At 47.4% G+C, this 278,129-nt stretch overlaps 1 protein-coding gene and 1 long non-coding RNA gene across 6 annotated transcripts; one reads left to right on the top strand and one right to left on the bottom strand.

Moving 5' to 3' along the window:
- Positions 1-39,019: 39,019 nt before the first annotated feature.
- On the bottom strand, positions 39,020-49,986 carry LOC119053684 (uncharacterized). 2 transcript variants are annotated; one of them, XR_008392512.1, is made up of 4 exons: positions 48,513-48,865; positions 44,457-47,334; positions 42,458-42,634; positions 39,020-40,030 (listed from the first exon to the last, which is right to left on the bottom strand). It is a non-coding gene; the product is annotated as an uncharacterized LOC119053684 (long non-coding RNA). The 2 variants fall into 2 exon arrangements; XR_008392513.1 differs by lacking the exon at positions 39,020-40,030 and adding an exon at positions 49,795-49,986 and having other exon boundaries at positions 42,145-42,634; positions 48,513-49,389.
- On the top strand, positions 48,963-233,767 carry ZBTB16 (zinc finger and BTB domain containing 16). Of its 4 annotated transcripts, none has more exons than XM_037151324.2 (7): positions 48,963-49,054; positions 53,515-54,872; positions 139,913-140,010; positions 175,487-175,573; positions 226,414-226,584; positions 231,350-231,517; positions 233,405-233,767. In XM_037151324.2, the coding sequence occupies exons 2-7, from the start codon at positions 53,605-53,607 to the stop codon at positions 233,632-233,634; spliced, it is 2,022 nt and encodes a 673-aa protein (XP_037007219.1). In that variant the 5' UTR covers positions 48,963-49,054; positions 53,515-53,604; the 3' UTR covers positions 233,635-233,767. The 4 variants fall into 4 exon arrangements, with proteins under 4 accessions (XP_037007219.1, XP_037007217.1, XP_037007218.1 ...); XM_037151322.2 differs by lacking the exon at positions 48,963-49,054 and adding an exon at positions 50,164-50,461; XM_037151323.2 differs by lacking the exon at positions 48,963-49,054 and adding an exon at positions 50,486-50,830.
- Positions 233,768-278,129: the final 44,362 nt, after the last annotated feature.

The following is a 278,129-nucleotide window of genomic DNA, read 5'->3' as shown; positions in this document are numbered from 1 at the left end:
TTAACAGGGCTGCTGTGTCAGCCTGGGCCCACAAGCTGTGCACTGTCCAAACCCAGGAATTCCTCTGACACCGACCCCGGCATGAGTGGAGCCCCTGGGTGTGCCCCGCAGGAGGTTCTGGTCATGAGCCTTTACAGGTTAGCCCCTGTATCCTGGCAAGTTCCTATCCAACCTACAGGATCCAGTTTAGACGTCACCTCTTCTGAGAGTTCCTAGTGCCTCCTTCTCTGGGCATCCGTCACACCTTCACATACCTCCACCGTACAACTTACTACAGAGAATTGCAATCATCTGTTCAAGTGTCTGTGGTCTCCACTGTTCTCAAAGTCTTAATCTTCCTCCCCACCATCTTCTGGTGTCTGGAATGTGGAGTCACTGAATACTGTTGACTGAGTCTTAGAGCTGGAAGGGGCTGGAGATCACTGTACACTCTTTCATTGTATAAAGAAGATACTATGACCCAGGCAGGTGAAACGATTTCTCCACGGTCACTCAAGGTGTTGGCAGCAGTGAAGGGGAGTGTGTTCAATAAGCTCCGGCAGCGGTCGGCCCCTCAGAACTGGGGCCAGGGCAGCCTTGCAGGAATAACAATGGTCCCTATTCTGAGAACTCTTGGGAACAGGCACCCAAACCCTGTCTCCGGCAGGTCACTCCCTGTGGTCCTCTTCTTCTCTCTCCCTCTCATTTTCTAGCCATAGGTATTTAAGGCTATTTTGACTCTCTCTGCTATAATAAGAAACCAGCAACTAACTATTATAAGTCTGTTTTACAAGCATGTGGAAACCCCTTTTATCTACTTTGCTTTGAATGGTTATATCTTTTATCCCTGGGTTTCAGGAATATAAAACTTTACAGCGTTTGCTGCAAACCTTCATACTTTACAGTTTATTGTTCCCTTTGCAGATATATCTTTCACATAAATAAGACTTTCATCTGTATAGTACCAGGCCTGGGCCACTGCAGCTCTCCACAATTTCACTGGTAGACCTCGGCCTTGGACACGAGGTGACACACACAGCCACTGGACTGGTTGGCCACCTTCACTCCCTTGGCTCTGATCAGGGCTGAATCAGCAGCCCTCCACAAAGGAGATCGTGGACCCCAGGCAGAGGGAGACATAATGAGGAATCCCAATGGGGATGGTCCCCACTCGCCTTGTGCCTGATCTGAGATTTAGGCCCCCGCAGTCACCGGCCAAGAGTGTCCTGGCTTCTCCCATCCTTTGGTAGAGAAATTGTCTCCTGAAGTAGCTGGGATAAGCAGCAGCAATAAGCTTAGCCAGAGCTCCCCTCGGTGTGCCCAGAGCAGAACACAAGCCAAGTTCCTGGGCAGACACCATCCTGGCTTCCTGAGGCACTAGTCTCAGGGCCTCTCTGAGCAGAGGCCCGTCCAGAACAGCCATCACAACAGGATCTCACAGGCCATTCTGTCCCCAGGTGAATTCTCTGAGTTTGAGCTGATTTGTTCGTTTGTTTGTTTGTTTGTTATTCTGGAGTGTTTGGATCAAATGCAAAGAGTGGATAGCACCTTGTCTAGTGGCCATGAGAAGGCACCACCCCTGGACCTCCAACTGCACTGAGGGTCATCGATCCAAGGCACCAACTGCTGCCCTGAAATCCACAGCATCCCACGCCAGCATTTACACTGAGGCCACACCTTCCGTAGCCAGTGACCGAGTGTGGCAGAGAGGATAAGAGAGGCCCATTCCTGGGAGACAGGGAGTCTTCTGATGGCTGGCTGGCTGGAGGACTCCCCCGCAGCCTTGCCAAACCTTTCTTACACTGTGTGGCAATCTAGGGAGATTCCGCTTAACCTTCCTTCCCTCCCTCCTTCACTGGAACCAGACTCACAGAACAATCTGACAGCTCTCCCAGGCTGCTCCTGCTGCCTCTCCACCTCTCCCTCACAAGCATCTCCCCTAATAAAATCCTTGCACATTTAATCCCGCATTGGCGTCTGATTCTCAGAGGACTGGAGCAGCACACTCTCATTTACATAAGGAGAGAGAATTGTATCCATCAGTGCTGTGGATGGAAATTCTGGGCCTACCTGTTATTTATGTAGATAGCTGTCAGAAAGACTCTAGACAGGTGACATAGATGTATATTTGTTTACATGCAATGCTAGGAGCTAAACTATGTGTATCTCTAGGTATAGCATACGTAGGTGGGTATAAATTGATAGCTACAAATATACTTTTTAAAAAGAGACTTTATTATTTTAGAACACTTTTAGATTCATAGCACAATTAAGTGGAAGGTACAGAGATTTCCCATATGCCCCCTACCCCACCCTCCCACACACAAAGCCTCCCCCATTATCAACACCCCCCACCAGAGTATACATTTGTTACAATCAATGGGCCTACCCAGGGTTCATAGTTTGCATTAGGATTCACATTCTATTGGTTGGGACAAATGTCTAATGACATGTAGCCACCATTATAGTGTCCTGCAGAACAGTTTCCCTGCCCTAAAAATTCTCTGTGCTCCACCCATTCATCTGTTCCCCCCACCCCGAACAACCCCTGGCAACCACTGACCTTTTATCATCTCCACAGTTTTGCCTTTCCCAGAATATCATATAGTTGGAATCATACAGGATAAATATACTTTCAAAGCTCATCTGACACTTGGGAAGCAATTGCTAGTTAGCCGGTGGTGTTCTGAGCGGAGAGAGTAATGGACGTGCAGCGGTAACACCAACGATCTTACATACATACACACTTTCTTTTATAGACACAACGGCACTGAATTCTCACAAGCACTCCACGAGAAGTGCAATGCTGTCTCTGTTTCACAGATGTGAAATGGAGGCCAAGAGAGGTGTTCCAGTAGCAAGTGGCAGAGCATGGGCCTAACTATGTATATATGGCTGCAACTACACAATAAATGTGCCCAGGCAGACACAAGTTGGTGGGAACCGATCGGTAAGTAGACATACCTGGACGTATGTGGAGACAGGTGTGTGGATTGGCAAATGGATGAGAATGTGCAAACCATTCCCCCACAGTCACAGCCTGGTGTCTACAACTCGGGGCTCGGGATGTGGCTGTGTTTCAGCTTGAGTTCGGAAAACCAAGTTCTGTCTCAGTGAATTCACTTCACTGCTTAGCAGTAAATTGAAACCCAGGGCTTCCTGTTATCTCTCACCTGGTTATTTGGACTCCAGGAAAATCAGGAACTAGCGCTAGCACTTGGCATCAGTAACAGACAATGATATACGTATAACCTTGTATTTTGTATACCTGTCCCCATGTCTTGTTTTCAAAATAAAACTGCTCTTGCTAAGATCAGTGAAGACCTCCTAGTTGTCCAACCCAGTGATCACATCCAGTGCTCACCTTCCTGGCCCTCTCAGTGACCTTAACAGTGTTGACCACCTTCTTCCTGAACCTCTTCTCCATGACCCCCTTGACATCACTTCATTCGGCTTTCTTCTTGCCTGTCTGGACTCACTCCTCAGTCTCTTCCAGGCTGTTCTTGGGCCACTCTGTAGCAGACCCAACAATTTTCTTCCCTTGCTCCTTTCCCATAAGAACCAGATTTCGTTTAGGTACCCTCCCTCCTCTGTGTGGTGGTGCATTTCCCTGGCATTGAGTCCAGTCCTCTGAAATGAGCCCTGATCAGTTCGAACCACTGTTTCTCAAAGTATGGTCCCAGGACCAGCAGCATCAGCCTTACCTGGGAACTCATCAAAACTGCAAATTCTCAGACATCACTCCAGGCCAACTGAACTGAAACCTCCGGGCATGGAGCCTGGTAACCTGTGCTTTAACAAGCCCTCCAGCTGATCCTAATGCATGTGCAAATTTGAGAACCACTGGTCCAAGCCAATCACGATGAGTGGTCTTTTCTTCTTAGTGATTGGATTAGGCATACATATGTGATAAAATGTTTATTAATGACAAACGAAAGGAAGTCTGCTGGCCAAGGGGGTCTTGGAAGAGATGATCGCTCTTCATCTAACAGACACTGTTGTGCTGGATGTGGTGCCTGGGACTGCTGTAGCCAGCCTGGCGATGGGGAGAGCAGCACAGAGGCAAGCCAACAGGTTGGGGATGGCAGAGCAAAAAAAGAGTTGGAAGGGGTCCGTATGGGTTTGAATTGTGTCTCCTAAAAAGACATATGAGGTTCTTACCCCTAGTACCTCAGAATATGTCATTGCAGATGTAATTAGTTAAAATAAGGTCATAATGGAGGAGGGTGGGCCCTAAAACTAATATGACTGGTGTCCTTGTAAGAAGAGGCACACAGAAAAAGATGGCCATGTCGTGAATGAGGCAGACACTGGAGTCTCTCTTACAGGTTTTGGAGGGAGAATTGCCCTCCTGACAACTTGATTTTGAACTTCTACCCTTCAGAGCTTAAGGCAGTACATTTCTATTGTTTTAAGCTACCCAGAAAGTGTGACGTTGTTATGGGAGCCCTGGAAAAGGAAGACAGGATCATTCTGACCTATTCACCAAGGTCACAGCTGCCCTACCCTGAGATCACTTGTTAGATGGAATAAAAATTTTTCTTTATCATTTAACATAGTTGGATAGTGTGGGGTCTTTTGTCTTTGTTTTTAGATTGCAATAGCTTCTTGTCTGACAACCATTAAGTGTTACATTTCTTGGGGTCTCTCCTTGGCTCCCTTCTCTTCCGACTTCACACTCCTGCCTGGGGTGAGCTCATCTACTCTCACAATATATTGATGTTGCTGCTTCAAATATTACTCAGTGGACTCCCAACTGCTAAACTTGTGTCTCCCATCCCACACTGCACTCCAGAGATACATGTATTTAATATACATCATTCAAGTCAAATTTTAGTTCCAACCCCCTTCTCCAAGCTATCAGAACTTCCCTGTTTTGGGTTTTAATGAATGTCACAACTATTGACTCAGATGTCCAACTAACGACCAGGGTGTCATTCTGTCATCTTTCTCTCATGCTTAGAACATCTACAGTTCTTTTATTTATTTATATATTTATGTACGTATGTGTGTGTGTATGTATGTATGTATGTATGTATTTATAGACAGAGGAGAAGGGAAGGAGAAAAAGTGGGAGAGAAACATTAATGTGTGGTTGCCTCTCATGCACCCCCTACTGGGGACCTGGCCTGCACCCCAGGCAGGTGCCCTGACTGGGAATCAAACCAGTGACCCTTTTGTTCACAGGCCGGTGCTCAATCCACTGAGCCACACCAACCAGGACCACAGTTCTTTTGAATCTACCTTTTCTCCCTATTATCTCTTGTATCTGTCTTTTCTTTACCATCCCCATTTTCAGTGAAAGAATGTACATTGTCATCATTTTTTCCTGGTGTATCGTAACTCTAGCCATGAATATTTCTCCATATTACTGAGCATTAAAAATGCATCTCTTAGAGTTTGATAAATTTCAATGATGAAGGCATCTGGCTCTATAGTTTTCTTTGTGGATAATTTTTTATAAGTATGGATCTGATTTATTTAATAGATACAGGATTTTTCCAAATTTTTTAAAATTATATTTTATTGAATATGCTATTACAGTTGTCCTGATTTCTCCCCCTTTGCCCCCTCCACCCAGCATCCCCAGCTCCCTCAGGCACTCCCAGCACCATTGTTCATGTCCACGGGTCATGAATGTAAGTTCTTTGGCTCCATTTCCTATACTGTACTTTAAATCCCTATGGCTAGTCTGTAACTACCTACTTGTACTTCTCTATCCCTTCACCTCTTCACCCATTTCCCCACACTGCCTCCCATCTGGCCACCATCAAAACTTTCCCTTTATCCATGAGTCTATCCCTGTCCTTCTTGTTTGCTTAGTTTCTTTTTTAGATTATATTATTGACAGATATATATTTTTTGTCATTTTATTGTTCATAGTTTTGATCTTTTTTTTTTAATAAGCCCCTTTAACATTTCAAATAATGTTTTGGTGATGATGAACTGTTTTACTTTTTTCTTGCCTGGGAAGCTTTTTATCTGCCCTTTGATTTTAAATGATACCTTTATTGGGTAGATCAATCTTGGCTATAAGTCCCTGCCTTTCATGACTGAATATTCTTGTTAGTCCCTTCTAACCTGCAAAGTGTCTTTTGAGAAATCACCTGGTAGTCTTATGGGAACTTCCCTGTTGGTAACAAACTTCTTTTCTCTTGCTGCTTCTAAGATTCTCTTTTTATCTTTACCTTTGACATTTTAATTATGATGCGTCTTGGAGTGGGTCTCTTTGCATCATCTTGTTTGGGACTCTGTTCTTCCTGGACTTGTATGTCTATTTCCTTCACCAAATTAAGTAAGTTTTCTTTCATTATTTTTTCAAACAGATTTCTAATTTCTTGCTCTTTCTCTTCTACTTCTGATATCCCTGTGATGCAAATGTTGGACCTTTTGAAGTCGTCCCAGAGGCTGATATACTATCCTCATTTTTTTCGTATTCTTTTTTTTTCCTTGTTATGAATACTACATGGTTGTTTTTCACTTCCTTGTGTTCCAAATCATTGATTTGATTCTTGGCTTCACCCACTTTACTATTGTTTTCCTCTAAATTGTTCTTTACTTGAATAAGTGTATCCTTCATTTCTGACTGGATTTTTCCTATGCTGCTGAGGTCCTCACTAAGTTCCTTGGTTAGGACCTCAGCCACATATCCTTACAACCACTGTTTGGAACTCTGCCTCTGATAGATTGCTTATCTCCATTCAGCTCTTTTTCTGGAGTTTTGATCTGTACTTTCATTTGGGCCATGTTTCTTTGTCTAGTCATTTTGGCAGCCTCCCTGTGTTTGTTTCTATGTATTAGGTAGAGCTGCTTTGACTGCACATCTTGATAGCATGGCCTTATGTACTAGGTGTCCTATAGATTATAGTGGCACAGCCTCCCCTATCCCCCAAGCTGGGTACTCAAGCTGGGTACCCACGACCTTTGTGTGGGTTGAGTATACCATCCTCTTGTAGTTGAGCCTTGGTTGCTGGCAGGTCAATGGGAGGAATCTACCCAAGCCTGTCAGCTGCAAGAATTGGCTGTGACCACTGACCACCAACCACCACCCTCTGTGGAGGATCAGCTGTGCAGGGGCAGGGTGGTGATGTTCAGATGTGGTCTGTAGGTGTCCACTGGGTGCACTGGCCCTAGGGTTTTTGGGGTTCACAGACCAAGCCCAGCTCCTACCTGTAGTTTTCCTGGGGCCACTCTGCCTGAGCTATATAAAGCAATCTGAGATGGCTGCTACTTGTGCTGGGCTTGAAGATTCCCAGGCAAAGTCAAGCTGTGAATCTAGGTTGGATGCTGCTAATTACAGGCCTGGGGGCTCAGTGAAGCCAGCTGATGCTTGTTTGGTAGGATTTAGGAAGTTGTGAAGCATGAGCCAAGACAATCCTTTCATAAGGAAAAGCAGCTTCAGTGGGCCTGTAAGGTAGGTGGGGCAGGGTCTCTCAGTATCTCCAAGGGGGCTCAAACAGTGTTAGCCAGGTTGATGGAGTCTTAGATATGGCACCAGCTTGCTGGCTCTGTGGGGGGAGTGTTTAAAAAAAGGTCAATGGCTTCTATTTCACTTCATGTCAGACACTTCAGTCCTCCCTGTATACCACTGGTAACTTTCAAGCTGCTACCATGTTGCTGGAACTCAGAGGGAGTGAGTCTGAGTGAGTTCATGTGTGCGTTCTTTAAAAGGAACTAGTTGGGGTTCCACAAGTTTCTTCCACTGACTCAATCTCCACTGGTTTTTGCAGTCAGAAGTTGTGGGGACTTATTTCCTGGCACTGGAACTCTGGGTGAGGGGCCCTGGTGCAGGGCTGGGACTCCTCACTCTTGAGAGATCCCTCCAGAGTTTTTATCTAACACATGTGGGTGAGGGACCAGCACATTCTTTCTTTGTCTGCAGCCCTTATACCAGTCTGGATGGGTGTGGTTTCTTTAATTCTTTAGTTATTGGATTTCCATTCAATTTGATTTCTGGCAGTTCTGAGTGATGGTGGTTCTACAATTTAGTTGTAATTTTCATGTGGTTATGTACAGAGGCTAGCCACGTCTGCCTGTGCTGCCATCTTGACCAGAAGTCCCAACATTTTTGTGTTAATTTTGTAAATTGTATTGTGCTAGGAATTTATCTATTTCATTTAAAATTACAAATTTATTGGGTAAAGTTTTTTTTGCCATAACCCATTTGCATCAGTTTCCTTGGGCTAGGTAACAAAATCCCACAAAATGGGTGGCTTAAAACAACAGAAATTTATTGTCTCACAGTTCTGGGGGACAGATGTTGGAAATCAAGGTGTCAACAGGGTTGTGGACCCTCTGGCACTTGCAGGAGAGAACCCTTTCTTGCCCCTTCATTGCTTCCGGTCGTCAGTGTTGGAGTTCCTTGGCTTGCAGTTACATCACTCCCATCTCTGCCTCTCTTGTCATGTGGTCTTCTCCTTGTATCTGTGTCTTCTCCTCTTCTTATAAGAACATCAGTCATGTTGGAGTAAAACACACCCTACTCCAGTATGACCTTATCTTAACTTGATCACATCTGCAAAGACCCTGTTTCCAAATAAGGTTACACAATGAGATACTGGGAGTTAGATTTTCAATGTAACTTCTTTAAAGGAGGACACAATTCAATCAGTAACAATCTTATTATTTTTTGTCTTATTTTATTTTAATGCATTTATGTAAAAAATGGTAAAAGCCAAGAAAATCTTGTAAGAAGAATAAGAAAACTGGAAGATTTACATTACTGTTTTTTAAGACTTTGCCCATAAGTACAGTAATGAAAACAGATTGAAATGGGGCAAGCATAGACACATATAACAATGGAACAAAATAGAGAATCAAGAAATAAACTCAAACATATATAGACACTTGGTCTATGACAAAGATGGCACTGCACAGCAATGGTAAATGATGATCTTGTGAACAAACTGGGTGTGCACATGAGAAAAAATTGAATCTTGACTCCTACTTCCTATCAATCACAAACATCCAGTCTATATGGATGGTAGATCTATATGCCAAGGATAAATCAATAGAGTTTTTAAAAGAAAACATAGGATATCTTCATGCTCTTACAGCTGTCAATAATTTCTTCCCTAGTTTTTTTTTCCAATAAATGGCACCACCACTCACACAACTGCCCAAGTCAGCTCTGAGTTATGTATTTTTCTCTTCACCTACATGTGGTCATTCACCATGCCATTCCACTTCTAAAATGCATTTCAAACTAACTGGCTACATATAAGCCACCACGGTCTTCCACCTGCATCAGCCTCCTAACTGTTCTCTTTGTCTCCATTTATTATACTACTTTCCTGATTAAGATCCCTCATTGACTTCCCATGATGTGCCAAAACCTTACCTGCCTTTGAACATTCTGTCCTTCTGCCTGAAATGTGCTTTTCTCAACTCTCCATATGGGTGGTGTATTCTCTACTTTCCTCTCTTAGCTCATGTCACCTCCTCAAAGAATATTTCCCTGCAGACTTATACATGTTCTTCCCTCATCTCTGTTATTCCCTAACACAACATGCTGTCTTTTCCTTCATTGCCCTTCCACAATCCATAATTATCCTCTGTATTTTAACTTTACTTGTTAATTAATTCAATAAACATTTATTGTGTCTTCTCAGTGCCAGGCATTGTGTTAGGTGCTAGGGACAAAACCAATTAAATAGAGAATGTCTCTCATCATATAACCATACAAATGACAATATAACCACAAACTCAGAAGTTCTTGAATGAAGAGCTGCTAGAAAATTAAATACCTAACATTTACCACTACCTTTGCTCACTCCCTAAATTCTGATGCTTCTTTGGTAAAACTTTATGTTCTTAGCCTTTTCATCCCCAGATGTGCCAGGTGGGCTGGAGCTGAAATTTATGCAACACTCACGAAGATTAAGGCGCACTTTGAAGAGTAATTCAGCATTGCTTACTTAAATAACAATCCAGCAATTCTGCTCCTGAGATCCCAAAGCTGCTCTCCCTATAGCTCATGAGGCTCCTGATGAAAGGAGGCCAGTGATCTAGCTACTGATCTAGGAACAGACTACAGGGCAGATAGTTTGGAGGAACCCTCAAAACCTAGTGAGTGGCAGGCACGCAGCCTGGAAACAAAGGCTCTGAGGTGGAGGTAACTCTCACTGTACACGGCTGTATGGCCTACGACAGCCTCACAGCCAGAGCGGCGGGAGTGCTCCCCTCCAAACCTCCCCGCAGGCAGCCATATGCACATGATTTCTTTAGCCTCCTGAGCGGTCTCCCTGCCTTACTAAGCCGCCTTGACCCTCCACACTGCTTTCAGAGTGGTTCTCCCAGAACGTAATCTGAGTATGTATGCCTTTCATATATTTATTAATAGCTTTCCTCAAGGAGTTCCCATTGCCGTTGATAAAACTAAAACTCTAGCATCTATACAAAATTCTTTAGGACCTGGCCCCTCTCAAATAGTATGTTTCTTTATACACTTCTATCTCTTGGCCCACACACATAAACTAGCCTCCCTGAACTAACTACCAGATGTCCTTCTGCGGGGCTTGCTGCCCCTTCCCTCTAGGTCTTTGCACAAGATGTGCTTCCTGCCTGGAACAGCCATGCAGGGCAGGCTGCACAGCTGGTCCAAGGGCTTGATGGTCTGACTCAGAGCCTGCTAGGTAACTAGCCCTTGTTCCACCTCCACACACAGAGTCCAGGGATACGCATGACCAGGTTTGTGCTGGAGAGTCTGAGTCAGGTTTTGACTCTGCATTACTGTACTATGTACATGCTGCAGCCAATGTACTCTGAAATGGCCATGCACTTGGCTGAGGTGAGGGGGTCCCTGGCAAGAATGTGTAGGTTGTGTGCCATCTCATGTCTAAACATGGGTATGTGTTTATGTCTGCGAATGAAAGTAGGTGTATAGGAAGCTAAACTTCAGGACCCCTTATTTGCACAAGCCCCTTCCAATGCCCTGGAAAGATGGATGTTGACTCTATTTACTAGCTTTTTAAAATGTATAATTTTCTCTGATTTTTTGCATTCTAAATAAATATTTTGTACTTAATTGTATATTCATAATTTTATTACTTTTCTTAAAGAGGGCCCTTCCAAACTGTATAAACTTCATGCTCATAAAAATCTAGAAATACATCTTTGCCTAGAAATAGATAAGCTTCCAAAAAATCTAATGTGACCCTCATTTATTCACAAGTCTTTACCTGCAACTATGGGCTATCGTTCTGGGGAAGGTTATTGGTGTCTCTGCCATGTGTCCCAAGTTCCTTCCTACTCTATAAATAAGGAAACCCTGTTTGATTTACACAAGTGGGATCTGCACTTTGTTATTTCTCTCTGTCCAAACCTAATGTGTGTACACAGTTGCACCTACTTCTTCATCTGGCTCAGTCCTACTCATCTTTAAGGGTTTATCTCAGGAGTCACTGTCTGCTGGAAGCTTTCCTGGATGCTCCAGTTCAGGCTGGGTGCCCACACAGAGCAGACAGTCCGTAACTGTTGCTTGAATGAGTGAATGAACGAATGAATGAATGAAGCTGAGCCATCAAATTAGTCCCCTCTGCTCCTACAAAATACATACTTTTTGGTTGGTCCCAGTGGAATGCTGAGTTCCATCTGAAATGAACTCTTACTCCTCTGATTTTTGGGTTGAATGAAAACCCGAGAATCCCATAGGATCCTCTCACAGGATCCCAAATCACCCACTCCTGATTCCGTCAGTCAGAGGTGGTTCCATTTTCTATTCTTTTGTGTGACCGAATACATTCTAGTTCCTGACCTTTATACGCCACCCACTGGGGTAAAAGTCTTTACTTCTTCTCTGTCCTTTCTTATATATTTTCCTTAGGTAGCTGTCTTAGTCTTCCGGGGCTTCCCCAACAACATACCACAGACCAGGTGGCCTAAGCAACAGAAATGTATCTTCTCACCGTTCTGGAGCTGGAAGTCCACAGTCCAGGTGTCAGCAGTGTTGGTTTCTTCCAAAGCCTCTCTCCTTGGCTTGCAGATGGCCCCCTTCCCATTTTTGTGCTCCTCCCTCCGTGCACACCTGTGTCCTAACCTCCTGTTTTAAAAGGACACCAGACGTCTTGGATTAGGGGCTACCCATATGACCTTATGTTACTGCGATTACCTCTTTAAATGCCCTATCTACAAATACAGTCACAAGTCACATTCTGAAGCTCTAGGGGTTAGCTCTTAAACATATGAACTTGGGGGAGACACAGTTCAGCCCATAACAGAGTTATCCTCATTTTATACATCAGGAAACTGATACCCAAAGGTGTTAAATAACTTGCTGTCGTCATCCATTCGGGACTGGCATAAAAAAACTACCATCAGCTGGATGGCTTAAACAACAAACATTGATTTCTCACTGTTCTGGAGGCTGGGAAATCTGAAATCAAGGTGCCAGCAGATCCAGTGTCTGATCAGGGCCCATTTCCTGATTTGTAGAGAGCTGCCTTCTCCCTGTGTCCTGACACAGCCAAAAAGAGCTCATGTCTGTCATCTTTCTTCTTACCACGGCACTAGTCCCATCCCTGAGGAATCCACCCCCACGACCTAATCACCACCCAAACGCTCCACCTCCAAATACCATCATGTTAGGAATTTGGCTTCCACATCGAAATTTGGGAAGGACACAAACATTCATGCCACAGCACTTGCCCATGGTCACTCAGGCAGCAGGTGAATCCACAGCTTCTGAATCCAAGTCCTGGTGCTATTTGTTACACTTCATCATCTCCAGGATCACAGCCCCTAGCCCCTGGCCTCATCCAAGATCTCTCTGTCTCCACTGTTACTGCCCTGCCATTTCGTCGTCTGCAGAGTGACATTCCTCTCCATGCCATATGAACACCGGCAACCTTGACCACGCAATTGGGAGGCATGGGGTTGGGCGTCCCGAAGCCAGCCCAGGTAGCTGCAGCGGGGGCTGGGGTTGGGGTTGGGCTGCAGTGCAGAGGAGAGGTCAAGGATACATTGTTTGGAGCCCAGCCACCCAAGTTCAAATGAATGCTCACTCTTTCTCTAGCTGTGCCATCTTGGCTAAGTTATTTAGCCCCGCGATGACTCAGTTTTCTCATCTGCCAAATGGAGATACTAACAATGGTACCCAAGTTTGTTACTGAGATGATGAATCAATATGTAAACAGTGTAGACACCAGCCCTTAGATTAACCCTAATTATTATTACTGCCATTTTCTAGGGGCAGGGTCTCCTCGGCCCCACATTCACACTGCTCAGTTGGATTAAATTGCCCCGAGGCAGGAGTAGGCCCGATTCCTGCTGAGGGTTCCTAGGAGGGAAAGAACAGGTGGGGAAGGATGGGTGTTTGCAACACACCCGATCTCAGGGGCAGTGCTGTGGCCTCCTCTCTGCCTCCTCTCTGCCTCCCCTTCTGTATAGTCTCTGCTAGTATGAGACCTGAAGAGCTGGTGGCAGTGTGTGGCTGCCAGGAAGCTTTATGGTGTTTCATGCCACTCTGGTTTCTATTTTGGATCCCAAAAAGGTCAAAGTCAGTCCCTGCCTTCAGAAATGGTGAGATGCGTGCCGGGAGCAGCTGGGTTCTACAGCCTCCTGGGCCCCACTAACCAGGAGGCACGACCTTCAGACCCATCAAGCATGGGGCTGACATAAACCTGAGCCCCAGGGACTGCTATGTGCAGAATCCCAAAGAGCCCAAAATGGAGAGAAATACACCTTCTCACGGTGCATTCTGCAGCTTGTCCGCTTCCTCCTTCTCCCACTCTCTCAACCATTGAAGTAGTTTGGCTAAAAGTGAAATACAGTGGCAATTTAAAACTTCCCTGTGGTGGGGGACCCATGGGCAGAAACTCCTGGCTGCTCAAGCTGTTGTTGACTCTGGCAGGGCTGAGCTCCTCACTGCCCCTATCCGCAATGTTGCACTGACAAGTGGCCCATAAAACACCCTGTAAATGAAGCTCTAGGGGCCAGTGAGCCAAGTTGGTGACGGGCTTCCATCCTGGACTTTCTCCCTTTGTGCTGGAGCCCAGAGTACGTGGCACTTGCTTTTGCTTTAGCCCATTTCCTGGGAGCCTTGTAGATTTAAGGTCGCCTCAGCCTGTCTACAGGACTTCCAGGTGGAGAGATTTCAGAGCATTGACAAGGGTCCTAATCAGGTGCTGTCAGAGGAAAGCCAGCTAAGGTAGATGGGAAAGGATTCTAGATTTGGGATCAGAAGGCTTGGGTTTTACTCCCTGGCCTGCTACTTCCTAGCCATGGCCCCAGAAGTCACTGGTCTTCACTTAAGAACTTGTAGAAGTGCCAGTTAGCAGGCCCCACCCCAGACCCTGCAGGATCAGAAACTCAAGCAGATGCCCAGCAATCTGTGTTTCAACAAGCCCTGTAGATGACTCCGGCGTACATTAAAAGCTTCAAACCCTGTCTGAAGTCACTTCCCTTGTCTGAGACTCACTCACTGTCTTCATCTGAAAAATGGGGAGAAAACGTCTATTTTGCAGTGTTGTTGCATTAAATGAGATTATAGAACATGCAAGTGCCTGGCACCACACCTTGTCACACAGAGGGTGCCTCGGAAGTGTGCTGCTGTGCTGGCAGGCTGAGGGTCCACATAGACCTGGAACCTGAGCCCTCACTGGCAATTTCTGGTGGAGGGTGCCTCCCACTTGGCTCTGGCTGTAAAGGATTCTGAAGCCAGACTGCATCTCACCAAGCGTCAGGGAGCTGTTAGGATGCCAGCATACAGATCCTGGAATCCTTGGGCCTTCAGTCTTCACCTGTCCTCCTCCTGCCTCTGGGAAGGAACTTTTGCAAATAATCCAAGAAGATAAATGTCCGTTTTCTTCTCTGCCATGCTCCATCATCTTGTGACCTGAAATGCTCCCACCTGCCAAGAACAATCACAAAATACCTACTATGTGTCATTTACCACGTCAGGCACTGCGTTCACAGAATGCAGTTCTAATTCCAATGTTCTTTCCACAGTATGACCCAGCTGTCAAGTTTTCCCCTGTGTTGACCACTCCTTCATTGATTCAGTTAACGTATTTTTTTTCAAACACAGTTTACATTGTATACCATTCCACACTAGTTTCAGATGTACTGACAAGTGGCTGGAAAACCACACACTCTGAAGAATGGCTCTCCTGCTGCCCCACCTGGCCCCATTTTCTTGACGTTATCAGCTATGTTCTTTGTGCTGCAATCTGCATCTTTGTGGCTATTCTGAAACTACCAATTTGTACCACTTAATCTCATCATCTTTTTCCCCCAGCCACAACCTCCATCTTTTCTGACAATTGTCAGTCTATTCTCTGCATCTATTGCTCTGTTTCTGTTTTTCTTGTTTGTTTGTTTTGTTCATTAGATTCAATATATAAGTGAAATAATATAGTGTTTTTCTTTATCTGACTGACTTATTTTACTTAGCATAATGTCCTCTAGGTCCATCCATAATCACCTTCTTTTTTATGGCCAAGTAGTATTCCCTTGTTAAATGTACTCCAGCTTTTGTATCCACTCATCTACTATGGGCACTTGGGTTGCTTCCAAATCCTGGCTACTGTAAATAACACTGCAATGAAGACAGATGTAGCATATATTCTTTCAAATTAATGTTTCAGATTCCTTCAAATAGATTCTCAGAAGTGAAATTGCAGGGTCATGAGGCAATTCCATTTTCAAGTTTTTAAGGAAACTCAACACCATTTTCCCTAGTGGCTGCAGAATACAATAATCTGCATTCCATAAACATTGTATGAGAGTACTCTTTTCTCTACATCCTCACCAGCACTTGTTTGTTGATTTATTGATTATAACCATTCTGGCAGGTGTGAGGTTGTATCTTATTATGGTTTTGATTTGCATTTCTCTGATGATTAGTGATGTAGAGCAACTTTTCATAGTTCTATTGTCCGTATGTATATTTTCCTTGGAGAGGTGTCCATTTAGGTCTTCTGGCCACTTTTTAATTGGGTTGTTTGTTTCTCTGGTGTTGTCTGATTTTTTATAAATTTTGGATATTAACCCCTTATCAGATATATCATTGGTGAATATCTTCTGCCATTCTGGAGATTGTCTTTTTGTTTTGCTGAGGGTGTCCTTTCCTGTGCAGAAACTTTTTAGTTTGATGTAGTCTCACTTGTCTGTTTTTCTTTAGTTTCCCTTGACTGAGGAGATATATAAAAAAAAATATATTGCTACAAGAAATATCTAAGATTTTACTGCCTATGTTTTCTTCTGGGACTTTAATGCTTTGGAGTCTAACATTTAAGTTTTTAATCCATTTTGAGTTTATTCTTGTATATATGATAAGAAGGTGTTCTAGTTTCATTTTTTGCATGTTTTGTCCAATTTTCCCAACACCATTTATTGAATAAACTGCCTTTACCTCATTGTAGGTTCTTGTCTCCTTTGTCAAATGGAGATTGACCGTATAAGCATGGGTTTATTTCTGGGATCTTTATTGTTACATTGATCTATATGTCAGTTTTTATGGCAGTACCATGCTGGTTTTTTAAATTTTATTTATTTATTTTTAGAGAGAGGGGAAGGGAAGGAGAAAGAGTGTGAGAGAAACATCAGTGTGTAGTTGCCTCTCATGTGTCCCCTAATGGGGACCTGGCCTGCAACCCAGGCATGTGCCCTGACTGGGAATCAAACCAGCAACCCTTTGCTTCACAGGCCCGTGCTCCATCCACTGAGCTACACCAGCCAGGGCAGTACCATGCTGTTTTGATTACTGTGGTCTTGTACTTTGATAGTTTGATATCAGGTTGCATAATATCTCCAACGTTGTTCCTCTTTCTCAAGATTGTTGAGGCTATTCAGAGTCTCTCATGGTTCCACATAAATTTTTGGAATATTTCTTTTGGTTTTATAATATATGTCATTGGTATCTTGACAAGAATTTCACTGAATCTGTCGATTGCTTTGGGCAGTATGGACATTTTAATGATGTTAAATGAGGATGTGCCTCCACATATTTGTACCTTCTTCAATTTCTTTTTTCAGTGTTTGTAATTTTCCAAGTACAGATCTTTCACCTGTACTCAGAAACATTTATTCCTAGGATAAATTATTCCTAGGTACCTTATTTTTTATGTGATTATAAATGTCATCGTTTTCTTAGTTTCTGTTTTTGACAATTCATCCTTGGTGTATAAAAATGTCATGGATTCCTGAATATAAGTTGTGTATCCTGCTACTTTATTGAATTAATTTATCAGTTTTACCAGTTTTTTTTTTTTTTGGTGAAGTCTTTAGGGTTCTCTATATACAGTATCACGTCATCTGCCAATAATGATAGTTTTACTTTTTTTCCAATTTGGATGCCTTTTATTTCTTCTTCATGCCTGATTACTGTGGCTGGAACTTTCAAAACTATGTTGAATAAAAACATAGGGCTGGTGAAAGCAGCCATCCCTCTTGTGTTCCTGATCTTAAGGGAAATGCTTTTACTTCTTGTCTGTTGAGTATGATGTTGGGTGTGTGTTTGTCAAATATGGTCTTTATGGTGTTGAGGTATGATCCCTCTAATCCCACTTTGCTCCATTTTTATCATATGCAGGTACTGGGTTTAGTCAAATGTTTTGTCTGCATCTATTGCTAGGTCATGTAATTTTTGTTTAGCCTTTTATTTATGTGATATATTACATTAATTGATTTGAGGATATTGTACCAATTTAGCATCTCAGGAATAAATCCCTGTTTATTATGGTAAATTATCTTTTCAATGTATTGATAATATTTTGTTAAAGATTTTTGCATCTATATTCAACAGGAAAATTAGCCTATAATTTTATTTTTTGTGGTATCTTTATCTGGCTTTGGAATTAGGATAGTGCTGGCCTTGTAAAATGAGCTTCAGAGTCTTCCCTCCTCTTAAGTTTTTTGGAATAGTTTGAGAAGGATAAGTGTTAACTCTCTTTGAATGTTTGGTAAAATTCACCTGTAAAGCCATCTGGTTCAAGACTTTTGTTTGCTGGGAGTTTTTTGATTACTGCTCCAATTTCATTAGTTGTAATCAGTCTGTTCAGATTTTCTGTTTCTTCTTGATTCAGTTTTGGGAGATTGTATGTTTCTAGAAATTTATTCATTTTGTTCAGATTGTCTAATTTGTTGTCCAGTATAGTTGTTTGTAGTAATTTCCTATAATCCTTTTTATTTCTTTGGTGTGAGTTGTTACTTCTCCTCTTTCTTTTCTGATTTTATTTATTTGGATCCTCTCTCTTGATGAGTCTGTTTAAAGATTTGTCAATCTTGCTTATCATTTTAAAGAAACAGCTACTGATTTCATTGGTCTTTTGTATTGTTTTTTTTAAACTCTATTCACTCACTTCCAATCTAATCTTTTATTATTTCCTTTCTTCTACTCATTTTGAATTTTGTTTGTTGTTCTTTTTCTAGATCCTTTAGGTGTAAGGTTAGTATATTTATTTGAGACTTTTCTCACTTTTTGAAGTAGTCCTCTATTGCTATGCATTTCCCTCTTAGTACTGTTTTTGAGTTGAACCCTCCACAGATTTTTGGATTGTTATGTTTTCATTTTCATTTTTTCATTGATCTTATTGATAACCCATTCATTGTTTAATAACATGTTATTTAGCTTCCATGTCTTTGTCTTTCAGTTTTTTTACTTGTAATTGATTTCTCATTTCATACAATTGCGGCCAGAGAGAGTGCTTGATATAATTTCAGTCTTTTTGAACTTATTAAGACTCGTTTTGTGTTCTAATATGTGGTCTTTCCTAGAGAATGTTCCATGTACACATGATAATAATGCATACTCTGCTGCTTCGGAGTAAAATTCTCTGAAAATATCAGCTAAATCTGTCTGATCTAGTGTGTTATTTAAAGTTACTGTTTCCTGGTTGATTTTCTGTGTGTAAGATCTATCCATTGATGTCAATGGGGAGTTAAAATTCTCTACTATGACTGTGTTGCTGTCAATCTCTCCCTTAATGTCCACAGAAATTTCCTTTACATATTTAGGTTATTCTATGTTGGGTAAGTATATGTTTACAAGGGTCATGTCCTCTTATGAGATCGATGCCTTTAGTATTATGTAGTAACTTTCTTTTTCTCTTGTTATGGTCTTTATTTTGAAGTCTATTTTGTCAGATATAAATATTGCTATCCCAGGTGTTTTTTTTTGTTGTTTCCATTTGCATCAAACATCTTTTTCCATCCCTTTACTTTGTCTGTGTGTATTTTTGTTCTGAGGTGGGTCTCTTTTAGACAGTATACGTACGGGTCTTGTGGGGTTTTTTAAAATCCATTTAGCTACTCTAGAGTTAACATATTTTTTGAGCACGTATTATGTGCCAGCAATTTGTTGGGCACTATAGCTAAACTAAGCTGAATTCTATCTGCTTCTATATAAGCCAGCTCTTTCTTAATGGTGTATTAAGTGAAAAGATGCAAGCTGATCAAAGTATGATTATTTGGGGTTTTGAGTCATATACAGAAAAATAGATAGTCTGAAAAACACTGTTTCACCCCAACTGGATGAACTCAGTGGATTGAGTGCTGGGCTGCGAACCAAAGGGTCGCCAGTTCAATTCCCAGTCAGGGCATGTGCCTGGGTTGCAGGCCAGGTTCTCTTGTGTGGGGCATGTGAGAGGCAACCAAACATTGATGTTTCTCTCCCTCTCTTTCTCCCTCCATTCCCCTTTGTCTAGAAAAAGAAAAGAAAAGAAAAACATTATTTTAGGTTCTCAATTCCCTTTTGTTTGTTATTTTACACATGTCTTCACAAGGTTAGGAGATAGATCAAAATTATTTACAGATACGGGGAACCATGCAAATGTCCTCAAGTGCTAGGATGAGAGAGCGCACTCTAGTGTCAGGAGGGGTGTGATATGTAATTTTATTTACATTTATCTAGATACCTCTCAATTAGCCCTGGCCAGTGTGGCTTGGTTGGTTGGAGTGTTGTCTTATACACCAAAGGGTTGTGGGTTCAGTTCTTGGTCAGGGCACATGTCTAGGTTTCAGATTTGGTCCCCCGTCAGGACATGTACCGGAGGCTACAGATTGATGTTTCTCTCTCACGTTGATGTTTCCCTTTATCAGGTGAGGATAGAATATATATCCCTCAGACTTGCAACCAAGATGGAGGCATAGGTAGACACACTTTGCCTCCTTGCACGACCAGAAGGACAATAACAAATTAAAAACAAAAAGCAACCAGAACTGCAAGAAAATCAAACTGTATGGAAGTCCAACAACCAAGGATTTAAAGAAGAAACATTCATTCATACTGGTAGGAGGGGTGGAGACGAGCAGCCAGGGTAGAGAGGACTTGCAGCAAGACAGTGGGTGAGGCAGCGTCTGGCATACTGGGCAGTCTCTCATTCTCGTGTGGATAAACCAGGAGGAACAACTGGGGAGCAAGATAGACGGTGCAACCCGGGGTTCCAGCATGGCAAATAAAGCCTCAAAACCTCTGGCTGTAAAAACTTCTGGGGGTTGTGGTGGCAGAAGAAACTCCCAGCCCCACCAGAGAGTTCACTGGAGAGACTCACAGGCTCCTAGAACTTACACAAACCCACTCACATGGGAGTCAGTACCAGAAGAGCCAAAGTACTTGTGGAAAGTAGAGAAAGTGACAGAAAGCCAAGAGCCGAGCAAGCAGCACTGATTCCTTTTGGATCCCTCCCCCACATATAGCACCACATTTCAGTGATGTGGGTTGCCCTGCTCTAGCGAACACCTAAGGCTCCATCTCTTAGAACAGAACAGGCACTAACAAACAGAACAAAAAAAATATGGCCCAAGTGAAAGAATAGATCAAAGATCAAAAAACAAAACTAAGGATGAAGAGATAGCTGACCTATCATATGCAGAGTTCAAAACACTGGTAATCAGGACACTTGCCGTATGGTCACAGATTGAGTATGGTCAAAAAGCAGGGGAAGAAATGAAGGCTGTGAAAAGTGAAGTAAAGCAAAATATACAGGGAACCAACAGTGAAGGGAAGGAAACCAGGACTCAAATCAACATTTTGGAGCAGAAGGAAGAAGTAAACATTCAGCCAGAACAGAATGAAGAAACAAGAATTCAAAAATATGAGGAGAGGCTGAGGAACCTCTGGGATAACTTTAAACATTCTAACATCCAATCATAGAGGTGCCAGATGAAAAAGAGGAAGACTAAGATATTGAAAACTTATTTGAACAAATAATGAAGGAAAACTTCCCCAATCTGGCAAAGGAAATAGACTTCCAGGAAGTCCAGGAAACTCAGAGAGTCCCAAAGAAGTTGGCCCCAAGGAAACACACATCAAGGCACATCATAATTACATTAGCCAAAATTAAAGATAAGGAGAGAATCTTAAAAGTAGGAAGAGAAAAAGAGACAGTTGCCTACAAAGAAGTTCATATAAGACTAGCAGCTGATTTCTCAAAAGAAACCTTATAGACAAGAAGGGGCTGGAAAGAAGTATTCAAAGTCATGATCCAAGATTACTCTACCCAGCAAAGTTATCATTTAGAATGGAAGAGCTGATAAAGTGCTTCCCAGATAAGGTCAAATTAAAGCAGTTCATCATTACTAAGCCTTTATGATATGAAATGTTCAAGAGAATTACCTAAAAAAAAGATGATCAAAACTATGAATAGTAAAATGGCAACAAACTCACAATTATCAACAACTAAATCTAAAAAAAACAACTAAGCAAATAACTAGAACAGGAACAGAATCACAGAAATGGAGATCACATGGAGGTATATCAGTGAGGAGGGGGAAGGGGTAGAATGAGGGAAAAGGTACAGGGAATAAGAAGCATAAATGGTAGGTACAAAATAAACAGGCAGAGGTCAAGAATAGTATAGGAAATGGAGAAGCCAAAGAACTTATATATATGACCCATGGACATCAACTAAAGGTAGGGGAGGAATGCTGGTGGGTTGAGGGATACAGGGAAGAGAGGAATAAAGGGGAGAAAAATGGGACAGCTGTAATAGCATAATCAATAAAATATAAATATATATTATATATCTGTATATATAGATATAGATATATATCCCTCATCTAATGGGTGTTTCTAGTCCCTTTCCTCCTGTAATCCTGCATGAAATAAAGAAAGAAGAGAGAGAGAGAGAGACAGAGAGGGAGAGAGAGAGAAAGAAAGAAAAAGAAAGAAAGAAAGAAAGAAAGAGAGAGAGAGAGAGAGAGAAAGAAAGAAAGAAAGAAAGAAAGAAAGAAAGAAAGAAAGAAAGAAAGAAAGAAAGAAAGAGAGAGAGAAAGAAAGAAAGAAAGAAAAGAGGTAAGAAAGTCTTTCTGAAATGGACTAGGAGGTACAACAATGACAGTCTAAGCTGGCCTGGAATCGTTGTTCCTTTTGTGCTGGAGACATGTGACAGCTTTGCCCTGCCATCTGCTGCTGATCAAAGTTTTAGATTCCTTATCCTGTGGCACCACCTCATAAGGGGGCTGCTGTTAACTTTCAAGAGACTCTAGGGTCTTCTCAGTCACTAGGGGTAAAAATAAGGAGTCAAGAGGAGACAAAAATGGTAGACTTGTCTGTTTTAATGTAGCAAAGAACCACAGAAGTAGGTCTTGTTAAAAAGAAGACTTGAAAATGTCATCGTTATGGAAGCTGGCTGGTTTGGTCATGGGGCTGTTTTATGGGCTTCTGGAGCTGGCCTGAAAAGGGGACTTTGTGAGCCTCGGGTGAGTTGCTATTTCACACACCTGCTCTCTGCTGGGGCTGGCTTCCCTCCAAGCTTGATGGGGGGTGGGGAGGAGCAAACGAACTTTCAAGTGATTGACAGTCCACCTATCCCTAGGCAGCCCTGCTCCCAAACTAAGTGGACAAGGTTGCTCAGGACTCATGTGATGGGTAAAAAGGCTCTTTTCTACTTTCATGACAGCAATAAACTTCCTCTAAGCCCCTAAATAATAAATTCAAAAAGAGCCTGATTGAGATCCTGGCTGTCATGACTGTGTCCAAGGGAGTCATTTAAGGAGAAAGGCTCGGTGAAGGGCATTAACAGAGGAGAAACTTTCTCTGGAGGATGAAACTGAGAACCTCAGAAGAGGCCCTCTGCCCTAAGCCCCTTGAAAATATCTGCTGGTGTAAGCTATAGATCCTGGGCACTGTGGAAGCTTAGAACAGACATCGGTGTTGGTATGTGACACTCACTGGAATGACTGGTTGTGTGCCTGGAGCACTTAGATACATTCATTTATTAAATAGCCACTTATGAGGCACCTACTATATGGCCCTTAATAGACGTCCCTAAAATAGCCCATGGGCACTTTGGTGTAACCCCATTCTCCTTCTCTGGTTCTATGTGTCCATGCTTCCCCCTCTCCAGATCTCCCCAGGAAGCTGGAGAGGTTTAAATGAAGTCCGTAGTGTAGTTAGTAGTATTGTCCCAGTGTTAATGTCCTAGTTTTGATAACTTGGCTGCAGTTATGTAAAATGTTAACTAGGGGAAGCTGAGGAGTGCTTTGTGGGAATTTCCTGTAAGTCTGAAATTAGTTCAGAATAATAAGATTTAAAAAAAAGAAGGAAGTCTGACTAGGAGTTTCGTTGACTCCTGACTGCTTCTTTTCCATCTTTCGGTCTCTGCCAGTCTGTGTGTCTTTCCATAGTCCTGATGACACCTCCTTTCCCCTCCTCTCTGGCCATTTCCCTTCCTCAGTCTCTCTCTGTCACTCGTGTGGTTCCATGTAAATTTTTGGATTATTTCTTCTTGTTCTGTGATACATGTCATTTTAATAGGAATTACCCTGAGCCCACAGATTGCTCTGGGCAGCACGGACCTTTTAATGGCGTTAGTTCTTCCTGTCCGTTACCTCGGTGTGTGCTTCCACTCACATGCATCTTCTTTAATTTCTTTCTTCAGCGCCTTATAATTTTCAGAGTAAAGGTCTTTTACATCCTTGGTTAGGTTTATTCTTAGGTATTTCATTCATTTTGAAGTAATTGTGGCCGGGATTGTTTTTTTAATTTCACTTTCTTTTAGTTTGCTATTGGCATATTTAAATGCAACTGATTTCTGTATATTAATTTTGTATCCTGCTACTTTGCTGAATTCATTTATCAGTTCCAGTATTTTCTTGGTGGAATCTTTGGGGTTCTCTGTGTATGGTATCATGCCGTCTGCAAATAAGGACAGTTTTACTTCTTCCTTTCCAATTTGGGTGCCTTTTATTTCTTCTTTTCTGATTGCTGTGGCTAGGACTTCCAGTACTATGTTGAATAAGAGGGGTGAAAGCAGACATGTCTGTCATTCATCTCTTTCCCACAGAAATCTGCTCTCCTCCCCACAGTGTTTAGGTGTTTATAATTCTGTTCATTAAGCTTCCTGAATAGCCATTAGCTCCCCACCCCCAGTGCTATTTCCGAGGCTCCTGGATAACACCATCATCACCACACCCATCACCTGGGTACTCCAGAGCCCCCTTCTCTCCACTGAAGGCACAAAACTGGTTTTTGCTACATTAAAGCTGTGGTTCCAGGGCTGAGTGTTGGGGAGAGAGAAGGGGAACAGAGGGTGAAGAGAGAGGCTTCTATTAGAGACTATAGGAGAATAAAAGGGAGGGGCCATGGCTGTGTGGAGATTGCAAGAGATGCCAGAGCAACCTATGTCTTCCTGGCAGGTGGGGAAAGGGACTGAGGTCCACGCAGAGACTGTGGCCGCATCCCACTACACTGCACCTTGTCTGTTTCAGCCTCCAGCTTCCAGCAATGCCCCCTCTCCACTGCCATTGGGATGAGTTCCATCAACCTTTTTAAAGCGCAAAGACACTGTGCAAAATAGCAGTTGCATAGTCCTAGTTTTAAAACTGCTTTCCACCTCCTCAGTATTTTGTTTCAACAATACCAAACACATGACAATGTTGTACCCATTGGAGGCAAGGCCACTGGAGTGTTTATAGGTTTGTATCCATCAATCACTGGTAAAGGGTTACCTGCAGTGGAGTAGGAGTCGGGGTTACATGATTCCTGGCCCTTGCAGCAAAGCAGGTTTCAGCAGCTTGAAGACATTCCAAAACAGACACTGGCTGTTGGGAGTGAATACCCAGCAGGATGCTGTGCACGCAAAAATGGCAAAGGGATCTGAGGGGGTACTGGCAGAGCAGAAAAGCATCTGCTACAAAAGGGTTGTTTTTTTTTTTTTTTTTCAATTTTAGATGGGAAGGCCTCATTGAGAAGATGACCTTTGAATAACAACCTGCAGGAAGCACCAGAAAGCTCTGCAGTTATCCCTAATGTCCATCACACGCCTGGCATACAGCAGGTGCTCCATGTTTTTTGAGCACCAGATGAATGAATGAACAACAAATGATGCCCTGTGGTTCTTTTCACCTGCGTGGGAAGGATTTGGGGCTCCAGTCTCCACCCATGGTCCAGGCCTGAGGGTGCTGTGGGTGGCTCATGCAACCAGCAGGTCCACATGCAGGCCTCTTCCAGGTTCTTTTTTGGTGACCACTCAGAGCCAGAAAAAAATTAGCACTCTAAGGCCCACAGCATCCTTGTGAAGTAAACACTCCAAGTATTGGAGAGTTGCAAACTCACTGGATGTATGTGGGCTGCCTCGGGAGCAACAAATGAGCCTGGGCAGATGGCGCGGAAATAAACGGCACCATCTTTTTACTGTAGCAGTACAGTCGTAATTTTGCTAAGACATTTATTAGGTGGCGTCTCCCTTCTGCAGGATTGTGCTGAGGCTGGCACGCTTAGTCGCTGCCAGCAAGGTGGAATGCGAACCCCAGAGTTGGTGCTGTGATGAGCACCCTCATCTCTCTCATCCTTTCCTCCTATCTCACTTCTGACAATTTATAGGTTAGTTTGATGCTTGAATAGCTGTGTCTCTCCAGTAACATGTATTCTTTGTAAGTATTGCCTACTGTGGCACACCCTAAGAGAACTCTATCAAATAATTACCTTCCCTTCTATTTATTCTCCTTCTGTTCACTTGTTCTGCATCACTATACAATATTAGATGGTCTCCTCTGAGTAGCAAGCCTTCTCTGTGATTGTGAAGTACATTTATGTACAGTATTAAATCCACACCCAGTAACTCTTCATCTCAGCACTTGCTGGATCTGACAGAGCTCACGGCCTGCAGTGGGTTCTCACCACCTCTGCTGGGACTTGGAGAACTGGGGTCATTGACATCACTGTCCCAGCCCACAGGCCCCAACAGCATGAAGAGGCCAGGTCAGGAGCCTGCATCCAGCTGTATGTCAATATGCCCTGACCTAACCCCCTAGCCCAGGACCCCCATGAGTCCCTTTTGCCATGAGGAATCTTGCCCAACTGGGCAAACTTTCCCTGCTTCTCAAGATCTAGAGGAAGTGAGGGCTGGCCAGAGGCCACAGCACCCAAGTGTCTGGGTCCCACAGCTAGGACTCAGCTGCTTGCTTGCTTTGGAATCTTCAGGCTTTTCTTGTGCATATTTCTTCTCCAATTTGACTGGAAGCTCCCTGTGGGCCGGTACAATGCCTTTTACCTTCCTTGGTTTTCCAAGCCCTTTAGCACAGAGCTGGGGATCAACTCAGAATTCCCAGTAAGTCCTTGTGGCTTTGAGTCCCTTTCCAGGAAGCGTGCTCTGATAGGCCCTTCCACTACCCCATTCCACATTAACTTGCACGTTTAATAAATGGCTTCACTGTTTTGTAAGAATCTCTCCAGGTAGATGATAAGCACCTGCAGCATCTTACATTTTTAGACCAGAAAACTCCTCAGGGGTCTCTCTGTCCCCCTCATAGCCAATGTGTGAACAAGGATCCTGGATCATCTCTTATTCTCGTTTTGTCTTGCCAGTGACCAGACCGCACAACTTGCAGGAAGAAGCTGAGGGTTTTAGAAAGAGCACACGCTTAGAGTCAGGACACCGGGGGTCCAAGTCAGTTCCAGCACTGCCCTTCTGAGATTCACAGACCTTTCTGGACTTCATTTTCCTCACCTATAAAATATGGAAATCCTTATCACATTATATAATGTTACAAAGCCAAAGATCTAATGATCATTTGGTTCACCCTCTGCTTGCAGATGTGTACCTGTCTATTCTGGAAAGGCTGCCAGAGGTGAAATTCAACAACCTTACCTGTGCCTTTGACCCAGGGCTTAACCACCCTGGTGTTCAGAATGCCTTCTTTTGGTCTCTACGGCTTGCTTGTAATTTAAGCAGAATCTCCGTGTTCTCTCAACTGCATGCCAGGGAGAGCACCCGTGTTTCTTCTTCCACAACCTGCAGCTGAGTGGGAAGGTTAGCGAGAGAGCACGAGGGCAGGGTGGGGTCCGGAACTGCCGGGGAAGCACTTCTCCGCCCAATCCTGCATCAGGGTCACCTCGGATCTGATGGATTCGAGTCCCTGGGATTTGGGTCCCTGAAGCTGTAGTTTTTTAGACGCTCTTCAGTTAATTCTGAAGCTTGATCAGGGTTAGAGAGGGCCTGTGGCCATGGGGGTGGGGGAGGATGTCCTGTGGCTCTTCCTCCGCCCCTGCACCCCCACAGGCAGGCCTGGAAAAACCCCTGGGGTCTCAGCTCCTCCCGTCACTGGGCTGTGGAGCAGGACTTACAGCCAAGGCAGATGACAGCATCTATTTCAGGACCATGGCGATGGCCGAGCACCACAGCCTTGAGATAAGCACAGGGCATCAGGGACGGGCCTCCACCAAGAATGGGGCTAAATGTGAGGCTGGCCCCCTGCCTCTGTAGCAGACCGTGGTGATCTTATACCCTGCTGGCTCTACCTGGAGGTACTGTCACCCACACTAACCACCAGGCTGGTTGGATTAACACAGGGGCCCACGACTTCCTCTCCTGGTCACTGAGGAGTTTACTCTTCTGATATCCACCTCATTCAAGTTCCTGAGTACATGCAGGCTGGCTGCTGAGGTCAGACAGTTCCTGACACCAAGAAGCTTCACACCTACGGCAAAGTCTCATCTTCCATCCCCCCTGTAGCCTTGGATTCTGCTGTGTGCACAGAACTTCCCAGTGCCAGGGCTCACGAGCCTGTCTCCCATATGCCCTCCCACTGGGACTCCAGAGTCCTCCCAAGATCCCAGGTGAGCTGAATGGACCCTAGTCCACAGCAGGAAGTGTGCTTTGTCCTGAGCTCTTTGGGAAGCAGCCATGCGGCCACATGTGGTCACCCCTTATAGGTTCTCACATTTTGGTCCAGACTCTGATTCTATACCTCCTTCTGCTGCCTACTGGTTTCAGTGAACTTCCAGATTTTTCTATCCATTTTTGTCTTTGCCAGTTCTTAGGCCTGAGCTTCTTCCACTGTCTTCTTAACTTGTGGGAAGATTTCTTATTCCCATACCCTCTCCTGCCTCTCAACCTGCCTTACTTGTCCCCTCAAAATGCAAAAGGGTTTAGCACCGGGAGGAACTAATGAGGTTTCCCATCTCTTTCTGAAAAGGGTATGTCTGAGCTCCCGAGGACAGCCCGGGGCACGGCTGTGTGGCCCGGCTGGTGGATGGGCTGTGCTCCAGGGCGGTGCAGGGGGTGGGGCGCATCCTCGAAGCGTCCTCTCCTCCCACGCCTGGTGGAACCTGCTCGGGAAGACTCTCTTCTCCGGCTGACCCCCTCCATCACAGCCAGGGCTGGAGGTGAGTGAGGGCTGTTGCAAGCTTCAGAAAAGAGGTGAGGGAAGAAATGCCTTTCCCTCTGGCTCCCGTCCCCCTTGCTGCAGTGTACTCTCTTGCCCAAGGAACCTTCCAGACACCACCGAAATTTCAGCAGCAGCTGTTTGACATTTACATTTTACACAGTGCAAGGTTATTTGACTGCCATGATTTGATCTTCTCTAGTTAATAACCTTGACTTATGGAATAATGGCAGCAATGGCTCAGTTCCTTTTCCTGCCAGAAACTCCTCTTGCTGGGAGTGGGAGGTGAGCACCGACTCTTCTCTTCGAGACCCTCTGTCTTCTTGTCCCACAGGGAGGGGGACCCTGCAGAACCAGGGAAGTCCAACAGGCTGTGCCTCTGCCCAGGTCTTCCCATCAGCACCTCCCCTACTTCCTCTCTTTGCAGAACAACACCCCAGGCTCTGGTCCCTCTCTTCAGACACCACCCCTTACCTGCCTCTCACTGTCCTCCTCATTCCAGAGCCACAGGCACAGCAGCTGAAATTTCTTGACCCCTCTCCTCTCCCACCCTGTTCTCTTCAGGAGTCCTTCCTAGCAAGGGTTAACTGTGTGTATAAAATTGATTGCGATTTTAGTAATTCGGTATAATCACAGTCTACCAGCAGGTTGCTTCTCCAGCAGGAGGGTTTGGAATTATTTTCTGGAGTTTGCAATATAGAACTTAAATTAAGCCTCAGAAGTCAGGGGAGCTCCACAGCATCCCTAATGTGGTGCTAAATTCTCAGCAGCACAGTCTCTGTATTAAAGCCTTTGCTGGCAATTAGGTTCATTAACTATCACAATACCTTATTTATTACTCGTCGTGCCATATGGTTTCCCAGCTAAAGGATGGCGCCCGTTCTCCTACAGACCATTTGGCATCATAAAAATGTTAACAAATAATATTACGGCTCTCAGGGGCACAAGGCCTCGCTGGGTTCTGGGTCTGAGTGGCAGGGGAGAATATGAAAATATTTTTCTTCTATGAGAAAGAAAAAATTCCTCAAGACAGAAGTAGTCTGAGAATACAGCACTTGCATAACACAAATGGGAGTTTTATTTACTCTCATAATGGCTATGTCAATGTTTGCATCACCAGGACTTCCCTCATCTTCATCCACTCTCTTTTGGGGTTCTTTTCCCTTTCATCTCTCCCATCTTGCTCCTCTACTTCTATGGCATGAGGCCAACCACAGCCAGCACCACCCGAGGCCTGGGGCACACTGCTGGTGGGGTGAGGGCAGCCACGGGATCCTCCTGTGACTCACCTGTTTTGGGGTCTCTCAGCTCCCACTTGGGTGTGCTGCCTACTCTGCTGGGGTCCTGCCACAGGGCTTCGACTAGCTGAAAACACTGTCCTCAGCTAGCGTTTTCAGCAGAAATTGGGACGTCATGCATGTGCTAGCATTGCTCTGTGGTGAGGGGACCTTTTGCTGCCCAGGCTCTGCCAGTCTCCCTCTGTGGAGGGTGGGCATGGGGTGGCTGGAGCAGGAAGTGAAGACCTTAGCAGGATGGGAGAGATGTACCTCAAAGGGCCAGTCTGAGAAAGCCATCTTGAAAGGACAAAGCATCCTTCTGTTCCTTACCCCCTGGACGTGGAAGTGCAAGGCATTTGTCTGGGGGTTACAAGCAAAAGTTTAATGGAGGAGGTGTTCTCCACCAATTCTTCCACGAGCAGTGAGCAGGCCCTCCAGCTGGGAGGGTGTGCCCTCACTTCCATGTCACGGCCCGCCTCTTAATGGAGGATTGGCCTGGGCAGTTTCCAACGCAGGTTCCAGGGAGGCTTAGTGATTTACCTTCCCCCAAATGACTTCTTAGACCTGATGGAGACACTCCTTGGGAAGCAATGTGATATGACAGTTAGATGATAAACACTGGAACTAGACTTCCTAGTTTTGAGTAGGTAAGTGGCCATATCAGCTGTATAGCTTTTTAAGGCTCAGTTTTATCATCCATAAAATGGGAATCATAATAGTACTGACCCTATAGGGTTGTTCCAAGGACTAAATAAGTTGGCCTCTCAGAGGGCATAGGACAGTAGCTGGCATGAAGCAAATATTATGCAGGGGACAGCTGTGATTAGGCACAGTTCTGTTTTCTTTGCTCTGATATTTCTTTTGATGCTTCAGAGCATTTGGGAGGGTGGACCACTCCAACTCCACAACTCCACAGCCTCCGCCCCAGTCCTGACTCTAGCTGTGAGGCCAAGCCACGTGGGCGGAGGCAGCACCAGGACGACATCTGCTCCCACTCACACACCATTTCCTCTGCTGTGATGACACACTGTCATCTGGGGATCACAGATGCAATGATGCCCCTGCACACATTACCCCCACCCTCTGCCCAGCCATAGTGGGTCAGGCTAACAATGACCTGATCAGAATCATAGACGAAGAATGTCAGACTGGACAAGACCTGAGGCGTGACCAGGGAAGGAGGTGATGTAGCCTCGATCATATAGCCAGGAAAGGGTGGAAGCAAGTCCCTAGTCTAAGTTGCCATCCCCCAGCCCCACTTAGCAGATCAGTGAGGAAAGGAAGGTAGTGCAGCAGAGGAGAACTGGAAATTAAACAAATTCCATTAAGTGTCAATTACACGCAAAACACAGAAAGCATCAGGCCCATTGCTGGAATCAGCGGATGAGCCTTTAGGGTGAGCTGACTGCCGCAGGGCAGTGCTGGGGGATCTGCCCTTCCAGCTCCAACTGCTGGGCCCCAGGGTTCCTAAAAACAAACAACAACAATAACAACAACAAAAAAACAGACTAGCCGGGAGAGGAGTGTCAAAGGAAGCCTTCCCATTCCCACAAGTCAGCCTCACAGCTCCACGTGTGGGTGACTTGCTGCCCCACCCTGCGTGCTCAGCAGAATCCTTGACGTCTTTATCTGTAAAATGGGGATCATAATTGTACCCACCCTGTAGTGTTGCTCTATCTAATGGAATCTGTTCTTCTGTCCAAAGGCACCTACCTGGCCCTCCTTCCTGCTGGTTTTCTCCTGGTTGCAGTGACTGTTTTTTTCCCCTTTGCTTCTCAAGAGGCGGCCCCCTTTCGGAAACTCTTTTAGGAGGAAGAGTGTAGGGCCTGGGGTTATGCAACGAAAATACGCAAAGGTGCGTGCACAGCTCCTCCTGCATGCGCAGATACCAGCAAATCCTATGCCTAAGTATGTGCACAGCCGAGTGACAGATTCTCCCAGGATATCATCAGATTTCCAGAGCTTACTTTTCACTTTTCAGGTCCCCACACATTTCTCAATACTTCCCTACCTAATTTTCCCCATTTGCAAATGGAGAAAAATAAAAGGATTTACTTCAGGGCAATGCTGTGATGATCAAACAACGCCTGTAAAAAGTTTAAGCCATTGTCCTGTAATGGGTAGTAAGTACTAGCTATCACTATAATCATTAATATTATGTGTGGTCATCTACTAGGGATCAAGTTCTATCTATCTAACTACATGTTATATATTTTTTCTGTCTTACCTCATTTAGTCATCACAACAATCTGTAAGGAGAAGTCTCTTCTCCATTTTATGGAAGGTAAGGCTACGGCTCACGAAGGAGACAGCTAAGTAACGAAAGCACAGGTTTGAGCCTGTATCCTTGACCCTGAATCTGGTGTTTCTTCTAAAATAGGGCACTGCCTTTGCTCTGCTCCCAGAAAGGATAGGCATGGGCTGTGCAAGGCTCCACTTCCCCGCGGGAATTCCGTAAGTGCTGAGGCACCAACAACCCCAGACTGCCATACTCCTGAGGGTAATGCTGCCCCTAGTGGTCACTACTGCCCAATTCCCTGGGAGAGTCTGGGAAGGGGAGGGTCGCTCCAAGACTGTGCCCTCCAGCCAAGCCTAGGAGGAGGAAGGGCAGAGTAATCAGGAGTGAAGTTACCAGAAGCTGTGTTCAGGAAGAAGCGAAAGGAAGAGAGGATCAGGAGATTGTTTTCAGGAACACCAGACAGAAAGCAGGGAGAAGTGGGTGATTTCAATCCCGTGCAGCTGCTGGAAATTAATTTAATTGTGCTGGTGCTGGTTCTTCTCTGCAGCCCATTTCATCGAGGGCCTGATGAAGTGAGGAGCCCGAAGAGACCACCCGACCCCTGCAGGCAGCCTGGGGTACTGTAGCCGCAGGTGGACTTTCCCCCAGCTAACAGGTAAACTGGTGTTTTTTCAATCTAGACTTTTTTTTCTTGAGAGGGGACTGAGGTCAGACAACAGGAGGAACTTCCCAGGAGCTGAGTGTGAACTATGCGAATGAGGGGCGGGGAAGGCTGTGACCATTTCCTCCCACTCTTCAGCCCAGACAGGCACTGACAGGACCCTTTGCTGTCAGTGCAAGGACATGAGTTCCACTGCGGCTCTCTGCCCCAAGGCAGCCACACGTTCAGGCACAGGACCCCCACCACCGTCCCGTATGCGTATCATGGACAGGCCGTGGGTGGAGTGGGGGAACAAAAGCTCAAACCGGTGCTCAGACACTGGGCTTGCGCATGCTTAAGGACAGACACTCAACCATATTCAGACATCACCGCCACCTACACGCACCTTAGAAGACAGCAAAAGCCCGATTTTGACCAAGGGCTCTCCATCCTGGCTGCACTTTTGAATTACCCAGAGAGCCTAAAAAAAAATACCTACACCGAGGTCCCACCTTCGAAGGTTTTGACTTGACTGTGATGGAGCCTGGACAGGGGTATGTTCAAAACTCCCTGGTGATTCTAATATGCAAAGCAAGGGTGGAAACCGCGGAGGTTTGAGACGGACCCTCCCCTCAAACCCGCAGCTTCCCACCTTAGCCCGGCGTCCTATTCAGTTCTGCATTGTTACCGCTAGAGGACAGCAGGGCATGGAGGAAGTGGCTGTGGGTGGCCCTGGCAGAGCTCCGCCCCCTGAAGAGTGAGCCCCCGGCTGCCGGGCCTCATCTGCTTGGTCTCCAGCGGGTGGAGGTCAGGTGACTACTGGGCTCAGGACTGAGAGTGGACACCGCGAGGGGGCGAAGGCGGCCTGCTGGCAGGGTCGAGGCCTGGGAGCTGCAGAAAGCCCACTTCACTTAAATGATTTTTTAAAAAGTCTCCCCATGAAAATCTCACAATCCAGGCCTGTGGCGATGAGCGCCCGTCTGCTCCAGGATGTCCCACGTGGTCACTGCCGGGCTCCGTGCACAGGTGGGTCCACACCTGACGTGTGCACACACCAGGCCCAGCAATTAGGGGGCCAACATCAACAGAAAAGAGAAATATCTTGCCTTTTCTAAAGGAGGAGCCAGCATTTGGATTCCAAGTGCTGTTTATTTTGACTCACCGCTCTTTTGGCTGAAGAAGAGTAAAGCAGAGTTCCTTTACTTTGGCTAAGATGAGCCCAAATTTCATATGTACAAATAGAAGTGAACCAGTGGTTCAATCTTCTTTCATCATCTCTAAGAAGAATAACATCAGGGGTAGAAAAAAGGAGGGCTTCTCTGTAGTTCAGCTTAAGAAAAATGGAAGCAAGGCTGATCTACTCTCTATTAACGGTAGTTGACCTCAAAAATGAGAACCGCAAAGGCCTCCTTGCTCTACCCCGGGCTCCCCGTTCTGGCCGCGGAAAGCTCCTGGGACACGGTGCTGTGTGCTCCCAGCGCCGCCCCTAACACCGCGCTGGGATCTGCAAGTCCACCTTTGCCTCCGAACTGCCAGGCTGCTTGAGGGAAGAGTAAGTTCTTGGCACATAGAAGGTATGCAATAAACATTTGTCAAACCAAAATGTTTGTTGCCAATATTATCTTGAATCAAACTTGCATAGGATTTAAAATCAACCCACAGAGGAAATTTTTCTAGATCTTTCTTTGTTCTGCCCCAAAGACCCCTCCTCATTCTTTTTTTTTTTTTTTCCTTTTTAACTGGTAGGCACTGAAGGAAATGAGAGGACATATGAGTCATTTTTTAAAATCCTCACCCAAGGATGTATTTATTGATTTTAGAGAGAGATAAACATCATTGATTACCTCCTGTACACAGTGCCACCAGGGATCAAACCCGTAACCTAGGTCTGTGCCCTGACGGAGCCTGCAGCCTTTTGGTGTAAGGGACCTCACTCCAGCCGATTGAGCCGCTTAGCCAGCCCCCTCCCCATTCCTAACCCTAAAATATGTTGGGGAAATTTGTTTAAAATGCAGGTTACTGAACTTCATGTCCCTAGAGGCAATGATGGGGTAGGTTTTAGGGTGGAGGTCAGGAACAGGCATTTTGACAAGTGCCTCAGGAGACTGTTAATTGTCCGGGGGGACCAGGCTTCCCCTCCCCAGGCCCACCCCCACCCCTGGGTGGGGCTCTTCACCCAGCTGTGACTTCACCATGTGTATGAGGTCTAGGGAGATAGGCCAGGGTGGCTCTTGATGCACCCACAGGTTTTCCGTACTTTTGTTCCCCTACCAAGACATGCTGGAAAGTTCTCTCATCACCTCCAGTAGAGAGGAATTAGGGGAGGATTAGAGTTTTCTTCTCTTGCTTCACCTGGTCTGGTTCTCTCAATAGCACAGCTTTCTTTCCTCTCCTAACTGTGATGCTCCCTTCCTTGGTTTTCTTACCAATCACAGCAGCTGGAGCAGGTCAGGCAGGCCAGGCCCCCATCCCAGTATGAGGCCATTATGGTGTATCCTCAGACTTGACTTGTGGGCCGAGTTTGTTCCAGGTCTTCTTAGTGGAATGATGGAATTTAGGGCAGCCAGAAGAGAGAGGGGTCTGAGGGCCTAAACTTTAACCCGCAGCCTGATACCCACCTGGCCACTGTCCTCTTTGTATGATAATGATGAGTTCCGCAGCCCACTCTCCCTTCTCAGAGAGACACTGTCGAAAAGGCCACCCTTCAGGGAGCCGTCTCCACGAGTCCCACTAGGCACTTGCTACACTGCAGACATTGGACTATGCACCTTGATATCCACTGTATAAAAACTAATACCAACTTTGAAAAGTAGCCACATGTGTATAGTACTCTCTCCACTTTACAGATGAGACAAAATTTAAAGTTTTCCCAGAACACAGAGCTATAGTAAGTGACAGAAATATGATTTGAACTCAGATCTGTCTGGCTAAAGCTCCAAACCTCAACCTCAAAACTAAACAGAAGGTAAAGCCTCTTATTACTCTGCCCAGGGATATTTTGTGGCATTCTAGGCAAAGTGCATAGGGACAACAGAGTTGTAAAAAACTACTTGACACTTGAAAAGCCGCACTGACTCCAAAATGTAAAGAGAAAATGACAAAATTAAAATGTTTAAAACCATTCGTTTAAATGACAACAAAATAGTATAACAAGTAGTTAACCGCCTTACATCTCAGAGTTTGATACAAGTGACGTCTATGAGGGGCACACCCACGTGCTGACAAACTAGGGGTGGCTGCTTACCCTCCACCCCACCTGGCCCTGCCCGTCTCTGAACATGGTCACCTGTCCAGGCCCCCACAGCAGAAACATGAAGCAATGCAAGAGGACGGGGGGATGCCAGGAGGTCCTGCTCTGAGCAGGCTCCAGATTGTCCGTGATTGTTTCGGTTTTCCTGCCTACAGACCGGGGATAATAGGCCTGTCCTGCCCAGCTTTCGAAGAGTCATAAGCTCCAATGAAACCATCTTTTGAGGAGCATGAGGTCCTATAGACAAACCCAAAATCCTATAATGTAAAAAATGGTAATCTCTCAAGATGGGAAATACAGACTCAAATAAAAATGAGAAAACACGTAAATAATTTTCTTTTTTAAAAAGATTTTATTTACTTATTTTTAGAGCGAGGGAAAGGGAAGGAGAAAGAGAGGGAGAGAAACATCAGTGGTGGTTGCCTCTCAAGCATCCCCCACTGGGGACCCGGCCTGCAACCCAGGCAGGTGCCCTGACTCAGAATCCAAGCTGAGACCCTTCAGCTCCCAGGCTGGCACTCCATCCACTGAGCCACACCAGCCAGGGCCACATAAATAATTTTCATACATGACAAAAATTTCCAATGCCTTGTGTACCTTTTTTCGGACCATAAGATGTGCCTAGGTTTTAGCGGGGGAAAATTGGAAAAAAATTTTTGATGCAAAAAATGTTGTGAAATATTTAATAACATACATACCATAATATTTCACCAGTGTACATGTAAACAGAACTCAACAGCGACATTAACAACCATTATTCCTCCCAAATTTTGGGTGGGAGGGAGTGTGCCTTATAGTCCGAAAATACGGCAATTCTCTCCTATCCTGGGTCTCGTGGGGTTTCAGGTTCAATAAGAAGAACTACTGATGCCCCAGCGCTTCACATTCCTCATCCCAGGCAGCCATCCCAGCTCGTGGAGTAAGCGGCACTATCTCGTCCTACTTCTGCCACAGGCGCAGAAAGGAGGAGTGACTGGGTTAGGGATTCCCAAACAGAGCAAAGGTCCATAGGACTGCCCCGGACACCAGCTTTCCTTAGGCTACTTCCATACCTCTCTGGGCCTACGCCTCTTCATTTGGACGTGGATATAACAGGAACCGTCTTTAAAATGAGTATACAGCAGTCACTACCTATCTTTTAGGGTTGTTGTGAAGCTTGATAAGAAAAAGCATGAAAAATCACTCAGTACATAATGTAGGTGTCATTATTATTTATTACTATAGTTTATCACAGCATATGTGTATATTCTTTCTTCACTAATGCCTCTCCTAAACCAACAAACTTTCTTTCCAGAAATAAAGATCTCAAATCTGAGCTCTTTGAGGAGACCGGGCCAAAATGTCAGCCAGACTTTGGCTTGATTCTCAAGATCATGCAAAGGAGACAGATAGGTTAAGACACAGAAGAGGAAGGAAAACAAATAGATGGGAACTTAGACTGCAAGTGAGTAGCAGGAGAACCAGGAAGAAGGCCAGCCTGGCAGAGACTACTTACTGAAGTTACAAACCAGTTACACATCCCCGACCCTGGCGACTCTGGGAAACCTGAATGCTGAAGGGCGAAGCCTGCAAACAGACTGGGTGGATGGGGAGGTCCCAGGACTTGGAAAGCTGGTTTCATTTCATTACCAACAACACGGACCCGAATTGTCACAGGAAAATATAAACAAGTCAGTTCAAAGGCTGGAGCCATACTTAGCCTGGCTATAAAGTTAGCACTGCCCAGGCTGAGTTCTGAAGGTGACTCCCCCACCCCTTTAGCTCAGAGGGTGTGGGCAAGGAGCCCTGCGAGGCCTGGGCTGGCTCGTTAGGTCTCAGCCCGCAGACAAGCACGGCACTCCTAGATCAGACTGCCCGCCTGGCCACCGTGGTGAACTGCATTCACATTGGCTTTGCTCCAATTCTTGAGCCATCTTGAGCACTGGTGACTTTGGAACTAGACTTTGACGGGTTGCATGGCTTTGACCCAGACAGACAGCAAAGGGCAGAACACACCGCCTGCCCAAAGCTGTGGCAGCACAGCGTCAATCAGGATGCAGAATGGTGCCGACTCGTAAAGGCCTACAGTCCATGACAAGTAGTTCAGGGGTGTGTGTGTGTGTGTGTGTGTGTGTGTGTGTGTGTGCAGGCCATGTGAAAAGCCATTCAAGGTGTTTTATATTGTTTTATGTGTTATATTGTGTCACAGATCAGTGACACAGATCTGTCCTTTAGAAAAATAATTCCAGAGGCCTTTGGAGGAGAGGTTGCCAAGGGGTGACCAGAAGCAAGTGGCAAAGTGAGCCAGGTCCTCTCCTAAATCAATCTGCCCTCTAGTCATTTTGCTGATATCTCTAGACAAAGAAGTATCATATGACACAAGAGAAAATTTGCACAAAGTTCCAGTGAGCAGGACCAGGACTAGGCTAGATGATGACAGCATGGTGCCTGGAGTGCAAAATTTGACAAGGTGCTATTCGTAGAGTCAGGCAAATGCCAAAAGGGTGATGGCTCTTTAACCTTTGCACCCTAGGTGCCTCACCTGCCTCACCTAGTCCTGGCCTGCTAACCTGCCCCCAGCGGGGCAGCCCCAAAGGGAGCCAGCAAGCCTGTGTTCATCTGTGGAATGCAAAGGCGAGAACACTAGCTGTGGGCAGACCTGGGTCTGAGCCCTAACTCTTGATGAGCTTGGGTGCTCTCATCTATAAAACGGTGAAAATGATGTGAGAGTCCTGGGTACAGTGCTGTACAAACTCCAGGCCTTGTCCCTCATCTGGTTCGCCTGGGCCGGCACACCCTCAGACAGCAGGATGTTGTGTTGCTTCAGGGTGTTTCTTTTGGAAGCAATAGCAGTAAAAATAGCTGTTGCGAAATCAGCACACTACCTGGGAGCTGGCGAAAGGACGTACATACTCCTCTCGTTTCCCAGCCTGGTCACTGCTTGGGCCCGAGTCCCTCCTTCTCAAGAACATGCTGTCTGTTTAAACGTCTTCCTGGAGAGAGCGAAAGAGAGAAAAAGAAAAAAGAAAAGGCAGCACTTTTCTTGTTTTGTTCTTTCATTCTCTGAACAAATATTTATTAAGAGCCTACCATATGCAAGCGTTGTCCTTCCTGGGGCTTTGGATACAGGGGAAAGAAAGAGCCCTCTGCCCTCACGAAGCTTACATTAACTCCGAGGGAGCTCTAGGGAGGCTCCAGGGAGGAAGCCGTGAAATAAACAAATAGTTACTTAAACAAAGGAAACAATTTCCCCCCAAAGGGTCTGAGGGGGCAGGAGGCAACTCTCTATAAGCAGTTGCAGGATTTCTCTAGGGAAATGCCCCTTGAGTTAAGATCTTCATATGAAAGCAAGTGCCTTGTGTGATGGAAGGAGAGATGGTGGGGAGGGTGGTATCAAATGCAAAGGCCCTGAGGTGAGAATTAGTAAAGTTTAGTTATGTTAATATGCTTTGAGTCAGGTGTACAATGTTTGGACATGATTTCTGAGCAAGAGAGGAACAAATGTGTTTCTAGACCTGATTCAAAGTAGCATATCTATATCTGTATCTGTATCTAATTCTCCATTCCCCTGTCTGTACTGAGGGTACCTTATTTGGGTCACAGCTGAACATTCCCCTAACTACAGTTGCCATGCCCCATCCCCCACTCCTTCCTCTATGACCTGGCCATGGCTTCATCACTATTTCATTTCCTTTCTAGAACCACAGTGAGCCATCACCAACAGAGGCACCTCACCATTTCCTGCCCAACCTGGAGCCTGCATCACTCCCCTCCTCCATCTTCCCTGCTCCTGGGTAGAGGTGGGAGGTTCCCCAGCACTTGGGTTCCCTCATGACAGAAATCAAAGCTATAGTAAAGAGAGACCACTTACTTGAAACACACCCACATCGCACCCGCTCTCAACCCGAGGGTGCTAACACCGAATTTCACCCGATTTTGGTGTATCCGACAGAGTTCACAGAGCATTGTACAAGTTCATAAGCTACACTGGGTTTGGCCATAAATTTGGTCCAGCATTTTCACGTTTCCCACAAAGTACCCGAGACCCCAAGGAGGCAAAGCAACTTGCTCAAGGCCAGACAGCACATTGGAGACAGGACTCAGGACTCTTCTCCAAGAACCTGGAAAACATTTTAAAATGGTCAGAAACTTTCCCACATAGTGCTTCCGTTTATTCAGAGAAGAACACAGGAGCGCAGAGATTAAGTGACTTGCCCAGGGTCACTCAGGAAGTTTCGGCAGAGCCGGCTTTGAATCCACACCTTCTGACTAAAAATCTAGTGCCTTTATAATTTCACCAGGAGGCCAATAGGTAAACAGAGGATTAATAGGTTAACATCCCAGAACATTCCACAGAGATGTTGGGGGAGAAAAAAATTACCGTCTTCCATGATTACTCCCCCCCCCCCCTCGTAACTGAAGATATTCAATAGGCAGTAAACTCAATAGAAGGAGAATTCTCTTCCTGGGAAGATAGGATATTAGTCAAATATCTGTACAGTTTACTTTATTCTGGTGCTTTCCCTTGGAAGATAATACCTTGCAAATGATGGGAGCTCCCCGGGGGGGCGGGGCTTTCATAAACCCGGTCCTGCAGCAGCCTCTGCAGGTTTATCATGCTTCCTACTTTCTGCCAAATTTCTTCTCCTGGTAATATTTTTGGCATTTTAATTTTAGACATGGGTGAAGGAGTGGGAGAAGACTTTTTTTGAACTGAAATCATCTAATATATATGTCACTAGAATCATATGTGATCTTGGCTTATTTGCTTCTTTCACACAGGGTACTAGAGGCAGCTTTAAAAAGCAAAGATGGGGAGGTACGGACGTCCTCTCCAAGCAAATGGCCACCTTCCTCATCGGGAATTGCCTGCTGCTCCTGTAAACATGGGGTGCAGGTAGAGGGCTACCCGGGAAAGAGAATCTCATAGATTTACATTTATATCCCGACTTCGTCCCTTAGGAACGGCGGCACCGTGGCCAAGTTTCTTAACTTCTCTGTGATTACAGAGACCTTGGGTGTCCTCATTATATAGGTGAGGAAGTCAAGGCTTACGTTAAGAAATGTGCCAAATTTTACATTGCTGTTAAGTGACAGATTTGGATTTGAGACCCACATTAGTCTGATTCCAAGGGCTTAACACTTTCTAACAGCCCTGCAGCCCTCTGTGGCTCTGGGTTCCCCTGTACCATTATGCTAAATATACGTGGTCCAGGCAAATTAACTCGGAGGTGGCCACTGTCCCTGAAAGCTTCTGCTGGATAATTAGGGTCTGGCTAATAAATATATTGAAAGTAGTAAAAATTGTGGCTGGCAAATGATTTCTGAGTACCGATGTACCCAGCTTCTTACAACTTTCACAGCTTTCCTATAACTCTCCTTCGTATCTCCAGCCAAATGGAGCAGAGGACAGCCAACATTCCACCATTCCCCCAGCACAGGGGGTCACTCACCACAGGCTGGTGGGCTTGAGCCTCTCTGCAAGGCCAAAGTGAACATCTATGTGTAACCTGGATAAGGGTGGGTGGTAGGACGTCCACAGTCCATGCCTGCCTTATTCCAGGCTTTTTCATAGACCCTTGGTCTTGAAAGCATAACCCAAAAGGTTAATAATAATCACAACCAGCAGCCCGTCATTGCCTCCCTGTCTGGCTGAGAGGTTTACAACTTAAAGTCATGGCAGAGGAAGAAATTGACTCAATCACTCAGAGTAATGGCACATGGAGAGCCAGTTGGGCATGACTGCTATTTAACACAAGGAAACCAGGCTGCTGTGCTTAACGTACGTCCACACTAATGAACACGTCACGCTACGAGGTGAAAATTACCGCCAGTCCCGCACTCCCTGCCTCGCTCTGCGTTTGCCCATTGGCCTCATCCTGCCCCAGTGAAGGGAACAAGAGGAGGACAATAAGGCCACAAACAGATGCTCACAGCTACAGTTACGTCAATAATCACAGGTCATCTTACGCCCTTTTAAAAAGATTTCAAAGTTATCACAAGACCTTATGCCCAATATTCATAAGGTATTTTGTAGGAGGAGAGTGGAGAGAAAGAAAGATTACATGACATCATTGTAAGGAATAGTTAACACTTTCAGATCTTTTATTGTGGGCCGAGCATCCTTGTGCATCTTTCTAGAAGGTCTAGTGAGGTGAGGACCATTGTTGCCCCTAGAACACAGATGAAGACATCGCAGCTCAGGGAATTCAAATAACTGACCCAGGACGTAAAAGGTGGTGCTGTTTGAACACAGACCCTTGCGAGTAAACCAGAGTCCTCACTCTCAGCCTTTGTGCTACATTGGCTATTCAGGCACAAAGAAGAAGGGGAGAATAAGAAAATCATTGACTCGACAGTGTTCTCAACAGTTCTAATTTTATTCCCTCAGGTCTTAGAGACAGGTCCACGTGATGATGCTTTCCTACCTCCTTTCCCAGCGCAAACAAGAACTCAACACCCACCATGTGCCAACTCCAGCAGACACAGGAGTAAGTCCCACAGTCACCCTTCCCCCCACAGACCTCATAGTCTAGTGGAAAAGGCACCTGGGGAAAAGAGGTTCACAGAAACTGTCCAGAGATGCCCCAGTTTTCCCCCGGCCATGTCCACACAGGATGCTTCTTTCTCCAGCTGGACCTGCCCTGTGTATCACCAAGAGGACTTGAAGGAAGCCCTTTGTCCTAGACCAGAATCCCAGCTCAGACACTGTGGTTCTGCTGCTTCTGTCAAATGGAACGGACAATGTGTATTAATAATTACGGTAATGCTAACTTCTATAATAAACAAACCCCCAAATATATAATAGCTAAAGGCTAGGGTAGCCAGATTTCTTTAAATGCCAATTTAAATTTTAATTTCAGATAGTATTTTTTTTAGTATGACTTCTCTTTGTAATATTTGGGACATACTTATACTAAAAAAAGTATTCTTTGCTTATCTGAAATTCAAATTTAACTGGATGTCCTGCGTTTTACTTGGCAACTCTATGGCAAATCAAAGGTTTATTCCTTGTTTATATAAAGTCTACGATGAGTGTTCTTAGGAGGCAGGCAGGCAGGTAGGTCCCCTCCAAGTTGTGATTCAGGGATCTGGGCTTTTTCCATCTTGGCTCTACCATCTTGTTCACTTGGTTTCCAAGGTAACTAGCTTATATGCTCGTGGGGTTTAGTCACAGAAGGAAAAGGTCTTGCAGGATTCCACACAGGGGCTTTGGGGGGCCAGTCCTGGGAGTGGCATTAGGGACTTCTGCTCGTGATCCATGCATTGGCCGGACTCAGTCCCACGGCCTGTACCTATCGGCAAGGTGAACTGAAAACTGTCATCCCCTGTGCGCTCAAGAAGGCGTCTGCAGAACGCCTAGCCAACCTCTGCCACGCCTGGCAACAGCAGAGCTGATCCCTCAGTACAGGTGCCTCACGCACATCTCCCAGGCCGGTGCTGGGGTTAGTCAGCAGTGGGTGGGGACCCACTGGTGTCTTAGCAGGAGAGTGGATGCTCTCTTCTCAGCCCCGGCCGGGGTCGCTAATAGCTAGTTGGGGTTGGGAGTAGGAGGCTATTATGGGAATAATGAGCAGTGAGCTCCAAGTCAGTTCATTTTAATTCAATGAAATTTAGTAAATATTTATTAATGTTCCTAGAAAATTGAGAAAAGCTTGGTTTTAGGCCCCTGAAGGAGAGAGAAATGGAAACAGAAGCCTAGTTATAACCTCAAGTAGCCATATACAATTAAATTCAATAGGTGTCCCCAACCCTTATTTATATCTTATTGATTTTCCAAGGATCAGTGACAAACCCATCAGTACCCCCAAAATTCTGCTCTAAATGTTGGGATACAGAGTGGTACCTCCTCTCCAGAGTTTCTGAAACACTGGGTGTATATGTTCGTTTGTTTACTCATTCATTCATGTAGGCATTCATTCGATTAGTTCACTCACTAGTATTTGAGAAGCAGAGGTAGATTCTATTCTGAGGGTTGGGGATGGGAATACTATATTCAAAACGATTGAGACATTGTCTCCCAGACACCCGCAGTGGAGCGGGGGTCAGAATGCACAAGACACAGTCAGATACAAGACAGACGGTGGTAAACGCTGTAACAGATATTCAAACGTGATAAAGGACCTCTGGAGGAGGGAGGTATTAATCCTGACTGGAGGGTGGGGTGAAGATTGCCTCAAAGATCCAGCAATGACTTCCTAAAGAGACAGTGAACTTGCCCTGACTGGGAAGGCACAAGCCTGGCTCGGAGCCCACGGCGGCCTTCACCCCGACTGGTACCCACTCTGCCCGCACAGGATGGAGGCAGTGAGTTCACCTCCGGGGTTCGCGCCCAGGCAGTGTTTTACTTTATCTTGGAAAATCATTCAGATTTTGAATTCCACTTCGCCATTTCTTTTGCTGTAATAATTTTAATATAACTGGCTTAAATTACCCATCACTGAGTAAAATCCGTTGTTCATCTTGTGTACCCTTTCTATTTGAAAGTAACTTCTCCAGAAATACAGCTTCCGAGAGTATACAATTGGAAGTTCAGTTTTCACTTACCTCATCTTTTTTTCCTTGTCAGGATAAATGGAATATTCTGCTTTAAAGACTCGGAGACTGATCATAAGCTCTGTGAACAGAGAGCACAGGAGCCACGGATGAGTCCTGTGTGGGACGAACACAGTAGTCTTCATATACTTCTCTCACATCAGGGGAGAAATACAGAGAATAGTGCAACTTAGACGCGAGTTGTATTTCTGGACCACGGTGCTTCTGGTGGCACTTCTACTGAGTGTGACTCCAGTTGCAAAACAGCTGCTGGGACTGACATCCATAGGGACTGAAATCTGTAACTTGAAACACCTCAGGAGTTAAATAGCCAGAGGAAATGTTACATTCTTCCCTCTTCCCGGTTTCTCCTGAAACTCCGCAGTGTCAGAAAAGCCCGGGTTTCTGGTCAGGACTTGGAGGTTAGTTTTCAGCACAGTGCCTGGGGGGTTCAGCTGTGGGACTCTGGGAGTCACGCTGCTTCAATTCAGGCACACTGTATGGACACTGCATCTCTCCACAGCTACAGAATTGTAGTTTTGAAATTGAGGCTGACTTACTCAGAACAAAGCAGATTTCCAGAATCACCAAGAACTACTCAGTGTTAGCCGGGGGCTGGTATGTTTGTGCGTATGTGTATCCAAAGGGAGATCATGGCTTTCTCTTACGTGCAGATGCCCTTTCAAAGACAGCATTAAGAAATTATGCCCAACAGCTGACAGCAGTGGTCGCTGTGCCTCACCCCAAAGCTTTGTTGAAAACTGTGTAGAGCCTGGCGCACAGCTGTGCTTCTTCCATAATAACCTGAGCCCCACTGCCTGTCATTAGGGGCCTCTCTTATTAAGCATCTCTGTTTTAAATGGCTGCCATCATCTGGTCCCAGTATACATTAAATCCCATTATAATTATAAACACTCTTTCCCATAACATCCGTTGCAGATTTCATCCACACTGCCTACCCCTTCAGGGCATCTTTGCATTAATAACAACTCAGATTTGCTATTTGAGTTGACAACATTAGGTCCCAACACCATTTGCAATATGCTGGGGAGAAAGAGTAGGAAAAGCTTTCTGTTCCTCAATCACAAGGATCTTGGGGTCACAGCAACTCAAGGCCTCAAGGGCTAAAAGAAATAACCCTCTCTGTCTCCCTTTGAAACGTCATTCTCTGCCCTGAAGAGGAACAGCACTAACCAGGACTGGGGGGGGGGGGTGAGGAGTGGGAGAAGATGGAAATTACTAATCAAAGAGATAATCTTCTTTTTTGGTTTTCTGGGCTTTGACTAACCAGAATCCACCCACACAACACTTGATTGTCTCCCCACTCTGTTTTCTGGAGGGGGCATCTAAGGAAGTGACATGAAAGAATTAAACATTAAAAAAAAAAGACAAAACAGAAAACTATTAACATACAGGGTGGGGCAAAAGTAGGTTTACAGTTGTGAGTATGTGAAACAGTTTATTCTTTTTTAAAGATTTTATTTATTTATTTTTAGAGAGAGGGAAAGGGAGAAAGAAAGAGAGAGAAACATCAGTGTGGGGTTGCCTCTTGCACACCCCCAACTGGAGACTCAGTCTGCAACTCAGGCATGTACCCTGACTAGGAATTGAACCGGTGACCTTTTGGTTCACAGACCGTCACTCAGTCCACTGAGCCATACCAGCCAGGGCTATTCTTGTATTATTTATTAATTATTGTATTATTTTCCATATGAACAAATGTAAACCTACCTGCCCCACCCTGTACGCACTGAGGGAAAATTTGACTCTGCTTATTTTTTTTTAAGTCCTCACGTTAACCTCACCCGAGGATATTTTTTAAATTAATTTTAGAGAAAGATTGAAGGGGGATAGAGAGGAGAAGAAGAAGAAGAAGAAGAAGAAGAAGAAGAAGAGAGAGAGAGAAACACTGATGGGTTGACCAGGGATCAAACCCTCAACCAAGGTATGTGCCCTGACTGAAGACTGAACCCATAACCTTTTGCTATACAAGATGATGCTCAGCCAAGTGAGCCCCCTGGCCAGGGTGACTTAGCTTAATTTTTGACATCACGGGAATCTAGCTGATACATATTTACAATGATGACCCTGAAGCATTGTAAGATCCTTTGCCGTAAGAAAAGGACACAACAGGTCTGCCGTGTTTTCCCCCAAGGGTCCCCAGAGAGGCGAGGGTCTGAGAGTGCAGGTGACAGCCTGGTGCGTCTTCCAGCGGCTCCTTGGGGTTCTCGGCATTGTGGGGACTGCTTGTTTCCATTCAGGGGATTTACCGCCTGCCTCTTTCTCTGAAAATGCGTCATTCCCCACTCATCACAAGGTTTGGGGGGAGATGCAAAGTAGCTTCTTCTCCTCAAAGGTAGGAGCCCTTGATTTATTTATCATGATAGGAAAGTTTACCTTTAAAATTTAAAACTATTTTCTAAATGAGAAGTTGGAATAAAATAAATTGCAACATTCCATTAACACTCAATCAGAATACTTAAAACACCGCTGCTACAACCTTCCTCCTGGGCATCTGTTAAGTTCAAGTTTTATTGTAATTCAAAATACACTCCTCAACTTCTGCCCGCGATTTTGAGGAAGGAGAAAAAGTGCAGAGATCCTTGGGGCGTGGATCTAAATCCGTTTACCGGGCAGCCTGATTCAGTGAACTGTGTGGTCCTGGGTTTGGCCGGCTGCTGCAGAGGACTTGGCCCCACTGGAGTATGAGGGAGGAGAAATGAAAAGTCCTTGTTTCCCTTTCTATCCTGCTAGAGGCTGTAGAATCTGAGGTTTAAGATCATCAGGAGCTTTGCAGTCAGAATCCTCTGATTTTAAGTCTCAGCTCTGATGTTTCATAGTTCTATTGTCTTGAGTAACACACTTTACCACTCTGAGCCTGTTTTCTCATCTGCAGAAATGGGGGAAATAATAGCACTTGCATTAATAGGGTTGTTATAAGGATGAAATAAAACAACATAGGAAACATGTTACGATTCAGAGTCCGTGCTCAGAATGAGTTATTATTCCCACCGTCTCCTTCCAGTAAGCTCTCTTAGACCTGATACACCCTCCTCTTCCACAGACTGAGCTCTGACTAGCTGCTACCAGTGGGAGGTATATGAATAAGAGAGGAGGTGAAGGAATAGGATGATTTAGCAATGGAATTCCATCCAAAGGTCAACCCATCTATTCCCCTGTCTCCAACATGACCTCTCCCCAGAGTAAGGGCTCTTCTATTTTTAGGACCTGTCAAGAACTGATGTCCCAGCTTTCCTTATCATAACCTTCAAGGAAAAAAAAAGGAAAAAGAAATCACTACAAATATATGAACATTAAAGCGGGGCAGGGAGAGAGTGTTTTCTCGTGTAATTTTCCATTCTGCTTGTTTTTAGGTGGTGCCATATGAAATCTCTGAACTGGGGGGTTCTCATCAGACTTTCAGGGCCCCAAGGACATAGTTCTGGCTATACACGGTGCCAGTTTGGGTGGTAGAGCTGCTGCCGCTTTATCTGGGCCCAATAAACCTTATCAAACTGCTGTGCAGCCAGCCTTTAGAGCTAAGTGGCAATGCTGGGAGCCCAGGGCTGGCACTCGGCCCACAGCCTCGCCTGCCTTCCTCCTTTTTGTTACCTTCTCCACCTCTTAAATTCAGACATTAATCTCTCTTTAACACTTACTAACAAGGCTGGACTTTTTAATGGGCAGAGTTTATGAAGCACGGGAGATTTTCACATAGAGTGAATATGGTATGGAGGTGCGGGGAGTCCAGTACTGTGGGAGAATTGTTCTTTCTCTCCCACTGCCTCCAGAGATTCTCTCTTTCTCTGATTTGAGGATTAATAGGAGATTAGGACCAAGGGCTAACTGTGTGCTTCTCCTGCTACTGCACTTGGGAGGGGCTGGTAGTGGATCTGGACAGTGAGGCAGCAACCTCCAGCAGGCACCATCTAGGCTGAAACGCAGTCATTTTAATGATTTTCTATTTCCCTGGTGAAACATTAGGAAGGTCTTTTCTCCTCTCCTTGCAGACCAGTTTTCTTAACTTTCTTTAAATCCCCTTGTTCTTATAGACTACATACACCTTACCTAGAAAATCGTTGTTATTGTTGATCAAAAGGAATACCCACGGCCTGGGCTTTTCTGTGCATCAGGTAGTTGTTGCAGTTCCATGTGCGCTTCTCTGCCCTCTGCCCTCCTCTCCTTTTCCTGGACTCCCGAAAGTCCCACACTTTCCCTGGGAGCAGGAGACAGGAGCCATGCTTGCTGGGACGGAGTTGCTTGTCCCTGGGACTACCTGATTAGCAGCTCTTGGGAGTCCAGATCAGCTCTGATTTGTAAACTTTGCCCTCCGGTTTTTCGCAGCTGGAAGTGGATTTCTTTCCCCCTTTAGTTGGCTTCTGCCACCTTCCATGACCCTACAGTTTCTGGGGCATGACTCTCCGTCTGGGACGGTGCCAGAGGCACACATCCTGATGTGATTATATGTGAGTCTCGAGGAAAACCTTTGACCCACCCGCGTGTCAGGGACAGAATGTGAAGACTCAGGACTCCGCGTTTGAATCCTGGTGTTCCTAAGACTGTGTGACCTCAGGGGCCTGTGTAGATACCCCACCACTACGCTTTTGAAGGTTAGTTGGCCACCACGGCCTGCACCCAGAAGGGCGCTTCCCACCTCCTGACCCCTACTGTCGCCAAGTTCCAGAGAAAAGGGAGCAAGAGGACTCTCCAAGGGAGGTACCCCACCGCGGAGAAAGGGCAGATTTCTTCTGGTGCTCTACTCCGATGTTAGTGATCTCCACTCTGAAGTGGAGCAGCCAGCGGAGACGGGGAGACACTTTGGAGGGGTCTGGGGTTTCTGCAAGTTTTCACCGCCCCCTGTAGACTGCGCTGAACAGGGCAGAGTTCTCGGGAAACTGCTTCCAGCCAGGTTCCATTGGGGTTAAAAACGAGGACGCGTGTAAGACTGAGAGAGAGAAAAGTTTTCCTTAGGCTTCGACCTCAGCCCCCAGGGATAGAGACAGCTAAAATCGGGCGTCCATGCCAGTGATAGATCCCCGTGGACCCTCTCTACTTGGTTTACCAGGGCCCGTGAATCTTGCGCCTGGGGACTCTTCGCAATTCGTTTACTCACTGCCCAGGGGCACATCGCACCCGGGAGGCACGGAAGGCCTGAGCTAGGGCTGGAAAAGTGACTATCTAAAACCGACCTTTGAGGCACAGAGGATGCAGCCCTGAGCCCAGAGCAAAAATGAAAGGCGAGATGACACGCACTGAATTGGAGCGGTGTTTTGTCTCTGGAGCCGGAGACAAAACACCGCTCCCGGAGAAGCTAAGGGCAACAAATCTCCGTCCAGTGTAAATTAAAAACCTGGGAGCTGAAGGTGGGGGCTGCTCCCAACTCCACTGCCGCCACTAAGGATTCCGAGTCCCTGGAACTCTTCTCCATGAGCTCCTTCTTTCCTCCCCGCTTAGCCAGTCAGCGGCTGCCTGCCGCAGGCGCCCCGGCAGCAGCTAGATGTCAGGCGAAGCCTGGAGCGCTGCGCACCGGGAAGGGAGGGGATGGGAGGGAAGGGGAGGGAAGGGAAGGGGTGGGGCGGGGAGCTCGCCTCGGCTTGGTCAGTGCCCCCTGCGGGGGGAGTAGGGGGAGCGGTGAGGGGGGTGGGGGGGGTTGTGGGCGGGCTGAGCCCGAGGACAGGGTGGGAGGGGGGAGGGAAGGGGGGGTAGGTGTGGGCAGGGAGCCCGGCTCAGCCGCCAGCACTAAAGATGGAGAGGCGCCGGGGCCTCGCAGGGGAGGGGGCTCGGTGTTGACGTGGGACGCGGTGGAGGAGCCGAAGCTGGTGGTGATTTGCTAACCTCGCAGCAGAGAGGAGTTGAGGGCAATGAGAGCGGGTACTGCGAACTGCCGGGCGATGCCGCCGCTGCAGCCGTGATACCGAGAGCAACAGTTCTCCAGCAACACCCCTCCCCGACACTGGCACACCCCCTCTCCCCCCAGAGGCACGCACACCCACCCCACAGCGCCTGGCTAGGCAGCGGTGAGTGGGGGGCCGGGGAGGTGCGCACCGCCCAACCAAAGCCGCGCGCCGAGGCGCCCCTGGGTGGGAGAGGTCTGGGGGGCGCGTTCTCTTCGGCCACTCGGCCGCTGGGCTTGTGCCTTATTTTATTCGGCTTGTTCCCTTTCTGCTGCTGCAGCCGTTGCCACTATCGGTGGTTGGTGTTCGGCTAGAACGAGAAGCCCCGGCTGTCAGCTTGGGCTCAGCTGCCACTCCAACCCTTTCAGTCCAGGGCACTGGTCGGGGTGAGAGTTGGGGGCAACGTAGTCTGCAGGGACTGAAGGCTGGAGCGGCAGGTTGGGGACCCGGAGGCTTTGTACCACTGGCGGTCTGCCGAGGAGCTGGGAGCCGGTGGGTGCTCATATGTATGCGGACCGGTGCACGGGCACGAGATAGGGTGGTGGTTTGTGTGTTTATTCGCTGGCGGGCTGGGAAGCTAGAATCAGATCAGAAGAGTGGATCTGGGGACCAAGGGGAGCAAGACTGGGACTTGCTTGGGTTTGTTTTTCTTTGAAAAACGCTGTGAGGCCCCCCCCCTTTTTCCTTCTTGATTGGACTTGACCCCTTCTTTTTAAAAGAGAGGGGAGGCTGTGGCGGAGCTCCGGAGGGTCTTCAGGGTTCCGGGCCCTCTTCGGCTCTCGGCGGGACTGGCCGTGAAGCCGGAGCTCGCTGTGCGCTACCGGTCGCACTCGGTGGGTGCCCGGCTCTGCACCTGATGCGTTCGGGATGCCTCTCCCACCCGGGTGCGCCGAGAACTCTTTCGCACAGCCCCTGGAACATTCCCGTGGGCGCTGGAAAGGCGCACGGTCTCGTTGGCCCGCAGACCCGCCGGAACGCACAGACGCGCTCTGTACCGACTCACTGGCGGGTTCCCCGGAACTTGCGCCCTGTGCCTAGGCCAGGCACTCGGGCTGCTTGGCGGCACCGGCACCGGAGTGAGGCCGGAGATCCTGCCAGTCGGCCGGGGATCACAGCGCTGGGTCAGAGAGGGAGGGCCGGCAGATTTCTTCTAGCCTTTTCTCCCACAACTCTCGATGGGGCTTTTGTGCTTCCCTTTCGCGGCGGGGCGGGTCTACCTCCTCGCCGCTCTCGCCTAGGCGCCCAGACTGCTGCGACTCAAGCTTTTTGCCTGGGTCTCTTTCTCTTTTCCTCTTCCCCGAGTCCGGCTCCCTTTCCCTCTAGGGTCTGGCTCCCCAGAGAAGTTGCCTCTCTAAGTTTGCCGAAGTCACATTCAAGTCTCCATGGGGGTGGCTGACAAGTGGGGGTATGTGAGTGCGGGATCGATCCTCGGAGCTGGAGCGAGTTATCGCGGCTTTCTTCGGCGCCGCAGGGCTGGGCGCAGCGCTGTCCGGATCGCCAGCGCTGAGCTGCGTCGGTCGGGGTGATGGCTGACCGAGGGCATCCTGATTTCCCTTAGGACCCAAGGAATTTGCTTTTGGGAAGGAATCCAGGTAGCCCAGCTTCCGTTCTTTCCATTGCTCTCTCCTAGTTCTCCGAAACCCAGAAGTCTGTGGCAAAGCATATAGTGGCAAGCCGGGGAAGAATGGTCGTCCCACTGGTTGGTGCCCTCAGTCCTCATACCAGGGTGGGCAGCAAAAGTGTCTTGGTTAGCCATCCTCTTACCCTTTTCTGTAAGAGATTTTGGCTCTGAAATCCATGCGACTTCTTCTGAGGGCAGAAGCAGGGAGCATTGGGAGAGTGAGGAAGAACTCTTGCTCAGCTTTGCTCCTACTTCATTTCACTGCGATATTGACCACAGCAAGACAGAGGCTGGTTGGGAACTGGGCCTGTGAGGTCTAACACTCTTCAGAGGGTTCAGGAGTCCCAGCACCTTGTTATTGATCCTGAACTGCGCTCTGGGAGAGGCCTTTGTCTCCCAGCCCCATCTTTCCTTCATACTGGTTATAACTCTCTCCATAGACGGTGGTGCCAATATGACTTCCAGCACCGGGGAGCAACATCCAGCCATCAGTTGCTGCTCCTGGTCACAGGACGTGACCACTCCTGGGAGCCTGTGGGGCACACTTGGAGGTCATATTCTTAGCATGTGCACTCCTGGCTGCAGGGATGCCTAGTTCTTATGATTTCTCTTCTTAGGCCCTCCGTGACCTGTCCTTTTACATTTTATAGATCCCTCTGTCCACTGGGCACTGGTGGGCAGGAGGTAAGTGCAGCGTGTTATGTAAGTGTGCGCCCATATGTTAACTGTGTTTCTCCCTCTCTGGCTGGTGTGTAAGCACATGAAGGCACACTCACAGTTCAGACTTTGCATCACATATACACTAATTTTGAGGCACCTGTGGATGGAAGTGACCCAAGCTAATGTGTGGGTGATGCGTATGTGTTCCTGTTAGTGTCTAAAAGGGGGGTCAGTGTCTGTCAGCCCTTTGCAGTGCTGAGAAGAGTGGGGAGACAGGGGCCGGGATGACACTGGCTGGTGGTGAGAGGCTGGGCCTGGAGGAGGAGGGCCCTTGCCCATAGATCTCTGTGGGCTGGAGAGCAGGCTGCTAGCCGAGCTAGGCTTGATCGTACTTCTGGGGCTACCCCAGTGAAGTAGGGTTTAGACAACTTTGTTTTGAAGATGAAGGTGGCTGCACAAGGGGCTGTGAGGGAAATTGAGTGCTTAAATTGACTAAAGGCAGGGGTTCAATTTTTACTAATTCTCAGTCAGTGCTGGGTACTTCCTCATAACATGTCCTTCTACAGGATTCCTTCCCCCCCCCCCCCCTTTTAGACTTACAGAAAGGCCAGGACTCAGAAGACTCCCAGCTAATTCTCATTTTACTTCACCTAGCAGTAGATTAGGAATAGGTAGTGGCAGAAAATTCTCTTTGCTCTCATTTGTGCATGTGTAAAGGCAGACTCCCAGACTTCTAGGGAGCCCCCTTCCCTCCATTAAAATCTCCAGGATCCCCTTGCTGGCCGACTGAGGGCAGGGTGCTGTCTTACATTGCTTCAATTCTTGCTTTTAGGGACACTGAATAATCTACCTTTCGTTCTGTCATCTTTTTCTCTTTCCCCTTTCTCCTCTCTAGTCTTCTCCGTTGGCCCGGGAAACCCAGCCTGCCCCACCACGCAGAGCCCGGAAGGAAAGAGAGCCTCATGCCGAAGCTGCAGGGAGCACCATGGATCTGACGAACATGGGCATGATCCAGCTGCAGAACCCCAGCCACCCCACGGGGCTCCTGTGCAAGGCCAACCAGATGCGGCTGGCCGGGACGCTGTGCGATGTGGTCATCATGGTGGACAGCCAGGAGTTCCATGCCCACCGGACTGTGCTGGCCTGCACCAGCAAGATGTTTGAGATCCTCTTCCACCGCAACAGCCAGCACTATACTCTGGACTTCCTCTCCCCAAAGACTTTCCAGCAGATTCTGGAGTACGCATACACGGCCACACTGCAGGCCAAGGCGGAGGACCTGGATGACCTGCTGTATGCAGCCGAGATCTTGGAGATCGAGTACCTGGAGGAGCAGTGCCTGAAGATCCTGGAGACTATCCAGGCCACAGATGACAATGATACAGAGGCCACCATGGCGGAGGGTGGGGCAGAGGAAGAAGAGGACCGCAAACCTCGGTACCTGAAGAACATCTTCATCTCGAAGCATTCCAGTGAGGAGAGTGGCTATGCCAGCGTGGCTGCACACAGCCTCCCTGGGCCCATGGCGGACCAGAGCCCGTCAGTCTCCACCTCATTTGGTCTTTCAGCCATGAGTCCCACCAAGGCTGCAGTGGACAGTTTGATGACCATAGGACAGTCTCTCCTGCAGGGAACTCTTCAGCCACCTGCAGGGCCCGAGGAGCCAACTCTGACTGGGGGTGGGCGGCACCCTGGGGTGGCTGAGGTGAAGACAGAGATGATGCAGGTGGATGAGGTGCCCAGCCAGGATAGCCCTGGGACAGCTGAGTCTAGCATCTCAGGTGGGATGGGGGACAAGGTAGAGGAACGGGGCAAAGAGGGGCCCGGAACCCCAACTCGGAGCAGCGTCATCACTAGTGCTAGGGAGCTGCACTATGGGCGTGAGGAGAGTGCTGAGCAGCTGCCGCCCCCAGCCGAGGCTGGCCAGGGTCCCCCCGGCCGACTGGAACACCCGGCGCCTACAGCTGAGAAACATCTGGGCATCTACTCGGTGCTGCCCAACCATAAGGCTGACTCTGTGTTGAACATGCCATCTTCAGTGTCCTCTGGCCTCCACGTGCAGCCCACCCTGGCTGTCTCCATGGACTTCAGCACCTATGGGGGTCTGCTGCCACAGGGCTTCATCCAGAGGGAGCTGTTCAACAAGTTGGGTGAGCTGGCTGTGGGCATGAAGTCGGAGAGCCGGACCATCGGGGAGCAGTGCAGTGTGTGTGGGGTGGAGCTTCCTGACAACGAGGCTGTGGAGCAACACAGGTAGGTCCCTCGCCGGTCTCACCTGACATCCAGGCCCAACTGCTGGCCCTGGTACCCTGCCTTTGTACCAGGCTTCTCCCGAGGCTTGGGGCCTGGCTTCCCTGTCTTCCTTGCTATTTGTAAAATACCACTCCTAATTTGTAAAATACCACTTCTAAAATACCACCTAGAGGTCCTGGAGTTGGGGGTATGGTTTTTAAGTGTGGTAAGGGTGCTGGGATCTTTCCTAAGCATCGGGGAACCCATGGGCCCAGCTTCTTACTAGGCTCTTTCCTCTTTCTGCTTTTGGGCTCCCATTTGCTTGTTGTGCTGTTGGGTTTGTTCTCCTTTGTCTGAAGTGACTAATAAAGTGGATGGAGGGAGGGGAGAAAGTGGGAATGAGGACGAAGGTCTCCCACAGCCTAGATTTGGCCATGTTGCCAGGTTTCAGGTACCCAGGTTCCCATCAGTGGGGTCCTGCCAAGGCAGGCCTGCTGCACCTTAGGCTGGTGGGAGGGGCTGGTGCTGCTTGGGCCGCAAGAGCAGCTGCAGGTTCTGAACAAACATCACTCCTGGTGAACATTCATCACCAGGAACGTGGCTTCCCCTGTCCCTTTTTACTCTTTTCCTGCAAACACATTCAGAAGGAGTTGATTTAAATTCAGGGGGAAGGATGGGCCTGAGAGTCGGTTTTGCAGCCTGCAGAGCCATATTCTTCTCCCACCTCTGCTCACATTGAATTAATGCCACTTTAGGCCAGCATTGGCTTCCCTCTGGCCTCTGTCTCCTTCTGTGTGAAATAACCATCCACTGAGCTCTTATGGCACAGGTAGCAAACACAAGTCCCGTGGGCTGAATCAGCCCCTCCACCTTGTTTTATCCAGCCCAGCACCTTGTATCTACCCGTGGCAGTGGTGAGCTCCTTGCCCCTAGTTAAAGAGTAGTTACATTTATACAGTCCTAAAATTACATTTGGCCCTTTGAAGGCAACCTTAAGGCTGATGTGGCCCCCGGTGAAAATGAGTTTGACACGCTGTCTTTTGGCATGTCTAGTTCAATACTTGCTTTACATGGAGTCACATTTTTGTTACAACAACCCCCTGAGATAGGCAATGTCCTTTTTTTTTTTTTTTTTTTTTTAAATGTGGGAGATACTCAGACCATTGCCAGGATCCCAGAGAAAGTAGGAGTCAGAGCTGGATTCAAAGTCAGGCTGTAACCCCTTGTACTTTGCTGAAGAGGATCACGCCTGTACAACAGAGGGCTTTAGAAATTGCTCGTTAGAGTGGAGTAAATATGAAGGGAATCAGTAGTGGGTTTGGTGTTCACCTGCATCCGTCATAACAACATGCCCATCATTTTACCCTCCAGTCCTTAGGTCTGATGAATAGTGTTGAGAAATCCAGTTTCTGTTATCATCGTGATGACATTTCCTGGTATGTCATCTTGGCTGATCTTGGGGGATTCTCCACTTTTGCACCTGTCTCTGTCTACCCCTTTCCTCCATTTCTCATTCGTATAGGAGGGGACGTACCTGAGGGTGTGGGGCAGAGGTGAGGCATCTGGAGATTTGTCTGATTACTCCAAGCTGAGCCGGAACCTGCTCCGACAGTGCTTGCTTAATCGGTGGCTCTGAGAATTACTTACCTTGTGGAAAGTGCTGCTGAGCTAAATGTAGCCGATTTTTTTCTGGTGGGTGCGAAAAACAACCACCACTAAGGTGTGTCTTGATGCTTGTACAGCTCAGAAATAGAATGAGGTTGTGTTTGTTTTTGCTCAGACTTTCCTAAAGAGGAAAAACCCCCTCCCCAAAGTCGGGCAGGTAGGTTTATCATCTCCTCCGGATGTGAATTATTACAGTTATGAACGATGGGAAATGGGCTGTAGTGGAGAGTACATTTTTTCTGGCTCTCCTCAGGTTCTGATTGCTTCTCTTTACCTGAAAGGGTTGCAAAAGCGATCACCCTCCTGTCCTCTGGGGAGAGGTGGAGGGAGGCCTGGCCGTGTGGTGCTCCACAGAGCAGGGTGGTGAAACTGGAGCTCGAGGTAGTTATGTAACCTTTCTGGGCCTTGTTTTACACTTTTTAAAACGGAGGTCGTCAGCATGGTGGCGTGTCGAAGTAATGAAATAATACCTATTGATAGAAGTCCCTGGAACTGTGACTGGCACAGAGCGAAGAACTAACCCTTCTGTCCCTTATCTTGTTTGGGTTTCATCTCAGCAGAACTCCCGTTGGCTCTGAGTCTTAGTGTGTAGTGGCCATAGAGCTGCCTTTCACCGCAGTTGCGTTGGCCATTGGGCTTTGCAGAGAATGTTTCTGTCTTTGTGGTCCTGGAATCCTTGGTATCATGCTGTGGGCTGCTGATTTGGAGAATGTGCTTTGGACTGAGGGTGGAAAGTAAGCTGCCGCGGCCCAAGAAACTAGAGCCTGGGGCAGTGCCTTGGGTGGAGAGTTCTGAGGGTCTACAGACAAAATCATCAGAGTTGGAGGTTTCTTTTTTTTAGAGATTAACTTTTTTTTAAAAATTTTATTTATCTGTAGAGGGGAAGGGAAGGAGAGAGGGAGAGAAATATCAGTGTACGGTTGCCTCTTGTGTGTCCTCTGCTAGGAACTGGCTGACAACCCAGGCATGTGCCCTGACTGGGAATCCAACCGCAACTCTCTGGCTCGCAGGCCCACGCTCAATCCACTGAGCTACACCAGCCAGGGCTAGAGTTGGAGGTTTTGATGTCAGGAGACTATGGAATTGGTTATACTATAACAGTGGTGAACATGGTGAAATAACAGGCTATAGGGTTCATTTCTAAGCCCGTAGGCTGGAGCGTTGGTAAAGGCTAAGTGCCTTGCAGTACTGCTGCTCTCTTGGGGAGCAGAAGGGCACGGAGAGGAAGGAAGGGGAGAGCACTGGGAAGCAATGCAGGAAGGAGGGTTAGTTACGGAATCCCATCAAAGGTTTCTCGTGACTCGTTTCCGAGCTGGCGAGAGAGAGAATCCTGTAGGGATGACAGGTAGTTGGGATGAAACTTAGTCAAACCATGGTCCCTACAGTGCATGTTGAGATGTGAAAGCAATGTCAGAGGTGTTATGGATTGATGGAAAAACCAGTCAAAGACACTATTTGAGTAAATCAAATGGGAATTACTTACTTAAAGGATCCAGAAGAAATCATAACAGTCAGAATACCTGATCAGGTAGGTGGAGGAGCAAGCTCTGGACCCCAGTACCTACCTGCGTAGGCCCACATTATAGAAGATGACTGAGGGAGGGAGGGTGATGTTGGGATAGTCATGTTAAGTTTCTAGAAGACTGGACTCTTCAGGCTCAGTCTCTCTTCTTTCCCTTTCTCTCTCTGAAAGGCTGGAGCAGTTCTCCACAAAAGCCTGTCTGGATCTACTGCTCTAGGGACCTGCTCAAGTGGGCCAGGTGCACCTTCTCGTTCTCAGTTACATACACATGTGACAAGATTACAGAGAGCCAACCCTGTGGTCGACTTCGGTGTGAACACAGTCCTCAGTTATAGCCCTCTGTCTCCCTGGGCTCATACAGCCTGGTCATAATATGTTCTGAATTGAGTGCTGCAGGGTCAGAGTGGGGTCTGGTTTCCCAGGAGCTTTGGGTCTTCTACAGGCAGACCCTTAGAACAGCTGCAGTGTGTGTCCTGCACACACAGAGTAGGACCTGTGGTTCTTGCCTGGACGCTCAGGAACCACAAGGAATGGTCCTGGCCAGCTCCCTGGACCCAGTCTGAGCCATGTAGTTGAGATGTCTGAGTTCTGCCTGGCCCTTTGCCTTTATCTCTCTCAGGTGGCCAGCAGTCCCGTTTTCAGTGGTTGACCATGTAGAAGGCCAGTAGCCACTGACCTTGATTTTTGGACATTTTTGAGAGTTTAGAAGTTGCCCTGAACTCTTGGTCCCTGCCAGCATTAGGCATCTCTGAGGTCAAACCAAGTGCTGTCAGGAAATGAGTATGCTGTGGAACCATGTTAGCAACGACAATAATATTACTTATGCCTTTTATCAGTTGAAGCACTTTCTCCTTTGCAGAGCATCTGTAATGACTTTATCTTTCTTAATCTCACATCCTCCCCAAAAGGGATACAGATTTGTCATTCCGTGTTTGTGATTCTGAAGTCTGAAAAGCTCTGAAAGCTGATAGGTTCTGTGTAAGTTTGCAACAAGCTCATTTAGTGACAAAACCTGATCTGAACTGATGGGAGGCTATATTTATCCTGTGTATGTTGAATATTCATATGTTTTGCTGCAAAAAATATTAATGTGTTTGATTACAGAGCACTTCCTTAGACTCCTGTGGAACTGGGCAAACACTATCAGCCCCATAATTCCTATCTAAAACATGAACAATTTGGATTTCTGAAGCACCCCAGGGTTTTAGATAAGAGATTGTGGGTCATTATCAGCCCCAATTTACAGATGAGGGAAATGAGCTTTGAAGCCATTAAGTGATGTTGTGCAAGGTCACGTAGTTATAAATGGATAGGGCCAGGGACTCACTCGCCTTCTAGTTCACAGCTCCGGGTGCTCTACGCCAGGCCATATAAGAACATGTGCATTGCCATTCTGGGTTGGGTCCATCTGACCTAGTGTCTGGTTGCCAGCCCTGTCCCTGAGATGCCACCATAGGAGGCTACAGCTATCTTCTTTGACGTCAATTGTAAAGGTCAGGTGGCGCCCAGCTTCTCTGAGTAGCTATTTGTGGCTGCTCTGTCATTCACAGATTTGCCCAAATCCTTTCTGAATCCATTTCTATTTCTAGGAAGTATCGTTTTGGGGGTGATGAATGACTTAGGTCTATAACCTCTTGGGCTCCCAGAGACCTAGTCTTTTGGAGAGGACGCTGGCTGCAGAGATGAGAAGATGGCTGAAGGCTTTGTGGTGTCATGCCAGCTGTGGTGAAGGGCAGGCCTCGAGACCCAGCTCTTATTTTTGTTCTTTCTTTCTTTCTTTTTTTTTTTTTTTAAGCTCTGGTCAGTACTGTTGCTCTCTTTCACCCTGAGCTTTAATTTCTTCATTTGTAAACTTAGGGACTTGGACAAACTCTTCCTGGATTTTTGAGCTCTTCAGAAAGTTCTTCATTTCCTGCTTGTGCAGGCACCTCCATCTTCATGAAGTCCTTTCGGTTCATTGGATTTTACTCTGTTTTGGAATCTGGACTCCAGCTAAAATAGGGGTCCGTTAGACTTGAGTCTGCCTATGTCCTGCGTAGGGTTACTGAGTCATCTGGGATCTAGGCTGAACTCTTGGAAATTTTGAAGATGATTGATTTTATTTCTGGTGAAGGAAAGTTGCGAGCTCTTTCATCTCAGTGAGAAGCTCCAGCGCGACCTGCTGTCACTGCTGGGCAGCGTGGTTGCTGGTGAGAGGGCCTGGGAAGCAAGCTCTCGTTCAGCAATGTTTCGACCTCCTGCTCGTTCTAGGAACACTGTGAATCTTTAAGACAGTGATTATCCTCAGCTGTTAAAATCAAATTCCATTCACAGCTCTTGATTTGTTGCTAATTCAGAAGAAAAACATTTCCAGTCACTTTCATTTTTTAAATTAATGACTTCAAACCAAGTCCAGCGGAAAGCCCAAGTGGGAAGAGCCTTGTGCATGAATACAGGCATGGCTTCGTTTGTTTAGCAGGGGATTCCTGGGTTTTCCAGGATAACTAAAGGTTTTCTTAGTCAAGTTCATTGTTGGTGGTGTTAGGTGAGAGCTGACTCAATGGTAGTAATTCTAGTGGAAAGAAAAAATGACCACGGCATCCCCACTGCCCCACCTCCGACCCTGTGTTTTACACATAATGAATGTATATCTTGAACACGTGAGACTGTTTGGTTTGTATTCCCAGTGTCATCACTTGCAGCTGTGTGACCGTGGTTACGTTACTTGACCTCTCTGTGCCTCTTGCTTGTTTGTAAAATGGAAATAATAACTGTTTACTCACTCTGTGTGTTACAAGGATCACTTAAATAAATATTTGTCAAGTGCAAGGAATGGTGGCATAAGGTAGGTGCTCCATACGTGTTTGCTCTTGCATTTTTATTGCCATTGTTGTTGTGAAGTGTGGTGCACTGTGTTTGTGCTGGTCCAGGTCCTGCTTTTCCCCAGAGGCACTGGTTCATATAGCACCGTGACAACTGCTGCCTTGGACGCTGTGTGTCTGGGGCTGATACACAGTGAGCCACCAGCATTTGCCTGGAGAAGCTGATCCCTTGCAACTTGGTGGCCAGGGTACTCTATGTGCTATTGACCTGAGGCCTGATGAGTCATTCCAGTTCTCATTTAAATTTAGCTGGGCTGCTTTCCACCACGACCAGTTGCAAATGCCCAGGCGGCTTACTGATGCAGTGTCCTGTTGCGAGCCAGGCTGGCGGGTCCCTGTGGTTGAGGCAGAGATGAGGAGCACCGACACTTCCTACTGAGGGAAGTCTGGACTTGTGGATGCTGGGCTTTCCAGGGCTCTTTTCCTTTCCCGGCCCCAGTGCAGTAGGCCTCTAAGGGTGGCTTCAGCAAACTTTCTTTTGAGTGCTTGACACATAACAGGTCCTGGGCTCAGTGTACCTGTAGTCAGAATCTTTCCAGACCCTCTAGCTACTCCGTCAGGTGGTTATTAATTTTACATTCCCAGATGGGCAAAGGGAAGCACGAGAAATTAACCAACTTCTCCGTGGTAAGAGATTAAAGGGTGGCTCCAGGGTTTGTGCTGAGATCGCTTGGTTTGCTGTTCACTCTTCTTTCCATAATGCCCCGCTTGGACTTTCAGCCCCTGGTGGAATCAGAAGGGAAGAGGGGGATGCAGGAAGGACCAGGTTGTGTTGCCTGCACCCAGTGACCAGGAGGGTCATTGCTTGGCCTGCTCTGGCCCAGTTTCCTCTGGTGGCTGCAAAGGAGGAAAGTGGGGAGAGGCTGCTTACTGTGAAGGTTGGGCGGTTGGGGCCAGATGGGTTCAAGGAGAACTACATCTGCTATACCAGCTCTTATGGACACAGCGAGACCATCTTCAAGTGATAGAGGCCTTTGTGCTGACTGAAAAACAAAAAGGGAGAAAGAAAGAAGCTTTCACTTACAAAAATAAAAATTCCATGCTGCTAATTTCATGCCAGTCTAATCAGAAATTCCCTTTTCTACCATTTCCCCTTAAAAACCCCCGGTGTGCTTATTATGCTGGCTGATTCTGGGAAAGCTACGGTTGGGTTTTGCCTACGTGGGGCTTATGCCTGCAGCTGCAAGGAGGGGTCTGGTGTACTTTATTGTCAGCATGGAAACTTCGGCTGAAAACTTGCAAAAACCTGCTTAACTCTAAATTCCTAGCTCACTTTTGACTCTGTCCTCAAGGTGTGATTTTCTTCAGCTGGAACAGATTGTGTTCAGCTTTGCAGTAGGAAGGCTCCAAGTTAGATGAGAGAAAGAACTTCCAGAAACAGCGGGCTATTACTGGTGAAGTAACTAATGAGGCTTGGTCAAGAAATTTTGATGAAGAGGAGCATTATGGCAAGTTGCAAGTGGTTTTTAGAGTTTTCCCTGCTTCAGGGCCATTTAGATCCCCCTGAAATGATAAGTAGGGCCTCATCCACACAAACAGACCGGCAGCACCAGGCATGCCAAGAACAAGACAGATGTACCACCAGACCACTGTCTCCGTGGGGGACAAGGTCAGTAGTGCCAGGAAGACTGGCATCAGACCCACTCCGAATGGGAGAGCTATGTTGTGAACTTGGGCAGTGTTTTTACTTGTCTGAACATCAGGCCCCTCTCCTGTGAGGGGAGGTTGGCTCCCTTACCTCTCGACGGGGTTTTAAACGTATGAAATGTGGTACGTGTAATGTAAAGCACACAGCAGGGACTCACACGTGAGGCCGCCGCCCTGCTTCCCTCCTGCTTCTCTTGTGACCCCAGCCTGACAAGGGAGTTGCTCTCTGAGCCCTGTCACCCTTGCCTGCCGTTGGTCTCTAAGAGGATTAGCAGAGCGTTGTGATCTTAATGTCATTAGGCCTGTTGGCACAACCCTCCTTGCCATAGTGAGAAGCAGATGTGGCCGACCATAATGGCCCTCGTGATCCATCAGGCCTGGAGTGCTGGGGGAAACATTATTAGTGTTAATTTGGGGGAGTCTCTTATGGTAGCTGGGGGATGTGCAGAGGGAGTGTTTGAAACGTATTGATTTAAGCCCTTCAGCAGGTTAGATGCTGCTGGGTCTCCTATGGCTAACCTGCCCGCTCTTCCCACCCCTCTCTTTAGGTGAGGCCCCTCCCCAGCCCCGAAGCCCAGGCCTGATTACTTCCAGAGTTGCACAGACAACTTAGCAGGCTCTTGTTTCTTGCCGATGTACCTTATTAGTAGCACCTGGCATCATAATCCACTAATGGGAACCAGCACTCTCCTCCTGCGTGGCCAGTGACAAGTAGCCCTGTCAGCCGGAGCTCGCCGTGCGAGGAAGTTCCTATTAGCTTTATGGTCAGGAGAACTTGTCCTGTTCAGGAAATGAAGGTTGCCGCTAAAGGTCCGCGGCCCTGACCCTGACGGCGTAACCTGTGCAGGCCAGGGAGACCCTGCTCAGGATGCCCGGGATTTCGGCCCCTCTCTGGTTCTCGTCATGTGTAAAGAGGGAATCACTCTGGTATGTTGCAGCCTTGAACTTTTGATTTATTCACTGAGGGCGACTTAACCATTCCCATGCCTGGATGGCTGTGTGGTGACTGTGTCAGTGCCTAGGTATGTGCGTGGAGTCTGGGGGCACAGAGAGGCCTCCACATGCTAACAGGGCTCGTCTCTAGGAGGAGGGGGCGCTTGGGCGGGTGATTATTTGCTTGCTTTTGCATTCTTGCAGCTTCAGCATTTTCTGGGGTTGTTGGTTGCAGAGTGGTAGGAAGCTGGAAAGCACTGTGTTCACAGTTGAGCCTGGGTTTGAGTTCATCCTCTTCGTCTTGAAAGATCTGTGTCTGTGGTGAGAATCCCAAGCACCTGCGTCCTCATCTGGGAGAGGAGGTTAATAACCTCAGCTCCATAGTGTTGCTGTGATGTTGTCCATAGGATGAGGCATGCAGAATATGTAGCCCAGGGTCAAGCATGCAGCATGCCGTCAGGTGACAGTGTTTGGAGGGACATGCACTTTCTTTCAGTCTCACTGTAAACTGGTTTCAAAAGCTGGAAAGTGTGGCATAGCACTTTTTCCATTTAACTTATTGAGACCATTTTTTCCTTATCATAGCCTAGAATCATTCAAGAAAACCTACTTAAGTTGTTTCTTTTTATTATTCTTTTTTGGCCTGGGAGTAGTGTTTCTAAGTGTGAATTTTGTGGAGAACAGCAGTCTTTGACCTTATTCTTGAGGGAAATTTTTGCCTCACTCTTCTTGAGGAGACATGTTTGTGAGTTGTTTGGCCAGTGGACACATTACTTTTGCTGCTGTTGCTGCTGCTGCTGCTACTGCTTTAAAGGGCCCTGGTGACAAAGGAGTGAACTGCACTGCAGACAAAGCTGCAGAGTGTGTCCTGGAAAAATGGGCCTGTGGGGGAATGGGTGGGAGATGACGCTTCCTTCAGGAACTTGGAAACAAAGTCTCCGGTATTTATGGCATTCTTGACAGTAGTTCGAGGGGGAAAAAAATGTCCTTATCTGATTGTAGGGTTGGGTGAAAAGAGAAAGGACAGAGAGAGTGGAGGCAGCTGGACCTGGAGTTTCGGAGGCTGGGACACTGGCCTATTTTAGGTGTACAACTCGAAGGAGACAAGTCCTCACCTCCTCTCAGCCCTTTCTTCATATTCCACGTGAAAAACTGCACATCTCAGTAAACTAGCAGGTGAAAGCTGCTTCGAAGGCATTGGTAGAGCAGGGCTTGGAAATGTTAGTGCGAAAGCTAAATCATGACAGTTGTCCCCTAAATGCTCTGCTAAATTAAGGATCTGCTAGCATTTGTGAGTCTGCCTCTCTACATACCTCCACCCCCCCTCATCCTTTTGGCAGAAAGGATAGAGATGGTACCTAAAAAACAATGTGAAGCGGCTGCTAAATCAAATGACTCTAGAAGCATTTTTCTTTCCTGGAAGTTGCATGTGGAAAACCAGGGCTGGACTTCGGGGTGCTGCAGACTTATGTAGGGCCCACAGGCCTGGCCCCTTGCCTCAATTTTTAGCACAGTGGTTTTCATGGCCGCACCTACCCCTCCTGCCCCGCTTCATAATTACCCACTATTTTACTTTTTGTGTCCTGACAGCTACAAGAGTGGTTTTTGTTTTGTGAGCTGAGTAGCTGCTAAATATTCCCCAGCAGTTGATTCAGTGGGGCAGGGAGGGTGGTTGGAGGGGAGAGGCCAAACCTTGGCATCCCCCTGTTGCAAAAGTGAAAAATATTTCTGTTTGTAGTTAATTTTAGTGGTGAGCAGATCATGTTAACTGGATGTAATTGCTTCCAGATATGGCCGAGGGTTTTGTGTGTTGAGATGAAGGGTCTGGTAAGTGCTTACTTCCTGTGTAAATTAGCCTATTCCATTCAGTCTTTCATTCTCATCAGCCCTGGATTCTGTCATTCTCCCATTTCCCCCTCCCCAGCCTGCAGCCTGGTGTGAGAAGCAGCTTGCTCCGTCCCTCTGGGTGCAAATCTTTTGTCACTTGGAGCCACTCACCTCTTGCTTCTTGATGTACGTTCGCCTTCACCGTAGTCAGCGGAGTTTGAGAAGATGGCCCCGGGACCTAACTCTGTCTGAGTGGGGCAGAGCTGCGGAGCGGGCGTCCTCCTCTGGTCACATGGGCCGTGTCCCCGAACCCAGGACTCCTGGTTCCCATGGTGTTTTCGCTACTGCCCTCTGACCTCTCCTCCCAGTTTGGAGAATACCTTTTCCTCCCTTTTCTGAGCAAAACACATTCCAGTGGGCCTGAAGTCCCAGGAAAATGAAATGGCAGTTGCAAGGAGGAGTTTGTAGTCAGAGACAAGAATGCTGTCAGTCAGACATGTGGCTACCGCTCTTCCCTGCAAAGCAGGTCGGACCTACCCCCACGCCCCTGCCCCTCTGTGCGAGACAGAAGAGGGAAGTTCACCCAGAGAATATTCTCCAGGTTCCTCCTGCAGATTTCCAGGGTTGAAGCTGAGCAGAAGTGTTAACATTAATATTCTTTCCTAAATTCCAATTTTGTCCTGTGGCCAGCCCCACATTCTTAGTGCTATTTGTGTAAGAGGTTGCTGTTTATCTTTCTGTATCTACTCTACTGATAACCCCTGTGGTCTGTTTAACAATCTATGAGGAGTAGATTACTTGATAAAAGCCAGTTTTTCAATATGTAAAGATAAACTGTTGGGGTCGGGGTGAGAGGTGGTGTGTTAAGAAGGAGGCACCAGGTGGGGAGATAGGACCCTCTTTCAGACGGGGGTGGAGATGTGTGAAAGCACCTGATGGAAGAAAACAGGTATCTTATAAAACCCAACAGCTGCATTTATCGCGCAGTTTATCAGCTTCCTGCCCTCACCTACTTTTCTCCTCCTTCGTGCGGACACGCAAAGTCTCTGAGAACTTTTCACTGAGTGGGCTGTGGATGCCTGTGTTAATACAAGAGGGGAAATGCTGTAGGTAGTCTTAGCTCCTTTTGTTCTGATCTTTTTCTTCCTTAACCCTCTCTCACTCCCACAAGTTGTTGGCTGGTAAGTTAACTGGTGCTTACTAAAAATATGTAAATCAAAACCCTTAAATGGGTGGACTTCTCCCATCTGTCCTCAGTTTGCTTCTTCAAGCAGTGTGCCTGATTCTGGAAGAGGCTAGGTGAAAAGAAAACTTCTGACCCCATCACCTAGTCAATAAGCTTTCTGAGAATTAAACAAAGGAATTTGGACTGGCTGCTTAAGCTAGGAGCGCAACTGATAGCTTTGTTTTGATGTCCTTGTCATGTTTGCAGATCGTAGAGGGTACTATTTAGAGCAGGAGTATCTTCTGAAGCAGAATTGCTAGGAAGTTGAAGCAGCTAGCCCAAAGTGCATGAGATGCTGCAGATAGTGCAATGCAGCCCAGGAATTGTTTGGGAGGGGGTGCCCTTTGTCAACGAGGAGGCCATCCTGGAGGTGGTGTTTTCTAGGGACAGTGTATCGAAGTGGTAAGAGCTCAGGCTTTAGAGCGAGGCATCCTGGGTAAAAACTCAGGCTCCGGAATGTGCTGTGTGCCTTGAACAAGGTACTTAGCCTTTCTGAGCCTCCGTTTCCTTGTTCTGTAAAAAATGAGGCCAACGCCTTTAAGGTGAATGAAGTATGTAGAAGGTGCATAGCACAGTGAAGGTTCTTTGTAAACAGGCGCTATGAGCTATAGAACCAGTCCTGGGAAGCCTGTTATTTTGGCCCAGGGGAGAAACTATGAAAGAAACCAGTGAAATCTTCTGTTTTGGGCACTATTAAATTGGTAATAGTACTTAACTAACTCTGTGTGAGCAGTGAGCAGATGAAATAATAGATGCATAATGTAAGTGCACCATGAATAAAAAGGTCTTAATTTGTGAAGTGGTTACTGCTGCTCTGAAGAAGCCTCCACATTGCCCTGACTGGTGTGGCTTGGTTGGGTGTCTTTTTGAGAAGCAAAAGGTTGCTGGTTCGATTCCCGGTCAGAGCATGTGCCTGGGTTGCGGGTTCAGTCCCAGGTTGGGGCACCCCTGGCAGGCAACCAGTAGATCTTTCTCTTTTTCTTCCTCTCTTCTCCTCTTTTTAAAAATAAATAAATAAGAGATTTTTATAATGAGATTATTATTATTTCATTAATTATCTTTAAAATAATTTTTTGAATAAGAGTAAGAATTGTTATTCTTGTTCAAAATAAGAATTTCGACTTCTGAAAATATATAAAATAAAGCAACCTGTGCATCTAATAAGCGGTCACTTACTCCTGTGGTGGGGCCACCGCCCCACACCTTTGGAAGTCTTTTGAAATCCTTTCTGCCGTCTGTGCCGTACTCTTTCACTTTGCCTGCTGGGGGTGTAGATTTGGCTGTTCAAAATGGTCAAATAATTCGGTGACAAATCTGGCGAATATAGTAAGTGACGACATCAGGTGACTGTGTCTGATTGTGAAGGTAGATTCTGGAAAGAACGTGTAGAGGCCTTGCCAGCTCAGCGCTGGGGTGAATGTTGACTTCTCTTCTTAGGTGGAGGTGAACAAGGACGAGGGACTGGTAATGTCCCGCTGCTCTGTGTGGAAGGAGCCGCTGCTGCTGGTCGCCTGGTCCTGGGGCAGACTCCTCTTATTGCCGAAATGTTTTTTACATCTGTGGTTTGGCCTCCTGTGAGATTGGGGTCCTGCGGCACATTTCTGTTGTTAAAGGAAAGTACAGATCACCACCAATAGATGTAGCCCGGGATCCGAAAGAATTGTTTGAATTTTGACACATAGACTCTAAGGGAGTAGGCTTGGGAGGCCCAGTGGCCTGTGTTTGAATCCTTCCTTCATCTCCTGGGAAGTTACTGGAAGGTTAAAAGAGCTCCTGTGTTAAAAATCTTAGCCGGGCACCTTTCATATCCTCACTACGTACTAGTCCCTGTTTTTCTAACTTGCCCTGAACACCTGGAGAGTGGAGGGAGCACTCTCCCCTCTGTCCAGTCGGAGAGAGCGTTTGCCTTTCCTCTCTATGGTACCTGCCACTGGGCTGCCAGTCCAGCTCATACTCACCTTGGGATTGTCTGTCAGACTTGACTGTTTTGTGACCGGACTGTGCAGAGGCTCCGTCACTCAGAGTTTCTCTCTCTCTCTCTTACCCCTTCTCTATTTTCCTCTCTCCCTCCCCCCTCTGTCTCTGCATTATTTATAGTAAACCATATTAGAACAGAGTTTTAACGAGGAAGGATGAGTCATTCCCATTGAAACCATTGATGACATAAATAAAAGCAAAATGCTTACTATGTGTTTTGCACAGTATTTAAGACCAGGTTGTGCTAATTTGAATGCTCCCAAACTGGATCTGTGAAAGTAGATATATGTGGGAAAAATTCAGGTTTAACTAAAGGGAGTTTATTTATTGAAAATCCATTTTAGTGTCTGCTTTCTCCCTTTTATTTCCTTCAGATCCATATTCAAATCATGGTTGTCATCCTTCCTAATGAGGGGGACTGACTGGCTTATTTACTAGCAGAGGTTTGGAGGGTTGAGGAAGAGTGTAAGGGGGGATTGTAAGTGCCCTTTATCCCTGTTCTTGCCACTTGTTAAGGAAGGCGCTTACAGTTGGCCACTTGCTTTGCAGGTGTGGGTTTTCAAGGTGACCAAGCACCATGGAATGGAATGTAAAAGCTGGAAGGGCCCATAGAAAGGTTCATTTCAACATGCTCATTTAGGGAGGAATAAGTGAAGGTCTGGAGAGCCTCTCTGATTTGCCCATGGTCACAAAGCAAACTAGTGGCAAAACCAGGACTAGAACCCATGTCTCTGATTCCCTGCCTACTTTAATTCCTCCTTCACAAACATGGCCTGTGACTACCCAGGTCTGCTTCCCACTTCCACCAAAGAAGAGGTAAGAATAGAATCTCCTTGAGAGCAATTTCAAATCTTTGGAGAAAGGGTGCTGGGTCGATTTCGGCTTGGTGATTTACCTCTTGGGGAATGCATTAGCCTGTTTGCTGCTCACTCTGAGTAAGGCTACTGTGCACCGGGCCCTTGTATTTGCAGGCGATTTAAGACAGATAGATGGATTAGAGTGGGACTTGCCCTTGTGGAGCTGGTAATTTGAACAAAGTTAAAATACTTGAAATGTGTATGTGTATATTGGTAACTCTGATAGAAAGTAGAAAATGGAAAGATTATGGCAGATATGCAGAAAAAGCACAAGGAAACTCGGAGATGAAATGCCCTCCACCTAGAGGGATTCCTTTTTAATTTAAAAAAATGTTGTCTAGTTCTGGCTGGGTGTCTCAGTGGGTGGGGGTGTTGTCCCGTGCACCACAAGGCTGTGGACTCAGTTCCCGGTCCGGGCACACACTTGGTTGTGGGTTTGATCCCCATTCAGGGTCCAAAGGGAGACAGCGGATCGATGTTTCTTTCTCACATCCATGTCTCTCCCTCTCCCTCTTTCCCTTCCTCTGTCTCTAAAATCAATGGAAACATGTCCTCAGGTGAAGGTTAAAAAAATTTGTTTTAACACTTACTGGGTGCTGGGCGCTGGACATTTGCTGATGAACAAGACAAGCGGAGCCTCTGCCCTGTGGACTTACCCAGTGGGGAGAGGGATTTAGCTAGGAATGCTGCAAAGAACTTTGAAATTGCAATTACGATAAGGCTGGGATCTCACTGACTGGAATGAGGCTGACTGATCCTGAAAGGGTAGGATGGGGTCAGGAGGAGGTGCCACAGGTGCCAGGCCAGGGAGGAGGGATGGCAGCACGGACCGGTGGGGAGGTCACGGGCAGAGTCTCGGGCCGTCACTGGCAAGCGGCATGGTCTCTGCCCTGTGCCTAAAGCACCGAACCACGGTGTCCTCACCTCTGAAGCATGTCATTGTGTGGGATAGCCTGAGGATTTCCTACAGCGCTTTCAATACCTCCTGCCCAGGGCCTGGAACGAGGTCGTTGCTCAGGAAATGTAACTGTTATTAGTTTTTGGACTTTGCTCTGGGGCAGTTCAGAGGCGTTGAAGGTGTTTGAGGAGGAACATCGGAGCTCTCCACATTGATCTTGTCCCCTGAGCCTGTCCTGCTGCTGCCCCTGCTGCTTGTCTGCCTTCCAGAGTCTGTCTGAAAATGGGTTTAGAGAGCCATCACCAATCCTTCTTCCAGTGCCTGGTGCCTGGCACTCCACCAAGATTCGATGACATGACACGAAGTGGACCCTTGCCATTTCTTCTCATTGCTTGCAGGGACTGGGAGAGGGAGGTGGACTGGGGAGGGGCTCAGCCATCAGGTTCAAAGGAAGTGACACTATGACGCTGGCCAGCAGAACTGTTACCCTCTGACTCGCTTTTAATAGAAAGGCGAATGTCTGCGTTGAGGCTAACCGTCCTGGACGCGCTCTTGCCTCCCTGATAGCAAGCAGAGAGCGGGCTATCTCTCTCAGGCCGGTCTCAGCTGTGGTCGTAGCACGGCGCAATGCCTGCAAACCGGCAGTGGCACGGTGAGATAAGGCTGGCGTTGTGTAACGGGGAGCTGGGTCTGTTTGCCCGAGTGGCTCCTGGCCCCTGGGTAACTGCTAACCTCAACGGAGTGGCAGGCTCTGGCTCGGAAAGGCCGTTCCAGGGCCCCTCGCTGGTTCCACTGATGCCTTTTTGTGGTTGGATAAAGGAAACTCATGTCCGCCGCCCACAGCGCAGACACGGTCTGGGGCTGTGAGTGTTTGGTTGTTTTGTTTTTCTCTTTTCTTTGTCTTTCTTCAAAAAGAGAAGCTGAAAGGGGGATAGGCTTGCCTGGCACCTACTACCACCCATAACCCCAAACAACATAATACAAACAATTCCTAAACGCCCGTTAAAATTCAAAGGTGGTGGAGCTGTCTTCCTTCGCTGCCTGACATCCACTGGCCCCCAGAGCCAGCTTGCAGAAACTGGTTTTGGGGCCTCTGGGTCTGACTAGAAGCCCCTGTCCCAGAATGTCAACACTGCGCAGACTTTTCTTATATGCCTGCCCTGGGTACAAGGAGTGGCTGTAGAAAATACGTGGTACTTTGTTTACACTCTTCCTTCCATCTTTCCCGCTCTCTACCCTTTCATAATGAACAGGTGAGCCATAGCACTGTGCCCCCTGCCCTTTTAGGGGTGATGGACCAGTATCCTGGCATTTGGAGTTGCCCTGTTGTGAAGGGCGATGGGCTACAAGGGACTTCTGTGGCCAGTGCCCATTGTGAGTCTCTCACCTGCCCCGTCCCACCTAGCCTCTGCTCAGAACCCCTCTCCTCCTCCTCCCCAAGATGGGGGTGTTACTGTTCACTGAGCAGCTAATTCTATTTCCCAAGAGTTCTTAATGTCTCCCATTAATTTTCCTCTCCGTAGCAGCCACAGGGACTCTGGGCCACAGCCCTTGAGGTATTTGTAAGGAGACTATGTGCATTCCCCATTTAGGCAGTGGTTTCTCCGGTCCCATGATTTTAGTCCCTCTTATCATTCTCAAAGCCCTCTCTCGATGCTTCCAGATGTGCAAATTTTACACCGCTGTCTGATCTGATCACATCAGGGTGATTATATGCAGTGACATAAACTGGGTAGGTTTGACCAATCTGGAGAAGAACCAGATTCTCGCCTTTATTGTTTAAGATGTTACACTTACATTAATAATGTCTTCTGAGTATCTCCTTTCTATTGTATGCTGAGGCTGGCTGATTGCTGTCGTAGATTACAGTGATTTAATTTTTTTTTTTTTTTGCATGGGAAAGGAGCCATATGGTGGCAAGAATCAGGAGATGATCACTCTTCAAATTCACCTGAATAGATTGGTCATATGCAGGCTTGGGGGTTGCTCCATGCCCACTGTAGGGGTCTGGCTCAGGGACTGCCAGAGGAGGCGGTGATTCGAAAGATTCGGAGGTGATGGCTTATATTGATTTTAGCTTATCTGACCCTTTAGCTGGAGGCTGCTCTTCCCTCAAGGTACCTAAGGAGCTGTGACTTTATGCAACAGAGAAATGTATATTATCCATACTGTGCATTAATTAGGGCTGGGAAATTCATTATTTAGAAGGATAAGAGATCCTGAGGAAGGAGTCTTTTGAGCCAATTGAGAGATCTCTGGCCAGACGTTGTGATTCCTGGGTAGTGGGTTGAGGAACAGAGTTGATGAGAGGTCAGTGGAGGGCAGGGGTGATGCCAGGCCGAGGAAGGTGAGGCAGGGGAGCGTCGCCGGAGAGCCCTGTGCAGCCAAGCCCAGGTCAGATTTCCTTCTCGAAGTGGGGCTCCCAAGGTAGCAATCCCAGGACCAGGTTTCCCTGCCCTGGATCTACCAGGAATGCTGCTTTCTGGGTTTAAAATACGATGTTCAGATTAACTCAGGCATGTGGTCTGCTTGACCAAGGGTAAACCCTTGCATCCCCGTAAGTTATAAAGCTGGTGACAGCTTCCACCAGCCCTGTGCCTTCCTGCTCCCATCTGCCAGGTCCAGAGGACACACCGGAATGATCGGTGAGTGAGGGCTCTGGCCTAAATTCCCAAACTCTACCATGCTGGTTTCATTCTGAAGCTGTGAGGTGTCGGCCAGTGAATGGAGGAATTCTTTACAAGTTATGTTTTGGGTGAAACTTCTGATAACTTCCTTTTTAGTTGCTGGTTTGCCCTAAAATGGAAGCTGTGGCCCGCACTGAGCGGCATATTCTCATCCTCACCCAGGTCACACGCACGCCCCTCGAAGCAAAGGTTCAGTGAGACTCACTTCATCTTAAATATGTGCCATGGACTCCAACAGTTTCTCTTCTGTTCTGTCTCTTGTTTTACTTAAAAATGGTAATCAAGACTCACTAATGATTGCCACCTGTAGTTTGAAGAACACCCCAATACAGTGAGGACTTAGCCATGGGTATTCAGTTCGGAAAACACTTGCCGGTACCTGATACGTGTTAGGTGGTTGCTAAGTGCTGTAGGGTGGTGCAGAGATACTTATGAACCCCCTACGTACGGCTGTGTGTATATCAGACTGTATGCTCAGTTATATACAGGTACTGGGGCAGCACAAGGAGGAATTGAATGACTCTGATTGAAGCCTCAGGAGGGCTTCATGGAGAAGAGGGCATTTGGCCAGTCCTTGGAGGAACGCTGGGCCTTGGACGAGTGGAGGTAGGAGCTGCCATTTATGGCTAGGAGGTGAGCTGAGGTGTGATAAGCAGTGTATGAGTTGGGGTGGGAGGCCCATATACAGTGTGGTGGAGCGGGAGATGGTCATAGGATGGGATGGGAGCACAGTCAGGAAAAAGGAGCTGGGGCCAGATCATGGTGCACTTTGAATGCCATGCTAGTAATTCTGGGCGTTTGCAAGGCTTAGTTTGTTGGAGATAGGATAACTGAGATTTTAGAGGAAGACAAAGGGGTGGCAGGAAGGCCATGTGGTTGTTTAGAATGCTATACCTCTCGGTTGTCAGCCAGCTTTCTCTGAGTTTTGGTGGTGAGGGCTGCTAAAGAGCTTTGCAGGCTGCCTGGATTGACTGTGTGTTTGCCCTTTTCCTGAAGTTCTTCCCATCCTAATGCCTGCTCACTTGTCATCCTCCACTTTGGGGGAGGCCTGCAACATTGAACGGGAACACATTAGACTTGGCATACACCCATCCTTTTCCACATTCACGCTCTACCTTTGCACACATGATGCAGTACTGCACACTCAACCCTGGGCCTCTGAGAAGGCAGGCCAGTTGTAGGAGAGTAGGGTTAGGAATGACTTCGTTTTTGTTGTTGGCCTTCGCCACCTCACCTCCACCCGCCTGGACTCTCTTTCCCCTTCTCCTGGGCCTCCTCATCCCAGCCAGCCTTCTAGTCAGCCCACTCAAGAGTCAGGCTGCTTTGGGAAGCCTGGTCCCATCGCCTTGGCACTCTGGCCTCCTCGTTCATCTCCTGCAGTGTTTATAGTGTGCATCATTTGATTATAAGCTCTGCTGTCTTGTTACTGAACTGTCGGAGCTTATGTTTTGTCTCCCTAGCTAGACAAAAGGTTCTGTGAGCATAGCGATTGTGTTTTATCACTACTCTCCGCCTGCGCTACCTGCTGGTATGCTGAACACATAGTGGTACTCGGTAAATTATATCGAGTTGATCATTCACTATGTACTAAGCACCTATCTTGCATGAACATAGTTCATTCTCATAGCCACCCATAAGGCATATCGGGTGCTCACACATTTACTCTCCCCAGTCATGAACTTTAGGTTCGTTTGCCCCCAAGGAGTTCCTCAGTCCATTGCAATCTGGTTTTCATCAGTGTGACTGCGCTGACACTGTTCTTTCAAAGGTTGCTTGTGACCTCCTAGTTCTAGAAAGCAGTGTGCCCTTCTGTACTGTAGCATTGATTCCCCCTGCCCCGCTCCCTGGTACTTCCTGAAACTCCCTCACCAGAGGCCATGTAATCTGGCTCATGGAGCTCGGAGGGATCTGGGGCGGAGTCCCAATGTTGTCTCTTCGGAGCGGCAAGCACTTTGGCCCCAGTCTGTTTCCTCATCTACAAAATACTGGTAATTTCTCTTCCTTGAAGGGAACATGATAGGTTATCAGTGTGCGAGTTGACATTGAGTGTGACCCTGTCATCCCACAGTGAGGGCGTTTCCCAGGAAGATGGCCTTGCCATTTCTCCTTTCTTTTTGTGTAGTCGCATGGTTTCTGTGCTGACCTCTCTGTGGATGACGTCCAGATCTCCATCTTCAGTTTTTTCTTTCCTTTCTTTCTTGTGTTGCACACGTTCCTTTCTAACCGCCTGCTGCGTGCTGCACCAGTCCTGCCAGAAACTAGAACATGGTGGGTGTCAGTGAGTTCAACACTGTTCCTTCCTCTCCAGTCTTCTGTGTCCTCGTGTTCTGCCAGAGGCTCTGCCCTCCTCCCCAGACCCTGATGTCACCTGTGGCGTGACCTTACTTTGCCTTCCCCATCTCCATTTGCCTCTCCAGACCCAAATCCTCACTCTCACCCAACCGAATGGTCATCCTGGTCTCCTAACGAGCCCTCCTTCAGTGTCCCTGACTGTGGCTCTCACCACATCCTCGTGAAACAGAGCTCTGATCCTGTTGTTGCCCAGCTCGAAAATCTGCCATGCTCTCTGTTAGCTGTTCTAGAAAATCAAGTAGAAGATTCTCAGCTTGGTGTTCGAAGCCCATAGGGGCCTAGACTCCAGCTGCTCTTCTACTCCTGTTCTCTTTCTCAGCACATGCCTTAGGATGTACACTCCTTGAGGGCAGGGACCATCTTTTTCACATCTGTGTTACGACCTTGGAGCCCAAATCCAGCCCATGGCAGTTCAGTATGTGCTGCTGTTGCATTGAACTCCCATTCTTCCATATCCTTTTCCACTCACTGAAATGAGGGCAAAGCCTTAAAGCTCCAGCATAAATATTCTCTCCTTCTCAAAGCTTCTCTTAATGCATTTCTCCCTTTTGCTTCTAGTCGGAAATAACATGTCAATCCTTTGAACTTGCATGACAAGAGAGGTATAGAGAAAACTCAATCTTTTATTACCGTTACTTCTGTTCATTTCTTTCCTATGTCACAGTACATTTTTGTGGATAGGATCTGGGTTCTACTTGGTTACATAACCATGCCTCCCCCCGCCCCCGCCCCGAATCCAGCTTAGTGTCCTGAATGATGTCAGTGTTCCCTCAGTCTCGTTGGCTTTGTGAATTGGAAGCTGTCTGAGGGAGAGCGTGTTTCTGTGAAGCAGAGCTGGGCTGGGCTCTCTGAGTCGCGTGCGGCAGTGTGGTTACCACCTGGGCAAAGGTGATGGTGAGTGGGACGCAGAAGCAGGCCCAGACTCTGGTGTTGTCAACGCAAAGCCATCTTTGCTTTGGAGCTTTTTCTTTTATCTTTCTTTTTTCATTTTTTTTTTAATCAGTGGAAAATTTGTTTAAATTGACAACTTTATTGTGGCAGGAATTATCCAGGCAGGAGGTGGCCAGGCAGCCCTTCACACAACGCCTTACCATGCAGAGCAGGTGTCGAGGTAGCACAGCCTGTGTTCTCCCACCAGGAGACAGAGAGCAGGCCGCCCTGGGCCGAGGACCGAGAGCCCTGCGACGGGTCCCTCCATCCCCTTTGGGCACTTCCAGCCCCCCATCCCAGGACTCACCCTACTGGGCCACAATCCTGTGAGAAACAGTCCTTAAGGAAAAAAGTCCTCTCGGGGAGAGCTTCGCTGGGAGGGCCCACAGGTTGGCTCAAGGGGCAAACCTGTGCTGGCTGGCTGGCTGGCTCCACCACTGTTTTCCTTTGGGTGAAAGGAATCTGCAGGGAGCGGATCCTGAGGGCAAGGACTCAGACCAGGGCTTTCGCTTGGTTACTGCAGTTACTCTACCACTTTATAAGTATATCTATCCATGCCATTCTTCAGTAAGACTGAGAGCTCTTTGAGGCCATGGACTGTGGCCTTTTCTTTATCCCAGTGCCTCTCCTGGAAGGTTGCATAGGGTAAGAATGACCCATGATGTGTTCAGTGGGTCGAATTGTAGAGGTGCCTCTGATTTTCAAGATCCAGGGAGGGAATCTGCCCTCTCTAGGCCCCTAGCAGTCTTCCCTGTCCCGACTTGGGCTTGGATGGAGGGAGACAAAGTCTGCTGTATTAGCTGGTAGGGAGGCAGAGGGGATGATGATACAGCTACAGCCCTCAAGTACCCATTGGGAAGCCATCCTTTTGCATCATGCTTGCCAAAGTGCTATGGGGTTCTCTGTGGGATCTGTGAGCCTGGTGCAAGTACGAGCTGGATCTGGAGACCAGCGATGCAGGGAGGCCTGCTGCCCTCCCTTTCCCTCCTCCAGGCTTTGCAGGTAGACCCATGTTTGCAAGTGCACTGGTTATGGGCCCCAGGGCTTTCATAGGCATCCAGATGGCAGGCGTGGGTGTGCGAGTCTACTTGGGGCCTCCCTGGGGCAGCCAGCCAGGCTCAGGGCAGGAAGTGGCTGATTCTGGGTCACTTGGCCGCTCTTGTTTGCTGCCGAGATTGTTCCTATAATCAAGATCTTAGATTTGGGGGGCACACGAAGGTCACCTAGTTCAGTTCGCAGCTTTTGGGCAAGAAAAGTGGCATTATCATTCTCATGCCCATTTCATGGACAAGGAACAGAGGCCCAGACAGACAGAGTGGCTCTTCAGATCATTAAAATGTGGCTCCCTATGAACTTCTCTGTTTCCTGCCTGGATATGCTGTGGATGGTCGGGGGTGTGGTGTCACCTCCCCAGTGAGCTGTGTTTTCAGGGAGTGGGAGTGGGAGGCCAAGGCCATTCTTGTCACTCAGGTATCTGAGGCCTGAGAGGGTCAGGCTTTACTCCTAGGTGCCTGATGCAGGGAGGGTGGTGGGAATCCAGAGAAGCCTCTTGAACTTTGGGGTTTCTCTGGGTTGAGGCCTTGCCTGGCTAGCCCTGGGACAGCAGTCAGGATGAAAAGGCAAAATGAGGATGCCTGGCTTAGCCAGAGAGCTCATAGGCTCCTCTCGCCAACCCCACATTACAGAAATGCCTTGAATTTCTGGGGGAGAGAAAGTAGTTTTGGGGTCTGTGCCGCTGAGAGAGACCCGGCCTTTCTGTCCCTCAGTCCTGGGAAACTCACTTTGAAACTTACGAAAGGACTTTATTCTCTGGGAGGCTGTGTGGGCCCACCCTGGGCTGCACTGAGAGAGGTCCCAGACCACTTCCGCCCTCCCGCTCTCCCGGCAGGAGAGGGTATGTGCGGTGCTGCCGGCCTGTCCTTCTTCATCAGATACCAATATCTGTCTCCAGCAAACTCTCAGATCACTTCTGCCTTTTTTTCTGTAGCATTTTGCCTTTGTAGTAAATTGAAGGAAAATGTGTGTGGGCTCGTTGTTTCTGCTTATTTGTTTTCGCCTCCAAGTTTCAGATTTCATCCTCCCCCTCCCCCTGCCCCTTCCCGCCCTAAGGTGTGTTTGTGAGAACCACAGTGGGTATAATGGGGCGGATAAAGGTCCACGTCTGCTCCGACCTGGCTGCGGAGAGGATGGGCAGTGCACATTTTTAGAGAACCTTTCTCTGCATTCTCATGTCTTTCCCGGCCCCCCTCAGCCTGATAGGATAAGCCGATGGACATTGAACGCCTGTGCACACCATGCTCTGTCCACGCCAGAGCTGGGTGGGCGGGTAGGTGGCTGAGTGGCCCCCGGGGGTTTGGCCTATGTTTTCTGTATATTTGTGAATTGAGTTGCTATTTGTGCATTTCTTTGTACCTTTTTTCTTTCCTTCAATTGTGTTTCTTTCTTTTCTTTCCTTTTTTGTTAAATAAAAGTATATGGCTCCACCCAGTGTGACGTAGTTTCTATCTGCTTCACCAGCTTTCTGGGGCTGTGCTCTGTGGCTGCAGTCGAGGGTGGACTTCAGTTCTCAGCCCACTCCCCTTCCCCTTGTTTTTGTCCAGTTGGCTGGATGAAGAGAACAAAACCAAATGACCTCCCCTCCCCCTCTCCTAAACCAGTCAAGCACTGGTGTTCTCAGATGATTTTCCTGGAATCATTTCTAAAAGTGCTCAGATGCTTAAAAGTCACTGGGACTGAGCAGGCCCAAACACTCTCCGCTGTCACCCCTCAGCCATCCAGGGCCTTATCCTTTTGTCTCCCTGCCCCTCGCGGTGCCCAGTGGGCCACAGGGTTGAGGGCCTGAGCAGAGCCTCTGGGGCGGGGCTGACCAGCAGCTCCATTACAGTAGAGGGAGGTCTGGGGGGCCAGAGGGGCAGGTCAGACAGGCCTCTTTTATTTACAGTGCTCTCTTTCACGGCCCTAGTGAAACAGGAGCCCCCAGAGGCTGCTGTGAAAGGGTACTGTGTTTGTGCATTCAGGCCTTCCAGGGCTTGCTACAAAAGGTGGGGGCACCCGGAGCACTCAAGGGGCTTTTTGTCATTGGCAGTTTGGCTCAGGGTGGAGGAAAGGGCAAGAGTGCAGGGCCGCTGCTGGGATCAGAGCTTGTGTGCGTGTAGACGGCCCTAAGGTTCTCCTTAAAACCAGTTTTGTCGTCTGTGGTTGTGGGGGGCACTCTGTCTTGATCCTCTTATTTTGTTGAGGCAAATGACTCCTTTCTGCCTGATGTTTCTCTTGATGGTCCAGTTGTTCTCATGTGAGCTGTGGTTGGGGGTGAAGAGTAGTGGGGTCCCCACTCTCCTCTCTCATTCTTCTTTCTCCAAAGAGCAGTTTCATGGACAGCGATGGATGTACTTCTGAGTTCTTTTGATCCTTGTAGCTGCTATTTCCTGGTCTTTCTTCCGACCATATCACCTCTCTGAGCCTTAGTTCGCCCATCTCTAAAATGGGAGCAGCAGTACTTACCTCTAACATACGGGGTTGTTGTAAGGATTTGGTCAGATTGTACATGGGATTGGTTTGCACAGGGTTCCTACCTTTCCAACTGACCAGGCCACAGCTCCTTTGGAGCCTGAGGAGCCAGATTGGGGGCTCCACTTGGCAGTGCTGCTAACCTGCCAGCCTCCCCTGGCTCTTGGGGTTCTTTGTACTTGTCACCCTCCGATCTTCATTATGTGGTAAAGGGAAGAGAAGATTTTCAGAAGAACATTCAAAGGATTAACATTGGAAGTGTAGAATATATGAAAAACACTCCCATACCACACCACACCCCCAAATTGTCCTTTAAAAGAAGGTTAAACCCACCAGTGCCTACTGGGCATGGGTAAATCTGACGATGAATTCTCCACTGACTGACTCTGACTTCTAGTAGCTGAGTCCTGCTGGGTGTTTTAACGCCTCAAGCTTTTAGTCTTTGCCCCTTAATTATGTCTGTGAGACCGTATTTTCAGAAGGCCAGGGCCACAGATTAGTGGTGGCCCAGAATGCTTACGTTCCAGCCTGTCCTGTTAGAGAGTCGTGGGCCATTCTGAAGCCTTGGGTGGTTACTGTGGGGAAGCGAACAACTCGTGGGTGGCAGTTGCTGTCCCCCAGCTAGAGAGGCTGGTTTTCCTTCCCACCTTTTGTTCTCTAGGTCCCTTCTCTGCCTCCCCTAGCCTTACCGATGGGCAGCCCCGTCCCTCGTCCTTGCCCTTCTTCCAGAGAGGCCGTGAGGGAGCAGTAGGACGAGTAGAAGGAGAAGACCCCTGGAAGGACGTGAGTGAAAGGCCTGGATAAGGAGGGTGGTGCATTGGCTTGAAGTGCAGCATTAGAAAGAGCCACAGAAAAATCTCTTTATCATGTACCTGAGTACATGGGCCATTTCTGTGTCCTGTTTCAGCAGCTTGAAGCATCCGGAGCCTATAAAAAGACTGGGAAGGCACTGGGAAGGAAATTTTCCCTTTCAGCCAGCACTGATTTCTCTGCTGCCAGGTTTCTCAGAAGGATTAGGAGAATCTGATTTCTATCACTTAACCATGTCCAATTTCTAGGTGGCTTATAGAAAGGACAACACACTAGCCCTTTGGGACAGTAGGTCATATGCAAAGATTGGTTCTGGATGATTCTTGCATTGCCAAAGACACCTTCTGTATTTGTGTGTTTTGAGTAGTGATGGCATCATTGGTTCAGACTTTGAGTCTTTCCCTGGTTCAATTGTTCAATGTAGGACTTTAAAAAAATAATTTTTTTGGACTCTTCAGTAAAACAAAACCAACCGAGTCCATTGATAGCCTGAGAGGCAGGTGCATTTACACCCTGGGATATTGGAGCAAGCCACTTGGAAAGGTTCACTCTTCTTGTTGGTGAGGGCTTAGGCTACCTAGTGGATTGCAGTGCTTTTTGGGCACCCAGCTTCTGGGGTCATTGGGAAACTTGGACATGTGGACAATGGGAGAGAGGTGGTGGCCTCCAGAGAGAGCCATTGCTCCTTAGAATGTTTCTGTGTGGGCTGAAGCATGGTTGCTAGTGGTCCACATGTGTCATTTAGTGTCATTTAGAAAAGGTACCCCTTCTTGTGGGAGGATGCAGCTCCTATCAGGGCCCATGATGTGGCTGGTGAGCTGGATGGAGCTGGATTTCAGACCTGCTTGCCCCTCAGTCAGGCACACAGGGCTTAGCAAGGCCCTTAAAAGAAAGCTGTTCTGGTGAGAAGTTTTGTGCAGTCTGGACATCGAGTGTGCAAGGGTGGAAGCAACAGTGTCCAAAGGCCAAGGCCTCCCAACATCGGTTTCACTGGTCCCTCAACCAGCCTGTGTGCTCCCGCAGGCCCAGAGCCCCCAGAGCCCTTGCACCAGGCCACAGGCCACAGGCCACAGTGGCTCAGCCCCCCCAGAAGCGGGGCCTCTCCGTGCATTCCACCCTCACTAAAGCTGCCAGAAACATGAGATGGCGTTTATGGTGTTCTTTTCACACAGCTGTCTCTTGTAACCAGGGCCAAGGAAAACAGCAGGAAAGGGGTGTGGTTGATAAGGAGGACAGGGCACGTGGACATAAACTCCACAGTCACTGCCACTGCAGCCTTTACGGTTCAGCTCGGGGAAAGCACAGCACTTTATACAACCAGTTTCTTCTACCTGGATGTGGAACAGGGGGAGAGAGACTGGTTAACGAGGCAGGGTTCAGCCCTTTGCAAGGACACCTGATTCTCTCAGCCCTGTTCTCATAGTTTTGCTCACCAAACCTGGGTCTTTGTAAAGCAACTACTAGGCCTGGGAGATAAGAGGAAACTCTAGGTCCCTGTAGCCTGCAAACATTTGGACACAGTGTTGGAAGTGCCAGTGGTAAGCAGACCAAGGCCTGAGAATAATTTCCACCTAACTGATTATTATGCTTACTCCAATAGATTTGAAATCTATTTAACTTTTCAGGGTCCCAAGCCTTTTAAATGTTCCAAGTGTATTCTCTCTGATAGGTTACCTTTTCTATCCCTGTAGGCTATAATTAGTGTCCTTTACACAAAATTGGCCTAGAATTGGATTTAGAGAAGATAAGAATCAAATTACCAGTATTTATCTTGTAAATTCCAAAAGATCTACTTAAGTCACTATATTTAAAAAAAGGGAGTTTAAAAGAAAAGTTTATCCTATGAAAAAGTAAATTCCTTGTGGTCTAAGCATCCCAGGGATGTTGTAATATTAAAGCTGCAGACTTTAATATTACGTGGAGGAATGTGAAATTGCCTTCTCCCTTGTTTCTGTTTTTATCTTCCCCACATATGGATATTCATTTATTCGACGGTGCGAAGCTGATGTGGTCTTGGTTTTCATTACAGTTTGGAAGGTATGGATTATCTACCTCTGATTTGTGGTAAAATGTGCTTATCTTAAGGGGCACACGTGCAGTTTTCATCTTGGCATTTTAAATTATTAAGCTGTTGGGAGTTGGGAAAACAGGTCCTTGTGGTGTCCTGTGTGCTTGCATGTCCCGAACTGTCAGCCGGCTGGTCTTCACTGGTGGCCTAGCACAGTGAGACCGGACGGGTTTGCAGAAGGTCGTGTTAAAAACACGCCTAGGTTGGTAACACCGTTGGCTCATAACTGTGCCAGGTAGCAATGGCCTGTTCGCATTGTCATTAAGCTGTTCAGCTGCGCTCTCTGTGCTCCACAGATCACTCCTTTATCCCGGCACACTTCTGGTACTGAACTCAAAACTCTCGCCCCCATCACGTGTGGAAGTCGAGGGGTTCTGGCTGCAGCTGCCAGTGTGGGGCCGTGTCGCCCTTCGCAGGCTGCACTCCCTGGACCTCGCTGTGCTCTGACCCGTGTGCACTCTCTGCTTCAGCAACATTGTAGGCGTTAGTTTTCCAACCTAACTCTGTCTTTTTCTCTTCTTTGGGTCTGATGAAGGTGTTGGATGCCCAAGCACAAACAGTGGGTTCCTTTTAAAGGAACCAGTAGTGTGAGCAGTGCCACTTCTGGGTATGTACTCCAAAGAATCGAAAGTAGAGATTTAAACAGATAGCTTACTTGTACACCCATGTTCATAGCATCAGTATTCACAGTAACAAGAAGGTGGAAACAACCCAGATGTCCACTGATAAATGAATGGGTAGATAAAAACGTGGTAAATACATAGAATAGAATATTACTGAGCCTTGAAAAGGGGTGAAATTCTGACACAGACACCTGCTATTGCATGGTTAAACCTTGAAGGGATTATGCTGACTGAAATAAGCCAGACGTAAAAATATAAGTATTGTATATTTTCATTTATGTGAGATACCTATGCTTATATTAAGTAAATTCATAGAGATAGAAAGTAGATTAGAGGTCAGTAGGGGATTGGTGTTTAATGGGTGCAGAGGTTCAGTTTAGGATGATGAAAAGGTTCTGTGGATGGATTGTGGCGATGGTTGCACACAACAGCGTGAATGCATTTACTGCTGCTCAGTTGCACACTTGAGAATAGTTGAAACAGTAAGTACATTTTATGTTATGTCTAGTTTACCACAAAGAGCATTTTATATTAATTGTGATGCTGTTTCACAAATTTCTTAGAAAATACTTAATATATCACCCTGTTAAAAAAAAAAGACACCTTTGCTAAATTAAAAGAAAAAAACAACCAGTTACCCGTGACTGGTGTGGCTCAGTGGATTGAGTGCCAGCCTGAGAACTGAAAGGTCACTGGTTCAGTTCCCAGTCAGGGCACAAGCCTGTGTTGCAGTCTGGGTCTCCAGTTGGGGGCACGTGAGAAGCAGCTGATGTACCTCTTGCTCATCAATGTTTCTCTCCTTCTGTTTTCCCTTCACTTCCCCTCTCTCTAAAAATAAATAAATAAATAAGGTCTTAAAAAGAAACCAATTAGTACCTCTATATAGCCTTGAGTATCAGTCACCAACCTAGCATCACCCTCTGACCATCACCATTGTTGTCACCAGGTAAAGTTCTTTTCATTAGATGCTGCTTCTCAAGTGGTCTGACTACTTGAGGCCCTGTGTTTTTACCACTTGTATGATTCTTGGAAAGTCTCACCCTTTATGGGTCTTGAGATTTTTGTCTAGTTGACATCTCTTTTCTCAGAGGCAAGTCTGAGGAAAAATTTCCACTCTGATCTTGTTCTACTTAAATAATTTTAAAAGTAAGTGTGGCTTTACGGCACAGGGAGGTTTCAGGGAGGAAGGAAATTCATTGCCGGTTTGCAAACTCTCTGTAAATTATTGAAGAGGTGTTCATGTTTTTAGATTTGGCACCCATGTGGTCAGGTGTTGGAGGCTGTACGTCCACAGTCCGCCTGCAGCTGGTTGCCAAGGAGTCTGCGAGCTTCGCGGCAGAGGCGTTTTCAGCTCTTCTTCCCTTCCTCTCAGTTTGGTTTTTATTTAAATGAAAATGTAAACCCTCCAAAGGAAATTCAAAGCAGAAATCTCTGCCCAAATAAGTTAGAATGTCAAGATGAAAATAGAAGTTTTGGAGCCGGCAGTTTCCTGTGCCTGGTGGTGGCACCGCAGCCGGCAGCCGGGTCTGCGCAGCCTGGGCTCTCTGGGCAGCTCACGTACATACAGTAGCAGCGTGTGGGCGCCTTGGCACTGATCTGGAAAAGCTTAATTTGGGCATTGCTAGGTTTATTTTAAACCGACAACCTTTAACGCCAGACATAGAGCTTCTTGCCCACTTAATGTAACTATACATTGATTCCTTTTAATTAGTCTTGGCTCTCTTGGGGTGTTTTTGCAGCTTGGGATGTATAAAAAGTCTGACTTAAATTTTTAAAAAAAGAAGTAAAAGCAGACTCAACATTCTCACGAATCCTGCTGAAAGCAGCACAGGGGCTTTGAAATTCTAACTTCCCTGTCCTCTTTATTTTTATTTTGAGTCAGGTGGTCTGAGAAGTAAGTGAAGAGTCTGATTTTTAACCCACAAAACAGATGGAGGTGATATCCTTGTCCTGTTGTGGCAGAATTAAACATCTGTATTTAAATAACGGCAGTGGTGAGCTGGATTTTTCACAGCGTAAACCCAGTTGAAGATCAATATTGCCAGAGTAATGGGTTCTTGGCCGGGGCGAGAGGTGGGTCTGGCCTTTGCGTTGGGCAGTTTGGAAATGCTAATGATCATTCGTGGTTTCCAGCTCAGCGTTCTTCCCGTTTGCTTGCACATCACCACCCCTCGTGGGAAGCCTCCAGAGTTCTCCAGTAAATATTTCAGACGTCCTGGGCCCTGTCCTCCTTTCCTTGCAGTAAATTACATATTAAAGTAGCCTGGTAACTGAGCACTGGTTGCTGTGAGATAAGGGCTGGGAAATCAATATGTTTGCCATGTGGCTGCTTGTTTATGACACCTGCCGCTGGAACAGTTGAGCAATGTTCTGTTTGTTAAGGCTGCATTTCAGAAGCGTGTATCCTCCTTAAACAACCATGATCTCACGGGGGAGGGAGAGAGGTGCTACAGCAGGTATTGATTTTAGTTTTTCCAAGTGTGGAATTGCACTTCTCAACAGTGGTTGCACAGCTTGGGGTTTTTTTCCCTTGGGGGAGGGGAGGTGGATACTCTGAGACTCTGAACATATATATAATAAATCTCTTTTCTGATGTTTATGATGTGGTCAGTTAAAGAAGACATGTAGCTTATAATGAGGAAGTTTAGGTGTTGTTTAGATTTATCTCTTCTCTGGGTACCTGTCTCCCACCACTTCCATTCTCTCCAAACTGCCGATTGTTCCTGATAAGTGCTTTTCCAACACCAATAAAAAGCAACAAGAAACATGGCTATCGCTGCTGGTAAATAAGCATTTTTACCCTAAGTCTGCAGTGGGGCTTTATTTTAACTGATGGGCAGTACTGCTGTCCTGTGACCCAGCCCCCGGTGAGTCCGTGGCTCTCAGAGCCGTGCAGGGGCAGCTCCAGTGAGAGTCGCCTGCCTGTCAGAGGGTGAGGGGACCCGAGGCAGTCAGCTTCGCAGGGCCAGGAGGCGGCCTGGATCCTCTTCACTTGGCTTTTTTGGAAAAGAACAGCAATGACAGTTTCTTTCCTTGCCTCAGAGCAGTGCTTTTCAACCAGAGTGTGCCTCGAGAATTTTTAAAACATGCAATACCTGGCCATTTAGTGAGAGGCACTGACCTCTTTCGCTTTAGGTCGTCAGATAAAAACAAATGACAACAGCCAAGACAACAATAGCCATCTGGTGTGATCAAAGTTATACCTCTTTTTTTTTTTTTTTGTCAGATTGGCAAAAAAAGAGTATTTTTTAGTGTGCTGTAGAGTTTTAGTAATCAGTTACGTGTGCCTTGAGATAAAAAAGGTTGACAGTCACTGCCTTGGAGATTCAATAGTACAAAATAAGTTTTCAGGCCCGTTTGGGTGTGAGGGCGCCGGTGTACTTGGGGAGGCCTGTGGCACACGCCCACCTAAGAGGTAGGTATTCGGTGGTCTCCCTGCCAGTGTTCCGTGGCTTCAAGCGGGCTTACACATGAACAGTCAGTTCTGCTTTGTTTTTCCAAAAGTGAGTCAAAGGTTTAAAAAGGAACATGAGCTTGCTGACTGAGCCGAGCTGGTGCCTTGTGCTGGGATTCCTGCGAGCTGGGGAGGTGATCTCTTAATGACACTGATACATCCTGAGACCTGATTTTTGTTTGTGTGTTTTTAAACCCACATTGCTGGGCTCTCCTTAATCACTAGCGGCAAACTGCTGCTTTTCTTTCCCATTTTCCCTGTGATGGTAGGTGGCTTTTCTAGCCGCCGCTTTCTGCAGCCCAAGGTGACACTTAAAATCAGAGGGCCGTGGCTGCAGGACTGTGTGGTGAGGTGAGCTGTAGGGGGGTCCAGACCCAAGGGCACCCAAGCCGAGTCTGCTCAGCTGACTGAAAGGCTTCTGATCCAGGAATTCAAGTGGAAACATTGTTTCACCACCCTCCACCCTTGTTCCCCAGTAATATAGCAGGTGTGGCAGTTGACTGATTTTGAGGAGCTTAGTCCATATTTGATATTTATTTAATGTTTATGGTTCTGGCCTGGCTGAATGATAAAACTGTTTAAACCAAGACCTAGTCAAGCAAGTGTATCATTTCATCCTGCTTGTTAGGGGAGTGTGGTCATAGAGCAGTGTGCTAATTTGGGGGTGTTGGCAAGCTGGTCTCTTTCCTCTTGAGTTTACTCAACCACAGACGGAAAAAGATGAAACTCGACGAGGACCCTTAAAATAAAACAACCCCTAGTTATTTTAGTTTTCCGGGAGAATTTTCTCATCAAGCAGTGCTGAGAATGAAGTGCCTCTGACCTTTCCAATAGACCCTTTTGCAAAATATGGCACATCTGGCTTTATGAAATTATTAACCTTTTATAAGGCTGAGATAATTATGAACTTAGAATGAGGCCAGATGATGGCTGTTGGTTCCTCACCTCAAAAGACTGGGTATAGCTCTGGCTGGTGTGGCTTAGTCAGGGCTAAATATCAGCCTGCAAACCAAAGGTTTGCTGGTTCGATTCCCAGTCAGGGCACATGCCTGGGTTGGGGGCCAGGTCCCTAGTTGGGGGTGCGCGAGAGGCAACCACACATTGATGTTTCTCTCCCTTTCTTTCTCCTTCCCTTTCCCTCTCTCTAAAAATAAAAATAAATAAAATCTTTTTAAAAATTGGGTATTTACCGCATTCACAAAACTTATTGCCGACTTGGGAATATGGAAGGGCCCCCGGGACACCGCGAGGCCCTGGCGTGGGATAGTCCCGCGGCACCTCTTGGGGGCTCTGGACAGGCCCTTATTGCCAGGGCGCACTGCGAACCGGGTTTTTGTTTTTGTCTGTTTGGGGCAGGTACCTCCCAAAAGGGATTTCGAATATTCACTCAGCTGTGCTCCGGGCCCTCCTGTGTTCTCCGGTTTGCACCAGTGTCCTTCGGGGCCGTAGAGACATGTTTTCTCTGACTGATTTGTCTAGTTGAATAAATTAACCAGATATATTTGAGAGATTCACTGGGAGGTTGAATGACTGAAAAGAGGAACATGATGTGACGTGGTAGAAAGAACTTGAATTTTGCAATCAAGACAGACCTAGATGGAGAGCTTGGCCACTTTTTAAAACTGTGCTCCTGTACAAAGGGGCTGATAGCAAGTAACTTGCAAGATGATTGGGAAGATCAGTGACAAACATACAGATCTTCTTGCTGTTACCATAGTGTCCTGTAAATGTTAGGATGTCCCTCGTCTTCCTTTCCCTTTTTGAGAGAAGAGGACCCGCTTTTGTTTCTCAGTGTTTTCCATGCCACTGCGCACAGTGGAGACACCTCCCTGTGTCTGTGGCGCGGTTTAGTGCAGGCGTGGTGGTGAGAGAGGAGTCGGTGCACCCTGGTGGGGAGGGGGCAGACGAGGCCTCACCAGGGACTTTTAATTTCTCTTCTTTTCAGAGACTGGCACTATACTTCCTGTGCTAGGAGTCCCTGGGACGGTCACGTCGTCCCTTGCCTTTGGACTCAGCACCAGGGACCTCTGCCTTGGGTTTGGCAGTGAGTCCAGCTCTGTCGTGGGCCTTGGGAGCGTGTGGGCACTGAACACGTGGGTGGTGGTCGGACCTGCTCACTCAGGCCTCTGAGGCACAGGGTCGTGGCCACTTCACCCTGCAGGCTTGCTCTCAGTTGCAATTTTTCTTTCTAGGAAAAAAGAAATCCTTTAAAAAGGCTTTGGGAAGGCTTTCCTTTTGTGGCTGTGAGGTGCTGGTGCAGGGTGGGCAGCCAAGTTCGGGTTTGACTCTCCGTGGGGTTCAAGACGGTTCAGCTGCCTGTCCTAACACAATCTGGCCTTCCGCGCATGGCCTGTCCTTGGGGTCCTTGGTGAATTTTTCACTCTGGGGGTTTCAGGAGAAGGGTTTGTCATTCATCATCACACTCCTCATCTGTCACAGCTGCAGTCAGAGTAGTTAGAGGGAAGAGGTGGAATCAGTTGTTCACATTTTTCCTTCTCCGGTATTTTCTGGAAGTGAAGCGTTTGAGCAACGCCTGGGCCGTGGTTTCTGGGCTGCTCTCGCACGTGTAGGAAGAGGGATGCTTCTTGCCATAGCCCCGGGGTTGGTCCGGTATCCCTCCCTGAAGTGTGGTCGAGTGAGAGGTGAACAGTCATTTAAGTATTTATTGGGTGCCTAGAGAATCTTACAGGCAGAAGGGCCTAGGGCAGTTCTAGGGGAAAAGCCAATCCCGGAGCTTTTCCTGTGACTCCCTTCTTGGGCTCAAAGCCTTTGATGCTCCCTGACATGTTTCACAGCCCCCTTTGCCAGTCACGCCTGGGCGGGGGAGGGGGAGGCGGTGGTCGGCCACAGGGCTTTCATTTCACGCACCCATATTACCAGATCCAGTCAGATGTGGCTGCGTTTCCAAACCACCCCGTGTTGCTCCTCCCAGCTGCTGGGAACATTAAGAGTCCTAGTTCAGTCACACCTTACTGTCCCAATGATGCTGAAACTGGAGATGTGTAAAAATGGTACTTTGTTGCATTGATAATTATTCCTGCTTGGAGCCATAACACTATAACTGAGGCCAAAACTAGGCACTGAGAGAGCCTTGAGGTCATCGAAAGCATTCTCTTGGCTTTCGCCAGGCCCTGTGTTGAAGGAAGCAGGGAGACGTAGGTTGTGTGGGGAGGGGAATTAGATAAGGATTGGAATTCAGGAGGGAGGTGCCCTTCTCCGCCCCCTTGCTCCCCCCGCCCCCAGTTGCCCAGAGACCAAAGCACAGCCGAATTCGCAGGGGCGCAGTGGGTAGGGGCTGCATCAGCGCTGCAGGTTGGCTGAACATTCTCTTTAAGTACTTTTTTCCCCCATTTCTTTTTTAGTGAGTACCGTCTGCTAGGACCGAACAGGTTTTGGTTTGGGGTTTGTTTTTTTTTTTACTTTGGGACACAGAAGGCTCTACTTGCTTTGAGTTTTGGTAACCACATGTAACAGCCGGTGGAGTCTTTCTTCTCTTTGCTTTCTCTGAACTTTCCAAAGAGTGGGCCCTGTCTCTTGGGGGATTAACTCCTCGGGGCCCCTCTGTCGTTGGTGCTCCCCCACCCTGTGTCAGCATCTCAACCTCTGTACACAGGATGTTTTCTCTAGCGCTTATCAGATGGTTTAGGAGATGCTGGGTGGAGATAGAGGTAACGTTTAACCCATCTTGAATTCCTTTCAAGAGTATCGGCCCAAGATGAACTCAGCCTCCCAACAGAGGGAGGGTTTGGCTGGAGCGATTGCTGCTGGGCTTTCTACCTCAGAGAGAGGTGTGGGCGCCTGTGGTGGGGTGGCACAAAGCAGGTTCATTTCGGTGGCTTATTTGACACCCCTCCCTGGCACCAAGGTGCGGGTTTGGAGCCTGGGTAATCAAAGAGAAAGTTAACAAATTATTCTTTCTTGTGTGGAGGCTGAATAGTTGAACTTGTGGGATCGCTATACCAGTTTCTTCCCTTTTCTCATCCTCTTTCTTTCCTTTCAGACTAGGATTTTGGTCAAGATGCTCCGTTTGAGCTCGTTTGTCAAGGGTGAGTAGGGACAGGAGCCCAGACCAAGTTGGGTGCCTCTGTGGCAGTGCAAACTCTTCTATAGTGATGTGCTTGGGTTAGTGGAAATTCACATTTTCTGGCTTATCCCAGGTTGAACATGCATAGAACACGGGCAACTAACCATGTTCTACTTTTCAGCCCCACAAGAGTTCCTACTTTGAAGGCAGAAATGATGGAACCAAAATAGAGAGTGGTTTAGAATGGCTTTGCAAATAAATGGCATGCGTGTCCGGCCTAATAGCTGGGAAGGGCACAGCTGGTGAAAGACATCAACCTTCACCTCCAGCACTCAAGATACAAGCATTTCTCACTCCTTCTGGGCCTGGCCGTCTCTACTTTGCTTTTTCTTCTTACCTATCTCATCCCCAAAGCAGGAAGAGAAAGAAAAGACCCTTGGAACAGCCAGCAGTCAGCACCGTTACCGGGGTGGAGGGTGAGCAGGGATGGGAGAATGGATTGGTGCTCTTCTGTTGTGTTTGCTGTGCACTCTCAAACATCTCTCTAAGCTTGACTGTCAGTTTTACTGAAGGGATGGACCTCCTGGAAGCCAAGAGGTAGGGAGACCTTGTGGCCTGGGAACAAGGAGGCCTGGTCCCTGGGAGGAACTCACTGTGGAATTCAGGCCATTTGGCCTCCGAGACAGAGGACTTTATTGTAGCTTCTGCCTCACATGTCCATTGAAAAGCCGTTCTGTTGAATGAACCTGGACTGATTCGTGCTTTTCTTCTTGCTGACACCAACAAGAAAGGTGGTGCCTCTTATCATGGGAACATTCTTGTAGGGGCACCAGAGTGATCTCAACCTCTCTGAGTAAGAGGATTGTCTTCTTGGGCATCGCAGAGGAGTTTGCATTAGTGTTTCTTCTGGCAGCCAAGCTTGACTCTTCTTGACCTGTTTTGCCAAGTGAGCTACCAGTTTTCCCTGTAGCCATCCCCCCATCTTCGGAAGGCACATCTGTGAGAAATCAGACCAGTTGGTGTTTTAGCACCTGCTAAGTGGACATAGTAGTACATTTAGGAAGTTCCTCTTGATAACTAATCTTAGTTTCTCTCACTGTAATCTGAATATATGTCTCCGATTTTTACAGGCCTGTGAACTGAGGCTGGCTGGACAACCCAAAACTCTGAATTCATTCTCTAGGGCCAAACCCTGGGTGTGGCTGTTTTTGGTACAGATAACGAGAAAGAGGTGTGGCATCTATTTAGGTTTCATTCCGGCAGAGATCTGGCCTCTCTCTGGGTCCCCTTGTTTGTTTATAAACTGTGCTGAAATCAGTTTTTCGCCTCCTCCTGCTGCCTGTCCGTCTCCTCTTATCCTGACAGTCTCGTAGGTAAACTTAGAAGACAGATTCTTCTCCACCTGTCACCCAGGGTTCCCGAAAAGAGACATTTGGATGGTGGTGCCGGGAGATCCTTGTCTATGCTGGGTTGGGGTAGCCCGGATCACCGGGGGAAGGCAGTTTTTCTTCATTTAGCTTTTAATTGCTTTCTTTCACTTTTATGTATAAAAGATCATCCATTTAATTAACTCAAGAATGCAATTTCAAAAACACTAATGCTTTACACATGATGGCTTTTAAAATAAGAGTAGCATTCTAATATTGCGTAATGCTTTCCCTTCCTCTCCCCCTCCCCTCCGCACCCCCACCCCTCCGCTTGGTTTTGACCTTTACCAGCTGAGGGGTGTTGGGAGGGAAGCGCTGGCTGGGTGGGGTGCCTGCCTCGCTTTTCCCCCAGTGAGCTCTTAATGGTGATGGAGCGGCCGCTCCTGTTGAAGCGTCCTGTCTTGTCCCTGTGCCTTGGCTTGGTTCAGGGTTGGATTTACCCTCTTGTGAGGTCATGGGGTGCCTACAACTGTTGTTGCATTAAAAAATAATTTGATGGATTCTATAGGAAAGTGAAAAAGAAAAGAAGAGCCTAACACTGAGCTCTGATTTTCTTTGGGCCATTGCCTTGGAAGAAGCCTGTAGAAATGGGCCCGAGGGCTGATGATTTCACCATCTTTTCTGACTGAAAAGAAATCTAGGGTTTTTTCTCATTCCTTTTTATTCCCTTACCACCACCAAAAATCTTGTGAAGTCCTCATGTTTTTGGTCTGTCTGCTTTTTGGTTGGAGGTCCTTAAGAGCATAGAATTTTACCCTTCATACCAGCCCTCACAGTCAAGTCCCCAGTAGACAGGTTTTTGAAAGCACAGTTGTTTTGACAAGTTTTATGTTCACCAGTCGGGCTTGGGGAGGGGCAGGAGTATACATAGAGGCGTTTCAGTGGAAGGGGTTCTGGTGATCACTTTGACTTTGTAGATGAGATAAGGAGGGGAGCCCCAGAGGGGTCGGTGATTTATTTGCTGGAGGTCTCACTGCCCATGAGGGTCATAGTCTCAATGAGTTCTGTTTGCCGGGCTAATTGTTAGCCTGTGTGGCTAATGCCTTCTTGGATTTTCTCTGGTGGATTAGATCCAGGTCCTAGAAGGGATCTCGAGAGTCATGAGACTCACTCACCTGCCGGGAAGCCTGCTTGTGTGTCTCTCATGTTTTGTTTATAATGATGTCCAGGGAAGAGCTCTATGGACCTTGCAGGACATACTCTAACACACTCTAGCACTTTGTGTTTAGATGCAGTTCTCTCGATCAGCTCTGCTTTCTCAGGCTCTGGCTTCCCTGGTGATGAAATACTCAGTCATTTAGAGTGAACACACTAGTAAGTCTGCCAAGAGATTGTTTGTATTGTGCTGCAGGTCACTTTTTCAAAGGCTCCTCTCCCTCACGATGTCTCTGCTGCAAAGGACAAGATTTCTGAGCCTACCGAAGGGATTGCAGTGCCAGCGATTTCTACCCTCAAAACCAATTGCATAGAAGTGACTAAACAAGTCTAGAAGTGATTAAAAGAGAGTTTCTGTCCTGTGGTTGGGTGTGTAACACTGACTTGTTCTCGGCTGTGTGATGTGGATGTACACATGTGTGTCTTAGGAGAATGTACTCTTGATTTTGTGCTGTGCTGGTAAAAAAGTGGCAGAGCGAGAGTGAGGGCTGGAGACAGTGTGCAGTACAATACTCTTTTGGTTTTCTATTCTGTTTGGGGAGAGAGATTTTCAAATTAACCTGGAATGAATGGAAAATATAGTGGGAGATGTAAGGCTAGATTTTTTTTTAAATCTGCCTTGTAATAGGACACCTTTTCCACCTCTCACCTTTAATATTGTTATCATTGCTTTGTGCTTAGGAAGCATTTATTGTAGAAGACGGAGCCAGGGGTTTGAACACTGCTTGTGAGAGGAGAGGCTGGTGGGGACCACACGGCTTTATCAGTCATTAATTCCTGGGTTCATTCACTGAGCTGTTTAAATTTCTGTGTGTGGCACAGCAGCCCCAGATGGCCTTTTGGTGCCAACTTGAGCTCTGAGACCTCTGGCCTTGACAAAGAGGGCGCAGAGAGCAGCTGAGGGTGCTAAGTATCTGCGGCCACTAGCAAGTCGCCCTGGAGTCTTGCATGCAGGGGCCGGAACACCTATCACCTCCAGCATCTTAGGAATCCTTTTCTTTGTCTTTCCCCCTTTTTTTAAAAAGGCTGGTGTGAATCAGTGAGACAGCTTCTGTTATCGCACAGAGAGTCACGGTATCTGACTCTCAGAGTGGAATGGTGTCCATGTGCTTATTCATGGCTCTCCTCAACCATGGCTCTCTGGTGTCTGTTCTGGAAGAAGTTCTGTAGCATCATGGTGCTGAAACTTTGAGCTCATCTTCCCCTCCGGCTTCCCCTTCTCCGCTGAACTCTTTGAAAAAATAAAAGATATTTTTATTAGGAAATTGGCAGTAGGAGTTGATGAGGATAGATGGCACGGGGGAGGTGGCTCCTGCGGGTGGGCCACCGATAGTGCAGCAGGCTCCGAGCTCAACATTGGTCCGCATTTCCTCATTCAATCTTCAGGACAGGCCTTTGGCATCCTGGTGTTAGAGGTGAGCAACCTCATTTGAATGCATGAGGAGTTCAAAGAGGTTAGATATTTAGTCCATGCTTTTATGTTAGGTAGCTGGAAATCAAACCCAGGGCTGTCTAATTGCTTATCCTGCGCTCTTAATGCCTTCTTGGATTTTCTCTTGATACTGGGATAGGCTGGCTTCAGTGTTGATGGGCAGACAGGGATGCCCAGTCAGGACTGGCTTCGCCAAACTGTGGTTATGCCTGCCTCCTCTATTTGTTTCTTCAGTGGGTCAGTCGCATGTAGGGGCCGGGGATGGGGCGCCTGGGGTCCTAACCCATCATAGACTTAACTGAATTGAGACCTGGCACTGTGGGAAGCGAGGCTTTGGGAGGAGCTAGGTGGAGGCAGGGAAGCCTGTGGGGCACCTCCCGGTCTCTAAGGTATCTCTCTGTTTCTTCCCGTGGAAGTCCTGTTGGCCTTTCAGCAGCCCTCCGTTTGAATGCAGCAGTTGTCTAAGACTGTTCCAGTGCTGGCTAGTCTGGAAAATGCTGGTTCCCCAGAAGTAATAGCTGCTTCGTGGCGAGTGAGATTGGGTCTCTGTGCCTTGAGGTGTGACATCTTTGGCTGAGCCAGATCTTTGGCTGGGCAGAAAATGCCTGTGGCTTTCCCTGGCATCCTAGACCCCTGGAGCAGGCCCTCTCCCCAGTGCCCTGGTGCTGCTCACTCTTGGAGCGCTCTGGGGGTTAACGGAGTTCCCTAAGGCTGGAATTGGGAGCCCAGAGAGGCCCAGATGTTTTGCATAGGTTTTCCATTGCCCTGATCAGGAATGTGTTCCCTTAGGACAGGTTATGGCCTGGAAGTGAGCCTAATGTAAACATCCTTACTGAGGCCAGCCCCTTCAATCACAGGGAAATCGGTCTGGGATAAGTAGGCTTGCAGGTGGGGGGAGGGAGGAAAAAGAATGGAAGGGAGGGGAGAGATTTATTGTTTGAATTGAAACAGTGGAGATGGGATGAGGGGTGGAGGACTGTTCTCCAAGTGAGTTCTTAGGCAATGCAGGGCAGGAAGTGGCTTCTGGGGTTGGTGCAGAGCAGACCTGGCAGGCCCCCTAAGGAGACTTGGTTCTCTTAGACAGTGTGGTAGGTATGTTGAGGGAAGATGTGGAAGTGATGGTTCATTAGAACAGGTGGGCAGAGCGGTGACGGAAACTGAGGTGTTCAGGAAGAGCCAGGACTTGGGGAAAGAGCTGGTGTGGGCCACATAAAGACTTCTAGAAGGTGCCTATTAATTTAATTACTTCAGTGGCCTTCAGCACCATAGTCAGTGTTGCACTACTTTGATACACTGTTCTGAGGGAACTAGACACCGGAGGTGTAGACTGTGGGAGAGTGATGTGTGTATGAGTGTGTGGGGTGCTCAGGACTCTTGGTGAGCGCCTGGGCGTCTCAGAGAGGCTGGCCCTCTTCACTGTGTCCACGTTCCCTTTTCCTCTCCTTGGAGGAGCTCAGGCTTTCTGGGAGATTCTGGATACTTCACCCAGACCCTAAGGTAGAAGATTGGGCATAAAGTGTTCTTCTGCAGCAATTTGTGTGCTCACCAAAGCAATAATCCAGGTCGCCAAAGGAAAGTTATATGTTGCTAATCTGACCTAGATAGCTTTTTCTTTTGTGGGGCAGTTTAGGTGCATTCCAAGCAAAGCCAGAGCAGCCACTTGTGCCCAGCTCGTAAACTTTTGGGGGCTTTCGTGTGAAGCTGCTTTAAAACCGTTGGCAGAGAGGCCAAGACTGGTGTGTTGGTTTCATTGGTGCAGATTCTAGGAATGAGGGTTGAACATTAGGGAAGACCACAGGGCCCCGGGGCGGGGGGGGGCAGCCCTAACCTTCCTAATGTGACATCCTGGAATTGTGGTGCTTGAGTGTGCCAAGGACATGGAAGTTGTAAGCTATTTAGTTTGCTTTTAGGATGCAGGATCCAACCTAAACATGATTAAGCTGGTCTGATTTTAGAGGTTGGAGTTTCTGAGTGATAGAAACTGATGAGGTTAATGTGAAATATTTACTTAATAAAAAGCCTCATTACCTGATGCTGAAGGGTAGGAGAAAAAAAGATTCTTGGTAACGTGCCTGATCTTTTGGAAATGAAGTTGGGTTCAAGTTTTCTTGGTAAAAACTGAATTCTGTGATCTTGTTTTTACACATGCTGTGCTTAAATATTAACACCAATTGAGCAAATTGCCTTTTAACTGCCTTTATTTGCTTTCATTAACAGTATAATTTAAAAGCTCAAGAATTTGCGTGGAACCTGTTGTGCATGTTGGGGGTGGCTATTCATAAATTAATTAATCGTGAGAACATTATCTTTAAGGAAGGTCATGAAACATGAGCATGGTTTCTGAAGGGCGGTGACACACTTGTGCTGTTTCTTGTGGACTTGATGTACTTTTGGCTTAGAGATCTGGGTTTGTGTGTGTGCCTGTGTGTGTAATAACTTGGCTGGATCAAGAACAATTTTAATGACTGGACATGTTTTAAGTTAAGTTGAGTGAACCTAATTACACTGTAGTTTCCAGAGAGCTAAAGGCAGTACCATTGGTATTTAAGCACTAGTTTCAAAATTAAAACCAACGTATGTAATTGGCTGTGTCCTTAGATTGGTTATCTCCTCCCTCTCCATCTCCGACCGGCCTCACCCCCTTCCCTCTCTCCCTTTCATTTCCTCACACAGGGAACGGAAAGAGGGGGAGGAGCTGGCCGGGGCGCCAACCACAGACTGTTCTTCCAGCGTGTGACATTAACTGCACTGTCCTTTCATGAAATGACTCTGAATATGTGAAAAGGTTCCAGGATGAGTTCACCGAAATCAGTTGCTTCCTTCTGTACAGATGTTTTTGTGGTTTGGAACCTCAGCCAAGGCAAACATCATGAATGAGATCCAGAGACCACCATGTCCTCTGAAACACTGAGGTTCCCCCGGGAGTTATTTTACACATGCGATTCTGACACCTCTGTTTTGACAGCACTTCAGCCCTCCCTCCTCCTTCCGTCTCCGGTGCGATTGGTTTGTTGCGGGTGGTTTTCCTAATTAATTTAATCTGTGGTCTAGTTTTTCGGGGCCCATGGATGCCAGATGCTGAACTTATTTATCTCTAGTGTTTTTGTTGGCTACTGTTGAGACACATTTTCCTCTTCCCCTTTTACCCTCTCTGTTCTTTTCTGAGGCTTCCAGACCCACTTCAATAAAGGAAGGATCTGTCTAGTGAGCACTTGTCAGGTGTGCTTTCTTAGATATATCTGGGGAGAAATATATGTTTTAAATTGTATAAATATAATTATTAAAGTCATATAAAACCCACAGTATATAGAGGAAAAAAGATGGATAAACTTATTTACATAAAAATGTAAAACATTTTGCTTGGTTTTTTTTTTTTGTTGGGGCTTTGTGTTTTCCTCATATACTTTTTTTTGGTTCTCTTCCTATATAAATCATAAACATTAACCCTTTACCAGTTGAGTTGTGTAGAAAATATTTTCCCCAGGCTATCATTAGCCTAATAATTCTGATTATGGTTCTTTTTATCATAGGATATTTTTATAATTTATTTAATTTTAAAATGTTACAATGATATCTATAGAATGGATAATATAAAGCCTTTAGTGGCCATATTTTACAGTTTGAATTTGGGAAGAACATTCATAAAATTGAGAGAGAAAGAAGAGGAAACAATGAATGATGTTTTAGGAAGATTGATTTTTTTTCCCCCTGTAAAGAAGTTCACGTCTTCTGAGAACCCTGATTCTTTTCTTTAAGGGGATTATCATTCTGGTGCTTTTAGCATGTATTTGCAGCACAAAGATTTTCCTATTCTGAAGAGACTTACCCTAAGAGTTATCTGTCTATAGAAGGCAGCCTCATCATGTTCTTTCTGTAGTCCTTCTCAGACCTAGTTGAAATAAAAACTCCATAAAGCCATCCCTATTTCCATATACTTCATTTTTACCCCTCAAGGCTTTCTAGCTCACGGCAGAAACACTTCTGCGTGTCTAACCTTTCTTCTCTGAGTTCCTCTAGAGAGCCAAAGACCTTGTCATTCTGTCCTACTCTTCTTGGAATTCCACACTGTCTTTAGCAGTCAGTGTGCAGTAACCATTTATGAATAGGCAGTGTACCAGACGATCAACTTCCATATATTTCTATATTCTGTAGACTCTTGTGAAACCACTACATCCTTCAAAAGAGGTATTTGGGGCCTTGGAAGTCCAACATTGCATGTATTTTGCATAAATAAGTTTGACTTTGTCTTAGAAACTAGTTTGAAGAACAAAGGGGAGAGAACCTGGGAAAAGGAATTCCAGAGCTGTTAGCATGGATCTCAGGATATTCCCAGTCTAAAATGTATTTGACCATGACCTTTTCCCAGAGGTGAGTTGGTGGCAGCTTATTCAACAGTTATTTATTGAATGCCTGACACCTGTTTTGATTTGAGTGAGATGATGTAGCACAAAGTCATGATCTTTGCTCTTGTGAAATATTCCCTAGTTTGGGATTTGTTCAGGAAAAGGGATTTAAAAAACATAGGCATTCTGTGAATGACTCTTCCATGTTATCCTTTGTTCTATTTGGATTACCCATCCTTTCATTTCCTCTTCCTAAAGGAAGCTGGTTGGGGCTGTTCCCCCTACTTTTTTAAAAAGAAAGATTTTATATATTTTATTTTTAGACAGAGGGGAAGGGAGGGAGAAAGACAGGGAGAGAAACATCAGTGTGTGGTTGCCTCTCACATGCCCCCTACTGGGGACCTGGCCTGCAACCCAGGAATGTGTCCTGACAGGGAATCCAACCAGTGACCCTTTAGTTCGCAGGCTGGCGCTCAGTCCATTGAGCCATACTACCCAGGGCTGGAGCTGTCCCTTTTAAGACCAACTGTACTAAGTTTTTCGGGGGCAGCCCTAAGTTAACTGTGTAGCCATCCAGTTAGTTTTTAGGTGAAACCTGGTGTCTCGTTTTATTTGTGTATTCATTTATTCATCCAGTTTAGTCATTCAACAGAAAGTTGTTTAATCAATTTTGGCTAGCTTAGTCAAGTTTTAAATACATAAGCTCCCACTCTTTTTCTATTACAATGCTGATTTATTAGTGGAAATAGTGGATGACAAGGATAAAATTGTTACTGAATTCCTCACCCCATGAAATGTCTTACAACCTTCAGGTGACTCAGTAGAAATAGTACTATTTTTGTCTCCATTATTTATTTTTAGGAAATAAGTAGAAACACTTGGGTTTTTCTCTTAGGGGTCTAGAATAACCTAGACAGAGATGATTTCTGGAGAGTATGTCCCTGATTCTCAGCATGATATCTGCCACAAAGCAGGGGACCAAGAAATGTTTGTTAGAACAGAATAGTGGATGAAGACTGGAGGTAGGAAATTGATAAGAGAAGTGACTTTGGCGTGAGGGGATGGCAGGGAAATGTGACTGGGGAGGGACACACGGGGGCTTCAGCATGTGTGGGTGGTGCATGGTGATACATTTAAGACCCTTTGATTTGCTGAAATATTTAACAAATTTCTTATTATTTTTCCACCTGATTGATCTGTGTCTTTGCTGCTGAGTCCCTTTCTGCCTTAGCACTATAGCAGGAGCAGATTTAAGCTGTAGTATTTGTTTTAGAAAGTGCTTCAGTTTTCAACAGATTTCTTTCTAGCAACAGAACAATATGTCATTTTTCTGTACATGGGACAGAGTCAGGGTAGAAGTTAAGGTGGTCCCTGGAATGTTCCAGACCTGAGCAACAGGGACACGGAAAAAAAGACCTCAGGAGTTCTCAGGTCCCTGCCACTGTTCTCTTCCTTCTTTTGTTTAGGGGGAGAAAGGAGAGGGTTGTATAAGGATGAAACATCACTGTAACCCTGTAGACACGCATTTAATTTCTCCATCTTCACCTGAGGAGCTGAAGCGTTTCCCACCTCTGGGAAGAACCTTCTGGAGAAAGGAACCATTGCTTCTATATGTAGAGGTGCCCGGAGCAGAGAGGGAGCGCACAATTCGAAGTGTTTGGGGTCTGTCGCCTCTCCAGAGGTCAAAGGTGAAATAGACTTTTTGTTGGTGGTGTTTTCCTCCACACTCTTTTTTTAACTCCCTTTCCTTGTTATCTCAACTTCCCCACATCAGCTTTGATGTCTTTTGTTGGGACTTCAAGAGGACTTTTAGCACATGGGCAGGTGTTGGTTTTCGTGAGCAGGCGAGAGTCCCACATTGTTCTAGGGAGAGGAGTGGGTCCCACACATTCCTCCCACGCCTCTTCCCCTGGAGCAGCCCCCGGCTGCACTCACTCAGTGGGAGGAGAGTCCCTGATGCCAGGAGGCTTCCTCCCGGGCAGTGGGCCTGCGGAGGGCAGGTGTCTCTGACGGGGTGGCGGGGTGCGTGCCAGGACTTTGTCCCGGGGTTTTTAAAGCCTGTTTGGAGGGATCTGTCTTCCTTCAGAGCTGCTAAGGAGAGGTTGTCTAACAGCCACATATTAAGGTTTCATTAATCAAAGACACTTCTACTGCCCCTTTACAGAAACACAACTGCTTTGGCCGTCCTCTTCTGACAGCCCGCTCATTCATCTCTCCTGGGGGAGTGGGGAGCAGGAGGTGCTGCCCGCCTGCTCCGCAGAAAAATCACCGCCCTGGCTCCCAGCGTCATACATGCTCTCGCACGGCGCCTGTCATGTTCTTGTTCAGTGCAGGGGGCTGCAGCCACATCCACTCAGCCAGGGACTAAAACTGCTGAAAGCAGACGCTGGAGATGGGCGTATGTGGTTGTCTTTTTTATTTGCCAAGAACATTTTCACTTCTCATCCTTAGCCTCAAGGTTTGCTGACACTGGGGGCAGAAAGTGCAAGAAGAAGTGACTGTGGATGCACGTGTTTAAGTGTGTTTAATAGACTTTCTAGGTGAAGTGAAGGGTGGTGGGACATTAATACTTAGGAGCCAGTGACTGGAATGGTACAATCTTCCTTTTCAGCTTTGCTGAACTTCTCCTCATTCTTAGGTCGGCATCTGACCTTCTGTAACCCTTTGCTCAGAAGATATTTGGGTGTTTGGAAACCTCTCAGGGCCTCCTAAGTAGGTGATTGAGCAGTGTGTGTGTGTGTGTGTGTGTGTGTGTGTGTGTGTGTGTGTAGTAACTTTGAGTTCACTTTATTGAGTTCATCAAATATTTACTGAATCTCTACTAGATGTGTTTGGCTTAGTTGAAAAGTAGTCATGAGGCATAGCTCTTTTCCTAACTCTTAATTCAGGGATAGTGCTAATACATAAATGGCTGTAACGAAGGATAGACTCTAGCATGTTCCCTGAGACTATTAGAAAATACATCAGAAGCTTTAAGAGGGGCGTGATCATATCTGACTGATTGATTCAACAGGTATTTATTGAGTCCTACTACTATATACCAGACAGTGGGAATACAGAAAGCCAAAGACATGGTCCTCACCCCCAAGAATCATATAAGCTCGTGGGGGAGGCAAATGCAGTTTAATAAAGGTGGTAATAAAGTGAAGAGCATGTATAGGGAGAAATGGAGGTTAAGCAGTGATTGGCCATGCTTTGGAAGGGGCTGCAGACAGGACTTAGCTGAGAAGGTGACATCTGACGAGGGTTTTGAAAGATGAGAGATCACTGGTTAGTCATGAGGGAGAGGCATTCCAGGTAGAAGGAGCAGCTTGTGCAAAGGCCCAGGGGAAGAGGAGTAGAGAATTGTAGGCCGTTTGGTTTCACTAGAGCTTGAGATGAGTGAAGAAGTAGGTAGAGGTGATAGTTGGAGGCGACACTGAACCTATTATGAAGGTTTTGCTTGCTCAGGAAAGAGACCTAAATTTTACTTTGTACATTTGGGCAAGGTGTTGAAAAACTTTCTTCAGGCGAGTCAAATAATGAGTATGTTTCAGAAAGAGCACTCCAAGTGTGGCATTGAGGATGGCTACGTGGGAGTCACCCTGGAGTCAGGGGCAACGCTGAGAAGCCTGTCAGTGGTTTGGGTGAGAGGTGATGCGGGCTGTATTTTATCAGTAGCAGAGGAAGTGGGGAGGGAGGGGTAGGTTGCAGGGGTGAAATGGTTAGGTCTTATTGATTGTGGGGGATCATGAGGAAGCAGCTGAGACAGACCCCTAAGTTTTGGCTCAGACATTGGGGGATGGAATATAAAAAGTTCTGTGAGGAAAACCATTGAGTTTATCTTTCGGACAAGCTGTTTGAGGCGATCTTGGAAAAATATATAGAGAGGTGGTTTGTGTATTTGTGATGGGTTAGAGCTATTTTGACAAGCAGAAGTTGTCTGTATACCAATTCCTTTGCATTCATTGACTTTTGATGACATTTTAGAATGTACAAGAATCAGGAGTATCTTAATTCCATGGCAAAAAAAAAAGTATTTTTGGAGCCCTGAATAATGAAAAGTGTTTTCATCATAGACCTTTATTTGTGTGTGTGCTGACATTTGGGGAACAGAGATAGATATTTCTCTTCGGTCCGGATTTTGGAGCCATGAGTTCTTCCCTTGCCTGATTAATCAGGGACTGATGAAATCATGACTCTGAAATTTTTATACTTGGCTGTGTGGACAAAAGTGAATTTATCCTCGGACCCCAGGCGTGTAACTGAAATAAGCATGTTGAACTTATTGCATATTTGATTACTTATAAAATTCACAGGATCTGGAGAAAAGAGTCTTAGAGTTTTGGGGAGGATTTTTTATCTTTGGTAGTCTTGACTAATTCTCAAATGTACGCATGGTGTCTTAGAACTTGGAGATCACATGGCTACCTTACCTGAGCAGAACTAGGTCCTGAGAATTGAAGTGACTGGAACCGTGGCCCCTTGCTTCATAGTCCATTTTTTCTTTCGTCACCCAGGAGAACAGGTTAAAGAGAATCATTCTCTAGTGAGGGCTTAGGAAGGGAAAGTTTCTAATTGAAGGAGGGTGTGGTGTGTGTCTGTGATGCGGCAGAGTGTTCTGGCTCTCGTGATGTTATTTATCTCAAAGTAACAAACTCTTTGGAGCGGCCAAGAATAGGGGATGCACAGATTGCTCGGATACTTCAGGTTGGCCTTTGTGGTGTGTGTGAGTGAATGAGTGATGACAGCGTGTGTGTGCATGCCAAGTGTGTGAGAGCGTTGAGAGTGTGTGTGTGATAAAGTGTGTGTATGAGTGTGATTAAGTGTGAGAGTGTGTGAAAATGCATGTGTGTACAGGTTCATTCTTCACCACGGCCTTCCCCTTTGGGAACCCTGGATTTCCTGCAAAGGGTACTTATTAAGGATCCTTTAGTTCAACAACCATTGTTCTTCTGAATGATGTACCAGTTCCTCTCCCTGTGAAGCTAGAGGGAGAGAGCATGAACAGGTGCTGTGTTTGTGTGTGGGATGAGGGACCCAGCAGCTGAGAGTTGGGCAGCATGGTGGAGGACTTGCCTGGCCTCACTGGGGTGGTTTGGGTTTCCGCAGTGAGGAGGAGTGTGAGTTTTACGGCAACAGTTCTCCTCTTATGAGCTCTTCTGCTATGTCCTCCTTCTGTTGGCGCTTTAAAAGCCAGAGTTTGTGTAATCTTCACAACAGGATTGTGGTAAGTATCATTAAATCAGAGTACAGGTAATGAATTGAAGCTCAGAGTGGTTAGGTGCCTTGCCCAGAGTCACGTAGCTAGGAAGTGGTGCAGCTGGGTCCTTGACCCTGACACCCAGCCTTTCCCGTTGCCTTGGATGCTGCTCATGAGGACTGTTCTTATTGCTGGAGTTGTTCACTCTGGTGTGAGAATCCCCTCTCTTTGGAGGAAAGATTTCTCTGAAGAAAGCTTACAGAGTTTCCTCTAATGGTTCTAGGAAGGGCAGAGTCCTGTGGACACGGACGGTTGGAGGGCCTGGGAGGCAGAGGAATGAGTGAGGCAGCCTCCTGAGGCCTTTCCAGGAGGAACAGTGTAGAAGGAAAGGTGGGCTTCACATCCAGTCACTTAGAGGCACTTGAGGCCAGCAAGAGTCTTTCCCAGGGACCAGGGGGCCTGTTGCCCATCTTCACCCCTCGGGCCTCTGTTTCTGGTGTTCTCTAAGGACACTGGGGGCAGAAGCCAGCGCCTATAATGAATGGGGACAAGGTGCAGCATGCAGGGAGCAGGGCCTGAAGCAGCAGGCTCTCTGCTTCCACCAGCCTTCATTTCGGCTCTCACGGCTTCATTCAACTGGAACTTCCTTCTCCCCCACTGTTTCATAACGTCTCCTTTTCTTCAGTTCATTCTGTATCTCATCTTTTAAAACTAAGTTCTCTCTGTACCTGAAAGTTGCTGTCTCCTGCAATGAGAAAAACTTCTCTTTTGTCCCATTTTCTGCCCCTGCTTTCCCTCTTGACACCAGCTCTGTGTTCACCCCAGGGAACCACTGAGTTTGAGTTCCTTTGCCTGCTTTCTCTGCATCTCTTTGGGTGCTTTATTTATTCAGCTCCATCACAAGTTGCAAAGAGTGGCAGTGTCCTGTTAAAAGTCTAGCCAGGCCCTTCCCAGGGACCTGAAGGCCTTGTCTGAGTCTGTCAGTTATAGCCTTGTCAATTGGTCTGCCACTGGGGTGAAGTGCTGGGAGTTGAACAGAACAGGTGAAGAGGAAAAGGGCCAGCATAGACCCTGGAGTCCCTGTCTCCTCTTGTGCGTTCATCCCTAAATCTTCTGCCGTCCCTACAGACTCTTCCCTCTTCTGGGAGTTCCAGTAGGCCTGAGCCTCTCCAAGAAGGCATCTCCTCCCACAGGCCCTTGTCATGGAGCCAGTCTCCACAGGTTAATGGTTAGGAAAACAGAGAGCCAGTCGGGGGTGCCCAGCTGCAGTTCCTGGGTCCTGGGAAATCCTCCCCGACCCACATTCAGAGAAACCTGAGTATTGTTGGGAGTCTTAGGTACAAAATGTTGTTTGGATCCCACTTTCCTGGTGAGGAAGCTCTTCCATTCATGTTCTAGGACATATTTAACACTAGTTCTCTGGGGTGAACATACATGATTTGTAGCACTGGCTAATTTTCATAGTAAAAAGCCTCCAGCCGTGGCTGATTTCCAGCCGCCAGTGTGACGTTGCTGAAGGCAGAGTTGGGAAGAGGTACTCAGCAGGCTGCGGCTGGTTCCGAGCGCCACAGCCTCCGAGCAGGCCCTGTAATACAGGCAACCCCAGTCAGGCTCCCGAGTGAGGTCTCATCCTGGGTTGGGCTACAGTAACACGAGGAGGCCGTTTCCTCACCGAACCCGAACATGAACTCCATGGCCCTGTTCTTTGTCTTTGTTCTTCCTGTCTGTGGTTCTTGATTCTTGCTAGCACCGTTGGCATTAAGTAAGAATACTGTGTACATTGCTGTCATTAGTCGAAAACTCACGTCCATTATCTCATCGAATCTTCGCAATGATCCCATGAAATACAGGGCCTGTGATGATTTCCATTTTACAGATGAGGAAACAGACACAGAATGGTAAGTGACTTGCTTCAGGTTACATAGCCTCTAAATATAGAGTCAGAATTTGAAGCCAGGGTTGTCTGATCCCAGATCCCAAACCTTCACCCACTCTATTATACTGCCAGTTTTGTAACATTTCACAGGTGTCTCCAAATTTGACTTTACTCCCAAGGGAGGGTTCTCTAGCAAAACCTTAGCTCCCAATGGCAACTCTTCAGTTTGAATTTCTGAGATAGATTCCGTGAGGTGTGAGGCGTTATGACCCTGTCTTTGGTCAGTTTGTTGCAAGGAACCGGCTGTCCTCTAAGACACTTCCTGAGCCTCAAGCTTGCAGACTTCACTGAGGACTGGGATGGCGTTTTTTCTAGACTCTGGGTTTTCCTGTTCCAAAAATGGTGATTTCTATAGCAACCATGTATTCTAACAGATGTGTGCCTGGTATGGTTGGCAGAGGGTGGGACCAGAAATGGAAACGGCCTTTTATTCTTCACGTGCTGCACGCACAGCCTGCATGCGAGGCACACAGCAGAGGGGGACTCGGCCTCCTCAGAATCGTCTAAATCTGTGGCCCAGCAAGGAGGGAATTGTCTCAGACTGGTTTTCGTCTGGAGCTTGAACTGGGCTATCTTTGGTTTCTGGTTCTTTGAGGAACGTTTTTGCAGATGTAGCCGTTGGGTTCAGTTCAGTGATTTCTGTAGAATGTGGACATTTGCTGTGGAAGGTAGGGCAGATAAATAAACGTGGAGAAGACAGTGTTGGCTCTTAAAGATCTCAAAGTCTACATTCATGTGTATTACTTAGAGCACTTATGGTGGTAAATAAAAATAATTTGTGCCCAGCTTTAGCTGAATAAGAGGATTTGCTGTCATTATGTGGGAGTGCTTCATGGAGCCCAAGGGCAGGCACACAGCGCAGCTTTGAGAGGTGAGTGAAGGGAACTAAGAACTAGCTGTTAAAAACTCAGGCAGTCTGCCCTTTCTTTTTCTCATCCTTGCTCCAGTCCACGCATGTACTTTTATTTTCATCTCTGCAGACATGAGTCTAAAAATGATGACCCCGGGACTCCCCAGGACTTGTCACATGTAAACTCCCAGGTTTACATGTGACAAGAATGGATTGAACTTTGTCTGTGTATGTCCCAAGTTCTAGAAGAGCAGGAACCTGTCCGATGAAGCTTATATAGGTGTCTGCCCTTGGCCAGTCACTCACGGACAGCTCTTTGGTGAGGGCCCTGTCTTAGTCAGCTTGGTTTGCCAGAACAAAATACCACAGGCTGGATGGCTTGGACAACAGAATTTGTTTCTCATGATTCTGGAGATTGGAAAGTCCACGATCAGTATCCAGCGTAGTCTGGATATGGTGAAGGCTGTCTTGCTGGCTTTCAGACGGCTGCCTTCCTGCTGTGTCCTCATGGCCGGCAGGCGGGGGTAGGGGGTGAGGATGGGGGAGCACATGTGAACAGTTCTCTGGTGTCTCTTCTTATAGGGACCCTCACCCTCTTGGGTCAGGACGTCACCCTTATGGCCTCATTTAACCTTAATCACCTCTTGAATATAGTCACACTGGGCATTAGTTCTTCAATGTATTAATTTAGTGGGGACACAGGGGAGCCCATAGCAGTGCTGTAGTATAAAATGGCTACTGGGATGCGCCCTTGAGTCCTGTGGATTGAAAGGGGCCCCAGAAGGTGGGAGGGCAGAACACAATGCCAAGGCGATCCTGCATGCCAGGCAGAATCTGAACCGTGTTGCTGATGCACTGTGTGTGGGGCGAAGGGCTCTGCTGTGTATGATATGTATGGATGTATATGTATGTATATGTGTGTGTGTGTATATATATATATATCTTAGATGATGAATGTATTTTTAAACTTGGAATTCATGAACCACGTATTATTTCTGAGTTAGGAATCAAAACATGAATAATGTCAGCAGGGTTTCAGCTGATGAATTCTGCTTTTAAGGTCACTTTTTTTGGGGGAGATGGTCAGGGGCGATGGGGAACTTAGTCCATCTTGATTCTCTCTGTGACTCCGAGGCCGTCCCTGCCCATGTGCCCAGTTCACTGGTTACTGTAAGTATTATGCGAGGCCTGTTGCCACAGGGTCGGGCTAACTCAGGGAAGCAATCGACCTTCTTCATTTTTTAACGCATCGGTGTCACCAGTGCTTACAGCAGAGGCTGCGAGAGGAAGGTGTGCCCATGGGTGTGCACATCTTGGGACGGATGTGCCCATGGCCACGCTGCCTGAAAAGGCAGCATCTACTGCAGAGTTCTCAGGTTTACCCAGATGCCTCTCCCACCTTCTCATGTCTCAGAATCACTACCATCGTCTCTTCCCCCAACCTCCTACCAAACAAGGTCCGGAACTGAGGTGTTCTGGAATTCCACCCTCGCTAAGCTCTGGGATTAGGGCCAGTCATTTGGAAATGGTATGGTGGGAGAGGGAAAAACACTCAAACATTAACCCCTGGGGCCCAGAGCATGGAGAAGCCTCACCACTTTAGCCATTGGCAAATCAGTGTCTCTTGGCCACATCCCTGAAACCTGAGCGTCCTGCACCAGGAGACAGTTAAGCCAAGCCGGGCTGATGAAAATCTCTCTGTCCTTAACGAGTCTGCTGGGCACACCTGTTCCAGCCTCTCACTCATCTTCATTGTCAGTGGGACACAGGAATTGAATGACCACCGAGTGCAGAGCGAGGGGGCTATGGAGGGGGAAGAGTCATGAGCAAGTGAGAGGCAGTCTCTTATCCTCAGGGAGCTTGCCTGTGACTGAGGGTGTGGCCCTCCACCTGCCCACCCAGCACCAAAGGAGCAGGCCAGGCCTGTGTGGGCTGGAGAGCACTAAGGGTTACTGATCCTCTCCTCTGTTTAAGAAATGAAGCAATACAAAGCTATGTGAAGGGCTAACAATATCCCTTACCCCCTGCATGTCAACCCTACTCCAAGGAAACCAGTATGTATTTTATTTTTAGGAAAGAATTTCAAGCTTACAGAAATGTTTCAAGAAAAATCCAGAACTCTGATTTTACCTTTTAGCAGTTTGCAGTTTACCGGTTTTTGACATTGGCCCCTTGGTGTCCTTGCGACCTGCCCTGACCACACGGCCACCTTTCCTGGTAGGAGGTAGGCGGTACCTCCTTTCCATTTAAGCCTGAGGAAGCCGTGGCCCAGACTTGTTGAGCAATGTGCTGAAGGTCACATAACTCCCCAATAGCACAGGCAGGGCTCCAGTACGCTTCTCATGATGTCACCTGTGTTTTAGTTTTCGTCTCTCTTCTCAGGACTCCCAGTGGAGCTCGTAGAAAGAGCAGAAACGCTGTTGCCATGAGAAGAACTAAGCCACCTGTAGAGTTGGACACTTGGATCTGGGAAACACTGGGATATTATGAATACATAATTGATATTTAATACATACTGGTTGATTTACATATAAAGGACTACAGAAGGCACCTCCATTTCCTTCACAGGGAGGGGATGTTACAGGAGAGGAGGAGGTGAAAGTCTTCTCCCCTTGTCCGCCCCAGGCCAGTGAGCTCCCCCTTGTCTGCTGCTTTGGTTTTCCCTCCCAGGGACAGACTGACTGCGGAGAGGGCATCCAGGGCGCTGCTTGTCGCAGGGAGGGCACCTTGCCTGAGACCCGTTTTGCTTTGGACAGCTAGAGGAGGTCTTTCAGGATCACACTTGAACCACATCAAGGAAACTCCCTCCACAGGTGTGTCTGTTTTCCATGAGGAGGCAATAGAAAACAAAACAAGCAAAGCGGCCCTTTCCATGGAGAGTTGAAGTTACTGTTGCCTTTTGGCAGTCTGGGTCTGTGCACTCAGACTCTCGGGACTGATGTGTCCTCAAAAGGAAAGGACTGAAGTCCTCAGTTATACCCAAGGCTTCCGGTCCCTGCTAAATGTGAACTCCTGGGTGGAGAGGTTGGAACAAGCTGTGCCCAAAGGTTCTGCCATTTGAGGGCTGTTACTGGCTCTGAACTTTTTGCTTTTATGATCTCTCATTGGAATCTGTCCCTTTGCCCAGGCCTGGCTAGTGCTTTTATCTAATGCCAGCTCTGCCCCAGCTGGTCCTAAAACAAGGTGAATCTGCTGCTTTGCATCGAAATATCTACAAGGGAGCTACCGAACAGGGGCCTTATGATCTCCTTCTCCCTGTGGGGTTATCCATGCAGTTTTCCTGGCAGCTGCACCTTCTGGCCTCATTTCTCTATGAGGGGACATGTCAGGCCACTGGGGTGGTAGTGACCCTGGTGTGTCTGCTCAGCTGGGTCCTGTGGGAATGTCCCAGGAAGTGTGGCTGTGAAGGAGCTGCAGATGTGGTCTCGGATGGGCAAGGGAGTGGGGCCCCTCATGTCTGATCAGAGGGTACAGAGTGAAGTTGAGAGGTGTCCCGGCCTCATCTGCATCAGGGGTGGGCCTGAGGACCTGGGCTGCTGAGAGCGCAGGGAGGTGAGAGCTGAGGCAGCACTCAGACAGTACTGTATTTCGAGAGACGTTCCGAAAGCTATTCCCCAGAGGCTTTTGCAAACTGAAGGGAGGCCCTGTGTGTGGGTCCTCAGGGGAAGCCAGAGGCCCAGGTGACATGACCTTGGCAGGGGCCCACTCCTGGCCTTAAGACCCAATGGGCTTTTGTCCTTGTGAGGTGCTGCTCTGATCTCTTTCTCTCCCAATCCACAGCAGAATCTCTGCCCCCCCAAATTACGCTTACTTTGAGACCAGCCGTGGCGTTCCTGGATTGTTCCTGTGTAACAGCCCCGTTTCCCCTAGCAGGGTGTAAGCATCCTGAAGACCGTAACCTGCCCTTTCTCCCTCCAGTTGAGCAGAGGCAGGGAATGCTGGCTCCTGGATCCTACCTACAGCCCTGGGCAAGTGCCCTCTGGCCTCTGAATCAGGGTTGTGCTGAGTTTTCTTACCCAAACCCTCCCTGCACACCCCCTCCTCCAGGAATTCAGCCTACTCCCTTGGGTCACACAACCTGGTGGCAGCAGGTCCCGTCTCAGGATAATGGCCAGGGTAGGGGTGGGCGGAGAGGGTTGGAATGTGTGTGTGTGATGTGCATTTTAAAAGCCCTTCGTGTGCAATGTTCCCTCCTGGTACAGCTCCCCTCGTGAGTATCCCTGTCCTAGATGGCTCTTCTCTTCCGCTGCAGCCCACAGATCATGGGGTTCCCAAAGTGACCTGTTGACCCACAGGGCTCATGGTAAAATACCTTGGTCCGTAGCCTTGTGTTGGAATCAGGATCCGTGGAGTGGGAGCAGAAATCTGTACAAATAAGCTGCTCGGGTCACTCTAATGTTGCACTGAAGTTAGAGAACCGCTGTGAAGTAATGGTCTGGAGCCCCCACTGTCCCGTCTCCCACCCCCATGGAACACACACACACACACACACACACACACACACACACGCACCCTGTTCATTGGATGCCTCTGCTGCTAAGAATACTCTGCCTTCCAGGTGTCTGCAGATGGGTGGGAGTGGTGTCTGAGTGAGGAGGCAGATGGGCTCTTAACTAGGACTTGTGTCAGGGGTTAGAGGAGGGAAGGATTGGAATAGGGTTCTTGTCGGCCTGCCGGGGAGGCAAAAGGCTTAGGCAGAGGCCTGTTCCATTGCTGGGAAGCCCGAAGCTGCCATCCACACGACCAGCCCGTGGCCATGCAGATCTGTGGCTCTTTCTTTTTTAAAGATTTTATTTGTTTACCTTTAAAGCAAGGTGAAGTGAGACAGAGCAAGAGAGAAACATCAGTTGATTGCCTCCTGCACGCCCCCAACCAGGGACCTGGCCTTCACCCCAGGCATGTACCTTGACTGGGAGTCGAACGATGCCCAACACATGGAGCCTCCCGGTCAGGGCACATGTCATCTGTGCTCCCTTAGGAGTCCTGACATGGGAGTTGGGGAGGGGTTATGTGATTAATCTTGTGCCCTGGAAAACGCAACTCAGCGCATGTCTTGGAATGGGGCTCTCTCCTCGGGAGGCTGGAGGCTGGGTGCTTAGAGTAGTAAAGCCTTCCTTCCACCCCCAGCATCCCAACTGCAGCACTAGTGACTCCAGCCAGCTAATGAAGGTCTTACCAGGAAGGTGGCAGGGCTGGACCTAGGGCCTGCCAGGATCTAAGCCTTTCTTGCTTACTTTTGATAGGACTTTGGAAAACTTATTTCTCTTTTTTGAGAGCTCAGTCTCTTCTCACTCCCATCCCACGTGGCCCCTGGTTTCAGCGCAGTGTCCTTGGCTTCAACAAGCAGTGAGAAACCGCTAGGGCTGTGTGCAGCCCTTAGGCAGGCCTGGGGGATCCCAAGGTGTTGGAGATTTTGAGGGTGATGCCCCTGAATGATGCACTGCCAGCTCACCCGCGTGCTCATGCTGCACCAGCATCAACAGCCAGAGGCACCTTTTCCTGGGACCCCTCCCAGGCTGAGAGAGGGAACTCAGCAACTCGGATTGCTCTTGCTTCATCAGCAGGCAGCCTGGGTGCCAGCTGGGCAGCCCCCCGCTGCTGCTGAGAGGCCACGTGGAGGACGGCCGGGCCATAGTTCTGAAGAAGGGGGATGCTGTCCACGTGGGCACAGCGGGGCCAGCTGAAAAGCTCAGCCTCCGGGACCATACCGGACTGGGTTTGAATCCCAGCTACCACTCCCTAACTGTGGAGTCCTGGTTAGATTACTTTGCTATCTGACCTTTAGTTTTCTTACCTGCAAATGGAAGAGTAGAAATAGCAGCTAGGGTCTCTTTATGTTTTGTGTGTTTTGGTGAAGCTTGGGCCCCCCAAAACACATGCCTGATTTGGGTTCTGGCTAGTGGAATCCTGGGATGCTGTAGGAGGGCTATAAGGTGATGGCGAGTTTGCCTTCCCTAAAAGTGGGAGCTTGCCTGCCATCTGCCCGTTTGGCCTGCTCAGGCTCTGTTCTTTGGTGCATTGGAGCAGCCAAAAAGAAGCTGGTACGCAACACTAGGGGTAAATAGAGTCTGCAGGCATCTGGAGCCCTGGGGCAGGAGGGGAAGGGACTGGGACAGGCCCCAGGGTGCGGGGGGAAGAGAGGACCAGGGCCCTGTGCACCAAGAGTCTGTTCCAGTCTTGATTTTGAGCCTTGGTTCAGACGGGAGGAGTTGCACTGCTGTCAGGGCCTGTCCGGACCAGGCACAGAATTCGCTCCTCAGCTATGGGGCTACTTCACTCTCCTTTCCCAACTTTGAAAAGAGTCAGCAAAATCCTTATTTCCATAAGCATTTTTTTCTGGCTGTAAAAGCTGAGTCCCAAACCTGTTATTATAGCTGTTCGTGCTATTTTAATCTGCTCTGTTTAGAGGTAAGAGGGTAGCAATGACTCTGCAATTACTGAGTGCATTTGATCCATGGCACCGCTACCGGAGCCGGTGGGGAGCCCTGTGAATGGGATGGGGCTGTGTGTGGCGAATCACTTTTGAATTTACTAAAAATATGCCCCTTTGCAGCCAGGCAGATATCATAATTTTCCTCCCTGAGGCTTGTTGAAATTCCCAGTTGCCTCCTGCCACACGCTTGCTCCCAGCACGGGTCCCTGGCCCTCCCGCCCGCTCCCGCCCGCTCCCTTTCATTCTCCGCTGTGGCCTTCTGGGCCAGATTCTGTCTGGCCTCTCTTACTCTCCGTTCCACCCTACGCCGTTTTTCTTTCTCCCTCTTCATTTCCTGCTAAAAATACTGACCAGCACAGTATAAAACCACTTTTTGTTTTCTGTAGTCAGAAGAAAAATACTTAGGATTCTAAATCTACTAATAATTGCACATTTAAATAAGCTGGCGGGCTGGACTGACACCGCATCTCCTACGTACAGTAATTGTTGCGTTCCCAGGCTCCCTGTTCTTTCTCTGTTCCTATTTCATTCACTTTTCTATTTGCAGCCAGTGCAGAACACGGGCTTCTCGCTCTCCTTCCTGCCTGTAGCCCACTTCCAACCAGTGACCTTGGCTTCCCCGAGTGCTGCACTATAAATGAAATGTGGCATTGCCACATGTATCTTGATCAAATATATCAGTGGATGAATTGATTTTCATATTGATTTCCTTGGACGAGCAAGGTGTGTGTGGAAGTCAAGTGTTTCTTAATGATAGTCCTAGAGAGAGTCAGGTTGCCCTGGGAGGGGCGGGCTTTGTTTTTCTCTCACTTTGGACAAGTTTCTGCTTGTTGGCTTGGGAGTGAGCCCTCTGCTTTGTAGACTTCCCCTCTTTCTAGGGGGAAAGAGCAGATGTCACCAGGGTGTGACCCAACCTCAGAGAGGGCTGTGCTATCCTGGTGACTGCCTGGACGCCCCCAGCTACTTTGCTGTTGGAGAGGACTGAGAGACTCTCAAGCCCGTGGGAGGCCATGCGCACCCAGCCAGGTGGAGAGTCTCCGGTGGGGAGGTTAATTTGCATGTGATCTTCGTGCCCTCCCCCGGCCACTTGCCACTTTCATTGTCAGGTTAGCTAAGCTGTGCCATCTGTGGCTGCAGGACTGATGCTGTGGCCCAGGGGAGCCAGGGAGATGTGCTTGACCAGGAATACAGTTCATATGTGTCAGTAGCAGAGGACGGGCGTTTATCGGTGTGTGTGCTGGGAAGTACACACGTGTAAAGATCAGTATGAACCACGTATGTGGGTTGGGTGTGGAGGCAGGTAGACATTAGTTTCCAGGCTTGCGGTGGCTTTTATTAGGGCTCTCTGGATGACCAGAAGGACGGCACCCAGTGAGATGATCAGAACTTCATTTTCTCTCCTCTGCGATTACTTTCTCAATTCCCTCTCCCAACTGTTCTTGAATAAAATAGATGCTTTCAGCTTTCAGGTCGATCTAAGAAATGAGCTGATAGTTGAATCTTTTTATGGGGCTACATAAGCATAGCTCAAGGTGATGCCAAGCATGTGTGTGTCTGTCATGTGATGAAGCACAGATAACTGAAATATTTGAGGATGAAGCTATGGTAATTCATTACATTTTCTGGCCAACTGAAGCTTAACTGGAAAATTCTCTTGGTTATAAGCTCCGCAGAAATGCTTTGCAAAACAAAATAGTTTGTTTTCCTGTTTTTGTCAGCACCAGGTGAGGAAATAATGGAATCCTTTGAGAGTTCAGGAGCTTGCAGCACACGAGGGCTGGTATTCTCATGGTCACTTACAGTTGTGTGTACCATTGGGGACGTGTTGGCCTGGCTTGAATTAATGTTCACCCTTAGAAAGTAGTTCTCAAGCAGGGACAGTTTTGTCCCCCAGAACACGTGTCTGGAAACCTTTTCGTTGTCATGATTGAGGGGGCTTGTTTGTTACTGGTAGGTATTGGGTTGAAGCCACAGATGCTTTTAAACTCCCTAAAATGATCAGGGCCATCCTGCTCCCCAGCCTCACCCCATTACAGGTAATCATTGGCCTAAAATATCAACAGTGCTGACGTTTGAAAACCCCAATTTCTCCTCAAAGATTTTTGTTAAATTCTTGCACATAAAATATTTTGTTTTCACTGGTCTGGTTTTTCATAAGAGTCAGGTGCTGGATGTGTTCTGAACAAGTGAGGCCTCTAATTCATTGGCAGTCATTGTTGCACAGAACAAATAGGGAAGCCTGCCAGTCTGCAGATCGGCGGGCCTGCCCCAGATGGCCCGCCAGTAGATGCCCAGATTTACCGAATCATTTAGGGCCATTAAAAACCATCAGGACCACTGTAAGTTTAAATCGAACTAAGCAGAATAAGTAATCCCGGAGGGGGTTGAAAGTTCACTCTTTTCTCTTTGTCTTTGTAACCCAAACTGTATTCTCAATTTTCCACCAAAACTTTGTGATGATACAAGGTTTGTTCTGCTTATGGCAGGTCAGAGACAGCCTGGCATAGACACACTTAAAAGTGCTTCCAGAATCTCTAGACATGTTCATTGGTTTTGAATGAATGGCCCTACGCGAGCCCTTGGCAGAACCCTTCTGGTTCTGGTGTGATGAGTGTACCTGAGGCCAACTGGGGAGATTTTGCATACTCTGCATCTTTGACTCTCTTTCTTTGAGGACATCACTGCAAGTCGGGGAATTCACTACATTCCCTGACTAAAACACCCGTCGTCCCTACTAAAACACTCCTTTAAGCAGAATTTAACAGGTTGGGGGGAGTCAGAAGTCTAGAGGGCCTCCTTTATTAGAGTAAAGGAAAAGCTTTTACTGTGAACTTAATCTGAGATGGAACTTCAGTGTCAAGTGCTCTGGAACCATCAGGCATCGTTTTATTGACCTGCCCCTTTTCTGTCTAGAACTCTGTAAAAGAGTCCAGTTAAATGAAGTCTCTGTGTCTGTGTGTCAGGTGAAGGCATGCGGGCAGTTAGAAACATTCCGTGCTTGGTTTAATGTCCAAATTACCAAGCCAAGGTAACCTCTGGCAGGGGTTCGTTATTTCACACAAACTAAAAAGGAAAAAACTGCCCCAGTAAGGCTGACTGATTTTACAAATCAGTCACAGAGGGTGGAGTTGTAAAGCGAAGCATGCTTCATCTCTCAGGTTTTATTGTAGGGTTTTGCCTTACAGTGTGTACCAGCAAAGGTGACTGCTAAGAAGGAAGACTGGAGGTGGATGGAGTCAGATGGCCTAGGTTTCAGCCTGGCTCTGCTGCCTTCTAGCTGTGTGACCTTGGATGCACTGCCAACCTCTCTGAATCTCCTAGGGACTACAGCACCCACCACCCGTCATCCCCCTACAGGCTTTGCATCGGGATCAAGGGGTGGGAAGGCACTCTGTTAACTGAAAAGAGATGAGTAAATATCAGCACTCTGGATGTGTTCCATTGTTAAGCAAGAGCAGTACCATTTGTAAACCAGGTTTTGGTAATATCCCGAGTACTGTTTGTGAGAGGAGCCGAGGCTGCCTGCATGCATCCTTTAAGGACGGGTATCTCTGATCACTCCGTCCGCTGTTCCCTAGCTGCAGTGCTAAATGTGGTCATGGGTGTGCCTGGGGTCTTTCTGCCACAGTGCCGACTCTGAGGGGCTGTGTGCGTCTCTTCTCCTTTCTCTCAGATGGAAGTGTATTTACGGCCTGGTATAAATACAATCAGAAGGTTCCTATAAAACTCTTGTTATTACTGCAGCACAGAGTTAGAAATGCTTGAGGTTTCGGCTTCTTGGCTCTTCCATGCAGCAATGAATATTTTATGGGAAAGGAAATACTTAGTGTCTGACTCTTTTTATAGTGCAGCTACTCATAGGCTGGTAACCTTCCAGATATCTTCCAAATCAAAATCGTTGCCTGTCCATTTCTCCTTTCTCTACAGAATCCATTGGTGCCCTGCCTTGCTGAAGTGTCCATGTTCTCATGGTGAATGGGTCCATTTACAAAATGTGTGGGCTACAGTTTGCAAAGCTAATTAATGCCCTGAACAAGAGGAGCTGGCTGTTCACCAGGTCCACCCCATCCCTTTGGCACCTTGTGGTGCTGGCCAGCCCCGGAGAGGTATCCTGGCAGAATGCCCCTGGGTTCTCCATTGGAAGGTCTCTGTCTGCATTTTTCTGCCAGGCCTTCTTTGCTGGGTGCCTAGTAGCTGCTGGAGGACATGGCCCAACCTTTCCAAAGTCCACCCAGATCTTGGAATTGAAAAAGCAGTAGATGAGTCTGAGGTCCAGCAAAGCCCATTGGGCTTTTCCCTTTTGAGGCCTCAGCTTCAGGCTGGCCTTACCCAGAGCAGCCTGAGGAGTCGATGAGATTGCCCATCAGATCCTGCTACCGAGGTCCTTTCAGTGACCACATGTGCACCGTAGGGCACGGGGCCTCCACAGTGTTGGCTCCGGCTTGCTAGGTCCGGGACTTTAAGTAGGGGAAGTGGGTGTCCTGGCAGGTCAGCAGCTGTGGAAATTACTCCTCTGGCAGCGTGAGGCCATCCTGGCAGAGGTGTTCTGCTGGATTGGCCTGCTGGTACTCAGAAACCTGCTGTGACTGTAGCAGTGCCACAGACCAGGTTTACGGCCAGATCATGGTGTCAGAGAACACCCTTTGTCAGGTACCTCACTCATGTGGCTCTCCTTAGAGGCTCCACAGGCTGGCAAAACACCGGGGCGTCCCACGGATGTGGGCCCAGTGAAGAGAGGATGGCGGCCGAGAAGTGTGGCTTCTGAGACATAGAGGAGCAGAGCCGCCGTGCCTCGGCCCTGGCTCAGGACAGTTTTTTTCCTTAATAAGGGTGGTCTGTAAGAAAAGTGCAACCTAATCTGAATATGGAGTCTGCGCTCCACTCAGTGGGACTCTAGCAGCTCAGCAGTTTCACTGCGTTTGCCTTCTGTTCTGTTTCTGGTGTTTGTCTGGTGTCAGAGTAGGTACAGGGGAAAAGGGATTTGCAAGCCTCCAGTGGCTTTATTCTTTTTTGTTTGTTTTAAATTTGTTTATTGATTTGCGAGAGTGTGAGAGAGAGGAGTGGAGGAGAAGAGAAATATCACTTTGTTGTTGCACTTATGTATGCACTCACTGGTTGATTCTTGTATGTGCCTTGATGGTAGATCGAACCTACAACCTTGGCCTATTGGGGTGATGCACTAACCAAATGAGCTACCCAGCCAGAACCTGCTGCTGCTGCTGCTGCTTCTTTTGTTCTCTGATCTCCCAACTTTGGTCGTGTTACTGCCAAATAGAGCTGTATCTCCTCACTACAGCTTTCCAGTGGGCCTTAACGCCACCACCTCTTCTCCTCCCGCACTGTTCCACCCTACTTCCTTCCTACCTTTTGGTCTTCAAGCTCAGTGGCCAGTAGCACAAGGCAAGGCTTTGGTTTTGTTGGCTTACAGGCTCTGTCGTTAAGGCAAAGAGAGGGTTATTCATTATTTTTAATAAATGGAAATGAGATTAGCTGAGACTCACTGGAGAAATCAAGCACAGCGTTTTATACTTGGGATCGACTACACAGGTACACAGGTGGGGTGCTTAACAAGGCTGGCATCTAGGGTTCTTCTGACCACCAAGCTGATGGTGTAATGTAGGCAGGGCTTGAAGAACTGAAAATGTTCCAGTGTCCTCAGAACTTCATTACTGGTCCTCGCTCATATTTTGACTCGCCCTCCTTCTGTGAGAAGTAAGTGATGAAAATGGTAAAAGAAATGAAACCAGAAAGAAAAAAAGAAAACTTTTTATTAAGCGCCTGTTGTACAACAGAGACTGCTCTGCTCTTCACTACCTTGCAGATTAATTACAAAGCTAACATTCGGGAATGCCCTGGTTCTGGGCCTGGCTCGTTACATAGACTATTATTGATCCTAGGATCAGATAAGCCACCCATACGGAGTGTCTCATTTGGTGTCTAGAGTTGTGTCAGGTCACTCGGAAGATTCAAGGACACGTCTGCTGTAATTCCTTCTCTTGGGTTGAAAGCACACACCTGTGAAGGTGATACACCTGTGCGTGCGCACACAGAGGCAGACACAGCTCATGGGTCATGCCAATGTGGGCTGTACAGTCCAGTGCTCCATAAAGTGCCAAAGGCATGTGACTGGAGTGTCAGGGAAGGGATATGACACATTCTGCCTCCTTAGCAAAGCCTTGTGGGCTGCCGTGGTGGAAAGGTGGGGGCAGCCTTGGCATCAGGAGGAAGATCAAAACCGAAAAACCTGCTCCTAAAGGTGCCTGGTTAGTGAGTGTGGTAGGCAGAATCGTGGTCCCCAAAGATGCCCCCATCCTGATCCCTGGAACCCGTGACTATGTTAGGTTACTGGCAGAGGGAAATTAAGATTGGTAATCAGCTGACTTTAAGGTAGAGAGATTATCTGAATTATCCAAGGGGTCCAGTGTGATTGATGTAATCACAAAGGTGTTTAAAGGTAAATAAAGAGGGAGGCAGGAGAGTCAGTGTCAGAGTCAGAGAAGGAGATGGAGGCTAGAAGCTGTGAAGCCAAGAGGTGGCAGCCTGGGAGAAACCCAGCCCAGGCCCATCCTGCTGGCTGAAGATGGAGAAGGGGCCCTGGGCCAAGGAGCAAGAGCAGCCTTTAGAAGCTGAAGAAGGTCAGGGAACAGAATCTCCTCTGGAGCCTCCAGAAGGAACGCAGGGCTGCCCACACCTTTATTTTAGTCCAGTGAGACCCGCTTTGAACTTTTTTGCCTACAGAACTGTGAGATAATAACATTTGCATTGTTTTAAGTGGCTAAATTTATGGTACTTTGTTAGAGAAGCAACAGAAAACTAATACAGCAAGATGGAAGAGACCCGAATGGCTGGTCCTCAGGGAAAATGGGAGCTAGTGCTCTTCCCTGTATGGTTCTCAGGAGCTCCTGCAACAGAAGTGGCCTGCGGTCTCCCTCTCTGGGAAGCACCGCAGGACTCACCCTTACCCGCCCAGCTTCTTGTGCAGCTCAGAGGAAAGCCATCTGCTCTTCCCCAAACCTCAGTTCCTTCTTATGGGATGGCTTCCCTCTTCTCTGTAGTGCTGTGAATTCACTTTGTGGGGGCAGAATCTCACGGCAGGGCTCTGGCTAAATAAGAGAAGAGGGCTGCATGGAGTTTAGTTGAAATCCCTCTTTTTTTTGGAGGAAGCCGCAGGCGTGGCCCAGGTGAGAGTGGTGTCTGGGGCGCAGAAGCCACTCCCCACCTCCCCTTCCTTGGGTCCTTCTTTTAACTTGTCTGCTTTGTGTGAGCGACCTGGGTGAAGTTTTAAAAATAAGTAGATTCTCTCAGGAGGAGCTAAAAATAGCAATTAGCCTTCAAGTACTATCTTGACATTTTGTGAAGGCTCTTTAACCACTGTTTGGAGGGTCAGGGTGCTCTGTGTGTAGGCCCCCCAAGGACAACTGTGGAAATAGGGTCTTGCTCCCAAATGGGGGAGAGGCTCATAAGCTCATAGACCACAGATCTGTCCCTAGTCTGTCAGAGTTGGAAAGAACATCTTCATTTCACAGGTGGGGAAACTGAGGCTCGAGAGCTCGGACTGCCTGAGAGCTTTTCCCCTTACTGGCTTTGGAATGTTCTAAGTTCCTGATATTTCGTATGGCCAGTTTGGGGGCTGGGGTGACCTGCGGTGGCAGGTACAGAGATCAGCTGTTCGAAGTTCCCCAGAAGAGATAAATGAGACGAATCAGCCTCCCCAAGGGTTTGGTTTGGGAGGTGTTACCCCTGCCGTGGAATCTGAGAATATTGTCTACCAAGGATGACTTTGTCTTGCGTATTCCGGTTTTGTTTCTAAGATTCCAGGTAGATTTAACCGAAGGGCTTCAGCCCCTTTGAAGGGCATGCCGTACTGTCTCTAGGGTTTGTGACTTAGCTCTTTTTTCTAGATAACGTCCTATACGCTCTCTTATTGTCTTCTTCTCCCACCCCCTGGATGTCCACAACTTCCCCTTGTTCTATGTGGCATGTCTTTTTGGGGAGTCACCTGGAATATTTACTCTAGGTGCTCTGTCTGTAACGCTTAAGGACACTTGTTCCTGGATGCACAGAAAGCCCCAGGCCCTCCCAGGCCCTCTCAGCCTCTGATTCTTAGAATGTCGAACTATGGAAGCAGCCACTGCCTGTGTGTCTTCCCTTATTTCTTGCACGCTGGGTGACCTTTAGGGTACATTGTTCAGGAGACCATCTATTATCTGCCATTGAAGTCTGTTCCCTCATCTCTCTACCAAAAGAGAAACTAAACTTCATTGTCATGATTAAGGTCACAGCCAAGAGCCAGTGACAGAAGCCATTGCCCCTTCTGTCGTACTCCCTGCTCCCTCTCCCCAGGCTCTCCTGGCCTCTCCAAGATGTAAGTACCTGGGGAAGAAAAGGGAGCGGGGAGTAAATGAGAAGGATGAAAAGGCTGCCTGTGGTACTTTCTCTATCTTAGCCTCGCTGCAGAAGGAACTTGAGCACGTACACCAAAGTGACATAAAGTGGATGTTCAGATGGCAGTTTCTATGACTAGACCTGAGGATTCTGGACCACGACACTTCCTAATCTGTGTGTAGAGAGAGGCCTTGGAGGCTTCCAGCAAAACAATTAGTGCGTGAATTAGGTTGTGTCTGGAAGGGAGATGGAGTTCCCTGCCCACTCTGCTTCAGTTTGTTTCGTTAGGGTTGACCGTGTCCCTGTCTTTGGGCAGAGAGTGTAAGGATGGATTCTGTAGTGAAGCCAATGCATCAGCAGCAATGAAGAACTCCTCCACTGTCTTCTTGCCCCATAGTGAGTGGTGTAGAGTTGGAGAAAGGTCCTGTCTGGCTGCTCCGAGCGTATTGTCCTACTCTGGTGGTGAGGGTGGTGAGCCCCATGTTCTGCACAGGTCGGAGGGGACATGCTCTCCTAGCTGGCTCAGGAAGGAGGCAGCAAGTGAGAAGTGGTCTGTCGGAGTCTAGGATGAAAGGGTGCCTGGGGCTATCGACAAGCCGGCCTATCAGCCCTCTGTTTCCAAGCTGGAAGGGAAAGTAGATGGCATAGGATAGGAGGGGACTCTTAGGGCTGATATGAGGTTCAACACTGAGGGCTGCCATTGAGAGAAAAATAGGCTGTGTGACTGAAAGAGTGGCTGGGACGAGTATTTCCAGCTTGACAGACAGGATTTTACAGCAGAGCCATGAGAGGATAGAAGAGCCCCGGGGGGGTGCCTGGGGTTTGGAGATAGGTGCGGGGTTCCCAGACAGCAGTAAACCCTAGATGGGAAGGGGCTATTTTCTGCTTTGTTGCTTGGAGTCTAAATTCAGAACTTTCAGCACTGTTCATCTTGCATTTAGCCCACTTGTGCCTCGTTCTTGTTGTGTGTTACTATGTTGCACTGGTTTTTAATCTTTTATGTGCACATGTCTTATGTTTCCTACTAAGTTTTAAGGTCCTTGAGAGTATATCCTGTGCATCACAGTTCTTTGAACCGTTTCACACTGGCTAACACTGTGACTGGCACTGAGTAGAAAGTAACAGTTTGTCAGCTTTGAATGAATGGAATGGTCATTCCCTGTTCCCTTCCTTTTAGGGGAGCTCCTCCTCACCTGTCTACCCCCCAGTTTTCTATTTCAGAAAGAGGTTGGCACTAGCCTCTTCCTCCTCCAGAGGTGATTTTGGGAATATTTATAAGATGAAACTCATGGGATGCAAATGGGCACATGGGAACGAGGGGTCACTGGAACATGAAGACCACAGTTCTGCAGACTGAGGAAGACCTTCTTCAGGCTGTGACTTTGATTTGTGGATTTCCGGTTGCTCGTGGGTCAAGCTAATCCTCTGTCCTGGACAGTTCACGACTTCCCCTTTGCCTCCAGTTTTTATTTCTATCGTCCTTCCTTCCTTCCTGCTCCTCTCCAGAGCACCGTCACTTGCCAGTTCTGCCAGTTTATTCAGTGGGATTGCTTCAGCTTTATTTGGGAACTGGAAGCCTCATTTTACTATAACAGTTCCTCAGTGATTTTCTAAATTAAACCCGTATATTTCATCTGCTCCCCCCCTCTTCGGATATTATTCAAATATCTCTAAGACACTTTCTCCCCCCGCCCCTTGTTTCTCAGAGCCCAGCAGTTTGCTCAGCCAGATGGTGATGGATGGGGTGTGTTGTGGGTACGTGTCTGCTCATCCACCTGTGCGTAAGAAGGAGATTCTTAGGGAGGGCGCTAGTGTCTGTCTAGCATTTCATTGCCTTGTTGGCATCCAGTGATGAGGTGAGACAGAGCACCTGGCAAGTGACCTGACACAGAGTGGGTGGCAGGAAGGCCCCATTGCCCTGATATGTCTGTGAGGAATCCACGTGTCTGTGAATGGAGGCCGTGGCGGAGGTCGGAGAGCAAGTGTCTGGCCCGTCTCCAAGGCCAGCTGTTCTGTAGTCACGGAGGAAGGGTAGGCATTGAGGGCTTTTAGAGCATGTCAGCCCTTTGCTCTTGAACCACCACAATCCTTACATCCCTTCTCTTTGTCCCAAACCTGTGATGGCCCCTCTGTGCCTGCTTTTCTCCCCGACTAGTGTTCTGGTCTGAAGTCACTTCACATTACTCCCCAATCCTTACCTCAGCCCCAGCTCCCAGCTTTCTGGGTTGGCCGCCCCTGCCCAGGAAGGCTGCTCCTCTTGTGCCTCTTTTGCTGTCATCTGAAGTATCTTCCCTTCTCTCCCTGTGACATCCTTAGTGTCTTCCGAGCACAGCCTTGAGTTTACCTCCTCAGGGAGGCCTCTGAGGTTTGGTCCCCACTGACTCTGGGTGTGCTGGCGAGAGGCAAGCTGACCTTTGAGCAGATGAGCAAGAACTGGTTTATATTGATTTTGTGTACTGTCCTCTGTCTTCAACTAGATGGTAAGATTCAGGGGAGAGGCTGTTGTCCTCTGCTTTTGTGTGTATTTCATTTTGCCAAGTCAGTACCTAATTGATTCTCAATCTGTCCAAGCTCACGCTAGAGAAAGGGGACCTGGCTACCCCTGTTTTCCAACTGTCCCTGCTCCAGGTGACCAAGGAGAAGCGGTAACATAGTGTAGCACCTCCACTTCATGCTCTTATTGTCCTCTGTGCTCTTGTCAATGGGTGATGGCCTGTTTAATTGGACGTCCATTTAATTGTTGTCAGGCGGCACCCAGAAATGCATCACTTCTGAGTTCCCTGCCATAGTTGCTTGTACTCCGGGGAGCCAGGCACCTGTGCTGGGCAATAGATCAGATAGGTGGTTTCTTTCCATCTCTCTCTTCTCATGCCTTCGTGGGGAACACAAGTGTCTTACAGGTGCGTGGCAAGGATCTTGTGTTGGCATTTTGTTCTGAAAGACTGACCTAACTACTGTCTTTGGAAATGTCCTCATTCTCTACATAGAATTTAGACACTTCTCTCCGTCTGTCTCCTTCCTGCCTACACTTGAAGCCTTGCACTCCCGACAGCTCCATTGTTCAGGGAGGATTTGGGTGCTGCTCAGTGACGGCAGTGCTAAGATCAGAGTTAGCCTCTGTTTCAGCCCATTCTGAGGCCTCTGCAAGCTTATCCCACCCAGATCTCCACCTGACCCTTCTGGATAAACCAGGCCAATCTCCCAAAGGCTTGTGCAGGATGACTTGCTTACTTCTGCGATGCCTCCATCACCTGGAGCTCTTTCCCTTATCCAAGGCCTTTCTGTTTATCTTACCCCTTAACATGAGTAGAATAGAGACAGCCCTTCAGACCTTACAAAACTCTTGAAAGGACTGGCTCAGCCTCACTGTGTCTGCAGGCCATCTACCTCGGCTCTTTGTTGACATTTGCCACACCACCATATTCTCCCTGTGGGATTCTTTCTCTGTCTGTCTCTCACTACCTAGATTATAAACTGGCCAGGGGACAAGGGTTTGTCTTCTCTTTTTCTGCAGCCTTATTTCAGCTAAGGTTTATCTAACACACATTATGTTCTCAACACTGCTGCCTTTTTACGTGTACAATCTCATTTTTCTACCCTCTGGGAGAACAATGTTATTATCCCACTTGACAGATGAGAAGACTGAGATTTAGATAACCCCTACCTCACAAGGCTAGTAAATTGTAACCTAGAATTTGCAATCAGGCCTGGCATCAGAGTTTGAGTTCTTAAACTTTTTCCTCTACTCGGTTTGGCTCAGGCTCTGCCACCTACAAGCTTTATGACCTTGGGCAAATTGTGTACTTCTTCGTACTTCAGTTCCTTCCTCAGCAAAACGGAAATAACAACAATAACAGCCTTATAGGGTTGTTCCAAGGATTGGATGAGATAATGCATGAAAATGCAAAGATTACTGCCTGGTGCACAGTAAGTGCTCAGGTATGTCTTTGTACACATTTGTTCTTCTAATTCTTCCTCATTCTCAGTATCACCTTCATATCGTTGTTTGCATTACTATTACTGCCTCTGTGTCTCTGGTATTATCTTAACACCTAAACCAATGGTTATGCACAGGGTTTGTGCTCAGGAAATGCCTAATTAATGAAGGAGCAGGCACTTGAGTTTGCAGAGGTGATCTGGGGACAGATGTTTGGTAGGATGTTGTCTTTGTGGCAGTTGCTGATTAAGAGTTCACCTTTGCCACTCTGGAGTCTAGGCAAAATCTTGCACTGGTGGTCCTTGGGGCGGTTGGGGTGTGATGGCGCTGCAGTCAAGAACCTTCCTGTAGCCCAAAAACTCTTTTTCCTTCCTTCCCACCTCTTTCCCCAGTAGCTCTGAGCCCTGCCAAGTCTGTGCAGAAGCCTTGAAATGACAAAGTACCCTTTAGTTAATTGCACAACGGATTGCCTAGAGTTAAAAGTTCTGATTTATATGACTATAGCTCTAACTGCTCAATAACACAGGCCTGTAATCTACTTTCATTTCAAACAGAACGGTGATTTATAGGGCAGCATGCCGCTTTAGCTCAGAAATGAGGTGTTCAACATATGCTCTGTTGACATAAATTTGGAATTTATCGCTGTTGTCAAAACTGCCTGTTGGACAAAGGTGGGTATTAAGGCAATAAATGGCTCCGAATAGTTTTCTGTCACATTTCCTAACCATTGTATTTAGTCTGTTTGAGGAGAAAATATATACTTAAAACTAATCAAATGTCCAAAATCCATGCATCTTGTTTTGAATGGTGAGAAGGGAGGGGGCGGGGAGGGTGGAAGACTTGCAGAGAGCTGGGGGTGGGCTGGGGGTGGCGTCCAGGAGAAAGCTTTTCATGAAGTTATGGCCCATTTTAAAAAGATTCCACTTTGCTTCCTCTCCCCCATCCCCATTAGAAGGTGGGCTTTCCTTTCTCATTTACTAAGAAGGGGAGGAAAATGAAAGCTCATTAAATAAAAATAGTAAAGGACATTTTTATGTGTGGGCTTAGAGCCAGCAATGTCAGGGAGGAGTTAGTGAGTGTGGCTGTGAGGGAGGCAGGACAGGATTTTGTTTATGGGGAAATAAAGCCACTGGCCTTGTCCGTTTCTCTGTGGCCTCAAGTGTGGACTTGCTTGTAGGTGTTGAGGCTCCTGGGGCTGCATGAACCTTTGGCTGCCTCAGGAGGGTGAGGAGCAGCTGGATACCAGGCTCTGAGCGAGGTGCTGTATGGCCCGCATCAGCAGTGTTGCCCAGAAGCACACACCGGTGTACTCACCAAAACATGTCTTGAGAGCCCCCACTGATGGCATGGCCTTTGCTAGGCTTGTAAATACAGAGAAATGAGGCAACGCTCTGTCTTCAGGTAGTTTTCCATTGAGTTGGAGAAGCCAGACAAGCAGGCAGATGCGGCCCCAGTGCCATCGGCACGGCTGCAGACACACACCACGGGGCTGAGAGGGACCAGAGGAGGCCTCTGGTGGTAATATTAACTCTCCTGCCTGGTGAAATGTTTCTTTGTGGCATTCGGTCCCTTCAGAGAGAATACAGAAAAAATACAGTGCTGATAGGGCTTTTAAATTTATTTTATTATTATTATTTTAAAAATTCTTACCTGAGGACATTTTTTTCATTGCTTTGAGAGATAGAGAAGCATTGAAGTGAGAGAGAGACATCGATTGTCTGCCTTCTCACATGTACCCCAACTGGGGATCAAACATGAAATCTAGGTATTTGCCCTGAACAGGAATTAAACCCATGACCTTTTGGTGTACGGGACACCACTTCAACTGATGGAGCCACCTGGTCAGGGCCTGATAGGCCTTGTAAAAAGGTGTGTGATGTTATGGTGAAGTGACCACTGATGTGTGTGTCAGTTTGGTTTTCTGTGTTGTATATTTAAGAGTGAGGCCAGGTCCCTGTGCACCGAGGCTGCCACCTCTGTTCTCACGTGCATCAGCTCCCTGCTGTGGACGGGCCATTGCATGCCCTGGGGGCATGGGCACCAGGCAGGGGGCACGGAGAACGGAATGAATACAAAGTCAAGGTGAAGAACCTTCTTTTTTCCCCTCCATCCTTTGTTCTGAGGTAACATAGCTTGTGGTGGGTGTATGTGTCTGTGAGATGGAAAGTCCAGGCACATCCAGAGAGCCGCCTGGGCCTTGGCCAGGCTGGGCCCTGGGTAGCTGGCATTATACATGTAGTGCACGCCGGCTCTGCAGGCTTGCAAGTCAGGGGCTGGTGGAGCGTGCAGGCTGCCTGGTCCCCCTTCCCATGAAAACCAGGCCCAGCAGGGGGAGAGGATGCGTATTTGTTGCTTTTATTTTATTTTTTCTTTTATCTTCATGCCCACACTCTTGGAGCCTCTCGGCGTTGATAAATGTGCGCTCTCGCCAAACACATGCACACTGTCCCTCTTTCTCTTGCCTGCCTGTGTGCCACACACACAAACACACGCACCCAGTCCTGAGTACACCGGGTGTGGACACCAGTTGTAAGTGTCTTCTGTGTGGCTCACCCTCCCTTTGCCACCAGCCCCTCTCCTTTTCAAAGCTCCCCGTTGGGAAAACTCATAATTTTTACACCACACAGTCTTGACCGGCCATTGCTGGAATTACTGTCTCTTTGAAGTGCTTTCTGCTGGGGCATTTACAGGCTGTTTTAATTACCTGCAGCTTGCAAGGGGCCTTGCTCTGTCCCAGCCTTTGTTTGTTTGTTCTTTGCACAGAGTCTGTGCTGAAAGGAATACTGTGGACTTCTTATACAAAGAAAGAAAAGCGGGGGGAAGAAGTTTGGGGGACTCGTCACAGAGCTCTTCCCGCAGCCTGCTCCGACACCCTGCCCGTGCGAACAGGCCGGCCTTGCTCTCGGCTGGCCCATGTTCCCAGTTCTGTGGGTCCCTCTCTTAGGGCTTGCTGGGGATATTTTTGTTTGTCTGTGTTTTTTATTTTAAGTATTATTAAATATACTTTCAAACCTTCTGTCGTAGATAGTAGGGCTGTCAAATAGAGCTCCCCTCATTGCTGACCAAATCAAAGTCAGCTGCACTTAAACTGAGATCCTGCTCATATTTTTCCAGCCCAATCTATTTAAGGAGTATATGCGATTAAATTACTGGTTCTGGACATGGGGTGCAGGGAGAGGCTTGAAGTCACATGTGAAGGTAGTGTCCGCTTTGAGCTGCTTGGTGTTTTACTTTCCTGTGTTCATGTTTCATTTGATTCTCTCCCTAGAATGAACTGAATAAAAATAGCTTTCTTTGGGGTTTCTGTTAAACCAGAGTGTGGCATGTCATGTCTATAGATGAAGATGCCAGTTTATCAGAGGAGCCTGGAAGTTTATCCCCTTCTCTGTGGGCAGCAGAATCTTCATTCATTTATTCATTTAGTTCAGAAATGTATTGCACAATCAGAACCCTCATGCATTGCCGATGGGACTGTAAAAGGGTGTAGCTGCCTCAGAGAACAGAATGGCAGTTTCTTAAAAGGTTAAATATAGAGTTACCATTGACCCAGCAGCTGCCCAGGGGATGTGGAAACATATGTCCACAGATAAAACTTGTATGCAAATGTTTATAGCCACATTATTCATATTGCCAAAAGGTGGAAACAACCACATGTTCATTGACTGATGAATGGATACCTTAAATATGGTGTATACCCATACAGTGGACTATTATTTCACAATAAAAAGGAATGAAGTACTGATACAAGTTACAACATGGATAGATCTTGAAAACATTATGTTAGGTGAAAGAAGGCAGACAGAAGAGGCCACATACTGCACGACTGCATGCGTATGCAGTATTCAGAATAGGCAAACCCAGAGAGGGGGGTAGATGAGTGGTTGTCAGAGACTGGTAATAGGTGATGAACATGTTCTGGCGTCAGATGGTTACACAGCTCTGTGAATACACTAAAGACCACAGAATGGTACGCTTTAAAAGGCTGATTTTCATGATATGGATAATACCTCAATAAACCTGTTACTTAAAAATATGTATTGAATGTCTACTTTATACCAGGCACTGTTCCAGACTCTGAGGATGCAGCAGCTGGTTTCTACCTGCATGTAGATTACAATCTAGGAGAGATAAAGAATACTAGTAAAATATATATATGTGTGTGTGTGTATGTATATATACACATGCATATATAAAAATTGTGTTAAGTAGTAGATCAATAAAATGCAGTAAAGGAGAATAGTGTTTATATACAACCTACTTAGGTAGACTGCAGTTCAAGCGCAGTCTTAGTTTCCCAGAGCCTGGTGCACAGTAGGTGCTTAACAGATAGGGAGTAAATAGCAGTAGGGGATGAGGCAGTGAGCATACCCTGTAGGAGGTTATAAAGTCCTTTGGAGACCCAGGCTGGCTGTGGACACCAGGTGCCATCACTTAGTCTACCTGTCTTCTGGGCTGTTCTGTTTTTGTTCTGTCTGATTAGGATCAGGGGAGTCCAGGTGTGCTCTCTCTCTTAGTGTATGACTTCTTGCTGGCGATTTTTCTGCTACTTTCAGGAGGTGCCTCTGCCAGGACGTTTATGGTTAGGGTGAATAGTCTCTCCTCAGGTGGGTAGATGTGAATGTGTATCCCCAGGTGAGAAATCTGAAGGCTTCCACCTACTTGCATGGGGCAGTAAGGCCATTAGTCTCAGTTTTCCTTACCCACAAAGTGGGGATGGCTCTCTCTTCCTCCCCAGGGTGGTGAGATGATCCTTAGGGGGCACTTTCAGAGTCACGTACAATAGATATAGAAATGTTAGTGTTATTATTATAAAGCCTCAACTAACTAGATTTATTTGTGGGTTTTTTTCATTTTTGATAGAATAAAAAGAAGGACCATCAATGAAATTGCTATATATTTAGTTTTTGCTTTTTCCTTTCATTAAAATGGCAACTTTCACAATGTGATTTGGTGTCTGACAGGTTAATCTGCCCAGTCCCTTATTTTGTGTTCATGACTAATGTTTAGAATGATGGCCCTACAGCTCAGAATCCTCATAGAAAAGTAATTTAATTTTCCGTGTACTAAGGCAGAAAGAATGAGGCAATACGCATTATGGAGGTTTTCGAAGGGTTTAATTCCATAGGAACTTTCTTCTCGGGTCCTTAATAAGCCTCAGTTATTTTCAGCCGTCGCCGAGGATCTGCGGCTGGTCTGTGGGATGTGAAGGTGGCATTTCAGCTTCCTGGCTAAAGTGAGAACATGCAGAGATGGGCCTGATAACCAGGAGACAATGTTTCCTCCTCACACCCAGGCAAAAGAGGAAGATAGAGGAGGAATCTGTAGCTTTTTGAAACCTGTTTTCTCAGAAGTTGGCTATTTGTGCTCATTTAATGCCTCTTATGGGTGTGAGAGGGAAAAACCAAAAACCCTGTTCCTGCGTAACTGTAGTTCATCCCCTTACAGGGAGGGCCTTTTCATATCTGGAGAAAATACTTTGGGTTTATTTTTTGTTTCCCTTGGGCTGACAGCATCAAACATGCATCATGATGCCCTGCTTTGGGTTTGGAAAAAGCTCTGAGAAGCTATAAATCTTGAGGCATTTTACTATTTTTCCTCCTCCCTTTTCTAAAAGCACAACCTTTCTGGTTTCTTTAGAAAAGAAAAAGAAAGAAAACTACAAAAGTGTGTATTGATCCCTTTTCCTCAGATCTTAACTGCCCAGGCTGTAATACCTTGCTTACATCTGCCAGGTTTTTGTGCAGTTTTGCAACATCTCCTTAATCCAGTGAGCATAAATAGAACGTTTCCATCATATTTGGCTACCAGGAACTTCACAGATAAGCACGCTAAAACCTTGCTGAAAGAGACTGTATGAGATTGTTTGTGATAAGATCACCCTAAAGCCCAGCACACAAATGAAAAACTTTTGTTCTTGGTGAAATTTGTTGATAGAGATATTTCAAATAAACGACTTAGGAAAACTCGGCATTTTAAAACAAAGGACCCGTTACGTAACAGCCAGAAGCCCGGGCCTCCTGGTGCTCAGCAGTCGGGAAGACCCTTCTCGGAGCGGTTGCTGTGGGGGATTAGAAGGCCCCTTGGTCATTTCTGACATGGTATTTGAACACTGTCAACAGCCTTATCTGAAGACACTGTACTCGGTACGGTTATGGCACCGGGAATGCCATTGTCCTTCCTCATCTCTTCAAAGCTCAGGACAGCTCCTTCCACTCTCCAGTCGGTACCAGGGTGGGCTTGATCCCAGGCCAAGGCAGGACGTGTGGCTTTCTTTCTGAGAACCCTGTAGAGGACTTTGCTTTTGGACAGTAGGGACAACTGTTCCTGCACTGGTGTGTGTGTGTGTGTGTGTCTGTGTGTCTGTGTGTGTGTGTCTGTGTGTGTGTGTGTGTGTGTGTATTTGTGTTGTGTTTTTTTCTGACCCCTATGTTTTTCTCTTTGAATTCCCTTTCATGTTTGTTTATTCATTCAACAAAAATGCACTGCGTCCCTCCTCTTTCCTGGGCTCGATGACAGGAGTGGAGAGGAGGATTTCAGTTAATGGTTCCTTCATGAAGGAGGCTGTCATCTGGCTGGCACAGGCCCATGTCAGCCCAGGAAAGTGGAGGGACTTTCTGTGTCCCTCTACTTTCTGTGTCATACGGACACGATTGGAAGGGACCTAGGAAATCATCTAACTCAACCCTTGCGTTGTAGCAAAGGTGTGAAGTGAGAGAGGGTAAGTGATTTGACCACGGTCAGTGGGTGGTCACTGACAGAGCTGCAGTGAAAACCAAGTCGCCTGCCGTCAGTATGCCAGGTAGGGTGCCATATCTTTGATGTAGATGAGCCTTGAGAAAATGTGCCTTCTTTGGTTTTATCTTCCCCTCCTTTAAAAGGCTCCAGAATCAGCAAATGGACACCATCCCCCACAGCTCCACTGGTCTGGGTGCCCAGCAGAGGGGCACTTGCTGCGTCCACCCCCCACCCATAGGCATGGCAGCACGGAAGGTGTTAACCAGCACTTGGTTAGTTCTCCGTTGCTTTTTTAGTCCCATGTTTGAAACCCTTGCCTTTTATTGGTATATTTACTTTATGGCATACATAAAGAGCTGTATTAAAAAATAAATTGTGTTGTAAAAGCATTTGGTAATGTTTATTAATATTGACTAGTCAGAGAGCAATGAACTCTATTGCCAGAGGATAATTTGTGGTAATACCAGCTAAGCACTCACAGCTTGTCAAATGACTATTTAATCTCAACATTTTTAAAAAGGGGGTAAAAGGATAATTTCCTTATGACTTGAGAAAATGAAAGCCACCCATTCTGCAGCCAAGCTCAGAACCATCCCTCGTCTTTTCCTCTGGGCGGTGGCAGGCCCCTCGCTGCTTCCAGGCTGTCCCGGAGCAGGGCTGCGGCGGTCAGGTCTCGCTCTGTCCTGGGGGGGCCAACAGCGGCTTTACCAGCGTAGCCTCTCCTGTGTCTGCTCTGTCTGCCTGCGTCTGTGCTGAGGGTTTGGGAGGCAGAAATAATTCACGGTTCCTGTCCTCAAGGAGCTTCTAGTTTGGAAGAATTTGTAATTGGCTTAGTCCTGCCCTGTGAACTTGATATTCTGAGGAAGTACATACAGAGAATGGCACTGGATGTATCTAATGTCACTGATTGCCTCACCTCCCTCTCGTTTCAGTGAAAAGTTGCCTGGCCTCCCTCTCATTTCAATGAAAGGTAGGCAGACACTGCAGGTACCTTTTGAACTTAAGGGTCTTTGGGAAAAAGGGTGAGCTCATTGCCAAAGTACACACGTACGCTAGTCCCATTTCCAGTTCTGTTTCTACTTTGAGAGGTGAGTGAGACCAGGGGAAGTTCCTCTTCCCATTGGGTTTAGGAGTCCTTAGTTGCTTTGGAGACTGAGAGCATTTCAAGAGGCAGAGTGCCGTGAAGGGACCTGCCTCACAGCATGCCTGTGACATCCTATGACATGGGCAGACAAGGCAACAAGTCAGTGCCACTCGGCCAGGTCCCACTTAGGAGAGGGGCAGGAGGCTCGTGTGGTGGCTGGGTTCCAACGGTAAGTAGAAGATCGTAGAGCATATTGGTCCCATGTGGGCAGCAGCAGGCTTTTGAGAAAAGGGCGTCATTTAGACCTCTGATTCACAGAGGTTTGCATCTGATTCACAGAATCTCCTGTCTTGTCCTTGCCTGGTCTGAGTACCCCTGGAAGCACTGCAGGGGTCAGGTTGGTGGTCGGGGGATCAGAAAGCAAAAGCCCTAGGCATCAAAGTGACTTCTGTGTGTGGAACAGCTCAGACCAAGGAGGGGGTGAGTTGGAAGAACCTACAGGGCCACAGGGGACGGAGCTGAATGTTGGTTTGCCGGATGGAGTCTGTTAAATTGGGAACAAGGAGAGCATCACCTTATCACAGCCCTTGTAGGATGGATTCCTTACTTTATTTTTCCTCGCTCCAATGTGGGTGGTCCAGCTACAGAGTTCCCCACCACTTGCTTGCCCCAGTGATAGATCCTAGTTCTCAGTGCTGGTCTGCCAGCAGAGCTCCCAGGTCAGACACCTGGAGCTCCCAGGGAGAGACTGAGGGAGTGCAGCCCTTCGGCTGCTGGAGTAGAATTTCCTCTCTAAATGTCCCCTGCCTGTTGGTCTGCTCAGACTATGTTTGTCTCTGGGCAGAGGAACTTGGGAAGAACTAGAACTTTGGTGGTCCTGAGCCTTGAACCCCTGCCTCTCAGGCACACAGTGCTGCTGTCCTTTCTCCCAGCATCGTCCTCTTGGTCCTTGGCTGCGTGTAACGAGAGGTGGGCCAAGCTTCTTCTGGTCCCTTAGGGCCCAGCTGTGCTGGTTAGCTGTGCCTGGAGCCTGAAGGTGGGGAAGGTGGGTCCCCCCCTTGGTCCCATTTTCTCTGCTGTTGTGTTCCAGGTGAGCTGGGGCAGGTGAAGGCTGATCCTGACGGATGGGAGATCGGTCCGAGGCTCAGACTTCATGCAGTGATGAGAGAGCCACTGGCTTTCCTGTGCGGACTTGGGGAACCAGAGGACAGGCCTGGCCCTGGGTTGGAGGCTGCCCATGGATCAGCTTTTGTGATTGGAGTAGAATTAGGATGAGAGGAGCGATGGCCTAGACCCCCACCTTAGACGGAGGAGCTTCTTTAAGGAAAAAATAAACATTATGCCATATATATATATATATATATATATATATATATATATATATATATATATTTGCAGGCTAAGACAGATGAACTCCTATGCATTTTCAGACTCACAGTAGTACAGTAGCGGTTTGGATGACACAAAAAGTGTCCTTGCTGGCCTGGTGAGAATTGTGTGGTTGAGAATCTCTGCGAAGGAATGAGTCTTTCTCTGTTGTTGCCTGTTAAAAGGTTCAGATTTACTTAGCCTTAATTTCTAGTAATGATTCAGTTTTCTTGAGCAAATAGCTAGAAACCTGTTAGAGGTTACTTTTTTTTTCCTTTGTCTTTTTGGACAGAAATGTAAATCTGTTGAATTCAAGGTGAGTTTTCCCAGTGGGCCAGGAGTCGGTGGTGGTGGGGCAGAGTTGGGGGTGGGGGAGGGTTTGGGCCTGCTTCCCAAGACGGACGGCCTGAACCCTGTGGGGGAGGTGGTTCCTCTGCCGAGCGCGGCGTGGAGACACGTGGGCCATGCTGGAACTGGGTCACTTTCAAAACCGTGTTCAGCAATGTTGCTACTTCTCAGAGGAGAGAGTGTGAAAACCAAGGCAGTGTTCAGCAAGGTGCAAAAATGTCCCCCGCCCCCTTCTTCCCTGATGGCCTCAGGTGGCCAGGAGCAGGTAGACCATATGAAAAGACAGGACCAAGTTGGGAGAAGAGGAGAGTGTGCAGCAAGAAGAAAAGAGGTGGACAAATTTCCATTTTAATCAACATGTGTGGCTGTTGCCTAAGGTGGTAGTGGTGGTGGAGGTTGTGGTCTCATGCAGATGTGAGGTCATATAAATGGGTACTTTACTCCCAAAACCAGTTGGGATTTTATTTCCACATTGGCCATTCTGCAGACTGTGCCGTAGAGAGTCTCTTGGTCACCAAGTGCCTGAATGCACTCAAATTCTTTTTGTTTGAATCACAAGAAAGCTCTACTTTTTCACATTCTTCCCTTGGTATCTGAACAGTAATAAAAGATACGGGCTGACCAGTGTTGGGCTCCGTTGAGCTACCAGGCCTGTGAGGTGCTCCCTGTTACTCTTCCAAACCTTGTGCTTTATCCTGGTCTCTCTGCAGTGGGAGGGACCTTAGTTCTTATACTCCTGTGGGGTCACATGGATGCCTGTGGTAACCTGTGCAGGGCACTAAGTTAGTGGGTCAGGTGCAGGCCAGCGTCCTTACCACAGCATTGAATAGGGTAGGACACCTGTGTTTCTGAAGGCTGGGTGGTGCATAGCACCAGAAGAGAGCCTGGTGATGGGAAGATTCTTTCACTGAAAGATGGACCACAGGTGAGAAAAGGAGGAGACTCACGTTATGTGTATTAGAATGTTTTTAAATGAATAGAGTTCTGAGATCATCAGATGCCGATGTTTGCTTGGGCCACCCTAGCCTGACTGCGTGGTGTCCCGGGACATCGCTCAAGTGGAAACGTGGTTCCGAGGGAATAAATAGTGCTCCTAAGGAATTCCTTGGAGATCAGGTACAAGGATAAGGGTAGGACTTTTCTTTAGAAAAATATTTTATTCATTTATTTTTAGAGAGAGGGGAAGGGAGGGAGAAAGAGAGGGAGACAGACATCGATTGGTTGCTTCTCATATGCACCCAGACTGGGGACCGAACCTGCAACCCAGGCATGTGCCCTGACCGGGAACTGAATGCCGGTGCAGCCATTCACTTTGCTGGATGATGCCCAACCAACTGAGCCACACCAGTCAGGGCTATGTAGGTAAGACTTTTCAATAATAAAATTTTGGCTCCAGATGGGACCAGAACCTTAGATATCAGCCCCATCACTTTATAGGTGAAAAAAGGTAGAGATATTGTGACAGTATAATTTGTCCAAGGTCATAAAGTAGATTAATGCCTGAGTCAGGATAAGGATCCAGGTCTTCTGGCTGCTTGCCCAGCACCTTCCCCTGCACCTTTCCGTCTCGGTAGCAGAGGGCTAGGGTACGCCACCTTTCATACCACACCAGTGTAGTTGGCCAAGAAAGCCACTTCCGCCAATTGCCAGGCAAATCATTCTCATGTAGGGAAAAGACAGAGAGGTTACCCAGAAAGTGTTCATTTTGGTGAAAAACTCGGTGTGCAATCTGTAGGAAGAAGGGGGATGGGAGCCCCAGGGCAAGTTGGGGATGTTAATCCTGGTGGTGGCTGCTGGACCCAGAACACTGGTCACTCTATAGTCCTTTTGGAAAATAAACCTGAATGGGTGCTTATCCCCCTGGTCCTTCTGACAGTTACCTCCTGAGAGGTAGGCACCCCTGGGAGTTAAGAAATCACTAGTGAAGAAAAGGATGAAAATAAATAAGACTGAAACTCATACACTGCCAGCCACCAGGCATGGCCATGCATGTGGGCAAGAGCTTCACTTGCTGAACAGCCTGTGAATAGAGCTTTGCCACTCCTGGGCCGTCTAACAGAAAAGCAAACACCTGTCATGCCTGAGTGACAGGAATATTCAACTGTTATGCATGTGCACGCTCGTGTGCATTCACACACACTCACATGCCTGGGAACATGTTCTCTGCCCCTTTATCACCGTCTCACCGTCCATGGTTTTGGTTGCCTGCAGTCAACCATGGTCCTAAAATACCAAGTTTCCCCAACCATTGACATCGCCTGCTCCTGACATTCAGCTGTTGATCTATCTTCAGAAGATCAGTAGTAGCCTAATGCTGTGTCACACGTGATCTCACTTCATCTTATCATGTAGGGACTGTGTCCTCTCATGCCACCCCGAGAAGAAGGGTGAGTGTAGTGCAAAGCTATTTTGAAAGAGGAAGGCCACATTTGCATAACTGTTATGGTATATTGTTATAATTGTTCCATTTTATTATTAGTTCTTAGTTTGCCTGGTTTATAAATTAAACTTTATTATAGGTAGGTAGGTATGTCTAGGAAAAAAACATTATATATATATATATATATATATGGTTCGGTGGTACTTAAGAGTTTCAGGCATCCACTGAAACGTGTCCCGGTTGGTTAAGGGGGCCTCTGTGTTTAAAAACACGGTTTGCCCAGAAAGCTGTTAGGACATGTCTAAGTGCCTAGCGTTGTGAAATATATTTAGAGTTAAGAATGTTCAGTTAAAATGTTCTGTACTGTTACTATTTCTCAATTGGATTGGATCATCCGTGGCCAGGAGTAAGATAACATGGGGGTGGGGTGCACTATAGTGTCTCGGACCAGGGTGTGTGTTTGTGTGATTGAGAAATCATTTGTTGTCTTTGGCAAGGAGGTAAAGGGAAAGCCAGCAAACAAAACTGTGATTGAGAAAGAGCTCTGCTTTGGGGACCGGGTGTGACGGCTCTCAGAGGCCATGCACACCAAACACCATATGCCGTCCTCAGGCTGCGGTGGCCCAGACACTGCAGAGCTGAGGAGGCCCACCTGTGGGCCCGCATGGTTTTCACACACTGCTGTCGAAGGTGGTGGCAGTGGGTGGCTTAGTTTAGTTGTCATGACCTGGGTTCTAAGGCCTGGACCTGGGTGCTGCTGGCTTCAGTGTATAATACTCCCTCTTGCCTCCCGCATTTGTCTATCAGTAGCAGCCACTCTCCAAACTTTTACTGTGGTCTTAACACATCAACATTCTGATTGCGATAGACTGTTGTCTGGAAGGGGGCCTTGTATGTCTTCTGCCTGCCCCACAGTTCTTGGCTCCTGCCCTTGGCCGCCATTGCCCAGCCTGTTCCTCAGGCCAAGCGCCCGGGAGGTGGTGGGTGAGGTGCAGAGGTGGGTAGAGGTGGATGCTGGATCTGGCAGAGGCATTTAAGGGCTTGGGAACAGGCGTGTGAGTGGGAGGAGAGTCAGTGCTCCGGGCCAGGTGGCCCATACGCCAGCCAGCCACTCAGAGCCTTGGCTGTGTGCACTTGACCCTCTTCTCAGTGCTCAGCTCCCCACTGGCCCACCTGCTTCCCTGCACTTACTGGCTCCATTGCTGGCTCCTGGCAGAGCAGTGGGGTCTGGTGGGAAAGGCCCTGGGTTTGGGGGTTAGGGGTTGGAGCATTGTTGTAGGCTGGGCCCATGGTTACTTGTGAACAGGGCCTCTGACTTCCTGGGGTGATCATGTGTGCCCAACCCTCCTCTTAGAGTTGCAGTGATGGTAAAGTGAGGAAACGTGTGTGAAAGTACTTGGGAAAACCAAAAATGACTACTACCACCTTTCACTTAGGGAATACGGCCTGGGTTCTTGAAGCCTTCTTTTCTGTTAGGGCTCACCCTGCAGCAAGAAATAGAGGGAAGACATCTGTTTCTTAGCTGGGCCTTAGGGGCAGGGTGTGTGTATTAGGGAGTCACTGGTTCCGAGAAGCCCAGAGAGAGAGGCATCTCGGGTCCATGAAGACATCAATTCATTAATAAGCTTATTCAATGGCTGCTAGTTACCACTAGAGTAGGAGCTCAGGATATGAGAGTAAAGGCACAGGTACAGCCCTCCTGTGCCCAGCGGTCTCCTGGGGGGGTCCAGGCTGTGTGTGCACAGCCATAGTACACGGGGTCCTTGCTGTGACTGAGCTAAGCAAAGGCCCAGTGGCCTCCATGTACGATTTTTGCTAGTCTGACTGGGAGCATTATGTCTCTCTGATGGTCCTGGTGCTTATTCCTTCCTCCCTCTGAAATTGGATCTGATTTTTGTTGTTGTTTTTTGTTTTTTGGTATATGTGCAAGGGAGTGAAGCATTAGGAGGTGCCCTGTTCTTCTCATTCCTGCACAAGACCAGGAATAGATGCTTCTTTGGCAGGGGTCCATAGGAAAAGGGGGTGTTCTAGGCAGTCAGGGGCCCAGGACATGTTTCCGTCAGTGCCCATCTCCAGCTCCCATGCCCTCCATCTCCCTTCACCAGCCAGAGGGATGGCTGCCAAGCCCCCCAGGTAGGGGTGGGCCTGCCTTCTGTCCAGCCAGAGCAGCAGCAACTTCTGTTTTCCTTTCCCCTACAGGAAGCTGCACAGTGGAATGAAGACGTATGGGTGTGAGCTCTGCGGAAAGCGGTTCCTGGATAGTTTGCGACTGAGGATGCACTTACTGGCTCATTCAGGTAGGGAAGGACACCTTGACCAGTCCCTCTGGGCACAGACGACCACCTCCTGCTCCCACTTGGGGTGCGCATGTCCCCACTGCCCGCTGGGGCCTTGCTCCGTCTTGTCCCTCAGGTGCTCCCTCCAGGTTCGCGAAGCTAAAAGTCCATCCTGACGGTGTGATCTGACTTCTAAAGCAGACTGGTTTCATTAGCCAAACAACTTTGGAATTAGGTTCTCACTGTCTAATGAATCTGACTATTGGGTTCACATTATACAGAAGCCTTTAATTAAATAGATATAGAAAGGTTGGAACACAAAGCTAGTTACACCGTGCTGTCTTTTGCAAGTTAATTTTACCCTTTTCTAGTGGGGTTGACTAGGCACTGTTGGAGTTTCTGCTCATGTTTGGGCAAAGCTGCTCTGCCCCATTAGGTGTGAAAAGGGAAGAAGCTCCTGGCGTGCAGCGGGCCTGGGGGGTCTTGATGGAAAGGTGCAGCTTCAAGGCCCAGGGGCCGCCCAGCTTCCCCTCCCTGCTGTCTGCCAGGGCCTGCACACTCCTTCTTCTTGCCCCCCCGCCCTTCAGCCTGGGCATCACATTTTGGGGGAGAAGCGAGGACTGGCTTCGTATCAGGTCTTCCTCCCTCTTCATACCGACTGTCAGCATCTGCTGGTTCTTTCCCAGATTGCTTCCGGCACGCGGCACTCCAGTTTTGTGTTTGTGAAACGAGCGTGGGCTTTGGGGCTGTGCAGGCGAAGGTTCAGCTCTTATCTGCGATATGTGCTGTGTGACCTTGGGCAGATTTGCCCAGTTTCTCCATCTGTAAAGTGCAGGTGTGACTAACTCATATCATTTTTTTTTTTTTTTTAGTATTAGGTGACAGAATATATGTTAAAGGCATCTGTAGTTCACTCCCTGGCATACAGTTGATGTTTAATGAATGTCGATTGCTTCTGCTTTCACCTTCCTCTGTTCGCCCTACTTTCGATGTTGTCACCCTGGGGCGTGTTCCTTTCACCCAACTCCGTAGCGTCTGGCCTGGCTGGTGGGCAGCTGCCGTCTGTCCTCACTCTGTCCACTGCCTGTGTGGTCATGTAAATGCCACTGGGTAGTTTCTCATAGGTTAGCTTGCCACTGCCTTGCTGCAGAGCAAAGGGTAGAAGTGGGTCTGCGCTGCACTGAATGCTTGAATGCTCTCTCTCTCTCCTTGGCTTTTAGGGCCCTTTCTAAAGTGCCCCAAGCCCTTCTTGCCTCTCATCTTTCCCTCCTCCAGCTCCAGGGACAGGGCCTCACCAGGTAGCCGTCTGTGTTGGCGCGTCCCCTCCCCTGCTTGTCTTTGTGTGTTCCGTCCCTCCTTCCGTCGGGTCTCCTCACCCCACACCTGGCTCTACTGACCACCCTCGTCCTGTCTCCCTGTCCCGCGTGGGCCAGCATCCTGCACGCGAGCGTTCCGGCACTCAGTGTCTGCTTGGTGCTCAGGTACTGCTTTTGTTCTGTTTTTATTACTTGCACCATCTATCTTCTTGCTTCCCTTCAGCTTTTTACCCTGTTTAGGGTTCAGCATGGGGTTTCATGAGCCGTGTCCCATCAAGGCTGCACAGCCCCCAACCAAGTGCAGAGTGTGGGTCTTCTGTTTCATTTGCTCCCTGCTCCAGGCCCCTGTGCGGTCTCTGACTATGTGGCGTCGGACACTTGTGTGCAGGTAACACACTTTCAGTCTGTGGTTACAACGTCCTCAACCCTCCCCCTCAGCTTAGTGAGCATCCTTTCTCCTTACTCCTGAGTCCAGTGCTCTGGCAGGTTCTTCTACCTCTGGGTCTGCTCCGAGTGTGTAGAATAACCCTTCCCCAGTCTTCCCAGGTCTTCACAGTTCCTTCTGCAGTGCCATCCTTGATAGTGCCCCACCTTCAGCAAGAAGCAGGCGTGCCTTCTGGGTGTCCACGTTTCTTTATCTGAAGTGTCTTTGGACACAATGTTTCTTCTCTGTGTCATGGTTATTTGTGAACTTGCCTTACGTCTTCTTCTTGGGAGGGTTAGGAGTTTGGGCACCTTCCTCACCATGTGGCTTTGGGTGAGAAATGTAAGCTCTCTGAGCCTCTGCATCCTTATCTGTCAGAAGACAGCTTCACCCTGCCTCGGAAATTGTGAGGCTCACATCAGACACCTAGCACTGTGCCTGAGTCGTGACAGGTGCTCAGCCCGTGTAACGTCCCTGTCCCCCTGCTCCTCTAATTGACCGTGAGCTGCTGGAAGGCAAGGTCTGCAGCACACTGCCTGGCACATCAGTGCAGCTGACAGACACTGGCTGATGAATGAACGAATGGAGCCTGGGACACCTGTGGCAGCCTCAGGGAAACTAGTCTTCCTCCTGGTCTCTTCTGTGATGGAAACTGCTTAGACTGGGTCCCAGGGGTTCGCTGGGGGGCAGCCAGGAGCCCACTGGCTCTTATGGGCTGAAGGCAAGTTAGCCACTGTCTCCACTGAGAAGCACACTTCAGCAGTGTTGGAGGGGCTGGTGAGGAGTGGCAGAGAGGGAAGAAGCTTCTTACACACTTTGAGAGGCCCAGAGCCCCCACTGTGGACAGGACAAGTGACTCTGCGACACCCCCTCACTGAGCTCTGCCTCAGGGCTCCTAGGGACGCCCTGGCAGCTGTGGGAGCCGCGTCCCGGTTCCTGGGTTTTCCTTCCGTTCCTGAAGTCTCATTGTGCAAATGGTCCGTCCCTCTGACATTCACTTGCCAGCGCCCTTGTAAAGGCGGATTTGGTAATGGGGACAGTGTGATGGGTCAAAACAGTGCTTTCATCCGTCTTGCAGAGAGCTCCTAGCCTGCTTAGAGTGATGTTTCTGTTCCCTGCTTCTTCTGCCTGTTGTTTCTCAGACTGCTCACCTCTGTGCTGGGATGTTTTGAAAATAAAATAGCAACAAGGGCTTGTGAGGCTAGACCACTTCCTGAATTGTTTGCCCCCCTGTTAAACAGCGAAGGCCTGGGGTCTCGAGAGACCTGGCACTGTGGGGTGTAGGGCTGGAGGGCTGCGCTGGTGGTGCCAGGTCTGCTTTCAGATTCTAGCAGGACTAGCTGGGCTTTACACCTTTTGCCTCCTCTTCCAGTTGCTGGATCACAGAACCGTGGGACATTTAGAGGAGAGAGGAGATGCGCGAGGTGTTTTTTGCTGCTCTGTTTGGAAGGCTCCATGCAGGAAGCCGACCGCAAGAAAGTCTCCTAAGGTCTTTGGTGTAGACCCACTTTGCAGAAGATCACAAAGGGTTGTAGCAGCAGTGAAGAGCCTAAAAGCAGCATTTGCTCCAGAATCCTGGGGACTAGTTTTTTAAAGGGGGCGAGCTGTGGAGAAGTGACTCTGGGACCCGGTTTGGGGTCCTGGTGCTACCTGCCGTCCCTTGCACAGGCACATTCCTGCTGTTGTCTCTTGTCCAGTGGAGCCAAACGCACTCACTTCCTCGCTCCCTCCCTTGCTGGGCCAGCTCGCTGCCCCCACCCGCTCTTGGCCAGCATGGCCTGTGTTTGTTATTGTAGCACTGGCGCGGGGCCAGGCCTGGCCAGGAGCCAGCCTTGTGGGTACAGTGTGTACAGTGAGTGCTGAGCCAACTTTGTCATCACACACGATTAATTTTTTTTCTAATCTGGTAGGGGAGGGGCGAAAGAGGAGGCAAGGAGAGAGTTTCTCCCATGCTTGGGAACAGCCCACATTTAATTCTGTGGGGATGTTATTTACGAAGGATAAACCGCTCTTGCCTGTTTATCCCTCTCAGCGGTTCCCTCTTTCCACCCTCTTCTCTCCATTTCTTTATGCGAGGAAACCAGCCTGTGTGAGAGCAACAGTGTGAGGTCTTATTTTTAGTGACCAGAGCACTAAATTTACACTCCTGAATCAGGTTTCATTGTGTTGAAATTGATAATTTCGTTGCTTTGTAGGAGTCTCTTCCGAGAGACAGTTCTTTCTTTTTCTGTTTCTTTTTAAAATTACTTATATTTTTTTATTTTTTAAGGCCTTACTGGGGGTGTCCAACCCATGGCCACACATGGCTCAGGATGGCTATGAATGCGGCCCAACACAAAATTGTAAATTTTCTTAAAACATTATGAGATTTTTTGTGTGTGGTTATGTGTCACAATGTATTTAATGTGTGGCCCAAGACAACTCTTCTTCCAGTGTGGCCCAGAGACGCCAAAAGGTGGGGCAGCCCTGCAGCCTAAATGGTAGTAGTAAATGTTCGGTTTAATTGAAGTTTTGGTTTTGATTTGAGTGTGTAAACTAATCAAGTAAGTGTTTATGAGCTATACCTGATGATAACAAGTTTAAATGAACAAACAGTAATCTAAGCCATTGACTAATGAGATTGACTTGGCCAGGCCCTGCATTCCGAGAGGCAGTTCTGGAGGTCCAGGGGGACTCAGTGATTGGGGAGGAGTCTGGGGCCAGACGACTGACACCTCTGATGCTTTGCAAAGCTGCCCCTTCTGGAGCATGCACCTGGAGGACAGGACTGCGACAGTGAGCAGGGGAGGAGCCCCAACCCCTTTGGGTCCCAGGCTCACTCTGAAGTCTCCCTCCTTACCCTTTGCTGCCCCATCCCTTGTGGAAGCACCGGGGATGGACTGCTTCTCTCTGGCCCTCCTTGCTGTCACTTCAGAGGTGATTCCTAGCTCCGGGGTGTTCATGCAGAAGCCACAGCCATGGGCTGTGACTCCAGTCAGTTCTGCTATTTACTAGTGTATGGCTTCCCATTAGGTAGTATTTCCCACAGCTTGGCTTAACATATTTAACATACTGGTGGATTATAAGTGAGCACACCCAGAATTGCTTGCCTCTATTTTTGACTTGGCTGGGTACTGTTGAGAGGTTTGCATATTTTTGTGGCCTGCTCATATTCTGAGAGTGTCATTCATTTTTGGAGCCAGTGGACATGTACTAAGCACTAATTATGCTCCAGGCTGTGTGTACTGTACACTGGAGAATGCCACAGCATCCCTGCCCTCAAGGAGCTTAAGTCAAGTGGGAGAGGTGTTTGGCTATAAAATAATGGGAAAAGAAGGTGGTAGAGTATGCAAAGCACCAGGAAGTTCTAGGAGGAATTCAGAGGAGGAGGGTGTTCTAGAGGAGGGCAGAACTTCAGTGAATGGTGGGAAGGGAATTCTGAAAGGAACCGGCAGAGGAAGCCCAAGTCGCCTGTAAGTGATACACGGTGTCGCTAGGGTGTGTGGGCTGTGTGTTGAGGAAGGGGAGAAGGGAGGGATAGGGCAAGATTGTGGAGGGCCTTGAAGAGTAAAAATGAGTTTTACCTCCATCACTCAGTGGAAAGCCACTGGAGGATTAAAGAAGGGATTAACAAACACTTGTTCCCTCTCAGTAGAAAGGACTGTGGGCTTTTTGATGTAGACGGGACAGGAATATAGGATTTTATAAGAGTTCCTGGAGAAATGGCATGACTGGCGGTCAATTTAGGGGCGTGGATGGAGTGTAGAGAGGCTGGTGTCCCTTGCACTGGTTAGGCGCCCACAACCTGCCTCCGAGAGCCCCGTCCTGTTAGGGGCCTGTCCTCTGCACTCACTCCTCCTTGCCCTTCTAATTGAGAAATCTCCCTTGATACCCTCTTCCCCATAGTCAGAGCCACTGGGAAAGAATGGTCTTTGGCTGATGGTTTTCTGATTCCAGCAGTGTCATGGGCTGGCCAGGGCACGTCATCTGGGGCCCAGGTCATCCATCCCTCTGGCAGGAAGGGGCTGGAAGGATTGGGGCTGAAAACCAGATTGCTTTTCCCCTGTCCTGATTGGATGGAAGGAAAGAAAATTGTGAGATGTCAAAGATCTGTGGATTGTACTTGTTGCCTTTCTTCTTGTTTTTGCAAGCAGTAAGCTTTGGGGTTCAAGATTATTCTTCCCAAAGTCAGAGAAGGTGGGGGAACAACATAGCTGGAAAGTTCCCTGTGACTTCAAGACGAGGAAATGAGCTGGCTGGCCCCCAGGCCAATGATGGGACAAGCATCTTAGGATTCAGAGATGGTATCAGGACCTGCAGCTTCTCCTGACCTTGCAGCTTCCTCTCACTCACCTCTCTTCTCCCCGGTCAGGTATCTCCTAAGAGCATGGCCGGTTCATTCCCTCTCTGCTGTGAATGTCCCTTCTTGTTTTCCTTCTGTCACGAGGGCAAAACCAAGAGATAACCAGGGAGAAACTTGCAGGTCCTTTCACTCTCTCGACATGCCCTCAGGGGTGGGCCTGTGGAGGGTTTGGGCGTGACAGGGAAGATTGTCTCTGTGAGTGGCTCAGGGGCCCCACTGCCTTCGCTGGGGTCCGTGTGGGGGCCGGGGGTGTGGAAAGAGAATCCAGAGTGAAGAGAATCCACTTTCCCGGCTCTCTCTTGAACACACTTCTCCCTCTCTCTCTCCCTACTCTGAATTTGGCCTGCTTCCCGAACTTTTTCCCAGAGCGGTGTCGTCACTGGCCTGCCTGCAGGTCTGGATGTTCTGCCAGCATTCCAGAGAGTTTATGATCGCTTGCAGATGTGCCTCCAAGAACACACTGTACCCAAAGCAGAAATTAATGCAGGCTTGACTGCTGTCCAAGCCCATACACGGGAGAGAGGAAAAAGAAAACAAAAACTGTTTAATGCTGTTTATAAATTATACACTGGCTGATGAAAAATACATTTCTTCCCCCGCTCCCCCCTTTCTCACTGCCCCCACCCCCACCCCTCTCCCTTTCTGCCTAAGAGCCTAAACTGAGACCAGAAGAATATGGTTTTGCTTTTTAGCTCCTGTTTTGGCTGGGATCCGAAACCTTGCTGCTGATTCACAGCCAGAGTATTTTTCCCCTTTACCTGATGAAATATACTGATTTTTCCAGCCCAGATGGGGTGTTTTTGGTTTTGTTGTCTGGGCTTTTATTTTTTTAACTTTTCTTCTTTGGCCAGGGATTTTGTTTACAGCGAGAGGCAGGTTTTGTGCTGGTGCTGGGCGCCGTGCTGGCCCCCCGGGCAGATGGCGCCCCCACATCCGTCTGCCTCAGATGTGGGGTCCGGTCTCCCAGCCCTGAAGATGTCACTGCCATCAGGCCAGCAGAACGGAGCAAGTTTGGCAAGTTCACCGCAGGTCATTGTATTAAACAGTGTTTTCACTACTTCCCTCCCACCCCTTCACCTCCAGCCTGTGTGAAGAGGGGTTCACATAGTACCCCCCACCCCCAGACATGTCTCTGCCTCCATATGGTGCCTTAGTAGGGGTTTGGGAAGCTCGTTACATCTACCCCTCTGGATCCCAGCCTTTCTCCCTACACTCAAGTCCCCCATCCCAATTTATTGTATAAATTCCTTTCCACATTATGTCTATCCATTTACATGGCTTTTGTGTTTTTTTTAATACTGCTAATGTTTATCATTTGCCCAACAGGCTCGACAGATTTTGCTTCCTGTAGAGCATCGAGGCTTTAGAGCCCCCTGGTTGCTAAGTAGCAGTCTCCCTGTACTGTAATGGGCTGATTTTGTATTCTGTTCAGCGCTGTATCTTATTTTTGTATGCAAGACAAAGTGTTTTGATGGAGGACGATTGCGGCAGTGTCTGGAGGCTGTTTGGAGTTTTATGGGCTGTACAGTACACTGTGTGCTCTCTGAACAGAACACAGGCTGTTGAGTTTTGGATTGGATTTGTCATTTTCCCCCCTCGGAGAGGAGCCTGTCAGATAGAACATTACTTTAAGGGTGGAGGGAAGAGAGTGGAAATTATGTAATAACCTCCTCTTCTTTCTCTCTGTCTCTGTGTGTGTGTCCCTCTGCACGGCTCTCTCTCCCCTCTCTGATTTTTCCGTCCTCAGGGCGGTTTGTCCCCACCCACCCCCTTTCATAGCACCATATGATTTTGTGGAGCTAGACAGTGACATGCTTATCAGAAAGCGATTGGCTCTAGAGAGTGGATATCAGAATGTCCTGTGTGTCTTGCTGTGCACTCTCCTCTCTGTCTCCTCTCCTCCGCGTCATCCTTTCCCGCGTTGTCCTTTCCATCTTCCAAGCCGTGGGCTGCTTTGCTGGCCTCTGGTTTTTGGGGGTTTTTTTTGAGGCTGTAGGTAGGGATGCTGTGTGGGACCCACCTGAAGGCAGTGTCATTTCCTTATTTCTGGGACCCTCCTTTTTTGCTTCCCAGACGTGCACCCCACCAGGACTCTTAGCTGGTCCTCTGCTGTCCTCTTCTCTCCGTGGCCCTCACGCCCTGGGTCTCTCTCTAACCGGACTGAGCTGGGGTCCCAGTGCTGGGGCCGTGCCAGAGACTCCTGGGCCGCGCCGTCACGCTCAGCATGCTCTCTGAGCTCTGTGTTGGCAGGTGCTTATTTTTCAGTTTTGCTCCTCTGTCCTTTCACTCCCTCTCTTTGTCCCTGTCCCTGCATTTGTATCGGCCTCAGCCTTTCCTTGTACCCCTTGTGTTTTCCATCTTCCTTCTTAGGCCTTTATCTCTCTTTGTCTCCATCCATCATGGTTGGTCTTCTTGGTCTCTGGCGCCCCTCACAGTTTCTCAGCTTGGAAGCTGGGTGGGGATTGGGATGGGGAACAAAGTGTCCCCGTGGCCCAGAAGACCTGGGGAGGACTCCAGGGCGAATGTCTGAGAGTGCTCCCAGCACCTGCAACCTGTGTGCTTCTGTCCCTTGGACTTGGGGACCAGAATAGGGCTCTTTAGCATGGCTTCTGTTTTCCTGGGTCCCTACTTAAGATGAGTTGGGTGTGGGCATGTGGATGAGCAGGATTAATAAAGTTTGCAAGGACTTTGTTACTAAACAGTGCATCTGACTGGCACGGTGCTCACAGAGGTCTGTACCGAGCACCTGAGAGCTGAGCCTGCTGGCGCCATGTGGTTTGCTCACCCCCACATTCCATGGCCTGTCTGGCATACTGCCTGGCATTTGGAAGGCTCTTGGATAAGTTTCTGTTGAACAAGTGAGTAACCTTTTACTAAAGTGTTTGTGCTTCTGGGGCCCATCAGGATTTGGTAGGGTCTAAGACGTACACAATTTCTGGTGCCCTCTCTCAGGAAAAGATTATGAAAAGCACGGGTTAGGGCTCCCCCCAGGAAATGGGCCGGTGTAAGAGATGGGCCAGGACCTTCAGCTTTATTACTTTCAGGGAGAAATGGCCTTTGTGAACCCCCACGAGGAGCTGGCAGGAAAGGGCCCCATAGTTGGGGCAACTGGGTGGGGAGAGTCAAGGGTAGGACTGTGACACCTGCTCAGCCCCAGGGACCCTCAGAGTGTGGAGCAGCCATGTTCTCAGGCCTAAGGTCTGCATTCTACAAGGGTCAGTACAAGCCATCCCCCCTGTGGCGGACTGCCACCGTTCACAGTGGACCTGGAAACCTCTTTGTATCTTATGCTGTCCTCTAAACGAAGCCCATTTGCATGGCTAGACCCAAAGTCCCATCTTGCCCAGAGCCCCCAGGTGGATACACATGGTAGCGTCCAGGCCTTTACACTGACCTTCAGTAACTCTCAGTGAAATGATTTGACAGCCACCCCTCTGCTAGCACTTCATTTGTCTAGGTCTGTGGCGTTGGCTGTCCTGCCTCCCTGGGGCAATAGAGTAGCATCTGATGGGGGCAGAGCACTGGTCTCCTTCTGGTGTGTGGATGTGGGTGTCTTGGAGAGGAGCCATGAGAGCTAGCAGTCCTGGAGGTGATGGGAAGTGTACGTAGACATCTAAGGGTCTGTTACATCAAAGAGTCTGTTCTGTGGAGCTTCCAGATTCGGGCTTGTCCATTAATTAGGGTCAGTGGGGGAAGCAAGATTGGACATGTCTTTCAGAAACACGCTTCTTACTTCCTGGAAGGTGTGGAAAAGCTGCAGTGTGTGTTCCTAGCAATGAAGGTGGCTGTGTGTGCGCACATGTTATATATGCATGCGTGAAAAAAAAAAAAGGGATTGTGAAGTTTAACTTGAAATACTCAAAATTGTTCCTTTGCTATAAGGGCCCCACACAGATCATTACCTTGCAGATTTAAAACTAAATGAGCTCATCACATCTACCTAGTGACTTCAACGGACATTCGTGCTGGAATGCAAAGCCCATGTTCTCTTTACGTTTCAACTTCATTGTTTGTTATTAATTCTCGGGTATCGGTGGTGCGGTTCTCTCTCTTGGATTCCACCATGAACATGTTGATTCTGCGTGGTAGATGGGAAGGTGTCAGCAGGACCCCACTGAGAAACCTTTTCATTTTAAAAATAGCCCTGTGACCTCTAGGGCTGAGCTGGAGTTTCCGAGGAATCCAGCATGTTGAGGCGAACAGGAGTTGACTTTGGAGGGAACTGGCGTTTTGCATTTTTTAATTTAATGATTCAAGTTTCATATGAATGACTCTGTGTTCCATGCAGTACTCTGAATTTTCATAACTGTCTCTTCCACTTTGGGTAAAGGAAGGGAGGGAAGAAATAGCAGCAGCAGCATTCTGTGGGCAAAGGAAGAAAACAAGAGAATGGGGCAGAGAACAGGCTAAATTTAAAATTGTAATTGGCTGACTTCCACTGGCTTGCGGGTGTTTTAATGACTCATAATAACTTCATTTAAAACCAGCTGAGCAGAAAATAGATTGGAGAGGAGCCTCGGGCCATTATGGATTTGTTTTTTTTGACAAGCTTGGTTTTCAGCAGCCAGGAAGGCTCTCAGAGAGGGCTTGGCTCAGTTCTCTCTCCCTCTCTCAGGGTTGGTGGTCTGCCTGAGAGAGATTGTATAGAAACCAGGGCTGCTTTTTTTCACCCCACCCCACCCCCTTTTTTAACTGATTATAAATAGATGCCTTGAGGTATTATTTTGGCATCAGTAGGATTTTTTTTTTTTACTTTTGATGTGGTAAATGGAACATAAATAAAATTGTTTTTGAAATTGCTGAATTAATTAGGTAGTAAAGCAACTACGATGCATTCATTTCCTTTGCTTGTCGCCCTGATTCATATTTGAGGGGTGTTTTTTTGTTTTTCCCAGTCCCTCCACGTCTCCCTCACCAGCCCCACCTTCTCCCCAGTGCGGACCTGACCTTTGAATGGCAAGTTTCTGTTTGCATCCAATCTGTAGGACTTTGACAGGATTGGTTCTGTCCAGCTACCCAGTAAGCTCGAGGAAGCACGAGTTTTGGGAATTGCCAGAAAAGGTTCTAACTGCCTCTAGTCGTTCTAAATAGATCCTGCCTGTTTCCGGGGCTAGGATGGGCGCCAGCCCCGCGAGCGCTCCTTTTTCTCTTCTCTTTTTAAAGTCAGCCGGCTCAGCCGATGGAGGCGTCTGTCTGGGCAGAAGATGAGGCTGCCCCCATCTGATTGCTCATAGCCATTTATCTACCTGCTCTTATGGCACCTGTCACCTTCTTTGTGTTACAGCTATTTATTTGCTTGTCCTTTTTCACCTACTAGGTCTAAGCTTCTTCAGAACATGTGATTTATTTCCATGGGCCCCATACTGCCTAGCAAAGTAACCTGCAAGGTGGTTGGTTATAACTTGGTTGTTGGGGGTTTTTTTAAAACAAACTCATGGGTGAGTGGATGAGGGACTGGATAGGTTCCTGAAAGGGAACGACCCGAAGCACTTCCCTGCTTTCTTCCAGCCCCGGGAGTCAGCAGTCTGGATGAGAAGACAAAGATGAGAGGCAAGACCTTAGTGGTGCTCTGTTGCATCTCTACAGCCTAACACATAGCAGACTTTCAGTAAATATCTGTGGGATAAATGAATGGCTCAAGATGGATGATAGGGATAAGGGAGGGAGGAAGTGCACTCACGTTTATTGGATGCCTGCCCTGTTCCAGGAGTGCTGCTTGGTGCTCTGCATGTCTGAACTAACTGAATCTGACATTGACCTTAGAACGTAGAGACCCTGATTTCATTTTGCAGGTGAGGACACCAGGCTTAAAGAATTGAAGTAACATCCTTAAGGTCATCTCCAAGGCTGTCTGTGCACTGCCCCCACCCCTCACACGCACACACATACACACACACTTACTGTTCGAGTATACTGTACTGCTGTACCCAGCCTGAATACTTGCTTTTAAGTATGTAGAGATAACTAATGCCTCAGAGACTGGGGAGCTGAGATAGGGAGAATAGAGAAGGCTCTGTTGCCAGAGGTCCTGGGGATGGGACAGGGCAGCACAGTTAAGTAGATAACGTTAAGGGCCTGATACCTGGGCCTCCAGGAACAGGTGTGTAGCTTATTAGCCTCTTCCTGCTCTACCAGAGTCCCATGCGTTTGCTTATAGCTTGCATGTGCTCATTACTTCCCCCCATTGCCTTGTAGGGTTGGGGGTAGGATGGTTGTGGGTACATTGCTCAAGGGCCTGTGGGTGAGTATTTGACCCTCCCACTCTGGCAAGCGTATCATTTTGCCACTCCTGCTTTCTACCGTGGTCCCACGCAAGGTGGAGGGGCAGGACCAGATTGCTGCCTATGGTCCCTCCTGCATGGTGACTCAGCTGGGTGCTGTGTCCTGGTGTGTGTGTGCCTGTGATGCTGAGTCAGGAGTGAAAGGGTCAACAGGTCAGTGCTGCTGCATCCCAGAAACGTGGGAGCCGGCACAACTAGGATTGTCGCTAGCTCCTAAGATTTCCAGTGTCTCACAGTGTGACATGTCAGAAAGATTATGGCCTTTCTGACCTTCTAGATGCTGTCCAGTGAAGCTGGACCCCTTGGCATAAGGCTCATTATGCGGTCATTTCTCCAATAATCGCATCTTCCCCAGGCAAGTGCTAGGGATGTTGAAGGCTTCTCTGGGGACCAAAACATCAACCAAATGGGAACCAGATGGTGAAGTTTGGGCAGCAGAGAAACCTCGATGACTGTTCTGGGTCACTACATGGGGCTGTCTTGGGAGAAAATTGTCCATGAATGAATTCATCAGTTAGCAATAATGGATCGAGGGCCAGTAGCAGTCAGGACTGGGCAGGGCAAACAGGGGCTACGGCCAGCCAGGGCCCTTACCTGCAAGGGGCTGTGGTCTGGCGGAGTAGTGACGTAAGCCCTCCCACAAGGCTGGGCATGCTCACCGTCCTCAGAAAGGGGAAAGAGTGGGTGTGGCAGAGTTTATAGGGAGACAAACTTCCAGGGACGGGGGGTGATGAGGCCTAGAAGGGGCTTCTTGGGGTTTTGATTCCCTCTTTCCTGCTGGAACGTTCGTCTGGAATTTCATGGTGGAAAAGAGGTCGCTTTTCCGCTGGTCAGGAGGAAGCAAGAACTTTGCGCTAGAGAGTCGGCCAGGCAGCCGTCTCCTCCTGTCTCCTCCTCTGCCCGCGTGGAGCCCAGTTTCTCACACTTGAGAACCCTCAAAGCTCTAGGGATATGATGACCCTCCTGTGCCTCCAGGTTGAGAAACACTGCATTAAAAGTTAACAGCGGGCACTTCAGCTGGTCCCTTCATGTTGAAGTATCCACAAAACAAACCCAGTTGTGAAAATGAGGTTTAAAATTGAATCTAGATTGAGAGTATTATGCCCTTGTCATCCATGACTTGATGAACCCCAACACATGTCTTGAGTGTCCAGGGTTCCCCAAAGCCCAGGTTAGAGGGAAGCAGCTTAGTGAGGTTGAGGACCTGAGACTTGGCTATTCTAGAGGGAAATGAGGAACAGGGATGACACACCCAGAGCCCAAGCCTGTGTCCTTGGACCACATGAATGAGGCCCCTGTGTTTGTCTTTCCTAAAGGAACTCTCCCCATGGATGGGAAGCCAGGGAGAGAGGGGTGGGTGCTTCTGTACTTAGGGGCACCCTTTGTAGACTCTCCAGGATTCAAGCTGACAGTGACATCTCTTCTAGACTTTTCCCCTGTAGTTGACATACTCCCTCTTCCTTCCTCCTGACACCCACTTTTATTGGGATTCTTTCACTTGCCAGGGAAAAGGAGAAAAAAAAAAACAAGTCCTAAACTTTTCATTAGGTAGTTGGAATAAGAAGTCTTCTGGGGTAGTTGGATGAAACCTCTACAGCTCTCATTGACTATTACAAGCTAATTGAGCACTGAGAGCTCATTGGCGGCTGCAGTGAACATTTTGTTGGAGTAATTATGCAAGGCCACAGTCATTTGCAATAACAAGGTAACTCCAGGTATAGAGAGAACTCCCTGAAACTCTTGATTTGCTGAAGTTTTTCTTAGTTGTCTCATTAATATGAGCCCAGGACAGATAGAGGCCCAGAGATCAGATCTTCTGGAAGGTGGCCGTCCACCAGAGATTTCTGCCTGAAGGGCCCGGATCTCCTGGACCCTCCTTGAGGCCTGATGGGAATAACCCGGCCCAGCTGGGAGAGCGCTGCTGGGCCACATTTGCACTGATTGAGATTTGGGGTCCAGAGTCAGGCACTCTGGGATATAGGATGAAGAGGGACAGGTTTCGGCTTTGGAAGCCTGGGGGTAAGGAGACTCAGGCCAGTGTCATCGTTACTGGCAATGTACCGAGAGCAAGGCTTGATCACTGGTAACAAGGCCAGACTTACTCCCCCTGTCTCCACTGGGATCTGTCTGTCCTGGCTGGGCCAGGGGTGGGCCTGCATAAATGGGAACAGGACCACAACTCCAAAGGATTCTTTTTTTAATTCTCAGCTGAGGATATGTTTATTGATTTTTTTAGAGGGGAAGTGGGGAGAGAGAGAGAGAAGGTGAGTGAGAGAGAGAGAGAGAGATGTGAGGGAGAAACATGGATCAGTTACTTCCCATACACACCTCAACTGGGGATTGAACCCCAAACCTAGGTATATGCCCTGACCAGGAATGGAACCCGCAGTTTTTCGGTGTTTGGAACAATGCTCCGAGCAACTGAGCCACCTGGCCAGAGCTATCCCAGGGGATTCTCTTTTATTTTTAAATTGATTACGCCATTATAGTTGCCCCAGTTTTTCCCTCTTTGCCCCCTTCTACCTGGTACTCCCCGTCCCCTCCCTTAGTTCATGGCCATGGGTTGTGCGTGTAAGTTCTTAGGCTACTCCATTACCTGCACTCTTCTCAACACCCCCCCCCCGTCTATTCTGTATCTACAATTTGTATTTAGTAATCCCCGTACCTTCTCTCTCATTATCATTCTTCCCCTTCTCAACTGATAACCTGCAAATGATCTCCATATCTATGATTCTGTTCCTGTTCTAGTTGTTTGCTTAGTTTGTTTTTCAGACTCAGTTGTTGATCATTGTGAATTTATTACCATTTTAATTTTGATCTTTTTTTTCTTAAAAATGTCCCTTTAACATTTCATATAATAAGGGCTTGGTGATGATGAACTTCTTTAACTTTACTTTATCTAGGAAGCACGTTGTCTGCCCTTCCATTCTAAATGACAGCTTTGCTGGACAGAGTCATCTAGGTTGTAGGTCCTTGCTTTTCATCACTTTGAATACTTCTTGCCGGTCCTTTCTAGCCTGCAAAGCTTCTTTTGAGAAATCAGATGATGGTGTAGTGGGCACTCCTTTATAGGTAACTCCCCGCTTTTCTCTTGCTTCTTTTAAGATCCTCTTTTTATCTTTAACCTTTGGCATTTTAATTATGATGTGCCCTGGTATGGTCCTCTTTCGGTCCAACTTATTTGGGCTATGCTTCCTGGATTTGTATGTTTATTTTCTTCACCAAATAAGGGAAGTTTTCTTTCATTATTCCTTCAGATAAGTTTTCAGTCCTTGCTCTTTCTCTCTCCTTCTGGCATGCCTAGCTATGATTCAGTGTTGACACATTTGAAGTTGTACCAGAGGCTCCTTAGCCTATCCTTGTTTTTATGGATTTTTTCCTTCTTGTTTTTTTTTTTTTGATTAAATGTTTTTTTCTTCCTTATGTTCCAAATCATTGATTGGATTCTCACCTTCATCCACTCCACTGTTGCTTCCATGTAAATTTTTCTTTACTTAATGTAACCTTCATTTCTGCCTGGGTCTTTTTGATGCTGTTGAAGTAGCCTTTAAGTTCCTTGAGTATCCTAATGACCAATGTTTTGAACTCCGTGTCTGATTGATTGCTTGTCTCCATTTTGTTTAGTTGTTTTTCTGGAGTTTTGTTCTGTTCTTTCATTTGGGTCATGTTTCTTGTCTCCTCATTTTGGCAACATCCCTGTTTATTTCTATATATTAGCTAGAGCTGCTTTGACTCCCTGTGTTAGTAGTGTGGCCCATTGTAGAAAAGTGCACCTGTAAGTTGGAAGGGGCAAAGCTTTAGGTAATCACCAGGGTGGGGCACCCTGTGTGAACCAGGTTGATGGAGTCTCTGACATGTTGTCACCGTTCTGTGGCTCTGTGTGTGGGAGGGCTCAGAAAGAGGGCAGTGCTCCTGCCTGGCCTCTGGAGTTTGTTCGGGAGGAAGTTGTCCCAGGCACTTGCCCTGATACTTCCCTTTCTCCCCATATGTCCCTGGTGCCTTTGCAGCTGCTGCCCTAGTGCTGGAGCCCAGAGAGAGTGAGTCTGTGTAAGTCCTAAGTCTGTTGTGGCCCTTTTAAAAGGAGAGAACCCTGCAGTTTCGTCTGCTGCCCCAACCTCCACTGATTTTTGCGGCCAGAAGTTATGGGGACTTATCTCTCTGGTGCTGGAACCCTGGGCTGGGTGGCCTGGTGTGGGGCTGGCATTCCTCTCTCCCGAGGTATCGCTCTCGATTTTTATCCACTACATGTGAGTGTGGGGTCACCAGTTCCACGCCTCTGTGCCTCTCCACCCCAACTACCGATCTAGATGAATGTGACTTCTTTAATTCCTTGGTTGTCGGACTTGCATATAGCTTGATTTTCTGATGATTCTAGGTGATACTTATTTTGTAGTCTAGTTGTAATTTTTGCTGTGGTTGTGCAAGGAGGTGAGCTGTGCTTATCTACGCCTCCATCTTGGCCAGAAGTCTCCTATCCCAGAGAATTCTTTATGGTAAAACTCTTTTAGAAGTGCCCCCTTCCCCCAACCCCCACCACCAGACAGAATCATATAATGAGTAGGAGCCCGAACCTGTCATCCGCAGGACCTAGGCTGAGTGGGCTGGGCAGGGGCCTCTCAGCTTCCTCTGGCAGAAGCCCCTGGGCCTTGCCAAGCCAGTGTGTCCTCTGGGTGGCCCCGTCTGGCCTCTGGCCTGCCGCCCATCAGCATTGAATCATGCCCCTTAGAGTACAGCATGTAACTGTGTTTCCAGATATAGCCCCTGGCCCCTTGGGGTGACAGGAAGAGTCATTGTCACAGAACACTCCATCTTTCTGACACCACATGCCTCGCATACCTTTCTTCCGTTACTGTTCAGTCCTGCACAACCTAGAGTTCTGCTCTACAACCTATGTGGAGCTGTTCTTTAAAAAAAATGCGACCCTTTTAAAAAACCTTTTCTAATTCCTACTTTAATTTCCAAGGCTCCGCCTTCAGTCATTGGCCTGGACCATCTTCTACCTCCACCTCACAGAAGTTTGTCACAGTCAGAGGCTGGCTGCACGAGGCAGGAATGTGGTGTTCAGTTAAATTGTGAAATTAGCTAGGAAAGTTAATGAGGCATCCTGCTTCTGCCTTCCACAGAGCAGAAGTTTCTGAAGGTGATTTGAGCACCTTGCTAAGAAGGGAGGAGAGGGAGCAGCGGGGGCTGGCCAGGACTATGAGGTAGCTTCATGCAGGTGAGTGTGTGCTGGCCTGGGACCCAGCTGTGGCCTGCTTAGCTGGAAGGGACCTGAGAAGTGATCTTCTCTAAGCTTCTGCTTTGGGACGGCCTCCATCAACCACTTCAAATCCATAGGAGCACCCTCCAAGGACATCCCAAGATTGCACACAACTGGATATGGTTAACTACATAGCTGCAAATTTCTTTTTTATCTTGTGCAAGGCTGTAGAAACAAAGACTAAACACTTTGCCTTAGATGGCTTCCATGGCAGAAAGAAGACCGAAGACAACAACAGTTATAATGGCTAATGTTTATGGAGGGCCGGCAAGGGCCAGACACTTTATTCCAGGGTCTCATTTGATCCCCACGAGACTCTGTGAGGTTGGTATTATTATTATGTCCCTTTGACAGATGAGGAATCTACATTTACTTGCCCAGGATCACCCAAATAGGCATAGTTGGGCTGCCTACTTCCAAAGCCCTTGGTCTTGACCTCCAGGCAAAGTTGTTTCCATTCCTTTTCCAGGCAGCCCACCCGTCTCATCCCTTAGTTCCTTCAGATTGCACACTTTCAGATACTCGCCTGAAGGCTGCAGAAGACATGGCCTCAAAGGTCATGCAGAAGACATGCCAACAGTCTGTTTTCTACATATGTCAAATTCTCAGGTCCTGAAATTATATCAAACCAACCTGCCTGTTTTCAAGCAGCAATCTGATGTCATTTTAGTTGTCAGATGCACTTCAATAATATTTAGCATAGAAATGTTACCCCACCTGGACCTTTTGCATGAAATCAACCAGAGAAGGTGTTTTTGTTTTGTTTTCTGAGGACAGGATGGGTCATGCTAAGGCTGAGCATTAAGTGAGACAGGCAATATTTTTGTTTTGAAAAGTGTGGAGTCTTAAGCCTTCTGAATTTTGAGCCTGAAAATGCCAGTGCTGTAGTTGTAACGTTACACCTCAATTATGGTGTAGGGGGTAAGAAAGAACGGCTCTGAAACCTGCAAGGTTCTTTAGATCCACAGCCTGAACCACAATTAAGGTTTCAGAGACACCAAAGGCAAGCCAGTGAGTGTCATTTTTAACCAGTTTGAACGTTTTACTACTTCCTAACATCAGAAGCACCCAGGCTGCAGAGCCTGCTTCTTGCCCTCAATAAAGTGATTAAGCTGAATGGGTGTGGGGAGTATTATTGGGCCGAGAAGGGCTAAAAATAGAAGTGCTCTGTTCTCAGAAAGGCACAGCAGGCCTGGAGAGACGGACAGCCTCGAGGTGCCACTGCGGGAGGGGAGGGAAGGTGGCAGTCCCCTGCGTCTGAGATGGGGTGGTTGGTGGATGTGACGGCAAGCCAGGTGACCGGCCTCTTTCACCTCTGTCATCAAGAGCAGATTATTGGTGGGAGCTGTGGATTGGTGGTTCTGCTTTGGTCTGAAGAAACCTTCAGGGTGTGGGTGTGTGTGGGTGTGTGTGAATGAACTTAAAGTAACTGACAATGCAGGAGCCTAGGATGGACACCTCAGCCTAAAGTTTAAATAATTTAGCCCCAAACTAATTGGATTTACTTGCCGTTCTTGGGAAGCAGGAGTCCAATTTGGGCAGTGAGTAAAGGCAAGTTAACCTATCAGTAAATGAATGGATCAAAAAATTGTGGTACATATACACAATGGAATTCTATGCAGCAGAGAGAAAGAAGGAGCTACTACCCTTTGCAACAACATGGATGGAACTGGAAAGCATTATGCTGAGTGAAATAGGCCAGGCATTGAAAGACAAATACCATATGACCTCACCTTTAACAGGAAGCTAAACAACAAAACAAACAAGCAAGCAGAGAAAAAAAAAAACAAAGACACCGAAATAGAGAACAAGGGGACAGTGACCAGAGAGGAGAGGGAAGGGAAGTTAAGGGGAAAAAGGGGGAGGGATTTGGAGGAACAAATAGGAAGGACACAGGGACGAGAACTAAGGGGGGTGGAAATGGGAGGGAGGTGGGGAGCAAGGGGCGGGGGAGGCTGGGATGGGAGAAATAGGCAAAAAAACTGTACTTGAAACATAACTAAATAAAATTAAAAAAAAAGGGGGGGCATACAGAGAGAGGCGGGGAAGGGAAGAGACCCTCAGAGCCAAGAGTGAGCTGCTGCTCTGTAAATCCTTGATGAACTAGAATATTCAAGGAGAGTGGAATAAAGGGACTTTCTTGGTTAACCAGAGGTGATCCAAGAACCTTTTCTATTCCGTGCTTTGTAGTTTGCTGCTGTTCATCTGTGTGAAAGTCCATTTTTTTCTACTTTAGGTGAATACAATTGTTTTATTTTTATGATAGAATATCTTACTTGCTTAGAAGTCAAAAGGAGAGTGATCAGAACGCGAGTCAGTCACAGAAGGATATTCATTTTTTCCATTTTTTAAATTTTGTTGTTCGAGTACAGTTGTCTGCCTTTCCCCCCACCCCAGCCATCCCACCTCCCTCCCCTGATTCCTTCCCTGCTTACACAGTGATGCATGTCAATTATTTATTGATAAAATGGGGAAAAATATATTTCCAAAGCAAAATATAATAAATTCCTTTTTGCGCATACATGCACACACACAGACCGACTTAACAACAAAACCCCAATTAAGAACAAAAGGATATATTTTCCCAATTTTATTGACAAGTAATTGACATACATTACTGTATAAGTTTAAGGTGTACAGCATGATATTTTAATGTACATATGTCGTGAAATGATTATCACAATAGTTTCAGCTAACATCCATCATTTCATATAGGTATGATATAAAGGAAGAACAAAATAAAAACATTTTTCTCCTTGTGATGAGAACTCTTAAGATTTACTCTCTTAACAGCTTCCTTATACTCCATATAAGAATGTTAACTAGTCATTATGTGGTACGTGACATCCCTTAGTACTTATCTGTTATATAACTGGGCATTTTTACCTTTTGACTACCTTTCTCCAATTCTCCCTTTCCCCATCCTCTGCATCTGGTAACCACAAGTCTGATATCTTTTTCTGTGAGTTTATTTGTTTTTAGAGTCCACATACAGGTGAGATCATACAGCATTTGTCTTTCTCTCTCTGACTTATTAACACTTAGTATAATACCTTCAGGTTCCATCAGTGTGGTTGAGAATGATAGGATTTTTTAATTTTTATGGGTTAATAGTATTCCAGTGTGTGTGTAGGTGTACATGTATACACGGCAACCTCTGTGTATACTCATTCACTGATAGACATTTGGGCTGTGTCCGTCTCTTGGCTGTACTAAATAATGCTGCAGTGAACATGAAGATGAAGATACCTTTTTGAGTTAGCATTTTTGTTTCATTTGGATATATTGCCACAAGTGGGACTGCTGGATCATATGGTGATTCTATTTTTGATTTTTTGAGGAGCCTCCATATTGTTTTCCATAGGGACTGCACCAATTTACTTCCAAACCAATCGTGCACAAGGGGCTTCCCTTTTCTCCACATCCATGCCATCATTTTTTTGCCTGTTATCTTTTTGATGACGGCCATTCTAACAGGCATGAGGTGCTCTCTTACTGTGGTTTTAATTTTGCATTTGCCTCATGACTGTTAATGCTGAACATCTCTTCAGGTACCTGTTCACCTTTACGTATTTTCGGTGGAAAAAGAATCTATTCAGGTCCTTTGCCCGTTAAAAATTTTTTTTTGCTATGAGTTGTATGAATTCTTTATATATTTTGATATTAATACCTATCAGAGATATATGGTTTGCAAATATTTTTTATTCTGTAGGTTGCTTTTCATTTTGTTGATGCTTTCATTTGCTCTGTATGCATTAGCTTTTTAGTTTGATATTTCCCCACTTGTTTATTTATGTTTTTTTGGTTGTGCTTTAGGTGTCATATCCAAAAATGATTTCCAAGGTCCATGTCAAGGAGTTTTATTCCTGTTTTCTTTCAGGAGTTTCATGGTTTCAGGTTTTCCATTTGTCTTAATCCATTTTGAGTTAATTTTTGTGAATGGTGTAAGATAGGGATCTAGTTCTATTCTTTTACATGTGACTGCCCAGTGATCTCAACACCATTTACTGAAGAGACATTGAGTATTCCTGGCGGCCTTGTCAAACCCTTGTAGACCATATATGCTTGGGTTTATTTCTGGGCTCTTAGTGCTGTTCCTTTGATCTATTTGTGTTTCTGGATGCCTTCTGTTTTGTTCTTTCTTGGGATTTCTCTGGCTGTTCCGGGTCTTTTGTGGTCCTTATAAATTTTAGGAGGTTTTTTTCTACTTCTGTAAAAAGTGCCATTGGAATCTTGATAGGGATTGCACTGAATCTATAGATGGCTTTTGGTAGTATTGGCATTTTAACAATATTAAGGCTTCTAATCCATTAACACAGGATATCTTTTCATTTATCTGTGTCTTCAATTTCTTTCATTAATGCCTTACAGTTCTTAGAGTAGAGATCTTTTGCCTCCTTGGTGAAACTTATTCCTATTTTATTTTTTTATGCTATTGTGAATGGTATTGATTTGTTTCTTTTTCAGAAAATTCATTGTTAGTGTATAGAAACACTACTGATTTTATATGTTAATTTCATATCCTGCAACTTTACTGAATTTATTGATTAGATCTAACAATTTTTAATTTTTTTGTCGTGTCTTTAGGATTTCCTATATGTAAAATCACGTGATCTGCAAATAAAGAAAATTTTACTTCTTCCTTTCCATTTCTGATACTTTTTATTTATTTTTCTATCCTAATTGCTTTAGCTAGGACTTCCAGTACTATGTTGAATGGGAATGATTGGAGAGGCTGCCCTTGTTTGTTCTGGGTCTTTGAAGGAAAGCTTTCAGTCATTCACTGTTGAGTATGGTATAAACTCGGGCTTGTCATATATGGTCTTTTATATGACCTTTATGTTTTGTTCCTTCTATGCCTAATTTGTTAGGAGTTTTCATCGTGAGTGGATGTTGAATTTTGTCTAATGCTTTTTCTGTATCTATTAAGATGATTGTATGATTCTTTCCTTTATTCTGTTAATGTGATATATCTCATTGATTGATTTGCATATGTTGGATTATCCTTGCGTCCCAGGAATAAATCCCACTTGATGATGGTGAGTGATCCTTTTAATGTATGGTTGAATTCAGTTTGTTAGTATTTTATTGAGGACTTTTGCATCTATTGTATATTCATCAGGGATATTGGCCAGTAGTTTTTTTTTCTAGTAGTATCCTCCTCTGGTTTTGGTATCAGAACAGTGGCCTTGTAAAATGAGTTTGGGAACAATTCTTCCTCTTCAAATTTCTGAAGTTTGAGAAAGATTGGTGTTAATTTTTCCTTAAATGTTCGGTAAAATTTACCCGTGAAACCATCTTGTCCTGGACTTTTCTTCATTGGGAGATTTTTGATTACTGAGACATTCTTCGTATCAGTAATTGGTTTATTCAGATTTTCTATTTTTTCCTGATTCAGTCGTGGTAAGTTGTGTGTTTCTAAGGATTTTTTTTTCATTTTTTCCGAGTTAGTCCAGTCTGTGGGCATTTTGTTATTTATAGCATGCTCTCACAGTCCTTTGTATTCCTGGATATCAGTTGTCACGTCTCCTCCTTCATTCTTGTTGATTGTGTTTTCCAAGAAGCAGCTCTAGTTTGGTTAATCTTTTCTATTCTATATTTAATTTATTTCTGCTCTAATATTTACTATTGCTTTTCTTCTGGCAACTTTGGGCTTGGTTTGGGCTCTTTTTCTAGTTCCTTACAGCACCAAGCTAGGCTGTTTAATTGGGGTCTCTCTTGCTTCATAATGTAGGTATTCATTGCTATGATTTTTTTTCTCTTAAAACTGCTTCTGCTGCATCCCATAACTTCTAGAATGTTGCATTTATATTTTTGTTTGTTTCAAGAAACTTTTATTTCTCTTTAATCTCTTCTTTGATTCATTGGTTGTCCATAAGAGTATTGTTTAATTTCCATGTGTTTGTGGATTTGCCCATTTTTCTCTTGTGATTGATTTCTAGTTTCATACCATCATGGTCAGAGAAGATGTCGGGATGATTTCAGTCTTCTTAAATTTCCTAAGACTTGTTTTGTGGCCTAACATGTGGTCTATCTTAGAAAATATTCTGTGTGAGCTTAAGAAGAATGTGTATTCTGTTCTTGTTGGATTGAGTATTCTATATATGTCAGTTAGGTTTGCTTGATCCACAGTGTTGTTCAAATCTGCTGTTTCTTTATTGCTTCTCTATCTGGATAATCTATCCATCGTTGAGAGTGATGAAGTCAGTTTTGAAGATCAGTTGTACCCTTTTTTTTTTTTCTGTAAAGCCCTATACATTTTCATGTTCTGGTACTCATTCCTCTTCATAACAGCTTTAGGTGGTAGGAAGGGGCTAGAAAAATGATGGCCAATTTATAGGTGGCTAAATGGAGGCCAAGTAAATCAGAATCTAGAATACACCAAAGTGCTCAGCAGAGCCAGATCTAGACCCTCGTGTTGCTGGCTTCCAGTCCAGACTCTCTGATACACAGTGACGTTATGTTCCTGGGCCGAGCAGTGTGTGTTGTTCTTAATCGTGGAGTGCTCAGAGAAGAGTGTATGAACTGAGGAGTGAGTCGCCTCAGAGCTTGTGAATGATCACCCTAACTCCAAGGAGTGAGCCAGAGTATGGAGAATAGCAGAGGACTTGGGCACACTGCCTTTGGGACCTTTTTCTACATCTCTTAATGTGAACTTCTTACACTTTAACCTTGTATATAATTAAGGGCCCTTCTAGTGAGGTGGGCTTTCCATGCTCCTGCCATGTTTGAGTTAGTTTCTTTATTGTTGACACTTACTAGCTCTGAGACCTTGGACAAGTGAACTAAGCTATTCAAACATCAATTTTCACACCTATAAAATGAGGATAATCTTAGAATTAATGGGGGAATTCAATGGCATATAGCATGTAAAGTAGTGCATTTCTCATTTCATAGTAAAAATATTAATATTATTATTATTATTACCATGCAGCAGCAGCATTATTTTTCTTCATTGCAGGACAGCCCTTGCAGGACCCGTAGGACCCTGGGAAGGGAGGAGAGGAGTTAGGGTGTAGCTGACAAATGCCAGTTACCGTTGTTAGGCACCTTCACGTGCTTCACCTCATTTAAACCTCCCGGCAACCGTGTGGCCTCATTTCTGAGTGAGCAGTGCTTCCTAGAATTGTGCAACTTCAAAGTTCCACTTGTAGGATAGGAGAAATATGTCATTACCTCTTTAGTGGTGAGGAAACTGAGTCACAGCAAGGTTATATTGCTAATGTTACTTATGTATTGATAGCTGCTGGGTACCTGAGCTGAAATCTCAGGTCTGTTGACATCATGGCCAGGGATAGGCTTGACCACGAGGCTCATCTGCTGATTAAACCCTGCCTAGTCCCAGCGGCCTGGCCTGGATGTCTGGGAGGGCTGTGGTTTGGCTTTCTGGTGGGGCTATCAGAAGAAGAGGAGCTGCTGTCTGCAGGGCTTACACTGCTCATGGCCAGAGGAATGAATAGTCAACAGACTATGCAGAACTGGGGCTCGCAGCTTCTTGGGGAATGCGGTGGTTATCGCACGTGTGACAGCATTTGAAACCCTGCAGAACGTTTTGTTTCTTGTCACTTGTTCAAATGTGATATGTAATTAGGAGATCACTTTGTACATTTTATAAATGTCTAACTACTATGCTGTACACACGAAACTAACATAAAATTATATTGAAAATTATATTAATTGAAAAATACAATTTAAAAGAAGAAATAAGATTACCTATGGTAATTTAACTAAAGAACAAAGTACACACACAAGCACATAGTTGAAAGTGGTTTGGAGAGAGATGCTAGGAGTAGGGAAAGAACAGAGGGGATGAGGGGATTGCAACTCTAGGGATGGCAAAGAGATCCCAGCGTTTTGAGAAGACTTGCTGTACTTTTCAGTCAGTGAACAATGAGGAAGAAGTTTCCTGCTAGGAGAGAGGAGAGGACCAGAATGCAAATAGGGCTGAGGGAGGCTGGCCTCCCTTTTCCCTGAAAATACCTCAAGTGAAAATTTAATTGGCAAGAGTGTTGAGGGATGTTAGGGGACCAGGTAGTGGCCAACACTAGCCTGACGTTTGTGAGTAGGCAGGGTTTTGATTCTGGCCACTGCCCCCTGCCTCCCTGCTCCACAGCCCGCCCTGGGAGCAACCTGGTGTTGCTTTTCTCCGTTGTTGAGATGGTATTCACAAATCCTGTCCCGGGGAGGTATCTGTGGGAGGGTCCCCCACACCAGACACCAGGTGAAGCTGCTTCAGGAGAAAGGGGTATGGTGACTGGGGTTGAGAGGAGGAGGCCAGAGGCTCAGGTAGCAGAGCTTGGGGGCTGCTACATGCCAACAGAAACCCCTCTTTCTATTCTGAACTCTCACCTGAGACCCCCAAGTGGGGACCAGGGAGGAAGAAGATTGTTGGTGTCCAGGTGTTTAGGGGACATCCCAATAAATCATGGCAGAAATCCCCACTGGGATTTTTCTGGCCTTTTCATCTAGTCCCCTTCTCACAAATGCCAAGGCTTCAGTGCCACCTCTTTTAGACAAAAAGAAGCTGTGAAAACCTGAAAGCTTCAGTGTTCCCTGGAACTCAGGGGTCAGCCTCTGCCTCAGCCTCATTGCCTCAGCTTGACTCCGTCTGGCCAATGATTCTCCCAGCGTCTCGACTCTCTGTTCCACTTTGCCTATAGAGCAAGGCGTTCCCTCTGAGAGGGAATCCCCCGGCAGACCCAGGGAGCCCAGCCCCAGCTTGGTCCAGCCAGCACCTTCCCATCACCAAGAGTTATAAGCCTTTGAGCTCGATGTACAGCCACATTTAGCTGCTTTTGTCATCTGCTTTCAGCTGCTTCTTGTACAACACCATTCAGCTTTTCTTCTGTAGAGTGGTCCTGATTTAATAGTTGTCCTTTGTAGATGGAGAGATGAAGTGACTCGCCCAAGGCCACACAGCCTGGGCAGGGACAGGTGGGACGCTGAGAACATTTCTCTTTGTGGTGCTTCAGGAATGCTTGGGTGCTTCTGGGTGGCAGGATCCTCCTTGAGCCAGTTGTCCACCCGCCTCCTCTCTGGTGGCCCCTTCTGTCATCTCAAACAGCTGAGTACCATGTGTACAAGAGCCCTGCAGAATGCTGTCTCACCTCCCCAGGCCACTTACTCATTGCAGCTGGGCCTTCCCCCAGGAACTGTGGGCAGGAATATTGTGGGCTGGAGTTTGGAAGGCTCAGGCCAGAGGCTGGCCTCCTGGAACTTACCGACTTGATGAAGTGAGATTATTTCATCATCATAACTATTTGGGCACCTACAATGTGCCAAGAACTTCATATAGGTTCTTGTTTAGACTGTCTTGTAATGATTAATCACACCATTTTAAGAAGGGAAGTGAGGCTACAAAGTTGATGCCAGGGCCATCCCACTAGTGGGGGAAGAACCCCAAAGCCGCTGTAGGACTTTGCTTTGGGCAGTTTCCACACTGGCCCAGCGTATCTGGAAGGCAGTCTAGACCATCCCAGTAGGGGCTGACATCCCCTTTGTGCCACAGCATGGATTTGCACCGCACCCAGACTGGCCAGTCATGGAGGAGCCTGGGGGAAGATACTGGTTAGAGGCCGTGGTGAGGGGAACCTCCAAGCGTCCGCACTCTTGGACCTGGGGAAATTGACCGACATGTTGCTGTTGCAGTCACTGCAACAGACTTTCTCTGGAGGAGAATGGTGGTAATGCCGCCATCAAAACTTGGCCCTGAGTTTTAGGAGCTGCCTGGAGAGGTGTCATTTCTTTGATCTTCTCCCAGGACAGAGGGATGGGCCTTGTTTTCACTCATGCATTGTTGATTTGCATGCAGGTTTCTTGGAGGTGCACGGTCATTAGTGGCCTCTGCCTTTCTTTATCTTCCACTCCCTAGAGAAAATCTGCTGAAGACTTGTTCACAATGGATGCCTTTCCTTTCTTCTTTTTCTCTTTGTGTTTTGGCTGGGGTTGTAAGAATATTTTAAATATTATGTTTATGGCATGCATTTGATGTCTGTGTGGGGCTGAGACTGTGGCATAGGGGAAGGAAGTAATGGTATTGATGATCTTAATGATAACTAGCACTTAACTGAGCAGTTATTCTATGCTAGGCAGGGTGTTAAGGACCTTACATATGCTATTGAAATGAATCATTACTCAACCCTGTGAAGTAGCCACTGTGTGCTCAATTTTCCAAGTGAGGAAACAGGCCCAGAGAAGATAATTAGCTTGCTCAGGTGGTAGCTAGAAATGGTGGGACAGGACTTGAACTCAGGTGTGTCTGACTGAAGGATTCGCAGCTTCTTGTGTGCAGCTGTGTAGTGAGCGTATGTTTATACTGGCCAGGGGCTGTGTGTTTAAGCCTGTTGGTTACTGCTGGTGCTAAAAATGGTAACAAAGGAGCTTTCCAAGGCTCTCTGGGCTGAGAATTGAGTTGCTGGAATAAGGGATGAGGTGGACCTATGTTTTCTTTGTGGGACATAAGAGCAGGACCACAGGATCCCAATGAAAGCCAAGGGGACCGGAACCTTCAGCACGGAGCCTTCTGATAGAATGAGGTTTATGAGGTGGGATAAGAAATGGTTTCTCACACTTGAGATGCCTCAGCATTGCCTTTTCATCCATTCCAAGGTCTTACTCTTCTACAGAATGGACATTTCACCAAATGGAAGGTGTCCAGCCACTCACCAGGTCACTGATGGGAAAATGACTCTGGAGATCTGAAACCCTGCCACCTGCAGTCCCCACCTGCTCCTCTGTCTCTGTTGCCTGGCCTGGGAGACTGTCCTGGCAGCTTTCTCAACCCTCCCTCTGGATGAGCCCCTGCATCGTTGGTTCATTCACCCTCCCATGCCGGAGTGAGGCCAGGCCCCAGGACCTCTCTCCCACTTTGTTGTCTCGTAGAGCTACCCTCCAACCATATCCTGGGCCAGGTGATAGGGCTGCTTGTTTTCCATTCAGTCCACATCTGCCTACCTGCTTTCCCTCTTCCCTCTCCCCTGAATGTGTGTACCTTACAGAGACTCTGGTTCTGTATCAGTTTTTGTTTTGTTGATAAAGGAGAAAAAGAGGGAGAAGAGAGTGCTGGAGGGAGCACACATCTCCTGGAGTGAAAGAACAGGCAGTGCCGGCCTTTGGAATTGGCAGCCAGTGTACTGTTCTCTGTCTGATAAGAGGTACTGTAAATAAAACTGTACACTATGGTCCGTTGTAAAATGCCCCGTGTCTGCACTCATTGTTCTGACAGCTTATGCTTTTTTTGGGTCTGCTGTTTTGGTACACTCTGTACTTCCTTATGTAAGCAGGCATGCATATCTCATCAGAACATTCAAGATGTTTATTTTAAAATCTCAAGGAATTAAAAGAAAAAGGACATATTACTCAACATTAGATGCTGGCAAATGTTAGGTGTTTATGTTGTGGTTCCTTTCCCTCCCTTTCTTATTAGCGTGGGGGTGGGATTGTGGAGAGGGAGGGATTTTGAATATTTTTTTCTTCTCTCATTGGCTTCTGCCTCATTTACTTTACAGAGACGCAAGCCCACGTCTGAATGCATTCAGTATCTTCACCCTTCCTAGGTGCTTGGGGCCCCCAGCCCATTTTCTAATAGGGAAGACAAGTAGGGAGGAGGGAGACTCTGTGCATGGCCAAGAAGGAGGGGCTGGAGCGGAGGTGGTGCGGGGAGGGCAGCTGCCGGGAGCCTGACAGGAGCCTGACAGGCTTCTGCTTCTGTTGGATTTCAGCCGTGTTGTCGTTGGAATGCTGGCCGTTGAGAGAAAGCCCTTCGGCTTTGAAAGTGCTTTTCTGGCATGCCCCTTTTTTGATTCCTGAAAGTCGGGGTGATCCTTAGCCTGGAGTGAAAGCAGCTTCTACACAAGGAGGTCTTAGGCCAGCTCCGGCCTCCATGGGGGCTGAGGCGACTGCTACCTTTCTTTTCACAGAACTTCAGCCTGCTCCGAACCTTCCTCCTTCTTCTAGTCCCTGTCTACTTTCTGGAAGCATCAGGAAGTCGGGAGGAAGAGGGGAAGTAGAGGTCCGGAAAGTTCAGAGTGGTCAGGGAGCTCCTAAGCCATCCTTTGAGCCCCTCCTCTCAGGCTCCCTGGGAGACTGGCAGGGGCAAAGATGTCTGTCTGTCTCTTTAACGCTGACTTTTAGATAAACTTAGTGCCTGGGCTGGGAGTGGGGTCAATCAGTAGACCTCTGCCAGCCAGTGGGGGGTCCACTCTGGCTGCTGGAGGGCACCTTGGACAGGCAGTCCCTGAGTGTGCTCCAGGGAGGGGTCACGCCTTTGCTGCAGGCCTTGGTCCCCGGGCAGCTGGGTGGGAGCAGAGGGCTGATGAGAGGGAGACCTTGCTCCAGAGGAGGCAGACAGCCCACTTCCTACCCTTTCCTTTCTCCCCACAACGGTCTGGGTTCCAGCAGAGACCGGTGTGAAAAAGGGGCGATAGGGAACCTAGTAGAGAGAGTAGAGTAAGGACTCTGCCACCCCCTAGGGGACAGCCCGGCAGTGCCCTGAGTGGCCCTTCCCAGGGTCAGTTCCTCAACTGGGAACCTTGCTGAGGGTTCCTGTGGGCATCACACTTTCAGTGAACAGCCACTGCACGTCGGGTGGGGAACAGGGTCCTGAGAATAGAGTGGAGAGCAAGACAGATGCCAGCCCTGCGCTCACAGAACTCACAGTTGCTGGGGAAGATGGAGCAGAGCCCAGCAGCGCAGGGTTGCAGCACAGGGCTCCTGGGGCTCGTCCGAGAGGAGTCAAAGGCCGGGTGCCGAGTGGCTGCCCACACCGACGGGTCAGTCCTGGGACAGGTACTCCTGCTCCCTCAACAGGACAATCGCTCACCTTTAAAAATCAGAGGGACAAGGTGTGTGTGTGAGATTATAGTGAAGTGTGTCTTTACAAATGTGCGACTTATTTCTCACTCAAGATAAATGACCCCCAAATAGCTGTACATTGAATTTCAGTAAAATCAATCACACGCTGCACAAAGGAGTTCTTTAAAGGAATTGTGACCCTGAGCCTGACTGGTGATGATGTACCTGCCCCCTAGACATGGGGCCAAGCACTTCACCCGCCTTGTCACAACTCTCGGGGGGGCCTCGCCCCTGCTGTTCCCATGCCCCAGAGGAAGTGACAGGCTCATTGAAATTATGTGACTTGCTGAGGGTCACAACTGGTGATCAGCGTGGCTGGGATTTGAACTCTCATCTGTGTGACCTGAATCTTGAGCTCTTAAGCACATTTTACTGCTTCTCGAGATGGAAATAACATCAGTGATCTCTTACATCTGCAGAGTGCTTGGTGATTAACAAAGACTTTCATGTTTGTTAGTGTTCGTTATCTCCTCCCATCCTTACAACAGCCTTGGGTAAGGCAGACGGGCATGGCCGTCCCATCTTACAGAGTAGAAATGGGTTGGTCAGAGTGCCATGACGTGTGCGATGTTCGCAGCAGCGTGTGGCTGAGCCAGGCCGGGGCCCAGCTCTCTGCTCCCTGGGTCTTGCTTTTTTTCTTTTAGTTCACTAAGGTCTGCAGTTGCCAGGGAGAGGAGCATGAGTCTAGCCCACTTCATCTGGTGGTTTTCCCTCTTTGCTATTTAATTTCTCTCCTTGCAACCTGTCCTCTTACCTGACCCCATCTCTTGCTCTCCCCGCTGACTCTGTTCCTACCTGCTGGCCTCCTCAGGCTTCCTGTGCTGGTGAGGGGCCCTGCCACGTAGCCACGTAGCGGTGGCGTTGCTTCCTTACCCCTCGGCTCTGCAGTTCTCCACTCACCTGCGTGCTCCTCAGTGAGGCCTTCCCGCCCACTCGTATAAAATAGCTCTCTTGATCACTCTTCACTTAATCCATTTCTCTTCTTACCACTTATCACCACCTATTTTGTGTTTATTTTACTTTCTAAAATGTGCCTTCCTCTCTAGAATGTAAGCTCCTTGAGGGCAAGGATTTGTCTCTTTTGTTCATTTACTGTAACTCCCCCTTGGCATATACTTAATGGCAGCCCAACGTGTCTCCTGTTTATGGGAAGGGGCGGTGAGGCGTGGTCATCCCTGAGCTGTGGCCGGAAGTTCTTCCCACTCCAGGATGAGCCCGGGGAAACACTGTGGGTGTAAATGTTGCTGATGTCTTTGCTTGTACCCGCTGCTTTACTGGCGCGAGCTCCTCCCTTCCCCCTTCCCCCTCCTTTGCAGGGATGCTTTATAAATGTGTCAGTGGCTGGATGATGTCACCGTAATGCATTTTGGGAACAGCCATGTGGCTTATACACACTCAAGTTGCTTTGAATGCAAACCTGGCATCATAGTGAAGGCAGCAGCGAACAACATATGCACAGTAAACAGGCAGAGACTGTCTTATTGATTAACAGATGAGGCCTCTGTTATTGATCAAAGCTTGGCAAAGAAATTTATCACTTTTAATTTCAGGGCTGCCAAATATTTCTGCCTCTGAGCCAGCCATTATAGAGACGATTTAAAGGCACACGCCTCCTTGAGAGAGGGTGGTTTCCTCCCCTTTCTGCTGGCTTTTTTGTCCTGGAACTGCCTGTCTTTGCTGTCGGGCTCAACCTGGGGGGGCAGTTTGAGCCGGGGTGGGGGTGTCCTGGGCTTCATGAATGGCTGCTGATGCCCCTGGTACCCACGTGTGATGAAGGTTCTGACCCAAGTGACTGAGGACAGGGCACTTTCCCGCACTCAGAGCAAGGTTGTGACTTCAGCAGGGCGAACATGGAGTGGGGGGACTTGGAGGACAACACGGTGTGGTCAGGCTTGGGCTCAGCCAGCATCCTCGCCTCAACGATGTGTGCAAACCTGCTTTATCTTCCTGTGAACTTGTCTGGTGGCATGCATCCGGCCCTTAATTTCCTGCCTGCCCTCCTTCCTTTCTCTCTGTGCCTCAGTCATTAAAGCAGACACCGAGACAGCCACATCCATGGCTGTTCTCTAAGAACTCTTCCTGCCACATCCCTTTGAGGCTGAGCTCCTGGGGCCCCCTCACCCCAGGGCTCACACGGTAGTGGGGTAGCAGTGCTGAAGCCCCAGGGAACCCTCCCCTCTCGGTCCCCACTTCCGTCCTTGGGCCTCCCTTCTTTCTTCTTTGGTGAGTCGTGAGAACGGATAGAACCAAAGAAAGAAATACAATGAAAATAAGATCTTCAGAAAATCATTGCTGGCTAATGATCTGGGACTGGGGAGTTTCTCTTTGTGCAGGGCTGGGCCTCACCTGCCTCGGTCCTCCCACCGTGGCCCTGTCGGCAATTTGAGGCTCACGCTGCATTTCCAGTAGGAATGGATGAAAAGCGGTTCGGGCTGCCGCCTGTGTGCCACAGTGGGACTGGGCATCTTCAAAGCTCTGCCAGCTCCTTCTCGGCCCTTGGCCGCAGGGAGGCCCTGCATCCTAAGGGAAGCCCAGAGCGATGGCGCTGTTTTTCCTGCCTCTGGGCAGAATTCCGCTCCAGCCACCTAAAACGAATGACAGTTTGTTTCAAAATACTTAAGGAAAACTGATTTCGTCCCTTTCCTGGGGCATTTTATCGCTCATTCATTCAGTCCATCCACTAATATTTAGAACATCTGCTCTTTGCAGGAATATAGACAAGGTCAGGACCCTCTGACATTCCAGATCTCCTCTGGGGTCCTCATACCCTTCACTGGCAAGAACTGCTTCTTGGTGTTTAATTTAAGTCTATAATGGTTCACCTTATATTCTGAGTTCTAGTCCTTCAGGGTGTACTAATACACCAAGACAGAGGTTTTAAACTTTTTAAAAAGTAGTGCAACCATTTTTCCAAATAGAATTTTATGCAAAACCTTGATGTGTACAAGGGGTAAATTGGATTTTCACTTTTTTGATTTGAGAGAAAGAAGCCCGGAGCTTACCTTCTTATCCAGGAAACATCTCTGCAGATGGAACCCTGCGGAGGCCTAAGGGTAGAGGAGTGAAGAACCAAGGCTCTGATGTCAGGCTGCTGGTCTTTGGATCCACCCGTGACACTGGGAAAGCCACTTACCTGTCTGAGCTTCAGTTTTCTCATATACTAGACGGGGGCAGTAATAGTTTGTACTTTAAAAGATTTTTAGAATCAAATAAAATGATATGGCCTAAATATTTAGCATCCTGTGGTATATGATAAAGCCCCAGGAAATCTCAGCTACTCTGAACAGAGCACTAGACTGTTCCCTGCTGCAGTATGTGTTAAGAAGGAATTCTGCCCCTTATGAACTCTGACACCAAACTACAAGGCAGGCGCACTTCCAGAAGGGCGAAGATACATCGGAGGGAATGAAGTGCAGACTGGAGGGCTTGGTGCATGTGTACTCCAGTTTTGAGAATAGAATGGGACTGGAATAGACTGAGGGGTGAGACCAGGCATCACTCACGCCCAGAGCCTCAGGGAGGGTCGGGTGGCACAGAGGGCCCCCGAGGACAACTCCCTGTGGGGCTGGACTGCTCACCGGAGCACGTTGTGGGGGCCTTGAAGCTAAGCAGAGGAACTTAGAGCCAGCGCAAACTGTGAGCCATTGTGTCGTCTTGAGCAAGGAAGTGTGAGGAATGAAGGGGCCTTCAAGGCACCTGCCTCTGTTGGTTGGATCAGAGGGCTGCCGGTGGTGTGACGGCTGTGCTGAGTCCTCCGGCGTGCCGGGCGCGACTCCACAAGAGCCCGGATGGGGACAGTGGTTAATGACATGCAGTGGGACAGAGCCACCTAGAAGAGGCTTTGAAAGCAAACTCCCAGGGCTTAAAACAGGTTGCTCCCTGGACAAGGTAACACGTTGGAGCCTTGGAGACTGTTAGCGAGTGGTAAAAAGTCCTGTTTATCTTGACATTGTGACATTGTTGCTTTGAGCCTTGTAAATAATGGCTCTAAAAAAGTTTATTAAATTGAATGGCCCTGCATGGGTTTGGCTTATTCCCCCAAAATGTACGGTAATAGGTTCCCACTGGGAGCCAGGCCGATGCAGCCGTGCGTGTGATGGCGTTCTCTCCACACCGCCCCCGAGGGAGCTGCCGTGGGTCCGGAGGCAGAGACGGTGGGTCCACAGGCATTTGTAAGAGAGCATGGCACTGCTGTGACCGGGGACGTACACAGTGCTGTGGGAGCAAAAAAGGGCCTCCTGCCCCAGGCGGGGGGGACAAGGGTGAGGCGGCCGATGCATACATGGTGAATAGAAGCTGGCTGTGCCGTGGGCCTGGGAGAGGGGCAAGAGTGTCCGAGACAGACCGGGCACAAGAGGATGTGCCGAGACCTTGCAGTGGGGAAGGGCATGGCTCCTGCAGGGAACCAGAGTGGCTCCACAGGCTGGAGACTAGGGAGCAAGGGCGGGGAAGCAGAGGCCAAGCGAGAAAGATGAGCGCGTCAGGGCGCGCTCGCTCTGTGAGCCGCCGAGAGGAGTGTGACTGGACCCCGAGGACACTGTGGAGCCACTCAGGTTTCATCAACGGTCAGCAGCACGAGGGGGCTGGGGTAGACTGTGGGTTTAGTTCTAGATACACAGAGTCGGGGGTTTATCTAAGCAGCAGTCTGTCAGTCATTTCTATTCTCCCATGAAGTATAACCTAGGCAACAGAGCATGCTTCCCTTCATTGTATCATCCCTCACTTGGAGCCCGCCTGCCGAAGTGCCCTTCTTATTGGGCCGTCTCCTCTGGGGTCCATATACGTTTGTCTCGGTGACTTTCATTTCCTCTTCCCGATGGGGTTCATTTCCTCTTCATTCGGCGGGTAGACACATCTGAGAGCAGGGTCTGGGCTGGCTGTCGGGGCCATGGATTCCCCAACTCCCTTCATAGGAGTTCGTCCCCCTTCCTTGGTGTCCATCGGCACAGTTTTGGCCCAGGACCCCACCTCCTAATGGAATAACACTCTTGGGAATAAGTAACCACCTCCCCTTTCTTTCAGCGGGTGCCAAAGCCTTCGTCTGTGACCAGTGCGGCGCCCAGTTTTCGAAGGAGGACGCCCTGGAGACGCACAGGCAGACCCACACTGGTGAGTGGACTCTGATTCCCGTTCTCTCAGTCCTCCGCAGTGGCAGCGCGTGGGTAGAGGGCGTAGCTCGGTAGCACCCCCTTTCCACAAAATGATATCCAGTCGTTTCCTGGGGGCCGTGAGTGGGGACGGCTGTGCCAGGTTCAGCTACTCTTGCATGTGGGGCTGGCTGGGCAGGTGTAGCTTTGGCCCATAAGCACAGCTGCCCTGGATTAGGCCAAGGTCTCTGTCTGTAGTAGGCCACTGAGGTCTTGTCTTCCCAGAGACCTCTGTCATTCTTGTTAAGACCTTAGAAAGTCCGTACTGTTGTCTGAGCATCCACTGCCCTCGGAAGGGTCAGGAAACTCCTGTATCCCACGTGACGAACTCTGAAACGCGTGTGGGCTGGTCCCCGCTCTGCGAGGGTAGTCACTGTTCAAAAGCGAGCACGCTGTATGCGGGATGCCTTCATTGCGATCATCATCCTCATCATCGCGGGTGCCCCTCGCCCTTACCCACTGCTCACCGTGTGCCAGGCATGGTCCCCAGGGCCTCCCTGACGGCGTTCGGTGTGTCTTTCAGCAAAACTCTGTCAGGGTGGAAGCTGCTCCCAGGTCATAGATGAGGAAACTGAGGCTCAGAGGAGGGAAGGTGACTTGCCTGAGCGAATGGTGGGAAGGGGCAAGTTCCCACCTAGGTTAGCCTGCCTGGTTTAGTCCTGGCTCTGCCCCTTACTGTTTGCGAGACCATGGATAAGTTACTTAAACTCTCTTAATTTGGGTTTCCTCATCTGTTAGAAAAGTTGTGTGATAATAGTGCCTACCTCATAGCATAGAGCATTGTAGGGATTAAGTAAGATACTTTATTTAAAGTGCTTTGCAGAGTGTTTGGCTCACAGTAAGCATTTGCTACACAGTAGTAGATGTATTTAACTTAATAAATATTTATTGAGTTGCTCACAATGTTCCCAGCACTATTGGATCATTTAAAGTGTAGTAACGTATGAGACAGACGGCATTTCTCATGGAACTGTGATTCTAATAGGGAGATGGTACAGGCAAACACCTGCATAATATCATGCCATCCTATAGGAAGTGCTGGTAAGAACAAATAAAGCAGGGTAAGGGGTAGAGAGTGACAGGGAGAAAAGTGATATTTTAGACCAAGTGGTCAGGGAAGGCCTCTCTTAAAAGGTGACATCTTAGAGTCCTAGAGTGAGGGAGGGAGCCACAAAAAGTTTCCAAATATTTGTAAATCATACATCTGCTAAGAGACTGGTAGTTATAAAACATGAAGAAGTCTTACAACTAGATGTTTCTCCAAAAATAGACAAATGGTGGGTGAGCACCTGGAGTGATGCTCAACACCATGAGCCCACAAGACACAAACCAGAATCACAGTGAGGCACTACGTCACACCCATGGGGATGTGGCTACAGGAAAAGTCCCGACAGGGAGAAGTGTTGGTAAGGATGTGGAAAATCGGAACCCCCATACACTGCTGATGGAAATGTTAAATGTCGCACCCACTTTGGAAAACAGTCTGGCAGTTCCTCAAAAAGTTAAACAGAGTCACCATGTGACAGAACACTGCCTCTCCTAGGTACGTACCCAAGAGAAATGAAAACATACATATACAAAAAAATATGCACATGCATTTTTATAGCAGCATTATTCATAATAGCCAAAAGCTTAGTAGAGATAACCCAATGTCTACCCACTGAGAAATGAGTGAACAAGAGGTAGTTTCTCCATAAAAAAGGAATGAAGTACTGATACATTCTACAACATAAGTGAACCTTAAAAAACATTATACTCTAAGCAAGAGGCAAGATCCAATCATGCATGGTGTATGATTTAATTTATATGAAGTATCCAGAATAGGCAAATCTATAGTGACAGAAAGTAGTCCTGGCTGGTGTGGTTTAGTGGATTGAGCTCTGGCCTGAGAACCAAAGGGTCGCTGGTTTGATTCCCAGTCAGGGTGCCAGGCCTGGGTTGTGGGCTAGGTCCCCAGTAGGGGGCATGCAAGACGCAACCACACATTGATGTTTCTCCCCCTCTCTTTACCCCTCCCTGCCCCTCTCTCTAAAAATAAAGAAATATAATCTATCTTTTAAGAAAAAGATAGAAAGTAAGTAGTAAGTGCCAGGGTTTGGGGGAACCGGGGACAGATTGGTGTGGTGGCTAATACATATGGGCATTCTTTGTTGAGTGATGAAAACATTGTAAAGTTGGTTGTGGTGCTGGCTACACAACTCTGAGTTTGTTAGAAAGTGTACAACTGTAGACAGTCACTCTTAACATGGGTTTGAACTGTGCCGGTCCACTTACATGCGGATTCTTTTCCAGTCACTACCTGCACTGGTCTGCCTGTTTGCAGGTGTGGAGAGCTGACTGTGTGCGTTGGTCTGTGCCACCACACACAGGGCTTGAGGGCACACGGGTTTTGGTGCCCATGTGAGGTCATGGAACGAATCCCCTGTGGACACTGAGGGACAACTAAGTTTTGGGAGAGTCAAAGTTATACACAGATTTTCAACTATGTGGGAGGTTGGCTCCCCTAGTGCCCACATTGGTGAAAGGTTAACTGTAGTTTAAAAGCGTGAATTGTTTATTTTATGGAACATGAATTCTATCTCACAAAAGCTGCATACACATGCACACCACACGCATGTGCACAGACATTTATAGAGATGGGGGAAAGCAGCCCATCCAGGGTTTTGAATGGGAGAATGATACGTCTTGATGTATGTGTTTCAAAGATCGCCCTGGCTCCGATGTTGATAAGTGAGCACAGGAGTGTTTCAGTTTATCATTTGCTGTGCAACCCTTGATTCAAGCAGCACTGTCTCATTATCTCAGACAGTTCTGTGGGTTGACTGTGCTCAGCTGGGCAGTTTTCACTTGGGGTCTCTCAGGGGGCTACAGTCAGGTAGTGTCATCTGCGGACTCTCCTGGGCCGATGTCTAGGATGGCTTCCTTGCTCCCTGTCAGACTCTCAGGGCTCCTCCTTGTGCCCCCTCTGCAGCAGAGCAGCCTGGACATCCCCATGACAGCGCTGGGCTCCAAGAGTCAGGAAGTAGAGACTTCCAGCCCTCTTAAAAGCTGGGCTGGGAACATACAGCATCACCCCGCCATACTTGATTGATCAAAGCAGGTACAGGTGAGCCCCAAATTTTGGGGTGCATGATTAGACTGCACTTCTCAAAAGAAATGACAAACATATAAGGAAAGAGGAAATGATGGCAGTCGTCTTTGGAGTCAAGTGACTAAGCTGCCACAAAGGCTGCAGTAGAAGAAGCAAGAACAGTCAGCTGCTGCCATCATAATTATTGTCACCAGTATTTCCTTCTTCTGCCACCTCAAAAAATCTGCCTCTCCTGAGTGGAACACACGCCTCCTAGAACTGGTGTCATAGGCTTTGGACTGGTGCTGCCCTGGCCTGGGGCAGGAAGGAGCAGGCTTCCTAGGTGAGCTGTCACTCCTGTATGCACCTGCCCACATCTGTTACAGAGAAGGCGACTTGGTGGGTAATTTTGCTCAGGGTTCCAGAGCTGGGTATCTTAGAAGCCAGGGAAGACCCAGGTCTCCCAAGGTCCCAGCCAGTTTCTTATTGCCAGACTACATGTAACCAAGAATCCCGCTCTGAATTCCAATCTGGGGGCTGAGGAGACTGAGTCGTGGGCCAGCTTTGCCAAGAAGCTTAACTCTGTTTATCCAGATTCAACTTGCAGCAGCAGGGCTCAAGCTGCCCACTCAACCAGGGCTGGGAGAAGGGGCAGAGTCCCTGCTGGGTGAGCTGAGGGATGTTGTTCATGAGTGGACCCCACCCACTTGCTGAGTGCCTCCTGTGTGCCTGGCACTCATTACTGACGTGGTAGTGATTGACCAAGACACACTCCCTGCCCTTTTTCACCCAAATAGCTTTCTTGAGATATAATTCACATGTCACACTGTTCACCCGTTTAAAGTGTACAGTTCAGTGATTTTAGTACTCTGTGATTTTAATAGGACTCTATTTAAAGTGTTAAAGCTCTAGAAAATAATATAAAGTTTGCCATTTTAACCAGTTTTAAGTGTACAGTTTGGTGGTGTTAATGACTTTTCACCTGTGTTGAGAATTTGGGTATTGATTCAGCTTTGAAAGTCAGAATGTGTCCTAGGACCAATGACTTTCTAGGATTTTTTTAAGTCAGTGAGAACTTGAAAGTGGTCAACACTTTCCAGAAAAGGGTATTTGTTTCAAATATGATCGGAAAGACCCTGGAGTTTGAGTTAGAAGCCTAGGAGAGGGGCTCTAACTCCACTGTCTAGTAGATGAATATCCGGGACTTGTTACTGCTCCTTGCTGCCCTTCAAGTCTCCTCACCTGCAAAAGGAATAGAGTGCTGGTCCCCGCTGGAACGCACGTGAGGCCCAGCCCATTCAGCCTTACTTTTGCTTTATCTCCAGGTTGAGTACATGGAGCTCTTGAAAGGGGAAAGGAATGGAAAAAATGGATCCAAATGAAGGGTGAGAGACCAAGGTGGATACTTTGAGGAAGGCTTCCTCCCCACCTGGGTGCGAGCTACAGGCAAGCTCCCCCTGCAGCGAGGCAGGCTGCACCCTCCTCCCGGTGCAGGCAGGCTGCACCCTCCCGGGAGAGGTGCGGCAGCACCCTCGTCCTCGGGGCGGGGTCAGCAAGGAGGTGGCTTTTTCCGACACGTGGCAGAGCTCATTTGTCACTTATAGTGCCACTTCCAATGCAGCCCAGATAGAGCTTCAGAGTTCTCTAGTAATCACTGGAAGAGCACAACTTGAAACTTAGTCGTCATCTCTGCTCTAAAGGAGGAACTGCATGACCAGGGGAGAGAGGCCTGATCATACGGAGTGGCTGCGATAATGCTCAAGGGATTGGACTGGGAGAAGCCCGTGGGCTGCCAGGTATTGTCCAGGAGTCAACAGGAGAACAGGGGGAGAGAAGTAGGAAGGAAGAAGAGTGGAGATGCTGGGAGAGTGAAGTCATGGGAATGCCACCTTGTACTTCTGATACCTAAGTTTATAAAACACTTTCCTGTATTATACCCACTTAAGAGATGAGAAAATCGAGGTCTGGCAGCCACCAGCTGGGAAGTGGAGAGCTGGAACTTGACTCACCTCCAACTTCAGTGCTCTTTCCACAACTCCCCAGATGCCTGCATTTTGATTTACTGTTTAAAGGGAGCATTTCAGAGACCATTTAGTTCATGGTCCTGATCTGGGCGTAGGTCTTGTGGATTCACATGACCCACTTAATTAAGAATCCTCAACACCCTGCTGCCCACGTCCTCCTCCTGGTAGAGGATACAGTTTTCCTGAAACACACTGGGTTTGGGAGTTCCATGCCTAAGGCCGCCACGTCGGGGATTCACAGAGCTGATATGTAGCATTGCATCAGACGGGTGATACTGGGGTCATACAGGTATTCTTGACCCTGGAAAGTGTATTTGGTAGAAGGTATTTCCAGTTCCATTTTAGCCAAAAGACTGTCATCTTCACCTATGATCCTTTTGACCCCACTTAGCCTGGATTTGTATCGTGGTGTGTGTGGCCCCCCCTTATCCCCCATCTCCAAAATCTTGATGGGCTCAAGCTGGTGCTCCGAGAGGCCACACTTATGGTTGGGCTGGGCTCAGGCTTTGTTGTAACACTTCAGTGTTCTGTTTTGGTACGGCAAAGACGTTGAGATAAACAGACATCGCTTTACACCTTTTATATTATGAGGAATACATATTGCAAAACACTGCTCCTTCCGAAATGTTTGGGTTGTGAGCGGTGAGGAATTAACAGCTACACAGCTCCCCAATATGCTTGTACTTCATTCACACAACAGAATTTTTTCCCACTTTCCAGCAAAATAAAAAGTGAGAAAACATACATACACACACGTACACACGCACGCCCAGCACACCACTTGGGTTCTATATCAAGAAGGTCTTAAATTAGTAAGTAGTCCTTTAAATCTTAAATTAGTAAGTAGTTCTTTAAGTCCAGATAAACTGATAAATACCATTAATGGCTTAATTTATACTCTGGGCTTGAAATTTGACACATGGACACTATCTTGGCTCAGGAAACACAAGTGGTTTTGTGCCAGAGGTTTTAATGACCGATCAGTAATATAAATTGCTGCATCACTGAACAGAAATAGCTTCTCTGTGTCATTTGATCTGGAAACTTCTCCGTCCAGGCAGCAGTTAATAAATTTAAAAATAATTACCCTCTTTATTCAAAGTCAAGCTAATTAGGAGTGGTTTTTACAAATCATAATGTTGTCCAGGCCACTGTACATCCCCATCTGGGACTTGAACAGACCTCAGGGCAGCAGACAGGACTGGGTGGCATGGATTGGAGGGCAGGGGAGACCCCTTGGCTGCTCGCTGAATTCGAGGGGGTTGGGTCGGTCTTCACCATGCCCTGTGGGGGAGGCCTTGGGGTGACCTATGGGAACCTTCAACTCTTTTAATCCGTATGTAGGGAACTCAGAGCAGCTGGCCCCCTGTGATCTGAACGAGGGGAGATGGGCCGGTGCTGGTGTCTGTGGGCCAGGCCAGAGCCCAAGGAGAAGGAAGGGCAGGTGTGCCTGTGCCTCCTTGGGGAGCACGCACCTGCCCTAAGGCGGGGGAGTGCACAGGACGATCTCTAGAGGACTTGGCTCCCTGGGCAAGTTTGGGCCCTAATAGGGTGGATCACGTTTGTCTTGCTGGCTTCGGGGAGGAGGGACCCGTGGAGCCCGAAGTCATATTCGGGGGTTTTGGTGCCTGGTGACAGCCCGCAACTTGGGGCGTGGTGACAGGCTGCTTACAGATGCGAACGCAAGCTCCACTGTGTTCACGTGTTATGATCTCGGGCAGGGGGCGTAACTTCTCTAAGCCTTGGTTTCCTCCTTCATCGAGTGGGTTATGAGGCGTCTGTCCTGTAAGGGGTGTGGTGAGGATTTGATTTAATCATTCACGAGACACACTAAGTGTAGACCTCGTGTAGAGTTAACATGCAGTAAATGGTGGTGGTGGTTACTATCACTGCATCCTCATGGTCTTCAGCAGCGGCCCGGGGGGCCCCCCTTCCCCATGACTGGGTAGGTGAGAGGAGGAGGGCCAGGTTGGTGGTGATGGTGACGGTGGAGGAGGAATCGCGGTGGTGCACAGCGAGGTGGAGGTGGAACCTCCCAGGATCCGTGCCTCGTCCTCTGACTTGCGGGCCATTTCCCATGGTCCACAGAACTAGCAGCCACCGGAGCCCTCTGAGTGCAGCTGGGAGAGGTGAGGGCAGAATGAAGTTTTTCTTCATGTCGAACTACCTCACAGAGCAGATTCTTATTCAAAGTTCTGGTGCCTGGAATGCCCAGGGGGATCACCCCCTACCGATGCCTAAACAGATGACATACAAACCTAGGCCGGACAAGCTGCGGAGCTGGCGTTGCACAGCACAAAGCAGAGGTCCACCCTCTAGGAGCACCAGGAACATGGCCTGCCCATCTCAGAGGGGGCCTCGCTGGTCAGTGCCCTCGAGGGCTCTGGAACCTTACGTGTCTTGCTGATGTCTTTGCCCATGTGTGTGACCGTCAGAAACCTGGGTATCCTGCCTTCTGTAGTCAGAGCCCTCCTAGTGCCCTGGTAAAGAAAAGAGGAAGAGGCAAGCACAAGATGGCTAATGTCACTCCTGAGTTGGGTCCTGGGGCTCAGAATCTTAAGGAAAGCCTTACAGGCCTGGCATGCTAGGTTGAACTGGACCTGTAGACTCGCCCCCCAGCAGTTCAGCTCTCCTCCAGCTCCTGACCCGCCCCATCAGGCCCGCCAGCTTAGTGACCTGGACTTGCTGCAGATCAGAGTAGTCTGTGCAGCTGGTTCATTTCTTCATTCACTTATTCCTTAAGTGTTAAAGTGCCTATTATGTGCAAAGGGCTTCATAAACCCAGTACCTAGTGCTGAACAAAAGTTGTTCCCTGCCTTCTTGTTCCCTGCCTTCTTGTTGCAAGGTTGTGAGGGAAATGAACATGTAGGGTGAACTTGCCTGGGAACAATAGCCGTACTTGTTAGAGTACTCAGGTACTTTGGAGCTGTCATTTTATTTGATCACTACAGTTCTAAAACATAGACATTTTTTCCTCCCTGTCCTTTGCTAGAGAAGACTGAGACCTGGATAGGTTAAAGAGGACCAGTGCAGGGTGGACTAGGCCATTAGAACGTGGGCCTGGGGCTCACGCACTCCATGTTTCATTGCCGTTTCTCTACCCTGTGGGGGCCTGGGCATTGGACCTGATGTGCACACTGGGGAGTCAACTCTGCCCATCCAACAGTCTTGGAAACCAGGGCTCAGAAGCCCCTATTTGCAAGAAGGTCAGTTAAGAACAAGCCAAGACTTAGGACCCACGAGTTCTCACTTCCAGTCCAAGGTTCTCTCCACTCTGACTACAAAATAAGGACTTTCTTTTATTGGCCTAGAAAATGTTGCTTAGTCTCCACATTCCTGTGTCACACAGGAAGGCATTCAAGCAGATGCGAATGTTGAGATGCTGGCCCTCATCCTCTCTCTGTTGTCTGCATGAGGGCCCTGCAGTCTAGACGTGGCTAACGCACCTGGCGGCAAGGGCAGGCAGTGGTGCTGTGGCGTCTGCCGGCCCCTCTGGCAGGGAGCAGGCGCTGGAGGGAGCCCTGTCCCAGCCTGCACACATCTGTACTGTGCAGGAGGCTGGGAGGCACCCTGCTGTCGCACTGGAAGGGGGCAGGGGCAAGGGCCCTCGTGCACGCAGTGTGCACTTGCGGCTTTGCGACTGCCCACTTGGAAGGTACAGAGGTGTACTCCACCTTGGTGGTGTTTGTCACCAGCTTATCCCTCTCTCACTCCTCATCTGTTAGTGATGCTTAGGAAAAGCTTCAGGGACAGTCTCTGGCTCTGAACATCAGAGTAGAAAGTGAAGTCCTTGTTTGGAGGACTTTCTGTGGTGGGTGAGTCAGGGAGCGGCAGCAGAAGCAGCGGGCGGGGAGGGGATTTAAAGGGTAGCTGCAACATTCCTGCGCTCAGGGTGGCTGCCAGCTTTGCTCACCCCCCGCCCAGGGCCTGGCACGAGGGGCAGCACTGGGCACCGAGCAACTGCGTCAGGGCGGCCGGCCCTGCGCCACAGCAGTAGGAAACCCAGCAACTGTCGTGGCCCCTCCTCTCAAGGTCAGCCTCCTGGTGCCCGGCCGCAGAGGAGCTGGGCAAGGGAGAGGGGCCAGATGGTGAGAAACAAGTCGATCTAGCTAAAACTTCACATGGAAAAAAAAAGGCAGATCGAGCTTCGAACCCCTGCCCATGCTGGAGGGTACCAGTGAGGACAAGGTCATCGCATAGACACGTGGACTCCAGGCAGGTTGGTATGAGCTCCTCATTGAAAACATAATAGCATTTGACTTTTATAAATATCAGGGGTGATTTGTATAGCGTTTCATGTGCTGTGCCAAGAAATCGAACATGAGAAAGCTCAAGCCCGAAATGGCCACAGGACGTCAGAGGTGCTGCGGGAGGGAGAGTCATGTGCAGCGGTCAGAGCACCAGCTCAGACTTAGTCCTGACCTCATTTCGTGCTGTTACTATAAAGGCAGGCCTAACGCCTAATATAGAGTTTTATTTTCCCAGCACAGGACTTGCAGCTCTGTTGGAGCTGCTGGCTGTGGAGCAGGGAAGGACAGTCCAGCTGTCACCTGCTGGCCCAGACAAGCCATCCTTAGCTGCTGTTTACCCTAGTGACTCCTCAGACCTGCTGGCTACTTTCTGGAGGGGCCCCCAGTGCTTTTCTTAAATTAATAAACTTTATTGTTTCAGAGCAATTTTAAGTTTATTTCTAAAACTAAAAGCTGAGCAGAAAGTACAAAGCTCTCATATGCCCTGCCCTCACTTATGCACTGTCCCCACTACCAGCACTGCGCACCAGAGTGGGACGCCTGTTACCAGCAGTGAACCCTCCGTGACACATCATCATCACCTAAAGTCTGAGTTTATGTTACGGTTTAGTCTTGTGTCCACTGTAGCTGCCCCGTACAGAATAGTTCCAGCGTCCTAAAACCCCTCCATGCTCTTCCCACTCATCGCCCCAGTACTTTTCATGTGGAGCGTTGCTGCTTCGGGCAGTGCAGGGAGGGGGTTGGAGGTTTGGACTATCTTGGAATTTAAAGAGCAAAGTTTATCCCAGGCAGGTTTGGTCAGAAAAGGTTGTAACTCATTCCCTCGGTCGTGGCCATAAGCACCTGCTTCATGCCAGGCCTTTGTACTGGGCCCTGGCGTGCGGGTCCAGCAGCCAGCAGATCTCCATGGTCCTGCCTTCACCAACCACCCAGTGCAGCAGAAATGACCATAAATGCTGTTTGTGTGTGGAGAGGGGGTAGTACGATGTTTGGAAAGAATAATGAATTAGGAGAAAGGCTCTGTCACAGGCTTGTTTTATGCCATGGGACAAATTACTTTTATCTGCCTTTCAAACGTTGGGTGTAAGAATTAGGCCAGAAAAAACTATCTGGGGGATTTTATTGTTCCCTGCTCAGCCCGAGATCCTGATCTGGTATTGAGGGTCTACATTTTTCTCAGTCCCATTTTTCACATTTGTAAAGTCTGACTTCACTGTATACGGTTGTCGTGAGGACCAAGTAAGATAATGCGTGTAGAGTGCTCAGCCCAGTGACTGGGATGCAGAGCACACGCCTTCAGAGGCAGCCGCTCAGTTGTTATTTTTAGATGTCTACAGTTTCTGTCTGTCCTCAGTCGATAAGTATTTGTTTCACTTTATTCAGAAGCTTATTCAATAAAAATGTAAGTGCATACTGTGTCTGAAGAGTAGATTGAAAAGGAAGATCGTTTGCCTTTCAAAACTATTCTAGAAATTTGAGGGGAATGACAGAATCTGAGCAAGCCCGGGACTGTTGCTCAGAGCTTGGCCTGTGCCTGAGCAGTGCTGCCTGCAGAGATGATCTTAGCCCTCACAACACTTCTGAGGGGCAAGCCCAGTGCCTGTGTCACTGATGAAGAGTCACAGGCTCAGTGAGGCTTAACTAATACGTCTCGTTCAGCAGAAGGACTAGGGTTCAAGTTTGGGGGCCCCAGTGGAGAGTCTGACGGGACTTCGAGGACACCCATCATGCTCACTGTTCAGAGCTGCTCCTTCCCTTTGAGCACGGCCCTCATACCGTAGTCCCAGTCACCAGCCTCCGCCCCTGGTTCCCTGGTTCCCCGCCCCTTGCTGCTGTGCCCCCCCCCCAAGTTCTCCTTTCTCCTCCACGCTGCTTTCCAGCCCCTTCCTCTCGGATTGCCCTCCCTTCTCCCTCGTCACACTGCTGCTGCCCGATGACAGAAAGGACTTAATAAAAACCAATGTGTAACTGAAACTTGAAAGGCCATAAATCGCCTTGCTTTTTCTAGGATGTTGGTAGCATTTTGATTTAATAGTTGGACAAACACAAGGGCCTATTTTATTCAGAGTTTACAGGCCTCAAGGCTGTTATTCCTCCAAATTTAATAGCATTGAAATTGCAGGGTTTGCTATAATTTGCCTATTGCTTTCTGCTCCACCATTGATGTTTATTGTCAGCGGGATGGAATCTCAGTCCGACTCACTTAGATAACATGTCTGTTAAACATTTAGATAATTGTACCATCATTAACTTGTCACATTATTTTAGAGATTCAAAACAGAAGCAGGGTAAGTAGAGGTAGCAAAGGGGGAGAGGAGGTAGGAGGAGGGAGGGGAAAATGTCTCCTGAGTTAAATGACCAGGAGATGAGGGTTGATTGTACGCTGGACACTTTGGGGCACAAGGCAGAGGGGCCGTCTAAGTAAAGGTGGTGTTGCAGAGCCGCCCCGGGCCAGCGCCTGGAACAGGGGGGCAGAGGCTCAGAAACCCTCGAGGGTTATTTTATCCCTGGCTTTGGCCTTTAGGTACTAAAGGTCAATTTTTTAGCTTCCCTTAGGGATGCTGATGCCACACTATATGTAATTACAGAGCATTGGGAACAACCTACGTGTCCAAAGGTAAGGGATCTGTTAATGATGGTGCCTGCCTCAGGAAGATGCTCACGATGTGTGGGTGGTGGAAGCAGCTTAGAGAAAGCAGGTTATGTATAGTGATCCCGTTTTGTATCAAATACAGGAGCCATCCTGTAAGATTCTGGGAGGTGCCATGTCTATATGAACAGTGAATGTCTTTAGATAATGGAATCACAGAGCAAAGAGGATCCTACCTCTGCTTTATCTACTTCTAAATAATAATAATTATTACTATGTAACCATTATTATTGATAGGCATGTATCATTTATATAATTTTAAAAGTTAATATCACACAATAAATAAGAAAAATATTACCTTTGAGTCTCACTTTTTTTCATGAGGAGGGACTTCTGAAAAGAAAAAGCCACAAGTGTAATGAAACAGGTTTTGATAGAGCTCTGGGACAAGAATGCCGCTGTCCTGCTGGCAGGTGCCTCGGTTTCCCGCCATCAGGACAGATGAGTGCCGGCCGGAGGACTCACACCCTGGGAGTGGGCCTGCGCTGGCACTCGCCGGTCGTAGCTGCTGTCTCGGCTCACCAGGGGCCTGGCAGAGGGAGTGGGGGGCGAGGTGTTCTGTGCACTTCAAGGAGGATGGAGGTCACGCCTGGAGAGGTGACTGGGGCCTGGGATAGATAGGAATGATCTCCCACTCCTCACAGCGGGGGATTCTGGGAGCAGCTAGATGTCACTAACAGTGGGTCACTGAGCTCGACATGTAAAACTGCCCCCTTAAGTTTTGTGGTCTATGCTTACTGGTCACCCATGGGGGTGACAGGTGTGACTGCAGTCTGTCTGTCTGGCTTTGGACACCATGTTCTTCCCTGCATCCCCAGGGCCTGATTTGGGCGAGGGACCACACGTTTGCACCTCACGGCTTGTGCACACTGGTGACGTGAGGAATGGGGGGAAGTGCTCAGGTCAGAAAACGGGTTAATGTTTCCATGATTGTACTGTAAATAATGCAGATATCGAAGGTGTGAAGGACAAACAATGTAAATATTTTATAGACTGTAGGCTAAATAGTGTATATATTTAGAAAAGCAGCTTAAATTTTTCATATGCTGCAGCTCGGATCCCTGCTGAGAGGCCAAACAGGGCAGGGGAGGAGCTCGGGGCGGAGGCGCTGCAGAGCCCTGGTGGTGGGTGGAAGAGTGTAAGACTTGGCCATAAAACAGTGCTTTGCAGGAAAAGTGTGTGTGTGTGTGTGTGTGTGTGTGTGTGTGTGTGTGTGTGTGACTGGGGTTCAGCAAGGAAGGTGACTATCAGCTCCTGGGAACCCAAGTCGTTGGAAGTTTCAGATTTTTAAAACCATTGTTAAATGTCTTGTACTCTTTTTTTTTTAATGTGAGAGACAAATGACAATCTAATAACAAGATTTTATTTTTAAAAAGCAACTTTCACCCCAAGAGAATTGAAAGCATACATCCACATACAGACTTGTACGTAAATGTTCATAGAAGCATTGTTCATAATAGACAAAAAATAGAAACTCTCCAAATGTCCGGCAACTATGGACAGATAAACAAATGCGTTATATCCACTTGATGGAATATTATTCAGCCATAAAAAGGAAATCAGTACTGAGACGCGTTACAACACGGCGCGTGCTGAAACTAACAGAAAAGATGCCGAGCGCAAAGGGCTGTGTACTGCGTGATTGCACTTATGTGAGATGTTCAAAGAGGCAAATCTGCAGGAACGCGGCACATTAGTAGTTGTCGGGGGCTGAGCGGCCGGAGAAGGCACAGTGACAACACATGTGTGTGGGGTTTCTTTCCGGGATGATGAAAATGCTCTGGAATCAGTGTTGCTAATGTTTGTTCAACTTTGTGAGTTCATCGAAAACCATTAAACCGTATGCTTTGAAGGGGTGGATTTTATGATTTGTGAATTATTTCAACTAAAATAAAAAGTAAATTGCAGGTACGTTGTTGGCTTTTACAGACTCAGCATAACCTGCTGCATCACAGGACTTTCTAGAAAGGCAGCATTTGTATACTGGTGACCATTTAGACAAGGCAGGAGGCTCCGGTGCCTTCAGATTCATTCTGTTCCTAGAAGGCAGTGAGGAGTAGGACAGCTCAGACACCCTTTCCTCTGTTTTCAGAACTGGGAAGGAAGGAAGAAAGGAAGGATCAGGTCAGGACCATCAAAGGGAGAAGGATGTGACTCTTGATGTCGGCAAAGTCAGGAGGAGACTGGAGAGTTGCTTTCTGTGCAGACCTCAAGAAGAAAAGCCGGTCCTCCTCCTGCCTGGGAGTTGTTGCTCTTTCTGAAGACAGAAAAGGGACAGGATGGGCCAGTTTTAAGAAAAGAATCACTCATACAAAGAGTATGTGTTTAGTGTGGAGAAATTAGGGAATACTTACAAGCAAAAGAAATGTGTCTCCTGTAGTCTTACCACTTTTTTCAGTTTTCTTTTAAGCAAAAATGAGATGATAATATGCATTGCATGTTGTTTTATAATCTGCTACTCACACGCCAACAAACCTGTATCTTGACGATTCATTTTAGTGGTTTCCTACTCATCTCCCCACCTCTGATCGTTTTTTTCTGCAAGCCTCAAGTCACTTCCCTGAGCATCACGATGCCCCTGTGTCCTCCATGCTTTCAGGGAGGACCTTCCAGGGCACGCAGGCTGGAGAGGCGACTAACAGAGGTGCAGCACGTTGTCACCCCTTAACCTATCACAGCTCTGTCAGCGAGGTAAACCGGGCTGGCCGGGCCTGCAGAAGCACCTGCTGGTGTGGCCATTCCAGGCAAACTCGAGGTGCTGGGAACATACGCAGTTCCCACATTCAGTCTTCTCAGAAGCTGTTTTCCTTTAGTTTTCTCCAGCCTTGCAAATGGCCACTCGTCCAGAGCAGGGTCTGAGCAGGTAATTTACCTCCTCTACTAACTTAACGAATGGCTCTGCCTGGGGGCTGGGCAGCCCGCGGAAAACCCAGACATTGATTTATTTGCCAAGTTAAAACCCAGAGTTAAGTAGCAAGTTGAGCATCTCCACATGTTAAGTGTCCCGGGCCCAACTAGGGAAGATGTCCTACAGGAGAAGAACCCCAAACAGGTATTAGGAAAAGGCTTTCTTTTTGAATTTCCTTCTCTGAACATCAGGGAGTGTTACCCAACAGGGGGATGGCAGGCTTAGGCCAGACGGAATCCTCCCTGCCCCCTCTAGGAGAAGATCCATTACAGATTGGAAATGACTTTGTCTCTAAGTGCCCATTGTCGGATGGGATGCACATTCCCCGCAACCAAACAAATATAAAATGCTTCCAGCCTCTGCCTCGGATTTTCTATTACTGTTTCACAGGACTCCAGAGGGTTTTAAGATAGCAATTGGATTAAGCTTATGGGGAAGATCCCCACAGATAACATTCTTTTTCTGCAGGTGGAGATAATGTGCTCAAGTATTAAGTATGTTTTAAAGGTAATTATCTTTTCCATATTCATTTTAGTTACAGGAATTGGAAAGGGGGAGACGTTGCATCTGAAAGCTGCCCCTTGGGTCCTGGAGTCTCTCTGAGTTCTCTCCTCTGGGAACCACACTGGAGGTTTTTGACAGATGAAGGTGTGCCAAGTGTTGTTTTGCTTTTCTTTTTTTTTTAAATATTGAAATGCCTTGGGATCCCTGTCTCCAGAGAGGTGGTCCAAAAGGTGGGGTCTCGGCCTGGCAGCAAGCTTCCTAGCTTGCCTTCCCTGTTCTGGAATACTTCAGGGCTCCCCACTTTGTGCTCCTGGGTGCCAGGAGGGGTCTGGCTGCTACTCAGAGGATTTGTCTCACCCAGTGGTAAGTCACTGAGCCGCACCCCCACCTTCCAAAAGTTGAGCCTGGAATGATCATTTCCATGCACCAGGCCCACTGTTGGGCGATATTCATATTGGGAAAGGCTAATTCAAGGTCTAGGCTTCTAACAGTGGTGGACTCCTAGCCATCACAGCTGGAGCAAAAGGCATAGGGTGGGTGACTCCGAGCCCCCATGAGGTGCAGTGATTTGTCCAGGACCACATGACAAGTTTGAGAGACACCGAGCTAGAACCCAGGAATGCTGGTCTTGAGCCACCCCACCTGTTCCCTAGGATGCCCACAATTCTGTCATCTCTAGGCAGTAATCCTCCTCCCCTCTCCTGGGAATCTCCAGAGAAGCACATCTGTCCCTTGTGGCCTGCTTGGCAGTCCACTTGTCTGCGGTGGGAGCACCAGGGCCCCTGCGGGTTTGAGGAGCCCAGAGTGAGCACCGTGCCACTGCTCCTCACTCCTCAGACCTCGTTTGTGTCCCAGCTGGGCTCTTCTAAGCACTCTGTGAAATGTTGCAAAATAGAAAAATCAGACCCAAATTCTGCCTTCGCACGCCTGTTAACCATCGCTAGCAAGAAAAACACAAAAGTATCTGAAAAGATAACTAATGATACAGGGCAATCAAATATAATATATGCTGTGGGGGCTTGGTGTACTGTCTGTCGTGTGACATACCCCACTGTCTGCCAGAAATCCTTCCTTCTGCTCCCAGAAACCCATGGCTCCACGTGTCCCCACACCACGTCTCTGTCTGCATCTGGGGCGCCCACAGTTAGACAGGCTGCAGCCTGCTGATCTGGATCTGGCTCTGGGGAAGGACCCCAAGTGACAGGTTCATGTAACACTGAAGATCCCAGACTGGTGACATACAGTGCCTTGTTGTCCCCTAATCCCTGCCTCATTTCCCTCAGACTGAGGTGGAGTGGAGGATTCCAATTCAGGGGGGAGGGAGAAGTCCAGCCCAGGTTTAGTGCTTGGCCTCGTGCCTAGATCCTAAGTAAGGATGTCACTGGTATCTGATGTGCACAGTCGAAGTTGCCTCTCCTGCGCTTATCCTTCAAAATATTCTCGTTGTCTTACCACAGCTACATATTAAAATCATTTGGGGAAGCTCTCAAAAAAAAAGCCCAGCAAGGACTCCCCTCGCCTCCCTCCTCCCCATCCCCCGCCCCTGCCCCGGGTGAATCCGAATCTCCGGCGTGGGGCTGAGACGAGACATTTTTTACGGTTCTCCAGGAGATTGGGATGCATGGCCAGCGTGAGAACTTCCTTAAGGGGTAAGATCAGAGTCCACTGTGTGGCCCAGACAGTGTGTCACCATCAGAGTCTCCGGCCTTCATCTTTTGTCGTTGCCTGCAACGTGGTCATAAAGAGCCACATAACTGCCCATCGTCTCCTGCTGTTTTTCTCCTCCGCGTACCTTCTCCTGAGCCCCACACTCCCGTGTATCTTGCCTGCCTGCCACACCCTTCTCAGCTCAGCGTGTCAGTCCCGTAGGGAATGTGCCTCCCACCCAGATGCAGGTGGAAGCCGAGCCTGCAGTGTGACGGTGTATGGAGGTGTGGGGCCTTGGGCCAGTCGAGGTGACGTCGTGAGGGTGGAGCCCGCGTGGCGGGGTGAGCGCCCTCGTAAGACGAGGAAGGGCCTCGAGTGCACCATCTCTGTCTTGCTCTGTGTCCGTCTCTCTCTCTCCGCCATACGTGGATACGGCTGGAACTCGGTTGTCGGCAAGCCAGGAAGAGAACCCTGGCCAAGGACCCGACCAAGCTGGCACCCCGATCTCAGACTTCCATCCTCCAGAACTATGAGAAATACCTGTCCGTTGGCTAAGCCACCCAGTCATGGTATTTTGTTAGAGCAGCCAGAGCAGACTAGGACAGGGTGCTTCTCTGTCACCCCACCTCCCCCCCGCCAAGCGGCAGAAAGCACTTTCTCCTGCACCATGGACACGCCCCACTTCCAGCCTCTGGCCATCTTGCTCCATGACTTGGGCTCTAAACCATCTTTTGGTCCCTGAGCCCTTGTACTTGTTAGAATTAGTCGTCACTCACTAAATACCTGTTGTGTGTTTAACCAAAAACAGTAAAGGGAGCTTGCTGGTTGGAAGCAGGGAAGTAGAATCCGTTCTCTTCTGAATTCCGATTTTTGCTCTTTACTTGCCAGTTGTGTGGCTGTGGACAAGTCACTCAATGTTTGCAAGTCTCGGATTCCTTATCTGAAAAATTAGAAAACCACACTTTCTCTATATACCACAAAGATGGGTGTGAGAACCAGAAAGATCTTGGAAAGAGGTAGCATCTTTGTAAGGTGCAGAGCACAATTCACATGTAAGGCATTGTTATAACTGTGACATCTCTCGACACCTCGGGGGCTGTGGCGTCGGGATGCCCTGCGGTGCCAGTGCACCCAGCCTGCCCTCTGCACCGCCTCCCGTCCGGGCTCTCACAGGCCCTCCCGTGGCTTCCTCCACCGCACTTGCCATGCTCTCCCCACACGTACAAGGAGTGCTGTATGAGAGCATTATAATGTGTTTTTAATTATGGAGAAAATAAACTGGGAAGCGGGCTGGTCCATTCAGTAATTAAGTATTCAGTCACATGATGGGCAGAAGTTTGGGGGAGAGGTGCCCTAGGATTTTTGACTAAATGAGACCTGACCGGGACAAGGAGAGATTCCATGTGCAAACTATTCCACATCCGTAACATTTAGTGCGAAGAAAGTTTCAGAAGGAAGAGATTCCTCAAACTTTTGTTCCTTCCTCATTCATCAGCTGGGTTTGCGCACCAAACGAGGTGCCAGCATCCAAAGATAGCCTGCCTTGCTGTCTGCCAGGAGCTCACAGACGGGGAGGGCTGTGAGAGAGACATGTCCTTCCCCAGTGTCATGCAAGGACAGGTACCCAACCCTGATGGGAACAGTGGGCAGGGAAGGCTTGCGGGCCCAAGAGGACATTCAAACGGAATTTTCTGCTCCCCTTCGCCTGTCCTGCTTTAGGGCACACTTATTTTGTGGGGGTGGTGAAGGATCTGCTCCACATGTCTCGTGTAATAAAGCTTTGTGTGTATGCATGTGTGTGTAGGCTGTTACCATTCCTCTCCCTTCCTCGGACTCCTGTTTCTGAGGCTAGTGGTGCCTGGGGTTGTGGAGGGAGGGGGGATATAAAAGGGTAGGACGGGAGACTCCGGTCTTGGACTCAGAGCCTCTGCATTCCGGAGACCCCCCAGAGGCCCCTCTCCCTGGACCCTTCAGCTCGAGAAAGCCATTGTGCTCCATCCTGGCCTCTGACCCCGAGGCTCTGGGAAGCAGCAGGTTGTTGACACTTGGACAATCATTCCTTGCAAGACAACTGCCTCCCTTGGGAGTTCTCGTCTCTGCCTTGGGGTGTGACTGTTCCCGCAACCAGGAGAGGGTGGTAAAGGGGGGAAATCAGCTCTCGGTCAAAGTGCGGGGAGAGCATGGGGATCCTCAGTTTCAGGCACCCCCAGGTGGCTTCCCCAGTTTTCTCCACAGTTCACTCCTCTCTTATCCGCCAGATCTGAAGCACCCCTCCCCAGGGTCAGCTTCGGGAACATGAGTGCAGGAGACACATGTCTGGCCTGCCATTCCTCTGAGCTTCTTGCTGCAGGTCTCGGTTTTCTGGGAAGCCCCGTATGTCTTCATGGAGGACGCCTGTCTGTTGTCTCCTGCAGTCGCGGGAACAACAGTGATTTCTAATCCTGGTGCTGCTACTTATTAGGAGCAAGACTTGGGGCAAGCCACTTGCCCTTTCAGAAGTTCACTTTCCTCACTGTTAGAATGGGGTGGAAACAAACTGCACTTCCCTAACGGGCTTGCAGTGAAGCTCCAGTGAGGTAATATGAGCAGAAGCACTTTGCACCCTGTGACACAGACGTGTGCTGATACTTCCTTTTTACAGCCAAGGCGGCCGTTTCCTGTGTGGTCCTTACAGTTCCTTAGTGTGTGCTTCCCCTGCATTCTCTCCTCCCGTCCTTTTCCAGTGCATTTCAGGAGGCGTTATTCAGAAGAGGATGAGGGATGACAGAGGGACTCTGGCATTTGTAAGTGCCACTTTACATTCCTTTTACCTTGGTCCTAATGGTAAATACTTCTAACCACGCAGCCAGGAGCTGGGATGTTCTGTCCAAATGAACAGGGATGCGCCCCCAGCAGTCAGGTGTCCCTGTTCAATGGGCCTGGTTGGAACCATTTCTCCAGCAGTGCAAAGAGCCCTCTGGAAAAGCTACAGAAAAATGTCTTGTGTTTTAATTCTGGAAGAAGCGGGTTAGTGTGGCCGTATTTAACCTTTGACCCTGACACAAAAAGCATCATCAAAATTAGTTACCAAGAGGCTCTGTCTTCCTCTCCTCGTCCCCATACCCTTGCTTGCTGGTTTAGGAGCTTGAGTAACGTCTTCAGAGCAAGAGCTGAGGCTCAGAAACACACTGTAGCTTTAGGGACACTGGGCTGGTGCTCGCTGCCGGCACTTTCCAGGTCCAAACTGGGCGAGCAGGCAGACGTGAGAGCCGCGCCCTGCAGTGGGAGTCAGAATCCATGGGCTGGATTTTAAAGTGTGTTCTCTTCTCACCCAGCCTAGTTCCTGGCTCTCTTGAAAACTGGATTCTGTTCAGATGCTGTATTGATATTTAGACCCACATTCCTCAAAACTCTCTTCGGGGCCTCCTTCCTCCAGCTGCTGTGTGACCCGAAAGTGCTGTTAGATCCGAAGGGCGGATTTCCTTCCAGGCAGGCGTCGATGGACCTGAGTCATTTCTCTGTGTTTAAAGGCCATCTCCCCTGTCATTTAGTCCTGGTGGCCTTGGGCAAATTATGTGAAATCTGAGCCCCAGCTTCCTCATCTGTAAAGTGGGCATAATAATAATAGTACCTATGAGTCACTCTTGAGAATTGGTAACAGGATACACATAAAGTGCTTAGAATGACATCGGGCACTTACTAAACGCTTAGCAACTCTTATCTACTATTATCATTATTGTTGCCATGGTCATTGGTGTCATCATCGTTGGTTCTTCTTTACCTCTCCCGGCCCAGGCTGGCCCCTGCCACACGGGTTCGTCCTGGGACACCCACCACGTGGGGGCTTTGTTGGTGACCTGTCCCATTTCTTGCGTGACTTCCCCAGCTTTCTTTGCAGTCATTTTCAGAGTCCCCTCTTGGATGGAGGTGGGGGAGGAATGATTGGCTCCATTTCCTACCAGAAGCCCAACTCGTAGCAGGGGATTGGGAGGGAAACACTTTATAAGCTCTCGATGAAAGCTGTAAAACGAGATGGTCAGGGATCTGGCCAGGCCTGGTTCAGGATTATGGCCAGCCCCTGGAATGCTGCAGGGCCTCTTTTAAGAAGCCAGTGTCTATTTACAGTGTATCTCTCATAAACCCCAACTCTGGGGTGAGGGCAGGGGGACTTGCCCTCCTGGCATGTGATTGATTATCTGGTATTTATGCCATTGAGGACTTGTCAGCGGTTCAGGGTCAAAGGGTCATCTCATGTGTCTTGCCGCCAATCCACCTCCTTTTGTACAGTGCGGACCGGGTGAGCCGTGCACAAAACAGCTTTTTCTTTTCCTTGGGAAAAGGGGGAAGGGTGGGGGGGGGGGATGTGTCAATGAAATTTTTTTCAGCCTTTTCTGAATGTGTCCTTTTAATTCTAAAGAACTTTTAATTAAAAGTAGCAGGAAAATTCATCTTGAGAAGGTTTAACTTACCTTAACAGATACTTTTGTGTCCTAAGAAGCTGGGAGTGACTTTCAAAAAAGGAGTGTAAGGGTTTTTGTTGTGCGTCTCCCTCCTCAGTTATCTTCAAGACTCCCTGGAGCCCCTTCCGCTCAGTGGCTCAGTGTCTAAGTGTGGCCCCTGCTTGGGAAAGCGGGAAAGGAAGAGGTCGTCCTTCCCCTGTGGCATGGCCATGGAAGCTTCGAAAGTGACTTCGGTCCCTCTGACCCAGTTACTCTTGTCGAGGTAAAGAAACTGCCTCGACAGGTAGAAAGACGGTCCCAGAGGATACGGCTGGTTGGTGGCAGAGTCCGGGGCTGGAATCTGTCCTCCTGACTATCCCTCCGGTGCTCCTCGCGCACTCTGAGTTGGCCCTCCGAGGTGAGGATGCCAGGTGAAGGTAAACATGATGTGACTATTGTTGATTTTAGGCTCTAGATATCTGAGACCTGGGAACCACTCCTGAGGGACCACCCAGCTCATTTCCCCGCCTCTAGCAAGCAGTCCAAGCTCATGTGTCCAGGGGAAGTGCTCTGTGCCCCCTCTCAGAAAGCCTATAGAGAGAGAGAGAGAGAGAGAGAGAGAGAGAGAGAGAGAGGGCCTCCGAGCCCCTCTGCTCGGTAGAAAATACCAGCACCCCATGCCCAGATGCTTGTCACTCCGAGGGTCTGGATACCCTTCTGAAGAGTTAACTCGTTAACCTCCTGCTACGCCTCAGGATTAGGGGACCGGCCACCCTGCAGCAGGCCAGGACACGCCATCCTGCAGTGCTGCTCCCCAGGGGCCGCCTCCCCGCGGGGGAGTGTTCACCTTCCAGAATCTCAGCCAGGCTCCTCCTCGCCTGGTGACGCCCCAGGATAGTGAAGTGAGACCTTGATGGGGTGCTCTGCCCATGGCTCCCCGCTGGTCAGACAGTGGTGGGAACCAGGCAGAGAAATTATTTTCCTGGAGTCAGTTATTCGTGGGATCACATGAAGCTCATGTTCTCCATATTCCTGATTTGGGCCTCCCTGGCTTCCCCACTTTAAAAAAACACACAATACAAAGAGTTCTCTCCTGAAGAATAGCTTTAGAAATCCTAATGTCCTTCTAGTCCTTCCGTCCCCATTCAGGTTAAATTAGTGAGTGCGAATTTGGGCTGATGGGGCAGCACTGTGAGGAAGATACTGAAGTCGTGTGGATCTGGTTCTTCCGCACGAGAGGAGAAACCAGCGTTTACCGAGTTCTTACAGAAGTTACTGAGTGCCGCGCTCTGTGCCAATGCTTTCCTGAGACCATTTTACTTAGTCCTTACAGCAACTTTTCAAGGTGAACATTTTCACTTCTAGATAAGGAAGATAGGCACAGCTTTCCCTGGAGTGCATGGAACCATTATAGTTCATGTTTTTCGAACGTTTCTTTATGATAGGCAGTGGCAGTCTTCTTGAATCTATGTAAAATCCCTGTGAGATAAGTACTGTTATTTTCCTGGTTTCACAGAGGATGCAGCAGGCCCCGAGCAGGTAAGTAACTCCCCTGAGCTCACACAGCAGTAGCAAGCGGCCCGGCTGGATTTGAGCCACAGCCGACGACTGTGCACTTCATACTGAAACGGCCTCTTTAGTTCTGGAACCCGGAGCTTTTTGATGTCCGTGCTCACGTTGTTGTCTTTTCTCACCGTCCCCACATAAAGTTGCTGGGGGACACTCTATGCGGACGTGTATAAATCAACTGGCGGCCCGCAGAAGGGCACTGTGTAACCAGATGGCAGCATAGGCGGTGCCTGGAGAGCAATTTAGAGGAGGGATATGGTAACGAGGACAGCATCGGGTCCCGCCCCTGGACGGCCACAGCGAGGAGGGCAGGGCGCTTTACTCAGCTCTCCATCCCCAGGACCAAGTCCGCATCAGAGGTTCCATAAAAGCTGGTTCAACTACTAGGAAGGATTTGGGGGGGGTGTGGTATTCGACTGAATAGAAGTCCTGGGAAGATAATGTTGAAAACTCTCTCCCTTTTATTTTCGGCTGACCCATGCCACATGCTCACCAGGTGTATACTTCAGGCCGTACTTAACCCCGGCAACAGCCCTGCGGCTATTATTACCCCAGAGTAAACTGAGGCTGCAGAGAGGTTCCGAATGGTGCCCAAGTTTTCAAAGCCTTTTATTGTTCTCTGACTTAAGAATCCATTCTCTTTCCCGAAGCAGAGGAAAAGACGCAGTGAAGGGAGAAAAGCGGAAGTGAGCTGCACCGCAGAGAACGGTGCGGCAGGCGTGGGCACCTGCAGAGCCGGGGCGGACAGAGTCTCCTCTTGTTTTCTACCCCTGGTCAGCAGTCACCTCTCTGATATATGGATTTCTGGATCTGTGAAGTTAAAGGCGTCCAGTTAATTGAATTTATAATTCAGCACCAAAATGCTGAAAAGAATTGTCTTTTATGGCCCTTAATGAGTGCTGTAGGAACAAGTGGTGAATCTAACTTTATGAATGATCCTTTATGACTTACCTGATAACTAGCAGTTGTTCAACACAAAGGACTCATAACTCAGGCTGCACCTCAGCCGGCTGCCTGCAGTAAAGACTTGTTTTAAAGTTGCCATCTTGTTCTGTTCCTCTTGAGCAGCCTTGGGGTTTAGTTCTTCCCTTTCCGTTGTCCCCTCTGGTACAGGGCAGGCTCAGGCCCCCCGCTCTGGGGACTTGTGGAGAAGGGTCACCTGGCCACCAGCCCAGGGCAACCAAGACTCACCTCTCTGAAAAGGCTCTTTCCCAGAAGGGGCAGGAAAATCGTGGCAGCTCGTTTCAGTCTGTCTCTGATGGAGGGTATTGATCACACCTTGATGTTGCCAGCTGTGCCGGGGAAGAGACTAGAAACGTAGAGAAAGACATACAGGGGGTTGTGAGAAAGCATTTCTTTAGTTTTTATCCTATAACAAGAGGCAGTGACTTAAGAAAGAAAGAGAAAGAGAGAAAGAGATGCTCGGGCTAGATGCCGGTGAGGACTTCCTGAGAACTACTCTGTGTTCAGAGACAGAGGAGTCTTCATCTCTAGAGCTACTTCTGTCGAGTCTGTGAATGTACTTGCACCCTTTGCTTTTACAGATTTCCATAATTTTTTATATTTTAAAAGCTGGATTTGAATGATTTTTGTGATTACAAATCTTAAAAGTGATAGACGGTCATAAGGTTTAAACATCACGCACGAATACAATTTAAGAAAGATTGGCTCCTCCCATTTTGGAAGTCAGAAGCAGGGGCTGGACTCTGGGGTCAATATCCAGAGTCCTGCCCTCCTGCTCCCCCACCCCTCCTGCTCCCCCAGAAACAGGAGGGAAGTCCCTGGACAGAGCAGCCAGAGGTGGGGTGGGGGAGCATCAGGAAAGAAGGGCCAAGATAAGGCGGGGTTGCCACTCGTTATCACCTTTCCCTGTTTATCTTGGCTAAGGACAGGCCCTGCTGCCCCGTGTGGACCTTTTCATGGGGCAGCTGGCTGTGAAGAGAAGTTACAGACACTGCCGTCTCTCTCTCTCCACAGGGCCCCCACGCACCTGTAAGGCTGCAGCCCTGGTGTATGGGGAATTGGGGATAATGCAAAGATGTCCCTCCTCTGGGCGCCGATTACTTCCCGGAAGAGCTAGAGGTGGGCTGGGACATCTGTGCCCTGACAGGAGTCTCGCCTTGGCTGGTCTTGTGCCTGGACTGGCCGGTGGGCCTCTGTCTCTCTAGTCCCACCCTCATCAGGCTAACAAGTTGGTGTTGGTCAAGAGGGGCTCTGACTTGGCCATTACCTGTGGTCAGAGTGGCTTGGTGACAAGGACAGGGAGAACGACAAGTGGGCCAGCCTGACACTTGGAGATTGATGAACTTTTGCAGGGTATGCCCACTCAGCTAGTCTGGAAAATCTGTTTCGGCCCCAGAGAAACCTGACAAAACTTGGTGCTATCAGCCTAAAAATATTTGCACTGATCGCAGCCTGTAGCACACACATTTCCTCAGCTTATGAAAGGCTAGAGATTGGGGGGGAATAGAAGCACCACTATCCACCCCCCCACACGCACACAAAATCCATATCCTCATTGAGCTGACATGACTCCCACTCCTGTTATTTTCAGAAGAACCAAGACAGCTAGCCATTCACTCATTCAACATTCATTGCATGCCTACTGTGTGCTTAAATGTCAGGGGTACAAAGGTAATAAACCCTGGTGTCCTGATTCAGAGGTCTCAGAGCTGGGAAGGCAGACACGTAAGCAGGTCATTACAATGTGCTATACTGAGTACAGTGATGGTGATGTCTGTGTACAGGGTATGTGGGAACCCGGAGAGGGGCGCACCCATCACATACCCAGGGAGCGGCTAAGGCCTGGAGGAGGAGACACTGTAGGTTTTAAAGGAGAACTGGAAACTCGCCAAAATGAAGGGGGAGTGCTGAGCAGAAGAAACGGAACTGTGTGCTTGAAATGGTGGTGAGGGCTTAAGGATCGTGTCTGAGACAGATGAGGCAGATGAAGTTGGATGTACAGGGAGGTCCAGATGGTGGAGGTCTTGTTAGGCCATTGGAAGGACCCTAGATTTCATTCAGAGTTGACGGGGAATCTTGAGAAGTCTTTAAGGGAAGTGATGAGATCGGGTCAGTTTCTAATCAGCAGCTCTGGTGGTTGTGTGCGGGTCAGTCCTGAGGAACTGCGCTGTGTTTGGGAGCCTCTGGCAGGGATCCTAGTGAGGGGTGCTGGTGCCTGGGGCACAGCAGTGCCTTTCTGGAATGAGGAGGAAGGGACACGTATGGGAAATACTTAGAATAAAAAATTAGCTGGGTTGAAGTGTGTGGAGGAGGAGAAGTGACACCCAGGCATCCAGCGTGGGTGACAGAGTGGATGTTAGAGTTGATAACCGAGACAGTCCTGACTGGTGTGGCTCAGTTGGTCAGGCCTTGCTCTGTGAAGCAAGAGGTTAGCAGTTCGTTTCCTGGTTGGGGCACATGCCTGGACTGTGGGTTTGGTCCTTGATTGGGGCACATGAAGGAGGCAGCCATTCAGTATTTCTCTCCCTGTCTTTCTCCTTCCCTCCCCTTCTCTCTAAAAATAAGTAAACAAAATCTTTAAAAAAAAACTGAGAAAAATCTAGGAGGGAAGCAGGTTTGGGAGCAGATGATGTGGGCTTCATGTTTGGACACATTGAGTTTAAGTTGCCAATGGAACATCCAGGACACTTGGATATATGAATTTGGGGCTCACAAGAGAAGTCTGGGCTGGAGGTGTCGGATTGGCCTTGGAGTGGTCACTGAGACCATGAGACTAGAGTTCACCTGGGACAGATCGGGGCTGAGCGCATAGTGGGTAGAGTGCTGTGGGGTTGAAGGGCACTGTTCAGCAGAGACTGGCCTCAGCCTCAGCTTTGCAAAGCCTGGTCCTCAGGCTTTGCAGAGAGAAGTGCAGGGCTTCTTTCTGGAAGAACTTGAAGGCGTGCCCTGGGGCAGGGATTCCCATCAACAGGCGGGGGCTCTGTGGGGTGAGGGGTACTCGGATGGCCCAGCTCTGGGCAGTCCCAAACCCCAGGGATCTCCTTAGACCAGTGCCCTGGCCTGAGGTGGGGGAGAAGGAACTCACAGGCTGAAGGAATGACCTCAGAACTTCTGGAATCAGGGATTGCAGGTCTGCTCTTCTGCTTCTGGGGGCACTGGATGGTCAGTACCTTTGAAATTCTGGAAAGTCCTTAGAGAGGGACCTGCCCTGTTGCGTGGACCTTCCTGGAAGACGCACCTAGGTGAGACTTTATGTTGGTCCCATTACCTCACACACCCTCCCTTTGCATACACCTCTCTGTCCTGAGGGTAGTCCCACTTGGTTCTGCCTTATTTTCTGGAGGGGATATAAACACACCGATTCCTTCCAAAGGAAGTCCTGCCCCGGTTGGACTCCTTTTCCTCTCCCACCCGGAGCACTGCATCTGGGCCGTGTGCCCTGCTCTTCCTCTACGCCCTCCTCCAGGGCTTGGCATTTTGGGACCAGCTGCCAGAGTGATTGACATAAAGCCAATCTATAAATAAAGTCTTTTTCTTTTCTCATAAAGACTTTGTGGTTGAGTTTGCCTTCAAGGTCAAGATCAGACCTTTCTAAATAAACACATATCAAAGGATCATTAGCAAAGCAGCACTGTTAAATTGAGATATTAACTTCTGTCAACTGCCTGCTTCTTTTTTGTTCTGTAACTCATGACTGCAGTAAGTTTTTATTATTTTGTCCTTAGGCAGTAGCATCTGGCTTCTGTAGAGACTGTAAAAATTAAAAAGCAAGACAAATCATTGCGAGAGAAAAGCAGTAAATTCAATGATAAGAATTTAAAATTAAAATGTTTTAGCGTTTTTATATTTTGCAAAACATGAAATGAATGAGTTTGCTGGCTGTTGCCATAAACCTAATCCAGCTAATCGTCTGCTTGAGTTTTTCCCCATCTTCTTCACTCATCACCATCAATTCTGTCTTGGCACGAGGTGAGACAGAGCAAATGCCAAGTGAGAGAGAGAGAATGTGTGGGGGGAGGGAGGCAGATGCACCGAGACCCACCTCATTTGAATAGTGGAGACGAGGTGGCCAGGGGCGTCTCTTGGGAGCCCTAGTGGGCGCAGGAGGGTTGAAGGTTGGTATATCCCCATGAATCAGAACTCTCTTTTTTCTCCACTTTTTGTAGGTAAGCACTAAAAACAAAACACAACAAAGCAACAACAAAACCCACAAGTCATAAACATAAATAGCAACTTGTAGTATCCAAGTGAAATTCTAAAAAGGAGTATCCTGAGCAGGTGCATGCTGCTGAGGGAGCAGTCTGAGGAGGCAGTGCTCCGTCCCATCCCCAAGAAAGCCGGGCCTTTGGGTCGAGTGCTGGGGGAGGGAGGGAGCGGGGTCTTAGTCTCTCTTTCAGCCAGAGACTCCAGGTCTCTGTGCTGGGTCACTCATTCCCATGGCAAAGTCAAGTTGTGGCGCCAGGCCTAGGTAGGTGCTAGGCCATGAGGGAAGTAAATGTGGAAGTTCGTTTTTCTTCCTTACTCTGGAGGAACTGTAGCTTAAAGATAAAATAGCTATGAGGCTCCCTGTGTTAAATAGTTAGAGAACAGTTTAAGGCAGGTGTGAATAAGGATGTGACTGTGTTGTGCAAGCCATACGCAGAAGGGCTCAGGAGAGTGTGGATTATCAGAGTGGAGTGGGGCCCGTTCAAGGAGAGATTTTAGGACATGAACTGCCTTGCGCTAACTCTCAAGTCTGTCAACTTGGGACCTGGAAGCCCCGGGAAGCCTGGGGCAAGCACTGTCAGGGGAGTTTACCCCCCTGTCCCACCAGGACAGTAAGGCCAGGAGAGTGGGGATGCTTGTGGAGGGTTGGGACTGCAAGTCACTTGTTGTGCAGTCTGTTCCAGCTTGACTGCTGGACCCACAAGCATGAGGGCAGAGCTCTTTGTCCCGGGTAAACTTCTCCAGCCTAAAGAGAGGTGAGAAAAGAGAGCCAGTCCTTGGCCTCCATCAAAGGGAATGAAGGAAAGTGTGAAGATTAGGGGATGAAGGGGTCGGGTTAAGAGGGTATGACTAATACGGCTGGTCATTCAGATAGGAGAGCACATTGTTCTCTGTGCCCAGATGGTCCTTGGAATAAATCAGCTCAGGCAGAAGCAGACTTCCAGTGCAAGGAGATTTAGCAACTGCTTGCCTGATATTCTATAGTGACATAACCCAGGACCCAGCCCTGAATAGCGGCCATTCACATCTCTACCGTGTGTACTGGAGCAGGGGGATGTGGTTGTGCGCGTGTCAATATGCCACTTCATAGCCTCTGATTCATCATGAGGAGCGTATGAGGGACAGGCATAGGCCTGATCCCTTCTCAATTTACCTTCCAATCTCGAGATTCTTAAAAGAGTCATTTGTTTACGTTTGTCTCTGTCAGGAGATGGGAAGCTGTAGGAGGGCAGGGACAGTACGTGTCTGAAGCCTCCGTGTGCCCCACCCCCCTGCAGTACAGCAGCAGGTTCATAAAGGTGCCTAGTAAATATACATGAGGGAATAGCCGTAGCGACATTTTAATTTTTTATTGCCTTCTGGTAACCACCCATTAATTAATTAAGTTATTAATTAATTAGTACATCAGTAAAGCAACCAATGAAGAATCCAGCAATTCATCACATGGTTCCCTTCTGATGTTACAAGGACTAAATGGGGCAGGGTAGGGACACAGACCACAACAGCCACTCAGAAAGTTTGGGGTGGTGCGGGGCTTTCTGTCACGAGCCTTTGCTAGGTAGATGTTGTTCCCCGTTTCCCCGGTTGAAGATTTGCAGGCATGCGTAGGACACAGCACGCGTGCGATCGTCAGGGCACCAAGCGGCACCCTTCCCTGCACAGCGGTCCACGTGCAGCGGCAGAATGAACCCTCTGTCTTTCTTGCCCTGTGGTCTCTGTCCAAACACTCCATCGTTTCCTTTTCCTTCACAGAACCCATTTAGTCTCACTGAGTAAATAAGAATAAGCAAACAGATCCTCCCTGGAGACAGTTTTCCTTCTATGAAGATGTTAATTAATATGAACACTCTGCCCTTCCCGTGCAGAACGCCGTGACTGCTGATCCACTGTCGGGGTCTTCATCCTTTGGAGAATGAGCTTCTTTGGAAGTATCAAGCCAGATTCTGCCTGTTTAGAAATTAAATAAGTTGATTTTTCTAAAATTAAGTGTATATTAAACAAAGAACTCGGCCACCCAAAGGGCACAGGCTACTGAAGTGTCCTGGTTGGGAGATTTGGAGATTGTCCCTGCCCACCCCTGTGGGAGATCTGTACAGGTCTCATGGTCCTTTCCTGTCCACTTTAGTCTCCAGGCATCTGGTAAGATGTGGCCTGTAGCGTTCTCTCACTGTGCCGGTATCACTGGGAAACTGCAGTCTTCCCTTGGTGGGCACCGTTTCAGAAAAACAACGGCAATGAGTGACACTAGGAGGAGGAAGGAAGGGGAAAGGGGAGAGTGGTGGGGTGTATGCCCCGGGCAGTGTTTGGAGAATGGAGGAGCCAGGGAGGAATAAGGAACTGGTGCCAAGCGCAGACTCATGCTATGAAAAGTGGCTGCGACCACAAGATGTGTATGCAGGGTTGTGTCTGATGTTCTCTGTGCGTGGAACCGCACGGTGGCGGGAGGTGCAGGGGGCCGTGGTAGGCAGCCATTCTGACGTAGATGTCCCTTGAAGGAGAGGGTCTTTTTTGCTTGCCTTTGTTTGACACTGATTCCACAGGCTTCAAAAACTCCATAGTGCTTTCGTCAGGGTTCACATAGGAACACTTTGAATTACTCTGCAGAATACCCACAACCACTCTATCCAGAATAAACAGAGTACCCTCAATGTTTTCTAATTCTCATTGGCCCCTTACACTAGCCTTAAAAAATCACAGCTAGGAAAGAGGCATAAACATGATAGAATGCTTATCGTTCTCATTTTTAAGGGTTCTTTGAACCTGAGAGGTAGGGAATCAGGAAGTAGGCATGAGCATGGTGTTTGGTGAGAGGAAGGGACCTGAATGATATGGGCAGGAGCAGGGCACCTTTGCCCAGGAGCGAGTTGGTCTAAGACTGCCTGTCTTGTCATATTTGCTTACAAGGACACCTGTCACTGCATTTACCACTGACAGTCATCCCTAGAGCCACACGAACTGGGGTCTTTGGCCAGGGCCCAGAACAACGCCGGACCCAAATCTTACAAAAGCCTGTTCAACTCCTTAAGAAAAAAAAATCAATCTTTATTTTTCTAGCAGGATGGTATTGGAGGACAAAATTTATGTGCATGTTAGTGACATGGCTTTTGGCATTTCCATTAGCAGCTCTGTTTCAGGGGTTTTCCATCTGCTGTAGACATCGAATCTCAGAATAGTATATTATACATAATCACTATCTGAACAGGGAGGGAAACCCAGCAAGAGCATGGTTTTAGGGAGCCCCCTTCCCCAGGTAGAGGGCCCCGGCACTGGGGCCGCGCTGTGTGCCTGTGCACTGCAGGAGGAGCTGGGGGCCTGCTGTGGTCTTGGAGGAGAAAAAGGTAGGACGTGTGCGCCAGAGACCAGAGGCACCTGCAGCCTTGAGTCCACGTTCTGCCAGAGGCCAGGAGGAGATGCCAGGTTTGTTCGACATCAGGTCCCAAACTGCATGTGCTTGTTGGCTGCCAGCTCTCAGCTTTAGCCACAGGATGGTACTTGGTAACTCTGTTCTGAAGCCCTCCCATTTAAAGCTCTGGATGTGCCACTGATGTGAATGACTCTCCATGATGAAGAGATGTCTGGGTAGTTTTGCACACCTGAATGAGTACTTCCAGGTAAGGGAGGAGAAACCAAGTTCAGGAGAGCCCGTGCCTGGTTCTAAAGCACGTAGCTATGAGTGCACATCTAACAGTCTCTCATACATGTCTGAGATACAGGAACATACAGGCCCCAAAGCCTATAGCTCGCGTGGAATGTGGGCTGGTGGTGGATGGCTGGAGAGGGCAAAGGGGTGTGTTTGCCTGGAATTGCTAAGACTCATATATTAAAGTCTTGTGGTCTAGAAATCGTAACTTGCCTCAGAGGTATTAATAGGTTAAATGCTTATGTATTCATCTACTTATTTATTTATGCATTAAGGCAATATTCATTGAATACTCATTATGTACCTAGTGATATTTTAGGCTCTGGGAATACAGTGGTGAGAAGAGCAAAGCCTCTGTCCTCAAGCCTTGTGTAGGGAGGCACATGAGGAAGTAAAGAAGGCACACACAGGCTGTTGTTACATTGGAGGTGCAAGACGTTCCGACCGCACACACGCAGGCCTCCGCCCTGGGTGGGGGATTGGAAGGCCTCCTGGAGGTGGTGTCATCTAAGTCGTCACCTGAAGGATGAGGAAAAGTTATGAAGTCAAGAACATGGGGTCACGGGGAATAAAAAAAGAATGCCAGGCCGAGGCCAACATGGGTAAAAGTCTGCAGTTGGGAGAGATAAGGCACGTCCGTGGCATCGAAAGTGGGAGTGGGGAACAGGAGCAGAGCTGAGATCAGAGAGGTAAATGGTGTTTCTGTGAAAGGCCCCTGAAAATCACTGTAAGTAGTTCTGTCTTTTTCCTGAGGGTGGTGGGGAGACGTTAAAAAGTCTCAGTCAGTGGAGTGATATCAGATTGTATTTTAGAAAAGTGACTTTTGGTGATATGCTTGTGAATAGACTGGAGCGGTTTAAACTGAAGGCGGGGAGATTTGTTAGGACAATGTTGCCTTGATTAAGGCAGGAAATGGTGGTAGCTTGAGCCAGTGCAGTTGCAGTGGGGATGGAGAAGAAATGGGAAGAAATCAGGGTATTCACGAGGCTGAAGAAATTAGATGGCTCATCTGCTGTGAGAGGTGAGAGATGAGAGAGAGGAGTCCAGGATGATGGCCCCTTTACTTGCTTGGGCAATTGATTGGGTGATGGTGCAGTTCTTTACTGAAGTGGGGCACACAGAGGAGAAGCAGAGCTTTTTTTCTTGTTGCTGTTAAGATAGTCGGCAGTTTCGACATTAGAGTAGTGAGGTATGTGTGACGTCCAGTGAGGAGCCACCAAGGAGGCATTTGGATATACAGTTATCTCTGGAATTCAGAAGAGAGAGACTCACTGGACCATGTATATTTGGGAGTTATCAGCATATAAATGATCTTTGGAGCATTTTTCCATTTATTGGATGGGATGCTGCCCTGTTCATGAATGTTCAATAATGCCAATTAAATGTTTAAATTTACTTGGTTGAATTAAATTTAACACCTATAATTCTAAATATGTCATATCATCTACTGTCTTCTTCTGCAAAGTTGGGAGCTTAGATTCTTGCCAGGCCTGGCAACAGAGAATTCACTATTCACACACAGCCGATGGGAGGCCTTGATCAATTCCTAGCCTTTGCTTCCCTCCTTGCCCAATTCGTGGGGCTACTAGCTGCCACATCCAGCCCAGTCCTTTCCGCAGATGCTAGGACTAAGCAGACCTGAGGCCGGGAGGCGCCTTCGCTGTCTCAACAGTCATGGCTTGGCTTCACTGCACTGCTGCAGCTCCGACACCTTGTCTTCTGCCTTAGTTTTCCGAGGGACGGTCCCCACATACACCTGTATTCATTAGGGTTCAGGTGCAGGGAACAGAATCCACTTGAGCTAGTTGAAACGGGAAGAGGTTTATCACAGGCTACTAAATGTCTTACAGAATGCTTGGGACACAATGCTGAATGAAGATCAGGTGCTAGGAGGAGCTCCCTGTCCCTACCCTCAAAAAAAAAAAAAAAAAAGACACTTGAAGCATTAGAAATAGGTGACTTTACAAAACAGGAGGGTATAGAGAGAGGAAAGTGCTTAGAACAAATTCAGAGGAGCCCCAACATATTATGCCCCCGTAGAACACTCACAGCCCAGAGAAAAGGTTGAGAAGGAGTTGCTGGAGGAAATACCGGGAGGACTGGAGAGTGATGCCACATAAGCTCAGGGAAGAGATTTCAGAAAGGAAAAAGTAGTCATCGATCTTAATGCTGTTAAAATGTCCATTAAGAGAAAAACTAGAAAAATGTCCTTTGGATTTGGTGACATGGGCGGCATTGGCTATCAGAGCAAACAGTTTTGGTCTTGGTGGAAAGATGGCAGCAGGAATGGGAGCCTGGTGGATTGAGGAACGAATGTGCTTGGGAAGTTGAGGATGCACGTGGGGGCAGGTCCAGGAGTGGAGATGAGGGTGAGTTAGACGGATTGAGGTTAGGATTTGGCAGGGCGAGTGCCTTGGAAGGAATATGGGCAAGAAGGTTCCGGGACCCGTAAGGAGGCAGCTGGTAGTTGAAATGTGAGCCTAGAAGTAGGGACTAAATGCAGAAAGAAGTAAGGAAAGGAAGGGCACGCTAGGGATGTTTGGGAAGCCTGGTTCTGGTGAGAGAGCTTGAGGTGGGAAAGAGGTCTAAATTTAGCACATGAGAGGAATTGCTGTTACTGGTGGTGAAAGGCCCAGAGGGTTCTCTGTAAGCACCTCCTGGAATGGGGCTGTTGAGTTCATGGTACCTAAGTTAAAATACCACAGTCCAGTTCTTTAGATGCCTCTCTCCACGGCTGCCCAGTCCACTGAAGCAGTGTTCTAAATCAGCAGTTCTCAACTGGTGTGCTGCAAGAATTGTTGAAACATGCCGTACCTGACTATTTAGTCATGGGCACTTAGATTATCAAATAAAAAAATGTCAACAGCCAACAAAACAATAATCATTTAGTGTGAATGAATCAAAATTATACCTATTTTTGTCAGATCGGCAAACAATGCATTTTTTGGTGTGCTGCAGAATTTTAGTAATTAGTTTATGTGTCCTGTGAGATGAAAAAGGTTGATAATCACTGCTCTAAATGGCTGCCATTTCTCTATTCCCTACCATCCGGCACTGTGGTGGACACTTTTCATATGTTGTTTCCAATCCTCCCAGCACCCTGGCCCGGTGGATATTATGAGTAGTACAGAGGAGGAAACCAAGACCTAGAGAAACTTGCATCTGGTTGTATAGCCATTAATAAATGGCAGAGCCAGGATGTGCACTCAGGTTTCATCTGACTTCGAAGTCCTTGGTTTTTGCTCTTTGCCTCTTGCAAACCCCCAACCAGGGACCTGGTCTGCAACCAGGTATGTGCCCTGACCAGGAATCAAATGGACAACTTCTTGGTTTACAGAATGATGCCCAACCCACTGAGCCATACCAGTCAGGGCAGCTCTATACTTTTGCGACTAAACTTCTTGGGGTAAGAAGTATACTCTTAGATTGTAGTCTTGGCATTTCACGCCTGTGTGGATTGGAACTCAAGAAATGCTAGGTGTGTGAGTGAGTGAGTGGTGCCACAGACAACCCCAGTACTGTCTCCCAAGGGAAGTACGAGTGCTGTCACTCAAAGGGAGGAATGAAGGTCATTTGAGGAGGAAAGGCAGGCTAGAAAGGTTTGCAATCTAGCGATGCCAATTTGGGGTAGAAAGAACAGAGATGTCTCTTTTAGCTACTGTTTATGGGTGCTAGACGCTTGGATGTGGCACGAGAGAGTGAGCCCTACGTTTCCCATCTGCTGTGGGGCCAGCCTCAGCTCCATTCCTGTCAGGCAGTGGCCCTGAGACTCCAGAGGAGGAGCTGAAAGGGGAGGTACCTCGGAAACCAAACCCACATGGGAGGAAAAAAAACCCCAACCACTAAGTGACATTGAGCTTTGCATTTCCCTTTTAGAACTTGAGGTTCTGTTTCTCTCCAGACTTTCCTTCAGAATGTAAAAGGGTGTGTGTGTGTGTGTGTGTGTGTGTGTGTGTGTGTGTGTGTGTGTGTGTGAAGGTGCAGAGGGGGGACTGGGCTGTCCATCAGTTGTCTGAGGAGCATGCACCCACCTGGCGTGGCCTCGGGGCCCAGGCAGGTACCTGTTGGGTGCTTCATCTCCTTTCCCTGGGAGAGAGTCAGTGAGCCAGGAACACAACCTACTTAGAAGGAGGGTCATTGTAAATTTGTGGGGAATGGGAGAGGCTGAGAGATGAAGTATTGTTTTTATTTTTTTTATTCAACCAATTCCTCCCTCTTCTCCCTTCCCTCAATAGCCGGTTTCCTCCTTCCAGGTTTTCACAGTCATCGCACGCTGCCTGCACTATGTAAAGGCCTCCTCCTTGGATCTCTGTAGCTGCCTCTCCCTGCTTGTGTCTGCAGCAAGTCTGCAGATTCACTGTCATCTCCCTTACCACCCTCACCACCAGCCCACATCCCCTCTGGGATATGGCGTGTGGCAGGGCATGAGGCCCAGGGAGCCGAAGCAGAGCCATTGCTGAGATCCACAGGGAAGTCCTGGGACCTGAGGACAGTGGCCCGTCACCTTCAGTATTCTCAGACAGCCTGTCCCTCACCTATGTGTATACACCACCTGAGGCTGCACACGGGGTTGCGGGGGAGCAGAGGTGCGGGTAGTAGGCAGGGAACATGGCGAGCCCTGAGGACTGCAGGGGCTTTAAAGGATCACAGAGCCCGTCCTCTTTACATCCCAGATGAGACTGAGGCCTGGAGAGAGAAAATTCCTTTGTTTTGTCCTTCAGCTGCCCATTTGTGCTTCCCTCATCCAGTAAATAGGCATCAAACACCTGCCGAGGCCACAAGATGCAGAGGTGCATAAGAGAAAGGAGGTCCCTGCCCTCGGGCAGCTTTCATGCTGACGAGGACAAGACCAAAAGCGTTGTTGAGCTTCAGGTGGCTGGCTCAAGGCTGGCTGATGTCAGGTCTGAGAGGTGAGCCTGGACCCCCGTGGCGTTCTTCCTGAGGACCCAAGCAGGAGAGCTCTCTGCCGCCTGGGAGCCCCGGCCTCCGGCTCCGTGCTTCACTGCAGGCGGAGAGGTTGAAGAGGAATGGAACTGGGTTTCAGTCTGCGTACCTATGGACAGCAGAGCAGCTGGAGAGGTCCAGTTCCAGACTCAAGATTCTGTGTATTTCTTGTAAAATATATATAACACAGAATTTAGCATTTTAACCATTTTTAAGAGTACAGTTCAGTGGCATTAAGTGCAGTCGTATTGTCACTGCTATCCATCCACAGGACTTTATCTCCCCAAACTCTGTCCCTGCTGAACAGTAACTCTCCTCTCTCTCCCCAGACCCCTGATCAGGAGTTCTTAACATACTGTGCCACGGGGCCCCTTGGGAGGTCTGCTGAGACCCATGAACACTTCCTCAGAAGAATTTCTCTTAATATAGAAAGTAAAATAACATATGGTGGTTATAAATGGAAGGTTTAAATATAGATACCAAAATATTTTTTAAAACCATTTGTAATAAGTGTATGTGAAATTCTTTGTTATCCTGTTAACAAGCTCCTCGAATATCTGTGGTTTGCATAAGTATTTCAAGATAATCACAACATTCCCAATGCAGTGTGAAAACATCAACGACCAAATCACAAGTATAGGTAACTGACTGGTTTGTTGCTTTCATCCCCCATTGAAGAAACTGCTAAAAATTGTTGGTGGGAACGTAGACCGGTGCAACCACTGTGGAAAACAGTTTGGAATTTCTCCAAACACTAAAAATGGAATTTTGCCTTTTGACCCAGCAATTCCACTGCTGAGATTATATCTTAAGAATCTTGAAACACCAATTCAAAACAATTTATGCACCCCAATGTTCATAGCAATGTTATTTACAATAGCCAAGATCTGGAAACAGCTTAAGTGCCCATCGTAGATGAGTGGATTAAAACACTGGGATACATTTATATAATAGAATACTATGCAGCAGAAAACAAGAATTTCTATCTTTTGTGATAGTATGGATGGAACTGGAGACCGCTATGCTAAGTGAAATAAGCCAGTTGGTGAAAGACAAATACCATATGATCTCACTCATAAGTAGAATCTAATGAACAAAATAAACTAACAAGCAAAATAGAGCCAGAGGCATGGAAACATGGAACAGACTGACAGCTGTAAGAAGGGAGTGGGGAGGTGGGGACTGACTGAAAGAAGGTGAAGGGATCAGCCAAGGAACATATATGCATGGCCCATGGATGTGGACAATGGTGTGGGGATTGACTATGGAAGCGGAGGGGCAGAAGGGGAAAAATTGGGACACTGTAAGAGCATAAATATTTTTTTTTAAACCCTGCTAAATCTCAGAGTTCGGTGAAAATAAAGATGCAGTGGTTCCCCCTTCAAGTTCCCCAGCGTTCTGAATTCTCACCCTGGACAGGCTGGCGGTTTTGTGGACTCCAGGTTACGAAGGCCTGCCAGGGCAGAGCTCGCCCACCTCTTCTGCCTGGGAGGGCAGCGCACAGGGCCAGGAGTGCGCTGGTGGTGACAGAAGCGCTCCCTGTGCACAGGCCTGTGAGGGAGGGAAGGCAGGAACACCGTAGGGAACCAGCCGACCAGGACAAGGTGCTCCCTCCTCTCCGAGCCGCCAGCCTGCTGTCTGAGATGGGCGGTGCCAGTGCCCCTGGAAGTGTGCCTTCTGGCAGCTTCCCCGCCCCCTCCCCTCCCCTTGTCCAAAGGCTCAGTGCAGAAGGGAGCCATATGGTCCTTTGTGGAGACATTCTCCCTAGTACAGTATCTTCCTGGTGTGAATGCAGGGCCTGGCTCCCCGGAGTCAGCTGTCCCTCCCCTCCCCTCCCCCTGCTGCCTCACTCCCCACAGCCAGCCCAGAGAGTGGAAAGTTGTGGGGGCCAAGCTCACCAAGTCGGGGAGCCCCGCAGAGTCAGGGTGAGCAAGGAGTCTTAGTAACACCCACCCACACGCTCACACAGAAAACGAAGTGAAGTCGAATGTCTCAAAGTCAGATCCCTTTTTAGTATGAATTTGCTGTGTCTCATTCTGAGCACTAATTCCAATTTAATTGCAAGTGGCCTGAAGCCTCTTCAATAGGAGTAACAAATGGTTTGATTTTGTAAACTTCATCAGACTGCATTTTAAATGCGACACAGTAGCCCAACTCGAATGCCAATGAAGCACTGGAGTAGCTCTCTGTTTACTAATTATCCGTTTTTACTCCAAGCCACGCTGGCTGGCTTGTCTGATTAAATCGGATTTGTGGGATAGAGAACAGCTAGCAGAGTTTTCTCTATAGTAAACGAGATTGAAACTATGGGCCGCCTGGCTGCACACTGTAAATTATATTTCCTTTTAAAGGGGACGTGTCTCTTTTATTTCTCTGTCGTCCCTTCTGCATGTTAAACTTTACGGTACAGAAATATACCCGCTGCTTCTGAACCCAGCCTCTCACTCTCCACCTGGGAGCCAGCTCTTCCCACATCCCCCTCTGAAGAGCTAGAAAGGAAATTGGTAGCTACATCCCATTGGCACCCCGTCCACTCCTTTTCCTCTTTAATCCTTTCTTTTCTCCCCTCTATCCCGGGGGTGAGATTTCATTATTCATTATTCTAAAAGGTTCCTGTAATGATTTGGATTCTTAGATCCATACCGAGTGGACTAAGAGAGCGTTCTAGCAATAAAATTTACTGGGATGGAACACAGGCCGACTGGGTTGTAGCCTTTCAGAAAGATGTTGAGTATTAGTGGTATCAGGCTGAGTGGGCAGGGGTTGGGCCTGAATCAGGAGAGATAGTGTGGACAGTGAAAAAAGAGAGTCAATTTCTGAAAATTTAAACGTGTTTCTTTGGTCCGCCCTACTTGAAATCCTTTCCGCCGAGCAGAGTGCCATTAAGATCACCGGGTTTCTTCTACCTGTGGTCCAGCAGGGAAGGCCGTGGAGCAGGTGTGGCAGGGCGGCTGTGGGTGGATGTAGGTGGGCTGGTGCCCAGCTGAAGCCCAGGGTGGGAAAGCCGTTGCGTCCGCCTTCCTCTCCACGGCCTGGCCGGTTTTGAGGTCTGGGGTCTCTAATTGTTCTTCAGTTGTCCCTGGAAAACCACCTCCTCCTTCCTGCATCGCTCGCTCCCTCCCCCTCCCTCCACAGACAGGTGTGATCTGGTTGTGCTTAAACCCCAGTGTTGCTAAGACTTTTAATTCCACGAGCTTGGCCTGCCCTGCCCTCACTCTGGGTATGAACCTTCGTGTGGGTGCCTTTTATATTTTAATTTGCTTCTGAATGTCCTGCACAAGTAACGGTGTACGCACTTTTCCCCGTCTGGCTATTGTGTGCGGTACAGGATGGGAAGGCCGGGCAGTGCCTCCTGGTACCCTGGTTACCGTGGGAATGAATGGCCACCACACTCTCAGGCTCACAGCCCTGCTTTTAATTGTTGACAATAAAAAGCATTTAAATGTTGCTTAATTTGTAATCATCTTCTAGGGGGGAAAGGAGAGAAACCATTAAAATGTCAGTAAAATGAATACGTCCTTCTCTCTCTTTTTGGTTTGGTTTTGTTATATCCATATGGGGTAGGTTTTCTTTTCATTGCCCAATGTTTGTCAGATATTTAAATGGCTCTGAAACAATCAGTATTTCATTCTGTTTTGAACTTCTGTCTCTCCCCGCCCCACCCCGCCCCACCCCATTCTCTCTCAGGGCCTTTTTCTTGCCTCTGTCTGTCTCTTCTCATCTGTCCCTCCTCTCCCACATGGCCTCCTCCGGCCTTCACCTCACAGTCCCTGGAATACGATGGGATTTACAGGGAATTTTAAATAAGACCCTGGCTTCTCTGTGTTTTTCAAAAGACCCCTCTTCCGGGCCCTTGTTCCTCCCCAGGGTCCTTGAGACGACTTTGCAGGCTCCTGGAACTGGGAACAGTGAGTCTCTAGAAAATGCCTTGTGCACAGTAGGACAGATGGAAGAGATCCTTGGATAATTTACTGTACAGATAAGAAAATCGGGTCCCATCTTCAGGGGAAACCTCTGTGCTCTTTCACGAAGCTCTGGACGCTGCTCAGAATGTACGTGCCTGCTGTGCGTTGAGCACCATGCGAAGGACCGGAGACCACTGGATTCACAGGGTCTGGTTCTCCGGGCACCCTCTGTGCCGCATCGTTGCCCTCCCTGTCGCCCTAGTGTTGGGGGCATGGGAGAGAAAGCCCCCCCTCCCTCTCCCCGCCTCATCAGCCAGGCCCTTCCAGAGCACAGAGAGGTTTACAGATACCCTCAGACCCAGAGACTCAAGAATTACCCTTCTGGGTGTGTGGCCAGTTCTTGGAGGTACTAGCAGGTGACTGGTGGTCCCTTGAGATAAAGGGTGTGGCAGGTTCTCTCAGATCTTGCCTTCTCCATGTCTCTAAAAGTCCCTGTCTCACAGGGCTGCTGGAGAAGGGTTCGGAGTGACAGGCCTGACTGGCCTCTAGCAAATGTGCTCAGTCAAGCTTAGATCTTTTCTTTGCCTTGCCTATGACTGTCCCTCCGTGAGCCTAAGACACTGGTTCCCACTGAAACCTCAAGATTCCCTTTAACTAAAGGAAGGCTGTTGAGATAGACTTGAAGGAGAACTGTCTGAAATACATCTCGATGGGAGAAAGGGCCTTTCAGTATTCCAGTGCCCTCTTCAGTGGGCCAGGGACCACTGACTGCTAGAGTGGGGGGAACCCTTTAAGAAGAATTTACTTCTACCTTTATTTTTCCAATGAGGAAACTTAGGCTCAGAGACGTTGAGTAACCTATCCAAGAGTACACAGCAATTTAGTCACTGAGCCAGGACTTGAAGGTAGGTCTTCCAGCGGAAGACTCCAGTGCTCTCCACTCTCCTCTCCATCTTCAGTGGAGCCTGTAGTGAAAGGTCACAGGGAAGCAGAGGCCTAGAGTCCGGCAGCAGGGTGATTAGCCTGTCCTGTCCTTTCACACGCCTTCCTGACCTCTCACCACATACTTCATGGGTTCTATCCCAGAAACCTGGACCAGATGAGTAGGAGACAGAGGAGCCCTGGTTTCCTACTGCCCAGCTCTCATGCAGCCTTGCAGAGAGCTGCAGGCCTCTCACCACGGCTACAGGCAGAGCTGAAGACTTGCCAAGGAAGATGGACTGAGGAAGGACCCCCTCAGCTCCACTCACCCACCTACCCACCATGAGGGAAGCAGAGAGCCTGTGGGCTTTGGGAACCCAGAGGTAGACAGGTACCTGTCTTTCCCCTTTGAACTTTAATCCTACAGAACAAGCAGTGCAGAGAAACTGAGGACCGTAGTTCTTTCCTTCATCTTGGGAGGAGAAGTGGGTCCCTCAAGATGCCATGATGCCCACCTGCCACCTTCTCCCAGGTGGGTCTGTCTCAGAGACCCCTCTCCTGAGACATTACCTGAAAGAAGCTTCTGTTTCGGGTCCCCCCAGGACTGGGCAAGGTTAGGTGTCTATGGGCGCCCTCTCCTCTCGGGGCTGTTGAAGTTGGTCCAGTTTTCCAGTTGTGGGCCAATTAGTTTCACAAATGGGGGCCCCATGGTGCCAGGGCACATTTGTTCCGGGCCTGCGCACTGGCTGGGCCCCATTGTCCTGCCTCCCAACCCTTCGAAGGCCCATTGTCCTCGCCCCCAGCGGGTGCTACTTACTGCTGATTTATACAGGCAGGCGTCCTGCGGGCTCCAGGCTGCACTGCCACAGCTGGCGGAGGTGCTTAAGGCCTTGGACCGCATGACCTTTGCCCCAGTCCTGCTGTCATTTTGAAAGTTACAGACCAGAGGGCCGCATACCTCTCCGGATTTACTTCCCACCCAGCCCCTCCAACACACACACACACACACACACACACACACACACACACACACACAGGCTCCCTTTCCTGTTACCTCTTCTTGCTCTTGTGTAGAAGTGTGGATTCATTCTGGAATGTCTGAAAGGGTCCAGAAGCCGGAGTGGGAAGGGACTGTGGAGTGAGAGGTATCAAGAGGGGCATCCGGTCTCGCCCCATGTGGTGGAGCCTGCTGCTTCCCTGGTGTGGCTTTTCAGCTTCAGTTCCTCCGTTTGGTTCCACGTCACATGTAGAGCACGAGGCGTGGGGGAGCGTGTTCCCATCACTGTGGCCTCGCCAGGGATCTAGGCCTCGGTGTGGCAGCTCACAACGGATTTTGCCCTCGACACTCTTCCTGCCAACGGCCCGTGCACCCTAGAAAGGGTGTCCTGGTTGGAAGTAAAGGGGTGCCCCAGCCAGAAGGAGACCAGAGCTGGGGAGATGGTCTTGTATCTAGGCAGCAAAGCGTAGACCTGGTTCCATCTTAACCATTTACTCTCTCTCGCAGACCAGACTCCACTTTCCCACTCCTATTTACCCCCTTTCCTTTATTTTCCACCCTTTTCCTGGTCCCTCTCCCCGAGTTTCTTCCCCTCTTGCCTTGTTGGTTGGAATGATTGACAAAATTAGCAGATCTATTCATGTTACTTTTATTGTGCAGGTCTCAATAAATCCCCCGTGTCCGGGCTGCACCTTAATGAGCTAGTGAGCTGACAAATTTGTTTACTGTAGCTGGAGGTGCCGAGTAATGAAATGCACTTGTGTCTGCAGCTCACTGCTAAACAAACACACAGTGTTCTGGGAGCCAGCCGTGCCTGCCGCTGCCTGAGGATGCATCCACATTCCCCAAGAGATTGTGTGCATGCACACACACACCTACACGCATGTGCCTTGAAACATGTAATTAATTACACAACCATCCATGGCTTAGTTTTAAAACAAATTCAAATCAGCTGTTCCAGCTCCTCCCTTTTCTGGTTATTCATTAAGAACTCTCTGCTTCCTGGACTGATGATGGGAAACCATAACATTCTCCCTTTCCCTTGTGAAAATGGAAGGTTATATACATCTGTGGGAGCCTTCCAAGATGCTAAGCCGATAAGGGAAAAAGTGGTAGGGAGGGTTGGGCAAGGAGACAGGAATTGACAAGGCTGAAGTTGAGGAGAAGGCTAAATGTTTTGGTTTTTAGCTCCTGGCTTGGTTTGGAAAGATGTGAGTGAGCACATGATTAACAGTGCCCAGCAGTAAGTGAGTGTAGGCAGGAGACAAGCACCCATGCATGGGCTTTACAGCTAACTTGGTTTGAGGCAAGCCTCCCAAGGTGTGTTTCCTCGGCTTTCTCTGCCTCTCCTGAAAAAGAGGCAGTGGGCAGTGAAGGAAACAGTAGGGCCTTGTCTCTCACTCTGTAGCAGCTGTCACGCAGGGGTCAGTCCACTGCCACTTCCTTGGGCCGGGTAGGCGGGGCCCTCACTGTGCTTGCAGCTTCCTTTGTGAGTTCAGAAGCCTGTCCCAGTACTGGGTCCTGCAACTTGTGCCCAAAGGGGAGTTCTTGGTTCTTTCTCCGGTAGTCCCTTGAAAAGTCCCGAAGTGATGACGGCATGGGGGGGTCACAATGGGGGAGGGCACCCGTGCTGATATCATGGGCTGGATGTTTGCTTCCTTTCTGTTTTCCTCCCATCCCCTCCCCCCACACCTCTAGCCTTCCTATCTTCTTAAGATGTGGACAGAGCCTTCCTGTCTTTGGTGTGAGTCAGCCCCAGCCTGCTTCTGTGTGTCTTTCTGTCCTGCACAGTGGGTGATGCATCTCAACCTCGTCTTTAACAGTGATGTGTGTGTGGGGGGGAGGGATGGGGAAGGGGGAAAGGTGGCAGTTTCAGCGATGGTTTTGGTGTATGGTACTGGCTGCCCAGAGCCGGAGACAGTGTCCTAAAAAAGAGAAGTCAGGGAATCAGAGGAAGTCGAAAGATATTCTTGAAGGAGTTGGGAGGGAGGTCGGGAGAGATAGTTCAAGTGTAAATCAGGATTTTCACACACCCCTAAATCTTGTATTTTCTTACTCTGGGGACAAGAACCTGTGGGGTGGCAGGCGAAGCAGCTCTTCTTTTGTCAGATGAGATCGGGGGAGTTGGACGTGAGAAGCTTATTCGTGGTCCATGTGCTTGGACACGCACGCGCTCCAGCACATGCACACGTAGCAGCCACTGCCTGCTTACCAAAAAAAGCTGGAGTATATTTAGATCCCTCTGCTCTTTTGATTAAGAAACTGCTTATATCTAGAGATAATAAGAGCCTTGCTCCATAATAAGAAGGTGTAGCACCTGAACATCTCCAGCTGTGTACCCCTCCGATCCTGTTCCTTCCTTTCTATTAAAGAGCTAATTGGTATGGAAACGGTACAGGTGTAAACATGAGGGTTTTGTGTCTCATAATTTCAGACCCAGTCATCACCTGGGTGAAATAAATGCCCTGGGTCTTCGTTACCCCTCCTGCCTCCTGTTTCACCCCAGCCTTGGCTTTCTCCCATTTTTTTTGCTAAAATTAAACTCGTTTTAAATTGGGAGTCTGTGAGCCGTACATGCTGTGCAGCCAACACTGGCTGTGCTGCCCGTGGGGGCAGAGGGCGGGGTGGCGTGATCACCATCTCCAGACATAGAATTGCTGCAGAGGGGCCCGGGCATTTGCACGTGCCCTGCCCACGTCACCTGGAGCCAGCCATCCCCTCATCCCAGTCGTAACTCCCTTCAGCAGACATTCTTGGAGTCCAGCCTGCATGTGAGTCCCTTTCTTCCTCCAGAAGAGCGGAGGAAGTGCTTTTCTTTGGCCTGATAAATTATTTCTTTGGGCCAAGGCTAAGTCCTGGATGCAAATTGTGATTTACATAGAACTTTATAGATTGATAGAAAATGGCACTCATGATTTATGGACTCAGAAACGTTTTTGTCAGTTGCCTCATAACAGCACTTTGTAGTCATATTGGAAAGGGCAGGTAGTCATGAATGCTGCTTCCCAGGTGAAGAAAGGAGGCCAAGGGCAGCAGCTACCCGACCAAGGGTCAGGAAGCTGGGAAGGGCCGCCCCTCTAGGCCGGAACCAGGGTCTTCTGACTGTTCACTGTATGATGTGGTAAACTGGACCTTCTATGCTCTGGGTCTTCACTTCTGAGTAGCCGGGCTGACTTGGAGCCAGAACTGGGCAGTCCTTTCTAGCCTACCACACAGACACGAGGAGCCCTAAAGAGATCAGCTGCTTGGGGGTCGCTTCAAATTACTCATTTCCAAGGAAAGTCTTGTTGGAAGCTCTCAGCGATGGCTGCAGTAGGTCTTGGCTTTCCCCGGCTCTAGCCGTCTGTCTGTCTGTGCCATGACTTCCCCCACCCCTCTGCCCTTTGTGACAGCCCCATAGCTCACTAGTTAACGTACCAGGCAGTCACTGAGTGCCTGCTCTCTGCCAGGCCCTGTGCTCTATAAAGATAAAGAGAGCAGTTCCTGCTTTAGAGGGCTTACGATCTAGTAGGCAGAGCTGAATGTCAAAAACAAATGCAACACAGGGTTTTACGTGCTGTAATTGTGAGAGCTCAGAGGAGGATGTTCTTGGCACTGAGCACTAAATGGTGTAACTCAGCCAAGATGCCTTCTCTAGGGCCAGCTTCCTGGAAGAAGCAGCCCGGAGTCGATAAAACAGCTTAGGTTTGTGTACTGTGCAGGACTGCCATGAGTAGTGGCCAGGTTTTCCTGCAGAAGGTGTCCGCTGAGGGGGCGTGGAGGCTGGGATCCGGCCGCTTTGCTCGCTAGTGCTGTGCACCCAGGCAAGGGGCTGTGTCTGCCCAGAGGAGGGGAGTGACTTTCTAACGCAGACAGAGGTGTCATCTGGGCTGGCACTGGCTTTGCTAACCACTTTAGAGCTATAAAGCTTCTACACATGGTATCTCATTTGATGCTTTGAGCAACCACGGGCATTATGGCAAAGGATGGGCATCCTGTGGCCCAGAGAAGTTCAGTGACTTGCCGAGGGTCACAAGGCAAGTAAGTGACAGAGCCAGGATGTCCGTGCTTCATTCCCCCAGCCCTCGTGTTGTTCTGTCAGGCGTGGAAGAGGGCAGAGTGCTCGGACGCTGCCGACCCCCTCGCCCTGCTGCACAGCTCGCTGCAGCTAATGAATTGCTAATACAATTTTCTAGATAATTTTATTTTCCTAGTCCCACATTTTAATGTGTTTCCAAAAGCTAGCATTTATTTGCTTAATCTCCCAGTGTAATAGAATCTACCCTGACTTATCATACATGCAGACAATCAGCTAGGCAGAAACTATAGCAAATTGTTTAATGGCTCAGATCTAGTCTTGAAATTTTTAACTTGTGTGTGCACCAATAGCTTTTCCTGTGTCTCATCCACTTCTCTCCTGCCCTTCCTTGTTGCTTTTTAAAAAGTTTTTATTTTGTTTATTTTTAGATAGAGGGGAAGGGATGGAGGAAGAGAAGGAGAGAAACATCAGTGTATGGTTGCTTCTCGCACACCCCCCACTGGGGACCTGGCCTGCAACCCAGGCATGTGCCATCCCTCAATCCACTGAGCTATACCAGCCAGGGCCCTTCTTTCTATTTAAAATCTTTTTCCATTCCCTCATCTGTTGGTGTTCAAACACAAGAATAGGGAGCGTGGGTGTGGGGCCTCAGAGCCCCCTTGCCTTCATCTCTGAGCCTGCGTCCGTGTCCTGGGGGCCAGAGAGAGCCCCTGATTGAGGCTTGTTGGAGGTCCCAGGAAAAGGAGAGAGCTCATGGGAGGGACCTTGTTCCATTGTCTGTCTAGGTGGCAGCTATATCATGTTAAACCTGTCACTGAGGTGCAGATTTAGCTGCCTGGGACTTCAGGTGCAGGGTGCTTCCCATCTCAGGCCCAGACCTCAGGTGCTGTCACACCACCTTCCTGGATTTCATTCTTTGACTCTTCCTGTCCTTGCAGCCCCTATCCTAGTCTGGTTCCCACCCTCCTCTAGCGCTAGCACAAAAGCCATCAGCTCTCTTTCTGCTTCTGGCCACTTAGCCCACGCTGCCCCCAGGGTAACTGCCCTCACATACCACTAGGATCACGTCAGCACCCTCATCCCTTTGTGGCGCTGCGTTGCCTATCAGATGAGGAGTAATCTGTCCCACCTGGCAACACAGCCCTCTGTGATCTGACCCCCAATAACCTTCCCTGCTCATCTCTACCCTCAGAGCGGGTCCTCTGTCCCTGGCCCCTGAAATTTGCTTACGATGGTGTTTCCTTAGCTTGGCTTCTGTGCCTCACCTTCCAGTCCTCGCTTCTCAGTACTCTTCATTTTTCAAAGCCATTGAGAAAAATCTCTCAGAGTCTGCTCCAAAGCCTCTTGAAGTCATCCTGTCTTGCCCTCTGCTTGGTTGTTGACTTGATGTCTCCCAATAGTCTGGGACTCCGCTTCTCCAGTGGATCACAGCATATACTTTGACACCTAGCACGGTGTCTACGCTTGGTAATACTCGTTGAGTCAGCTGAATGGACCTGAAGTGGGTTCAGGCCATCCAGAGAAGGATGGATGGCATAGGGGGCAGCTTCCAGGGGCCATGGGAAGGTTGAGTGGGCCAAGTGCTGCCGGAATCTCAGTCTGTTCTGCTAGGTGGCAGCAATCCTCAGAGCTCCTCCGGGCCTGGCTTTTTAGACCCAGGGTACTCTGTGGGAATGCCATTCATGTTCCCTCTGACCCAGGCTCCTTCCCCCCTGGGAATTTCAGGGGATGCATGAGGAGAAACTTGGCCATGCCTTACCCTGGAGGCCTGGTCCATCTTACCAATTTAGAGCAACTGTTTGACATCTGGCTTAATCAGGGTTCTCTGTGGGGTGATGATAGGGGCACAAAGGAGGCTAGTGCTGGGGGTCCTCAAAATGAAGCAGCCAGGGCTGCTGTGTCACAGAACATGTGGCAGATGGACTCCACTCCTTGGTATAATGGCCAGAATGGGCTGGACTTGGGGGACTCATGATCAGCCGTTGGTCTGCTTCTGCCTGGATGGACCACTCCCTTTGGTGTGCCCTTCGATCAAATGGAGCTGGATGCCCTAACACCTCCCCAAGATCTTGCTGACTGCCAGGGATTTGGAAGCCTGCAAAGAGCCTGCCTGGGATTCTGCTGCCAGTCTACTTCTCCAGCCCAGGCTGTCTAAGCATTGCTGGAGGGAGCCCTGGATGCACTGGAGCTCCTGAACCAGCCGCGTTTGGAGCTGGCTTGCTTGTCGTGTTACTTTGCTTTTCCAGGGGAAGCACAGGCAGATGGATGGCAGACCCAGAGGTAGACATGGGCCCAGCCCTGTGGTTTCTGACAGTAGACTTATGTCTTTTTAGACTTCAACACTGCCTTTCTTACTGTGGGACCTTATGGAAGTGATTTAAGCTCTCTGTTTGCCCATTTGTAAAAAGAGGAGTGAGAATGCCTGCCTTGGAGAGAGTTTGACGTGAGAGGACAGCACAGATAAAGCACCTAGCACAATACCTGCGTCAGTTCCCTTCCCTTCTGCTCTTTGAGGCCAGGAATAAAAGTGTGTCCTTTCTTGTATGGTCTCCCTGCTCAGCCTTCCCTGGCCCAGGATGCAGGCAGCGTGGACTGAGCATGGCTACAGGTGCCTAGTCTTCTGAGTATCTACACAGGTGGCTGTGAGGGCTGGAGGGAAAGGGGGGAGTGAGAGGTCTTGCCTTCCCGTTGATTCATCCCCAAACCAGCCGTGAATGGGACTGAGGTGGGGAGAACAGACTCCCACTTGCTGTCTCCATGGGTGGACCAGGGAGGCAGCAGGCAGGCTGTTCATGCAGTCCTTCTCCTCACCCCACTTCCTACCCGGACTCCCTGATTCCACATGTCCCTCCCCCCTCTCTGGGTTGGGTCGACAGATGTCACGCCTGCCTACCTTTCCGACTTGTGTTCCTCCCACAGGGCTGAGCACAGGTGATGCAGCCCAGATGCCAGCAAAGAGAGTTGAGCAGACGGGCTTCCTAGGGCAGCCGACGTGCTCTGGAAAAAATCCAGAGCATCAGGTGTAGGTGCTTCCTCACGTGGTACAGTACCCAGAAAGCCCAGGGCTCCAGAGCAGCGTCGGACAGAGGGGCTCACTAATGGGAAAGGGTAGCCTGTCTTTGGAGGGTGCGTGGGGTACCCACCTAACCGCCTGTGCTTCAGATCAGCACAGGCGATGACTGGACTGAATTAAACAGAAATCTCATGTCACCCAGCTGAAATTGTTTTGAAAATTGCCCTTTGGTCTCGGAATGAAACCTAAATCCCTTACTATGGTTTTAAGACCCTACACGACCTGGCCCTGTCTACTTCTTCGGCTTTCCCGTCCGTGCTGTCCCTGCGGCCCAAGCCGCACTGTTCTCTCTGATCCTCTGACCGGCCACGTTTCTCTGCTGCCCGAGTGTTCACAGCTATTGTTTCCTCCTCCAGGAACACTCTCGTCCACTCACCCAGTGCTGGGTGACATCTGTGACGAGAGCAGGGTCCTACTTGTAGAAGGTACTAAAATAATATTTGTTGGTTGAACGGACCCTTAAGATGTGTATTTCATTAATGGAGAAGTGCTTAAAAGAATAGGGCCTGATAGAACTTCTGTGAGGAGGGGACGCGCATCCAGGCTGCTGGGGTGTGTATCCCAGCTCTGCTGCTATGGAACTCCATGGAACTTTGGACGAGTTGCTCGGTCCTTCTGTGCCTGCATTTCCTTATCCGAAGGGTAAGGATGTAGAGTTAGTTACATTCAAACAGTAGCTGGCAGATGTTATCTCCGTTATTGTTATTCCTCACAGAGGCCACACTGACGGCCCACCTTCTGCCCCAGACTCCGAAAAGTCCGTCTGATATATGCCATTTTAGAGCCGTGCCTTCGACAGAGCACCCATATAATTGCTACGTCACATCTGCTGCTGTGGTGTGTTGGATGAATGCCCCTCTTTCTCCTACTAGACTTTAGGCTCCATAGTGCAGGAAGTGAGTTCACTGTGTCCACCTCTGGATCGTATACTAGGTGCTCCATCAGCATTGCATGTCTCGGGCTGCCTCTGGGTTGGCCCCTGAGCGCAGGAGCTCGGGGGCACGGCTTGGTGCTGGCTCTTGCTCCAGCCTGAGTGGGTAAAGAGTGGCCCTGCACGCCAGCTGCCTGAGGTCTCCCTGTTCCTGTCTCCCACAGGCACAGACATGGCTGTCTTCTGTCTGCTGTGCGGGAAGCGTTTCCAGGCGCAGAGTGCGCTCCAGCAGCACATGGAGGTCCACGCAGGTGTGCGCAGCTACATCTGCAGCGAGTGCAACCGCACCTTCCCCAGCCACACTGCCCTCAAGCGCCACCTGCGCTCACACACAGGTAGGCCGGCCAGATGATGGGTGGATCAGGCTGTTTGGGAACCAGCATCTGGATTTACTTCCAAGAACAGGAGGTGCTGCCCAAAATTAGCCTTTAGCCCTTCTTACTCAAGGTTAGGCTGGGTTGGGGGGGTTCCTCGGGCCGGTAGATGCTGGTAGTTCTCCCCATCTCACTGTGTGGCACTCGTGTGCCCCATCCTTCTGTGCTCAGCAGAGAGGGTACTTGTGAGGAATGTGGCCTTGGGCCCCACCTCGGAAACCCTGGTACTGTATATGGGGTGGGGAGCAACACTCCAACATTGTTCATAGATATTCCCAAAGAGTTCTGAGGGCAGTGGACCCCAATCTCATTTTGAGAAAAACCAACCTGCTTGGTCTCCAATTCTCTCTGCCACATACCCTCACCCTTTCCCTGGCCCCATCTCATGGACCCACAGTCCCAAGGTCAGTCTCCAGCTCTTAAGGGAGCATTGCAGAAGTGGTCCTAATTGCTTCACAATAACGGAAGCACATTTTCTGTACTGGGGACTTAGCCTTGTTTTGGAGAGTAAACGATAAGCCGTGAAATATCTTCCCTTAGCCAGTTTCAAGTAATGGGGGAGGAGAGGGTCTGTGAGTCAAGGAGGCTGGACCAGGTGCCAGCACACCACCCTCCGGGTTTCAGGGATGGGACACGTGGCTTTCGAGGGCCAAGAGGCATTTCTTCTTGCAACTGCCCCTTGCCCCGCAGTAAGGGAATGGACGGCTTAAATTCTGTCCTCTTGTCTGAGACAAAAGTGGGGCCTTGTCGACAGTGTGTGGATAGAGGACTACCCACTCTGCATGTCTGTCTGCGGTGTGTTCTGTCCTGGGTTTGGGGTCAGAGTCAGGGATGGGGCGGGGCCGGGGAGACAGACAGGCAGACTCTGTGTCTGGGTTTGTGACAGGATGTATACTCGTGTCTGTCAGAGAGGGCACAAAAAACCGTGTAGACAGGAACGGGTGGGTGAGCACTTTCCCTCCTCATTCTTGAATCTTGTCACAGCTCGGGGATTAAATAGGCAGGCCAGGCCTTTCCTGGTTGACTCTGCTGAACGAGGGGGAGGCTTCTCTGCCGGGGTCTCAGTGGGCCTGTCCTGCGAGCACTGGACACCCCCACCAAGGAGCCTGCCTGGGCTCTGCCTTCTGGCTGCCGCTCTGCTCAGGGGAGCGTACTGTCTCGGCATCACCAGTTTTGCTGAGAACAATTTAGAATTGCTGGCGTAGGACGGGGAGGTCCCACAGGGCAGGGCCTGACCAAAAGGGCTAAGGAAGAAGGAATGCTGACAAGGACTTCCTCTGCAATGCCTCATAAGCATCCCTAGAAGGTATATGCACCTTCCCGTCAACACCTCCCCCACTCTGTCCCCAAGTTCAGCCTTACCAAATGCCAGTCACCTTCAGTAACTTCTGAGGACACTCTGGATCAAATCTCTTGGCTTCACGGGACTTGAATGGCTCCAGCCCTGCTAAGTCTACCCAAGGTGTGCCCTGCTCTGCCCAGGCCACCTTCAAAGAGCTCAGCTATCAAAATGCCACATACTTCTGTGTCAGTCATGGCTCAGATCTGTGGGAAGGGAGACGTAGTGTGGGAGAAGCACTTGCTTAATCTAGGAAACGTGGAACGTGTGCCCTGCCTGTGCTTACACACACACCTATAGATTTCCACACCAGTGAGCCTTTGTACACACAAGCCATATGCGGCTGAGCTCCCCCCACACAATGCCTCATTAATATTCCGTTGTTCTTGGCCCATGTGCTGCTGGGGCCTGGTGTTTAGCATGGGCAGCTGTGTTTGGTAAGTTAGTCCAGCCGTGCTCTTGGCATTGATGGATCCCTGATTCACACGGCTCATCGTATAATAAACTCTCAGCTGTGCTGCATGGAGGGGCATGAGTTGCCAGTGGGGATGGAGCTGGCGTGGGGAGGATGACACTGGGCCTGGCGGGTACCGGGAAACCACGAGGTAAGGACAGACCCCTGTGGTCACAGGTGCACTAGGCAGGCCGGAGGGGGCTCTGAGGAGTCTCGTTTGTCCTGCACTTAATGTCAAGCTCATTAAAGAGGCTACAGAGTTAATCAACATACCACAAATTGGATTTTGAGTTGCACAGCCAGTTTTGTGTGCATTATGGCAGTACTGACATGATTAGCTCCCGGGGTGAGGGTTTTGGACCAGGTGCTTGCCATGTTTCCAAAGCTCTATGTGCATGCACACGTGTGCACATGGATTTGCACGTGTGCGTGTGTGTGAGTTTTTCTTTTTTTTCCCTGGGCCGACTCTGGAGGTTTCCTATTTAACCTCATTTAACATGTGATCCACTTTGTAATTAAATTATAAAAATCTAATTAAACAAACCTCTCTGTCTTAACCCTTTGTTTTTTAAACTCTTAGGGCCCTCCCCACCCCCTGGAGGGGAGGGCACAGGCGCTGGTTGCCCCCAGCCGGGCGGCGACTGATGTACATTTTAATTACCAGGTCTGGCTGAAGTCTCCCATGGCCTTACTTTATTTATTTATTTATATCTTAATGAGGATACAGAATCCTTGATTAAAGTCGTAATCATTGCTGATTCAGTAAGGAGGGGTGCTGGATGTCAGACGGGCCGTGTGCTCAGCCATCTGCACAGAGTGGCACGCGGGCGCAGGCACGCATGCACTCGCCTCCCCAGCTACTCGGGGCCGGGGTCTGCACGGGCCTCTCCTCCCCAGGGGCTGGCGGCCAGGGCAGGCAGTCTGCACGGCCCTGGCAGCGAGAGCACAGCAGGTGCTGTGAACCCCAGATCTGCGTGTCGGGGACTCAGAGCAGGGACTCGGCCAGGGCAGTGCCCCACAGACTGGTGAGAGGTGGCTCTGCTCTCGGAGCCTCTTCTTATCTGATCTCTCGGTGGAATTGCTTCTCCCCACCCCTGTGTGCCCTTGGTGCTTCCTGCAAATCTTTCACCCATGAGAGAGCCCGCCAGTGGGCAGACCCCAGAATCCACTCCCCGCAGAGCCTTAAAAACCCTTCAGAGCCATCAGAAGAGATGAGAATTTATGTGGGTGCAGGGGCCTGCCTTCAAGAGGGGGGAGCTTGGGGTAGCGACCTGAGAGAAGAGACTAAAATATCATTTTAAAGAGGAAGTGAAGGCACAGGCATGCGAGTCTATAACGAGAAGGACAATTTATGCCCAGGCACGAGCACAGTTTGACATGGGGATAATGAAAAAACGTAGGTCATTGTGGATGACTTAAACCTTCAGCAGCTGAAGAAAATGTATGAAATGCAGAGGACATTACACGGTTGGCAGCCCCGCACATCTGCAGGGGGACAAGTGAAATACAGTGGGCCATTCTTTACCATAAACTGTGGTTGTTGGAGATGCAGCCCAGAGAAATTGTAATTACAGTGACAAGACGAATCAGCGATATTTAAATATTCATGAACAAAGTCTGGGGTGATCAATCTATCTTTATTGTCTGTGCCTTCACTCCTCTAATAAATAAGTAGCTGAAGTCTTCACCTTTTATCCCACAAAGCCCCCACTTTGGGTACAAAACGAAAAAAGGTTAACCCCCCACACCCCAACCCAACCACGCACCTTCCAGGGACTTTGGAACACACAGCAAGGAGGCTGGTGGGCACAGCTCCCAGGCCGAGGAAGGGCAGTTCTGCCCACATTGCACATGCCCAGCGTCCATGAGTGTCTGCTCTGGGTTGTCCTTGTGTTTCGTGCTGAGGCTGCGGGGATGCACAGAGCTCCCTTTTCATCCTCGAGGCGCTTCCATTTAGAAGCACGGGGGCATGGCAGTAGACACAGTACATGTCAGTTAGCAATCCGAGACCTTTCCAGTGTCCAGGCTCTGGAGCCAGACCAGACTCAGCTCTTTACTTGCTATTTGACCTTAGGGACTATGTTTAAGCATCTCTAAGCATCTTATTTTTCTCATTGGTAAAATGAGAAAAATAGCAGTATCTTTCTTGTAATATTGTTGCAGTGATTACATGATATGATCCGTGTGAAGTTCTTAGTACAGTAGGGAGCACTCAACAAAGATGTGGGCCATTTTAATTAGAAAGTGTCATGAAAATGATACTATTACTGCTAAAAGAAAATGCAGGACTTTTTTTCCTCATTGGGGACAGAGAAGAAAGTGTAACTCATTTTGCCCGAGGAGCTAAAGAGAAGCTTCCAAATGGGGTGATTTTTGAGCTGGGTCTTGAAGGATGACTAGGAGTTCGCTGGGAAGAGACAGAGAAATCGGAGAGAACAGCCGTCTAAAACTGGAACAGGAAAAGAGCGGGAGGCATGTGGGGAGCAATGTTCTTCTGGCTGTTCCCCAGATGGGAGGGGCTTTTGAAAAGTAGGGCTGTCAGGCCAGAGTGGTGTTTGCCCCTGACCAGAGGGGAGAAAGAGATTATCCGAAGTGGCGAGGTGAGGTATTAGAGCCCCCAGGTCTGCTGTCCCTTGCGGGAACCTGCTTTCTGGGGACTGCTGTTCATCGCTAAACCAAATGGGCTTTCTTTTCCTGAGACTGGCCCGGGACCCACGGATGACCGCTGGGCCACAGGAAGGTATGGACATGTGTGGACACGTACTCCCTGTTTATGTTGGGGGAGCTGGGAGAGGCTGGGCGTCCTTATGTCCTTTTTACAGGTGGTGAATGCAGGCAGTCTCGTGCGCCTGGTGCACTGAATGTGCCTTGCTATCCCCTAACGTGGGGGTAGGGGATAAGCAAGGGTCTGAACAAACCCCTTGTCCTCACAGGAGACCACCCGTATGAGTGTGAGTTCTGTGGCAGCTGCTTCCGGGACGAGAGCACACTCAAGAGCCACAAACGCATCCACACGGGCGAGAAACCCTACGAGTGCAATGGCTGTGGCAAGAAGTTCAGCCTGAAGCACCAGCTGGAGACACACTATAGGGTGCATACAGGTACTGAGGGCCAGAGATGACACCTGAGCTGGGTCTGGAACCTGCGTTGGGCGGGGGCGGGTGGGGGGGGACAGATGGTTTCCCAGAGAAGCCCAGGTCTGAACCAAAGAGCAGAATGGGCTCTGTTAAGGCTTTGTATGTTGACTCGAGTGCCACTGGCCCCTTGCAAGGCTGAGGCAGACCTTGCTAATCCATTGAGGCACCCTTTCCATGAGCCCAGACTAGTCCCCCATGCAGCTATACCAATAGTTCACAGATCACGTCTATTTGTGAATCCCGAATTAGGTTTCCTCAATGAGCTGAAAGTGAAGGTCTGGATAATTCTTTACTTGATGGTTAGAGCAAGAATTGGCATTGAGTTAGGTTATGATGAGGGTTACAGTTAGATTCTGAGATCAGAGGATCAGATATATTTAATAAACCTTGTATGTGTATACTGTTTTCCCATTTTCGTGGGACTTCACATTCCTTTTTACATTAAAGAAATGTGAGCTGCTGTCCTCCTGGGAGTCTGAGGACAGAACAAGTGGAAGTAGTCCCCTTACATCCAGAACTGCCAGAGTTGAGGGCAGTGGAACGCCAGAGCTGGGCTGTACCTGCTGTGGAAGCCAATTTTGCACATCTCTTCCCAACTGCAAGTTCAGTAGCATCACCTTGGTTTCTTAACATTGGCCATGGTGGGCATAGTCACAACGTAGCCATGGGCACATGCTACAAATGCAGGCTTTTGGGAGAACCAGTTGTTACACACTTTATCACCAGTACACCACTGATTGGGGAAAGGTAGCTATTCAGAAGGACTTCCTCTGAGGACAAGAGGTAGTGGAATCTGGCAGACTAGGAAGACCCCCTGGAGGAGGGGAGATAGCCGTGCTTTGCAGAGGAGAGGGGACCTCTGCGGGAGGGTCAGAGTGGGCAGGGGGAACAGTAAGCAGAGGCTACGTGTTGTCATAACTCTGCTTTCTTGCATCGGCTTCAAGGAGAGCATGGGATGCTCATTGCTGACCACTAGAGTGACCCACAGGATTCCCCAGAGCCCTGGGCTTCCTTAGCCCCTTGTCGGAGATAGGACCCGGCAGGTGGATCATTAAATGCATTGGCAGTGACTATTGTAAATAGCAGGTCAATAGTTAGATCACTTTGGCTGTTCATTACTTCATTATGTGCTGGGCCTCTGCATGGAGGAGTATTGATAGCAAGATGGCTGGCCAGTTAATTACTGTATTGGAACGAGGCTCCCTCACACCCTCTGCTCAGCTCCAGGGGAATCTGACGGAGGGGAGGTTGGGTAGCAGCCAGCCCGTGGCCGTGCGCGCCCAGGCTTCCTGTCCCTCCCCCATTTTAGCCCCAGGGGGCGGTTGGGTCTAGTACCTCATGTGATGACTAGCAAGCCCCAGACGCAGCCTGTGTGAAGGATGGGGTCACCCCAGTTTCAGCCCATCTGTACTCCCCGCCATCTGTAGCCCTGTTCTCCTGGAAAGGAGGTCTGCTGAAAGGCCATCCCCAAGGAAGCTGTGGGCCCCTGGTGCCCTTTCTAGACCTCCATTTCCTCCCTTCGGAGAGGAAGGGTCTGTGCTCCTGGGAGAGTCAGGAAGAGGAAGGCCGGGGGCTGGAACTGCGCTGCAGACCCACAGCCACCAGCCGCACGTGGCATTTAAATTAATTACAGCGAAATCATATGAAAAGTGTAGTTCCCAGTCACGCTGGCCATAATTCAGGGTACTCAACTGCCATATGTGACTAGCGGCTACCCTACCGGGTGATGGCATCTACCACTGTGGAAAGTGCCACATTAGAACAATCTCCAACAAGCCCACGGGTGGACCGAGGGCCCAGAGCATCACTGTGAAGGCCCTCACAGCCTCTCCCTCTGTCTTCCTTCCACAGGTGAGAAGCCCTTTGAGTGTAAGCTGTGCCACCAGCGGTCCCGGGACTACTCGGCCATGATCAAGCACCTGAGGACGCACAACGGCGCCTCGCCCTACCAGTGCACCATCTGCACAGAGTACTGCCCCAGCCTCTCCTCCATGCAGAAGCACATGAAGGGCCACAAGCCTGAGGAGATCCCACCTGACTGGAGGATAGAGAAGACTTACCTCTACCTGTGCTATGTGTGAAGCCAGGCCGGGCAGGGGCAGAGAAGTGGGAGTGAGAAGAGAAGTTAGAGAAGGATGAAGTCAAGGAAGGATTGTGCACAAAAACAAAAAAACATATATATATATATATATATATATATATATATATATATATGGATAAGGAAAAAAAGAAGAAAAAGGAAACCTGATAAGTGTCGAGCCTTGGATTCTCTGGGGCTCCAGGTGACTTGGAAACCTGGCCACGCCCCTTCCATGGGCCTCCATCCTCCTCTCTGGCTGGGGGTTGACCTGAGTTTTCTGAATAGGGTGGAGGTGGTTTTGTTCAGTTCAGATGGTGGTGTGTGTCTCTCTTCCCTCTACCCAGACCCTCTTTTTACATCCAGAAATGGAGGCTAGGGAGAAGGTGAAGGGTGTTCTGGTCAGAGCCAAACAGTTGCTGCCTGCCATCCTCTGACTCTCAGAAGAAGGAGGTGGGGGAGGGGGGCAGAGGCGGGGACCTGCAGAGGGTGGGGCCGGGCTGACACTCAAAGTGGCAGCCCTTGTTGGCTGGGAGTGCGTCAGAGTGGGAAGGGCTCTTCCCTTCCCAGCACTCTGTTCATCCATTGCGTTGCTCTGCTCTTCCCCATCTGGGTGTCCCCTCGTGGTCTTCCGGAGCCTCATGGCTCTGGCCCCTACCCCAGCTCTTTGTCCCTGCCTCCCCTTGACCCCTGTCCTCCTCCAGCCCTCTAGTCAGGAAGCTGTGTCTGACCCCAGAGTCCCACTCCCACCCTTAGCTTCTGAGAACACAGAACAAATAGAATAGCCCACCCTTGGAAAGCCCTATCCTGAGTGAGATTTCCTGCCAAGCTGCTTTTGCTTTCCACATGGAAAAACCTAACTAAATACATGTGGTCCCACCACACAGACAGACACGAATCCACAGTACCCTGAGTTCGGTTCCCAGGAGAAGGAATCCATGAAAGGGTTCATTGTCCAAGGGGAGGACAGGGGTGTCCTTCTCCAGAGGTGCCTTCCACCTGGAGAAGGGAACACCTGCCCAGGAGTCAGGGCCAAGGTACTGGCTGAGGGAGGGCTCTGCGCAGTCATTCTGGGAACCCTCTGAACCACCCAGACCTGGTGAGCGCAGTGGAAAACCCAGGTGGACAAGGTGGCCCAGAATTCCTGGCTCACAGTGTGCTCCCCCCACTTCACAGGGAGGAGGAAGAGGAAGAGCTGTTGAAAGCGCTTTGGCCTTGTGTTCTTTTCTGTGTCCTCGGTTCCCCTGTTAGCACATTGTACTTGAATTACCTCAGTTTTTTGTGACCTCATGAGCTTTTGTAACCCCTGTATCCCTTTTTCGGTTGGGGGTTGGAGGAATGGGGGGGTGTTCTTTTCTGTTACTTGTGTAAATTAGTAGTTGGTTTAATGCCCACCAGCTGGCCAAGGCCCCCGTGCCAGAGCACTGGGAGGAGCCGTGCTGAAGGAAGGATCAAGGACCGGTGCTCAGGATCTGCGTGTGGGGGCTGGGCCAGCAGCCCTCGGGGGAGGGGCGGTGTGCTGGGGGTCTCTGTCCTCCCCGTTGGCTCAGCCCAGCCCGGCATGAGCTCGTTGTGCCCAGCACCGGTTCAGCCTGCCACACTCTGGACGAGACCCCCTTTCCGACAATTTGCTGGGTCCTTCGGGTCTGGGGGCCTGTGTTGCTCCCATCCTTGTGATTGTGTGGCCCCGCCTCTGTGTGCATTATCGTTACCAAAATTGGTCTGTTTTCCCGGCTGCTGCGCGCTGTGCCAGTCTTGGTTTTGTTGCGTTGGGGTGGGGGTGTTGTTTTTCTGAAAGCTACCTCTTATGTTTGTCCAGTTCTTTTGTCCCCTTTCTGCCTCTGGTTCTGCTGCTCTGCTCCCTTCTCCCCGGTCTCCCCACCCTGATTTTGGGAAAGCATATTTGCAATATTTGTGTTCACTGTGGGAGGGGCCCTCCGTTTCATCTCATGCTTTATTTGTAAAAGTTTTTTTTTTTTTCCTTTCTCTTTCTGAGAAAGTTGTGGCTGCGTTATCTTAGGTTTTAAGAAAGTGGTTTAGGGAAGTGGTTTGGGGAGAGAGGTGGTGAGGAACATGGGGAAGTCAGAGGGATGGGCTCTGCTGTGACTGCCCCCTCCCCCGTCCCTCAGTACCAGCCCTCCTGCCTCCCCTGCAGTCTCACCCACCAAATCTGAAGGCCTTAAAAATTGCGTTGGGGATGTATTATTAACTGGGGGGAGGGGGACTGTGTCGCTAGACTGTCGATTGGGGATGATAAAGTAGAGAGGATGATATTTTGCCATTGTAATAATGACTTAGTGCTTTGGAAAGGAAAAAACAGTTAAACTTGAAATATGTGACTAGAGCAGTTGTTGTGTCTATAATGTGAAAAGAGTGAAATCTTTGGGGGAGGAGCCATCTGTAAGAAATCATTATGCACTATTGCTTCCTCCCCCAACCTGGGAAGGAAGGGGCACTGGCTGGCCCTCAGGGGATCTGTAAATCCCAGAAAATAGTACTTTTACAGCAAGATGTCGTTCAGCTTTGGTGGGGAAGGGGAAGAAAGTCACACTGTTCCATAGACCTCGCTGACACCTCGTGCTGTTCCCTGGCCCTTTCCACGCAGCCCGGTCTCCTCCCCTGTTCATAAAAGCTGAGAGGGTTGAGCTAATCTTTAAAAATTGTACTATTTTTATAACGTTTGTTAATTCCTGCGTCAGTTCTGCAGGAACTTGCCCTTTCCTTTTGTAATGTGAATAGCGAAAAAAAGACAAAAAAAAACCCTACCACCACCACCAAAAAGATATCCCTCTGTGTGTATGTGCGTGTGTGCCATTTGTGTGAGGTTGTGCGTTAAATCATGCAGTATAGTTGTAGTCGGCTGTTGCAGCATTGGATGCTACTAAATCGGCACCTGTCTGTCCCCACCGTCCCTGAGGAAACCCTGACAGGGAGGCAGGAGAGAGGGGCAGGACACATGGTTTGTGGAGAACACTGTGTGGGAGACTTCTCTGTCTGTTTTTCCTTTATTCCTCCCAGCATCCCCATGAAGACTCGGACACCCTGAACAGAGTCCGACATGCCTCTTTTTTAGCTTCCCACTCACAAATACAATCCCCACCTTGCCAAGGCCTTCTCGGCCAGCTCGATGGCCAAGGTGAGAGCCAGAAATTATCTGGAGGCTTTAGATGTGTCTGGATAAAGGGGGCTGAGGAGACTAGGAGGGTAGAGGCTTCTCTCCCCAAAGGTGAGAGAGCTGAGTGGTTTTACTCCCCTCTGCTTTCTGCCAACTGCTGACAACCCTGCTCACTACTGCCTTATCCAGCATCTAAAAATGTCTCCAGTCCATGTCCCTTGATGCTTTTGGTGACATTTACCCCTTACTAATGTGCTTTTCCCCTGTTCACTCCTTCACTCATTCAAAGCATTAAATCCTATGTGTGTATATAGGATAGACAGATATATATATATATATATACATATATATATAGTGAGATATATATATATATATAGGAAGAGAGAGATATAAGATAGAAAGTATCAGTGCTGCTTTGGAGGAGGCCACAGATATGAGGAGAGTAGATCTGGGGTGCAGGGGCGGGTAGGGAGGCTGGGGGACCCCGTGATTCAGTACAATCCAGGGATGCAATGTGGGCTGGTTTAATCTTCGTGCCTGAACAGTTTTCCATGTTTAGGGGGAAAAAACGGAAGAAAATACTGCTGCAATTTTTCACAAGTGTATGGTACCCTTCAGGATGCTATTGGTACAGCCAGCTGCTGGGGGTCAGGGCCTGGGAGGGAGAAGGCCCTTTGGGTTACCTCCTTCCAGGGCAGTGAGCGGTGGTGGGGGTGGTCCCTGGACTCCATCTGTGAGGCATGGCAGGGGGCAGATTTGTGACCACTTCCTTGCAAGCCCCAAAAGAGTGGAAACTGGGGGCACAGGATGTAAGACAGAAAAGCAGGAAAAGATCAGACTGTTGATTCATTTTTCCTGGGCCTGTGTTACATTTTTTTTTCTCTCCTCCCATCTTGTTTCCTCCTTCCTGGAGCTTCCTGGCGGCACTTACCTGGATATTTCAGTGGGAGGTAAAAAAGCCAGACCAGCCCTTCACAGTGAAACTGATGGGTGGAGGGAAAAGGCAGAGCTGGCCAGGAGAGAGGTGGGAGACGGGCCGGGGAGGCTGGGGCATTGGGGGTGGGGACAGGGCAAGAGGTGCACAGGCCGGAGAAGCCGGCAGCCCTGCTGCCTCCCTGAGTCCGTGGTGTCCCACTTGTAGACAGGGTACCTGCCTCCTGGTGCGTGTCCTAGAGTTTGTCCACAAAGTGTTATGCATGATCTTTGTGAGGTGAAGAAGCCGAGGTGGTGCACCCTGACATCGACCCATATATATAAAGATAAATATAAATATATATGTATGTAAATTATAGCACTGAGGGCCTTGCTGCCCTGCTGGACCAAGCAAACTAAGCCTTTTGGTTTGGGTATTATGTTTTGTTTTGTGACTTGTTTTTGTGGCTTGTCGTATGTCGTGACAGCACAAGTGCCAGTCCGATTGCTCTGTATCACAGATAGTGTTTTTAATTAATTGATGTTCTAGTTCATGTCTACCTCAGCACCTCCTCTTAGCCTAATTTTAGGAGGTTGCCCAATTTTGTTTCTTCAATTTTACTGGTTACTTTTTTGTACAAATTCTCTCCCCCCCACCATCCCCTCTCTGTCCTTCTCTCCCTTCCCCCTTCTGTCCTCTCCCCCCTCCTCCCCTCATTTCTGTGTGTTCCATTCTCTCTCTCTCTCTCCCCCTCCCCCCTCCTGCCCTGACACAGCCCGGTGACCCCCAAATTGTGCTTGCCAGTCATATCCGTCCTGGTCCCCAAGCAGCCCCCTCGAAGTTGTGCGGTCCTGGTTGCAGCTTTCCGCATCTGCCTTCGTTTCGTGTAGATTGATGCGTTTCTTTGTAATTTCAGTGTTCTGACAAGATTTAAAAAAAATGAATTTACTGCTGCAGGTTTTTTTCTCTCTCCATGTGTCACTAAGTGAAGTTTGTGCCTTCTATAGCAAAGAGAATATTTTTTACATCCTACTAACAGTAGATTTTTTTGTAGTGAACATTTTTTGTATTTTTATTTATAAGTCTCATAAGAAAAATAGCAATGTTCAGTTGTATACCTTGAATCTGCAGTTAGAAGAGAATAAAGTTAATTCAGTTGTCTCTGGCTTGAAGTGTCCCCATTTTTAAAACCTAGTTTGTCTTTTCTCCTGTTTCTTGGGTGGGAACATGGTACAGAAACTGAGATTTCTATCTGGGGTGGGGGCAGAGAAAGCTCTGGACGATACGCGTGCAGCCTTATTATATGTTACTTGTATGCCATATTTACCAGGCACATACCCACTCCATGACATATTTTTCTAATACTTAAAAAAAATAGTGTTGGCCCTTGGCCAGGTGGCTCGGTTGGTTAGAATGTCACCTTGATACACCAAGGTTGTGGCTTCAATCCCCAGTCAGGCCACATACAAGAATCAACTAGTGAATGTATAGATAAAGGGAATAGCAGATTGGTCTCTCTCTCTTTCTTTCTCTCTCTCCCCCTACCTTTCTCTAAAATCAATTAAAAATTTTTGAAGATTTTATTTACTTATTTTTAGAGTAGAAAGGAGGGAAAGAGAGAAACATCAGTGTGTAGTTGCCTCATGCTCCCCCTACAGGGGATCTGGCCCACAAGCCAGGCTTGTGTCCTGATTGGGAATTGAACCAGCAACCTTTCGGTTCGCATGCCAGCACTCAATCCACTGAGCCACACCAGCCAAGGCATAAAATCAATAAAATTTTAATAGTGTTAAGTACAGTACTTTTATTTGAATCTTGGTACAGTACAATGCATGGAGTAGGCGCTGGTTCATTTATTGCTTCAACACAGGCACTCATTCAGTAAGTTGGACCAGTCACTGTTGGAGGCCTTGGCAACACAGCAGGGATGGAACAGATGACCCCTGCCCTCAGGAGGCTGACACTCTGGTTAGCCCCGAAGTCCAAATCTGTTTACTTCGGCTATTACTTTCTGGGGATCACATAGCTGGTAAGTGGCTGAGTCAGAACTTGTAACCAAATCTGACATCAAATTAGTTCTCCCAGGACTCCAGAGGCCAGACTGTCTTCTGTCTGGTCTTTATTAATAGAGACACTTTTAACTTCTTAGCTTAAGCAAGCTTCAAAAGTCAGTCAACAAGAAGCTGCCACCCAGTTGAAGGTCCCTGGGCCTGTGGCAGCCAAGCTCTGGAGAAAGGAGATTGAAATGGAGGTGGAGATGCAAGCCCAGCATCACCACTGGGAAAACAAAGCGTTCCCACAAAACTCGGGTGCCCTTCCCTCCCGTCTCCTCTGCCTGTCTCTGGGCCAAGGCTCCTTCTCTAGGCCTTGCTTCTTTCCTCTCACTGGGGATGGGATTTTGCCCTTGTTGTCTGGAGCCGGAAAACCAATTCCGCCCAATCCTGGGTGTACCGGCTCAGTGCATTTGCCTGAGGCCATCCTGCCTGCCCTGCTCTGACCAGAGTAATCCATCTGCTCACTAAAACCTCGGGGCACAGTGATGATGGCTGCAGGGCCCTCCTGGGGTGGGAAACAAGGTTTGGGGGCCGGCATTATTGGGAGTCACTGGGAGCTATCCCTCCGCACCCGGCTGACGCGGCAGTCTGCGAGGAAAGGCCCGTTCTTTGCGCCCCCTGCCTGCTCTGGGCGTGGGCTGGAAGAGTAGCCCTTCAACCCTCTTGGCCCCTGAGGTCTGGGGTCTGCGGAACCCTGGGGTCCCCGGGTGGAGAACACCTGGGGCAACACTTACCACCCTAGAAGCCCTTCCCGGGAACAGCACCGCAGGGGGCTTCCCAGCCCCTCTAAGCCAGTGGCTTTTCTGTCCGGTTTTACTTCTTTCCTCTCTACTCTTCTCTTCCATCGTTCCTTTCCTTCCTCTCTCTTCTTTCATCTAATCTTTCTTCCCTCTCTCCACTCCTGTCTCTTTCTCGTTATTTCTCTTTTTTCTTTTCCTTTTGTCTGTCCCACATTCTTTCTTTCTCTCCCCACATTTCTCATCTCAGAAAAAATCCTCTCCCCAAAATACGTTTGATTTGATTCTGAGCCTCTGTCTCCATTCCTCCAGGCCGTCCGTCCACCCATCCCTTTCTTCTCTGGGTCCCCTCAGTCCCCAGGCCTCACGCCCCTCCCCCCCACTCCCTCCCCCCTCAGGCCTCAGCTTTCTCTTGACAGATGGGAGGGCAGTGAGCACTCCCTCTTTAAAACAACATTTAATCACCGTTTTCTGTTCTTGGACATCAAAGCTGGGGCTTAGGCGCTGCACTGGGGTCGCTGTGGTGCAGGCTCTGGGGGAGAGGAGGTGAGTGAATAGGGGCCAGGCTGAATGGGCTTTGTGTGGCCGTCAGGGTCTGCCTGCTTTACGTGCTCTTTGACCCAGATATGATCTCATGGAGAGAAAGGGGCCCTGGCCAGGCCAGTCTGAGAACACTCCTCCATCTGACTCCATCCTCCTCCCTCCCTCCCGATCCCAGACCGCAGCTGCCCCCTGCCCCAGCCCTGCAGCAGTGGGCAGCCTCCTCCGGGACAGGGCTTGCCAGGAGGGCACTCCGCTGGGGTCAGCAGAGGGGTCAGGCAGCCAGGGGAGGGCTGCATTCCTCCCGAGTGTGTTTCCAAGGATATTTGGTGGGAGCCCCCCCCACATACGATGTCCCTTCTGGCCAGGGCTGCTTGGGTTCAGGTGGGCACTTGGGTCACAGATGAGCCTTAACAGCTCTCTGTCCAGCCAGTCTAACAGGCTCCCCTCTGCCCAAAGGTGGGATCCCGTAGAGATCTGCTAAAAGCTTCAGCAGGATGTGAGAAGAGGGACATGTGGCACTAAGTCCAAGGCCACGGCCTTCCCCATCCAGTTCTACATGGCCAGACTCCCCACAGGGCTGTAGGAGGAGAGATGGCTGGGGGGAGCACAAACCCCAGCTCTCTGCCTCCCTCCATTCCAACTTTTGCTTTCTCTCTGCAGCCAAAGGGGTTTTCCAAAAATGCAAATAGCATCATGCCATTCTCTTGACTAAAGGCCGGAGGGGCTCCTCATTACTCTTAGGATGAAATTCAAACTCCTTAACGAGGCTCACAAGACCTCTGGTGCCAGAGCCCCTGTGCTCACCCCCACGCAGCCTCGTCTCAGAATCAACTCAACTACGTGTCCTCTGGCCGCCTCGTACTCTCTGCTCCTGACGCCTGGACCACAGATGATTGCTGGAAGACACAGAGATCCGCCCCGCTGTGGGCACATACAGTGTCCTCTTGTGAGAATGGCACTGACACACACTCACTTCCCTTCTGCCTGGTTATCTCAGCTTCTCATTATTCAGGTCTCCGCTCCAGCCTTACCTCTCTCAGGAGACCTTCCATAGCCACCCAGCTGGACTGGGGCCTCCTGTGCAGAGCCTCTGTGCTACCAGTCGCTGTAGTGCACATAACCACCTGCTTTCTTAACTCTTATCATTACCCCAACTTTAAGCTTTTTGCGGGGCAAGAACTCTGTATTGATTATCTTCCTGTTCCCAGATCCTAATGCTGTCTGGTACGCTGTATGCACCCAATAAATCTTTGTTGAATAAACGAATAAGAGGAAGAGGCGGGAAAGGAGGGAAGGAGGGAGGCAATTAGTACTGGGGCTGAGGTTGCAGTTGCCAAGGAATGTGAAACCGGATAATCCTGTGCCCATCACCTGCCCGCCTAGGCACCTCCACGTGCATGCGTGTCACCAGCTGCACAGAAGCAGAGGCGCTCCTGCTTCCCCTCACATGTGTCCATTCACAGAGTCACCTCAACAGTGTTTGTTTGCCATGTGCAAAGGGAGGGACACCCAGCACAGGGCCGTGAACATCACAGGTAGAGCACCGCCCAGGCATTGCTATGTGTGTACAGGTGTGCACGTGCACTCGTGCAGGTGAGATCAAGACGGGCAGCAGTCCCCTAGCAATCTCTAGGTCCGGGCCCACCATCCTCACTCCCAGGCCTTGGCCCTCCTGGGCTGGTAGGGGGGCCGGCTCCTCTCTGGGCTGTGTTTTCTGCTCTCTGGGGGGTGCCTCAGTGAAAGTGAACTCACTCATTTAAACCTGACTCTCCGCCCTGCAGTCCCCTGCAGTGCTAATTACCCTGTAGTTCTAAACTGATTGCTGTACACTAAGCTTAAGCCCTCCTTTATTTATTTACTGACTACATTAATAGCAAAGCCACTGCTTTCAGCTGCCCCCAACTGTATGCTGGCTGGATGCGCCTGTTCTTCTGCATCTCCCCAGGGAGTTGGGTGCAGAGGCAGCCTGGCATAGAGCCCCCAAATCTGCTACCCTTACCAAGTCCCTTGGGCCAGACAATAGTGAGAAAAATCATTGCCTTTGTCCACACTTACTCCAGACCCAAGGGAGAGGGCTCCTTCTCTGCTTCGGACTCTTCAGAAGAGTGGGAGCACACATCACACCGCAGTTCACCCACCAGGAGCTTCCCTTCAGCTTTCACGACTCCTGTGAGGTGCTGAGCACCAGCCACATTTTACAGATGGGTAAACTGAGGCTGTGGCCCTGGAGCTGTCAGTGCTGACGCTAGACTTGAAGTGAGACTGAGTCCCAGCAGCTCTGTTCTTTCCTCTTTGCAGACCGCCTATCAGAGAGCTGCCCTCCCCTCTCCTGCCCCCGCATCCACCAATCTCCTTTCAGTTGTAAGTTCTCAGAGCTTCGACCCTGCCATGAGGGAGGAAGTCCTGTGTTAATCAAAACTTCTACCTCCCAGCTTCTTCTGTCTCATTCACATGCTTTGCCCAGAATTTGCTGGTAATTTAGGCACTAGAGCCTTTCCTTCATACTCAGTGGCCTCTCCCCAGGGCACACCTAATCAAACCTGAGCTACCCCATTATCTTTCTCCACCACTCACATTTGGGCAAGTCTGGGCAACCCACTGCGGGCTCCCTGGTGACAGTGTCCTGCCTGTTCTCCTATTCCAGTGTGCATTTGCGCCCATAGCCAGGCACTGCCTACTTCTCTGAGTGCCCTCCTGTCCCACGGTAAAGCTGTCCCATGGACTTAGGGCATGGCAGCATTCCAAAGACCAGATAGGCACCACCGAGGATGTAGCTTATGGACCCATGGAATCAAACACTCAGGCTCTCCTTTGATTTGAAATAGCCTGATGGCTGCTGTGCTGGGCAACCCCTAAGGAAGGGAGCAGTTGGGGTCTGGCAGAAAGAACCTGGGGTTCAGAGTCAAGATGACCTTGGTCTGAGGTCACTTCCGCCATTGCCTGTGTGACCTTGACTACATCTCAAAATCACTCTAAGATTCTGTTTCCTCCACTGCAAAATGGGGCAGAGCAATGCCTGCCTTGTCTACTCTCAGGTCGATCATCTACTGACGTATAAGCCACGAGAGTCAGCTTTCCAAATGCCATGGTGCTATAAAGTGAGTTATAAAGGGGGGCAGCTCAGGGGTGGCCTGGGAGAGGAGCTAATGGCCTAGACGGTCATTTCCAGGCAAGAGCCCCCAATAGCTAGAACCCAGGAACCTGGGAGTTTGGATTGATACATCTGCCCTCCGCGGGCATCACTGGGACTCTGTCACCACCTAGTGGGTACGGGCTGCGGGTGCTCCTGCTACTCAGGTGGGTCTGGAGAGTGACTGGGAAAACACCTGGTTCCTTTTGGTTCCCTGCTATTCCAGGTAGAGCTGCACAAGGGGAGAGTGTGGTCCAGATTTATGCCAGAGAAGAAAGGCCTTAAGCTACGTGGTAGAAAGTTCAGTTGGACTTCCCAGAATTTCTCCTGAGTCAACATTTCTATACTGACCCCTTTTCGCCCACCTTCCCCCCGCTGACTGTCTGGCCACGTCAAATCCTGAAAGGCTGGACTGGGAGCTGTTGTCAGCCAGGCCCAGCCCAGGGAGCGCTGGGGCCTCACCTTACTGAGGGAAGGTCAACCTCGGGTGGAATACAGCTCTGCCACTGGGAGAGAAGCAGGCCACCACCAAAGAAGGGTTATACAGAGTGTGGCTCACTGAGGGCCGGCCTGAGAGGGGACCCCAGGAGGCTGGAGGTGCTGGGACAACTCATACCTCCTGAGAAACTTCTGAAAGCCTAGAAAAGCCATAATGGAAGGTTGCTAAAATCAGCTCCTGCCTCTAAATAGAACCGTCCTTCTAATGCAGTGCCTGTCCCCGAACCCTCCACAGCCCCAGGTCGAGCTGGTTAACAGTCGAGTGGTCAAGTTAACACCTGAACTCACTGGGAGACAGTGGCTTATACAATCCCTTGGGCACTGGGGTCTAAGGATTGTTTGACTAGAAGTGATCTTAAGATGGATCATTTCGTCCCTGTCTTTGCCTTCTGGCACCTTCAGCCGTCTCAAAGGTTTGGAAAACCCTTCTGAAGACTGAGCTTCTAAGATTCTAGGACTCTCGCCAAAGTCAAGATTCTCAGAGCAAAAAACACCTCCGGCTTCATAGCACTTCTTTAAAAGGCAGCCTTTCACCTAGATTCTCCCCCACCTAGATCACTGCGGTCTTCTGCTTTAGAGTGAGCTTCTAGCGACACTAGGTGGTGAGAAAGGGAAATGCATACATGATGGGCAGAGAAAGGAAAGTGCTTTCCCTAATAAACCCCCATTTGGGAAGGGAGGAAGACCCAAAATGGCAGGAGAACATAAGGGGTGGGAGGGGAAGGATCTCATAAATTTGACTTGACTAATAGTCACCTTATTCTCAGAAATCTCTTGCCAGTTAGCCTTCCTCCTTAACATCATATCCCAGGAATTGACTTAATTCCCCAGAGCACAGCTGAGAGCAGGCTGGATTAAATTCACTTTCTCTGGTATCAAGGACAACTAAAGAAAATAAACACCAAGAATAACAGGCTTCTGGCCAAGATGGTGACACAGGCAGACATGGCTTGCCTCTTTACACAACCACATCAAAATGACCACTAAAGTATAGACCATTACTCAGCAATGTCAGAAATCGAGCTGAATGGAACCCTGACAACTATGGAATTGAAGAAAGCACATCCATCCAGACTGGCAGGAGGAGGCGAGTAGACGTGGAATAGGCTGGCCCCCCACACCCGCATGGATACAATTTTGGGAGGAATATCTCAGGAGCTAGGAGTCCTAGCCCCACACCAGGCTCCACAGCCCAGGTTTCCAGTGCCAGGAAGATAAGCCCCCCTAACTTATGGATATGAAAACTAGTAGGGATTGAGCTGGTGGTGGAGGCTGCTGGATTCCAAAGCAGTTCCTCATGGGGAACCCACACATGGACTCACCTCAGAGCCAATGCATCCCGTAGACAGCTACAAACCACTTTGGAGCATCAGCACCCTGCCCCTGCACAGCTAGCTGGTCCTCCGTGAAAGGCAGAGGTTGATGGCCAGTGGTCACAACCAGTCCTTGCAGAGCTGACTGGCCTGCCAACAGCCACCAAGGCTCAAATATAAGAGGAGGGTGTATTCAGCCCACACAAAGGGTGCACCTCAAGTACCCAGCTTGAATGATAGGGGAGACTATGCCACTGGGCCCTACAGAACACCTACTACATTAAACCACACTACCAAGACACAGAGTATATAGGCAGCAAAATCTCAGACACTGCTTGTAGAAATTTTTTTATGGACACTTCTCTCCATGCAAGGGACACAAAAGAAAACATGAACAAATGGGACCTCATCAAACTAAAATGCTTTTGCACAGAAAATAAAATCATCATCAATATAAAAACAGATCCACAGAATGGGAGAACATATTCGCTGATAATTCTGATAAGGGGTTAACATCCAAAATTTATAAAGTACATAGAAAACTCAACACCAAAAACCAAACAACCCAATTTAAATATGTGCAAAGGACCTGAATAGACACTTCTCCAAAGAGGACATACAGATGGCCAATACACATATGAAAAGATGCTCAAAGTCACTAATCATCAGATAAATGCAAATTAAAACCACAATGAGGTACCACCTCGTACCTATAAGAATGGCCATCATCAATAAATCAAACAACAACGAGCGCTGGCAAGGATGTGGAGAAGGGGAACCCTTCCGCACTGTTGGGAATGCAGACCGGTTCAGCCACTGTGGAAAGCTGCATGGAGATACCTTAAAAAATTAAGAATGGAGCTGCCTTCTCATGCAGAAATCCCACTTCTGGGAACATATCCAAAGGAGCCCAAAACTCTAATTTGAAAGAACATAAGCACCCTTATGTTCATCACAGCATTATTTACAATCACCTGGATATGGAAGTATCCATCAATAGACAAGTGGATAAAACATCTATGGGGCATTTACAGCTTTTTTATAGCAGAATTCTACTCAGGTATAAAAAAAAGAAGAAAATTTCACCTTTTGCAACAGTATGGATGGACCTGGAGAACATTCTGCTAAGCGAAATAAGCCAGTCAGAGAAAGACAAATACTATGTGATTTCATTCGAATGTGGAGTCTAATGAACAAATGGAACTAACAAGCAAAACAGAGACAGACTCATTGATGGAGAGCAGATGGGAGCTGGTGGGGTGGGGCTTAGTGGGTGGAGGGATGGAGCAAAAAGGATAAAGGGCTCACGAACATGGACAACAGAGTGGTGATTGCTGGGGGAAGGGGAGTATAAAGGGACTTAATAGTAATGAAAAATATATAATAAAGATTATATATTTAAAAAAAAGAACAACACAACATTAGCCCAACTCTCTGCCCACCTGCCTTCAGGAGACAGAAGCCATGTTTAGTCCCAACCACCAAGAAGCCCAGTCAAGATAGACCCATAGTGACAAGTCTGATTAGTTTTGTGCCCACCCTCCTGTGAAAGGTCGTCTACCCCTCTTGGGCTCTGGGTCTCGTCTTCTGGGTCTTTCCAAGCTCTTTGCTCCTGTACTTTTCTCTCTGCTGCATCCATATCTCCCTTTCAACCTGATTATTTCCACGAGCATATGTCTAAAAAACATCTATTTTAACAAACCTTCCCCTGGTCCCATGTCTGTCTTTAGTTACCATCCAAATCTTCCTCTAAAAACAGCAAATTCTAGAAAGAGCTGTGTATAGATACTGTCTTCATTATTTTTTACAGCATTTCTGTCCTGAGTGTTACCCCATTGGAATTGTCTTGTCAAGCTCATCAGTGACTCCATCTTCCAAAACACAGTGGCCACTTGGCTGTCTTCATCTTACTTGATCTCTCAGCAGCTGTCTACATAACTGGCTCCTTTTGGAAATACTTACTCTCCTGCTATCTCCTACCCAACGTGCTGCTGCTCAGTCTCACTAGCTGGCTCCTTCATTTTCCTCTGCTGGAACTTTGGATGTTGTTTAGATGATCTCTGAATGTTTCTGTAATTCTCTAACCTTGTCTATCTACTTCCTCCTTTGGCATCTCATCTGCTTCTGTCACTTTTATGATGTGATGACTCACAATTGTTTACTCCAGTCTTGAGTTTTCCACTGAGTTCCAGACTCAACTGCTTGGTTGACACATACATTTCAATGTCTAGCAGGCCTTACTTACTTAAAATGTCCTTATGACAAGTCTTATCCATGTATTTTTATGCCCATCTCTTCCACTGGATACATAGGATAATGCTAGCTGCTATAACAAATAGATCAAAAATACACAATGGCTCAAATATAATAGAAGTTTATTTCTCACTCCTTTAACTGTCCAAGGTGAATGTCTGTGATTGGTAGGTGCCTCTTCTCTACATCTGATGGTTCTGCCACCCCTGGAGGCCTTGTCTTCATCTTCATCTATCTAGTAGAAGAGGAGAGATGGTTTGAACTTGCCTGCTTTTTAAAAGCCTTGGCCGAATAATAATAACATGTGTCTTCACTGCTTTTATTCCATTGGAGAGTACTCAATCACATGGCCACATCTAACTGCAAGGGACACTGGGAAATATATTGTTTCCCAGAATATATGTTCAGAAGAGGGACAGATTGATTTTTGGTAAAGAGCTAGCAGTTTCCACCATAATCTTTCCTTACAGTTACCAATGATCTGTTTATACTTTTCTTCCTACACATACAACTCACTTAACTCCCAAAGGGATTTAACCCCAAATTTTATTCAGTCATTGCATTCGTTTCAAAATTTAGGATTTCTGGATGATGTGTAGGCATCCCCACCAGCCCTATGAACTATAAGCAAGCTATCTGTACCCTACTGCTATCCGTTTGGTTTAGGCTAAAATGAGTGACAATAGCCCATGCTATACAATATCAAAACATAATCATAAAACATCTTTCTGTAGTTATGTTTTCTCTCCTCTCTTGGTATAAATTAAGTAAGATTCTCTGTTTCTGGCAGTTAAATGTGACCAGTGAATGATTTAGAACAATCATTTGTGAGTAGGAGTCATTTGTATCATTCTTGGGCAGAGCCTTTAAGAGGCAGTATATCCCTGCATTCATTTCTTAAGGCTGCCATAACAAATTACTGCTACTTGGTGGTTTGAAACAGAAATTTATTCTTTCACAGTTGTGGAAACCGGAAATCTGAAACCAAGGTGCTGGTGGGGCCACATTCCCTCTGGAGACTCTGGATGGGACTTTTTCTTGCCTCTCCTGGCATTCCCTGGCTGTGGCAGCATCTCTGTCTCTGTTATCACGTGGCCTCTTCCCTGCGTGTCTCTGCGCATTGTTTTCTCTTTTAAAGACACTTATTGGATAAAGAGCTTAACGTAATCCAGTATGATCTCATCTCAATCCTTACCTTAAATACATCTGCAAAGACCCCCATTTCCAATAAGTTTACAATGGACATGAATTTTTGGCGAGGCATTATCCAGTCTACCACAGCTCCCTGCAGATATAAATACCTTTTGGCAATGGGAGGAACGGGGCAAACATAACTTTCTAGTCTGCAGCGATGGTACTCAAGTGTTTGTGAAGCCCTCCCCCCATCTTGGTAATGGAGAAAGTTCTTTAATTAGACCGTTTTTCTGTCTTGGAGGAATTCCCTTGTCTGCTGTCCCTGGAGTCCCTGATTCCAGTTGCTGGGAAATCGTTTCTTGGTCATCGTCTGTCCTGGCCGCATATGCAGTGGATTCTGGGAGTTGGGCTTCTCTGGAGCTGCACAGCTTTCCCCATTAGCCTGATTCCCACCTGCACGAGTTTGGGGTACTGAGTATGGTGTTAGGCTCCAACAGCCCAAGGCTTTATTAGGCCATAGATGCAGAGGCTTTTCCACATTTTAATTTCTTCTAAAACAGCCCTTGGAATTACTTGCTTCCAATCCATTCCTCATGCTAGTAACCAAAGCTAAAGTTCCTTTCTGGATAGGGTGTCAAACCTACTTTTATTATTGTTGTTGCTCTTAATTTTTTCTTCCTCAAAGCCAAGCCTCCTTATAAACTTCTGTTGGTTTCCTTGGGGTCATCTGAAAGAGCTTGGGTAGGAAAGACAACACTTTGAATTTGATGTTTGCCATAGGACAAAACCCCGTTACACAGGAATTTTTAACAGTGGGCCATTATTGCCTGAAGCCTATAATAGGCTTTTTAAAAAAATTTCATTCTAGGACATGTTCATTGATTTTTAGAGGAAGGTGAAGGGAGAGGAAAAGAGTGAGAAGAGAGAGAGGAGAGTGAAATATTGATCAGGTGCCTACTCCACGTGCCCCTGTAACTTAGGCGTGAGCCCTGACTGAGAATGTGCTCTGACCAGGAATCGAACTGGCAAATTTTCTGTGCATGGGATGATGATCCAAACAATTGAGCTACACTGGCCAGGGCTCCTTTTTCAGTCTTATTTTCTGTAATTTCGGGCGTACAAGCAATCGGCTTCCTTATATCCAAAAAAACATTAATTTCTCTTTTTTATTTAATTATTGTTCAAGTATAGTTTTCTGTCTTTTACTCCCATTCCAGCCCACCCCCTCCCCAGTGGTGCTCCCCACCTCCCTCCCATTTCCACCCCCCTTAGTTGTTGTCCAAGTATCCTTTATACTAGTTCCTGTAAATCCTCCCCCCTTTTCCCCTGAAATTCCCTCCCCTCTCCTCTCTGGTCGCTGTCTCCCTGTTCTCTATTTCAGTGTCTTTGTTTTTATTTTGCTTGCTTGTTTGTTTTGTTGTTTAGCTTCCTGTTAAAGGTGAGATCATATGGTATTTGTCATTCAACACCTGGCCTATTTTACTCAGCTAATGCTTTCTAGTTCCATCCATGCTGTTGCAAAGGGTAGGAGCTCCTTCTTTCTTTCTGCTGCATAGAATTCCATTGTGTATATGTACCATAATTTTTTGATCCATTCATCTACTGACAGGCACCTAGGTTGCTTCCAACTCTTGGCTATTGTAAACTGTGCTGCTATGAACATTGGGGTGCATAGGTGCTTTTGGATTGGTGTTTTAAGGTTCTTAAGGATATAATCCCAGTAGTGGAATTGCTGGGTCAAAAGGCAGGTCAATTTTTATTTTTCTGAGAAAATTCCATACTGTTTTCCATAGTGGTTGTACCAGTCTGCAATCCCACCAGCAGTGAACTAGGGTCCCCTTTTCCCCACAACCTCTCCAACACTTGTAGTTTGTTGCTTTGTTTATGATGGCCATTCTGACCGGTGTGAAGTGGTATCTCATTGTTGTTCTAATTTGCATCTCTATGATAGCTAGTGATATTGAGCATCTTTTCATGTGTCTCTGGATCCTCTGTATGTCCTCCTTGGAGAAGTGTCTGTTCAACTCTTTTGCCCATTTTTTAATTGGGTTGCTTGTCTTCTTAGAGTGGAGTCATGTAAGTTCTTTGTATATTTTGGAGATTAAACCTTTGTCTGAGGTATCATTAGCAAATATGTTTTCCCAAACAGTTGGCTCTCTTTTTATCTTAATGTTGCTTTCTTTAGCCCTGCAGAAGCTTTTGATTTTGATGAGATCCCGTTTGTTTATTCTTTCCTTTATGTCCCTTGCTCTAGGGGACATATCAGTAAAAATATTGCTGCGTGAAATATCTGAGATTTCCCTGCCTATGTTCACTCTAGGACTTTAATGGTGTCACGGCTTATATTTAAGTCTTTTATCCACCTTGAATTTATTTTGGTGTATGATGTAAGTTGGTGCTCAAGTTTGATTTTTTTTTGCATGTTGCTGTCCAGTTCTCCCAACACCATTTGTTGAAGAGGCTATTTTTACCCCATTTTATGTTACTGCCCCCTTTCTCCAATATTAGTTGCCCATAGAGACTTGGGTTTATTTCTCGGCTCTCTGTTCTGTTCCATTGGCCTATGTGCCTGTTTTTATGCCAGTACCTGGCTGTTTTGATTACAGTGGGCTTGTAATACAGTTTGGTATCAGATATTGTGATCACTCTGACTTTGTTCTTTCTCAGAATTGCAGCTGCTATTCATGGTCGTTTATGGTTCCATATAAATTTTTGAAGTGTTTGTTCTATGTCTGTGAAGTATGTCATTGGTACTTTAATAGGTACTGCATTGAATCTGTAAATTGCTTTGGGTAGTATGGACATTTTGATGATGTTAATTCTTCCAATCCATAAACATGGTATATGTTTCCATTTGTTTGTGTCCTCCTTGTTTTCTTTCTTTAGTGTTGTGTAGTTTTCTGCATATAGGTCTTTTATATCCTTGGTTAGGTTTATTCCCAGATATTTTATTTTTCTTTTTGCTATATCGAATGGGATTTTTTCCTTGATTTCTGCTTCTGATTTTTCATTGTTGGTATACAAAAATGCCTTTGATATCTGGATGTTGACTTTGTATCCAGCTGTTTTGCCAAATTCATTTATTAGGTTGAGCAGTTTTGGGGTAGACTCTATAGGATTTTCCATGTACACTATCATGTCATCTGCAAACAGTGACAGTTTTGTTTCCTCCTATCCAAATTGGATGCCTTTTATTTCCTTTTCTTGTGTGATCACTGTGGCTAAAATTTTCAATACTATATTATATAGAAGTGGTGAAAGTGAGCAACCTTGTCTTGTTCCTGATCTTAGTGGAAAAGATTTTAGTTTTTGCCCATTAAGTATGATGTTGGCTTTAGGTCTCTCATATATGGCCTTTATTATTTGAGGAATACTCTATTCCCACTTTTCTGAGCGTTTTTATCATAAATGGGTGTTGTACCTTGTTAAAAGCTTTTTCCATATCTATTGATGTGATCATGTAACTTTTGTCTTTGCTTTTGTTTATGTGATGTATTACATTTACTGATTTGCGAATATTGAACCATCTTTACATCCCTGGGATGAATCCCACTTGGTCATGGTGAATAATCTTTTTAATGTATTGTTGGATGCAGTCTGCCAATATTTTGTTGAGGATTTTAGAGTCTATGTTCATCAGTGATATTGGCCTGAAGTTTTCTTTCATTGTTGTATCTTTATATGGTTTGGGGATTAGGATGATGCTGGCTTCATAAAAAGAGTTTGGGAGTCTTCCATCATTTTGGAGTTTTTGGAATAGCCTGTGAAGAATAGTAGTTAGCTCTTCCTTAAATGCTTTGTAGAATTCTCCTGTGAAACCATCTGGTTCATGGCTTTTGTGCTTCAGGAGATTTTTTATTATTGCTTCAATTTCATTTACTGTTATTGGTTTATTCAGGCTTTCTGATTCTTCTTCATTGAGTTTTGGAAGATTTTATTTTTCTAGAAATTTGTCCATTTCACCTAAGTTTTCAAATTTCTTGGCATATAGTTCTTCATAGTAATTTCTTACAATCCTTTGTATCTGTGGGGGTCAGTTGTAGTCTCTCCTCTTTCACTTCTGATTGTCTTTATTTGGGTTCTCTCTCTTTTTTTCTTGATGAGCCTGCTTAAAGCCTTGTCTATTTTGTTTATCTTTTCAAAAAACCAGCTCCTGGATTCATTGATTTTTAGAATTGTGCTTTTACTCTCTATGTCATTTAATTCTGCTCTGATCTTCGTTATTTCCTTCCTTCTACTTGTTCTGGGCTGTCTTTGTTGTTGTTCCTAAAATTCTTGTAGGCGTAGGGTTAGGTTGTTTGTTTGAAATGTTTCTATCTTTTTTACATAGGCCTGTATTGCTATGAACTTCCCTCTCAGGACTGCCTTCACCATGTCCATTAAGTTGAGGGTTGTTGCAAGTTCATTTTCATTTGTTTTCAGAAACTTTTTGATTTCTTCCCTAATTTCGTTCTTGACCCATTTGTTGTTTAATAGCATGTTATTCAATCTCCATAATTTTGGCTGTTTTGGGTCTTTTCCCTTGGGATGGTTTCAGTTTCAGTCCCTTGTGGTTGGAGAAAATGCTTGGGATGGTTTCAATTTTCTTAAATTTGTTGAGGCTTGTTTTGTGTCCTATCATGTGGTCTATCTTTGAAAATGTTCCATGTGCATTTGAGAAGAATGTGTATTTAGCTCCTTTGGGATGAAGGGTTCTATATATATATCAGTTAAGTCCATTTCATCTAGGGCATTGTTCAATACCCAAATATCTTTGTTCATATTTTCTTTGGAAGATCTGTCCATTTTTGACAGTGGGGTGTTAAAATCTTTTACTATAATTGTGTTGCTGTCAATATCTTTCTTGAAGCCCTCTAAGATTTTCTTTATGTATTTGGGTGCTCCTATGCTGGATGCATATATATTTACAATGTTTATGTCTTCTTGGTGGAGTCTTCCCTTGAGTATTAAGAAGTGACCTTCTGAGTCTCTTTTTATGGCCCTTTTTTTGAAGTCTGTCTATTTTGTCTTATATGAATACTGTTACCCCGGCTTTTTTTTTCCTGGCCATTTGCTTGGAAAATTTGTTTCCAGCCCTTCACTTTTAGTCTGTGTAGGTCTTTTGTCCTGAGGTGGGTCTCTTGTAGGCAGCAAATGTGTGGGTCATGTTTTCTTATCCATTCAGCTATTCTATGCCTTTTGATTGGAGCATTTAGTCCATTTACATTTAAGGATATTATTGATAGGTACTTATTCATTGTCATTTTTATACCTGTGCTTCTTCTCATTGTCTCTCTCTTTTCCTTCCTTTCTTTAAAGCAGACCTTTTAGTATTTCTTGCAGAGCTGGTTTTGTGGAGTTGTATTCTTTTAGACTTCTTTTGTCTTGGAAGCGCCTTATTTGGCCTTCTATCTTGATTGAGAGCCTTGCTGGATAAGTAACCTTGGTTGAAGGCCTCTGATTCTCCTTACTTGGAATATTTTTTGCCATTCTCTTCTTGCTTGGAGTGTTTCCATTGAGAAGTCAGAAGCTAACCCTATTGGGGCTCCCTTGTATGTTACCTCCTTTTTCTCCCTTGCTGCCTTTAAGATTCTCTCTTTGTCTTGGAATTTTGCCATTTTAATGATGATGTGTCTTGAAGTGGGCCTCTTTGGGTTCCTCTTGATTGGGACTCTCTGTATTTCCTGGATTTGTGGGAAATCCATTAATTCCTACATTAATTCCTACATCCCCCCTATTTTCTTTCATTTCTTCTTGGAAACTTGTTCTTTTTCCTGAACTCATCTCTTAAGAATAATATCTTGCTACAATCACTGGAAAAACAAACATACACTAACATCATGATTCTTTCCTCCATTTCTCTTAAAGCTCTGGCTCATTATATACTTGGTCTGCCTTTCAAGTTATTGCAAGCAAGATTTTTCCTGAATGCATTGATCCTGACAAGCATGGGACTCTACTTTTTTAGCCAAATTCTTCTTGCTGCCACCGTCTACTTTTCTGACCTCTGTCCTTCTATGTTCCTCCTACCCCTTACCAGCCTCATTTCTTTTAGCTGCTCCCAGACAGAACAGGCCTTTGCATTTGCCACCCCCTCTGCCAAGAGGGCTATTCCCCCTCAATCTTTGCCAGGATGCCCCTTCCTCATATAATTCATGTTCCCACTCATTATTGCCTTAGTGGGTCTCCCCTGGCCATCCCATGTGAGGATCATTTTTCATAGCACTTACCACCACCTGACAGTATCCTATTTATTTGTTTACTCCTTCTGGCCTATGGCTCATCTGCTGTAAGGAGCTCTAGTGAGTAGTTCTTTGCCCTTGTTTGCCACCGTGTCTTAGTGTTTAGAACTGTGCTTGCCACACAATTGTTATGACAGTGTGCCAATACTTGCAATTAACATCATGTATCAGATACAGTTTTAGTTCTTGGGTGAAAACTTTTTGAAATGAAAAATTTCAAAGGTACACAAAAGTAGAATAATATGATAAACTCCTCATACAAATTTCTCTCCCAGATTCAACATTATCAAGATTTTGCCACGGTCACTTCATCTATCCTTCTTTCTTTGCTTCCTTCTTTTCCTTTCATTTCTATTATCTTCCCTTTGTTTCTGCTGGAGGGGAGTAAAGGGAGAAAAATAAGGACAACTGTAATAGCATAATCAATAAAAGAAAACAAAAACACTTGCATCCATGGAATGTTAAGCTGACACTCAAGACAATCAACACTTCCCATATTCAATATCCCACTATTTTATGGTTGTACCAAAGATAAAAAACCAGCAAATTATTTCACCTCTTAAAAACAAGATTTTAATGATAGGTACTTATTCATTTCCCCCTTTCATACCTGTGTTCCTCCCTCTGTTGCTCTTTTTACTCCTCTTCTCAAAGTAGTCCCCTTAGCATTTTTTTACAGTGCTGGTTTGGTGGAGGTGTATTCTTTCAGCTTTATTTTCTCAGGGAAACTCCTTATTTTGTGTTACATTTCAATTGCAGTTCCACTGCTGGGATTATACCATAAGAAACCTGAAACACCAATTCAAAAGAACACATGTAGCCCAATGTTCATAGCAGCATGACTTACAATAGCCATGTGTTGGAAGCAACCTAAGTTCCTCTCAGTAAATAAGTGTATTAAAAAACTATTGTACTTTTAGAGAGAAGATGGCAGCAAGGTAGGTGAGAGTAGAGTCCAGTTTTCCCTGTGCCCAGCCATAACACATAGCCGATCTTCTGAGGAACAGAATGAATAGCCAATGGAAGCCCAGCTTATATGAAGTTTGGAGGCAAAAAATTACAGAGGACATTGAAAAACAGATGATGAGGAGATTGCACTGGGATGGTAAGGTCCCTGGGATCTGTGTGGGGACCAAGGCTGCTGTGGCCCCTGGCCTGGCACCTGCCACAGGATACAGGGAGAAGAGTTAGAAAACCAGCTCCCTCCCCTATCAGAGCAGGGAGGGCAGCCCAGCACCAGGAGGGACCTGGATGCTGGAAGTTTCTGGGGGGAATAGAGATGAAGTGGGAGACACACAGAGGTGGTACAAATCCACTGGGACTGTGGATGCTGACACCCAAGAATTTGAGGTATCAGGTGACACCTGGAGAAGAGAAGAGTTGGGCCGTGTTGAACCCTGACTTGGATACTCTCTAGACAGGCTGGAAAGTTGGGCTGTGTGAAAAGCTAGGCATTTGTTAAGAATGGCAGCAGCTACTTCATAAGGAACTCTCAGAAGTGGCTGGCAGGCCTGAGGGAGATTTCAGCTGTGTGCTCCCAGTGGCTGAGTAGCTGAGCAGAACTGAACATGACCAGCTTGCCTCAGGCTTTGTGCCTGAGATTGACTCTTGCTGTGTGCCCAGAAACTGGGTGACTGATTTCAGCCTGGCAGCTCACAGAGGACCTGGGCCAGAGGAGGACAGGAAATTGCAACCCAGACCTGGTCTCCATCCTCTCAAAACCACAGGAAGGGAGAAAAGCGAAGCCCAGCCCCCCTCTTCCTATGATATCTAGGAAGACCAGCAGAACTCACTGAACAAATTTAAAGTCAGCAGGAAGCTTAATTTTTTTTTCTTGGATCCACTCACTTTTTTTTCTTCCCCCAAGTGAGACAATAAGACATGGCGTTACAAAGGGTCCAGATGGATAGAAAAAGGAATCTCAAAGCTAACCCCCCAAAACTGAGAAACTGTGACAAATGTCACTTTGCTATCCCATAGAGCTGGCATTTCATTGTTTATGTGTATTATTATCTTTTCATTATTTTACCACTTTTATTAGTATTCTTTTATTTCTCTTCCTTATGTTTAGTTTTCCTCATTTTATTTCTGTTTGATTGAATTGTTTGACTGGTTTTCCTTATTCTTTCTTTATTGTATTTTAATTTTCCTTCTTTCACTTCACCCATGTTCCAATAACACACAACTCTTTATCAGGTACTTTCTATTCTGGTTATACAAATCACATATTTCTTGTCATAATATTGTTGTTCCAGTACTATTGTAAATAATTGTTGTTCCATACAATTGTACATAATACACAGCAACCCTCCCTGATCTTAGCCCACTTCACTTCACTCCTGAGCATTATTGTTATTGTGGTTAACTTTATTCTCTCTCACACTATACCAGCTTTCTATCCCTTACTCTCACAATCATCCTCCCCCCTAACAAGAGTCTTATCTCTCTTTCACCATTTATAAAAAGTGGCTAGTTGGGTGAAAGATCACAGTTACCACTATATTTAATCAAAGAATATCCTATCTCTTCTTGGTGGTATTTTATATCCCATAAAATACTCTGCCACTGTCCTAATCTATTTTGCCTATCCTCTGCCACTGATCACATACAAAAATAGGTGGGAGCTGTGAACATCAGTATACCTGCTAGAGGAGAAAAACCACCAACAAAAAAACATCAAAAGGTAAAAACCCAAGTACAACAAGATAGCCAACACAAACAGAAGAAAGGGCAAACCTAGAGCATACAGACAAGGTGACCAAAGAGACCACACCACTGGACTTCATAGAATTCCTAACATAGAAGTTCACCCTACAAAGACAACTAGCAAAGCAAAACATCAGCAAGCACAGAAACAAACAAAAAGAGTTACCTCAAATGGGAAGACAAAAAAAAAATTCAAGCAAAAGGAATGAACGACTCCCCACTAAAAGAGCTAAATGAAATGGAGGTAATAAAACTACAAAATTTAAAATAATGGTTATAAAGATACTCAAGGAATTCACAGACGACTACAAGGAACTCAGTGAGAACTACATCAGCATGAAAAAGGAAATAGAAACTATAAACAAAAACCAGGGAGAAATGAACAATAAAATCTCAGAAATAAAAAACACATTGGAAGGAATTACAAGCAGGTTGGATGAAGCAGAGGATTGAATCAGCTAGCTGGATGACAAGGTAGAAAAAAACACCCAGACAGAGCAAGAAAAGGAAAAGAGACTCAGAAAAAGTGAAGTGGTGGTAAGGGAGCTGCAAGACAATATAAAACATAATAATATTCATATAATAGGGATACCAGAGGAATAAGAAAAAGAGAAAGGGATAGGAAACCTGTTTGAAAAAGTAACAATGGAAAACTTTCCTCATTTGATGACAGAAAAAGTCACACAAATTCAGGAAACACAGAGAGTCCCAATCAAGAGGAACCCAAGGAGGCCCACTTCAAGACACATCATCATTAAAATGGCAAAATTCCAAGACAAAGAGAGAATCTTAAAGACAGCAAGGGAGAAACAGGAAGTAACATACAAGGGAGCCCCAATGAGGCTAGCTGCTAACTTCTCAATGGAAATGCTCCAAGCAAGAAGAGAATGGCAAGAAATATTTCAAGTAATGAGAACCAAAGGCCTGCAACCAAGGCTACTTTACCCAGCATGGCTCTCAATCAAGATAGAAGGCAAAATAAGGAGCTTCCCAGACAAAAGAAGTCTAAAAGAATGCACCTCAACTAAACCATCTCTGCAAGAGATGTTAAAGGGCCTGCTTTAAGAAAAGGGAGGAAAAGAGTGAAAGAGAGAGGAACACAGGTATGAAAAATGGCAATAAATAAGTACCTATTAATAATAACCTTAAATGTAAACACATTAAATGCTCTAATCAAAACACATAGAATACCTGAATGAATAAGAAACATGACCCACACATACACTCCCTACAAAAGACCTACCTCAGGACAAAAGACTTACACAGACTGAAAGTGAAGGGCTGGAAACAAATTTTCCAAGCAAATGGACAGGAAAAAAGCCAGGGTAGCAATATTCATATCAGACAAAATAGACAGACTTCAAAAAAAGGGCCATAAAAAGAGACTCAGAAGGTCACTTCATAATACTCAAGGAAAGAATCCATCAAGAACACATAAATATTGCAAATATATACGCACCCAATGTAGGAGCACCGAAATACATAAAGAAAATCTTGGAGGACTTCAAGAAAGATATTGACAGCAACACAATTATAGTAAGGAATTTCAACACTTCACTGTCAAAAAATGAATAATCTTCCAAAAAATATCAACAAAGATATTGTGGCATTGAACAATATCCTAGATCAAATGAACTTAAGTGATATATACAGATACTTTCATCCCAAAGAAGCAAAATACACATTCTTTTCAAATACACATGGAATATTTTCAGAGATAGACCACATGACCACAAGGGACTGAAAGTAGAACCCAACCTCAAGGAAAAAACTAAAAAACACTCCAAGTCATGGAGATTGAATAGATGCTACTAAACAATAAATGGGTCAAAAAGGAGATCAAAGAAGAAATCAAAAAGTTCCAGGAAACAAATGAAAATGAACTCACAACAACCCTAAACTTATGGGACACAGTGAAGGCAGTCCAGAGAGGGAAGTTCATAGCGATAAAGGCCTACCTAGAAGAAATAGAAACATTTCAAATAAGGAACCTAACCCTACATCTACAAGAACTAGAATAACAACGACAAAGACAGCTCAGAGCAAGTAAAAGGAAGGAAATAACCAAGGTCAGAGCAGAATTAAATGACACAGAGACCGAAAGCACAATTCTAAGCTCAATAAATCCAGGAGCTGGTTCTTTGAAAAGATAAACAAAATCAACAAACCTTTAAGCAGACTCATCAAGAAAAAAAGAGAGAGAACCCAAATAAACACATCAGAAATGAAAGAGGAGAGATTACAACTGATAACACAGAAATATAAAGGATTGTAAGAAATTACTACAAAGAACTATATGCCAAGAAATTTGAAAACCTAGGTGAAATGGACAAATTTCTAGAAACATATAATCTTCCAAAACTCAATGAAGAAGAAGCAGAAAGCCTGAACAGACCAATAACAGCAGATGAAATTGAAGCAGTAATCACGAAACTCCCAACACACAAAAGCTGTGGACCAGATGATTTCACAGAATTCTACAAAGCATTTAAGGAAGAGCTAACCCCCATCCTTTACAGACTATTTTTTAAAATCCAGAAAGATGGAAGACTCCCAAACTTTTTTCATGAAGCCAGCATCATCCCCATCCAAAAACCAGATAAAGATACAACAACGAAAGAAAAGTTCAGGCCAATATCCATGGCTAACATAGATGCTAAAATTCTTCAAAAAGAAATTGCCAAACCACATCCAGCAATAAATTAAAAAGAGCATATACCATGACCAAGTGGGATTCATTCCAGGAATGCAAGGGTGGTACAATATTTGCAAATCAATAAACATAATACATCACATAAACAAAAGCAAAGACAAAAATCACATGATCATATCAACAGATACAGAAAAAGCACTTGATATGGTACAGCACCCATTTATGATAAAAAGACTCAGCAAAGTGGGAATAGAGGGAGCATTTCTCAACATTTTAAAGGCCATATACGAGAGACCTACAGCCCCCATCAAACTCAATGGGCAGAAACTAAAATCTTTTCCACTAAGATCAGGAAAAAGACAAGGTCCACTTTCACCACTTCTAGTCAACATAGTATTGGAAGATGTAGCCACGCAATCAGACAAGAAAAGGAAATAAAAAACATTCAAATTGGAAAAGAAAAAACAAAATTGTCATTGTTTTCAGATGACATGATAGTGTACATAGAAAATCTATAGACTCCACAAAAAAACTGCTTAACCTAATAAATGAATTTGGCAAAACAGCGGGATACAAAGTCAATATTCCAAAATCAAAGGCATGTTTGTATACCTGCTTCTGATGAAACATCAAAAGGAGGAATCAGGAAAAAAATTTCATTTGATATAGCAAAAAGGAAAATAAAATACCTAGGAATAAACCTAACCAATGGGGTAAAAGACCTGTACTCAGAAAATTGCACAATACTGAAGAAAGAAATTAAGGAAGGCACAAACAAATGGAAACATATACTGTGTTCATGGATTGGAAGAATTAACATCATCAAAATATCTATACTAACCAAAGCAATTTATAGATTCAACACAATACCTACTAAAGTACCAATGGCATATTTCACAGATATAGAACAAACACTTCAAAAATTTATATGGAACCATAAATGACTCCAAATAGCTGCAGCAATTTTGAGAAGGAAGAGCAAAGTAGGCAGGATTACAATACCTGGTATCAAACTGTATTACAAGGTCACTGTAATCAAAACAATCTGGTACTGGTATAAAAACAGACAAATAAACTAATAGAACAGAATAGAGAGCCCAGAAATAAACCCAAGTCTCTACAGTAAATTAATATTTGACAAAGAGGGCAGCAGCATAAAATGAAGTAAAAACAGCCTCTTGAACAAATGGTGTTGGGAGAGCTGGACAGCTACATGCAAAAAAGTGAAAGTAAACCACCAACTTAACCATACACAAAAATAAATTTGAGGTGGATAAAAGACTTAAATATAAGTCATGACACCATTAAAGTCCTTGAGGAGGACATAGGCAAGAAAATCTCAGATATTCCATGCAGCAATATTTTCACTGATATGTCCTCTAGAGCAAGGAATATAAAGGAAAGAATTTTTAAAATGGGATCTCATCAAAATAAAAAGCTTCTGCATCACTAAAGAAAGCAGCATTAAAATAAAAGGATAACCAACCATATGGTAAAATATATTTCCCAGTGATACCTCAGACAAGGGTTTGATCTCTGAAATATACAAAGAACTCACATGACTCCACTCTAAGAAGACAAGCAACCCAATTAAAAAATGGACAAAGGATTGAATAAACACTTCTCCAAGGAGGACACACAGAGAGTTCAGAGACATATGAAAAGATGCTCAGTATTGCTAGCTATCAGAGACATGTAAATTAAAACCACAATGTGATACCACTTCACACTGAATGGCCATCATAAACAAAGCAACAATCAAGTGTTGGAGAGGTTGTGGATTTTTCCACAGAGAAAGGGAACCTTTGTGCATTGTTGGTAAGATTGCAGAGTGGTACAACCACTATGGAAAAGAGTATGGAATTTCCTCAGAAAACTTGAAGTGGATCTGCCCTTTGATCTGGCAATTCCACTGCTAGGATTACATCCTAAGAACCCTGAAACACCAATCTGAAAGCACCTAAGCACCACAGTGTTCATCGCAGCACAATTTACAATAGCCAAGTGCCAGAAGCAATGTACCATAGACTAAGTGCCCATCGGTAAATGAATGGATCAAAAAAAGACTGTGGTACATTTACACAATGGAATTCTATGCTGCAGAAAGAAAGAAGAAGCTCCTACCCTTTGTGACAGCATGGATAGAACTGGAGAGCATTATGCTAAGTGAAATAAGCCAGGCAGTGAACGACAAATACCATATGATCTCACCTTTAACAGGAACCTAATCAACAAAACGAACAAGCAAGCAAAATATAACCAAAGATATTGAAATTGAGTATAGGCTGACAGTAACCAGAGGGGAGAGGAGAGGGGATTATAGGGGAAAAGGATGAAGGGTTTGCAGGAACCATTATAATGGACACAGACAATAACAAGGGGAGTTGTCTATTGTCTATGGGAGGGAGGTGGGGAGGGCTGGGGTGGTAGGAAGGGGCGGGGGGGAAGGCAGAAAAGTGTACTTGAAAAACAATAAAAAATGTTACAAAAGAACTATGGTACATTTACACGTTGGAATACTATGCAGTGGAAAGAAGAAGGAGCTCCTGTCCTTCGAGACAGGATGTATGGAACTGGAGAGCATTATGCTAAGTGAAATAAGCTAGGCAGTGAAAAACAAATACCACATGATCTCACCTGTAAGTGGAATCTAATCAACAAACAAGCAAGCAAAATATAACTAGAGACACTGAAATAAAGAACAAACTGACAGTAACCAGAGGGTAGGAGGAAAGGGAGTGACAAGGGAAAGAAGGTGAGGAGTTGTTAAGAAATATGTATAAAGGACACATGGACAAAGCCAAAGGTGGTAGGATTAAGGGTGGGAGGTGAGGGTCATTGGGGAGGGGGAGAATGGTGGTGGGAAATGGAGACAACAGTACTTGAACAATAAAAAAATCAAGCATTTATACTTTTAAAGATGGGATTAAGTTTTAATTCCCTCCTTAAAAATATTTTTAGAGCTTCTAAAAAACTTTCATTAAATTAGTTTAAAAATTTTTTCCTGTAGAGTGTACAAGAAGGGAGACAGGGACCACTGATAAGACTTGATATATGATATTAATCAGACTTGTCTTCTTTATCTCCTGCTTCATCTGAGGCTGGACTAACCTCCTTGTTTTCAGTTTCTTCATTTTCTGCAGGTAGATGTTTAGGTTCCTGTTTAGCCAATTTAGCTTTTTTTTTCTTTTGCTCCTCCTTCCCCTTTCTTCCGCAGATTAATCATTTCCTACTACATTTTTTGGCTTCATTTCCACCTATTGCAGGGACAGATTAAGCTGAAAACCTCATCAGTCTCCTCTTGGGATCTCCCTTTTCTGCCCTCTCCAAGAAGCTGAACTTCCTCTCTGGCACTGAATCACAGAGGCAGAGCAGATGCACCAAGAGCCTCCACAAACCTGAGTGAGTGGTCTGGCTGCTGCTGCTTCTCCCACTGCCTGAGCTCAAGGGACCCTGCCATGGTGGATGACACTCTTCCTTTAGTATTTTTCAGGTTTGCTGGGAACAAATTCTCTCAGCTTTCATTTATCTAAAAATGTCTTTACCTCACTTCATTTTTAAAGGTTATTTTTGGTGGATATGGAATTCTGCATTGATAGGTACTTTATTATTTGTGTATTTGTTCCATGTCTGTAGTATGTCACATTTCTCTGGATGATTTCACAATTTTCAGAAGTTTGACTATGATGTGCATAGGTGTGATCTTCTTTGCTTGAGGGTTTGCTAAACTTCTTACATCTGTAGGTTGATGTATTTCACCAAATTTGGGGAAGTTTTGACCATTTCAGTTATTCAACTCTTTCTACCCCACAATCTCCTTCCTTTCCTTCAGGGATTCTAATTATATATATGTTAGACAGTTTTATATTTTTCCACAGGTTACTGAGGCTCTGTTCATTTTGTTTCCATATTTTTTCTCTCTCTTCTTCAGATTGGATAATTTGTCTGGCTTTTTTTTCAAGTTCATAAATTCTTACTTCTGCCATCTCCAATAAGATGTTGAAACCTTCCAGTGAGCCCCGACTGGTGTTGCTCAGTGAATGATAGGCAACTGATAGATGTTTCTCTTGCACATGGATATTTCTCTCCTTCTCTCCTTTCCCCTCTCTCTAAAAACAAATAAAATAAAATAATAACCATACAGTAAATTGTTCACTTTAGACATTATATTTTCAGTTTAGGATTATTTTTTAAAGTTTCTATTTCCATCTTAAGATTTTCTGTTTACTGTTCATTAAGAATATATTTTTCTTTAATTCAAGTACAGTTATTATAACTGCTTTAAAGTTTTAGTCTGCTGGAACTTCCGGACAAGATGGAGACATTGGTGGAAACACTGTACCTCCTCGCACAACCAAGTTTAAAAACAACAAAGCTTTAGTAACAAAAATGCAACCAAAACACAGAAAATTGAACTATACAGAAGTCAGACAACAACATACTATTCAGCCAGATTGGTAAGAGGGGTGGAGCCAGTGACTGGCGGAGCAGGGTTGCACAGGAAAACTTGGCCAGACCAACCTAGGCACACAGACAGTGGTTGGCAGGTGCCAGGCGTGGGTTTGTGATGGGTGGACCCCGTGAGGGTGCAAGGGGGCAGGCTGACTGCGGTCACCCACTCAAGTGCAGATAAACCAGGTGAAGGAGTGAGCAGTGAGACAGACCGTGCAGGCCCCAGCAGCAGGAAGCAGCACAGGGAACTGCCATTGCCCCTCTTTGACTCCGCCCCCACATACAGCATCACAAACCAGTGACTGAGTTGCCCTGCCCTGGTGAACACCTAGGGTTCTGCCCCTCATATGTAATAGGCATGAACAGACCAAAACATTATGGCTCAACAAAAACAGCTCAAAGCCCCAGAGCCAATAACTCTAAGCAACCAAGAAATAGCCAACCTATCAGATGCAAAGTTCAAAACACTGGTGATCAGGATGCTCACAGAACTGGTTGATTTTAGTCACAAATTAGAGGAACATATGAAGGCTAAACTAAGTGAAATGAAGGGAAATGTACAGGAAACTAATAGTGATGGAAAGGAAACTGGGACTCAAATCAAGGGAGTGGACCAGAAGAAAGAAAAAAATGACCAAACAGAAAAGGATGAAGAAACAAGAATTCAAAAAAAATGAGGAGAGGCTTAGAAACTTTCAGGACATTTTTAAACATTCCAACATCAGAATTATAGGGGTACCAGAAAGGAAACAGGAACAGCAACAAGTGGAAAACTTATTTGAACAAATAATAAAGAACTTCCCCAATCTAACAAAGGAAATAGACTTCCAGGAAATCCAGGAAGCTCAGAGAGTCCCAAAGAAGTTGGACCCAAGAAGGAACACACAAAGGCACATTATAATTATATTAGCCAAGATTAAAATGAAGGAGAGAATCTTAAAAGCAGCAAGAGATAAGGAGACAGTCACCTACAAAGGAGTTCTCATCAGACTGTCAGCTGATTTCTCAAAAGAGACCTTGAAGGCAAGAAGGGACTGGAAAGAAGTATTCCAGGTCATGAAAACCAGAGACCTACAACCAAGATTGTTCTATCCAGCAAAGCTTTCATTTAGAATGGAAGGACAGAGAAAGTGCTTCTCAGATAAGATCAAATTCAAGGAGTTCATCATCACCAAGCCCTTATTATATGAAATATTAAAGGGACTTATCTAAGAAAAAGAAGATAAAGAATATGAACAGTGAAAGGACAGCAAACTCACAGTTATTAACAACCACACCTAAAACAAAAGCAAACTAAGAGGACAGCTGGATCAGGAGTGGAACCATAGAAATGAAGATCACATGGAGGGTTAGTAACAGGGGAGTGGGAGGAGGAGAAGGGGGGAGAAGGTACAGAGAATAAGTAGCATAGATGGTAGGTAGAAAATAGATAGGGGGAGGGCAAGAATAGTATGGGAAATATAGAATCTAAAGAACTTGAGACACGTGGACATAAACTAAAGGGGGGTAAGGTGGGGGAGGGGGTGTGGAGGGTGGAGAGGAATGAAGGGGGAAATAGGACAACTGTAATGGCATAATCAATAATATATATATATATTTTTAAAGAATTTAATTTATTTATCTTAAGGGAAGGGAAGGGAAGGGAAGGGAAGGGAAGGGAAGGGAAGAAGAGAGGGAGAGAAATACCAATGTACAGTTGCTTCTTGTGCATCCCCTGCTGGGAAGTGGTCCCTGCTGGGAACTGGCCTGCAACCCAGGCATGTGCCCTGACTGGGAATCAAACCGTGATCTTTTGGTCCGCAGGCCCGTGCTCAATCCACTGAGCTACACCAGCCAGGGTAAATAAAATATATTTTAAAAAACCTTTTAGTCTGCTTATTTCAACATCTAGATTATCTCAGAGCCTGTACCTATTGATTCCCTTATTTTATGGGTAACATTTTTCTGTTTCTTGGCAAATCTAGGAATTTAAAAAAATTTTAGGTATATTTTATTGATTATGCTATTGCAGTTGTCCCATTCTTTTCTCCCCTTTATCTCCCATCCACCCCGTACCCCCTCTCCCCAGCATTCCCCCCTTAGTTCATGTCCATGGATCATACATGTAAGTTCTTTGCCTTCTCCATTTCATATACTATTTTTAACCCCCATCTATTTTGTGCCTACCATTTATGCTTCTCATTCCCTGTAACTTTTCCCCCATTCTCCACCCTCCTTTTCCCTGCTGATAACCCTGCAAGTGATCTCCATTTGTATGATTCTGTTCTTGTTCTAATTGTTTGCTTAGTTTGTTTTTGTTTTTGGTTTTATTTTAGATTCAATTGTTGATAATTGTGAGTTTGTTGTCATTTTACTGTTCATAGTTTTGATCTTCTTCTTAGATAAGTCCTTTTAATATTTCATATAATAAGGGCTTGGTGATGATGAACTCCTTTAACTTTACCTTATTTGGGAAACTCTTTATCTGCCCTTCCATTCTAAATGATAGCTTTGCTGAATAGAGTCATCTTGGATGTAGGTCTTTGCCTTTCATGACTTTGAATACTTCTTTTCAGCCCCTTCTTGCCTGTGAGGTTTCTTTTGAGAACTCCTCTGTAGATAACTGTCTTCTTTTCTCTTGATGTTTTTAAGATTCTCTATCTTTAAACTTGGGTAATGTATTTATGTGTCATGGTGTGTTCCTCCTAGAATCTGACTTCTCTGGGACTCTCTGAGCTTCCTTGACTTGCATGTCTCTTTCCTTCTCCAGATTGGGGGAGTTTTCCTTCATTATATTTTCAAATAAGTTTTCAATTTCTTGCTCTTTCTCTTCTTTTTCTGGCACCCCTATGATTTGGATGTTGGAATGTTTAAAGTTGTCCCAGAGGTTCCTAAGCCTTTCCTCATTTTTTGTGGATTCTTGTTTCTTCAGTGTATCTGCATGTGAATGTGGGACATCTCAGGCCATCAGCTGCCACCTTGCCCACCTGATCTGCCAGTTGCTGCCTCACCACATGTCCTCTCTGCCCCAGTTGCCCATCTCCACCCTTCAGACCAGTCTAGATGGATGTTACTTCTTTAACTCCTTGGTTGTTGGACTTCCATACAGTTTGATTTTCTGGCAGTTTTGGTTGTTTTTGTTTTTAAATTAGTTGTTGTCCTTCTTTTGGCTGTTCAAGGAAATAAAGCATATCTACCTATGCCTCCATCTTAGCCAGAAGTAGCATCTAGTAATTTTTTTATTATATGCTTTGTATGTCAGAAGGAGTCTGCATTATATTATTTTCCTTTAAGGAGTGTTGGGTTTTTTTGTCAGTCAATTAACTTACCAGAGGCTTTCCTTGCCTCTGTCAATACTTGGTTTTAGGCACTTTTTAGGGTGAGTTTTACATAACTTTTATTCCCAGGTATGATCTTTCCCCACCAAGCATAACTATTCTGGTGTCTCAGCTGAATGCTAAGATAATATGAACTGTGCCAGTAAGGTCTCTCTACTTTGGCTGAAAAGATGACTCCTGGCACTGGATGACCTTTAGTGTTTCCATTGTGCTCTCAACTCCATAGCAGCCAATTTCTTACAAAGTCTCAACCTATGCATGTGCAGCCCAGTTCTTGGCCAAAAAAACAATAGAGAATCCCTATTATATGTTCATTTGTGTTCCCTCTTAAATTAAAGCCCTAATCCCCAATACTTCAGAATATGACCTTTATTTGGAATTGAGTCTTTATGGAGGTAATTAAATAAAGTGATATCATTTAATTGGCCTAAACCAATGTAACTTATGTCCTTGCAAAAAAAGGAAATTGGACACAAAGACATGCACACAGATAGAAAGCTATATGAAGATGAAGGGAGAGATTGAGATGTTACATCTACAAGCAAAGGAATGTCAAAGATTGACAGCAAACTACCAGATACTAGAAAGATGCATGGAACAGATCATCTCTCACACCCTTCAGAAGAAACCACTCCTGCTGACTCTCTGAGCTGAGACCTCCAGCCTCCACAACCGTGACAGAATATATTTCTGTTACTTAAGTCAGTCTTCATGGTACTTTCTTACAGCAGTCCCAACAAATAAATAAAAGCCCACATAGACTTTTAGGGACTCCTGTACATGACTCCTTCCTCCCTGGCAGCCAGCCCAATGAATTTCATTTGCTTTAGCAACTCCAGACTCTGATCTTTGCTTTCTTAGCTCAGTAGGGTGGCTGAATTCTTCCTAGGTTCCATCTACCTATGCTGTAGTCAGCAAATTTTCCTCAGGCAGAGAGCTAGTGTTTTCCTTTGTTCAGAGATTGCAGTGCTCACTGCCTATTTTCCAATACTTGGAAACAGTTGTGTCCTACATTTTGTTCAGTTTTGTAGTGGTCTACAGTGAAAGGCAATTTCAGTATTTGTTACTCCATAATGGCCATCAATGAAATTTCTGTTCTAAAGTCTTTCTTTGAATTAACTCATTTAATCCAGATTAAAAAACTGAGACAAAAACAAAACAAAACATTAAACAACTTGTTCAAAGATATACCAAAGAATGGTGGAGCTAGATTTCAAATCTAGTATAGTCTAGGCTGCATAGTCTGTGTTCATAAGCATTAATCTGTTATCTTACATAATAGGTGTTCAATGAATGCATTTTGAATAACTGAACAGATGGATGTCTCTTCTACCTTTGTTGCCCATTTGCCTTCTGTTCCACCATTCCAGGAAAATCCCAACATGAACATCAATCCAATTTCTTCACTTTTCCTGTACCCAGACTTTTAAGCATGCCAGAGATAAACACACTTCTAAGCACAATGCCTACCACGTCATCTGGGCCTTTGAAAACACCAAATAATTCTATATTTCCCCAGTCCTTGCCTTCCACTTGTTGTTGGTTCTCACCTCATATCTCAAATACCTATACCTTTCTACTCATTACCTTCAGGAAAAACACAACTTCTAGCCATGAACTCTCAGTTCCTACTCATTCCTATAAATTTGACTCATATTGACACCCAGACTTTTCCTCCACTATCAAAATATTTAGTGCTTCTCTCTCTACCTAAGGCTCATTCACTTTTAGCTGCTGCCCAACATCTCCCTTACCTTTCACAGGTAAGCTTTTGAAAATGTTGTTTACATCCTCTGCCTGCACTTCCTTCTTTCCCCTTTCCCTCCAGCTCACCTCATTCCTCCAGTCTGGCTTCTGTGCTCATTCCTTCACACACTCATTAATGTTGGCCTTTATCTTTATTAATTACATAGTTATGCTTTCTTTAAATGTGTTTTGAACTCTTTTTTAACTTCTTGATTTGAATGCTTAACACATTGTTTTTTCTGTTTATCTTCCTCTGCTTTATTTATGTTTTATAGATTCTTATTTGTGGGATTTTTTTCCCTATAAATTTACAAATTTTTGTTTTGGTTTCCTCATTGATCCAAAAGTGTGTAAGAGACCATTTTACAGAGTTTTCTGTTTTCTGGTTGTGCTAGTAATATCTATGAGGTCTTTCCAGAAACTATCCATCCATGTATTATGAAAAATAGATACGTTTTAAAAAAGAAGATACAAGACACAAGATACAAAATAGGTACCTTGGGATCTCACACAGTTTTGTCAGCATCTCTTCCACTGTTCAAAACACTCTGCAAAATTCTTTGTTGAAATCTCCATCAGCTGCCCCATATATTTTCCTGAATCTCATCAACAGTCTGAAATCTCTTCCCTTTCAAAGGTGATTTTAGTTTTTGAAAATGTCAGAAGTTGTCGGGTGCCAAATCTGGGTTGCAGTGGGGCTGAGTCACCTGGGTGATTTGATGTTTTGCTAAAAAACACTGCACAAGACATGATGCATGACCAGGCACGTTATGCTGATGAAATTACTAATTGCCCAAACTACAACCATTTTCATAGTATTGCACCTCTCAACTGACGAAGAACATTGGGGTAGTACTTCCTAATTGTTTGGCCTGGAGGGGCATACTCATGATGGACAACACCTTCCCAGTCAAAAGACACAGGTAACATGGACTTGATCTTGCTGTGACTTTGCTGCACCTTCTTTGGGCACAGAGATCAAAGTGACCTCCATTGGGACAACTAGGCCTTTGTTTCCAGATCACAGCGGTAGACCTACTTGATTCATCTCTCGTTATGACCTTCTTGTGGAAATCTAGTTCATTTGTAGTAGTTTGAATCAAGTCACTAGCAACAGTAGCACAATGTTCCTTCTGCTCTGGTAGCAGAAGCTATAGAATGAGTTTTGTTACATCACATTTCATGCCAAGATGTTACATCAAAATCTCGGACACAGTAGTTTTTGGAATCTATTGTGTAGCTTCTAGTTCTCACACTGTCATTCGCTGATCTTTGTTGATGCAGCCTGTACACGTTCAACATGATTTCAGGTGTTTGCTTGTTCCAGCAAGCAAGCCTTCCAGAACATGTATCACTTTCAACAGATTCTTGATTATCTTTGAAGTATTTGTAGCACACTTTTATTTGTACTGTACTCGTTGCATCATCCCTGAAAATCTGAGTGATCAAAAAACTTTTTTTCAGAGGAATGTTCAAGCTTAATGCAAAATTTGATGCAGATTCATTTTTAATGCGAAGGATATACAGTACACATGCTCACTCTACAGTGCCTACCACCCCAACTGACTAATACAATGATATCATCATTGTTTATGCATGCACATTCCAATCCACTCTCCTTGGCTGCCCGGTTACATTGATGTTGCACAAACTATTCTCATTATATAACAGTGGCTGGACTTTTCCTGAACAGACCTCATGTACTCATAGATTGAATTTTGCTCATAGTATGCTATTTTTCTATTATTTTTACTTATGAGAAGTTTTATAATTTGTCTGTGGTTTTAAATATAGTCATTTTAAAAATATTGACTGTATTTAAAACTTTACGCAAACTACTACTTTTGTTTCCAGAGTACAGGGTTTAATATATAAATTAACCAAATTTATACTATTAATTACATTTTTATTTCTCACCATCATTATTTATTTAGGCCAGTGTGAGATAAGAAACTTGTGCTCTTTAGTAGGGTGCTGCTGGTTCTTGGGGTGAGAATCATGGTGGGAGAAGATAGAGAGGCAAATATGTGAGACTCCAGCCCCCTCTCCTGGGGCCACCCAGAGAGGGAGAACCCCTCAGCATCCTGCTACAACCTGCCTTGTATAAACATATTTTTTAATAACATTTTGAATAAAATTTTATATTGGTTCAAGTTTAAAAACGAAGTGTGCCCTGGAAGGGTTGTTCAGTTGGTTGTAGCACCATCCATACACCAAAGAGTTGCAGGTTTGATCTCTGATAGGGGAGCATATAGGAGGCAACCAACTGATGTTTCTCTCTCCCTTCCTCGCTCTCTAAAATCAATTTAAAAAAACATATTCTTGGATGAGGATTAAAATGAAGAATGTGACTGAAAAATTTTTAGGATCAGTACACCAATGTCAATGTGAGTGAAAAAAAAAGTGTATTCTGTTCATCTGAAGCTTTACTGGACGAGGATGTTTGAACATGCAGAGATATATTTAGTGACACAGTGTAGAGGCAATAAAAAAGTAAAAATTCCAATGTATATTTTTTCTTATTGCCTTTTCCTTGCCTCCCCCAAACTATCACTTCCTGTTACTGTATTACCCTTGTTATTAGCAACTCTAAGCCATGCCAAGCACTATCCCTCCCTCTTCAATCATAGATGCTGCCCTAGCTCCCTCAGCTTCTTGCAGTGGCACAACTCCAGCTAAAAGTGTTTGTTGCTCCAGCTTCATCTGTTTTCCCCACTTTGCTTACCCTCGTTTTCAGACAAATGCCTCTTGCTTTTAAAAGTAGGATGTAAGTCTATGATTTAGGGGTTTTGGTCTCTGTAAAGGTAGAGACTGGAGAGAAAAAAATTGAGCCACTGGCTCTCCTATGAAGTGATTTTGATCAGTCCGCCAGAGGCTCAGCTGCTTATGGCCAATAGTTTTCAGTCTCCCTTGGCCCTTGAGGCAGTGTGTGTGGATATTTATACATGTGCCCTGCACTCATGGATGTATGAACTGGAGGAAGTTACTATAGCAGAAGGGTTCTTAATAATAAGGTCTGTATGGCACGAAGTATTTAACATTCTTCCACCCCCTTAAAATATATATTTTTACAAAATGAAAACTATAATAAATGCTTTGAATATTAAAAATAACTACAGAGGAAAATAAATGGAGAAAGCTACTTGTCTTTCTCCATTTATTCTGTACATTTTCTGCAATTGCTGCTCATTGTATGCATCTTCTAGTTCAGCTTTTGCCCATGGGACACTCATGAATTAAGTTTTATATTTATTTCTCCTCTCTACCCCTAGAAACAAGTCAGTTAATATTTTCTTCCTGCTCTTGTAGCAACTCTGTGGTGCATCCTTTCTCGAAAGATAAGGTTGCACATAGACTTGTAAGGGTGTTTGCTGCACACAGTGTATGCATCGTGACTGCCAATAAGTTTCAGTGGTTTCTACTAGAAAAGAAAAAGAACCTTGTGCCATTTTCCTGAGTATGGGCTAGAAAGTGTTGAGACACCAGACTTATCCTTACCCTTAAGAGAGTGCTGGAGCAGAAGAAATATGACTATCATCATTTACCAGCCCAGAACATCCTGAGGAGTGGAAGAGTGATTTCTTTTCCTCCTCAGTAGGGAATGGAAATCGGGCAGAGAGATACAGGCATGGAGGCTGAGTAAAGGGGAGGTTGCCACCCTTGGTAAACAATGATTATATAACCAACCAGATTATACAATATAATCCCAGTAGGTGCCAACAGCATGGACAAATGCCAGCCCCATTCCTGGCACCAAGTAGGTCACCCTTCCACCCTGTTCCTACTCCACTGCATCCCTGATGAAGGACCACTAAGTGATTGAGGTGTAATGTCAACCAACCACCAGTTTGAATGGGCTTTGAAGAAAAACTTCAGTTCCGTTATAGAACAAGTACATTTTGCACACTGATCCCACAGCACCTGTAGCTCCAGCTCCGATCTCTCTGTGACTCTAGACTTGTTTGCAAGATAGATTAGATTTTGCAGCCTCCAGCTAGATATGCTCAAAACTAAACCCATCTCTTATCTTTTCATCCTCCTCACCCCTTAACTAAAATCTATTCTTCTTCTTGCCTTTCCTATTTTAGTAAATATTAGCAACATCCATTCAGTTGTTTAGGGCAGATTCTGGGATGTTGTAGGTATGTTGGGGGCTGGGGTCAGGGTGTAGTTTAAAAAAACACTGAAGATTAAAGGTCAATTAAGGCATTTCCATTCTATTATCACTCACACATACTTGGAGTTCACAGGGGATTTCCAGAGTTTGTCACTTCTGGTCAAGATGGTGGTATAAGTAAAGTCATATCTGAGACTTGCCATATCTGAGACTCCATCAACCTGGCTATCACTGGTTGCCTTATTCTGGTGATCCCCTGACATTTGTGGAAAATGTCACCAGAATAAGGCAACCATCTCCCTTTATGGCTTGTGGAGGTAGTTGGGTGGGCTCCAACATGGTCTGTAACTGTTCACTGGGTATGCAGGCTCTAAGGTTTGTCAGGTGGTGCAGGCCAAGGCCAGCCTCCACCTGTGCTCTGTCTGGGGCCCATTGGCATAAGCTAAAAAGCAATCTGCAGATGGTTGCTGCTAGTGCTAGGTCTGGGGATACTCAGAGAGGTACATGGGCTGGGCTCAGATTTTGCTGTTTGAGTAGATTTAAGAAGGTCTAAAGCCTGTGCCTAGCCCAGCTCTTCAAATGGAAAAGCCACTGTTAACAGCTTGGGTGGGCCTGTAATTTGGATGGGGTGGACCCTTAAGTAATCATCAAGGTGGGGCTTACTCTGTGAGCCAGGTCGATGGAGATTCATATATGGTGCCACTGCACTTTGGCTTTGTGAAGACAAGGGCTCAGAAAAGGTACAATGGCCACTGTCTGTAGTTCTGTCTGGGAGGAAGCTGTCCCCCAGCTCTCACCCTGATGCCAGACACTTCAGTTTCTTCCAGTCTGCCACTGGTGCCCTTCAAGGTGCTGCCCTGGTACTGGAGCTTGGAGGGAGTGAGTCTTTGTAAGTCCATGTGTGGTGAGAGGCTTTCTATCTAAAAAGAGAGGTCTGAGAATCCCCCACTTTCTTCTGCCACCCCAACCCTCATGGTTTTTATAGCCAGAAGTTATGGAGACTTATCTTCCTGGTACTGGAACCTTGGGCTGGGTGGTCTGGTGTGGGAGTGGGATCACTTGCTCCTGAGATATTATATCCAACTGTTTTATATCCAACTGTTTTAGTCTCCACACTGACAAGCAAGTTTCCTGAAATATATTGTTTCTCAGTAAATGTTTGCTGATTGATCTTTGGAATGTTATTGGTTGTCTCGGTGGGGCCAAAGGACAGACACTTCAGGGAAGAATGACTGGGATAGGGAAACACGTGTCCTCAGGAATGTGACCCCATTTCTTCTCTGCACTTGTACTTACAGTGGTAAATTGGCAGTTCAAAGGACAAAACCAGCTCTCTACTAATTGTCATCCTCCCCAACAAGGTCTCTGGCTCCTAACTCTCCCCTGCCACCAAAACTATCCATGCTCAGTGCTGGGGGCTGTGCAAAGTGGTGCCTAAGCCCGTTCAGTGTAGCAAAATTCCTAATCCTGGAGTTGATATTCCCAAGTGGTCTACTCACTGAAGCCTCTCTCAGTGGGATAGAGAGAGTGAAGCCTTTTGGAAAGTAAGGGCCTCAGAGCCGTGCTTTGGTACTGATGATTTAGAATGTTCCTGTTTTAGCCCTAGCTGTTATGGTTCAGTGGATTGAGTGCCAACCTGCAAATAAAAGGGTCACCAGTTTTATTCCCAGTCCAGAGCACATTCTTGCATTGTGGGCCAGATCTCCAGTAGGAGGTAAGTGAGAGGCAACCACACATTGATGTTTTTCTCTCTCTCTTTCTCCCTCCCTTCCCCTCTCTAAAAATAAATAAATAAAATCTTTAAAAAGAAAAAGAAGAATGTTTCTGTTTAAAGCAGGGGGATGGAAAGAAGACTCCTGATTGACATTGGCTCTTGGCCTGCCATTTATCAGCTCCTCTTATTCACTGACTATAGACAAGAACTGCATGGAGCTGTAAAAATGTTTGGAGGAGATGCCTGGGTCATTGGACTAGTTTCCAGTGCTAAAATATATGTGTATGAGCGTAGGGGGGACAGATCAGGAGTTTGTTGTTTGTTATGAATCTCCATGATAGTTGAAGCTCATTTACCTCTCTGAATCAAAAATTTTCCATGAGGTTCATGTAGAAATGGCAAAGCTGATGGACACTAAGAAGGAGGGAAATCAGTATGGCCCCAAGAAGAAGAATGTAGGAAAAGTGAGGTATAAGTTCTGTAGAGACTAAAAGAGGTACCAGAAATAGATGACTAGAGAGAAACCTGGAGTCAGAGAGAAGTGGTCATGAAAACCTACCCAGAATGCCACAGTGTGAGCCCTGATGTAAACCAGGCAGGGCTTAGTCTGCTGGCTATTTGTGGCAGGCATCTATTTTGATTGGCTGGTGCCCCTGTTGTTCCAATGACAACATCCAGGTGGATCTAAACTTGTGGAATCTTTCTGCAGATCTCACTAAGTGTGGGACCAAGTCAAGAGCAATCTTCCCCACAGGTCCAACAGAATTTACTTACCTTATGTAATTTCAGGGCACCAGGAAGGTCTACCTTAACACCTCCACTCCCAAAATATCATTTTCCCTGGCTGGAGAAGACAGTTACAGTTGTACATTAGATTCTGTTCTTTTTGCTTAAGACTATGATTTTTAGAATACAGAACTGGAAAAAGTAACCCTTCAAGTGCTCGTTCTTATTCATACCTCAGTATGAATGGGCTCCACTTCCTGAGAACAGGTGTAAGTAAGAAGAGAATGTGTGAGGCAACGAGGAGGTAGAGTTGAATGGTCAGGAGAGTGAAAGGTAATTGAAAACATAGAGGTCCCCAACAAAGTCTACCAAGCTTGCTTTGTAGTCTCACTTAGCTGATTCCAGGCAGACTGTCTATGTCTTGTGGCACTCACCTAAGTTGTGTTCAATATCAGCCTAGCAAAAAGGAAATAGGCTAATACCCAGGAGTACCTTGCTGGAGGAGGACTGCAGGTAGAAAGTGTCTTGACCAGAGGACTGGTAGGTCCTAGGCTTGACTTCTTCAACAACTGGCTTCATGACTGTGTCTGTCTCTGAGATTCAGTTTCTTTAACCATAAAACCAGTGATCTGATATTCTGGAAGTCTGTGCAAAAGTCAAAGAATGGCCAGGAGCAATGCATACATCTCACATGATCAGCATGACCAAGCTGGCCACTCTTTCCTCTTCCAGAGACAAGTAGGCTAAAAAGGAAGAGTGGTTAAGGAGAGCTGTCTCTGGGTGCTCAGGTATGACATTTGGAAAGAATGTCCCTAGAACCTGCAGTCCTGCCCCTGGAAGACTGCATCATTTTCTCTCTGTGCTCTGAGGTTACCTGCACCTCGCCAACCCTGGGAGCTATCTCAGAGCCCTGTTGGGGCCCAGGGGCCATCTGGCATTGAGTTGGGGCTTTGATACCAGCTTCTACATGGTAGGGAACAACATAGTGTCTCTGTACTGCCCTGGAGGAGAAATTTCCTGCAGGAAGCAGCTTCACTATTGAGAAGCTGGAGAAGGCTCAGCCTGCAGCTGAGACCAGCTTAGACAACTGGTCAGACTGCATGAGGATGTTCTTCCTTGTGGTCCACAGGAGGGACTGATGCAGCAGATGTTGAAGG

Source organism: Artibeus jamaicensis, unplaced genomic scaffold, assembly GCF_021234435.1.
Source record: "Artibeus jamaicensis isolate MK-2021 breed Jamaican fruit bat unplaced genomic scaffold, CSHL_Jam_final contig_585, whole genome shotgun sequence".
NCBI lineage: Eukaryota > Metazoa > Chordata > Mammalia > Chiroptera > Phyllostomidae > Artibeus > Artibeus jamaicensis.
This window is presented reverse-complemented; position numbering and strand designations above follow the sequence as displayed.

What these genes read in the sequence shown, in the direction of transcription:
- ZBTB16 (XM_053670390.1), top strand. Translation starts at nt 52,560, where the DNA reads ATGATTTCTCTTCTTAGGCCCTCCGTGACCTGTCCTTTTACATTTTAT. An exon ending in TGGGCACTGGTGGGCAGGAG is followed by an intron (nt 52,644 to 53,514) that starts GTAAGTGCAGCG and finishes TCTCCTCTCTAG; the next exon opens with TCTTCTCCGTTGGCCCGGGA. An exon ending in GCACAGGCAGACCCACACTG is followed by an intron (nt 175,574 to 226,413) that starts GTGAGTGGACTC and finishes TGTCTCCCACAG; the next exon opens with GCACAGACATGGCTGTCTTC.